The 288358-nt window shown below is 39.0% G+C and overlaps 2 protein-coding genes across 2 annotated transcripts; one reads left to right on the forward strand and one right to left on the reverse strand.

Annotated features, from left to right (window-relative positions):
• The first annotated feature begins 73262 nt into the window (after nucleotides 1-73262).
• LOC127444711 (neuron navigator 2-like) lies at nucleotides 73263-223332 on the forward strand. Its single transcript, XM_051704262.1, has 37 exons — nucleotides 73263-73793; nucleotides 107400-107517; nucleotides 115037-115089; nucleotides 130994-131066; nucleotides 132709-132931; nucleotides 137246-137379; nucleotides 146615-147734; nucleotides 150661-150773; nucleotides 151206-151314; nucleotides 154649-155032; nucleotides 162632-162754; nucleotides 184016-184145; nucleotides 186550-186856; nucleotides 187320-188016; nucleotides 189572-189988; nucleotides 190345-190410; nucleotides 192672-192829; nucleotides 193306-193485; nucleotides 196744-196796; nucleotides 198582-198605; nucleotides 199015-199089; nucleotides 202696-202779; nucleotides 202881-203004; nucleotides 203375-203535; nucleotides 206212-206384; nucleotides 209850-210003; nucleotides 210194-210356; nucleotides 211167-211261; nucleotides 211356-211451; nucleotides 213689-213857; nucleotides 213955-214190; nucleotides 217052-217206; nucleotides 217496-217567; nucleotides 218124-218320; nucleotides 218414-218532; nucleotides 219289-219489; nucleotides 220329-223332. The coding sequence occupies exons 1-37, from the start codon at nucleotides 73590-73592 to the stop codon at nucleotides 220452-220454; spliced, it is 7086 nt and encodes a 2361-aa protein (XP_051560222.1). The 5' UTR covers nucleotides 73263-73589; the 3' UTR covers nucleotides 220455-223332.
• Nucleotides 223333-238414: 15082 nt separating this feature from the next.
• LOC127444941 (homeobox protein DBX1-A-like) lies at nucleotides 238415-241647 on the reverse strand. Its single transcript, XM_051704624.1, has 4 exons — nucleotides 241284-241647; nucleotides 241075-241176; nucleotides 238919-239121; nucleotides 238415-238702 (listed from the first exon to the last, which is right to left on the reverse strand). The coding sequence occupies exons 1-4, from the start codon at nucleotides 241639-241641 to the stop codon at nucleotides 238415-238417; spliced, it is 951 nt and encodes a 316-aa protein (XP_051560584.1). The 5' UTR covers nucleotides 241642-241647.
• Nucleotides 241648-288358: the final 46711 nt, after the last annotated feature.

The following is a 288358-nucleotide window of genomic DNA, read 5'->3' on the forward strand; positions in this document are numbered from 1 at the left end:
TTTCATTTTAACACCTAAATTGATGTATTCGACTTTCTGTAACGCCCACATCTAGAAAACAGACACTCCCACCTCCGTAACAAACACAGAGATCTTTGTCCCGTCCGAATCAGTACATGAAATCAAAGACGTCATTTGATAATAATTTTAACTCGAACGTCATGAAGAAAACTAGTCCCGTCCGAATAGGGCTTTAGACTTTTCAGTGATTTGTTTTGTATTGACTATTTCAAGCCAAGGTTCTTAAATGATCTTGTTTTGTGAAATTTTCTGTAATTAAGCCTTTCAAGTTTTTTATTTATTTATTTTTATTGTGCAGTTTTCATTTTCATATTGCCTAATTTTTATCACTAGTTGATGGCAAAAAAAAGACATTTAAGACATTTAAAGATATATTAAAGATGTGGTAAGGTCCACAGGAATGCATTATTTCTAGAATGATCTTTAGGATTCAGTCAGATACTAGTGCATAAGTTTGCTTCCCCCTTTTTGTCTCATAAGTTTACCCTTTCAGAATTGTAGAATTTCTATAAAAATAAAAGATAATTATTATTATTTTTATTTATTTATTTATTTTATTTAGTTTTGGCCTTCAAAAGTGTGAAAAACTGGATCTCAATGTCATAAAGCCACTTTTGGGAAAATCTCAAATGTGCAGAAGGTGTTTGGAAACCAAAGTACCTGGAGAATTTTCCCTAAAGGTGCACTCAGTAATTGTATGTTTGTAGTTTTGGATTTACACTGACACCTAGGGGCGTGGAGGCAGTGTCATTCAATCATGCAATAGTTTCAGTTACTGCAGTCATTGTAGAAATTCTCTGTTCACAGTCAGCTATGATTAATTTAATCCAAGAGTGAAAACAGGGTGGTTACTGAGATTAAGCAAGTAGTATTCGGCTGGTCATGTGATCCTAACATGGCAACCCCCATAAGGGGACCCTCCCTATGTAAAATAAAACAAATGATATAAGGTTAAAGGGATAGTTTACCCAAAAATTAAAATTCTCTCATCATTTACTCACCCTCATGCAATCCCAGATGTGTATGACTTTCTTTGATCTGCAGAAAACAAACTAAGATTTTTAAATGAATATTTCAGCTGTGTTGGTCCTCACAATGCAAGTGAATGGTGACCAGAACTTTGAAGGCACAAAAGGCAATATAAAAGTTATCCAAACGACTTCAGTGGTTAAATCCATATTTTCAAAAGTGATATGATAGGTTTGGGATGAGAAACAGATCAATATTTAAGCCCTTTTTTAACTTTAAATCTACACTTTCACTTTTACTTCCACATTCTGCTGTGTAAGTGACTTTCACTTTCATATTCAGCCACCTACTGGTTGGGACTGGTCAAAGGTGAATATTGATAGTAAAAGAAGACTTACATATTGATCTGTTTCTCACCCACACCCATCATATTGCTTCAGAAGATATGAATTTAACCACTGGAGTCATATGGATTACTTTTATTCCTCCTTTATGTCATTTTTGGACCTTCTGAGTTCTGGTCACCATTCACTTGCATTGTATGGACCTACTGAGCTGAGATATTCATCTAAAAATCTTCATTTGTGTTCTGCAGAAGAAAGAAGGTCATAGACATCTGGGATGGCATGAGGGTGAGTAAATGATGAAAGAATTTTCATTTTTGGGTGAACTATTCCTTTAATAATATGACTGGAGTCCTCATCTCATGTGAGTGCTCGTGATTTTATACCTAATTTTATGTTTCAATACTGCAATTCATTTCTTTAAGAGTAAAACTTTTTAATGAGAAAAAAAAAAAATACTAAGTGCGCCTTTAAGTGGACATTAGACATTTTAAGTGGACATTAGACATTTTTTTCATTTTTTGCTGTACCTTAAGAACTCCATGTAAAGACACAAAATTAAAACAAAACTTTTAGTCACTTAATCAATAGTCAATAGTGCATGACAATGGTCTGCGCTTTTTGCAGAAAATTTGTGAGCAAAAAGGAATTTCTTTGTCAAAAGGCTAAAACAGAATGAATAAAACATTTTCTTCTACTTCAAAAATGTCAAAATTACCCCTTAAACCATTGTTTTTGCCACAGTTTGAGTTATGTCCACTGGATCTCTCTGCACTAGTTCATTGCACAGGAGTTAATGTGTGGCATGGTTTTGTGTGCATTTTTACTGGGTCACAACAAAGTGTCACCAACAACTTGCCTTTTGTGTTCCCGCCAGGCTAGAGTTGTATGCCCAGAGAGCCCCTTTCACATTTAATTATGTGTCACAGACACAGCACAGAGACCCTGGGGGAGACAGCGGGAGAGACAGACAGACACAGAGAGAGAAAGCGAAAGTACAGAGGTTGCAGGATACAATAACATACATTCAGGGGGAATGAAAGGCAGAGAGAGTTAGAGGTGAAACTTTCATGGTAGATGATAAATGGTAACACAGGTCATTTTACATGTTAGTGGCATTCTTCTCCCATTAGACCTTAATGGCTGTACTTTAACTAGATACTCTCTCCTTCCAAGCAGCGAGGAAGCTAGACATGAATAAATGAATAAGTGAAAAGGTAAAAAAGGAAAAGAGCTAGGTGTGATCAAGGTGCTCTCTGCAGACTTTTCATCACAACCTGCTACCTTTAACATTTGTGACACTTCTGATTAGATAGAAAGAAGGGGAGATATTGGTGGTGTCTGAAACCAAAGGCCTCACTTTTCCAGTCCAGTGCACACTGTGTTTTCTCTCTCCTTTACGTTTATCAGATTGTACAATATTGTACAATGAGATCTTGCTTTAAAGTCAAGGTAGACTGAGAAACATCAATGGTCTTTTGTGTCACACTGTACGATATACATCTTAGGACTTTGGTCACGATTGACAGCTTTGACTGAGCAATCAATCGTTTCACATTCTGAAATCCTAATTGACACGCAACATTGAAATGATACTGCACTAACCAAGACAGTTGAGATTTAGATATAACCAAGCAAATATTTAATGACTACAATGCTTATTTCTCAGTGGAAAGGCAATAATATTTTTTTTTGTTTTTCAACCTAATGCCAATAAGCTGCAGGGTTACCTTCCCGCAATCTACCTGTATGTGTGTGTGTGTGTGTGTGTGTGTGTGTGTGTGTGTGTTCTTTGTACACACCTCCTTCTCATCATTTACTCACCCTCATGCCATCCCAGATGTGTATGACTTTCTTTCATCTGCTGAACTCAATTGAAGATTTTGGGTGGGAAATGATCATATACAGTCTTATTAAATTATGACTGTTTTGGTGCAAAAAAAACTTTACTGACATTATAAGTGGATGGTAATAAAATTATAAAAAAAAGAGTCATGACCCCTTTAATCTCTCCAAAGCACCTCACAAATCCAAGAACATAGGAACAGGATTTAACGTCCGACAGTGATCATCTTTTAATGTTGTAATGTTGTTGAGGCAGCACTTTGATGGCTGAAACAGCAGTGGTGCATAAATGGACTAAACTTAAAGCATTAAAGAAACGAAACTTCTTGCAAAAGTTTTTACTGTGCTGACTGTTATTTACTTTTAAGCACAACAAGCTATAATCATGCAAAAATGCTCTGAGAAAATTTGTTTCTCAGTTAATTTGAGGATTGAGTCTCCCATTGAGTCTCCCATTTAAACCACCACAAATAAAAATATTAATGTTAGTAGTCGACCCCACTGGACAATTAGTCAATTAGTCGAATACCCTGGCACATCCCTAGTTCTACCTGTTTTGGGCTCAAAGAGTTATAGCAGTCAGCTATTGCAATGTTGATTACAAATGTGCACAAACAGGAACAGAAGTATCGTAAATCGTTTAACATGCTGGCTGGCAGTGTTGTAGTACTCGAGTCCAGGACTCAGACTCTAGTCTGACTCGAGTCGCGATATTGATGACTCGTGACTCATCCTGGACTTGAACACTAGTTACTCGGACTTGGACTCGAGCATTGGGTGCATTCTGACTTGGAGGAGAGGACTCGTTACGACAGTTCATTTTTGCGTTCTGCCCTTTTATGGCATGAGATCACATGCATGTCATGCCATGTACCAGCTGCGCGAGCACGAATCTCTGCGCTCACACGCGAATTTCCTTTGCTATCGTTCAAAACTGGATGCGCACTCTTAAATCTCTCTGCTCTCGCTCAGAGAGTGCATGTGCACGTTCAAAACATGTCACATGTACTCGCAAATCTATTATAATGCAAAATAACTCTGTTTATTCATACAAATATTCTGACTCTGTAGATGTGGTATAGCGAGGGAGAATAACGGAGTTTGAGGAATCAACTCGCCATTTGGTCGGTGGTGCATAATACATGGTTAAAGTCATACTGTAAGAATGATTTTCTGATGCTCACTGACAATGTAAGAGACATGAGCAAATCAAAAGACAGAAACCGTTAACAAAGAACACATTGCGACTCAAGTCCTCTCAAAATGTTCACCTCAGTATAAAACTTACCTGCACACGTTTGTCTAGAACGCATAAAGGATTTTTCAGAATCTGTGTGGTGGCAGTGTAGAGCCGAGGAGGGCGGGGCCGGGCTGGAATGACACATGCCCGGTCCCCAATCAGCCTGATGGGGCGCACGAGGGATAAAGGCGGCCGGGGACGACAGTTCGGGAGAGAGAGAATTACAGGCAGCTGTACTGTGTGTTTATGGTTGTGTGTTTTTGTTTAAGTTGTCTATTAAATTATTGTTTAAGTTGTCAAGCCGGTTCTCGCCGCCTCCTTTCCACTGAACCCCCTTACAGGCACATACATAGAAAATTCGAAAATATGTGGAACAAAATCATAAATCATTATTACGAGTTATAATTATAATGAGAACATAAGATCGTGTTGACGTGTGTTCATGTGTTTATGACAGGTGCAGTTTCACACAGAGATTGAGACTGGATCGTGTGATGCAAGTTTATCACAAATATAGGCTGTACAATGTAAACTTTCAGAACACAAAACTTTCTCCCCAGTAGGGTTGTTAAAATTGTATGGTTATGACGTCAAGATGGGGCAGTGCCCTGTGCCCTAAGGACCTGTAGCTTATCCACAAACCCAAGCATTTTGGGGGCCTTATGGAGATTTTCAAAATGGGGCCCCTCTACCTACAGGAACACCTAATTAAACGCACTCATCATCAATAAATAAGCAAGCTTATACTGTGCAAATAAACAAGTCAATGTATTCAAAAGTATAAAGCTTGAAAAATGCAAAACTATCAACTGTAGTTTATTAGTACAGGTATAATTGCTTCAGAAGTACAAAAATGAAAGAATATATTTTTTTTTTTAACTAACCAAATACACCAATCACATGGACAAATTAATAATCCCTGTAATTGCCCTGTTATTGATCACTTTCATTCATGGATTAAATGAATCCTGGCTTACTGTGCATAGTGAATTTCTACAGTGGCATTGGTAACTGAAAACTACTGTGTTTGAATGATGCAACTTTAAAATAGAAAACTCTCAGATGGTTTACAGCCACTGTCTGTGTCTGTCTTCACTTACATGGGATGAATATGGGGAGAAGAATGAAATTGGAAAAAGGTGCATTTGAACCTGGACGCCCGTATTGATAGCCACCTGTCGTACAAATGTCGCCACACCACTTCTTAAGAAATAGAGAGTCAAATTCACATATCTTTATGCCTTTTCTTTAATGATTATATCATATTTTTTTCATACTTTTGACAGGTTCCATCAAATTTTTGTCATGCATATAGGCGGGATGTGTGGCCAGCAGTGTTGGGGGTAACGCGATATAAGTAACGTTACGTAATCAGATTGACTTTTTTGAGTAACGAGTAAAGTAACACAATATTTTATTTTTATTTTAGACTATAACATTAGAGTTACTTTTAAAATAAAGTAGCACATTGCATTTGTAAACCTCTACTGTCCCTGTATTGCAAGAAATCAGTAGTAAAAGTGTGCAAACTTCAGGGAGGAGACGTAGTGCATGATTTGCATTGTAGTTCTATACAGTGTGAGGCCAGAGACTATTTTGCAGAGACGAGTCACTTCTATTTAAATGAATAGGAGAAATCAAAAAGGAACACCAAACCAAGAAGCTCTAGCGCCAAATGGTCAACGGATGTAGAAGGGAAGTCCCGCCTTGCAGGTAAAAGAGACGATCACCTTTTAGATACGGACATCACCTGTCAATCAACTCGCTAATGCGCATGTGCATTTCGTGTTTTAGCATAATATGAGGTCAACATCCGGTTGATTCATGTGTAAATACACACAGCATTAAAAAAAAATCAGTAAACGCGTTTAGGCAGAGGGATTATAAGACTAGCCTTCCACTGGCCACGGCATGATGAAATACTCGCTCAATTCACTGACTTATGCAGCCAAACTGCTCTGTGTTACAGCTCCCTATAACTGGGAGAATGGAATGAGAAAAGACTCTGGATCAGTCGTTCCGAGCAACGTTCTACATCGATTGTGTATGCAGAGAAAATGTCTTGGTTTCTAAAAATATGCTACATTTTTGTTTTATAATAAAAAAAACTACTTTATGAAACAAACCATTTTTATGACATTTTGGTAGCATTAAAAATGATTCCATTCAGGTTGTATCAACATGCACCTTTGAAGTTGTGGCATCTGTACGCACCGTGGATCAACTCAAAACAAGTGTGCACTGAGATGACTTAAGTGAAAAATATTCATTTATTCATCAGACTTATTCATTGAACATATTAGGCTGGCATTCCCCACTGAATTTTATCCTGACTTTTGAAAAACATCTCAAGTTGACTCTGGCATTGTCGATGGGCACAGCACATGATGACATATATGATGCAGGTTCAAGTGTTGGACTGCTGCTTTAGGTAAGGCAGTGGTTATACTTCATTATTCATGTTGGCTGCCATGTCGATGGAAAACAAATCATGCATATTCATGCTATTGATTCTTTATTATAAATATGATGTGAAGACCTACTTTCTAAATAGCTGTTATTTTGACATGAGTGTTGTACAGTAGCTAGCATGACCTGTAATATCTCTTGTATGCAATGCATGGCTTATTTGTATGGAATGCATAGCATTGCAAAAGAGAAAGTGGTTGTGAGAAAAAAGTAACGCAAAAGTAACATAACAATTTACTTTCCTTACAAATAACTTTTTAATGAATTAAGTTACTTTTTTTAAGGAGTAATGCAATATTCTAACGAGTTACTTTTAAAAGTAAGGTTACTCAATACTGGTGGCCAGTGTTTTTTACAATTAGTTCAAATAATATATTGTCTATACTTATATGGTAGGGGCCCTCCTGGTGGTTGCGGGGGCCCTATGCAGCCACTTATTAGGTAAGGCCGGCACTGACAAACCCATATGAAATCTGCGACACTTCAAAGTTCTGCACATCCCAACGGATGTTCGTTTGTTAATAATTTAATGATACGTTTTTTATTACCGTATATATATATATATATATATATATATATATATAAAGTCTGCAGATTCTATATTAAATGAATAGTGTGAGGTGCATATGTATCTGAATGGAGGAAGTTGGCTCAGTGTACATATGAAATGTGATTAAAAACAATGGAAATGATTTCATGCACAGTTTCAATTGCATAACAGGCATCAGCACCCAAACCACTAGATTGACAGCAGTGGCATCTCTCCGGGCACCTTTCACTTCCGCCCTGATCTGATTGGTTCTGGGAGTGGCTGGGGATGCTGCTTTGACTGAGGCCTGCTGACGTTTGGATCCACAGGGGCTCATTAGAGAGAGTTAGAGGCACAGCGGCAGCGTGGCGGGGAGGTGATTAGAGGTTTTATATGTGATTTTTGTGTGATGTGCACTCGACTGTCTCCACTGAGAGCTGACGAAGAGAGAGTGCATCAGGATCTCTGTGAGCTGTAGTTTCAGCAGTAGGTGATTTGTATCTGCTGTGTGGTCAGAATTGTGTGGTGTTCCATTTAGTTAATTGGGAGGAAATTAAATGGAAATGCTGTGCAGTGTGTATGCTTTTAAAGATTTTATGGAAAGTGGTGATATATAAAACAGATTCTAATTTAAAGTCTGATTGGATGAGGCAAATGTTGAGCTGTTGTAAAACAGTTGATGTATATGAACACCTGTGACCACACACTAATATATATTGCTAAATATATAGATAAGTGGGAGTGAATTGTGACAGATTTTTCATTTTTGGGTGAACTATCCTAATAAAAGGAAGGATTTCAGTGGCATAATACACACAGTACTGTCATGCAATTTCATTGTCTGGAATGATGCTTTATCCCTCATCTTATCCCAAGGGAAGAGGGGGTCTATCCCGAAGGTCTTTTCCCCATTTGCTCTTTAAGTCACTGATTGACATGTTACAACATATATGCTATTTTCTATTTTTCCCTTGCTTGATCCACTCCTGTCCTCTCAGCCATGAAGAGTGACTCTGGGATCACCGGTGTCAATCATATGTTTGTTTGTAAGACATTTCCCAGTGAGGGTGGTGAGGAATACATGCTTTTCTGACACGCTTCAGCAGGCACTGCTCACAGCTATTGTGTTTTTCCTGTTCTTTATATTTGCATTGCTGCTCTCATGTTAGTGGAGATGGCTGTCTTTTGTTTGTGGTATCATAAGGGAGTGTGTGGAAAAGTGTACTTCACCATGAAATACCACAATGTGTTAAAGATACTCAAACTTGAATAACTCTCTATCTCTTCTGCATAACACAAATGAAGTTATTTTGATGGAGATGTGATTTCTTTTTGTCCATACAATTCAAGCCAGTGGGGAGCAACACTTCCAAGCTCCAACAAGGACATAAAGGCAGCATAAAGGTAATCCATACGACTCAAGTGGTTGAATCCAGATCTTCTGAAGTGATACGATGCTTTGGGTGAGAAGCGAATAAAGAAAAAGGCCTTGGCATGATCAGAATTTGAAGTTTGATTACTTTAATGCCTTAGGGACATTTGAATATCAGCAGGTCTGTGCATATTTTTGTAGCTTATTGTGTCCAAGAAATGTCCACTTAGACAGGAAGGGGCCATCGGACCAACCAACACCAACATTCAACCACAGTTCACGTACATGACGTAAAATGCTGCATTCCACTGAAAATTAGATGTGGGATATTCCTACTTTATTTTTCACCATAAGTTCAATTTTTTTTGTTGGAAGTCCAACATCAAAGACAGAAAGTTGTACAGGAGAAAGCCATACACAGAAAGTAAGTAATACATGTTTAGATCGACATGAGGCTCTGTAAACTATGACAGAATTTTCTTTTTCATGTGAACTGTTCCTTTAACCCTATTCCTCACCCCAAAAGTGTCCATTACCCTAATGCTTGCATATTTAGTGCACCAAAGGAATGTTCCGGGTTCAATACAATTTAAGCTCAATTGACAGCATTTGTAGCATAATATTGATTAAGAAAATTCATTTCAACTCGTCCCTCCTTTTCTTTAAAAAAAGCAAAAACCTGGGTTACAGTGAGGCACTTACAATGGAGGTGAATTGGGCCATTTTTTGTAATGTAAAAAAATGTGGTAATCAACATTATGCCACAAATGCTGTTGATTGAGCTTAACTTGTATTGAACTCAGAACATTCCTTTAACTTGCAAGCAGATGTACCAAAAATGATGATGTCGCAAGTCATTGTAACAGCTGCGCAAATTCACGATGCATCATCTGCATTCAAATTGTGCATGTGGTTTCATTTTGGTCTTTGTAGGGCTTCAGAGGAAGATTAACTCAAAAATGCCTGGAAGAGACTTGTGAGGTGGTATAATTTCTTCTGCCTCTACTCTGCATGCAGTCTGCAGCATTTCAATTCACCGGACCCATTCTTCAAATAAATTATGCAAATGAAGTACAGAAGAACTACAGTAAAACTATTCTTACTGGCTTTTATTACGAATGGCACAAACCCATCAGGAACATATAAGCTAGGCAGCAAACAAGCTCCTTGTAGCATGTAACTTCATTATGAATGGATTTTGATTGGTTCTGAGAACATCAATTGCACAGCCAATCAAATTACACAAGACAATTTTAGAAGAGAGTTTCAGAGGAGATCTCAACAATGACTCAAACTGTGTTCAGATTTGCCAAGATTCTAAAGTCTGCAATCCAAAGTCAGAGATTGTGATATGAACTCAAACATGTATTATCAAACTAATCTGAGACCAAATTATATAGGCTATTCTGTACCCACATTAGTTTTCCAGCTCTTTACTCTTACTGGATTTCAACAATTGTCTCATTTTGGCTGCTTTTATTTCTCTTAAGGGATTTTTAGAAGAAACATCTGAGACAAAGGCTTATGTGCAATGAAAGGGCAACCTTTGAGCAATAACATTTTCCTCTGTCACTGTCTACTGCTGTACTGACCACGGCTCCAAAGCCTGACACTAGAGCAGTGGGGTGCAGTGAGTAATGATGTACAGTTGTATGGTTTCTCTTCTCTGAAGGCTTTCAACATTGTCTGTGTAATAGAGAGAGACACTTGAACCACTGTGTTCAGTGGGACAGCCGCTGAGCACGGAGGAATCAACTTGCTAACCTCAGCAAGTTGTAATGCTCGTAAGGGAGATGGTAATATTGTTGGTTGGAGGAGTGTGTGTATTGTTTGGCTGAATGTATGCATATTTACAGGGAGCATGAAAGAAGAGCTCCATGATAGATGTAGACCAATATAACGGTTTTACTGATTAATTGTGGATTAATGACGATAGTTGCTTTTTGGAACTACCGGTAATCAGCAAAAGTCTATGCCGATAGTTACCGATAGTTTTTGCAGAGAAAAATGCAATTATATGGAATTGTGCCCTGTCAGCACATACAGTACATCATATCTCCAATTTCAGGTCTTGTGAATCATAATAAACGTTATTCATCATTTAACCCTATATGGTGAAATATATGTGTACAAAACCCTTCATATAAGCTATAAAAAGCTTAATTTGCTTAATACTTAATATAGAGCATTGCAACAGGATTCAGTCTCCGTCATTTCAAAATAAGAGTCCCTGGTGTGTTTTGGACTTGTTCATAGTTAAAAGTCCCACATTATGCATCAAATCTGCCAATTAATCAATTATCAGCCTTTCCCACCACCTTAGTTATCAACAAAATCGTTCAACCTCTACTCCAAAAGAGTGCAGAAGAATGGAATGGGTGACATTTTAAGCATAACAATTTAGAAGACAAGACACTCATGTTATTATATTTCACTTGGCTAATGCTGACCTATGATAAAAATATATTAAAATTAATATATTGTATTTATATTTTAAAAATGTAATATAATTATAGATACTTGTTAAGGCAAGCATCAATATTACTATTGCTCATATACCTAAGGTTAGGGATTTGAACACAAAGCGGGACCCGAGCTAATCTAGTAGAGGTCGACCGATATGGCGGTTTTGCTGATTAATCGGCACTGATAACAGATCTCTGGAACTATTGGTTATTGGCAAAAATATACACCGATAGTTTTTCCCCATTGCATCCGGTGCTGGAGCGGCTGAGAAGGGTCCGCTGTCATTATACAGTATGAGAGCGGCCTCTAGAGGGCTAGACACAGCACAAAAAATACAGTTTAACAGAAAGCAGGTCTCAATATGCTTTTAAAGTTCTTTTTAATTAGAAACATCATCTAAAAAACAGCACTCCTGCACGAGACGCTGAATAAACAAAAACAAAAGAAACACAGATGTTCGTCTAGCGTGCGTTTATATAGAAAAACAAATGGATGGTTGCAAAAGTGTTCAGTGTGAACAGCCCATTACAATAGGTGGAGGTACTTGGCCATTGCGTTTTGCTCTCTTATAAGCGTTTCTCAGAATAAGCAATGAGTTGTTTAAATGCTTTGTCAGGAAAGGTGAGGAAATGTGCGAGGAAATGTGTGTCTCGAGGTTCTCTCGTTCAGTTCCAGTCTGTTGTGTTCCATCTGTTTGAACAGCCCCTGGCCTGGGCTCATAGTTTGAGCCTCTTCACCACTGAGTTCAGCCGAATACCACTGCTACCTGTGAATATTGATACTCTATATACAACTGTACTGAATAAAAAAACAATGTGGTATTTCGCTGTTATTATGTAGCATGAGTCTGGAGTAGTAGGAATCAGTATAAGTGTAACACCAAGGAAACAACGTCAATTTAAAAATCAGTTGATTTAAAATTAGAATATTAGTTAAAATATATTATTTATATATTTATTTCATTAAAAAAAGTACAATACATTTCCATGGTCCAGTCAGTACTGTGTATTTCTGTAATAAAGTTCAGCACTATTTTACTTTGAGTGTTACTTTTTCATTCAGTATCAATTTTAAAAACTATTGGTTGATTAATCGGTTATCAGCAGGTACTGACCAACTTAGTTATCAGTATTGTTAAAATCCACTGTCGGTCGACCTCTAATATCTAGGGACCAAAATATCATTAAGATATGGGGGTGGGCTGTTTTGGCATGGGCCAGTAAGCAACAATCTTGAAACAACCCAGAACACCCTAACAAATGCATAGAAATGTGCTAAAATTAGTCTCATTGAATGACCGTTACTATAACTACATTTTTGCAAACTGAATTTTATGTGCTGCGTTCTACATTTTGTCACAGTTTCCTGGTGAAATTAACACTAGAGGCACTACATCAACTGTGCGTTTTATTCACTTTCACATAAATCACTGATTATGACTGTATTAACACTATTATTCACACACTGCTACTGCATGTTATGATATCGAAATACTTTTACTATTACGCATCATTTGAAAAATTTTACATTTTAATGCTTGTATTACAGTTTCACCCAGTTTTACACACTTTTCCCAGTTTGATTAGCTTGTGCAGTAGATGACCTGATAGAGTGTTGGACTTTGAATTTGGAAGTCAGTGGTTCAAGCCCAGCCAAACATGCAAGCTAACACGTGAAATGAAAGTGTCATAGAAGCGACACAAGATGATGTGGTTGCTTCAGGAAATGTGGTTTTCTTTTCGCCCCACCGAGAACAAACCACATTATAGCGACCACGAGGAAGTTACCCCATGTGACTCTACCCTCCCTAGCAACCGGGCCAATTTGGTTGCTTAGGAAGCCTGGCTGGAGTCACTCAGCACACCCTGGGATTCGAACTAGCAAACTCCAGTTGTGGTGGCCAGCGTATTTTACTACTGAGCTACCCAGGCCCCCGCTTACATAGTTCTTGATGTCAGTGGATAGTGTTGACCACCAGAAAGAGTTCCTGACTAATGTAATAGTACGGTTAATTCCAGGATGTCCAGAGGAGAGTGATGCGTGAACCCATTGAATAATTCTGTTGCGTAGACTGGAAGGAATGTACACTTTGCCAGCGGGACATTCGGGAGGAGAAGGTTCCTCTTGTTGAACGCGTTAAATCTCCTCCATGATATTCCACTGGATGGGTGCGATGATGATGGAGGAAGGTAGAATCCTCTCTGGACTAATATGTGTCTCAACAGATTCATAGATATGTGACAGAGCATCAGCTTTACTATTCTTACTTCCTGGACGATATGTGACTGTGAAATCGAACCGAGTGAAGAAGAGTGCCCATTTGGCCTGGCGAGGATTTAATCTGTTGACTTCCTTGATGTATTCCAGATTTTTGTGATCGGTGATGACTTGAAATATATGAAGTGCGCCTTCTAACCAGTGTCTCCACTCCTCTAGAGTGGCCTTGATAGATAGTAACTTTTTGTTACCGATGTCGTAATTGCGCTCTGCTGATGTTAATTTCCGGGAGAAGAATGCACAGGGGTGTAGTTTGTCTGGGTTTCCATGACGTCGGGAAAGGACAGCACCAATTCCAGTATCAGAGGCATCGACTTCTACGATGAAGGGAAGTTGAGGGTCGGGATGCTTGAGAATGGGGGCAGAGGTAAAACTGGACTTGAGTCTATTGAGGGAGGTTGATGCTGCCTCTGTCCATGCCAACTTCTTTGGTTTACCTTTAAGAAGAGAGGTGATGGGTGCAGCAATGGTACTGTAGTTATGGATGAATCTGCGGTAGAAGTTAGCGAAGCCTAGAAATCGTTGTAATTCCTTTACTGTGGTGGGTGTGGGCCAGTCAATGTCAGCTTTTACCTTGGTGAGATCCATCTCCTCTCCAGAGTGGCTAATATTATACCCCAAGAATGTGGTGGAAAGGACATGAAATTCACACTTCTCGGCTTTGACGAAAAGATTGTTCAGGAGAAGACGTGACAAGACATTCCTTACTTGGTCAATATGCTCCTCCATAGACCGGGAATAGATCAGAATGTCATCTATGTAGACTATCACATATTGATTCAGGAGGTCTTTGAAGACCTCATTGATGAAAGACCGGAAGACAGAAGGTGAGTTGGATTGTCCGTACGGCATTACCAAGTATTCGTAGTGCCCCCTGGTGGTAAGAAAGGCGGTCTTCCATTCATCACCCTCTTGTATTCTGATGAGGTTGTAAGCAGATCTGAGGTCCAATTTAGTGAAGTTTGTTTGTTTGTTTCTTTCATTTTTTACGCCATGCCAGCTTCTATGGTGATATTCATGGCGGGAACCAGGTTTAGTTATGTAAAATAGTTAAATAGCCCCACCGAGAACAAACCACATTATAGCGACCATGAGGAGGTTATCCCATGTGACTCTACCCTCCCTAGCAACCGGGCCAATTTGGTTGCTTAGGAAGCCTGGCTGGAGTCACTCAGCATGCCCTGGGATTCGAACTAGCACCAGCGAACTCCAGGGGTGGTAGCCAGCATATTTTACCACTGAGCTACCCAGGCCCCCTGTCATCTGTTCTTAATAATATAATAAAGTGTGTTTCTTCAAGCGTGTGTCTGTGTGTCTACAGGCAAATTATTTGTAATATTAATTTGATAATAATAATAGCCTAATAATAATAATAATAATAATTTAATACATGGGAAGACGAGCCAAATATCATCTTGACATGGTCAAAGGCATCAGCTGTTGGCGATCACTCTGACCATCGTCAATCCCCGAGACCATCGTCTGTCAACACAACCCTAATGTGCGTTTCTCTCTATAAATTAACAAAATGTTCAGACAGTCTCCTTGCTAGTTTTTCCGAACCATTCAGAATCATTACCGCTTTTGCTGGTGTCGCTGCGGCTCGCTTTATGTGTGCGCTTGTAATGTAGAACAGTGTTAGCAATGTTACTTATAACATTCTTTCTCAGCCCTGGAACTCAAACAATTTTCTGATGCCCCCCAAAATATATATATTTAAGTAATTAAATTAAAATCATAAACATGCGACGACTAGTCGACTAATGGCTTAAACTAACGCCTACTAATCGACTAGGAAAATCTTGGTCGGGGGCAGCCCTAGTATGATGTGACAAGCTTTGCAAACCTGGATTTGGGAATTTTCTGCCATTCTTCTCTGCAGATCCTCTCAAGCTCTGTCAGGTTGGATGGGGACCGTCAGTGGACAGCCATTTTCAGGTCTCTCCAAAGATATTCGATTGGGTTCAAGTCCTGTCTCTGGCTGGGCCACTCTAGAACATTTATAGAGTTCTCTAAACCACTCTTGCATTGTCTTGACTGTGTGCTTAGGGTCACTGTCCTGTTGAAAGGTGAACATTTGGCCCAGTCTGAGGTCCTGAGCGCTCTGGACCAGGTTTTCATTAAGGATATCTCTGTATTTTGCCGCGTTCAGCTTTCCTTCAACCCTGACCAGTCCCCCAGTCCCTGCCACTGAAAAACACCCCCACAGCATGATGCTACCACCACCATGCTTCACCGTTGGGATGGCATTGCGTAGGTGATGAGTGCTGCCTTGTTTCCTCCAGACATCATGTTTGGAACTGAGGTTAAACAGTTCAATCTTCATTTAATCAAATCAGAGAATCTTGTTTCTCACAGTCTGAGAGTCCTTTAGGTGCTTTTTGGTGTCTTGCACTGAAGAGAGGCTTCCATCTGGCAACTCTGCCATAAAGCCCAGATTGGTGGAGTGTTACAGTGATGGTTGTCCTTCTGCAAGTTTCTCCCATCTCCACACATGATCTCTGGAGCCCAACCAGAGTGACCATCAGGTTCTTGGTCATCTCTCTTACCAAGGCCCTTCTCCCCTGATTGCTCAGTTTGGCCGGGCGGCCAGCTCTAGGAAGATTCCTCGTTGTCCAAACTTCTTCCATTTAAGAATTATGGAGGCCACTGTGCTCTTGGGAACCTTCAATGCAGCCAAAATGTTTTTGTAGCCTTCCCCAGATGTGTGCCTCGACACAATCCTGTCTCTGAACTCTGCAGGCAGTTCCTTTGACCTTATGGATTAATGTTTGCTCTGATATGCATTTTCAGCTGTGAGACCTTATATAGACAGGTGTGTGCCTTTCCAAATCATGTCCAGTCAATTGAATTTGCCACAGGTGGACTCCAATCAAAGTGTAATAACATCTCAAAGATGAACCAGAGAAATGGGATGCACCTGAGCTAAATTACAAGTGTCATAGCAAAGGGTCTGAATACTTATGTCAATGTGATATTTCAGTTTTTTTCTTTTTAATAAATTTGCAAAGTTATCGAAAATATGTTTTTTGCTTTGTGATTATGGGATGTGGAGTGTAGATTGATGTGAGAAAAATAATAATAATAATAATAATTTAAAGTTTTTAAAGCAAGTTGTGTCGAATTCCCCAAGTTTGGATCCCCAGTTTTTGACTTCCAGCACATAGCTGGCAGTGCCAGCTCATTTTCAGGTCTAAACTGTTGTAGAAAGATGCTTGATGCTCTGACTGTGTTTTCCTGATGTGAGAATTTTAGAAAGGTGGTTGATACCAACTGATGGTTTATTGTAGTATGGGAAGTTTAGTCCTGAAAACTGTCCTTTTGTGGAAACAACAGCTGTGCACAATGGCTGTATGGCATTGAAGGGTCATTAGCCTCTGTTGACTCAGTCCTGATGTGTGTGTGTGTGTGTGTGTGTGTGTGTGTGTGTTTATGGATCATTAAGTTCTTGCACAGGTGGGTGCTGTAACTCCATTATAATGCCCTCATCTGTCCTTATTACAGCAGTCTGCAGCTGCACCCTGATATATGAGGGCAAGGACATGCTTCCTCCTTTTCCATGATCCATCTTTTGTGTGTGTGTGTGTTTCTTCAACAATCTGTTTACCTCTTAGTTCTTAAACTGTCCTTCCTGTTCTCATATGTTTGTATCAACGTGTATACATCTCACCCTCTTTGGTTCTCTATCTGTCTTTTTTTCAGAGACTCAACAACTTTTTCAATCTCCCATTTCCACCCGCTCTCACTCTCACTCTCATCCAACATATCTTGATAGTGGGGTCGTATATCTGACATCAGGTGCCCAGGAGACCCACATTTATGAGCTGCTCATGCCATTAACTGCAGTGTTGATCAATTCTCTCTGCATTAGATCATCTGGAGGTTGAGAGTTGACATGAGAGATCTGCTGTTGGAGGAATGATCATTAATTTGGACAAATCGTATTACAAATTTGATTTTCTTACTAAAACAATGCAGATAAATTAAAATGGATTTCCAATGAAAAATCAATACTTTATTGCACCAGAGAATTTGTGGGAATATAAAGTTATTCTGCCTTTCTTATCATAATTATATATATGTAGGGACACTATTACACTGGGAAAGGAACGAAGAAAGAAAGAGCGAAAGAAAGAGCGAAGGAAAGAGTGAAAGGAAGAAAGAAAGAAAGAAAAAGAAAAAAGAAAAGGTATACTGCATTTCTAAGCTTTGATTGAAGTAGTAAATATCGGTATGTGTGTGGTGAAGCACTCATTTCCAGACTCTGTTAATAATGGATGAAGAGATTGAATCATCTCTGTCAGGAGAAAGGAGACTGAAAGCAAGAATAGAAGAGGGAATGGGAAGGAAAGAAGAGAAGGAGCAAGAAAGGGATGCATAGAGGGCAAAACAATGTCAGCAGAGATGAGGGAGCTTTAGAGAAACAGAGAATAAATGAAGGATTAACTGAATGACAGAAGAAAGATAAAAGGGTTCAGAGTGGGTGATGTGGTCGTAAATACTAAACTAAAGACCTGTACTTTGTGATAATGATGGAGATGCAGTTCATCAAAATGTGTCCACAGCTGATTGCTCACCTTAACACACACTGTGGTCTTATAAGTGTTTCACGAGGTCACCTGGCCATATAATCTTTGAGTGATAAAGGGTAAACTAATGTGGCTTGCTGTCCGCAAAGGAGGGGCTCGAGGATTAGGCTCGACTCAAGCTCTATAGGACTACTTGAAGGATGAAAATAGCTATAGCCAGAATCACTTAAAAGAATGGGGATGGATATGGGGAGGTGGAGGTATTCCGGAAGGATTGTCGCTAGGGTCAGGTAAGCAGCGGTTTATATATCCTGCAACTAATTGGCAGATTAGATGGGCAGTCTCCTCCTCAACCTTCATTTAGGAACTTCATTAAGTAATATCTAGTTTAAAATGTGTTAAAAGTAACACTTTTTTAAACCCATCTATTTTGCTGTGAGACAGTCGTTAGCACAAACTCTTGATATATTATGATGTGGTTCTCTTGTGGGAGATACATGTTTGAGTTTGGCCTGCAACGTAGCCCATTTTCTCTTTCTCTCTACTGCATGTTTTGTCACTCTCTGCTATAACTGTCAAATAAAGATGTAAAAGCCCAAAAAGAAAATGTAGGGAGAAAAACCTACTCCCATTTCAGCGTAGCAGCAATTTCATAGGATCTGGTCATCTTCCAAACTCTTCAAAACTGCTTTATGGACCCTATACAGTCATATTTCTCCCTCAGAATAATTTCTGGTGTGATTCCATCTGGGATTCAGCCCACCTGCCCATTCTTCTCCCTCCATTTGCCTCTATCTTGCAACAGTAAACACTCACTTTCTCTTCTTTCTGTCAAGCTGAGAACCCCGTGACCTCAAATAGCTCCAGATGTTCCACTCTCCTTTCAAACATTGTACGTGTTAACCGAGCAACCCAGACATGCTCTTCACTAGAGATCGACTGATATTTCGGTTTTGACGATTAATCGGCACCGATAACAGATTTCTGGAACTATTGGCAAAAATCCACACCGATTTTTTTCAGTGCTGGAGCGGCTGGGAAGGGTCCACTGTCATTATACAGTATGAGAGCGTCCTCTAGAGGGCTAGACACAGTGCAACAAATACAGTTTAACAGAAAGCAGGTGTCTCAATATGCTTTTAAAGTTCTTTTTAATTAGACACATCATCTAAAAAACAGCGCTCCTGCACGAGACGCTGAATAAACAAAAAACAAAGGGAAACAAAGACTTTCGTCTAGTGCGCATTTACATAGAAAAACAAATGGATGGTTGCAAAAGTGTTCGGTGTGAACAGCCCCTTACAGTAGGTGGAGGTATTTGGCCGTTGCGTCTTGCTCTCTTATAAGCGTTTCTCAGAATAAGCAATTAGTTGTTTAAATGCTTTGTCAGGAAAGATGTTCAACTTGGAAATGTGTGTCTCGAGATTCTCTCGTTCGGTTCCAGTCTGTTGTGTTCCATCTGTTTGAACAGGCCCTGGCCTGGGCTCATAGTCTGAGCCTCTACACCACTGAGTTCAGCCGAATACCACTGCTACCTGTGAATATTGCTACTCTTCATAAAACTGTCCTGAATAAAAAAAAAACAATGTGGTATTTCACTGTTATTATGAAGCTTGAGTCTGGAGTAGTATAACAGTGCTGAATGGTTTATGTATTTATTGTGCCCTCTTGTGGACTAAGGAAACCATGTCAATTTAAAAATCAGCTGACTTTAAAATTAGAATATTAGTTAATATATATTAATATTTATATATTTATTTCATTTTTAAAAGTACAATACATTTTCATGGTTCAGTCAGTACTGTTTATTTTTGTAATAAATTTCAGCACTATTTTACTTTGAGTGTTATTTTTTCATTCATTATCAATTGAAAAACTATCGGTTGATTAATCGGTTATCGGTACTGCTCAACTTAGTTATCAGTATCGGTAAAATCCACTATCGGTCGACCTCTATTCTTCACCTCTCACCTTTGCCCCGTTAGCTGCCAATTGCAGTGTCACCTTGCATCACGTTGTCAAACACAGTCCTTGTTTTTTGTTCCGAAAGTTTGTGGAAATATTAGCCTTTATACCAGCGCCAGCTGCTCGGCTTTAAAGGGTTGTGGAGGGAAAGTCATGTGCTGTAAATGCTAATTTTAACATCAGACTTAGCAAGATCTGCCAAACAAAACTGTACGTTGCATAATATGATTAAATACAACAATCTTTTAGGACATGTTTTACTTAATAACTGGACCTTCTTTTCAGAGATTTGATGCTTAAAGTTTTACATGGTTTATATTTAGTCTTTTTATGGTCATTTGCGGGTTGAAGCTGGTCATTTATGGAAATTAGCTGGTTGAAGGCAGTCATTTTTGGTCAGTAGCTAGTTACAGCTGATCATTTATGGTCATTAGCTGGTTGAAGCTGGCCATTTTCGGTCATTATTTGGTTTAAGCTAGTCATCCATGCTCGTCAGTTAGTTACAGCTGGTCATTTATGTTCATTAGCTGGTTTAGGCTATGGTCACTGGCTGATTAAAGCTGGTCATTTTTGATAATAAGGTAGTTGAAGCTGGTTGTTTTTAGTCATTAACAGGTTGAATTAGCCATTTATGGTCATTAACTGGTTGAAGCTAGTTATTTATGGTCATTAGCTGGTTGAAGCTAGTCATTTATGGTCATTAGCTGGCTGAAGCTAGTCATTTATGGTCATTAGCTGGCTGAAGCTAGTCATTTATGGTTGTTAGCTGGTTGAAGCTGTTCGTTTGTGATAATTAGGTGGTTAAAGCTGGTTGTTTTTGGACATTAGCTGGATAAAGCTAGTCACTTATGATTATTAGCTGGCTGAAGCTAGTCAATTATGGTCATTAGGTGGTTGAAGCTAGTCATTTATGGTCATTAGGTGGTTGAAGCTGGTCGTTTGTGATAATTAGGTGGTTAAAGCTGGTAGTTTTTGGTCATTAGCTGGTTGTGGCTTATATAACTTAATTCAATAAAGTTTAATAATCAGCAATATGCTCTTACATGTGGCTTTATTGAATGTGTTTGAGCGTGCATTCTACAACGCCGGGGTATTAACATTATGTACAGTGACGTCATTAAGTGGTGACATAAAAGAACTGGTGAATCGTTTTTTTTTAACCGGTTCATTGAAATGAACCGTCCGATAGAACTGGTTCATGGAAAAGTATTGGACTTCCCATCACTAGAAGCTAGTCTTTAGCTATATGAAGCAAGTACTTTGTGTTAATTAGGTGGTTAAAGTTGGTTGTTTTGGTCAGTAGCTTGTTGAAACTAGTCAGCTATAGTCATTAGTAGGTTGAAGCTAGTTTTAGGTAGTTTAGATGTAGATTAGCCAGTTGGTAGGGCCAAGGCTGACCTGGTACTGTAGACCAACCTGATCATCATCTTGAGAGATCATCAGCTCTTTAGAACAGACAATCATGGGAATAGGACAAAGGAATAGAAGGAAATTTGGGAAGAAGAATAGGATGAAATGCAGGTGAAAAGGAAAGCTCTTTCTGTCTGAGTGACTGTATTGACACTTTTAAATTATTAATACTTATAATCAGTTGAAATTAGTGGAATTTAGACTCATATCAGAGAGGTGAAATGAGGGGATGAAATAGTATGATTGGAAGGAGGGAGGAGTAATCCACATGAGAATGAGAGTGATGACACCAAATAAAGGTTGTGTGTGTGTGTGTGTGTGTGTGTGTGTGTGTGTGTGTGTCTGAGCACATGTTGCTGTGTACATCATTGTGAAAGCTCCTGTTGTGTGTGTGACTAATCTCAGCTCCTGAAAGATCTCTCCATCACACATAAGAGAGCAAGAGAAAGAATAAAGAAAGATTCAGTCATTCATTTTCATTCATCCTTGTTTCCTCTCACACGTTAGGCACACAAATGGATCATACTGTCTGCTCTGAGCCACATCTTTGTATTACGACACTCACAGTTATATGAGTGTGTGTGCATCTATTCTCTGCCACTTAATCATATTGTGATTCACCCTGAGACACTTCTATGAGCTCTAATGACCTTATTATAACCACACACACACACACACACACACACACACACACACACACACACACACACACACACACACACACGTTGGTGCGGCTATCCTTATGAGGACTCTCCATAGACATAATGATTTTTATACTGTACGAACTATAGATTCTATCCCCTAACCCTACCCCTACCCCTAAACCTAACCCACACAAAAAAACTTTCTGCATTTTTACATTTTCAAAAATACATCGTTTAGTATGTTTTTTAATGTGATTTGTATTATGGGGACACTAGAAATGTCCTCATAAACCACATTTATAGTATAATACCCTTGTAATTAACAGTTTGTAACCTAAAAAATTGTTCCTCCTAAACCACACAAACACTCACACACACACACACACACACACACACACACACACACACACTAATGGCCTTTTCAGTGGCACACATCTTTCTCTCTTGCCTTAAGCAAAAGTGTAAGTGTTATTTAGCAGAGTACACAACCTGACACACACATTTTTAGATCATTTAGGGGACCTTCCATTGGCCTCTGTTGTTCTAAAAAATATAATGAATCCTAACTTAAACCCGAATCATAGCGCACTCAATTGGCAAGAGCCTTCGTAAAACCGCAAGCTCTAATCTGATTGGCTAGGTGCTCAGGTTTTTTATAGCCCCACCGGGAAACAGTTAGTTGTTATATTCCCAGACTGCTCCATTGAGCAATTCCAAGGATTGATAAATTGCTGTATTTGACATTATCAAAACTTTGAAAGATATTTACTGTAAAAGGTTTGTTTGAGGTGCTGTAAGCAAATTGTTTTTATTGAATGGTATGCAGAAAATGTTCCTACTCCCTGAGAGAGATCTCACCGGTCTCTGTGACAGCATTACACCTGTTTTACATCGCACGCCGAAGCACTGGCTGCGTTTCTGCTGCAGAAACTGCTGCGCTCAATATAGAAAATAAAGTTAGAAAATGGTTATCAGGAGTGAGCTAGTGATAAGTATTACAAACTTGATCATCATGAACTATCTAATGTAGTCTTGTAGAATTATTTATTATTTATATATAGTGACAGCCAACACAATAAGCTCTGCTCCTTTCAAACATCGTGGATGGGGGTTGATGATGAGCCTTTGAATGTTTTTTTGAATGTTGTTTTGTACAACAGAGGACGGTTTGAACACTCGGTTTGGATCGGTCACTCCTATATGCTTTATAATCCTGTAAAAAATAAGACATTATGTACACTATAGAGATATATCTTTGTTCAAACACCAGCCAAAACTTTTAAGTGTTGAGTATTTTCCTCACAAAAAGGATGCACTTGCAAGAATATGTGTTAAATCAACATCTTCAACAGCTAAGGTAAATGCATTCCACTTTGTTTCTCCACAATCTAATGTCATCCATCGTCAATACGAGACTGAGGTAATTTACTGACCACATGTGGGGTTGCATGCATTTGTTTACCTGTTACACTGTATGGGTATTGCTGTTAACCCTTTAGACCTGCACTCTATATAATAGTGTAATAGGCAGTTATATCTACATCTTCATCTTAATGATGTCCATCAACAGTGCACTGTCACTTAAATTCAGCGTGAGCAGCACAGCAAAAATAGACTCAACGGCTAAACTTCCGCTGCGCTGCTGCTCACATTATGCTTCTGTTTTCCACGAACTGTTACAGTTTCCTTTTAAATTATGACAGAATTTTCATTTTTGGGCAAACTATTCCTATTTAACTGCCCTTGATGTGATGTTGGTTAGTCGCTTTACATGTCAGTTAGATGGCTGCTTCCTGTCTAATTGGGCTGTTCTTGGCCAGAATAAGCTGCATGGAGGATCAAACTTTAAGCCTATAGTATAAAATCTGGCTGTGCGTTACTAATCCTATAACCCAAACAGCAGCTTCAGCTGTTTTTACATGTGAAATAAGACATTATTGTGTCTTTTTATTAAGCATTTTTCAGGTTTTACTGTCACAAGTGCCCACAACTCTGCCCCTAAAACTCCTTTTCATCCTCTCCTTCCCTTGAAATTCACAGTATGCTCTTTGTCCACTCTTTTGTGTACAGACTGATTGACTGTGACAGGCCCTTATCTGCAGCCTGCCTTAATGAGTTACCCCTCCGCCGAGCACACACTCTTCCCTCCTTTATGCAACTTTTGCTCCCCTGCATTTGAAGGGTTTCCTAGGCCATGTCTCTGGCTCGCATCACCGATCAAGCCCGTCTTGCCTGAGCATGACTTGTCATCTTTTAATTGGGCTTACCCCACCTCTTCTTCTGGTGCACTCTCCCTCTCAATATTCCCTTTCTCTTTGGATTGCAGTGAAAAGAATCTCGGTCTGAGACAGAGAGATAGAAATCAAGAGAGAAAGGAAGACAAGTACACTGGGCTCGTTTAAATGAATCTTGGTTTTGGAAGAGGAATGAGGCATTTTTTTAGGGTGTAAAAAGAACTGTATTTTCAGGAATCCCCTCTCCACCATCTGAAATGGCAAAGATAAGGGATTTGTTTTTATTGGTGTTTGCTAAGGCAAGCATCACTTAGGGTCAGGGATTTAAACACTGGCACTTAACTTCTCCCATTTGTGCTATGAACATTGTGAATGATACTTCAATTCATTTGGAATCATTTGGCCATTACTTATCTAAACAATCATATTTTCTGATTGATAGGTGATAATACAGGCAAAAAATATCCCATAGACTTACATTGGCAGAGGAACCTAACCCATATTGGGGGTGGGCTGATTTGTCTCAGGCAACCACTCAGAACAACACCCTAGCAACTGCAAAACAACATGCTAAAAACACTCCGAATACCTGAATACTCCGAATACAGTTCTGAATGTGAATTCTGAACTGTGTTTGAACAGAATAGCTGAACTATGCACTTATGGCCAGAACATAATATAAAAATGACAATATGTAACTTATTGCACATCTCGTTTGAGGTAAATTTATGAGTATTAGAGCATTAGTAGACCTCTATGTGCTGCTCCCTGGTGGTTAATGAAAATTCTCTCACTGCTTCTTTGAACTGGGAACCCCACTACATGTAATTTGCATAATAATAGATGTCACATTTAATAACAGACCAGCAGTATCTGAACAGATAATGTTTTGAGCTTTAATTTAATCCTGAATTTAATGTCAGTATATCTGGTTCCAGAATCTGTAGCATCCACCCAAGGCTTTATTCTGAAATTATGTTCTTATCTCAAACATATTAATTTATAATTTAATGTTTCCAGTATGTTAGCTGCACAGTTAAGACTGTCCTATTACTCTGTGATTAAATATTTAAATAATCTTTTGATTAAAATATTTTAAATGCTATTCTTTAGTATTTAATATGCCTCTTTAGAGATGGATGTAGTATATGAGTCCAACAGCAGGTGGCGTCGTGACATCACCTCCTCCCTTAATAACCCATCAATACAAAAATGAACCTGTCTGATCAATAGTGAAACTCCATTCACAGTGGGAACCACATCTTCTCTAGGAGAAAATGGATCTGCTCACTTATATCTTTGAATTTTGCTTTGTATCAAATTGTCTGTTACAGCTGATTATTCACTTTTTAAGTCAGTCAGTCTATTGACTGGATTGTAAATTATGACAATTTATTGAGTGCAATAGGTATCTTTTAAAATATTTGATCAAATCACCTTAAGTATTTTGATGATGCAAAGGAATAGTTCACCCAAAAATGAAAATTCTCTCATTATTTACTCACCCTCTTGCCATCCCAGATGTGTATGACTTTCTTTCTACTGCTCAACACAAACAAAGATTTTTAGAAGAATATTTCAGTTCTGTAGGTCCATATAATGCAAGTGAATGTGTACCAAAATTATACAGCTCCAAAAGCACATTAAAGGAATAGTTCACCCAAAAATGAAAATTCTCTTATTATTAACTCACCTTCATGATATCCCAGGTGTGTATGACTTTCTTTCTTCAGCAGAACACATTTGAAGAAAATTTGATAAATATCTCAGCTCAGTAGGTCCTTAAAATGCAAGTGGATGGTGATCTGATTTTTGAAGCTCCAAAAAGAACAGACAGTCAACATAAACATCATCGATATGACTCCAGCGGTTAAATGAATGTCTTCTAAAGTGAAACTATCACTTTTAGTGGGAAAAAAGATCAATATTTCAGTACTATAATCCAATGCTTCCGAGAGGGTGGAGTCCAAGCGGTCTCTCGTGTGACGTATTCGCGTTGCCAAGATACAGATGTAATCTCACATTCTCCACTCGGTTGAGATATCCAGGATAAGCACACAAATGCACCATTGTGAGTAAAGAAACAGATAAATACAGATTTAAACCAAAACCAACAAAGCTTCTGTACAGCATTCCTCCTACTCGTATGCACCTCCATGTTTGAGTGAAAAAATAAATAAATAAATAAATATTTGTGGATAATTTTGGCAATATTAACAAAATATCAAAACATTCTGTACTATTTATCACACTAATGTGCTTTAATGTCTAACTTGGAAGTTTGTTTTGAAATGCTTTTATTTTGTACAAAATGGCACAAAGTCACTCTTGTGCTGTTCCTGGTCAAAAATGACCGGCCTATAAAAATTGCTTATAAATCTCTCTTTATGCTATATTATTACCAAATATTGGATTAGATCTTTTTGCCAACTTGTTTTCTTTCAATTAGCACAAGTTTTGTATTTCTTTTTGGAACTTACTGATCGTAGGCCTCATTGACCTGAGCTTATGCACCTCAGTTTTTGAGTGAAAAAAGCATTATTTGTGGATAATTTTGGCAATACTAAATAAAATAAGAAAACATTCTGTACTATTTATCACGCTAGTGTGCTTTAATGTTTAACCAGGCAGTTTGTTTTTAAATTAAATTTTTTTGTACAAAATGGCACAAAGTCACTTGAGGTGTTCCCGGTCAAAAATGACCAGCCATTGAAAATGAATGGGGGAGATCAAAAATAAGAGAAAAACTGAGTGTTCAGAAGCATATTCATTATGTTCATTTTCACATATATGCATTTGTGCTTACAGACATAAAGGCCTCAGACCTGTGCACGTGCACATGCACAAACACATGCACACTAACACACACACACACACATGCGCACACATGCGCACGCATACAAAAACGCACACATGCTCACGTACACGCACAAACTCTTTTGAGTATTACATGCTTTCTTTTTCACAGACATGAACTTTATCCTACCTTGAACTGCATCCAACATCCATTCATCCATCCAACATTACCAAACACACACACACACACACACACACACACACACACACACACACACACACATACCAGAACTGTCTTTGCCCCATAGTGACCCCTCTGCAATAGAATCTTTCTTTGATGATCTTTCTTTCATCAAGCATTGTGTGTTTCAAATGCAGAGCACACATTTGCAAGACACATGCAAAAAGCTATTGTCAGTCATGTGCATGAGGACACAAAACCACCAGTTGTTTGTTGATTTGGTTTGTTGTTGATTAGAAAATATAACAAAAATATGAACAGTGTTGGTATTTTTGTTCCATGAAATGTTCTTTATTAGACAGTGTTAATGTGTAAATTGGCTTAGGCCAGTTTTCTTTGTCACAATGGTCAGATTTGACAGGGAACACCACAAGTGTTACTTTGTGTCCCTTTTCAGAAAATAAAGCATTTCTTAATAAAAGTCCTATTTTTGTGATCTTCCCCATTCATTTTCAGTGGCCAGTCATCTTTGACCAGGAACACCACAATTCTATTGATTCTATTGGAGAGGGGTCACTGTGGGCAAAGACAGTTCGGGTGTGTGCACGCATGCATGTTTGTGTGTGTGTATGCACGTGCATGTTTGTGGTAATGTTGGATGGATGAATGGATGTTGGATGCAGTTCAGGGCAGGATAAATTTCATCTCTGTGAAAAAGAAAGCATGTAAAACTCAAAAGAGTTTGTGCGTGTACGTGAGTATGTGTGTGTTCATGCGTGCACGCATGTGTGTGTGTGTGCGTGTGTGTGTGTGTGTGTGTATGCACGTGCACAGATCCAAGGCCTTTATGTTTGCAAGCACACATGCACATATGTAAACACCAACATGTAAGAAAGCATGTGTGAAGAGGAGGAGGGCGTGGCCGGGCCGTGATGGTGCACAGTCGACGCTGAATCAGCTGATCAGCAGGAGAGCGAGATAAGGGGACCCGGAGGCGCCAGTTCGAGATAGAGACACACACGGCCGCATTGTGTGTGTCTGTGTGTCTTTATGTTTTATGTTGTTTTAAGTTCATTTATATCATTAAACTTTACGTTGACTGTTTAGCCGGTTCCCGCCTCCTCTTTGCCCATCCCTTACCGCGTTACGTTGGCTGGAGACATTGACCATCAATCACTTTCACTTGGTCAAACGCGTGCTTCATGGTTTCATCTCGCAACTGCTCTAGTGGGAAATCCTCTACCGGGAATTCCCTAAGGGCGGGGGAGGATGACACCTCCCCTTCCCCAGCATCAGCCTGACGTGGGGCAGCCGCAGACGGCCCAGGCCACGCCTCCCCAGCCAGCGCTTTGCATATCCCACAACAGTTTACTTTCTCACAGGACCCATCCACACACAACCCCTTCAATAATGATCGAAAAGCCGGCCAATTAGTTCCCAAAATTAGCGGATGGGTGAGGCGAGGACTAACCACCGCCTCAATATTATGCTTTTGTCCCCGGAATATTACAGTGACGTTCACTATAGGATAATCATGAATATCCCCATGCACACACCTCACCTTCACCCAATTATTTGCCTCCAATGCCCCATTTTGGACCAAGCATTGATGAATGAAGGTTTGATTACAACCTAAATCCACCAAGGCTTGGTATGTACCCCCCTTAATACTCACGGGTTATTTGGTATGTCCCTGCCCGATCGGGGACGGTCTGTGGAGTGTCGGGGATCTGGATCAAGGCCCCCACCTCCATTACCAGGCACTGCTCTCGATGACCCCGCTCCCCACAACTCCAGCAGACTGGCCCAAGCCTCCCACCCACACTCGTGGCAGCGGACTGCTTCACCTGGTATGAAGAGAGGGGAGAGACAGGGTTAGCAAAACCCCAAGCCGGTTTTGGGGAATGTTCTCCCATTTCCGGGGGAATGGAACAGGGCGGAAGGAAGTGGGGGGGGGAGAAAACAGGGGAAGAGACATGAGTTGGAGAAAGGGCGTGGGGCATGCCGGCTTCCGGATATGCTGCCAGATGGTCTTCCGCCAGCTGGACCGCTTCGCCCAGTGATGCCGGTTGGTGGCACTGGACCCACTCGGCCGTCCCCTTCGGCAACCGGGAGACGAACTGCTCCAGTACCACCAGGTTGATGATGTCATCGGCGTCGTTGTCTTCCTTAGCCAGCAACCACCGCCAGCAGGCGTCATGGAGCTGCTGGGCAAAGGCGGCCACCCCCTCCTGGGGTACTGAGCTCCGCAGCACCCGCCGGTCCTCCTCCTTGGCCTGAAGGAGCGCCTCGAAACACTGTTGCTGTGCTCTCCAAAGATCCATGAGGGCCTGTTGTTGGCCCTGGTGGATGCTGGTGAATGATCAGAAGACTACCTCCAGCGGCGACGACTCCATGACAGCATATCCTTCTACCTCTTTTCCTGGTTTTCAGCACCAGTATAACAAGTTTCAGTGAATGAGGAAGCGGGAGACAGCGATTCCAACTCAGCTATGTCACTATTTATTTTCATCAACATAGGCACGTTCGCATCAGGCGTAATGGTGAAGCTTTACAGGGCAAAACAAATACGGCAATGGCCAACACACAATCAGCCTCAGGTGTCTCTCTCAGTCACACGCACACACAGAGCTTTGCGGCATCTGTTTCTCTCTTACTCTATGGACTGGGCACCTTTTTATTTCCCCCGTCTCTCACTGTGAACATAGAAACAGCAATTACCAGCAATTCATCTCAGGTGAAAACCCTTACCACTTCCTCTTTCCCCAGACGAATGCTTGACCATGCCCTCGCCTCCACACACAGTTTTATCTCTTTGTACAAAAATGGTTGTTATGCTTGCTGTAATTCCTGTTACACAGTTTTGTCAGACATTAAGAATCCAGTAGAGTTACACCATTTTTTCCTCTTGCATTTCAGACCCACCCAAACATTGCATGGCTTCTGAGTAGGGTGCAAAGACAGTGTATGTACGGTACATAACCAATTTTTCAGGCATCACAGATGCGGCCCTATGATTAGTATGGGGATGGTGTGGTATATTGGTTAATAGGACAATCTAATCTCGAATGACCATTATTATAACTACATTTTTGCAAAATGAGTTCATCGCAGTTTCCTGGTGAAATTAACACTAGAGGCGCTACAACAACTGTGCGTTTTATTCACTTTCACAAAAATCACAACTACAACGGCTGATTATGACTTATTTTTTGCACTATTAATCACACTGCTATGTTATGACATTGAAAAACCTTTACTATAACACATCATTTGAAAAACAATAAGTTTTAATGCTTGCATTACAGTCACCTACATTTACATACTTATTCCATTGTGATTAGCTTGCACGGTAGCTCACATTATAGAATATTGGACTTTGAAAACTGAAGACTGCGGTTCGAGACCAGTCAAGCACGCAAGATGACACGTGAGACAAGAGTGTCATGGAAGTAACATGAGATGAAGTGGTTGCTTCAGAAAATGTGCCTTTCCTTTCTCATTTTGTTTTTGGACACTATTGGTTATGTTTAGGTTAAAGTTTTAGGTAAGGGAGGAACGTTTTATTCATTAATTGATTTATCTTATAAACCCAGTCTGATTACGACACCATTTCACTTGATTTTGGTGCCCCCCGCTGGACATTTCACTGGGAAACTGCAGCCAGACGTGTGATGCCTGATATTTGGCCATTCTGCAGTTATCTGCATCGGTGGATAACCTTGTTCCCTTGAATGATTAACAAAAGTATTAACTTTCCCTTATATCAGTTCCAAAATCCCAAAAGATTTCTTAATGGATATTTAACAGTTTCTATTTTCAAGGTTTTTTCTTTTCAAGTTTATGCAAATATGACTAAATATTGCATACAATTACTTTTTTACTTTTACTTCAGAAATTTTGTGTACATTTGATTTGCTATTGTTAAATTGTATGGATTATATTGGCTCTCTAGAAATCGGTATTAGCATCGGCCACTGAAAAACCCATATTAGTCGACCAGTACATGAAAGTAGTCCACACAACTTGATTCCAAGTCTTCTGAAACTATTCAATAGCTCTGTTTGAGGAACAGACTAAAAATTAGAAGCTGTTTTTTATTGAAAATCTCATAGCTCTGACATCTCATTTGCCCTTCCAGATATAACTTGCTGCATCATGTTCCATGATAAAAGTGAGAACCAATGCCGTTTGGTGTCATTAATGTTAAACCTTACCCTTAAAAAAATCTAAAGTTTATGGCAAAATTGCCACAAATTCGCCAATGATCATTTTCACAATCAAAAATGGTTTGTGGCAAACTTGCAGCAAATTGCCCATTGTTGCCAAAGGTTTGCTGCAGGAATGCCACTGGCGAATCACAAGCTCATTTGCATGTGAAAATAATGAGTAGCAAATTTGCAGCAAATTTGTGGCTAGTTTGCCAGAACTCTAGGTTTTTTGTAAGTGTGGTGCAACATATCTTGACGCGCCATGTTTGAATGTATGTGAACATGAAAGCCACAAGGGAGGAGAAGGTTTTCAGTTAAGAATGACTTCTGTTCTGGGTCTCACTGAAAGCTTCAGTTTTCTCTAGGGTTTGTTAAATGTACTGTAAGTCATTCTGAATGAGAAAGCTTCTGCTAAATGAATACTAATAATAATAGCAGGCTAGATCCTGAAGCTAGATTTTCTAATGTGCAGCATGTTCAAAATAATAACTCTGTAAGTCCAGTTGTCCATTTGAGTCTATTGTTTCTTCATTGAGTAGCACTTTAGATTGTCAAGGCTGACTTTTGATTATCCTTAAATGCTTGAGAAAGCATAAAGCTACGATGATCAGGCTTGGGATCAGTATTGCTAAAGTGCTGCAATGTACAGTTCCAAAGTTCTAGAAAAAAAGGAAGCTAGTACAGAGGGGAAAAAAGCACTTGAGAAACAGTAAAGACTAGATTTTTTATAATGTTTAGAAGGGAGTAAAGAAGGTGCATTAATGGTTGTGGATGAAGTGATCACGGAAGAGATACATACTTTTATTTGAGGATCTGCTCAAGTATTAAGGGTTCTGCTCAAGTTTTTTTTTTTTTTTTACTTTGCCTAGAACAGATGGGATATATACTGTATATACTGTAGAAAGAACTTTAAAAAAAAAATATTGTGAAAAATCCACATTCTGCTGTTTAAGTCTATTAAGTCTGTTTTTATTTTATTGAAAAATTCTAATCTGTGGTTAAAGGCCCCGGCATACTTCATACAAAATCGAAGAATGAACGGTTGTGACGTCATTTAGAGCAAAATCTGGGAAAAACACATTGTTTCGTTGGTTCGTAATAGCTCGCCAGCTTGAATTTTCAGGAAAACTTCATACCGGCTAATATACACCTTCTTTCTGCCATTGGTCCATGTCATCGGTAGATGTGACCGACAACTTACTTTCATTGGTAGGTGTTGGCGACAATTTACGCATGTTTCACACAGCATGCCGAAGCAGGGCAGAAGCAGAGCATACTTTTTTGGCACTCATGTTAATGAATTAGTGTATTTACATCAGAAGCAGAAGCAGCGTGGCAGTGCGAGGCAGAAGCGTCTGAAAGTGAAAGGTAAAGTGGAGATTTAGAGTAAAAATGACTTAAATAATGTTCTGCTTCTTACCCAAATCTTTTATATTGCTTCTGAAGATATGGATTTAAACACTAGAGTCATATGGGTTACTTTTATTTTTCCTTTATGTGTTTTTTGGAGCTACAAAGGTCTGATCACCATTCACTTGCATTTTATGGACCTACAGAGCTGAGATATTCTTCTTAAAATATTTGTTTGTGTTCTGCTGAAGAAAGAAAGTCATACACATCTGGTATGGCATAAGGGTGAGTAAATGATAAGAGAATTTTCATTTTTGGGTGAACTATCCCGTTAAGGAGCTATTTTTATCTGATCTCCCCCTTAACATTACATTTGTTGGTGTAACCATATAGTCTGGTTCATTTAGTGAATAAAACCAGTTAAAACTATTCAGATTTCACCACATGAAGCACATGATTTTTTTAGGTTAACATTTGTTTACGTGTATTAACATGGTTTAGGGACAGAGGTAGGGTTAGGAGATTGAAAATATCTTAAGGCTCAGTATAAAAACAATAGAAGTCAATTGTAAGTCTATAAAAGAAAAACAAACGTGTGTGTGTGGTCTGTCATTGTGTATGTGGTCACATGAATTTGTGAGGAATAAACCAGTAGTACATCTCTCTCTCTCTATCTCTCTCTCTCTCTCTCTCTCCAGTTACCTCTCTGCCATTTGGCATAGCCTGCTGCATTCTGACGTGTCACCATAGCAACACCATCATCTCCCACAGCAGCACGGCAACCATGCTTGAGTGTGTGTAAATGCAAGTGATGTGATATATAAGCATTTTTCACTAAATCACAATCCATTCAGCCTGTGGGCTGCTCCACTGAATTCTTAAGCTTGCGTCACTATCATCTGTTTCATGACATGCGCTTTTTAAAGACATTTCAAGTCGGATGTGACAGAAATATGCCTCAATTTGTTGGATGGAGATTAAAATACAAGAAGTAATAAACTCTGAATATGTATGGACACACACCATGCAGAGTGCAGGATACACATTCAAATTTAAGTTAATTTAAAAACAGATGAAGTCAACAGGAAGCCCCTAGTTAGATGCAGTAGCTAGGTAAATGTGTATGTTTAGCTCTGTGAATCCACATTTGAAAGTGTGTGCAGCCTGCAGTACACACTGTGTCAAGTGTGGGCAACACCTCAGGCCTTTAATAAACTGTGACTCTCTATTCTCCATGTGGCACACGTGTCTTTTAATATGGCTGTCGTGTGGCCGTGCGTATTTCCTCTCACTTTTACGTAAAAGTAGAAGAACATCTAACAAAACGGGCAAGCTGCTAGATTGAGACTGTAAAACTGCGTCAGTTTATGAAAATTTGAAAGAACCACCGGCCACATGTTGCCTTTTGAAGTGTCTCTAGTGGCATGTCTGTCTGTGGGTCCCAATGTTAAAATGTACACACTGAAGTGTCAAAATATCACAAAAAGTGGCATTAATTTTAAAGATAGCACAAATACATTTTTCAGATAAGCATTTCACACACAAAAAAGGTTTGTTAGGTTTTAAGTGATAAAACAATAGATATTAATGCAATCACTTTCATAGTGTTTTAAGTGTGGCTAAAAGGAATATTCAATACAAGTTAAGCTCAATCGACAGCATTTGTGGCATAATGTTGATTACCACAAAAAAAAAAAAAAAAAAAAAAAAAAAATATCAAATTGCCCTTTTCTTTAAAAAAATACAAAAATCTGAGTTACATTAAGGCACTTACAATGGAAGTGAATAGGGCCAATCTGTAAACATTAAAATACTCTCTGTTTCAAAAGTATAGCCATAAGATTTAAAAAAATATCCGTGCTTACATGACTTTAGTGTAATAAAATCGCAACTAACTTTTTCTGTGTGAAGTTATATCGAATTTTACAACTTTGTTGACATGATGACATAACGCTGTAAACCTTGTAATCCAGCAAAAACAACAATTTGAAAAACTTTACATCTCAAATAATACACAAATTTTAACACAAGAATTTATGTGTTTTTATAAAATTATAAGATTAACATTTCTAACTTTAAACCCTCCAGAAATTGGCCCCATTCACTTCCATTGTAAGTGCCTCGTGGTAATCTCGATTTTTGCTTTATTTAAAGAAAAAGAGGGACGAGTCTAAATTGATTTGTGTGGTAATCAACATTATGCCACAAATGCTGTCGATTGAGCCTAACTTGTATTTAACTCGGAATATTCCTTTAAGTGTCCATAATTTTTTGGGGTACTGTATGCACTCAACACATGAACAGAAAGTAAAGACGTCATCTCAGTAAATCTTCACCCAAGCTCAATTACTCAAATCATTGCTTACCAGTCAGTGAACGTATTATCGGCTGTTAATTAATAGTAAAAGTATCTGAATGTGTTTACTCAATTGAATAATAGTTGCAAAATTTAACCCTTTGTTGATAAATCAATGTCACCATAGAATCCAATTTGGAGCCAATGACAGAAAATTGTTCCCAGATGAAGAGAACCCTCATTTATTTGTCTGCGTTCCCATGCACATTTATAAAGATACATCAAGACAAACCTTTCAATGACTAATTTGAAAAGAACCATAAAAACCGTCAACCACAGAGACTAATCCACAGCATCTGTCAGAAATGTCTAACAGACTCCTCCTGACACTGCTTACAGAATAACTGGAAAAGTTTTATCATACACCAAAAGTAAGTGATTTACAAAACTTAAACAGTTTGCAGTCAATAAGCCCTTCTGCTTGGTATTATGTTTTAGGGTTTTATTGTGATTCTGAGAACCAAAAAGCAAGCGGGCATGTGTCAGATTTTAGCATATGGAATCTTTGTTGGTCCTCATCAGGATTAATCTCTTTTGTCATGTTTTGTTTCCTTGATGTTTTTATTATTCGCCGACCAGAGCTCGAGGCTTGACCTGTTATTGGCACCTGCTCCCCTGGTGTGTATGTTTATGCCTGGAACTTGTGTTGAGAGAAATGTTTGTATTTATATTGATGTGATTGAGGAATGGTAACAGAAAGAGAGTGACACTCTGTGTGTTTGTATAAGAGAGAAGTGGATTTTATCCTGAAGAATTTTTAAAATTCATAGAGCATTGAGAAACGGGAAATGGTTACAGAGTAGCACATGTTCCTGTGTTAAAGGGACAGTTCACCCAAAAATGGAAGTCCACTATCATCTCCACTGTTTTGAGCGTGTTCAGCTCAAGGTTGTTGTGACTGCACCAGACAGCCAGCTGTGCAACCTCCCATCTGTATGCAGACACATCACCGTCGCAGATGAGGCCAGTGACCGTTGTGTCATCTGCAAACTTCATTAGCTTGACAGTAGGGTCCTTTGCAGTGCAGTCATTCGTGTACAGGGATAAGAGCAGTGGAGAGAGAATGCATCCCTGAGGATATAGTGAGGGTCCCGGATGTGATTTTCCCCAGTCTCACTAGCTGCTGCCTATCTGTCAGAAACCTGATGATCCATCGACAGATAGGGGTGGGCACGGAGAGCTGGGTCAGTTTGGTTGAGAGAAGATCAGGCATGATGGTATTGAAGGCTGAACTGAAGTCCACAAATAGGACCCTTACATAAGTCCCAGGTCTGTCGAGGTGTTGCAGGATATAACGCAGTCCCATGTTGACAGCATCATCCACATACCTGTTTGCTCGGTAAGCAAACTGAAGGGGGTCTAGCAGGGGTCCAGTGATGTCCTTCAGGTAGGCCAAAACAAGTCTCTCAAATGACTTCATGACGACAGAGGTGAGGACAACAGGTCTGTAGTCATTAAGTCCTGTGATTTTGTTTTTTTTGGGGGATAGGAATGATGGTGGAGTGTTTGAAGCAGCAGGGAACTTCACACTGCTCCAATGATCTATTGAAGATCTGGCCAATTGGTCAGAGCAGACTTTCAGACAGGCAGGTGAGACACCGTCTGGGCCTGAAGCTTTCCTAGTCTTTTGTTTCTGGAAGACCGGCACACATCCTCCTCACAGACCATTAGTGCAGGTTGAGTAGCAGGAGGGGGGGGAGGGGGGATGAGGGGGGTTCCAGGAGGTGTTGGTGTGTGTGTGTGTGTGAAGATCAATGCGGGGGAGGAGTGTGAGAACGGGCTTTTCAAACCTGCAGTAAAACACATTCAGTTCATCGGCCATTTGTTGATTCTCTACAGAGCGAGAGGGAGGTGTCTTATACTTGGTAATGCTTTTCAGGCCTTTCCATACAGATGCAGGATCATTGGCTGAAAACTGTTTTTTCAGCTTTTCAGAGTAGCTTCTTTTAGCCACTCTGATTTCCTTAGTCAGTTTTTTCTGGCCTGGTTGTACAAGATTTTATCCCCACTTCTGTAAGCATCCTCTTTGGCATGACAAAGCTGTCTGAGTTTTCCTGTAAACCATGGTTTATCATTACTGAATGATAAAAATGTCCTAGAAGGGATGCACATATCCTCACAGAAACTGATATATGATGTCACAGTATCTGTGAGCTCATCCAGGTCTGTGGCTGCAGCTTCAAAAACACTCCAATCAGTGCAGTCAAAGCAGGCTTGTAGTTCCATCTCTGCTTCATTAGTCCATCTCTTTATAGTCCTTACTACAGGCTTAGCTGATTTTAGATTCTGTTTGTAGGTCAGGAGAAGATGAACCAGACAGTGATCAGAGAGTCCTAAAGCTGCACGTGGGACAGAGCAATATGCATCCTTTACAGTTGTGTAGCAGTGGTCCAGTGTATTTCTTTTTCTGGTGGGGCATGTGATGTGTTGTTTGTATTTTGGCAGTTCACGGGTGAGGACAGCTTTCTTAAAATCTCCCAGAATAATGATAAGAGAGGCTGGGTGTTGTTGCTCCGTGTCTGTGATGTGATCAGCCAGCTGTTGCAATGCTGCGTTCACTCATGCTTGTGGCGGGATGTACAAACTCACCATAATAAATGAGGAAAACTCCCTTCTCACACGGTGAGTGTAAAGGCTTACAGTTGATGAAGTGTGCTTCTAAATTAGGACAGCATATCTTCTTCAAAGCTGTTACATCTATACACCAACTTTTGTTGATGTAAAAGCATGTTCCACCGTCTCTTGTTTTCCCTGATGATTCCACAATGCAATCCGCTCTGAACAGCTGGAAGCCTGGCAGATGTAGCACGCTGTCTGGGATGGATTCATTCAGCCAGGTTTTTGTGAAACACAGCGCAGCTGGGTTAGAAAAGTCCTTATTTGTTTGAGTGAGCAGAAGCAGTTCGTCCGTTTTGTTGGCGAGGGAGCGGATATTCGCCAGATGAATACTCAGCAGCGGAGTCCTAAAGCCGCGTTGACGAATCTTCACAAACGTGCCAGCATGCTTTCCTCACTTGCGTCTCTTGGAGCACTTGTAGAACACCACTGCGCCTCCAACTAAGATGTCTAATAAAACGTACGAATAATCAAATACCAGCAAAAAATGATCAGGTGTGCTCTGCCAAATATTCAGCAGTTCATCCCTGGTGAAACTGATCGGGAAAGAGTGACAAAAAACATGACAAACAAAAGTAACAAAAGTGCTAGAGAGCTCCACACTGAAGCAGCCATCCGTGGCGCCATCTTGTTATTTTCATCTAAACAGATTTTCAAAATACTAGGCATCATATACCCGTACTCAATTAAAGTTCCAAGAGGTCCGGTCTCTACATTTCCTTCCCAACAAAGGTCCAGATAATACATGGCTTTCATAGTGTCATATGGCTATGAAATTATATAATATATATTTTTGAATAGTTTTATAATTTGCCACATTGGCAGCAATAGTACTTTGTAAAAAAATAAAAATCCTAAACAGTAAAAATAGTCTCTTCAAAACTCTCAGAAAAAGATCAACAGTTCGTTTTGAAGCTGAATGACAGCAGTCAAGTTTTTGTGTTTAAATATTTTTACATTCAGAATATATATGTATGGGACATAGCATGTGAGGCCTTTTGTCAGATAAAAATACTGTATGGGGGTTCAAGGGTGTCCCCTGAGAGAAAATGTATAAAAATGTAAAAGTCTGAATGGACCATGTTCCTTAAAATTAGAATCTACTAACAAACAAACAATTTACATAATAACAGTTAAGCATAAAAATACCATTTGCTTAATTTAAGTATAAATAGGCTTTCCTTGCTACACATGCCATGTTGACATCTCTGATTAATTTTCACAAAATTAGAACAAAAATCTGTATGTTCATTATGAAAGGCTAACATGCTGATTAATGAAGCTAAATTTAGATGGAAACATTTTTATAGTATAAAGGTAGCACATTAACTTGTCCTGACACAAACCTGGCTTAGCTGAACAGTCTGAAAGATGCCAGTATCTGTAGTGATGTCTCAGCTACTGTTGTTAAAATAACCGTGCCTTCAACTGCATTCAGTTCAGGCTTTATGTGGTGCCTCATGTCTATATTGAGGAGAGACGCAACATGTGCGGAGCGAGAATAAAGCACGTTCAGCATGGGAATAAGCGTGTAGCACTGGACGTGCTTTATTCTCACTCTAGAGATAAATATTTCTCTCTAGCGCTGAACGCGCTTTATTTCCGCTCCTCTCGTGTATGCCTACACATCACATAGCCAGGAGTCAGATAACTAGTACAAAGGTTTACTATACTGTGCAAAAGTCCGAAGTCCGCCTATTGAGTTCCCCTGATATACACTTTCCAACTTTAAAAATCAATAAAGAAAAAAACTGGGCACTAAATCAGGGTCGGCACCCATCATAAACAATGCAATTGTTTCTGACTGCATATTTCTGTGATTTCTGTGTATATTACACTAATGCCAAATTGAAAAGTCTGGAAATCCCCCTTACATAGTATAGCCTATATGTCATTGAATTAAGACTGTGTTGGTGGAATAAACACTTATACACAGCATAATTTAGCACATATGTTCCTCATGGGCAATGTTCTCAGATAGCATTTCGTTTCCTATCTGTTAATTTAGCATATACTAGTGAATATTTAATATTATATCAACCTTGCACCTTTTTAATTTCTCCATGCCTGTCTTTCTCTCTATTCTTGTTCTTTCCGTCTGTCTTCTTCTTTTTACAGTGTAAATTGGGTTGTACCAAAGCCATTTCTATTCCACTCTGTTCACCTATCTTTTCCTTGAACTCTCTTTGCTGTGAAACTACACTCCTGCAACGGATTCACGTTTGCATATCTATTTATGTATGTGTTGGAGGATGGGTTTGTGTGTGTGGTGAGTAAATTAGAGTCCATTGTCAGTTATACACCTCTAACAGTACACTGGCCCAACAGTTTTAAATGCAGCCTGCAGCTTTAAACATATGCTATTACATGTGAATGAGCAAATCCGTGGTAGAGACAAATTAAGTCTGTGTTGGTCTGTGTGCTTGAGTAGCTAGGTGCACTTATGAATCTATGTCACAGAACGAGGGAGCAGGCTGCTAATGAAGAAACAGAAATATGAGCTTATTAGGGATTGAGAGTAGATGAATAAAGGTGATGTGTTTTTGAATTATAAGCACAAAATATGTTCACAAACAATCAAACAGTCAATATTGTAGAGAAAGACAAACAGACGGATGGATGGATGGATGGATGCTGTCCCTGTAAGACTTAAGGGATGGATGGATGGATGGATGCTTTCCCTGCAATACTTATGGGATGGATGGATGTATGGATGGATGGATGATGGATCATTTCCCTGCAATACTTTTTGGATGGATGGATGCATGCATGCAATACTTATGGGATGGATGGATGGATGCTGTCCCTGCAATACTTATGGGATGGATGGATGCTTTCCCTGCAATAATTATGGGATGGATGGATGGATGGATGGATGGATGTTGTCCTTGCAGTACTTCTGGGATGGATGGATGGATGCTGTCCCTGCAATACTTATGGGATGGTTGGATGGATGGATGAATGAATGGGTGGATGGTTTCAAAACGGTATCCAACCACATGTATAACTTTTTGTCTGGATGTCAGTTACGGTCAGATTCAGAAAAACAATAAATATAGTCACATACTCTATATTATAGCCTTTGAGATTGGCCAGTCCAGTCCACCAGTCAGAGAGCTGTGCATTGGAGCATGGTAGCCAAACTTAACCCTTGATTAACCAGCTGTGGCATTACCTTGTAGGCCTGTGGCTGTATTTATTATCTGTTATTCCAATCCCATGCATTTTAAATTTGTACATGATTTGTTATATCTTTGCATTCCATTACTAATTAAATTATTATGTTTACTCATTAGAAATATGCTTATCTTGTATTTATTCATATAATTAAGTGTCACCTATCTGCAGTCAACCTGTTAGTTTTGCTGCACACCAATTGAAGATATTCTTTACCGCTATGGAGGTATGTGTCATGTCTAATGTATTAAAAATGCCATCAGAATACAACCAAAGCACAGGATTGCAATAAGTACATGGCTATAAGTAATTGTAAATCATCCAAAATAAATGCCATGATCACTAGATTTTATACAGGTGTTACTATAATGATTTTGTAAATGGTGATCAGCAACAAAATATTGATAATGTAGAAGTTACTGCCTTTTGCCTTGGCATGACTTCTCACTTTTTGCAGACAATACAAAGGCAGAGTACAGTAACTTCAAAATAGGGGTCAAAAGTCAAGTTTGAGCTCAAGATTTTTTTATGTAGATAAATTTCATTACTAAAACATCTAATTGACAGATTTTCAGTGTCCTACCTATATTACATTTGGCTGGACAACCAAAAAACTTTAAAGTCTCAGTTCCACACTCTAGCGGGTTAAGGTCTTTTGCCTTTGTAGGGCAGAATACTTATGAGATAGATAGATTGATAGATTGATTGATTGATTGATAGATTGATTGATTGCATTTATCTTATAAAGAGGCTTTTGATTTGTAATCCCATCTGGGTCACTATTTGTCCGTATCCAAAGTAGCCATTAATACATTAGTCTCCTCTCAAGAGTGTGATGGTGGGTGTTTGTGTATGCAGAGGACACGTGCTGCATTTAGCACTGTTATCAAATTGATTGTCTAATAGACTAAAATAGCCCATTATCTTGGCCTCATAGTTTCCTTTGATCCTTAGAGAATTTAGAGGGCTGTTTCCATGGAAACAGGAGAACAAGGAACCAAATGCTTACGAATGGAAGAGTCATGTGTGTGTGTGTGTGTGTGTGTGTGTGTGTGTGTGTGTGTGTGTGTTTGTGTGTGTTTCTGTGTGTGTATGTGTGTTTGTGTGTGCTATTCTGCAGCCTCCAAAGTTGTAGGTGACCTGATTGTTCTGTTTGTTTTTCTGTTTGTCTTGGGTCACAATGAATTCCTTGTGATTCTACATCAGTGTGTATTGTTGGGTATATTACAAATTTTCTGTAAAAAAAGTGTTAACCTCAAATTGTTACCGGAGCTATTTCTATCTGATTTAAACCCTTTAAAATAAATTTTGTTAGCTGAATAAAACTGTTAGTTTAGATTTTACCACACAAAGCACATTTTCTAAGTTAACAGGTGTTTTTAATATTTTTTTTTTTTTTTTTTTTTTGTGGCAGTCCTGATAAAAGCACATGTAGTTACTTCAGTATGATTCAGTATGACCACCACATTATTCAAATGAGCCGGAACCACAATAGAAATTGAGATGAATAGATGCACTTAATAATAGCTTTTATTAATAAATCATTAGCAGTGCTTAACAGATATGAATGAACAAATCTGGATCAAATTTCCTTGACATTTGTAATAATTTAAATGTGTTGGCAACTATTTAAACATATGATCTCTTGTAATGCATTGTAGGTTGTGTATGTAAAGTTCGTTTATGCTTTTAATGAAAGTTAAAGTGTTATTAGATGTACAGTAATACAGTAGGTTACATTTACACCTCTGAAGACACAAATCTGAACTTGACTATTGTCTAGCCCTCTCAAATTAGAGATCGAATTGATCAGACATTAGTTCACATTATGATATTAAACCCAATATAGCCAAATTGTCTAAAGATTGGACATCTTGTGCGCAATTACGTCAATACGCCTTTTTGATCTGTTTAACATCCTTCTGCAGTGGGTAGCACAGAATAGCAGGTGGGAGGCACCAGAGCTGAGTCAGTTTTGGGATGAGTTGGGATGACTTCCTACCTGTTTAAACACACATGCTTATCTCTATGCAAAAAAACAAACAAACAAAAAAACAAAAAAACCCTTCCCCAAAAATCTGTCTTTCTCCTGTTTCATGTTTAGTTGCCTCTCAGAAAGAATCTGAACATCCATGATCGCTGTTTTTGAAATGAAGGACATGAGTGGATTTACAGTGTTTTCTCTTGGTGGTGATTCCTTGTCCAAACAAAGGAGTAAGATGACGTCCTGGCATTGCAAAGGGCCTCTGTAGGGTTGAGGACATTTCTTAGGTTGTCAACTCAATGATTTGTAATTTGCTACTGTTACTCCAAGCTATTTCATGATCTTGTTTATAGTCACTTACAATAGGTCTGTGGCTTGTGTCCTGGACCATATTGAACCAATTACTTTTTGTGAATAAATAAATAATCAAATGAAAATGCTGCCTTAAAATCTGGCCAAAAGATGGTATCTTAGAAAGCAGCATACTTTATAAAATGAACCTTTTGGAAGAGCATGTCTAGGCAGGTTTTGGAACAGAGCTACCTTTCAATATTTTTTTCTGGAAAATAACACAAAGATTCAAATAAAAGGCCCCATCACACTTCAGACAAAATCGAAGAACAAACGGGTGCGACGTAATTTTGAACAAAATCTGGCCAAAAAGAAGGTCTTTTTGAGATTGTTCTGGTGGTTCGTAACAGCTCGACAGGGTGAACTTTCAGGAAAACGTCATACTGGCTGCTAAACACCTTCTTACTGCCATTGGTCCACTTCACCGGTAGGTTTGACCTGGAGCTCCACCTAATTTTCCAGTTCAGTCAGTTTAGATCAGCCAACATGAACACACCTGCATGCGAGTTATTAGCGAACTGGTACAAATTTACCTACATCTGTACGATTGTCCGCGCAGAGACATTTTCCAAGAACATGTCGTGATTCTTTTATTTAATTAGTCTACAAAAGGAATAAAATCTACATGAATACTCTTAAGTACCCATTCACTGCATTGTTTGATATGCTGCTTCACTCATATGCCATCAGCAGCCGAAAGCCATTTACACATCTGCCCAAAGTAAGATATGCCTATCATCATTCTTTTGTCTGTATTCTACCCATTAACACTCTTTTATACACCCATCTTTGCAGTAGTATCAGTGTCATCATAAATTTCATTAACCTAGTGTAATCGGCGCATATTATGGTCACATATAACATGTTAGCTTGTTAGCGCATTAGTGTGATGAATGTAGAAAGCAAACATGACAAATTACACATTTTCTACTGCATATGTATTACTTTAAATCACCTTTAAGTAGTGAATACAGCTTCTTTTACTGATCTTGTGTGAATTCTACTCGTAGAACAAGGCATGAAGTAATTTATAACACATTTTAATGTCACTGTTAAGGTTTTAAATGTAGTCTTGAGCATCCTCATTTGTAAATGCTGCTCTAAACGCCTCTCCTAGTAGCATGGCCGGTGTCTGAATGTTCTCTAACAGTATATTGTTGCTCAGCTGTTTTAAACTTCTTCTTGGCTCAGAGCGAAGAATCACTGCTGTGAGTATGCCGGGGCCTTAAGTGTTATTTTGCTATGTTTGACAAGGTCTGAAGGAACAATAATGGCCACGTCAATGTTTAACTCCAGATTAAAGGGTTATTGTGACAGTTATTCTTTGTTGTTTATTATTCTCGATTCAAGGATAGCTAGCATAGACAATTCAACAAATTCTGCTGTATTGATCTATTTATGGACAGTTTCCATAATTGTTGCATCTGCTTCTTGAAAGTGGGGTCGTCCAAGTAGCCCAGGATTACAACCTAATTATCTAATGTTCCAATACAACATTATTAACTTTTCTCATCTGTTTACAGTCAACTGGTCCTAATTTTGAGTGCATCAAGCTGTCGCTGCAAAACACTGACTGTGCTGTGTAATTTAAGCCAGACATTAACCTCCGTTACATAATTCTGACCTAATTTGTTGGAAATGTCTTGTAGGAAAAGCTCAGCTCTTTCCAAATGTTCATTCAGTTTTGTTCTCAGTTAGATTATAAAAACTTTGGAGAAAGAGAGTCATTGATGCCCATGTTTATGTCATGTTTCGTCATGAGTCAGGGGAGTGAGTCACATTCAGAAGGTCACAGCCTCTTTCCCCGCTGTCTTCCTCTTAAAGGAGCAGTTCATACTGAAAAATGGTGTTGTTTTCTCACACTCGAGCTGAATTGCTGATTGTAAATATTCCTGTCTCATCTTCTGACTCCAGACGATATGTTGAAACAAGGATTAAACCCAATGTCTGAACCCCCAGGAACCTTTCAAACAATGCAGGGGCAGAAGCAAATTTTCAGACCCAGTTTTTCAGAAATTACACACTTCACCTTTTAAATTGCACCAAAAGGAACCAGCATGTTTTTTTCACTGCATCACTTGAACAGTTTGATTGAGAATCAAGTGTTTGACTTGAGTTTCCTAATAAATATGAGCAGACAGTGTCTTTATATCTGGCTGAATTTGGTTTAAACAGCTGCTCTTGAGATGTTTGTGGCTTTGAATCATCATATATCTTTTAAGAAGAAAACTATTGAAAATGTATCTACTTTTTAATGAATAACCCCTTGCTGTAAGACAGAATTATACTAAATTGTAATTACATTGTAATTTGAGTTACCAGATATTGATACTAAAGCCAACACCACTTTTGAACATTCATGGTTTTCACAAACATTTTGAGTGCAGCATTCTGCTCCATTCCGTTGCGGTCAATCTAACTGTTTTTGAACACAAGCACACGTCCCTTGTCAGCAGCTCCTTACTCATTCTGTGTTGCCTGCTCTCGGTAAGTGTTGTTTTGGCAAGAAGCGTTGCCTGTAGTAGCAGCTAAAAAACCTCCCTGACTTGAACTTGAACCAAAAACCCATCAGGCTCAGGTCGGGTAGCAGACCTATTGTACAGTATCTTGCAAATCCCTGCCTTTCCATATAGTAAGTTTGCTTGTAAAATACTTTGGCAGGATGAGCAAGAAACAGACACAATGGGTGTGGCGTAAGGCCTTGGAGAGGCGTTTATTTACAAAAAATAATCAACATAAAATATTCAAAAAGGGGGGGGGGGGGGGATGAAAGTGTCCAAGGGGAAAAGTGTGCTAACAAAGGAGTAATCTGGTGTCCTCGCATTGCAACGGGGGTCTGTAGGGGCGGTGTCCGAAGGGGTTGGTCCAGACTTTAGAGGTGGGGTCCGGGGTCACTTGCTCCTGAGTCTGCAGCACAAGGGGTGGTGGCTTCTTTCTTGCGGCCTATCTTCCCTGGGCTGCATCGCTTGAGAGGAATGGCAGCCCGGCTTCCTGGCCCATAAGCCGCGACACGTGCTCCAGACCCTCGGTGGTCCGTTCTGCCACAATACTAATCCTAGCAGTGTTTTCCTTGACCTGATTTGACCACTCTTTCCAAAACTGCATTATTTTACTATTAAGTCAGGCTTGTTTCCCAGGATTCATGTAAATTACCAGTTCTCAGCTGAAATTACTGGCCCTTTGTGCCAGGCCTTTTCTTTTCAGTCTCAGAAAAGAAAGAGGGAAACTTTGCTTTGCTGTCACTTTGTGAAGTCAGCTGGTATCTGCCGCATGGCCCTCAGGGATCTGAGTGTGAGTGATTGGGCAGCAGAGGGGTGGGGGGCTGTCAAAGCCCACTCTTCCTGCTGCAGTGCTCCAATCTAGGTCTAAAGGAAAGTTTATCTGTAGCTCAGGGTATAAAACTGGAGAACACCGAGAAAGAGAGTGAGAGCTCTAAAATGGGTCAACAAAGAGAAGTATGGAAAATGTTTGCTGGATATTTGGAATGTGCAAAACTACCAAGGAATGGGAATTGTAAAGAATTCAATGATTCTGGTTCTAATTCCTCTTTATGATTCCAGATCCTTCACAGTTCCATCTACGATGTTTGCTGGATATTTGGGATGTGCGTAACTACTAGGAATGGGACTCGTAAAGAATTCAACAGTTCCGGTTCTGATTTCTCTTTACGATTCCGTAAATGCCTTGCGATTCAGTATGTTTATCATTCACTAAAAAGAACCACCTCATAAGTGTCATTCAATTGGGAGGTAGTGCTTGTGGTGATTCAGTTCAAAAGTACTGACTCATAATAGTCATTTGTTCAGGAATCTGGCTACACTGGTTGCGCTGTAATTTTCAAGCTGTAGATTCAAAAGAACCGGCCCAACAGAATCATTTGTTCGGAAATCAGATTCTTTCAGAGTGTTTAAGCATGGTGTTCCATGCATTGGCAGAAGATTGCATGTAGTTGAACCAACGAAAATGAAAGTTATGAAAATCATTTGGTTCTGGTATAAAAAAATAAAAATTAACTTGTTCTTGGTTCCCAACCCTAAAAACGACATACCATATTGTCAAAAACAACTAGTTGGTGGGTTGCCTGAACTACTAGTCGAATTATCATTCTAAAGTAAGCCCTGAATAATTAGGCTGATTTTGGGTTCACATGACGTTCACATAGGACACTAGTCAGCCTCACTAATGAGCTGGTTTTGACCATCGTGATCCATTCCTACTGGAGATGGGTGGAGAAAGTGATCCACAAAGCCATCCTCTTCATAACCCATTGTCCTTGTTCTGTAGTGACATGAGCTGAGAAGGACTTCTGTGCAACTGAGACAACCATAAGACACTGGTTTAAAAAAAGTTGGTGACATATTGTGCTATCATGCTTAAGGGTGAAACTCCTCTCTTCTTCCCTGTCCTGGGGCTCTTGTTTAACTCTGTCTGGCTTTAAATTTGAGACTTAAAAAATACAGCCATAGCGCTGATGCAATGTGACACAGTCTGGGTTTGAGGAGGATGCCGCTGGGCTTTCAGTCTAACCACACAAACTAGACCCCCTACTCTTCCAAAACAACCCAGTCTGATTTTCCCTCATCTCTTTTTGTTTGTTTCACCCCCAAAACAGCAGAGTAATTTCACATCTACTTAAAGCGGGGGTTGATACAAGGTCACACAGCCTTAGTGTGCTATCAGCTTTTGTTCGTTTTTGTGACTGCTGGGTGAAGCAAATGGAATTATGGTTATTTGTCTGGGTGTGCAGTGTTTCCTGCCATAGCGTTTACTGATTCTGTAGCTAAATATTGGCTCTTATCAGGGGACAAAATTTACTACATGTTTCTAGCTCAAGAAATGTTTCTTTCTTAATGTGAATGATTCATTTATTTGTAATGTTTCTGTGTTTTTTTGTAGTGCTGTGGAGTAATCGTACAGTGCTAAGAGCATCGAAAGGACATAGACAAATATAATGAAGTTACAATGACAAGCAGCACTATACGGTCACATTTCAGCACTTAACATATAAAGACAGTGAATCTCTTAAGTAGCACTTAAAGTGTGTCCTCGTGCGTTCATGTTAAGTGCAGTTTTGGGAAACGCACATAAAAAAATAACAAACGTTCATAAAATAACTCGTAGAAGACACTCTTAACCAGCTAAGATCAATCATTATTAGGAAACGAGGCCCAGGCTAGTTCAACTAATGTGCATGTACAGTACATTAAACGGGTTAATAATAGCGAGTGATTGGGATTTCCACTTTTACCGCCGCCATATTGAGTGTTGCAATTTTTCCCTTTTATTTTATTAAGAGTGGTCTTTTTCATAACTTTATAATGGTTCTTTGTTGAATTTAAGTAAAAATAGCACAACTTAGACACATAGAGCTTGATGTTCCCCTTCTGTCACTCACTTGACGTTGTGTCGATGTTGTAACACTAGGGGTCGCTCTTGAGAGCCCTGAACACCTCAGATCTTTGAGAAAAGGCCAATGAGAATTGGCAAGTGGAATTTGCATGCCACTTCCCCGGACATACGGGTATAAAAGGAGCTGGCTCGCAACCACACATTCAGATTTTTTCTTCGGAGCCGAGCGGTTGTACTATCAGTAAGCTGAATACTACTGCTGTTCCATTCACCTCTTAAGAAGCGTATGCTGTTGGATATACGCCGCATTTCCAGCGGCTTTCTCTCTTTCTGCACGACGAGTGCAGATTTCGCCCCTGGGCGCTTCGACAGCGCTAAAAGTGTATATTCCTGCTAAAGAGTATATTTTCTCTATTAGAGCACACACATTGACGTTGAACGTCTTTTTAAAGACGCGTCTTTATAAAGATGCCTTTCCGTCTTTGTGTGATTCCTGGATGCGGTTGCTATCTCTCCGCTTCCGACGGCCACGGGCACTGCCTCGCATGTCTGGGCAGCGATCACACTGAGGCAGCGTTCGTGGATGGTTCATGTTCTCATTGCGAGAATATGACCATGGCAGCGTTGCGGTCGTGGCTTTCCTTCTTCCAGGGGATAGCCACTCTAGCCGCCCCCGCACCTCGCCTTTTACCTCCGGGTACGCGGCTGGCCCGGCTGGCGCTGGAGATGATTTGGGGGCTTCAGTGGCCGCGGCTCCGCCGGGTAAATCCCCGCGGACCTCCCATTCCCCAGCACGCTCATTTTCCCCTGGCGAGTTCCGAGAGGAGACCACTTCCACCGCGCCTCTTCCATGTGCGGCTCTGAGCCCACATGACGTGCTTGGCACATGTTACCTCTCCTCCGGGCAGGATGTGGTCTCCGCGGGGTCTTTTCCCCCTGAAAGAATAGGATAGGAAAAGAACACCTTCCCCGGCGCATATATTGAGTGTTAAAATGGCCCCAGCCGAATAACTGAATACTCTGTGGAGAGAAAACATAGAGAGAAAAGGCCGCGGCTGGCACAGCCTGCTTCCATACTAGATACGTCCCCCCCCCCAGGGATGTGGGGAACTATATGATGTTTTTTGGGGCGTTTGGGGAGGCTACGTGCAGACCGGTGCACCTGCTACTATGCACGCAACAGCTTGCTTGCGCCTTTACCGGCAGTCCACGTAACACGTTGTCATATTTTACAGATGTAAAATAAAATCGATCATAACAAGTACTGTGGTGGGACTATGATACTGATGGTTTCATATTGTAATACCATAGTACTTTGATACTATGTTAATGAATGATTACCATGTGCATGTACCATGGCCTTTACATGGTACTTCAGAATACTTAAAAAATTACCATGTTACTACTATAGTACTTACCATGGTACATGTCCAAAAAAAAAAAGGCATTCCCCTAGTGTTGCCTTGGTAATACTTAGTGTTGTTAGGACAATGTTACATGCATTGCATTTTTAAAATCTTTTAACTTGTCCTTCGTATGTGCGAGATACAGTAGTACTGTATAGCCCTATCTTTGAACATTTGCTTTCCGCAAAACATTTGAATGCAGTGCAGTTAGAGGAAGACAGGATAATCATAAGAGTAGAGATGGCAGTTTTAACTTAGAGAGTGTACGTTAAGACACCAGCTACCGGCATCCTTTAAGCTGTTTAACGGATTGCTCTCTGCCTATGTGCTCACCTTTAAATCTAATTACATTAAGAAGGATTTGCATTACTCTTAGTCTGAACCTCTATAATCCCATCTGCAACAGGCTCAGTCCAAGACCTAAAATTCTGCATGCGATCAGTGTTATTTTGTGTCACGTATGCTACGTCAAGAAGCTGGACCAACATGAACCATTAGCATGTACCATGTTGGCTTGATGTTGAATTAATTCTTTGTACTTTTCCTTTTGGGCCATCCAAAAAAAATTGTGGAAACCCCATTTTCCCTTTTGCAAAACTGAAAGGAGATGCCATTTGGCTAAGTAGGTTTTCAGGTTGGCCATTGCAGGGGTGCTTCGAAATACCAATAAAAGGGCTATTTTGAGTTCAGCAGTAGACCCACCTGACAAATTTGGAGCACATCAGGGGAAAACTTCTTTTGAAATGTCTTTGTTTACACCAAGAACTGAGCATATATTTGTCCAGCAGACGTAAAATAAGTCCACTTGGGTGGTTTTTGTATTGGAAGCATCATCTAGTAAAATCGCCTGACTTGTTTTATTGTGCCAAGATGCCTGAAGTCAATTCCGATGCATCTTATTGCTGTTGGGCCACATAAAGGGGAGTTTTTGTCGTACTTCTTTTCACCCCTTTTCATATTACTGGAATTATCTGCCAGCTTTTACTCCATTTAGCAAAGCAATTACTTATTTATGAAAAAAAAAAAAAAAAAGAAAAAGTCGGTTTGTCCAGATCACTGTTTCCTTTCATCACAATTCATTATTTTAATTTAACAAATCATCGGTCTCCCATTAAAATGATGTATGAATTGTTTCCTCAATTTTGTGTCTCCTAGCAAAGTGAAACAAACATCTCAAAGTGGACTCAAAATGAAAGGATTTAATTAGCCGTATATTATGCGTTTTCCCTGTTTTCCCTCATGTTCCGTATTTGGATTATCCCTGACACGCAGGATCTGATTATTTTCAGAGCAGTATGCTTTCCCTTTACTGCTCTTTATAATGTGTTGTTTAATTAAAAACACTGATTGTAGGACCCCCTAAAGCATCAGGGCAGGAAATTACAGCAGTAGTTGTGCATTAGGGAACATTTCCTCTGTGTCTTTGCTCCGTGTGTGGTTGGTGGTCAGAATCTACTTTGGTTCTGCTCTAGTACAGAGCAAAGCGTTTAGATTTGGTGAACCTCCACCACATGAATAACTGTTGTATGCTTTGCAGTTTGTTGTGACTACAGCTGCTCTTAATTTGTGATGTTAAGTTGTTAAAGAATATTAGGGCTTCTCAATTATGGGAAAAATCATAATCACGATTATTTTGGTCAGTATTGAGATCATGATTATTTAACGCGATTACTTATCAACTTTGGAAACATCATGCATTTATTTAACTTTTTTTTTAAAACTTGTCTTTTTAACAGTGGATTTCCTTGAACTTGAAATGTAAACTGCACTGGGTAGGGAAGGAGAATTGTCACATGGTAATTATTTTATGTTACGTATGGTATTCAAATAAAGAAAAGCCTCCATAGCCATCATTTACAGCAGGGATGCTCATAGTTCTATGGAATGAGATCCACTTTTTCATCTTGTTATTGCAGCAAGATCTACCATGTACAATAAAGGCTATACATTATCACAATACCAAAAATACAGGAGTCTGTAGTGAAATTTGACAATTCTCAATACCAGCATCAAAACCACAACAAATAATAACACTTAACTATTTGTTAATTATGGAAGAATGGTTTCAAGTTCTTAAGTAATTATTCAAGACCAGTAAACAGTCAGTAAAAAAATAACAATTAAAAACAGCTATGAATAGAAATAGATTAAAAATAATAGAACAAAAAATAAAAATTAAAGAAATTCTGTGCTTTCTTTAACAGCTTCAAATAGTTTTAACAGCAGTATCAAGTATTCAAGTAAACATTCAGAATGAAATGCAACATAAAACTACTACTGGTCTTCACTGTATGATTATAATACATTAATACTTTTTAAAGCTACTTAAGTTACTCAGTCAAGAGCAGTGAGTGTTTTCTCATTTTCTTGTTATGGTTGTTTGATTATTATAATGACACACTAGACAGCAGCAGGTCTATTACCTTACATTTACACTTACAAGTCCGACATTTTAATACAAATCCACTTTTTTCTCTCCACTGTTTACGTTCACTTTAGACATCACTATCTGTGTTTACATGAATACCTCTCTGAGAGGGGCATTTTGGCAGAATTTTGAAATGTATTTGAACGTTCAGGTGTGCATTAGCGCAATTATTTTCGGAACACGCGCATGTTCAGCACACACACATAGGCCGCCTGTCAATCAAACATGGCGCAGCTGTTACTAGATCACTAGCAAATTATAAAATGACGTGCTCTGGATTACTTTCAACAGCAGAATAAGAATATGAACTTTCTAATAAGTGACACAGGCTTAGGCTATCACAAATATTGCCAGTTATCTTTATGTTACTGACGTTTTAATCAGTCTGCTTGTCCGGTCGGACAAGTAAATTCTCTTTCACATGCCCCTTCAAAAACTCACTTGTGTCAGACAAGCGTTAATGTTGAGCCCTGATTAAATATTGTATTCAACATTCTCCGAGAACAATATCTTCTTCTGTAGTATAGCTCCTAAATTAAATGTATGTTGTTTTAAAGGAGTTTTAGATATTGTTTTGGAAAACAAGCCAAAAAAGACTAATCAAAAATGTATTTTGTTCCAATGCATAATGGGCTAAGACTACATTCTCTCACCTTTGTTCACTTTGATCCATCTTTAACTCACAAAAAACTAACTTTCTCTTCTTAATAGAGCTGCGTATCACCGATTTTCTTCTTGATAAGATACACACAGTGAACGTGACACATATATTGTGATTCACTACGTTATAATCTAGGTGCATCAGCCAGGAGAAGATTCAGTCTCTTCCCCGGTCACTTCACGCAACTCATAGACACGGTGCTGACCGCACAGAGAAATGCCAGTTTTGGAGTTTATTTTCATATCCCACTTCCTTATTATCTGAACTTTAATTGAGGATGCTTTAAAGATATAACACCGGGGTGTTTCGTTGTGAAACGGAATGCGGCACAATAATCGTTTTATCTCGTTTATTTTATTTTCATAAGCGTTGGAAGCCAAAATCATAATTGAAAATAAAATTTGATTAATAGCCCATCCCTAAAGAATATATATATATATATATATATATATATATATGATCTTATTCCAGTTTTTGGCATATACATATGTACTGTACTGTGCTCTACTGTACTGTTTAGAACTCTACTGTACAATACCATACATCACTACACTTACTGCCAGGGTTTGACACTAACACCCGCCAAATGTGGGTAGAAATCGGCAGTGGTGGGTAAATCCATCACCCTTACTAGCCACTTACTAGCCACGCAGCTGAAGCAAATTTAATTGTATTCATCTCGTGTTCAGCACTTTATAAGCAGTGAATATGCTTCTCATATCTGACATGTGCATCTCCACGGGGCGAATTAAGCCACAATGAATGGAAATAAGATGTAAGTATTTTTCCATTTATGGATAAAGGTGCAATGAAAGTGAATGGTGACTGAGTTTAATCTACCTAACATCTTTTGTACTCCATGGAATTATTAATTGTGAAAATTGTAGTTCTAGGTTTCTAAATGTGTTCAGGCTATTAGTTTTTCATAAGAAATACTATAGTTTATTTTATATAAAGACTATCTACATTAGCCTAACCACATAATGTGGAGCCATCCAATGTCTGACCTGTGGTCATGGCATTACTTTTACATATGCCTAATGGAAGAACAATGCTAAACTTTTGGCAAGTACAATTTAGAAAGGTTAAAAGTGTTAAAATCTGGAATTCCATGGACAAATGGGCAAATTATTGACAAAGTTTTCCTCCTGTTCTATCCTCCTGTCCTAACTGGTCATGTTTGCTTACAGATATTGTAAGAAATGATTATAATCATCAGGCCTGTGTTCTGCTGAACTCATATCATTCAAATTCCTGCAGTTTCAATCTCCAGTTACTTTTATCACTTTTTGGGGGGTGGGGGATTTTGGCTTGTGAAAATGCTGAGTGGCTAGTGACTTTGGAATACTACTAACCACAGTGGCCGGTGAGCCAAAAAGCCCTACTTACTCCAATATCTACAATACATATCTACTACAATATCAAGGCTCAACAGTAAGGATTGCTCAGTGGCCCAAGACCAATATGAGAGAGTTTTATGACAGTTTACAGAGCTGGCACTTGAATGAACAATGAATCCAGTGTTGAATATAGTTGTTGCAAATACTGCTTAATTAAAAACGTTACCAAAGTAAAGTTACATCATTCAATCGTTTGAGAATTATAAACAAGTCAGTAATGTCTTGTAGTGTATAGTGCCATCATTTTCTGATGAAAGAGTGCGTATCTGTTATGGAGTTACATATAAAATGTGTAGTGTGTGTGTATACAGTGTACTGTAATTTTTGGCTATTGAAAACAGAAAACCTATTAAATTATTTATTCTAGGGGGTCACCATGCAAGAAGCAGACGTGTGAGCGACGAGCTCTGCGCACTTTGCTAATTTTTAATTATTCTCATGTTATAATCTGGTGAAATTCAATATACCCAGTTACACATTTGCTCTTTGAGGTAAAACATGGCAAATAAGTCAAAATCCTCGGGCTCTGGAGACATTAAAAGACACTTATGTGTTCAGGATGAAAGTCCCGACAGGCCTACAGACCGGAGACTTGATTTAGATGGCACGGTGGGAGAGGAGATCCAGTGTCAGTTGTCCAACATGTCGGTGATGCTGACGAAGGTTCTTGTTGACTTGGAGGATCTCGCTGTAATACGTCGATCAATTACAGCAATGAAAATAAAATTCTCTGAGTGACTGATGTTGAGTCTTCTGAGAGGGAATCATCCGCTAATCTGCCCGCAACCAAAGTTGATTTGGAACGGGTTCTTGAAAAGCTTGAAGATCTTGAGAATAGAAGCCGCAGGAATAACGTTTGAATAGAATTCCTGAGCATGAGGAGGGCAGAGATATGGTGAAATTCCTGGACGAGCTCTTCCCGAGTCTGCTCGACATAACAGGCCACAAGCTGGAAATCGAGCAAGCTCACAGAGTCCCTGCTCACAGATCTGCTGAGGGAGACAGGCCCCGATCAATCCTGGACAGATTTCTGAGATCATCCGATAAAGATCTTGAGTTGTGCCAGGCGAGGAGCAAAGGAAAGCTTTCTTGGAGGAATCATAATATTTTCTTGTTCCCGGACTTTGTGAGTTCGACGAGAGAAACACGATCGGTTTAGGGAATGCAAGAAACACTTGCATCAACGTAAGATCACTTTTGCATTGATATTTCCGGCCAAGCTGAGAATAGAAGCGAAGGACGGTCGCAAAGTATTTACATGTCCCAATCAGGCAATGTGTTTTATAGAATCAATGGGTTAGTAAACCATCAGATGTTTCTCATGTGAGTGGGTCGACTCGCTGTACTTACTCTGGCTTTTGAGGAAGCTGGGCGTCATTTTGGTATCTTTCTGCGTTGGCTCCGCCTAGCGGCTGGAGTTTGTTTTGTGAATAACACTTTTCCTTAAAGAAACTTTTGCATTGACATTCCCGGCCAGTTTGAGAGTGGACACTATGGATGACCGCAAAATATCTACATGCTGCTCACACAAAGGATGTCTTTTATAAAGTTGACGGATTGAGTGAGTCATGGTATATACTTTTATGTGGCCTCCGAGTGAATTGACTTGATCATCCGGGGAACCGGGATGCCGGTTTTGTTTCTTTTTGCGTTGGTTCCGCCTAGCGGCTGGAGTATGTTCTGTTGAATAACACTCCTTTGGAACAGTTGGGGATTAATCTTTCGTTCTTCATGCTTATGCCTCCTGCTGGCTGGAGTTTGTATTGTTGAGTATTTTTACGGGACACTGGAATGATTACGTCATCTGCTGAACTCATAACAGCCGGCTCACTGAACATTCGTTTGTCTTTCCGAGGAATCTGAACGGTTTTATATCGGTTGGAATTTGTTTTGTGGAGGATCACACCTTTGAGACAGTTCTGTGAATGAATCTAAATGTTCTTTGTGTTCATTCTGCCTATTTACTGGGGTTTATTTTACAAAGTATTTTCTGTTATGTAATTTTGCCTCACAAATTTGTGAGGCAAAATTGTGCATTCCGATGGCAAAGTTGTCGTGGGGGCTCGTGGGCATTCATGGACCTTTTGAGTTTAGAGGGATCGTCGCCGGTTGGTGCTTTCGTGTGCGGGGTTAATGTGCACGTTTTTCTTTTTTCTGTTTGTTTTGTTCGGGGGGAAGTTCGGGGTTTGATTGTTTCACTAATGGGGAATGTGGTCTGTATTATTTTATTTTTGACACACAGTTTATTTTTTCTACTATATCAAAATGTCAATTGTTAAACTGAGTGGATTGTCTCTTTACATGGAATGTAAATGGGTTGGGGCACCCTATAAAAAGAAGGAAGGTTATTACTTTTCTTAAACGTAAGAAATATAATATAGTGTTTCTTCAAGTAACGCATCTTTCCCCTCAGGAAGCTGAAAAATTTGGGAAGATATGGGGTGGATGTGTTTTTTTTTAGTGCTGGCTCATGTAAGAGCAAGGGAGTCATTATATTGATAAATAATCATCTACAATTCAAATGTCTCAAGCAGATTTATTATTGCTTTAGCTGAAATTCGGGGCAAAGGTTTATTTTGGCTAATATTTACACAACTAATGCTAATGATCAGGGCTTTTTTTTAGATCTTGAAGGGATGTTGCAAGCCGCTGGCACCCCTCATGATATAATATTGGGAGAAGACTTTAATCTATTGATGGACTCAATCCTTGACCATAGTGAAGCAAAAGTGTGTAAGCCCCCTAGAGCAACAATGACTCTTCACAGGATGTGTAAAAATCTTGGTCTTACAGATATTTGGAGACTTTTGAACCCATCTGGTAGGGACTATACATTTTTTTCATCAGTCCATAAGATTTATTCTAGAATAGATTTTTTTTATTTAATTTTTTTTATATCTAAGTCCCTCATTTCATCTGTTGTTGATTGCTCAGTTGGAAACATCTTAGTCTGAGATCATGCCCTGGTGAGTTTAGAGGTGTTGCCACATATAGAGAAAAAGAAATCATATAGTTGGTGCTTTATTGTATCCCTTTTGCAAAATCCTGATTTCCAACAAATGTTAAAGACTGAAATCAGTGTTTATATGGAGACCAACTGGTCCTCAGTATCCTCTGTGGGCGTGGCTTGGGAGGCACTTAAGGCAGTTCCCTTGGGTCGGATCATACAATATGCCTCATTTATCAAAAAATCCAAAGCACAAGAATTCGTGGAGTTGGAAGGAAATATTAAAAGTGCAGAGGCAGAGTGAAGCACCATTTGTCATCTGATGGCCTCAGAGAATTGACCCGATTGAAATATAGATATAATACTATTTTGTCATGGAAAGTGGAGTTTTGGTTATTCAGGGCAAGTCGGGGGACAAAGCAGGAAAACTTTTGGCTAGATATATAAAGCAGAGAGAGTCTTTTTCTACCATTCCCTAACTACCATTCTGGTGGTGAAATATTTACCTCGGCCACTGATATTAATAATGCTTTTAAAGAATTCTACCTTGATCTCTATAGTTCCACGTCTTCATCTACTGATGAAGATATTAGAAACTTTGTGGAACCATTAGAACTCCCTAAATTGACGACAGAGCAAAAAAATTCTCTTGGTTCTGAGATAACCTTGGAGGAGCTTGATGAGGTAATTAAGGCCCTGCCCACAGGCAAGGCTCCGGGGCCTGACGGCTTTGCCGCTGAGTTTTTCAAATCTTATGCTACAGAACTGGCTCCACTTTTGTTAGAAGTTTATACAGAATCATTAAAGAATGGAAAGCTCCCGCCAACTATGACACAAGCCCGGATCAGTCTGATTCTTAAAAAGGACAAAGATCCAAGCGAGTGTTAAAGTTACCATCCAATTTCCCTGATCCAGTTAGATGTAAAACATTTTTTTAAAATTCTGGCTAACCAATTAAGTAAAGTTATGACATCTCTTATACATATAGATCAGGTGGGGTTTACTCGGGGCCGTAACTCTTCTGATAACATCAGGCGTTTCATCAATATCATGTGGTCAGTAGTGAATGATCAATCTCCGGTCGCTGCCATCTCACTTGACGCCGAAAAGGCGTTTGATATGGTAGAATGGGATTATCTTTTTAAGATTTTGGAAATGTATGGATTTGGGAGTACTTTTTTTGGTTGGATTAAGTTACTTTATAGACACCCTGTAGCAGCGGTACTAACAAATGGACTAATTTCAGATTATTTTACTCTGGATAGGAGCACCCAGCAGGGTTGCCCTCTTTCCCCATTATTGTTCTGTCTTGCCGTGGAACCATTAGCAGCTGCGATAAGAAAGGAGGATGATTTTCCAGGGGTGATTGCGGGAGGTGTGGCACATAAGCTTCTTCTTTACGCAGATTATATTTTATTATTCGTCTCCGACCCCACTAGATCTATGCCTTGCCTCCACAGAATTATTAATTCCTTTTCTAAGTTCTCAGGATACAAAGTCAGTTGGTCTAAATTTGAAGCTTTGGCTTTGACAGTATACTGTCCAGTAACGGCCTTCCAGCCAGGCGCCTTCCAGTTGCCCAAACAGTGCATTAACAATTTTGGAATTTTATTCCCAGCAAATTTGTCTGATTTAATCAGAGTTCATTTTGATCCCTTAATAAAAAGGTTTTCGAATGATGTGGACAGGTGGGCTTCATTACACTTATTGATGATTGGGAATGTAATTAAAATGAATTGTATTCCAAAATTCAACTACCTGTTACAATCTCTCCCTATAGATGTCCCCCTCTCTTATTTCAGGCAATTTGATAGCATAGCGAAGTCCTTCATTTGGAATGGTAAGCGTGCCAGGTTACATTTTAATAAGTTACATAGGCCGATGGACAAAGGTGGGCTAGGTCTACCCAAGATTCTGTTTTATTGTTATGCATTCGGTCTCAGACATTTGGCTCATTGGTCGCTTCCACCTGAAAGATCCCCTCCCTGGTTTTGCATTGAACAAGTACTTCTTGCCCCTATTTTGCCATTGCAAAGCCTTTCCATCAAACTAACCAGAGAAGTGAAATCACACCCCGTTATTTCACATTTGCACTCAGTATGTACAAAAGTGTTCAGAGTGTTTAATTCAGATATTTATCTAAATGTTGCCTCGAGCCTATGGCTAAACCCCAAACTATGCATTAATAAGTCCCCTTTTTGTTGGTCTGAGTGGATTGCGAGGGGGGTTAATACACTCGGTGATCTTTATGAGAGTGGTGTGATGAGATCCTTTGAAAATTTGGTTCAATATTTTGGGATCCCCAGATCTCAGTTTTTTAGGTATCTTCAGCTACGACATTTGCTCTGTACTATTTTTTGGGAATAGCATACCAGCCCCTAGAGCGGCAGATACTCTGGGAGAGGTGATTTCTGCTTTTGGAACAGGCCATGAGGCATCGGTGTATTACTCCTTATTAATTCAGAGTCTGGGGGACGGAGTCTCAACCACTCTCAAAAGATTATGGGAGAGGGATTTAGACCTGGAATTGGAGGAGGGAGAATGGGCTAGGATTTTAAAAAACATAAAATCTGCATCGAGAGATGCAAGGGTGCGCCTTATACAATTCAAGATTTTACATCGGTTTTATTGGACCCCCTCTAAATTGTATAGGCTTGGTCTTAAAGACACACCCACCTGCTGGAGATGCCAATCAGAGTATGAAGATTTAACCCATGTCTTTTGGGGGTGTGTTGAAATTCAAAAGTTTTGGTTAAAGGTGCAGAGTCTGGTATGCGAGGTGTTAGGTATTCAGGTATTATTCTGCCCCAGATTCTGTATCTTGGGTGATGGGGCGGTCATTGACATTGTAAGTAGACACATAAAGAATTGGGTCTTAACCAGTGTCATGATCGCCAGGCAGATCATTTTGAGGGGCTGGAGGTTGGCTGGAGCACCCTCTTTTCATAAGTGGTGCTCAGAGATGGGAAGGGTGGTGGCCTTTGAGGAAGTTACATTCAGAGGAACGGGGGAGGTATAAAGTGTTCGTGGAGAAATGGGGCAGGTATTTGTCATTTGTGGATGTGTGATTATTGTTGTTGTGTTTTTTTTTATTTGTTTATTTATTTATTTTTTATGTATTTTTTTTTTTTATGTGTGTGCATGTGTGTCTATGTCATTTAAGACCACTGTTATGTTGCTGGGGTTAGGGTGGGATTGGGAGGGGGAGGAGTAATAGTTGGGGTTAAGTTTGATTCTATGTATATATGTTTTGTTCTATGAGGTACATTTATGTGAATCAATAAAAATTGTTAATCAGAAAAAACAGGGATCTTTGGAGGAGTGTTTTGGCTCTGTGGGTCCATGCGGTGCGGGTGAGTAGTGGCCAGAACTTTGAGGCTCCAGGATCACATTGGGGCAGTGTGGGAGTGGTCCATGGGACTCCAGTGGTTGAGTCTACTGTATGTCTTCGGGGGTGGTGTGGTGGGTGTGTGTGGGAAACGGATCAAAATTTATTTTTGCTATGAATTCTCCACCCTGCCCAGTAGGTGGCGATATGCACAAAGAATTTGAATCTCCAAAACAAAAGAATAAAATGTATCTTTTTTATCTTTTTTTTTTTTTTTTTTTTTTTTTTTTGTGGTGGGGCAAAGTTTTCGGCAGGGCAAGTAAAAGTCTACACTAGTCTGACCGGGCCAACAGAAAATTATTGTTGAACCATGAATGCTGTATTTAGTGTTGGAAGTCAACACAAATTCAAAAATTGATGTACGTATGAACACAATTCATGTTCTAAATATATTCAACAGTATATTTGTAATATTATTTTAGAAATATGTGAAATGCAAGTAATGTACTTAAAAGTAATTTCTTTAGTTAAAAGTTAGTAACTTTAATCTGATTACAAAGTAATTACTTACTGTAATCAGATGACTTTTTAGTCAAAAAGTACTGTAACATTACATTTTTAATTTTTGTAATCAGACTATAGTTACTTTCAATTAAAGTAATTACATTTTCTTACATTACTTGGATTACACATATTTATAAAAGAATATTATTTATATAGAATACATTTAGAACATGAATTATGTTCATACATACTTCAGTTTGGGTTTCTGTAGCGTGCACCCCCTAATTAACCATTGTAAGGGAGAACTGTGCAGTGCAGAGTGTATGAGGAAATATAGACATTATTTTGAATTTGTTGTGTGGAAAAAAAAATAATCTTAAAGATTTCCGTGAAAAGTGTTTTAGAAAGTAACTTAAAATTACAATAATTGTAAAGTGATTACTTTTTTGATGAAGTAATCAGTAAAGTATTCTGATTACAATTTTAGAGAAGTAGTCAGTAAATTGTAGTGGATTAAATTTTTTTAGTAACTTATCCAACACTGGCTTTATTACACTACATTATACTATACAATACCATACTGTACTACAGTATATTATACTGTACATTACTGCACAATATCACACTACCCTACACAACATGCACAGCACAATACATTACACTATATTGCACAACACTGTACTGTACTATGTCATTATGCACTGTATAATACCACATTACACTTCATTGCACTGCACTGTATTATATTATACTGTACTCTGCAATACCACACTTTACTACTCGACAATGCACATTACTGTATTATACTATTTCTATACTATAAGTTTCTGTAGTTCTTCAATGCTATATTCCTCCTCTGAGTGTGTGTGTTACCAGTGATGTTACCAGTGACATCCACCATCCACAAAGCAGATCACACACTCCAACTCGCGTTTGTATGTGTGACTCACAAGAGTTGATCTGAAAGTCTTTTGCAGCAGTGGTCTGGATGTGGCAGCGTCAGCTGAGATGAAGATAAATGAGTTCAGGTTTCTGAGCTAAACAGGAAGACGTGTTCTTTTATCTCTTTAGTGACTGCATCTGACAGCTTAGGGTCAGAGCAGCTCCTGGAGAGATTATTTTTGGGAAACCTCACAGTGGGACGCCTGCGTGTTTGTGTGTCGACTGTACATGCATGGCATGTTTCTATAGCATTATGTATTTCTTAGCTTGTTATAGTGTTGCAAATATAAGTGTTCATTTCAACAGTGGAGAGACCACATTGAAAATCTGCCATACAAAATCAAATTTAAACCTGGAAAGAAACTGAAAGTTTTTAAACAAAGAAGCATTAAGATGTAAAATGAAGAAATATTTAAGATTCTGCACTATTTAGGTCAATATATAATATTCAAATATCCCCCCATGATAGTGTTTTTTTTTTTTTTTGTTTTTTTTTAAAAGTCCAGCCAGTCCGCTGAGTGCTGAGTGTGTTTGGGTGACCTCCACTTCCGTTTAACGAACACACAAACCCACCAGGGTGAGCTCAGAGTAGGTGTGAAATGAAACATGTGGTGCTTATCTATTGTCCTGAAGTCATAAGTGCTCTAAAACCTAGAATCAGCAAACAGAGCTGTTCAATGTTGATTTTCTTTATCCAGTCAGCAAAAAAGTTTGGTATTGTTTTACTCTCCAACAATGTGGCTGTGTATACTGGATACATAAGTATAGTATGCGTGGTTTTGATGAATGATGTGCTTAATTCTCCATTAATGCTCATTTGAAGATATATGTTTCTGAAAGCGGTCGCCTCCCCGTGGAGCCGTCAGCTTCTGGTTTACAAGAACATAGATTCATACAGCCAAACTACACAACTAAGATATCCCTTCTCTACTTGACTAATGAGACATCGGTCCCAGTGCTGCTTGCACCGGGATTTCTTGTAAGGACTAATAGTTTCTGTTGGCGTAGGGATATCAACTATGAGTACTAAATCAGTAAGCGGTATGAAAAATTACAGTGAACGTGAACTGTCCCAATTAATAAAAGTCCCTCGGTTCAAGCAACTTAGCTTCCTCATGTAAATTTCTTAGTCGTCTTCTCACAAAATAATGAGAATATGTGTCAAAAATGTAAGAATACGCTGCTCTGCATAAACATTGCATTAGATAACAAAATATCAAACCAATTTATATATAGCACAGGCACACTTTTCAATCAAAACATATATATATATATATATATATATTTTTTTTTTTAAATGATACAACATTAGAAATACTGTTCAAAAATTAAGTATCTGGACAGTTCTGGTGTCAAGCAAACACTGTAAATCAACAACACTGTAAACCCCAATGTTGCCATTACTAGAAAAATCAAATTGTCTTAATTAAACATTACTTAAATTTAACTAATAGTTAATTGGGTAAATAAAAAGATCTCTAGTAATTATTCAAGACAAGGAAACAGTCAGCAATAATATAAGAACAAAGAAACAAATTAAGAACACAGTGCTTAAATTTCTAACAGCAGTATCAAGTATTCAAGTAAACTTTTTAACATTCTCGTTGATTACAGGTCTTCACTGGATGATTACAGAATAATACATTCATATTTTATTTTAAAGCTACTAAATTTATCCAGCAAAGAGCAATGAATGTTTTTCTTGTTTTCTTGTTATTGTTGTTAATATTAATGACATAGACAGTGGCAGGTCTATCATGTTTTTTGTCCCGGTGTTTACGCTTACCACAGACATAAGTGAATGTGTTTCTATCAATACCTCGCTAAAACAGGCATTTTGAAATGTATTTGACCATCACACAGGCGCGTATCTGCATCGCCGTAAGTGCTTTCACAACACACACACAATGTGTTTCTGAAACGTAGGATGGCAGGGGAAGAGTTATTTACATTCACAGGGAAAGCTATACCTGACTGGTCAGAGAAACTACCGCTAATCATAACCGTAACTAATCAGGTAGAGCTTTCTTCATAAATATGAATGAGTCTTCTCCTGCCATTCTGCGTTTTGGAAATCCACGTGGGAGCTGAAATGGGGAATTAAGAATTTCGTTATTTGAGTAGTTTCTCGCTTTACCCCCTTTACCGTTTGATCGGTGGTGGTCTTGCGATTGACCAGTTGATCGCGATCAACGTAATGAGCACCCCTGATTTAAGTCCTTTTTTACTGTAAATCTAAACTTTCACTTTCACATTCAGCCACCTACTGTTCAGGGCTGGTCAAAGGTGAAAATTTATTGTAAAAAAGAACTTAAATATTGATCTGTTTCTCACCCAAACCAATCATATCGCTTCTGAAGATGTAGATTTAACCACCGGAGTCATATGGATTACTTTCATGATGCTTTATGTGATTTTTTGACCTTCTGAGTTCTGGTCACCATTCACTTGCATTGCATGGACCTACAGAGCTAAATATTCTTCTAAAATACTTCATTTTGTTCAGTAGAAGAAAGAAAGTCATACACATCTGGGATGGCATGAGGGTGAGTAAATAATGAGAGAATTTTAATTCTTCACGGTGTGTTCTCGAAATACCTGCATTAATTTATCTACCGTGCACCGTTTCCCAGATTTTCCAATTCTCATTTGTTTCTGTTTTTATATTGGTATTTTTATGCCATGCTGCTGAGAACTTGTGTTTCATGTGTATTTTTCTACTCTTTGTGAATAATTTATAGGAACAATAATTCACAGGGTTTGCTACATTAGTCTGTACAACATCCACTGTAGTTTCTTAAGAATGAGGAATGATAAAGTGCTCAAATGTTTTCACAACTCTCACTACACTACTGTCTGTAGCTACAACTGTGAATGCTGATTATAAATGATTTGAATTCAAGTTTTAATAATGAACATTAGTGAACAGATGAGAATGTTTGATCAAAAGTTTAGTGCCTTGCGGGTTACATCAGTGTAGTTGTGTTACATCTGTTGACTGTAGCTACATCAGGAACCATTGTGTCAGATTTATGGAACACTTTCTCATCAGAAAGCTGTGACAACAACCAATGGTTCTCCTTTAGAACATTTAAAGTCCCCTAATGCCTAATAGCTTAATGATGCCATGCCTTATTAGGGGACATTACTTGAAATCTCAGATCATCAGCATGGTTGAAGAAGCATTACTAATCATAATGAATGCTCATTAGCATCTTAATAAAGTATGGGAGCATTAGTGTATATGAAATTAAAATTCTGATTGTAAAGCAGGGACATTAAGACATGCGTTATATTAAAATAGTTGTTTTGCAGGGAGGGGTGGAGAAGACGGTGCGGGAGGCAAATGGAAGCTAATTATGAGTTAATTATGCACGCTTCGTTTGAAGAACATGCTGCGATCACATGACGTCTTTCTCTTTTCCAAGTCGATTCCTTTTTCTTCTTTTTTTTTTGGAATGTAGCCTTATAATTTAGGTTTATAAATTATTCAGCAACAAATATTTGCTCAGAATTCCAATTTGCTGTACAAAATTATACCTGAGTTACAGTATTTTGCTATGGAGAGTACATATTTGAATATGAGATTTCTTTTGCACACACCACTATACTGTAGTTCATCTTCAGATTATGAATTGCTGTAGGGTTTGTACTACCTGCTGGCAGTCGTTCTGCCATTGTGACTTAGAAATGTTGAATATCAGATCATAAGTCATTCATATTCAGGACTTAATAACCTCTGTATATTTTACTTAAATATTTTAACTCAAACATGGCAGTCAGATTATGTAGGTTTATGAGATCTGGGGTCTCTGAATGTCCATATTTACAAATTAAGTTTAAATTCACTTTTTTTGTTGAGGTGTATGGATTATTTTATGATAACAGGCTCTGACATCTCATTTGGTTTTGCAGAAATGTGTGTTATACAAAAAAAAGTAATTTGTTGTTCTGACAAAAATTTTGCTGAACACAGTGTGATTATTAGTGGATTGTGGATGAATTCTGCACAGAAATTATGAAGAACCATTCAGCCAAACATGAAATAAAGATTTCAAATGGCTTGTCAGAGAAAAGAAGAGCTATTTTTGTACATTGTCTGACATGGCTTTGCTTTATGTGTTGTTTCCATAAGGAATGTCCTTGATTAGCTTGAGTATTTTTATTTTAATTGAAATTCCGGTGGTCTCCAGATTGTTTGATTTAGTCTGAAGTAGTCTGCTTGGTCCTAAATTAGATTGGACTGAAATGTCATCATGCAACTACAAAGCAAAAACTTAGCTTCTGATGGTGTTGTGTATGTGTAGTTCGAGGAGTTCATTGTGAAATATACCCTATTCAGCTCACCCCAATATTACACACACCCCTGCACACCTTCAAGTGTTCTCGTATTAATTTGAAGATAGAAGCAGTCCAATAGACTTTAATTACACGATTTGCACCTTAAACCTCAATGGAGCTAGTCGTCACAGTGTCAGGAATTATGGAATATTATTCTTGTGCCCCACTGACAGATGTTGTAAAATGACCATGATCCTGAATTATCTAGCAGAACAAGAACAGGTTACCTTGGTGATGACTCAAAAGCAGGATGGAAGATTGCGTAAATCAGGATAGCCTTCAAATGAGAGGAAAACATTGAAAGCAGATGATTCCAGATACATTTTGATGGGCAGATCCTTGTTTTCTTCATGTTCCCAGTTATTCTGCAAATCAGTTCTGCTAACTATGCTATGCTATACTATATTATGCAATTCTATTCTATACTATACTATACTATTGAATTTTATGCTATATTATACTATATCATACTACACTATACAATAATATACTATACTATATTATTCAATTCTATACTAATTGAATTCTGTGCTATATTATACTATATCATACTACACAACACTATACTATACTATACTATACTATTCAATTCAATTCTATACTATACTATTCAATTCAATTCTATACTATACTATACTATTTAATTCTATGCTATAATATACTATTCTACTCTATACTATGCTATACTATACGATTGAATTCTATGCTATATTATACTATATCATACTACACAATACTATATCATACTATACTATACTATATTATTCAATTCTATACTATACTATACCATAATATTACTATACTATACTATACGGGTTTGAAATGACACCCGCCAAATGCAGGTAAAAATCATCCATGGCGGGTAACTCTGTCACTCTTTCTAGCCACTTTGGCGGGTGACGTTTTTTTCAGGGTTTTTCATGCATTGAAAATTCTGTGAATGTTGGGCGACTCGGATCTGCTGCCAAAGGAATTTTAACGGTATTCATGCCTCTCATAGCTTACACGCGCATCTGTGTGGGGCGAATGAAGCATGCTTTCGCCTGAACCACTGTAGCGCACACCAGAGCGCTCCAGAGATAAGATCGCCAGAGCTCTGTGACAGCACAGAGAAAACTTGCGTGATTCAGTCGTGCATCACTCGATATTGTGACGGATATTGCATCAGTTTTTAAAATACACATCATCATCCTTACTAAATATGATATGATTTTTTTTTTTTTTTTTTTTAATGCAGTAACACTAACTGGTAACTTGTATAGATTCATTTTAAATCTTTTAGGGCGAATCTATCTATTAGACTTTATTTTTATCAGGCTTCAACCTTGAAAGTTGTATCTAAAGGTCCAAATGTGTTTAGGCTATAGTGTCACTACATAAAACACTGAAAGCCGATGATTCCAGATACATTTGGATGGGCAGATCCTCATTTTCTTCATATTCCCAGTTATTCTGCAAATCAGATCTCAGATCTTGACTCACCTTGACTCAAGTCTCACCTCTCTTTGCACTGCATACATCTAGCAAGGAAATCTATTTAAAATGTGTATAATTGTTTTATGCATACACAAAAGACATGCATTTATGCAAAGCACACACACATATATATTTGCATTTAGAGATTTGCATTACTATAACAGGATTACGCATGTGTGTAGCAGCTTTAGACACACAGCGTGTTGATGTGAGAACACTTGAAGACATTAATATTCTCTTGAGACCCCCAAATCTTCCCATTACTTCTCTCCCTTTTCATTTCACAAATGAGTGACTTTGTCAGTGTGACTACAACTGAGTGCATCCAGCAATACATTAACCTTTTTATCCCTGATATTCAAATGCTGAATTTGATTGAAAACTGTTGCTATGTTAAAATTAAATTGGCAGCTGTGTTATACTCAAGGGAAGCACACATTGTCTGCAGTCATTGTTGGTCATACTTTTGTCCGCTTCTAATGCAGCCTCAGTTTGTGAGCATTTTTATTTATTTATTTATTTATTTATTGCTGCAGTTGGGTGCATTAGCAGATAACTGAGTTTGTTTAGACTGAGAACTGGGAAATGAAGTCAAAAATTGTTTAAAAAAGTGGTCAACTATACACATACAGATGGGTAAGATATACTTTGTATTTGTCCTCATGTCATTTTTCCAATTAAATCCAATAAAATGTTATAAGGCCAGAAGCATACTCTACGCAAACATGCAAATGATGATGCAAATGCTTGGCCGTCACATTGCAAGTGTGTGGTTCTGTTCTTCATGCTGAATATGGATTCTAGCAACACTTTGATGTGACAAACCTCGGTATTCAAGAAGGCAAAAGAGTTACCTGCAAATGCCTATGCCATAGCTAGCTATAAACATGTTAACGGTTAAACTAACCTTAACTAACTTGCTCTGCAAGATTGTCTTCAAACTGTTGCTTCGCCATGTCAGTAATTGACCTGGAAGAGAAAGCTGACAGCAGAAGTTTATGCTATTGCCTGCTTTAGCACCCCTTGTGGCCAAATAATGTAGCAAGTACTTGTATTTCATTATGAATTGCTTTTTGAAATGCAGTTATAATTAGATTATCACCAAAACTGTATATTCTCACTGCATGTGTCATAGACAATTCACGAGGAGACACTTTTTGGACTTTAAAGGTAACCCATTTGAAGAATCCTTTAACTTTTTATAGGCACAACCCTGAAATCATTCGGTTTTGGCTCCAGTGGTTCCCAAACCTGTTCCTGGAGGCCCCCCATCACTACACATTTTGGATATTTCCCTAATCAAACACACCTGATTCAGCTCATTAGCTCATTAATAGATCCTCTACAACCTGAATTGGGTGTGTCAGACAAGGGAGATATACAAAATGGGCAGTGTTGGGGGGCCTCCATGAACAGGGTTGGGGACCACTTAACATTTCATTATATAGGCTGCAGATGGTGACATATTGATCCAAAAGTAATTACTTAGACATTAACTGAACATTACATTGCAGTTGGTTGATGATACAGCAGTCACTTTCAAGTGGGGATTCAGTGTATTATTATTATAATTATTATTATTATTATTTTTTTTTTTTATTTTTTTTATCATAGAAAGAACCAACATCTCATATCGTATATGGTTGCCTCTCATTATGGTGTTTCAAACTGCAAAGCTCATAATATTGCCACATCAGGCTCTTAGACTGGTAAAAAAATGAGGTTTGGGAATCATCCAGGTAGAAACATAAAAGTGAATAAGAAATATATAAAAAACACAGCAAGGAATATTTTAAATATGAATTTGGCATCGAGAACGGGAAGAAGTATCACTGTTTGTTATACAATATAGGCTTACTTTACCATACTATACTATACTATACTATTCTATTGTATGCTATACTATACTATACTGTTCTATTATATGCTATACTATACTATGCTATGCTTTGCTATGAGTGTTGGGTAACGTTACTTTTAAAACTCATTAGAATATTGCATTACTCCTTAAAAATGTAACTAAATTAATAAAAAGTAACTTTTTATGGAAAGTAAAACGTTACGTTACTTTTTGTCACCGCCACTCTCTCTTCTGCTGTGCATTCAATACAAATACAAGAGATATGTAGAGACACTACAGGTCATGCTAGCTACTGTACAATACTCATATCAAAACAACATTCTAAACAAACAGATATTTAGAAAGTCTACAATCAGTAGGTCTTCACGTCATATTTATAATAAAGATTCAATAACATGAATATGCATGATTTGTTTTTCATTCAACATGGCAGCAAACATGAATAATGAAGTATAGCCACTGCCTTACCTAAAGCAGCAAAGTCCAACACTTGAACCTGTATCATATATGTCATCATGTGCTGTGCCCATCGACAATGCCAGAGTCAACTTGAGATGTTTTTCAAAAGTCAGGATAAAATTCAGTGGGGAATGCCAACCTAACATGTTCAAGGAATAAGTCGGATGAATAAATGAATATTTTTCACTTAAGTCATTTCAGTGCACGCTTGTTTTGAGCTGATCCACGGTGCGTACAGACGCCACTGGTTGATCGCATACAACTGCAAGCGCGCATGTTGATTCAACTTGAATGGAATCGTTTTTAATGCTACCAAAATGTCTTCAAAACTGTATGTTTTACGAATCAAATTACTTGTTTATTATAGAACAAAAATGTCAAATATTTAAAAAAAATTAAGACATTTTGTCTGCGTACACAAACCATGTAGTACGTTGCTCGCAGCTGCTGATCCAGAGTCAGCTTTTCTCATCCCATTCTCCCAGTTAAGGGGAGCTGTATTACGGAGCAGTTTGACTGCATAAGTCAGTGAATTGAGCGAGTATTTCACCCTGCATGTCATGCTGTGGCCGGTAGAAGACTAGTCTTATGATCCCTCTGCCTAAACTTGTTTACTGATATTTTATTAATGCAGCGTGTATTTACACATGAATCAATCGTGTTTCACTCAAACGAATGTTGAATGTTAAATGCTTTAACAGAGCAGTTCGGATGCAAACTGATCCTAGAGAAGTAGTTACGGGCAGATTTAAAACAAAGCAATTTGGATGCACAAACACTCAGCGATCATTCCACGTTGTATGTATCTGTATAATCATGCCGTGGCCATGGGGAGACTTCTCCGGCTTATGCCTGTGCTATATTATACCATGAAAATGTGTGTTTACACACTTTTAAATGATTCAATGCGAGAATCAAAGTATCACTTACCCGAATGTTAAATTTTTGACGAAATGTTGCCTTACGAGAACACATTTCTTAACTTTTGCTGCGATTGTCATGACAGTGGCAAAGTTTATGACAGCTGCTCATTTAAGCTCCAGTGCACAAAAAAATCCACCGCTGCAAATGATGAGTACAACTGGATTCCACTGAAGCGTTCAGATTAACATTCCTTTACCAGCAATATTTTGCCATTTTTAAAACATAAATCTCAGGGTGGCTAAAAGAAGACGTGTTGTGCTCTGCCCATCACTGATGAGCATGGCTCATACTGTCTAGAACTACAATACCCATCATGCACACACATACTACAACTTCATTGAACATCTCTAGTAAGCCTCCCACTCTCTAGAACTACAATGCCCATCATGCCCCTCCTCGAAGTTTGCACACTTTTACTCCTGATTTATTATAATATGGGGAAAGAAGAGGTGTACAAAAGCAGCGCGTTACTTATTTAAAAAAATAACTCAGATATTATGGTCTAAAAAAATAAATATTGCGTTACTTTCCTCGTTACTCAAAAAAGTAATCTAATTACGTAACACCGTTTACTTTTATTGCATTACCTCCAACACATATGCTAGGCTATGCTATACTATACTATACTATTCAATTCTATGATATTCAAAGTATCACTTACCTTACAAAGTATCACTTCTACAATACTATACAATTGTATACTCTACTCTACTATACTATACTATACTGTACTATACTATACTATACTACTATACTATACCATTCAATTCAATTCTATACTATACTATACTATGCTGTACTGTACTCTACTATTCAATTCTATATTATACTATTCTATACTATACTACAGTATACTGTATTATTATTATTATTATTATTATTATTATTATTATCTCCATTGTTTTTAGAAAGCTTTAACAGGAAAATCTAGTTGTTGTTTTTTTTTACTTTATACTGGGGTTTCCTGGGTCTGTAAAAGTTATATCTCATATAGAGGATTTGACAGCTCTTCCAGTGTCTCTCTTAACTGCTTCATCATTATAAAAATATAACAGAAAAATAGCAGTACATGTATCCATAGTGATTAATGGATATGTATGAATGTAAACAAGGAGAGTTTTGAAAGAGGTCATTAATAAAAGAGTAAGATATATGATGCTAATCCCTGCAAGTAACCTTCGCCTCAATTGGCTGCTATTGCGTGCAGTGTGCCTGGAGGAAAGCCTGCACGACATGGAGAACAGCTCTCTCTTTACACACACACACACATACACACAGGAAATGCAGGATGAGAAAGTCACAAGCTGTCAGTACTAATCTACAGTACTCGTACATGTTATGCACTCTCAGTATATTCCATGCTTGACTACACATACACGCAAGTAGGCTATACTACATAGCTATTCATATACAGTCATGACCAACAGCCTTCCCTGCTTTATACTACCCATTGCTCTAACTTCCCTTCTGAAGATGGGAGTGGTGTGTGTGTGTGTGTGTGTATGTGTGTGTGTGTTTATGGGAGTGTGGGCTGCACAGCTAAGAGAATACGATTGCTTATAGACACTGGTGTCAGGCATCTGCCACTAGTTACTGCAGCCTCCTTAAAGCCACACCTGCTTCTGAGTGTAAGACGAGAGAGAGAGACAGATAGACAGATAGACAGAGAGAGAGAGAGAGAGAGAGAGAGAGAGAGAGAGAGATCACGGACAAGTGCATTCAGATGCCTGCAGTCACCAGCTGAGCACCATTCGCAGCAAGTGGGCTCTTGTCATATGTTTTCTACTCTTCTATATTCCCTGCCTCCTGCCCTTTTCCTGATGCTGTGATTTTTCCTGCGTATGCCATGGATCTGATTGGACGGTTCTGAAATAATGGTTCCTTAGGGTGCGTATACCTCTGGAACAACAAGGATAGAATATAATCAACGGATTCACATTTCCTTTAGAAGAGGATCTTGGACTGGTAAATATACAAGAGGATCATTTTGACCAAAGAAAAGACCAAAATAAGGCAGTTTGGACTGCATTGGAGAAATCTCAAGCAAGCTGGATGCTATGTGTGTGTGTTTTGCTTGTGAGGGTCTCGAACACGGTCAGTGTCACTGACAACGTGCTTGACAGTTTCTCCCTCAAGATACATTGACTGCTGAGAGCGTGTTCCAGCATTTGACTGCATGTGTGTCCACTGACGTACATGGGCAGACTGGCTGGGGGTCAAGGAGAAGATGCCTGCCATCCTGGTGGTCACTAAAATGAAGTCAGGACTGCCAAAGCCGATCCACAGCGCCCTACCTATCCCTCAGGTGCCCACCCGGGCCGTGGCCCCCCATCCATGCTCCACCAACCCCGACCAGAGCAGAGCTCACCTGCACCTTGGGTGGGCGATGGACAAAAACTACCATCCTGATGACAGTGGAGAAGAGACACAGGTTAGAATCATATGTGTGTGGAAGTGTGTTTCTGTAGATTTTGCTCTACTTGCCATTGGAATTTTTTTAAATGTCCTCAATAATGTAATGCAACATGAAAACTGACTTGTAAAGGCATTTTCAGCAGTCCTCCCTCATAAATCTGCCAAAACGTGTTGATTTAAATCTACTGAAAATAACAAGTTTGAGTGAGGGTTAGGGTGTGGGTATAGCAAACCTCCATTTTGTTGCTGTCCGTTTAAAAACATATGTCTCCACTTTTGACAATTTTGACTTTTTACCACAGACAGAATGCGCCGAATGACCTCTTCCTACTGTTTGAATTGTGTATCGAAATGAACAATGAAAAGATGTTTAATCAGGCTATCTGTTTAACAAGTATATCCATTGGCCTTGAGAAGTGTCCATCAAAACCACGTATGTCCCATCCTTATGTTTTGAAGAGCGTCAACTAATTTACCTCAGCTGTCCGGCTGAAGTTTAGTGAAGAGATTGCCTACATCGCACTGGCTCCGTGATTTCCCTGACAACCAAAGCCATTCATGCACACACAATGTCAGGTGGCTTTAAAAAGTAGACTATTCCAGCCATATACGGTTGCCAGATTTCCATCTTCGCCAAACCGTGAGTGAAAGCTAATTCTGACCCCAAAAACGCATCTCGAAACCGAACTGTTCAATCAACAACCGGACTAGAAACCCTTGTCATATAACTGATTTCGATCTAAAATAGTAAGTGAAAGCTCAGATTATATCCAAAAATAAATTCTCTAGCAATCGATAACCTACCAACTAAGATCTGGGAACACGAACAGTTAGACTTGAGTCTGTACTGAAAATGCACCATTGGAACCCATGATAAGAAAACTGTGTATGTCCATATTCGCTAACAAACATTAAAAATATCAAACAGTTCACTATCAGATGTGTAATGATGGGGGGGGGGCACCTTGGGAGAAACCAGGCTATGCTGGGGGAGCCAGTAACCCTTTGGCTTTATAGCATGAATATAATGCCAGTATCAGATAGCTATGTGTTATACAAGTCATGTATTATTTGAGTGAACTGAGTAGATGTTGGTGTAAGTTAGTAGTTTAAAACTAAAGGATATTGACTGAATTGATGATTAAGTGATGATCCTGTACTAAAATTGCTGAATGCTGTGATTTTAATCTTTCATTGGAAAAAAGTACTGTGGCCTTACCATGGTACAGTAATACAATCATATAGTATTACCATGGTACTAAATGTTGATCATCAATGCAAATCAATGGTATTTACATGTTACTCCAACATACTTCAAAGAATACAATGATACTACCATTGCACATGCTCCAAAAAGCATGGCATTACCATGTTATTCCATAGGTTATATTAACGATAATGCCATTGCACTGTTTTGAAAGGATTGTGCTTGACGAATGAATGTCTTTTGTTTTAGCAGCTTCTGGTCAGAGATGACAGTTTCCCAGACACTGCCCTTCTTGCATTGTTGGGATGTATGTGTGTTTGTTCTGTCATATTTAAGCAAGCCAGGGTGGCTTGGTTTATTTTTGAGTTCGTAAGTCTGCTAGGCAACCCAAGAGACATCTCCCCTCACTCTCTCTCTCTCTCTCTCTCTCTCTTTGCAAACATGTTCAAATGCCATTTAAGGCTTTGTCAAGGGAAAGAGAGTATGCTTGTGTTTTTGTGTGTGTGTGTGTGTGTGTGTGTGTGTGTGTGTGTGTGTGTGTGCATCACTGATAGGAGGGTTCAGATTGGACTCTGATCCAAAAGAACTGAGGAACGATAAGTTGACCTTTTGATATGTGAATTTAACAGAATGAAATGGACAGCCCTAATTTTTGGGTGCTTATTTGTGTCAGGGAGAGAAAAGCAGAAAAATTGTATAGATAAGCTAAAATCTGACTGCAAAAATGTTATTTAGCACTCTGGAGCTCAGTGCATTGCACAATAATTTTGTTGACGATGCACATTTATTCTCTCAGCTCTGGCTTACTAACACAGGGTTCAGCCGAATCAAGTGTTATACTGAGAAATGGTAAATTTAGCTGGCGTGTGTGTCTGTGTTTAGAGATAGTAGATGATGCATGTGTATTTATATAGTACTGTATGTGTTTGTGTGAGATACAGTCATTATAAATAGAGAGTTGGATCCGCATTCTAGTGATTTTGCTTTGCTTTGGCATTTAGGGATAAAATAAGAATGGATGCTCATTTCTGTTTGCACAAAGCTTGTGTAGTTGCTTCACTACTCTGGTATCTGTTGTGAAAGTCAGTGGAATATTGTGCCTAACTCAGCTCTGGCTGGTGAACACTTGTTAGTCTGTAAAGTAGGTTGACACAGAAATATTGGCTCAACCAATGGTGTGTATTTGGGGCAGGGCTATCTGTTTGTCTGAAAATTGGCAGACGGGGGAGTTTTTTGGAAAGCTGTCTGGAATAATTATTTTTGCAATTGCGATTTGTGCTGCTAGTGGTGCAGAAATTAAACACACCATCTTAAAGTATTAGGGTTAGATTACAGTTCTGTAAGTGTTTTCTATATTCAGGCATTTGGTTGAAATTCCACAGTGTACATTGAGGCTTTAGATAGATAGATGGATGGATGGATGGAAGAAAAGAAAGGAAGAAAGTAAGAAAGATAGAAAGAAAGAAAGCACTGTGTGTTTGACCATCCTTTTATGTGTTTTTCTGGATGTTTTCTCATTAGAAATTATTCTTGAATAAATATGTTCTAAATATGTTCCAGAAAGTGCACTTTAGTTTATTAATCCCCTCCAAAGAGATGATCTGGACTTGGTGATGTAGTATATACTGCTCTCTAGTGCTCTGAGTATGTACTGCTCTCTCTCTCTCTCTCTCTCTCTCTCTCTCTCTCTCTCTCTCTCTCTCTCTCTCTCAGATGTAATTGGTCAAACAAGTATAAATGCTTTAATTGTGACAAGATCTTCACAACAAGTGCAGCCAAAAAGAGGTCATGTCTGGTTTGTGGTCTACTTTGGATTCAGGGAACCATTGTATATTGAAAATAAACCCTGCAAGAGAGAATGTGTTTTACACACACACACACACACACACACACACACACACACACACACACACACACACACACTATGATTTTCTCTGCAGATTTTGACTGTTGCCATTTGGTAATGAGATAAGATCACTTAATTAGAAATAAGATAGAGATATGGCATAGTAGATAAACACGTCTATATCACTTACAAAGCATGTTATTAAAAATAGTTAAAGTTTGATTCTGGCATTGTCACTCATTTAATGAACTGATAAAGCAATTGGTTACCTCCTAAACAGGACAGTTTATTAATTTTTCACATCAGTGGATGTGTCTCCATCATAATTGAATCAACCTAGTCTCATAGAATGAACGTTACTTAAAGTAAATTTTTATAAAATGACTTTTACATGCCGCGTTCTACGTTTCACTGCAGTTTCCTGTTGAATCTAACACTAGAGGTGCTTCAACAACTGTGTGTTTTATTCACTTCGGTTAGGTTTAGGTACTGGTTTAAGTTAGGGATGTCTGTTTTGTTCACCTCTCATTTATTTTTAGGACACTATTAGTTAGGTTTAGGTTAAAGTTTTAGGTTAGGGAGATACGTTTTACTCATTAAAACCTCCATATAATATTCACCTTAAAAATCTCGTCTGATTACGACACTATTTCACATACTTTTGGCGCCCCCCGCTGGACATTACACTGGGAAACTGCAGCAAAATGTGTAATGAAGCACGGAAATTTAATTTTGCAAAAGTATTTCCACTGTCACATAATGTTTATGAGATCAGGCTGAATTGAAAGTGAATATTCATTGAGAAAGTGAATTTTATATGTATTTCATTTTTATTTTATTTACATCTTATTAAGATGTTTAAAGTCCAATTCTTTTGGAAAAATGACAGCTGGTTTTATACAGCTGGTATATTGAGAGATTTATTCTCCTCTCACACTTGCCCTCTCTCTTGAACCCATGCCATTGTGCTCCTCCTCATTGACTTTAATGCTCTTTGCCCTGAAGGGTCTGGCTCTGCCTCTTTCTTCATATTGATTTGCAGGTGATAGTAATTTTAATTTGCTAATATAGTGGACTGGTTTTCTCCAGTAGAGCACTGAATAAGATATAGGAAATTACCATAACAATACAGTAGCGCATTTGCATCGGTTTCCTGCGCTTATGGTTTTTTACCAAAGAACCTGCTGATAATTTCATTTATTGCAATAGTCATATTCAGAAAAGAGGCATGTTTCAAATATTTCACTACAAAAGAGGGAGAAAATGTGAGTCCTTATGATTTTCAGCAACTGCTTTCTTTGCATCAGATATCCTGATATGTATACTGTAGTTCTTGTAAAGGAATAGTTCACCCAAACAATCTAAATTCTGTCATCATTTCCTCACTTTCATGTCCAAGGTGTTCTTTTCCGTATAACAAAATGTATTGGAACTGTGGCTGTCAAGCTCCAAAAAGGACAAAAAAGCACAATATAAGTGCTCCATATGACTCATGCACTACATTCCAAGTCTTCTGAAGCCATGCAATAGCTTTCTGTGAGGAACAGACAAGTCATTATTCAGTGAAAATCTTGCCCTCTACCTTCTCAGACTGATCTCACAGTGAAATTGGAAACATTAGGTTGACTTTTCTTTAGCTAAAATTGGTCTGTGCTTCCCGAAATGCGAGACACTGCCCCCAGTGGCCAAAGGGTTAAGTGTTGTTGGGCGTATGAGCATGTGTGAGCTCCATTTTCCAGGTGGAATGTCCATGGAGGGGTACCAAAAGCAAGTTGTGAAGCGAGTTGTTTTTTAGCTGTACAGGCTGTTATACAGTGAAGAGTAATGCATATTTTATAAACTGTACCCCCAAACCAAATCCTAAACCGAAACCTAACCATCAGTTGAGTAAAAATTCCTAGTAATGGAACTCTCGGAAACAGCATACCAACAGCCCGTGTGATCATGTTGAACATCTTGACGTGTCATGTTTAAACATCTAAAGTCAGTCCCCGTTAATTTCTTTGTTTGGAAAAGAGCAGCTTGTACATTCTGTAAAAAAATGTATACTTCTTTGGTATTCCACAAAAGGTTTTGAACGGCATGAAGGTGAGTAACTGATGACAGAATTTTCAAAAAAGTTTCTTTAAGGACATTCATCTTGTATTCTAACCCAAAATAAATTGCTCTTATGCATAGCATAATGCCCATTTTTGCCTGCAGAGTTTCTAAAGAGACTTTTACGCAGTTTGTACTTAAACAGCATCCTAATACTGTGAGAATGTGCAGAGAGTCGGCTGAATCTGATTATACTGAACCCGCAAGATTTCTTCACACATCTGCCACCATCTGCTTTTACTAGCGAAACACTACTTTTCCCTAATGATATGAAGAATACAAAGTAGATCACTGTTTGAAAGTACTTTTAAACACTCTAGAAGCTTGTTTCGTGTTGTAGGCACAGCAGGTGTCCTAAATGCATGACAAACTGCCTGCTACACAGTGTGTATATTTGCAAGACTGAGGGCTTCTTTTAAATCCCATCAGATGAGAGACTGCAGTGCTTCCTGCTGAATAACACTCAACACATATCTATCTCAGTGGAGGAAATAAAGTCTGTATTTTTATTTCTCCTTAAAATGTCTTTGAGCAAACATTTGCATATGGAATTGAGAATGTTGTGCGTATCAGATTAAAGGAGAGGAAGATTCAAGACTGTTTTGATGTTCAGTTATTTGCACGTCTCAGTTTGGACAGGAATCTTGAAGTCTTTTGTTTAGATGTTGAATTCCTCTGTGGGCAATTTGCAGCACACGCATTGTAGTTGTTCTTAGATTTAAAATAGCAGATTGTACAACCCAAGGTTAATTTTGCTTACATTCAGCAAGTAACTTTTTCGCTTTTGCTTTTTTCAGTGCTATTTGAATGTACAATACATTCAGCCATCGGATATTAACTGGAATATCAAATCACAGATAAAGCTGAATATTTTTATTTCAACATTTTATTCAGTTAGCCCATGTGCTCCTGACTGTTCAGCCGTGATCCTTACCTGTCGCTCTCTACTTTATATCTTTCTAGTAAAATGGACCAAAATGGTTCAATTGTATATACATTCTTCACATCTATAGAGTGTGTTCACTATCATCATTATAAATGATGGGATCCTAGACTGAGTGTCTTTCTTTTCAGTTATCTGCATATACTGTATTGTGATTGCACTACCTCCATCTGTCCTTGGACATATCAGTCAAGACATCTGTCATCCTGAGTGAATAAGCCAAAGTGTCTCTGTTTAAGTCCCACCCTTTCAACTTCTCCTCATGGTACTCTGTGACAGAGATGCCATCATGCTGAGAAACATGCCGTTGTGTGTCCGGATGCTGATTGGTAATTTGATCACAGATCTGGCGACATGTGGACGATGTGAACAGTAAAGGTCAACATGCATTTGTGTACAGGTCAAGGTGAAAGGTCACAGCCGATGAAGCTGTGATGTGGGATAAAATAAGAAGATGAGAGCATGTGATGTGATATTTGCTTGGGATATATGTTAGTCTTGACATTTGAAAATAACTTGCCACTTTCACTTAAAAAATATTTTAGCTTATTTTTAAGTACACATTTCAATTTCATCTTATACATCACTGTATCATGGTATGTTTTTGTAAGGGACCGCTATGGCCTCATCTCTGAGCTTCATAAAAAATAAAAAATAAAACATGTCTATTACTATTACATTTTGTGGTTCATTTCATATTAAATGTATCAAAAGAGGATAATCAGATGATAAATGAGAGATTGTGGTTCAGGCTTCACATACTTAGTCTAACAGCATGTTAACAGCAGTTCTCATCATGGGTTCTGCTTAAAACACTTTTTCATTATTCTGATGTTTACTTTGGCAACCACCCACAGATATAACCATGATGTTGCGCATGTAGGATGTCGTTTTTTTAGCACACAATAATATGTGTATCGTGACTGCTTCAGTTTCATGCTGTATTGAAAATCTAGGGAAATGTGTGACAACATTTATGAATGTAAACATTTTTATAAGACATTTTTTAAGGTAAATTTTAAATGTTAAAATATCTTTGCATATCCCAGTTTAATATGCAGAGACAACAATAAATAAGTCAGTGTTTGAGCCCAACATGACAACATTGACTCAACCAATGGCGTGAGGTTGGAGCGGGACAATCTATTTGTCCAACCAGTGGCAGATGTGGGGAGTATTCAGGGAAACCTGTTTGAAACCTTATTTATTTTTTTGCAATATCATTTGGTGCCACTAGAGGCACTGAAGTAACACACTTCAGCTGCACGTTTACACTTTTAGAAATGAAAGTTTGATAATTTGATAAATAAATACCAAGGAAACTACTTATCACAACACTTAAAAAATTAACCATAAAATTTAACATATAGTTAAAGCAGTTATTGTCACTAAAATATTATAAATGAATATGGGATCTCTTTAGAAAAGCTTTCAAAATCAAAAAATTTTATGGTATATAATTTCAAGTTATCACAGTCTTATGACTGTAACTATTTTATGAGAATTTGTGTGGTAATTATATTAGTATGTTGGAGGAAACTTGCCATGTTTATTTTTTGTATGGGTTGAGGAGAAGCTGAAGGAAGATGCTAAAATGAACCTAACAGAATCCTGACATCAGCAGCTGGAAGGTCCTAACAAGTGTCCCCTCATTTTGACTTGGTCCTGAGTTCGCACAGCCCCTCCACCACAAGCTCTTTTCTCTTTCAGAACAGCCAGGGTGCCTCTGAATCCCTTGTGATTTTGTGTCATAGCCCCAGTAAGCCCATATGTCCCACCCACCCCCCAGCAGCCTGGCAGTAGGGACCTGTTTACCCCCCTGTCCTCGCTATTCGTCCCCCAAACCCCTGAAAAGCAGATGATGGGGTCTCGAAAAACAAAGAGCCCTCTCCACAGGGTGAGCCCCCACATTGTCCACACATGCTTGGATTTATTTTACCAGCATTGACAGAATGAATGGCGAGCGCAGCCTGTGATTCAAAGCTGTTGTTTTTTAATGAGGTTGTTCACTATTGCTTGACACATGTAGCATTCGCCACAAATCACGTAGTGCTAGGGAAGCACAATAAATCAGTTGAAATGTTCAATGTGTTTTCTCAGACTTTGATTAAGTTGTAAAAAGGCAATTAGCTATTGTTAAGGTTGATTTAGTGAGAAAAGTAAAGTCATTAGAAATATTACAGTACGTAACTCTCGTTGGAGTGTTATAAGAGTGTAAGCCAGATTCAGTCACTTAATGCATCCTAAACGGTACTTTATAAAGATGGAAAAGGATATAAAAAGATATCCAAAGTCTTGAAAATGCCAGTCAGTACTGTTCAGTCACTTATTAAGAAGTAGAAAATTCGGGGATCTCTTGATACCAAGCCAAGGTCAAGTAGACCAAGAAAGGTTTCAGCCACAACTGCCAGAAGAATTGTTCGGGATACAAAGAAAAACCCACAGGTAACCTCGGGAGAAATACAGGCTGCTCTGGAAAAAGACAGTGTGGTTGTTTCAAGGAGCACAATACGACGATACTTGAACAAAAATTAGCTGCATGGTCGAGTTGCCAGAAAGAAGCCTTTACTGCACCAATGCCACAAAAAAGCCCGGTTACAATATTCCCAACAACACCTTGACATGCCTCACAGCTTCTGGCACACTGTAATTTGGAGTGATGAGACAAAAATAGAGCTTTATGGTCACAACCATAAGCGCTATGTTTGGAGAGGGGTCAACAAGGCCTATAGTGAAAAGAATACCATCCCCACTGTGAAGCATGGTGGTGGCTCACTGATGTTTTGGGGGGTGGGGGGTGAGCTCTAAAGGCATGGGGAATCTTGTGAAAATGTATGGCAAGATGAATGCAGCATGTTATTAGAAAATACTGGCAGACAATTTGCATTCTTCTGCACGAAAGCAGCGCATGGGACACTCTTGGACTTTCCAGCACGACAATGACCCTAAGCACAAGGCCAAGTTGACCCTCCAGTGGTTACAGCAGAAAAAGGTGAAGGTTCTGGAGAGGCCATCACAGTCTCCTGACCTTAATATCATCGAGCCACTCTTGGGAGATCTCAAATGTGCGGTTCATGCAAGACGACTAAAGACTTTGCATGACCTGGAGGCATTTTGCCAAGACGAATGGGCAGCTATACCACCTGCAAGAATTTGGGACCTCATTGACAACTATTACAAAAGACTGCACGCTGTCATTGATGCTAAAGGGGGCAATACACAGTATTAAGAACTAAGGGTATGCAGACTTTTGAACAGGGGTCATTTCATTTTTTTCTTTGTTGCCATGTTTTGTTTTATGATTGTGCCATTCTGTTATAACCTACAGTTGAATATGAATCCCATAAGAAATAATAGAAATGTGTTTTGCCTGCTCACTCGTGTTTTCTTTAAAAATGGTACATATATTACCAATTCTCCAAGGGTATGCAAACTTTTGAGCACAACTGTATATTAAAAAAAGATATTGCCTCTCTAATAGCTTCATTGCTAGCTATGTTAGCAAGTAGCTTTTGAGCTAACTATTTTTGAAAAGGTTAGCTTGACTATAGGTTGAGTAGCTTGTCATGTAGATAACGTTTTGAAGGGTAGCTTAACTTTAGTTTAACTGCTTGAATTGATGAGTAGATTGTAGCTTGGCAAACTGTGGTTTCACAGTAGCTTCCCTGGCACTGCTAATATATGTTCTAGCTCTAGATCCCCACAGTCACAGTTTTAAAACATCTGACTGAATAAGAACTCCTGTGCGGCTTTTGTATTTTTAAAGTGTGCGTTCATTTTGCAGCCTCCAGGGCTCTTTAGTGTGGGAACGAGGGCAGAAAGTTGGGCGATCCCCAGAAATTGAATTTTGGCTTGTAATTTGTGGTTTGGCTAGGTTTTGGCGAGAGCTCAGTCATGGAGAACACCTCGTGTCTCCAGACCACAGATCATACCAGCAGTCTGTACAAAACACACGTCACACACTATGCCACCACTAGGGTTGGGAGGGTTACTTTTGAAATGTATTTCACTACAGATTACAGAATACATACTGTAAAATGTAACTTGTAACGTATTCCGTTAGATTACTCAAGGTCAGTGACGTATTCTAAATACTTTGGATTACTTCTTCAGCACTGGTAGATTTTTTTCACTTGTTTTGACTATAAAAAATCTGCCAGTGCAGTAAGACAAAATACACATGTTAAAAATACAGTCTCTGAAAAACCTAAATATCTTATGCAGTGTTGTTTCTAAAACAAGATCAATCTAATTGATCTTGTTTTAAGGATTTTTAGATATTTTTACAAGAAAACAATACAAAAAATATTATCAAGAATATGGTTTTTGCCCTAATATCAAAGGTCGTACTAGAAAAAAGAAATTATGATCCAACGTGAATTATCTTGATAAAAAAAAATATGATTTTGCCTGGTAACATGTGCATGTGAAATGGCTAGAAATAGCATTTTAGCTTAGTGTAAAGCTGACAATTTACACAAGGTTTATTTCTATTTCTTCTGCTCCAAACTTACTTCAAACTTACTTCTCTGTCTGCTCGTATGAATGTAACACATCATAAGAAAGTGTTTCACCGCTGTTCAAATGCACTTTGGATCGCATCATTTATATGTATAAATGTTTTCCATCTGAAAGGACTAAATATGAAATGAAACAAATGGCAATAAAATGCAAAGTAATCTCTTCAGTAATCAAAATACTTTTTGAATGTAACTGTATTCTAATTACCAATGATTTAAATTGTAACTGTAGTGGAATACAGTTACTTATATTTAGTATTTTAAATACGTAATTCCGTTACATGTATTCCATTACTCCCCAACACTGGCCACCACAGATGTGGAAAAAAGTAAAAGAGGTTTTGACCTCTGTGTTTTAAGACCCTCAGGGTCTGCACGAGGCTGACAAGTCTCAGCTACACAAATGCTCCACAACAGCAGACAGACAGATCTGGATTCTTGATCATCATTTTTGTCACCAGCCTTTTTCACATCAAACACATTAATCATTGCATCAGTGTCAACACATTTTCTTATTCATTGCCCATTATTTCACTGTTTGCACACTAGATGGCCTGCTAAGGTTAGTGTGCTTAATTAAATTCGCTTATCTTCCTTAATCAGACTAGCATAGAGGGTTATTGTTCACCTAAAAATAGTCATTTACTCACCCTCATGCTGTTCCAAACCCCATATGTCTTTCTTTCTTCCATGGAACACAAAAGAAGTTGTTAGGCAGAATGTTAGGGAATGACATCCTCAGTCACCATTTACTTTTATTTTATGGAAAGAAGATGCAATGAAAGTGAATGGTAACTGAGGCTGTCAGTCCCTAACATTGTGCCTAACATCTCTTTTTGTGTTCCATGTTTGGAACAACATGACGTGAGAGCTGATTACCTGTCCCATTAATCACCTCTACAAATGACAGACTTTTTGAATATTCATTGCCAGTCAATTGATAAGTACAGTGTGCTTTAATATTTTGTGTGGAAATCCAGAGACTATGCAGCTATCTAACAATAGGTAACATTAAATAGCCTCTAGCTCCATTTTGCCATTTTAATTAAGCAGTTACCACATACTGTAGATTTACTTGTAAAAATATATATGTCCTTAAATATTGATAATAAATTATTATGTAGTTAACAGTAAATTAATAATACATTTCTTGTATGCAGACACCATGGAATATAGCAGTGGCTGTAGTGTTTTACTTCATGCTTTTAGCACACTTGATCCAGGGACCTTAAAAGAAGATTTTTAAAAGAATATTTCAGCTCTGTTGATCCATTCAATGCAAGTGAGTGGTGGCCAGAACTTTGAAGCTCCAAAAGCACATAAAGGCAGCATAAAAGTAATCTACACAACTCCAGAGGTTAAATCCATATCTTCAGAAGTGATATGATAGGTGTGGGTGTGAAAAATATCAACATTTAAGTCCTTTTTTTTTGTTGCTATGAATATAATTTCAAACAGCCTTCATTTGCATGTTCACGAGAGTTCTTCTGTTTTTTTAATGATTTGCATTCTTCATGCATATCGCCACCTACTGGGCTGTTGTTCAAATATGATTTATTCATTCTTTTCCTTTGCTCTATCCTTCCCGTTTTTTCTTTCTCCTCCCTGTCGAGTAGGTGGTGATATGCAAGAAGAATGCGAACCAGCAAAAAAAATAGAAGAAGAACTCGATCCTCTAGTGAACGTGTAGGAGGACTGGTGAAACTGTAGGTTTATAGTAAAAAAAGAACTTAAATATTGATCTGTTTCTTATCCACACTCATCTTATGGCTTCAGAAGACATGGATTTAATCACTGGAGGCATATGGAGTACTTTTATGCTGCCTTTATGTGCTTTTGGAGCTTCATACATTTGGTCACCATTTCCTTTCATTGACCAACAGAGCTAAGATATACTTCGAAAAATCCTCATTTGTGTTCTACAGAAGAAAGTCATTTTTGGGTGAACTATCCCTTTAACTGGTTTTATTCACATCAGAAATGTTATTTAGTCCAACTGAATCAAACAGAAAAATGATGCCACACCAGCGGAAGTCATTTTTATGGGTTAGATCAAGTAGAAATAGATCCTTGAGCTAACTTTGCAGGTTACCACTTTTTTTCAATGTACAGTATGTGGTTTGGGAGTCAGCCTTTGTCCACACTATCATTAGAGTGGAAGATTTCTAGGAACTTTACCAGATCCAGAGAACTGCTGGAACAGCTTTCCCAAAATACCACTACATCTTATTTACTCAATACAGAGAAAATATCTAATTTTTTTTAATGTAATATGGAGGTTGGCGGTTCATGTTGGAGGTTGGATTTAGATTTCAGTATTTATCAAGGTAGTTTTAATCTGCATGACAGTTGCATTTGCAATAACACTATACAGTATAGTGTTGTATCAGCTGTATTGATTCTGATTTAATTAGCATGGCTTGGGTATGCAATTAGCTGCATTTTATATAGTAGTAATCTTATGGGACATTAGGCAAAGAATATTGCATGATTGAAGCTTTGCAAGCAAAAGTTTACAATAAGTTGAAATGAATTTCAGGAATTTACCGAGATTTGGTCATGCATTTAAGAAAGCAAAGTTCCTATTTTTTTCTTTAATTTCACTTGTTGACCATTTTGAGTTGAAAGGTTGTTTTAAATGATCATATGAAGTCTTCTATGCTTGACTAATGGTGCTCTTAAGAGACCTTTCATGGGAGGTATGGATGGATGGAGGGAGTGGGTGTAATGGAGGGGTCATGTGGGGGAGGAGAGGAGGGATTCCCCCATCCATTGCTGATAGAGGACTGCCTATCCAGCTGGTCTATCCTCCCCGCCCCCCTCAGCTGTTTGGGTTGGCTCATGTGAGCATTCGCTGGTGTCTCCTCCCCTGAGTGTGTGTTTCAGACCAAAGGCAGCTGCCCCCAGCATGGCACAACATTAGTGGTGAGAGGTCTGTCTCATTTACTTTCTCTCTTATTTCTCTCTGTTACCTATCCACTCACTCACCTGTCTCTTATTGTGGAGTTGGGACTCCACTGCATCTCTCTTGCTAACTGTTGATTTCAAACTATGTTCATTTTACTTCCATTTTTCCAGTAGCATGGGTCTATCATTCTTTCCTTGCCTTCAGACCTTTCCTCACCTCTTTAAGATCTCTCTCCCGGTGGATGGTATTTTAAAAAGAGTGTGCAGTAGATGGATGCTGCACTCTTCCTCTGATGGATTGTAAATGAGATTTGTTTATCTTGACCACCGGCAGGTGAAGTAAGGAAGATAAAGTTTAAAAGGAAGATGAGTGTGATGCTGTGGCGCTGGGATCAAAACAATCACAGCATGAAACTGGTAAAATACTTCTAGGATTTCATTTGTTTGTTGAATAGCTGTCGGTAATGCGATTTAGTTGTGTATTATCATCAGTTGTACGTTTTAAACAAAATATTGCTGCTCATTTGTTCAACTTGAGAACAAGGTAAATTCACCTGATGTTTAAGTGACGAAAAAATACACTTATGTTGAAGATCCATTTTCTGAAAACAAGTGTTAATATCTTTTGCAATTTTGCATTGAATTTGTCTTATTTTAAGTATGTTTGGATATTTATTTATTTTTACTGGAAAAGAAAACAAAGATACTCATTAAAGGAATAGTTCACCCAAAAATGAAAGTTCTCTCATCATTTACTCACCCTCATGCCATCCCAGATGTGTATGACTTTCTTTCTTCTTCTGAACACAACCATGTCTAGAAGATTATCTCCGCTCTGTAGGTCCACACAATGCAAGTGAATGGTGATCAGAACTTTGAAGCTCCAATAAAGCACATAAAAGCAACCTATAAAAGCATAAAAGTAATCTATACAACTCCAGTGGTTAAATCCATGCATCTTTAGAAGCGTTATGTTAGGTGTGGGTGAGAAACAGATTAATATTTAAGTCCTGTTTTACTATAAATACTCCTCCCTACCCAGTAGGTGGCGATAATCACGAAGAATTTAAATCGGCAAAAACAAAAGAAGAAGAATGTGAAAATGAAAGTGGATATTTATAGTAAAAAAGGACTTAAATATTGATATTTTTCTCACCCACACTTATCATATCGCTTCATAAGATATGGATTTAACCACAGGAGTTGTGTGAATTACTTTTATGCTGCTTTTATGTGCTTTTTAAAGCTTCAAGATTTTGGTCACCATTCACTTGCATTGTGAGGACCAACAGAGCTGAAATATTCTTCTCAAACCTTCATTTGTGTTCTGCAGAAGAAAGAAAGTCAGACACATGTGGGATGGCATGAGGGTGTGTAAATGATGAGAGAATTTTCATTTTTGGGTGAACTATCCCTTTAAGAATATAATATTTTATTTTATATTTATTTTATAGTTTGGACAGCACAATAAGCTCATATTTCTTTTGAGGTATTCAAAAAGTACTACTATATTTTTACATTTGCATTTACCAGAAGGGCTCTTGTTTGTTGTTGTGTGTGATGTTTTCTGTTAACATAAAACCTGGACTGCGAGGTTTCGCTTTAATTTGCTGTGATGTACTGTTTACATTAAACAGCCGCATTATTTGAGGGGTATTAATTAAGCAACAGCTCAGCTTATTAAAAATGCAGTGTTATATGAGAAAACACCCTGCATATTCTCTTTATTAATCCTTTTCTTCTACACATACACCGTTGTCTTTTCTCTCACTTTTGCCGTGGTCTTATCCGCTGCACGTCAAAGCCACAAAGGCAGGGTGGCTTATTGCTTGTCTGGAGATGAGGTGATAAGGGGTGCTGTTTAATTATGTATTACATGTGGAGCCCAGCACAAGTGGCAGTGAACTGAATATGTTTAAGGTCGGATATGTGCACGAGAGAAGGAGGGGATGTGATGGAGGCTGGAACGTGTCACTGTGACCCGATAATATCAGCGATGAATATTGCAGTGACACAGAGAAAGGAAGGGAACAGAACGAATACTGAAAGCACCTCACAAATTGATGAGATTCCACAGGCATTCATTCCCTTCATTACTGAATGTCCAACTCTTTTTGTGCAGCTTTTCAAACCCATAGGACAAGAGATAAACAACTCGAGTACTTTTAATTAGTTTCAAACCTAATCAAGACGTTGATTAGACTAAGTACAGATCCACATTTCACATACAGTATGAGCATGCAAATGCCAATGTGACTCCATTTGCGCATTTTGGAAAATTAAAGTGTAAGACTTGCTCTCTAGTTATTTTATCAGATTTATTGTTTATTGATTTTATGACCTTCTGAACTGTTGAGTGTTTTGCAATATGGGACCATTTTATAAGAGCTCGTGATTTACTATCAAGGGTCACCAAACGTTGACCCCATAGTATAGAGCTGCCTAAATAATCTCCCTCCTTAACTCCAATAGAAAGTTTGTTCTCTGCATACTACTTGATTGAAGATTGATAGACTGCCCACATAAGTCAGAAGAACCATGAGGCACTAGGGCCATCAATATCAAAGATATGCCTTTTTCATTTATTGGGCTTTTTGCTTTGTGGTTGCTAGGTTGTTGGCATTGCTAGGTAGTTGCTCTGAGCAATTGCTAGATGGTTGCCTTCAGGCTTAAGTAAAAAAAAAGAAGTCTGTATGATATCCGGGTCCCTAGATATGGCTTGGGTGCATCAAAGAACAACTATGGGAATTTCTTTTTTTTTTCCTTTTTTTTTTTTTTGCTCTTTTGGTAAACACTACAATAAAGTGCCATTTGTTAACATTAGTTAACAACATCAGTTAACATGAACTACACTTTTACAGCATTTATTAATGTTTGTTAATTTTTTCTATTTTATTTTTATTTTCTCCCCTTTTCTCCCCAATTTGGAATGCCCAATGCGCTCTAAGTCCTCGTGGTGGCGTAGTGACTCGCCTCAATCCAGGTGGCGGAGGACGAATCTCAGTTGCCTCCGTGTCTGAGACCGTCAATCCACACATCTTATCACGTGGCTTGTTGAGCACGTTACCGCGGAGACGTAGCGCGCGTGGAGGCTTCACGCTATCCGCGGCATCCATGCACAACTTGCCACACGCCCCACCAAGAGCGAGAACCACACATTATAGTGATCACGAGGAGGTTACCCCATGTGACTCTACCCTCCCTAGCAACCAGGCCAATTTGGTTGCTTAGGAGACCCGGCTGGAGTCACTCAGCACGAGTGTTTGTTAATGTTAATTACGACATTAACTAATTCATTTTTAAAATCTAAAGTTGTATTTGTTAATATTTGTTTTGCCTGATTTACTGTCCTGTTTGCAAAAATGTTAAGTCTGATCCCTTCTAAAAACAATAGCTCACCTTTCCTCAACAAGCTGCTCGATTTGAGTTATCATTCATGCCCGTATCGCAAACTGAAGGCCGACTTACATACCAAAGTTTAATATCTAGAGTTAAGGATTTGTTCAAATCCCTAACCATACATTAAATATGAGGACTGGTAATAGTGATGCTTGCTGTAGGAAACACAGAGAGCAGAGAGATGTCAGGAGACAATGTGGAAAAAAGTGTGCAAAGGGGGGAAGTGATGCGAACACTTGTTTCCCATGTGAGCACCATCCATGTGAGCATATGCCTGTAAAATATGCACTACATGTAGTAATATTCCACCAATTCACTACCATGATGAGGTTATGGAGAGGTTATAGTAGTTTGAGAAGTTTTGGCACTCTTGCTTAACAGTCATTGCTTAGAGTTTTGGGTTGAAGCAAAAGTCTGCATGTTATATTCATATTTCAGCAAAGAGTGAGAGAGAACTGTCATTTCTATCAAATCTCTTATTCATAGGTGAGGAGAAGTTAATGGTGTTTAGTGCCCTGCTGAGAGGACAGACCCATGTCAACCTCTGCAGTACAGCCGTATACAATCTGGGCGCTGTCTCATAGGCATTTAGCTAAAAACAGTACTTACATTCAGCAGATGGCAGATTGTGTGTTTGTGTACCAGTCACTGTGTTGAAACTAAAAGTGTAGTGTTTATTTTGAGAACCGCAGCTAAAGTATCATCATCAGCTCTATTCCGGTTAGCACAGATTACACTGAACTTTCTTAGCTCCCATTGGAGTAATGTGTTAAGTAGTTCATCTTGAAAGCACCACTTGTGTGAAATCGAGTCAACATTTCCTGCTTTCTGTTTGGCCTGAATGAGGCTCTTAATCCTTGCTGAACTCTCACAGCCCCAAAGGTCGTATTTGGCAGAGCTCTCTCACTCACATCAATCTAATGCTTGCTCTTTCATCTGCAAACCACAGACATCACAGCAATCAAGAGCTCCTCTTGGAGCCTTTTCTGTTAGCACAAGGCCAACGCCACTTGAAATGCTTGTGGTGCCCTGCGGACACAACCAGAGAGCCACACACATATGATATTCACCCAAAAGGGTAAACTTACCAAAAGTGGCTTTTTGCACTAGGTGTATATAGCACCTGCCACACAGCATGGCTATTTGCACTCAAATAGTCTGGTGGAAATACAGAAACGGCACCTGCAATGACATAGAGTGTAAAGACTGAGTGGATGTGCTTTGTTAGGGCGGAAGGACCTGGGTTCAATTCCCCCTTTTGTCCCTTTTTTCTCCACTCTTAATATTTCCTTTAATACTACTTATAATAATAAATACAAATGTATATAAAGTTTCATTGCCTCGCTGTGATTTGGTCATGGTGACGGTCCGGGAGTTGAGGGAAAGATTTTATCCGTTCAAAATTAACCATGGTTTTACTATAGTAATATTGAAGTAACCATGTCTTTTGGTGGAAGCCATAGTTTTAATGCAATTGACCATGGTGTTACTACAGTAATATCATGTTAATATAGTAACCATGTTTTCATTTTGTGGTTACTATGATTTTATTACAAAATACCATGGTGATACTAAGGTTACTGTAGTAAAACCATGGTAAATTTTTGTAAAGTAAGGTTATGGTTAGGTTTAGGGGTAGGGATGGGTGTAGGGTGTCAATGGGACTCTAAATAAACACAATAAACACAATAAACAATAAAACACACTGCTATTTAATTAGGAGTGCAAATAGCATAACACTATTTGCACAAATATTATCTATTGCTATTTGCACCTAGTCCAAATAGCCTCTGCCTAATTTTATTCATTTTATAAATATCCTCTGCTTTTAGTGGTACTTTTAGTGACTTATTAAGTGCTGATATTATCTGTCAGGAAGTCCAATTAATGTTAGCAAATCGGTTTGTTCCACTGAACTAATTCAGAAATACGATTAACCAATACATTTGAGTCATTTCTCAAAAGTGTTCCCAAAGTCCCTGCATGGTATTTTACGCCATTTTTTTTGAAGTGGAGCACTCTTTGAATGAAGAACTGGTTTTAAAAATTGCTTGTGAAATGGACATCAGTAGATCAAAGCTGTTTTGTCGGAATGATCGGTGCAGATGAACGGCACCACAATGTCGCATTTACTTTGCACCCCCATTTACTGAGTTGGGGGAATGTCAAAGAATCAAGGTGGAAGCAAATTAGTATTGATAATAAAAATGTATAATTGTGTAATTGTGTTTGTGTTATGTATTTTGTGTGAATTTTTATTGCCGACCAAGCTTGCCAGAAAGTGATACTCATTTAAACAGTTAATAGGACGATAGGCTTATACGACTACTTTTCCCCCCTCTCTCTTTGGCAGCACAATAATGATATAATACATAAACAAAGCCTCAATAGACCCTTTCACAGTAGCGTCATCTTTAATTTTTGATGCAAATGAAAATGAGGCTGTTAGGGATAGACTTAAGCCCAAAGTGTACTTCGGTCAGATGCTAACACCAGACGCATCATGCAAATTTCCTCATCAGCAGAGTGCTCAAGCACTGAACGCGTGCGGCCCGATTTTTCTAACCACGCCTACTCTGAATGTGCAGTATACATATGTGCCTGGTATAAGAAGATGTACTATTTGCTAAACAACAGGAGACGAAGGTAAAAAAAAAAAAGCAACAACGGATGTGCATGTCAAGAACACGTGTGAGGACGTTAGGAGATACCTGTAATTGTATAACTCGAGTCTGAGGAATATAAAGACAACTTTATGGGTCTAAACTGAAAAGAAATAGTCCAGTATCTCATAGCAGTTGTAGCGTGCATGCACCAACCGCCTGTTCAAATGAAGAATACTTTGAAAGGCTAGCATTCGACTGTACACAGACACTAAGTGTTTGTGTCAAAACCAAGGTATACTATGGGCTTTAGCTTCTCTTTAATGACATTTACTGTATAAAGCTATCAAAAAGCTCATAGACCACATCTTATTTTCCAGAACTCATGTTGCCTGGATTTTTTTGTCTACTGAAATTTCTTGGTCAGCGAAACTATCAAAAAACATTGAAGAGACTGTACGTCCATAACTCACAGCCTTGTTGTCATTCCTGTCAAAAATCAAAGGTTGTGCTGCTGTAAATAAGGTCTGTTACACATTTACTAGTGCATCTTTTGCTCTTCATTTATTCTTCAAGAACTTCCCATTTTTGTTGGGAAGGGAAAAAGTTATAGAGACAATAAATGTAAAAAAGCTTATATCACTTACGCTCATCACATCATAATTACAGTTTCTGAACTCGTAAGTATAGGAACTTCCCAGGAGGACGCACTGGCAGCATAAATTAAGGTTGCAGACTTACCTAGCTGTGCACCAACCACAATCTACATATTGTTAGTTACATACAAGGTAGGACAACTCTTTAAGTTTGTGGAGCTGTTCATCAAAGTGCTGCATTTTATTTCTGCCCACTTGTAAATCTCTCTAAAGAAACCCAAACATGTCTTTTTTTTTCCCTCTTGTCATCTTGTTGCTTTTGTGTGGTAACTGTCTAAATGGTTCACTCTCCTCCAGGAATTGAGGTTTCCTATTCCTGATGGGCAAAAGGACAGCTAATTTAACTGGGTCGAAATCTGATCACAGGCTGAGGGAAAACACTTAAAAGGAGGGCACTTTTAGGTCATGCAAGGATGACAATTACGGTTTAGGGGTCGAGGCAGAGATGCAGACACAGGGGCATGAGAAAACTAAGGACAGACCTCTTGCAGCATTTACAAAAGCTTCCAGAGTATAAATGAATTTGATAATATACATCTGTTTAAGTTGTTAGCTGGTCTATGCACAACAGAGAAAAGCGTGTGTTCCTATATTTTCCCTTCTGTATGGATGAGGTTTTATTGTGACCTGATTCAGTGCTTCCTTTTGTTAGTTTAAATTCATTCATTAAAGAACTGTGATCATGGTCTATCATTCAAGTATTGTCTCGTCCCCTTGATATTCCACTTTCACTTAGACCTTGAGAGTCAGAGCGTTAATAATGAAACACCCTGGCATTATATCTTTAATGCATCCTTTATTAAAGTCCAAATAATAACTGTATATAAGTATATTTTGTCTTTACTGCACTCGCAGAAGTATAAACAAGTGTAAAAACACACTTATATACAAAATACACTTATATTCAAGATACATTCTCTTAAAGCAAGTCTAAATATCGTATATGTTGCTTCTCAAGTAAATGTATCTTTTTTGAAGGATTTTTAGATCATTTTAAATGGAAATCAAGACAAAAACACTTGATTATATGATTTTTTGCAGTGATTTTTTAATGAATTAAACAATAAAAATCCAAGTTTTTTTTCCCCCCTTGTAATTCAGTGAATGTCATTTAATGATATTTTTAAAAGATGATTTTCTCCTCTTTATTGTTAGTAAGCACGTTTAATACAACATTTTAAGTCGAGGCACAAGCTGAATAATCGGTTTAGAACTAATGATTAATCATTGCAATAATCGCCCGATTAGTCGAATAACCGTTCTAATAATCGTTAGATTAGTCGATTATCAAAAGAATTGTTAGTTGCAGCCCAAATAATGACTGAATTTCATTATCAAATAGAACATATTCAGATTTGCAACCCATTTTACATCCATAATGTGATGCATTTTTAAGTGAAACGGGATATTTATCTGGTAAAAATAAATTAAATTAAATTAAATGTTGGATGGGACTTGATTTTATCCACTAGGAATTGATTGGATTGTGAAAATGGTATCCACATCACAGGTGGTTGGAGGGGAGAAGTTTAAAAATAAGAAAGTTTGCAACATCAACAGAAAAGGGAAAGTTGTTTCATAGGTGTATATTTTGATGAAAGGTAAATTTTTTTTTTTTTCCTTTGGAATAACATTCACCAGTGTCAAGTGGTGGACTTTTGAAATGAGGAGGCAGAGTGGCATCTTAGCTTTCAGGATTTTTTTGTTTAGGTTTTTTTGTCCAATAAAAATTCATATTTCAATTCAGTTTGACCACAGAAATAAAATATTTCACAGCAATAGGTAAAACACAAAGGCCCATACTATGTATGTTCATGTATGATTTTCACTGATAAAAAAGTAACGTGCTTGCACATATATTCAACAATATATTCTAGATGTCAAAATACTACATATATTTAACATGAAATTTGAATATGTAGCCTATAAATGTCCAAATATTTGACACAGGCTATGCTTATATGTTCATTGCCATGTATCAGATTTGTGAATGGGAAGGCTGTTTTTATGCATACTATATCAAGTGAAATCAAAGACTCATCAAGTTTGTGTGTTTTATTATTCTTATTATTTTACATTTCTTCAAAAGAAAAAAGAACAACAACAATAATACAGCAACAAGCATTTATCTGTATATGTTTGCCTATTATTATTTTTATTTTTTTTATAGTCATCTTATATTCAGATTACTCACCATCTACTTCTCTATAATGATGGCAAGATAGTACGGAGCTTTACCTTTTTTACTTAATGTTGATTTAATTTTGATTTAGACATGAACCAAAATCATTCTGTAGTGTCCGAGTTAATTAGTTGCTTACTCTGTAAATAGTCTCTCCACTTCTATCAGCTCATCCCATTCATATAGCGATCTGCAGAGACCCGCTGCGAGAGCACTTAGTGCGAGAGTCTCGATTCGTTTTCTCACACAAATGTTTTGAGGAGGCACTGCCTCCCTTGCCCCCTCAAACAAAATGCCACTGTCATGCACCAATGGATCAATTAGGGTCCATCTTGATTCCATGTTTACTTACACATCTGAATTACCGTCTTTCTTTAGCCATAGCAAGTTTTGAATTTTTGGTCTGGAGACCAAAATGTTCTAAAACAAGTTATCACAGATTTCTTTCCATGGCAAATGTGTGGTAATCAGAAGTTCAGAGTTTTACATTTCATTGAGGATATTATTTAATTTTGTGGATGGATAGATGAATGGATGGATGGATTCAGGATGAACTGGAAGCACGATAGATTTCATATAAGCTAGATTGTTTGTGAGAAACTGCCCAGTTCTAGTTGGCGCATCAGCAAGAGGAACCTCTTCACATGGTAATACCACTGTAAGATACTGAACTTTAAGGTCGAGGTGGAGTAACCTGGAAATATGGCTAAGGGAAAGAATAGCCTACAATGATTTGCTCAATTGAATTTGTGAGGCTGTTAAGAGGAGTATAAATAAACGAGACATCTGTGGTCTGTGTCTGGCCACAATGCATTATTAGATGAAAGCGAACACTCTAGAGGAGAATTACACAACACTTGACACCACTGTTGCACCAGCAATCAGAGAGCAGACTTTACACAACACAGATGGCAGGAGAATAGATCCTGTTTTAGTCATATTTTAATGGGGTGAAACTTTGATTGTTATTGCATACAGTGATTCAAAACGAATCAGTTTTTTTCACTAATTCTGCAATGCTTTCATATGTTTTGAAGCGTTGTTTAGAGTTCTTAGAATGCCTCGATCCACTTTATTTATTTATTTATTTTTTGTTTACGGAGATCTCTCCAAGATTTTGGACCAAACCATCTGTACTTGATAATTTGTTGCTATTCAGCATATTTCTGTGTGTGCCACTATCATGGATAATTTTTAACTTTTAAAAACTTAAGTTCTTAACATGGGGTCTTAAATGATGTAGGACCAGGCATGGTTTGTCTTCATGAAATGTATTCTTGTAGCTGAGCGGTTGTGATTTTTGGGTTGAAGAGTATGAGCTGAAGGTAAATGGGGCATAGGGAGGTGTAGACCATTCGTTACCCTATCACCACCCCTTCAGACACATTCTTGGTTGTTGTCACCACCTCTCAAGTAGCTGCCAGACCTCCCATGTTCTCTGTTCCTCACTTGACGTGTAAAGCTTGTGTGCTTGAGTACATAGGTTTGTGTACAGATACAGTACATGCTGTATTTGCATGAGAAAAAGACAAAGCCCTACTTGAAAACAGTCACATCAGAATAAAAGTAAACCTTCAGAAGACTCCAGCATCACCCAGATGTGTATGTTTATCAGAATCAGAATGAGCTTTATTGCCAAGTGTTCTCATGTACACAAGGAATTTTTTGGGGTGATAGGAGAAACAAATGCACACAGAATATTACAATGAGACGCAGAATATAAAACAAGGTAAGAGTATAAATAGACATACAAATAATGGGACATATAACATAGAATGGTGTATGTACATGTGGTAATATATGTGCAAGGTAGCGGTATGTACAGTTATTGAATTAAATATGAGTGAATTTATATATGTACATGAGATATTTATGTACATTATTGCACTATAGGGGAGCCCTGAGGCAGTTTAATTGTTCATGTGGAAAATGGCCTGAGGGTAAAAACTATTCTTGTGCCTGGATGTCCTGGCGCTCAGTGCTCTGTAGTGCCGGCCAGAGGGCAACAGTTCAAAGAGGGAGTGGGCAGGGTGTGTGGGGTCAAGAGTGATTCTACCTGTATGTTTCCTCACTCTGGAGATGTACAGGTCTTGGAGGGTGGGCAGGGGGGCACCAATAATCTTCTCAGCAGTCTTGACTGTCCATTGTAGTTTCCTTCTGTCTGATCTGGTGACTGAACCAAACCAGACAGTTATAGATATACACAGGACAGACTCAATGATGGCCGAGTAGAACTGTGTCAGCAGCTCCTGTGGCTGGAGGATGCCAGCGAAGGAAGTACAACCTCTGCTGAGCCTTCTTCACAATGGAGTCTATGTGGGTGTCCCACTTCAGGTCCTGAGAGATGGTAGAACCCAGGAACCTGAATGACTCCACTGTTGCTACAGTGCTGTTCAGGATGGTGGTGGTGGTGGTGGTGGTGGGGGGGGGGGTTCTGTAGGGGGATTTCTCCTGAAGTCCACTATCATCTCCACTGTTCTGAGCATGTTCAGCTCAAAATTGTTGTGACCGCACCAGACGCACTGTTCAAACTCCCATCTGTATACAGACTTGTCACCATCGCGGATGAGGCCAATGATGGTGGTGTTGTCTAATTACTTCAGGAGCTTGACAGAGGGGTCCTTTGCAGTGTAGGAAGCATTCGTGTACAGGAAGAAGAGCAGTGGAGAGAGAATGTATCCCTGAGGAGCACCAGTGCTAATAGTGAGGGTCCTGGATGAGTTTCCCCAGTCTCACTAGCTGCTGCCTATCTGTCAGAAAGCTGATGATCCATTGACAGATTGGGGTGGGCACGGAGAGCTAGATCAGTTTGGTTGAGAGAAGATCAGGTATGATGGAATTGAAGGCTGAAATGAAGTCCACAAATAGGATCCTTGCATAAGTCCCAGATCTGTTGAGGTGTTGCAGGATATAATGCAGTCCCATGTTGACAGCATCATCCACAGACCTGTTTGTGCAGTAAGAAAACTGAAGGGGGTCTAGCAGGGGTCCAGTGATGTCCTTAAGGTAGGCCAAAACCAGTATCTCAAACGACTTCATGACCACAGACGTGAGAGCGTCAGGTCTGTAGTCATTAAGTCCTGTGATTTGGTTTTTTTTGGGGACCGGAATGATGGTGGAGCGTTTGAAGCAACAGGGAACTTCACACTGCTCCAGTGATCTATTGAAGATCTGTGTGAAGATGTTGGCCAGTTGGTCAGCGCAGACTTTCCTAGTCTTCTCTTTCTTGAAGACCTGGCACACAACCTCCTCACAGACCATAAGTGCAGGCTGAGTAGCATGAGGATGGAGGAGGGGGGTTGCAGGAGGTGTAAGTGGGTGTAAGTGGGTGTGTGAAGTGAAGATCAGAGTGGGGGAGGGGTGTAAGACTGGGCTTTTCAAACCTGCAGTAAAACACATTTAGGTCATCAGCCATTTGTTGATTCTCTACAGAGCAAGGGGTGATGTCTTGTGCTTGGTGATGTCCTTCAGACCTCTCCACACAGATGCAGGATCGTTGGCTGAAAACTGTTTTTTCAGCTTTTCAGAGTACGTTCATTTAGCCACTCTAATCTCCTTAGTCAGTGTGTTTCTGGCCTGGTTGTACAAGATTTTATCCCCACTTCTGTAAGCATCCTCTTTGGCATGACAAAGCTGTCTGAGTTTTGCTGAAAACCATGTTTTATCATTACTGAATGATAAAAAAGTCCTTGTAGAGATACACATATTCTCACAGAAACTGATATATGATGTCACAGTATCTGTTAGCTCATCCAGGTCTGTGGTTGCAGCTTAAAAAAACACTCCAATCAGTGCTTTCAAAGCAGGCTTGTAGTTCCAGCTCTGCTTCATTGGTCCATCTCTTTACAGTCCTTACTACAGGCTTAGCTGATTTTAGTTTCTGCATGTAGGTCGGGAGAAGATGAACCAGACAGTGATCAGAGAGTCCTAAAGCTGCATGTGGGACAGCGCGATATGCATCCTTTACTGTGGTGTTGCAGTGGTCCAGTATATTTCTGTCTCTGGTGGGGCATGTGATGTGTTGTTTGTATTTGGGCAGTTCACGTGTGAACCAGCTGCTCAAATAGTCTTTTCAACATCACAGTATGTTACTGTAAAAAATTTTTATATGTTACAAACTTTGAAACAATCACTAGATAAAAGTATAAAGCCTTTACCGTCAGAGCGCACTGTTTAGATGCAGAGCTGCGGCCATGATTTCTGATGTCAAAGAATATACAAACTAGTCAGTCCACTTGAGTCTTCTCCCATTCCGTCCGTCACAACCACTTCCAGGGCTGGGAGAGTGGAAGGGCTAGGTTTTTAGGACCTTCTATGCTCCTCCTTTTGTATGCTTCTATGAAAATACAAACACACAATCTTGCATTGCAACAAAAATATAGCCGGCAAGTGCATTCGCGATCGCATCTTATCTGTCATAATCAATCATTATAAACATCTAAAAACCACATTATTTGTTTGATAATATATAATCTGACCTTCAGTACATCTGCTGTGAAGTGTAAGGTAAGATTTATTTTAATTACAGTGCGCATTGAACTCACGCTGGGAGATATGTCAGTATAGGAGAAACTCTCATGCGAAAAGGTTGAAAGTATAGTTCATCTAAAAAATGAAAATTCTGTTATCATTTTACTCACCCTCCTGTCTTTCGAAACCTGCATGACTTAATTACATCCATAGATAGCACAAGAAGTTGCTGAATGTCCAACCTGCTCTTTTTGATACAATGAAAGTGAATTGTGACCATGGCTGTCAAGCTAGATTTTCAGTGAATAATAACTTATGTTCAGTATGTTTGCCATACAAAGCTATTATAAGTATTCCGAAGACTTGCACAAGTCATACAAACTGCTTTTATGATGCTTTTATAGCACTTTTTGTCCTTTTTGGAGCTTGATCACCTTTGGTCCCCATCCAGTTTCATTGTATGGAAGAGAGCAGCTTAACTTCTCCTTTCGCGTTTCACAAAAGGAAGAAAGTCAAACAGGTTTGGAACAACATGAGCATGAGCATATTTAGACCCATGTAGCAGGTAGCCACAGACTATTCAAGCTATTTTAACTTGAATAACACCAGTAAATTTATAAATAAATTACCACATATACCAAATGTGTGTTCATATCATTATGTTCTGTTCTGTTCTTTATAATTTTAATGATATTTGTGGGTTGATTTTGCATTGTAGTAATTTTGTGCACTTTAAGGAAAATATGTGCACTTGTGAAGTAATATGTAAATAAACTATTTTATTCAAGTGAAAGGAAGTACTTTGTATAATATAGCTGAATAAACCTGAATTGAACGCACCAATGAATATCATTTTTTAGGATCAGATAAGGTAGAAATAACTTCTTGCAGTGCATTTTATGAAGTCAACGATGTTTATAATTCATCTAATAATTTTTTTTTCTCAAGTACTGTTCTGAAAAACCTATATAAAAAAATTTATGTTAAGATCACTTTAATTTATTAAAACAAAGGATTTTAATAATTTATTTAATTTAATCATTTGTTAGTTCTTTAATTTATTTTAATTAAATAAATAATTTATTTTAAGAATTCAGTTTAAGCAATCACCATGTGCTCAAAGTTTGCATTTATTAGACTAAAATTTGATTTAATATTGCAAATTATTTTAAAGATACTTTAGATTTTTTTTTTTTTTTTTTTAAGTATCAGAGAGTTATTTATGATTTATATTTATTTATTTATTTTATTTTATTTTATCCCCTTTACTCCCCAATTTTGGAATGCCCAATTTCCACTACTTGGTAGGTCCGTGTGGTGGCGCGGTTACTCACCTCAATCCGGGTGGTGGAGGACAAGTCTCAGTTGCCTCCGCTTCTGAGACCATCAATCATGCATCTTATCACGTGGCTTGCTGTGCATGACACCGCGGAGACTCCTAGCATGTGGAGGCTCATGCTATTCTCCACGATCCACGCACAACTTACCATGCGCCACATTGAGCGCAAGAACCACTTAATCATGACCACGAGGAGGTTACCCCATGTGACTCTAACCTCCATAGCAGCTGGAGACCTGGCTGGAGTCACTCAGCACACCCTGGATTCGAACTCGCGACTCCAGGGGTGGTAGTCAGCTTCAATACTCGCTGAGCTACCCAGGCCTTCATTTTATTTTATTATTAATAATAACAATAATAATGTATTTTATATATTATTATTTATATTTAATTATATTACTGTCACTTCAGTTTGACTGCAGTGTGCTGTGGCCTTGAAAGACAGGCCCAATGGGAGGGAGTATGATCTTTTAAATGTTTCAGATTTATAATTCAACTAATTTATCATTTTTATCAAATACCCTTTATTACTAAGATCACTTGCTTAAAAGGCCTGCATAACTGGCTACCAGCATGTGTTTTGTATGCTGGTCATCAGCATGGGAAGTTGGAGTTTAATCAGGCTTCATCAGCAAGACTTCCTTAATCAGATTTACCAACCAGTGTGTCCTCCAACCATGACCAGCATGGAAATTCATGCTGATATAAGCCTTTTCTTTCACTAAGGCAGTTACCTGAACTAACACTCACCTCAGTAAATTATCTGCTGTAATTACCTTAAAGCGCTGTGTTATTTAAAGCCATCTCTGGTGAACCTGAAAGGAAGTTCTGTAGCCTCTGCCTGGGAACAATACTGCATCTGTGACTAACATAGCCAGCCAGCCCTGTTATTAGTGTTTGAAATGACAGTCTTTGTAGTTGAACAATGTTCTACCTCCTAGCATTCATTTTAAGGATGAGTCTTAGTGACAGCTGTTGGTAAATTGTTGAAAACGTACCACAAAGTGGAAATGCCGCTTTGATTTTCCCTGTCTTACTCACACAATTTGGTACACTCATCAGCAAATGCGTGCAAGAGCCACCTGTTCAGATTACCCACAGTTCTTTAAGTTGTTTTGTGTGGACTGCTCATACACTGGTCAAGAATGGATGGCAAGCAGAATCCACAACTTCAAAAGAGAGCAAATATAAGAGATACACCCGCTAGCTTGATTTTCACACAAAGTAGAATTTGTTTGTGCTTGTGAAAGGATTGTAACAATTCTTTGATTTAAACCAGTCCAGCCGGGGGACTGAAGCTTCCTGCATCACAATACATTTAGTTTTACAGCAGATTTAGCATAATCAAGCTACAGTCTTCAGCTGAGGAAGAGCGAAATACAAGTTGCACATCACCTCTGTCTTTCGGAACATGCGCACTATGCTATGGACAATTTTTGGGCCTTAACTTGTATACATGCTGGACGAAGCTGAGCTACAATCATGTTAGTTCCAACTTCACAAAAATCGGATTATGCTTATGCTGGGCAGTGAATTTAAAAGATGTGATCTACTCTATTATTTGATGCCAAATGGCTTTGCCCAGTGCGCGTGTGTGTCTGTGTGTGCTTGCTGTGTATTTTTCCCGTTGGGGCTTGTTGTAGATAAGATGCATCATGCACGTCAGCTGCGTTCCTTGTCAGTGTTTAGTTTCAGTTTCGTCAGCGATCTGCATCAAATAAATACATTTAAAAAAAGTTCCGTCTCCTACAACATGCATCCGTTTCTTCCTTTGTTATTATTTATTGCACGACGCGAGCCCTATGCAAATACTCGGTAGCAGCAGTTATATTTCAGAGTAAAGTTTACATATGTAGCTTGAACAGCCAGATACATTTAAATTTCACATGGAATGCATCTTAAAACACCTCCGGATGAGCACTTATATGACATTTTAAAAAGACAACTTTTAAAGTGCATGTAAACGTACTGAACGACTCAGATTGTGACTCAGACAGCATAAACATTATCTTAAGCTGATATTTTTATATATGTTTTTGAGTGATCGAATGTGTCTTTAGCTGTTAAGATACAGAGGGAAGTGTGACATTGCCTTGCATGTTGGGAATGTCGTGATGGGGCATGCACTTTATGTAGAAGGTTTTATTTAAAGTAATTTTTAAAGATTTACACATTTCAATTTCAATTCCATCAAATTGAATTGTGTACTTTTTAACAAAATTAACAAAACTAAAAATATTAATTAATAAATGTATTTATGTTTTTGAAAAAAATTACTCAATTCAGTTTGATGGAATTTTGTTATGAAATTTAAATGTAAACCTTAAAGGGATTTTTCACCCAAAAATGAAAATGTTCTCATTATTCACTTACCCTGATGCCATCCCAGATGTGTATGACTGTCTTTCTTCAGCAGGACACAAATTAAGATTTTTTAAAAAACATTGAAGCTCTGTAGGTCCTTGTAATGTAAGTAAACGGGTCCAACAGGCTGCTGGCTATTTGATGGTCCAAAAGGCATATTTAGGCAACATAAAAGTAATCTTAAAACTTTTTTAACTTTAAATCATTGCTTTCAGCCAGTGCTGGGATGCTGTTTGAAATGAACTAACTCTTGCCTGACGGTTGTTCCTCTGTTGTTTACAAAGCACGCACTTCCGACTTTTTGTGTGAACGCGCCATAGCACTTACGTCACTGATGCGTCGACTGCTGGCAGGAAGCACATTTTTTTTATTTTCTCCCCAATTTGGAATACCCAATTCCCAATGCGCTTTAAGTCCTCGTGGTGGCGTAGTGACGCGCCTCAATCCGGGTGGTAGAGGACGAATCTCAGTTGCCTCTGCATCTGAGACCGTCAGTCCCTGCATCTTATCACATGGCTTGTTGAGCGTGTTACCGCGGAGACATAGTGCTTGTGGAGACCCACGCTATTCTCCACGGCATCCATGCACAACTCACCACGCGCCCCACCAAGAGCGAGAATCACACATTATAGCGACCACGAGGAAGTTAACCCAAAATGACTCTACCCTCCCTAGTAACCAGGCCAATTTGGTTGCTTAGGAGACCTGGCTTGAATCACTCAGCACACCCTGGATTCGAACTCGTAAATCCAGGGGTGGTAGTCAGCGTCAATACTCATTGAGCTACCCAGGTCCCCAGGAAGCGATTTTTTAAAGTTAATAAAGTTTTAATTAGCGATTTGCTTCAGAAGACATTAATTGATCGACTGGAGTTTTGTGGATTACTTTTATGCTGCCTAAATATGCCTTTTGGACCGTCAAATAGACAGCAGCCTGATGGACCCGTTTACTACATTATAAGGACCTACAGAGCTTCAACATTTTTCTAAAAATCTTAATTTGTGTTATTTTGAAGAAAGACAGTCATACACATCTGGGATGGCATCAGGGTAAGTGAATAATGAAAGAATTTTCATTTTTGGGTGAACTATCCCTTAAAAATAATTTTTTGGACTGTACTGTATATATTACTAAAAGGGATAATGTACAGTCAGACGTTTTTTTTTTTTTTTTACGATATTGACCGGCTGACTGTACTTTATCCTCATTACACTACTTACTAATTAAATTAATTGACATGAAATATTGATTTGTGTTAAATTATTTTAATATGTGAAAAGAAAGAGACCGCAGTGATGCTAGCGGTCAATTTTACAGTTTACCAGTCAATATACAAATAAAATTGACCACAGAATTCCACGATTGATCAAAATCAAATTATCAAAGTATTCATTCATGCCTACATCAGGCATAGACTTTTAAGTAAGATTACCTGAGACTTATTTTTTAGGATGTGTATTCTTTATCATTTATAATAGTTTGTACTATGTAGTTTTATTTAGTATAATGTGGCTGCATTTTACATTGTTTATAATTGTTAGTAGTTTATTTTTATTTGTCTGTTTTATTTTTATTGCTGCTATATATATATAAATAATTAAAATAAATATATATAATAATTTTTTTTGTGCTACTGAATATGTCTGTTTTTTTGTATTTGTTAATGTCTGCTCTGCATGGAGTCCAAAACAAATTTCCCTTAGTGGGACAATAAAGTATATTCAATTCAAAAATGCTATTTAATCTGACTAAATTTGCCTGACAAGTTAAGTTACCCCAATGAAAGTAATTTTTATGAGTTAGATCAAGTAGAAATAGACCCTTGAGATAACAATTTTAGTTTTTTTTTTCAGTGTATATGCAAGTAAAAAGATGAACAGTTGAATAAAATAGATCACCAGTATACTTGTTTGTACTGTATATTGACCCGTGTGAATCTTGACATGAAAAGATATGATGGTGTTTACACAGAGATGGGTGTAAGACTTGGCTCACAGTCTGACACACAGGTATTATGTGAATTCTTCTTTTTGTTCCTGGAGGGCATGTTTATCTTCACCCTCACTACATGCTGACAGACAACTACTGTCTTCACCTCATCTTTAATTGCAACTGACTCATTTAGTCCTCAAAACTTCATAGCATAAACTGGATTTGTACATTTCACCATTCCAAAACAACCTTACTCTGTTTGCTAGATACATGTGAATCTGTGTTGTTTTTTACCCTGATGCAGAACTGTAAATGTAAATGCCACCAGAGAGAGAGAGAGAGAGAGAGAGAGAGAGAGAGAGAGAGAGAGAGAGAGAGAGAGAGAGAGAGAGAGTCTACTTTAATATAGAGGGTGAGGAGTCAGGGTGCACCTGTTGTTTCCCAGCTGTAGGAAACTGATTCCTCCTCACATGAGTTAGACGGCAATAATGCTGCAACTTTACTTATGAAACCCACCGCACAGCAAGCACTTCAGCCCCCTGTAGGAATGTGTGTGACTAATGTTGTATCTTTGATTGGTAGTGTGTGTAATGCCTGAATACATAGATGAAAAAAACTCTCGAACATTAGGTTAGACTACTTTTTAGTACTTTTTTTGTAAGAGAAGATACTGAATTAATGTTAAAGTTGAGTTGATTTTCAAAGTTTGACTCTTGTATACCACTAAAGCTTTTCATTACTTTTTCCAAACAAACATAACGATTTTAGCCTTTATGTCTGCTTTATTGCTTTTTCTCACTTGTAACTGGATTGTTTTGGAGAGATCCACTTGAATCACAAACAACACATGACTCCTTTCAAACCCATTCAGTGGTTTAGTTCTAGCTCCCTTGGGGTCTCCCTCCTCCTGCCCCACAGCCCCAGTAAAGGAGCTTTTCTGTGATGTCAGACTGGAGAATTTGAGCATCAGTACTAAATACTTGAATAAGACACAATGGAGTTGATTTGAATAGAGTGCGGACACAGCAGAGATACGCAGAGCGTAAAAGCAGAAACGTGCAGAGTATACTGTTAGCTATTATATCAAAGTTGTTTAAATCTTTTTGTTTTTTGATGGATGGATTATTAAAGGAACATTTTCCTCATGTGTTGCGCAGATCTACACGGACTGGGCGAATCACTACTTGGCGAAATCGGGACACAAGCGTCTTATTAAAGACTTGCAGCAGGATGTGAGTGATGGCGTGCTGCTGGCCGAGATCATCCAGGTTATCGGTGAGCGATTCACTCTCTCTGTTGACAGACAGAAAGAGTTGATTTAAGAGTTTATCAAATAATAGTGGGGGAAGTAGTGTGTGGTAATTTTCTGCTCAAAATATGTATAGATTGTATTAGATTAACATTGAATTTATTAAAATAAATGATTTTCAAGAACATAAGAACGTATAATTGATTTAATCATTCTTTAGTTTATAATAACTTTCTTTTAATTCAATGCTTACATCAAATATTTATCTATTTATTTATTCATTTTTTTATTTAAAGTTTAAGCAATCATTGTATGCTCAAAGTATGCATTTTATATAATACAATTTATTTATTTAAAATTTAAGCAATCTTTGTGTGCACAAAGTATGCATTAATTAGACTAAAACTGAATTTATTATAGAAAATTATTTTAGAAATAAATTAGAAACTTTTTCAAAGTATTAGAAAGTGAAGTTATTTGTGATAGTTTTTGTTAAAGTTTAAGCGACTTTTGTGTGCTCAATGTATGCATTTACTAGACTAAAATTTAAATTAGTAGAGCACATTTTTTTAGAAATGCATTAGCAACTTGTTTACAAGAAAATTAAGGTATTTGTGATGTTTACTTATTTATCTATTTATTTAGTTATTTATTTTAAGTAATCATCAAGGGCACAATAAATGCGTTTATTTGACTAAACGTCCTGGTTACTTTCGTAACCTCCATTCCCTGATGGAAGGAACGAGACATTGTGTCGATGTGACACTAGGGGTCGCCCTTGGGAGCCCCAAACACCTCTGATCTTTGAGAAAAGGCCAAAGGGAATTGGCGAGTGGAATTTGCATGCCACTCCCCCGGACATACGGGTATAAAAGGAGCTGGCTTGCAACCACTCATTCAGGTTTTGTGACAAGGTCCCGGGCATTTCAGCAGGTAGTTCAGTGTTGTGGCAGGAGGGACACATCTCATTCCCTCCATCAGGAAACGGAGGTTACGAAAGTAACCAGGACGTTCCCTATCTGTCACTCATTCGACGTTGTGTCGATGTAGTGACACTAGGGGTCCCTATACAAAACACCACAACTAGCTGAACTGTGTTATGTGAACTGGCGGTGCGAGACGGGCAGACCATTGTGTGCCTCGTAGCCAGCGCACCCGGCCGTCATGTAACCTCCGCAGGGTGAAGCCTCCGCAGGGCGAGCAATACTGCCAGCAACTCGAGGCAGTTGATATGCCAACGCAGTCACGGCCCTGTCCAGGAGCCGGCGACTGCACGCCCATTGCACACAGTGCTCCAGCCATGCTTGGAGGCATCTGTCGTAACCACGATGCGCCTGGACACCTGCACTAAGGGGACCCCTGCCCGCAGAAATGCAAGGTCACTCCTAGTAAAGTGTGCTCGTAGCCCCAAGGGGGGCGGCACATCCTGGGCGTGATATGCCAAAGCGATGCCGTCAATGACCCGGTGAGTGTTCCTCTGTTTGGAGACAGCGCTCCCTTTCAGCTGTCCTCCAAAGTAGACAAAGAGCTGCTCAGAGCGTCTAAAGCTCTGCGTGCGATCCAAATAGATGCGCAAAGCATGCACTGGACACAGCAATGACAAGGCTGGGTCTGCCTCCTCCTGGGGCAGCGCTTGCAGGTTCACCACCTGATCCTGAAACGGGGTCGTGGGAACCTTGGGCACATAGCCCGGCCGGGGTCTCAGTACCACGTGAGAGTATCCCAGACTCAACTCCAGGCATGTGTCACCGACAGAGAACGCCTACAGGTCCCCTACCCTCTTGATGGAAGTGAGCGCAGTCAGGAGGGCAGTCTTCAAGGGGAGTGCCTTTAGCTCAACTGACACCAGGGGCTCAAATGGAGCTCCCTGTAGGCCCCGAAGGACCATGGAGAGGTCCTACAAAGGGACAAGACGCGGTCTGGGAGGATTCAGCCTCCTCGCACCTCTAAGGAACCTGATGACCAGGTTGTGCTTCCCAAGAGACTTACCATCAACTGCATTGTGGTGCGCCGCTATAGCGGCCATGTACACCTTCAAGGTGGAGGGGGACAGCTGCCCCTCCAGCCTCTCCTGCAGGAAGGAAAGCACTGACCTGACTGCGCATCTTTGACGGTCTTCACGTCGGGAAGAACACCACTTAGCAAACAGAAGCCACTTCAAGGCATAGAGGCGCCTAATAGAGGGAGCCCTAGCCTGAGTGATCGTGTCTACCACCGCGGGCGGTAGGCCACTTAGGTCTTCCACGTCCCGTCCAAGGGCCAGACATGGAGATTCCAGAGGTCTGGTCGCGGGTGCCAGATGGTGCCCCATCCCTGAGAAAGAAGGTCCTTCCTCAGGGGAAGGTCCTTCCCTGCTCCTCATCCTCCCAGACCTTGCACAGTGTCTGTGCAAGTAGGCTCACTGGGGGAACGCATACGTTCAGTGTGATGGCCACGCGATATGCCCCACGGTGCCATGCCCATCTCGGGACTCGAGCCTGAAGCCAGTGCTGAAGCGGTCTCATATGCATCAACCCGAGCGGCGTGACCGGCGCCGAGGATGCCATATGCCCCAGGAGCCTCTGAAATTGTTTCAATGGGACCGCCGTTCTCTGCCTGAATGCCTTCAGAAATTTCAGCACCGACTGTACGTGCTCGCTTATGAGGCGAGTCTAACTCCATGCCAAGAAAAGAGATGCTCCCAGTTGACCGAAAGCCCCAGATGGCTGAGGTGGCTGAGCACCAAGATTATTGAGATTGTTGAGGATGCGGACACCCACTTCCCTTAGCGGGCAAGGGTGCCTCTGCGACTTTCGTGAAGGCACGAGGTGACAGGGACAGACCTCACCTGTGTCGAGGTAAAACCGAGATGTAGAAGTACGCGTCCTTCAGGTCTACCGCCGCAAACCAATCTTGATGCTGGATGCTCACTAAAATGTGTTTTTGCATCAGCATCTCGAACAGGAGTCCGGTTCAGTACTCGCAGGTCGCAACCCACCGCCTTTCTTTGGTACGATGAAGTAGGGGCTGTAAAACCCCTTCTTTATCTCAGCAGGAGGGACAGGCTCTATCGCGTCCTTCCGTAGAAGGGACGCGATCTCCGCATGCAAGGCAGCGGCGTTCTCGCCCATCACCGAGGTGAAGCGGATGCCGTTGAACCTGGGCGGATGCCTGGTGAACTGAATCGCGTAGCCAAGTTGGATGGTCCTGGTCAGTCACCGCGACAGGTTGGGGAGCGCAAGCCATGCCTCCAAGCTCTGGGTGAGGGGGACCAAGGGAACAATTGTGTCGGACGTATTGGCGGGTAGGACCTCTTGGCAGGGCGGAACCTGAGGCGCCACGTTGGGGGGGGGCTGAACTCGTGGCCATGCTGAGTCTGGGGACATCGAAGCACTTACCTGGCTCCGTATACCCACCATAGGACCTCTTGCAACCGTCCTGGTGTGGGTGCAGTTGTGCCACAGCTTGGTTCGTGGGGCGGAGGGCCAGCCTCCGGAGCGCCATGCCTGTCATAAAGGTGTGGTGCCTGGCGGTCGTGATAACGACTGCCATGGACACCGAATTTGTGACCCAGGAAGTGAGGAAACTGCTCTTTTCTTGAAAATGTGAGTACCACAGCCCTTTGGGCGTGCGGTGAAATCATAAGAAAAGGAAAACAAGGATTCTCCTCCCGGCCCTCCACCGGGAGATGGAGTGGTCTGTTTACCAGCTCCAGGTCTCTAGTGGGTCTCCGTCTCCCTGGATCGCCCATCTCAGGGGCGCTTTGAACCTTCCTCGGGTTCTTAGCGGCGGGCCGTGAGACGGGTGGCGTCTACTTCCTGCGGGTGCCTCTACGCCAGGGCCGGCCTCCTGGGGCGGGCTGCGGCAGAGCCGGTGTTGTTGCCGCAGGAGGATGCCCTTGGCGACAAGCAGACGGGGTGCGGGATCTTGATCCACGCTGCAGCAGGATGTGCTGGATAGCCTCCATCTGTTTCTTAACCATCGAGAACTGCTGGGCAAATCGCCAAATAGACCAACCTGGGAGATGGGGGTGTCAAGGAATCGTACCTTGTCAGCCTCCTTCATCTCGACCAGGTTGAGCCAAAGTTGGCGCTCCTGGACCACCAGGGTGGACATCTCCTGCCTGAGAGACCGTGACCTTCGCCGCCCGGAGGGCGAGATCGGTCGCCGAGCACAACTCCTGCATCAATCCCGGGGCAGAACTACCCTCGTGCAGTTCTCTCAGCGCCTTGGCATGCAGGGCAGAGGCGGCCTGTCCAGCGGCACCGTAGGCCTTAGTCGCTAGTGACGACATAAGCCTACAGGCCCAGGACGGGAGTCTCGGTTGGTTCCGCCAGGTGGTGGCGTTTTGCGGGCACAAGTGCACTTTATTAATTAATTTAAAACTTTATTTGTAAGAGAAACTAAAGTGTACATTCCCAATGCATTATTAGACACAATACATACAGATATAAAACATATTGAAAGCTGAAGTTTAATTTACTGAAGTTTAAAATCTCAAAACTATTATTTTCTTGGGTTGCTGTTCAGTCTCTTAAAGTATACCTGGCAGTAGCTTGCTGAACGGCCACGTCCTTCAGTCTCTATAGCGCACACGCTGGGTCTCTCAGGTGGTTTCGCTTTTGAAACAGGTTCAGATGAAAGTTAGTGAGTGTTTTCGCACAATATGAAGAGAAACAGCAGCTTGTCCATATCACTCGTCCGCTCATTCTCCGTACAGTAAATTTGCTCACATGTTTATTATGCCCGGGGCATGTGTCACGCTCAATGAATGAGCATGCACTGCTTCACACAATTAGTTTCTGTGTGAGGATGTGCAGTTGAGTCGAGCGTGTACCTCCTTAATTTTATATATGCAAATGTTAGCCATAGAAATTGGGAATAAACATTGGTGAAGTTTCGCTCATTGTATAAAAGTGCCTGGATTTGTTCCTGGCAGGCAGCAGATGCTCTAACCCCGCCCCCATCCTAATCGGAGCCTGTTAGGCAGAGTAGCCTGCCAGGAACAACTCGGGACACCTTTCTCGTGAAGTTTCAGGAAGTTAATAAAAATGTATACTGCATTAATTGCGTAAAAAACTTTTTTTACATGTTAATCTAAAAATATTAATCGCAGAAATTAAAGTTTTACATTTCCCTAGTAAACTTTTTTGCACAAAAACAGTCATATATTTGTAAAACATGATCAGTTAAAAGTTAAAAGTTAAGGTAAGGTAAATTAGACATTGATATTTTGTTGTGGAGGTGGTCAGATGCAAATGTCTACCACAGTGTGACATCACAATGTGGAGGAAGTAGATAACGAGTCGTTTTGGCAGCTTAGTTTCAACAAATGCTCTTTTTGCAGTGAGGAGAAAGTTTTGAGTTCTGAAACTTAAAGTATATATTTATAGTACAATGATCTCTTATACGTTAAAAGATCAAGGAAATGTGATACCTCATGTAATGACCCCTTTAAGTTATTTGTGAGGTAAGTCATTTGAGTTATTTGTGATATTTATGAATTTATTTATTTACTTCATAAATAATTTAGACTAAAAGTAGATTTATTGTATTTTATGATATTACTGTCAGTCTTGCCACAAGTGGTGTGGCCTTTTTAGACACACCAAATAGGAGGGAGTATGATCGTTTAATGTTTTTAATTGTAATGAAGTTATACGTTAACTGTGAATGTCAACGCTTAACCAGAACTAGAAAAATATTTTCTTATCTCCCAGTACTCAGAAAGGAAACTGATCCTAGTCAACAACTGTTCCCAGGGCTGTTTTAAAATAGATTTTTCTTTACCTCTGGGCTCCTAAAATGTGTTGTAAGATCCGGAAATCATTCAGTTGCTTCACAGCGGAAAGTACAGTGTTCTCTGAAGGGTAAACTGGTGTTGTATGACATCTCTGTTTGAGACTCATCAATCCCACTTTGACCTCTTGTGCTTTCTTCATTTTTTTTTCATTGTCTCAAGGGAATGACACACTGGCCAACTGAACCTGAAAGCAGACCTGCCCTGTCTGACAGACAAGTGACTGTATGCAACCAATGACATACTACTTTTTTTCTGTTAATGTCTGGGTTGATGGCTTTTTTTTTTTTTCTTCAAAGTTTTGAGAAGAAATGAGTAAAATAGTTCTGAAAAAAAGGTTTGGCGTCATTTCTTTGCTAATACAACTTAGTTCAATATTTTCTGATCTAATGGCATTCATACATATTTTAAGTGTGGCCTAAGTGTCCAAATAACAAGTAATTAAAGGGATAGTTCACCCAAAAATGAAAATTCTCTCATTATTCACTTACCCTGCCCAGATGTGTATGACTGTCTTTCTTCAGCAGAACACAAATTAAGATTTTTAGAAAAATGTTGAAGCTCTGTAGATCCTTACAATGTAAGTAAACGGGTCCATCAGTCTGCTGGCTGTTTGACATTCCAAAAGGCATATTTAGGCAGCATAAAAGTAATCCATACGACTCCAGTCGATCAATTAATGTCTTCTGAAGCAAATCAATAGGTTGGTCTAAGAAAATAATCGCTAATTAAAAAGTTGTTAACTTTAAATCGTTGCTTCCAGCCAGCGCTTTATTGCTGTTTGAAATGAACTAACTCTCGTCTGACTTTCGTTCCTCTGTTGTTTACAAAGTGCGCGCTTCCGACTTCTCACATGAATGCGCCATTGTGCTTACGTAACTGATGCGTCGACTGCTGGCAGGATGTGATTTTTTTTAAAGTGAATAAAGTTAATTATCGATTTGTTTCTTACACCAACCTAACGATTTGCTTCAGAAAACTTTAATTGATTGAATGGAGTCATGTGGATTACTTTTATTCTGCCTAAATACTGTATGCCTTTTAGACCGTCAAACAGCCAGCAGCCTGATGGCACCCATTTACTTACATTATAAGGATCTACAGAGCTTCAACATTTTTCTAAAAATCTTCATTTGTGTTCTGCTGAAGAAAGACAGTCATACACATCTGGGATGGCATCAGTGTAAGTGAATAATGAGAGAATATTAATTTTTGGGTGAACTATTCCTTAAATAACCAGTTATATACAGTAGGATACATGGCTATTCCCCCACCCAGTTGGTTCAATTTTAGTCACACATAGTCCCTAAGATGGGACAAAGGGTCCACAATGTGTCTGTATGTCTGACTTGCATGCTTACTCACCTGATATACACAATCCTGAGGCATTTTTCCAACAGCGTAGGAGGTTGAGTAATACCTGTAGGCATGTAGCTGTCATTGTAGCTGTGTGTGCAGTTGTCAGCTGTAAGTGAACGGCTCTGTTTCAGCTGCTGCAGGGGGACTGGGCTCCAGGATGCAGGGTGGGGAGCAGTCACCCTGAGGAAAGCCCCAAAGCAGTCGCATCCCAGCAGGCCCTGCTGCACAGTTGCTCAAGCGAGATCTAGTATCCACATTAGGGTGAAAAATCTGTCCACAACTTAGACTCAGAAAGGACATACTGCACTTGAGGCTTACAACTGAGGAATTCTCTTTGATGATTTCTTTTTAACAGGTTATGATTTAAACCTATTTTCTCTCTCTTTCTCTCTCTTTGGACACATCAGCAAATGAGAAGATTGAAGATATCAATGGATGCCCTAAGAGTCGTTCTCAGATGGTAAGGTCTCTTTCTATTTTATTTTTATTGTTTTTATTGTTAATTTGACTTAACATATAATTTCATAATGACTGTGGGTGTATGTGGGTGTTTCAAGGCAATGTTATATATGTTCAAAAAAACACTAGTACATCAGCTATCCATAAAATCTACACAGCTTTCTTACTGATGTTGCCAGCACACTTGGCTTATGGACATGCATTCTAATTATTTTTGCTACTCTTGTGGTCTCCCTTTAGAAACATCTGGTTTAAGGGGGTTGTTGGGCAGAAAAGAAAAAAAAAGAAACCTCTCAAAACCATCAGTAAATGTATAAGTTTTGAGAAAGAATGGACAAGATTACAGACATAATGTAAAGAGCTATTTTAGCCAAACCAAAGCTTAGTAAAGCAAACTCTAGAAGGCTGGGTATCACTGACAGTAGTATCACTCAAAAATCAGAGGGCAATGGTTGGTTTTCTTGTCTCAATTAAAAAGGCGGCTGTCGTGCCTGATTGGACCGAACAAAGGAATCATTTTCAAAGGGCTTGTTTGTATGGTAGACTGAACCTTAAGGTCTGTTTGTGTGTTGTGTTTTGTTATTATGAGAGGCTTGAATTATAATAGTGGCTTGTTGAAACATTGCTTTTGTTTAGACAGTGCTGTAACCCTCCTGAAACCAGTTTATGTTGAGTTTTGGACATAGCCCAGAGCTAAATTTGAGGCTGCCCTTTCATAGGTCTGGAGATATAATGGAGTTTGATGAGAGATGTTTGACTTCATATTGAAATTTCTGGCTATAGATTGAAGGCTTTGGCATCTTTGGAAATCTGAGCATGGTTTGAGACATTGTTGAGACCTCTTCCCAAACTCAAGAGGAGACACGTGATATTACTGGGGTCTCTTTCTGATAAGCCCCAAAAAATCTGAAAAACATAAAGGCGCGGTCACACATACCTTCTCACGGTGAAATTCCGTGGGCGAAGATGTCGTGGGCGGACGTTGAGCGCGTGTGAAACCAGCAAAAATCTAATTGTCAAGCAGCGTTTTTTAATGCTGTACTTTATATTCAATGAGACTTGAGTTAAAAAGTAACTCACCACTGAAATTCTATCCTTGTCCATTGTGAATATTCAGTGTAGCTGTTTACGAAGCACTGCCCACACAGAGGTCACCACCAAACCAAGCAACTTCCTATTGGTCAACGCACCGATTTCGCCTTTCAAAGTTAATCAAACTTGAACTCGAGTCGGAATCAGCGCAAGGAAATTCTTCACCACTGAAAGTCCATCGCGCGAAATTCACAATCACGCAGATTCCAATTGAGATGACTGTATTTTGCCCGTGAAATTTTGCCAGGCAAAGGTATGGGTGACCCCCCCCCCCCCAAGACTCAAGAAAAGTCGCCATTTTCTCTCCAGTTAATCTCATTGCTATCTAGTAGCAACAACTGAGATATCAAAGGATCTCATTTGTATTTTCTCATTTGAGATCCTGATATCTTTGTGTCTCCACCAGATGTCTTAACTAGCTTAACCAACAAGACCACCTTGGTTAACCAGCTTCACCAAAAAAACCTTGTTCCTCAACCCAGTGCAGTCTCATAAGGAAAGTGTCATCATCACGTCTTTTTGTCTGCACCATGACAATGTCACAGTTATTCCGTTCTCACTTCAGTTTGGTGGATTCCGTCACATGCTCAGCAATCTTCGAATATTATCCCGCGTTTTACAGCAATATGTTTTATTCTACTTATAAATACAGTACATTATTTTAGTTACATTATTTTATAATATCAATATTTTAGATCCCCAAACCCCATCCTAAGCCTAAACCTAATCACTTTTCAATAAAATAAAACATAACAGAATAATTTTAGTTACATTAGACTATTATATAGATATTTTTGAGAACCTAACCCTAGCCCAATGCCTATACCTAACCAGTTCTCAACAATATAGGATACATAGCAAGCAGATACAAGTACAGTCACAATAATCAATTTCAACAATTACAAAAAAGCATTTTAAAAGTATTCCAAACGACTCATTTAAAGTCCTCTGAAGTCACATGATAGGAACAGACTAAAACTGAAGTGATGAAAAAGCAATGAGTAATTGATGACAGAATTTCCAATTCATTTTATTTTAAAATGTAGCCTTGAGTAAAGTATTGAAATCCTCCAAAATACATCACCAGTGACATTTACATTACGGACCATGGCAAAAAGTCGCTGTAGTGAAGTATTGTTATGAGTGAGTGTTGGCCAACCAGTTTCACCAACTAAGTTTTACGAGTGAAAGGCATGGCAAAAACCAACAGGGAACAATAAATGCTTTCTAATTTTGGTCTTTTCAGCAGGGAATGTGGATTTTAAGGGGCTAATATGTTAGTTTGTGGTTTAAAGCCCAAAATATACTTTGGTTTTTAGGTGAACGCTTAGCATCTGTGTACAGTTGAATGCCTCAGCCTTTTAAAGTATGCTTCATTTGACTGCGCGCATACACAGGCGGTTGGTGAATGTGTGCTTCGACTGCTATGAGATACTGGACTATTTCTCTTCAGGAGTTTAGACCCATAAAGATGTCTTTGTAGTGCTTCAGACTCTAGTTATACAAGTGCAGGTATTTTCTGACCACCTCACACACGCTCTCTTGACGTGCACATCCACTGTTGTTGTTTCTACCTTCGTTTCCTGTTGTTTACTGGCGATTACATCTTCTTCTAGCGCTTCTTCGTGACAGCAAAGGCTCAATTTTGAGTGTTGCAACATGGTGGACCCACTAATTAGTGAGAGTATACACGGTTAGAAAAATTGTCACTCTCTTGATGATTAATTTTTCATCACGTGTCCTGTACGCAGACGTCTAGCATTTGCAGATGACTGAATTATACTTTGTGCTTAAGTTATTCATGGCAGGGGCCTAAATTGGCTTGCCACACAAGCTGATCTCTTTCTCATTGCTATATTTCACAGACTTCCTCTTTCTCTGGCTCTCTTCATCAATCAGCTCTGTCCACAAAAATTGCACAGTAATTAAATACTTTCGGACAGAGCCTTTAGGGTTTTCTCCTTCTTATCCTACCTCTGTTTCTTTTCTCTGCTCCCTGTTTGTCTGGTATTTGTCTGTAGCTGTGAATACTCTTTTGAATCCCCTCTTCTCTTCTTTAAGAACTCAGCTGGCATTTGTGTGTACATATGTGCATCTCTTTTGTTTCTCTGCAGGAATTCTGTATTTGTGCGTTTAGTGCAATTTTTCTGTGTTTGTTGTAAAGCTGAAGGTGTTTAAATTCGAGTGGATTTGTTTGTGTGTGCTTGTCTCCACAGCTATGCACTGCTACAAGACTATAGCACTGCTGGAAGCAGTTGCAAGCAAAGCCTTTATGCAAATATGATCATTGTGTGTTTTTATCGAGAGCTGGAATTGCACAATCGCTCAGTGAATGGGCTTCTAGCAAGAGCTTAGACTGGACATAGAAGCACTCATTTTGATTACCATAAATATCCTCTCTGCAGAGTAATGTCTATGTGATCGCTAATTGCTGACATGCTACTTAACCTCACCGTTCAGATGGTTAAATATGTAAACACATTAAGCTAATCAATGGAGGGAATTTGCCTCACAATGCAAACCGAGGAATAGCATTTGAATACATCTGTTACAATAGCTTTGGGAGACCTCCACTGGTGCTTAATTAATAATTACACGACATACACTAACTTTTATGAAGCAGTTTTGAGTACTTAGAGGGAACACCTGAGACCTAAGCACAACTGCTGTGTGATTTGTAACTAGTAGCACCTAATCTTCTTCTTCTTCTTTCGGCTGCTCCCGTTAGGGGTCGCCACATCGGACAATCTGTGATCCGCATATTGACTTGGCACAGGTTTATTATGCCGGATAACTAGTAGCACCTAATAAACATACAAAAAAATAAAAAAAATAATATATATATATATATACAGGTGCATCTCAATAAATTAGAATGTCGTGGAAAAGTTCATTTATTTCAGTAATTCAACTCAAATTGTGAAACTCGTGTATTAAATAAATTCAATGCACACAGACTGAAGTAGTTTAAGTCTTTGGTTCTTTTAATTGTGATGATTTTGGCTCCAATTAACAAAAACCCACCAATTCACTATCTCAAAAAATTAGAATATGGTGACATGCCAATCAGCTAATCAACTCAAAACACCTGCAAAGATTTCCTGAGCCTTCAAAATGGTCTCTCAGTTTGGTTCACTAGGCTACACAATCATGGGGAAGACTGCTGATCTGACAGTTGTCCAGAAGACAATCATTGACACACTTCACAAGGAGGGTAAGCCACAAACATTCATTGCCAAAGAAGCTGGCTGTTCACAGAGTGCTGTATCCAAGCATGTTAACAGAAAGTTGAGTGGAAGGAAAAAGTGTGGAAGAAAAAGATGCACAACCAACCAAGAGAACCGCAGCCTTATGATTGTCAAGCAAAATCGATTCAAGAATTTGGGTGAACTTCACAAGGAATGGACTGAGGCTGGGGTCAAGGCATCAAGAGCCACCACACACAGACGTGTCAAGGAATTTGGCTACAGTTGTTGTATTCCTCTTGTTAAGCCACTCCTGAACCACAGACAACGTCAGAGGCGTCTTACCTGGGCTAAGGAGAAGAAGAACTGGACTGTTGCCCAGTGGTCCAAAGTCCTCTTTTCAGATGAGAGCAAGTTTTGTATTTCATTTGGAAACCAAGGTCCTAGAGTCTGGAGGAAGGGTGGAGAAGCTCATAGCCCAAGTTGCTTGAAGTCCAGTGTTACGTTTCCACAGTCTGTGATGATTTGGGGTGCAATGTCATCTGCTGGTGTTGGTCCATTGTGTTTTTTGAAAACCAAAGTCACTGCACCTGTTTACCAAGAAATTTTGGAGCACTTCATGCTTCCTTCTGCTGACCAGCTTTTTATAGATGCTGATTTCATTTTCCAGCAGGATTTGGCACCTGCCCACACTGCCAAAAGCACCAAAAGTTGGTTAAATGACCATGGTGTTGGTGTGCTTGACTGGCCAGCAAACTCACCAGACCTGAACCCCATAGAGAATCTATGGGGTATTGTCAAGAGGAAAATGAGAAACGAGAGACCAAAAAATGCAGATGAGCTGAAGGCCACTGTCAAAGAAACCTGGGCTTCCATACCACCTCCGCAGTGCCACAAACTGATCACCTCCATGCCACACCGAATTGAGGCAGTAATTAAAGCAAAAGGAGCCCCTACCAAGTATTGAGTACATATACAGTAAATGAACATACTTTCCAGAAGGCCAACAATTCACTAAAAATGTTTTTTTTATTGGTCTTATGATGTATTCTAATTTTTTGAGATAGTGAATTGGTGGGTTTTTGTTAAATGTGAGCCAAAATCATCACAATTAAAAGAACCAAAGACTTAAACTACTTCAGTCTGTGTGCATTGAATTTATTTAATACACGAGTTTCACAATTTGAGTTGAATTACTGAAATAAATGAACTTTTCCACGACATTCTAATTTATTGAGATGCATCTGTATATATATATATATTGAAGAGCAAATTGTTTTCAAAAAATTGATGTCTTCATATGGGGACAGCGAGACTAAGTTGTGAAATTTTAAATATTACCAAGCTATAGAAAGTCAGATTTTTTTTTTTTTTTTTTTTATCAAGTTGTTTATTATGTTTCCAGGAGTGTTGGTTATTCATGTATTTGAGACTTTACAGACATTACAGCTGATTTGGAACAATGTGTATTGGCAAAAGCACAAATAAAAAAACTATTCAAATAAAAATAATTTGACGTGATTTGAATTATGTTGCAAAAAAAATTTCTTTTTTTTTTTATTTGGCAACAAAATCTCAATGTTCTCTCTTTACACAGTCAAACAAACAAGTGATAGCCAGTGCTGAAGCATTTTAATTACCATAAATTATTCTGATTCAATTTGGCCAGCATCAACCAATCACGGTCAACCATGTTAAAATTAAATTTAGCATCATAGATTCTGAACCTATGTACTGATTACCATTGTCCCATGTCTGCCAACCATTTTGAGTGGTGCAAACATCATCTGCAGCCTGAACTGTTGGTTTGGATGTTAGGAGTGAATGCACTTGGCTGCATAGGAAATCTATAGGATGCTTCCTTGCTCCCTAATTAGTGAGTGACTTAACCTCCAGAGTGCTGTCTGTCAGCAATGATCTCACAACAGTTCGAAATGCACCTTATTTTCATCCTAACTCCATAAAAAGCCTCTGAAAGCAACATTTTCAGCTTTTGGATAAACCCATTGATTCTCAATGTAATAATCCACAGTAAATAGACCTATAGTCCACGTCCATGGTAATTTTGTTAAACAGAGTGCCGTTTCGCGATAAATCGATTACATTTTCAAAATGGCATATCGGATGAAACCAGAGACTCTAGTCTTTTGACTCAAACATGTTTCAATGTAAAAACTGAATGAGGTTTCTTACCAGATGTAGTTTTGTTGTAGTCTCCCAAGACTAACTATATGGCCAACTCTGCCATATTGTGTAGGAATTTCCAAAGAGTATCGTCTCAAATGGCACACTAACATTTTGTTTTTACTACATGGAGGCATTAATTTCAAACGGACACAATGTGTTGCCGCTAGCATTAGCAAGGTAGCCAAACTCAGTCCAACACTTATATCTCAAATAATGTACATATTTACACAATGTGGGGTGATGGTAAAGCATTCAGCTCACATTTGCAAGGTGCTGTCTTTACAGGAGTTTCAGTAGTTGCCACATTCACTGTTAATTACAGTTGTTTTGTCAAGCCAGCATCCTGGCCAGGTAATATTTCCTGGAAGTTATTTTAAATGTGTAAACCTGCTAAAAATTGTATTTGTCATGGGAGAACACTACACAAAAATGGCTGCAACTAGAAGACATGGAATAAAAGCAACAAAACTTTTTTTTTTTCTTTTTTTTTAACTCCAACCAGTGTCAAACCAATATTTAAAGCACAAAGTAAAAAGTAACCAATAACTTGTGCTTCGTAATTTGTTGTAAATATAGACTATAGCACTAGCATTCGTGTGCAATGTTTGCCACTATAGCCTATATAGCCTAATCATAAACAAATGTAGCATGTAACGTTGATGGTTTGTCCTGTTATAGGCAATTGCTGTATAAAAAAACCTTTTCTTAATACATGTAGAGGGTCAGTTTTGGCCAGTGATATCAGCCAACTGATATATTGGTTGTCTCTTGACATTTTTGTGTCATTCAATTGCTGTTTTATCACCCTGGGCTAGAATTATATACCCTCAAACACCTTTGGGGTTCTCAGTTACACATGACTTTTCTGAGGCTGTTTTTACACCTGCCCATTCTGTCTGATCCCTTTAAGACCACCTCCTTCCCTTTAAACCACCCAACAGCACAGACACAGCCAAGTGAACTGCTTGTGAGATATTGTGTCAGGGGGCTGTTGACACAGGGCTGCTAAAACACACAGGAAATCTCAGTGCCTGTCGTAACTTCAGTTCACCTCCCTACTGGTGTGTTGACATGATGTCTTTCTCTATTCACACAAAACCAGAGAATATGTTCCCATTTCTAATCCTGCACTGCACTGAACTGTGTAATATATGAATTGATAAAATACACAACCCCGATTCAAACCTGCATCGTCCATTTAAGCACCAAAGCTCAACATATTAGAACATTTGTGCTAACTGCTAGGCTGCAATAGTTTCTAACATGTCTTATGTAGCTTCTGCACCACTAGCGGCAACTAACAAAATAGCAAATGTAATGACATGTAATGAATCCTATCTTTTTATATGTAAAAAAAAAAAAAAAAAAAAAAAAAACGACCCACTGAAGACAATCTTGTCTTGAGTTCTGTTAGTTAAGGAAAGAAAATATGAAGGGATGGAGTGGCATCTTAATCCAATTTGGTTGTCTGTCAATCATTATGTGATTTTTTTTTTTTTTTTGCACGTGATGTGTGCTCAGGATGTGAAGGAATCAAAACACGGGCCACATTCTTCTGTGCGGTTGTCTGCCACTGCCTGTGTTTTCCTTCCACTTTACTTAAGGGCTTGTTGTTCATGTCTTTCTTGCCGTAATTTTATTGAGGCCTGGAGTGGTTTTGTTAAGAGATGAAAGTCAAGTTGGACTGGATTTATTTTGTTTTTATTGTGTAAGTGAGAATGTTTTATGTACATGTGAGAGAGAGAGAGAGAGAGAGAGAGAGAGAGAGAGAGAGAGAAGAGAGAGAGAGGGGATATCTGATTTCAGGAGACCTGTCCCCCATGCAAACTATGTTGTGATTGCTACTGCAGTTGGTATTTCATAGTTGTGTGAGTGTATTGTGGTGTATTACATTTGAGCACATTCGTTTGTTTATATGAAAAGTGCTTTATTCAGAATCCACTTTTTCAATCTCCTCTATCATGTTCTTTTTTTATTATCCTACTATAAATCAGCATAAAAGTAGTCCATAAGACTCCAGTGTTTAAATCAATACCTGTAGAAGCGATATGAAAGGTGTGGGTGAGAAACAGATTACTTTCACATTCTTCTTCTTGTGTTTTTGGTTATTCACATTCTTCATGCTTATTGCCCCCTACTGGGCAGGGAGAAGAATTTCAAGCAAAAAAGGACTTAAATATTTAACTGTTTCTCACCCACACCTATCAAATCACTTCTGAAGATATGGATTTAACTACTGGAGTCTTATGGATTACTTTTATGATGCCTTTATTTCCTTTTTGGAGCATCAAAATGTTGGCACCCATTCACTTGAATTGTATGGACCTACAGAGCTGAGATATTATTCAGAAAATTATAATTTGTGTTCTGCAGAAGAAAGAAAGTCATACACCTCAGGAATGACATGAGGGTGAGTAAATGGTGAGAGAATTTTCATTTTTGGGTTAACTATTCCTAAGCTGTTTTTGTAGCTTAGTTTCAATAAATTGGCTACTCTTTAAGGACTGGGATAAAAACTTTTGAGTTCTGAAAGTTACAGTATGTTTGTAATGAACTCTTTTATCTCAAAAGATCAAGAAAATATCGATTCCTCCATGGCATGACCCCTATAATAAATAATACAGCAACAATACAGAAGCAGAACTGAATAATTTATCTACTGCAGTGATATAAATTAGCATATTCATAACTGATTCCTGTACAGTGCTTAAAGGGATAGTTCACCCAAAAAATTTGCTGAACACAACTGAAGATTTTTAGAAAAATATCTCAGCTCTGTTGGTCCTTTTAACACAAGAGAATGATGGCCAGAACTTTGAAGCTCCAAAAAGCACATAAAGGCAGCATAAAAGTAATCTGTATGACTCCAGTGGTTAAATTCGTATCTTCAGAAGTTATATGATTTTAAGTCCTTTTTTACTATAAATTCTCCTCCCTGACCAGTAGGTTGCTATATGCACGAAGAATGTGAATTCCCAAAAACAAATGAAGAATGTGAAAGTGAAAGTGGAGATTAATTGTAAAAAAGATTTACTTAAATAATATCTGTTTCTCACCCACACTTATTATATCACTTCTGAAGACATGGATTAACCACTGGAGTTGTATGGACTACTTTTATGCTGCCTTTATGTGCTTTTGGAGCTTCAAAAATTTGGCCATCATTCACTTTCATTGTGAGGACCTACATAGCTGGAATATTCTTGTTCAGCAGAAGAAAGAAAGTCATACACATCTGGGATGGCATGATGGTGAGTTAATGATGAGAGAATTTTCATGTTTGGGTGAACTATCCCTTTAAGCCGAACTCCGCAAATTTTCCATATCAGACAGATGAATACATTTAAACATATGACTGCATTTAAATTTTGTTAGATCTTCCATTCTGCCCCGACTACACCAGGTATGTTAATTTATCCATCCTGACGGCAACGCCAGGAATGTTAGATCGAGTCTCTTTAATAGATCTCTCTCTGTCTCTGTCAGAAGGTATCCAAAAATCAGAGTTTTGTCTGATATCCAAAACCAGTCAACATTAACAGCTTGTTATGTTACTGTTCTATCAGCCCAAGAGTTAGGCATAGGCAGCAGGGGAATAGCAGAAGGCAGGAGACGAAATGATGGTAAAAGTTAGCAGTCTTTGCACAAATTCAACAAATGTTTTCATACCAAGCAAAGACAATGAAAAAATATTGCTTCACAACATTGTCCTGTGACAGTGAAGACATTGAAATGGAGACAGCTTCTTACCTCTAACTTATGAAGAAAATGAAGCACACAACATAAGATTAAACAGAAATAATAATGTACTGTAAGAAACAATATACTGGCTTAGTGGTTAAGGCTCTGGGTTACTGATCAGAAGGTTGGGGGTTCAAGCCCCAGCACTGCCAAGATACCACTGTTGGGCCCTTGAGCAAGGCCCTTGACCCTATCTGCTCCAGGGGTGTTGAATTATGGCTGACCCTGCACTCTGACCCCAGCTTAGCTGGGATATGTGAAAAAAAAGAATTTCACTGTATATATGCAAATGTATAATATGTGATAAAAAAATAAAATAAAAAATCTAATTGAGTAAATATAAAATAAATATAATAGGAAATAATTAAAGAAACAACATAAATGATGTACGTGTATGTGTGCTCTCTTGAAGCCCCACACACTCAGGTTGCCTTTAAAAACTCAAATTAGAACTTAGATTCATCAATGTCGACAACACATATTCAGTGTTCAGAAACTTGACCCACCCAGTCTTGATTAGGTAATTTATTTTAGGTTGTTGATCATAAGAACAGAAACAATATATTTTCAATTTCATTTCAAAATATTCAGATATATACAAATATATAAGTAGTTTGAGAGTGTAGACAGACTCAGTGTCATCATTCACAGTGCATCGTGGAAGTGGGCGATTGCTGCAAAGCTTTTTTGGTGGAGCTTTTTCTTTAGGATATTAAATCAAGATTTTCCTTGTACTATTAAAATGTTTTTTTTTTTTTAAATAACGTGGACTGATGGCTTCAACAGAAGCATATACCATCGATTAACAACCACTAAGCTCACGGCCTGATGAATGTATTTTATCTGAGAGACTGTGTCTGGCTCTGCCCTGCTGTGTAAGGCACTGTCTCTCACAGGTAACCTGCAGCAAGGTGAGATGCAAATGACACACCTTGACTACAGGCACGAGCCTCTTGTTGCTTTAAGGACTTCCTTGTTTGTTTCTGAAATAAGCTAGTAATGGAATCGTAAGTAACCAAGTGCTTGAAATACTTTGTGTTTTCATATTGTTATTTCTGGTTCAAATGTGTACAGATTGTACAAACTATATAAAGCACACAACAGCCCATAGTGTAAGTAAATACAGTATGTCATTTTCTAAGTAAACATGACCTATTTTTTAACAAAGTTTCAGCCTTTTTACGGTTGAGTAGTTTTGGTTTTATAGCAAGAAAGCTGATGAATGTGTCATGTATAGTCTAGTTTTTAGCATTTGCTGTGGTTTTTAGCACAAATAGTTTCAAGACTGGTACCTTGTTTTAAAATTACTATTAATTGCATTGTCTCATACTCATTTGGGGGCAGTTAAGCATTTGCTGGAGTATTTCAGACCGTATTTATTTTGTTGTATGTATTTAAGGAAGTACCATCATGAAATTGTATCTTCTCTACTTGTAAAATAGGTATTTTGCTCTCTGTACAAATGTGAACTAATGTGCATTTGATTTCTTTTCTTTTTCTTTTTTCTTTTTTTTGTGATAGCCATTTATATATACAGTATATATATATATATATATATATATATATATATATATATATATATATATATATATATATATAAAATGTATGTATGTATGTATGTATATACACACCTGGGATATTTGAGGGTGAGTAAATAATGAGAAAATTTTTGGGTGAACTATTCCTTTAACTGAAGCTCCTGACCCGTACCTGTATGATTTTGTGCATTGCACTGCTGCCACATGATTGGCTGATTAGATAATCGCATGAATAGGTTGGTGTACAGGTCTTCCTAATAAAATATATATAATATCAAAAATGTTTTATATATATTACTGTATGTGTGTGTGTGTATATATATATATATATATATATATATATATATATATATATATATATATATATATATATATATATATATATATACAGCATATCCATTATATTGTATATATATATTTATATACTGTGTATACATATTGTTCAAGCTGATTAATTGGCTAATAATGGTGTCCGTTTCGGACGATTAACAGAAGTGTTTCCTATCTGATATATCACTTTTGAACTTTACCTTGTCAGTAAATACTAAACAACTTCTTTTTCACATTGCTTCGTGAATTTTGAGTAAATTCTATGTAAAATAACTGTTCATTTAATTTCAGCGATTTTGTGTACATCTCATATGCTGTTGTTCAATTGTATTATGTACATATCAGCATTATATTGGCCATCGATCACATTGCTCCTTAGATATTTATATCAGCATTAGTCATTGAACAGCCCATATCAGCTGAACACTATTGTTTCTCACTAGTCAATTTCTGGCTGTGCATATAAATACTAGTGAGTGTTTGATTTTGGTAAAGTGTACTTCTAATGGCTCTGTGATCAGTTGTTTGCTTTTACTCCACCAGGTTCTCAGTTCTGTTGACCCAGTGAGTTTTTAAATGCAGCTATTATTGGAGTTTCATTCAGAGCGGTGTTTGCTGCCATGCATGACCTGAACAACAATCACAGAGACAAAGTTATCATGTTAAAGCCAAATTGCCCCACACCCCTTTTTATAATGCACTCATATTGACTTTAGACAGAATACTGTCTCTGTGACATCTCAGTTTTGAGAGACAGAGAGAGAGGCAGACTGTCTCTTGGATATATATTTTTTAGAAATGTTATTTTTAGTCCTGGATTTCTGGAATGGGGTCCCATCAAAGAGTCAGTGGAATCTAGAGCAGGGCAGGGACAGATTCTGTCCTCACATTTCTAGATCCCCCCCGTCAACTGTTGCCTACCAGTATCTGGGATATGACCAGTGAGTACTTGTGCTGACTAACCCGAAGTAAATTACTAATTCTTTAATGTAGATCATAATCAGAGTGTTACGTAATGAATTATGTGTACACATCCTTCTGTATACTGTGCATATATGGACTGGGCTAGCCAGTCATACATTATATGTACTTACTGTATATGTAGAGCTATACATGGTAGTCAGCCAGTCATTATTGCAAAATAAACCCTGACACAAAGAGGAAGGGCCTTATATCAACCCAAAGGGGTCTATTTTGTGGTATTGACTGCATGATTGAACATTATTCTGCTAACTTCACAGCAACTTACCAAATAAATACATACTGTAAATGAAAATAAATACTTTATATTGAGTATTTTAAATTATGTGAGAAAACAGAGACTGGCACTGCAAGTTATGGAGGAAAAATGCAGTATGCGATAAGTTGTTGGATAATGCGATATGCCATGCAATAATCCTATGATGATGTCATCAGAGTGCACAGAAAATAGGAACCCCCACCGCCCAATGCATGTAATATACTGTAAATGGTTTTACCATTAGCTACATATCCGCAAATGTGACGCTCTCTCATTTGTGTCTTTTTTGGAAAAGTACGATTTTAGGCTCAGCTTTCAAATGATGTCAATTTTATCATGAAATTCAAATGATAAATGTTGCTTTGATTGGAGGTTGACCGATAGTGGATTTGTCGATACAGATAACTAAGGTAGTTGAAAAGGCAGATAAGTGATTAATCGTCTGATAGTTTTTAAAATCGATTTATAGAATGTAAAAAAAAAAAAATGAAGATTTGGTGCATAAAGTGGTACTTCCTACTATAAGAAAGAAATACACTTACTTATTAAGTTTCTTATTATTTTGAAATGACAGCCACTTAGCTCTGTTACAGTGCTCTAAATTTAAGTATTTACCAAATTAAGCTTTTTATAGCCTACTTATATTTCACCAGATGAGGTTTTGTATGATTATTCACAAGATATGAAGCTGGAGACACAATGTACTGTATGTGCTGACGGGGCACTTTTCCATATAGTCACATTTTTCTTTGCATGGCCACACTTCAATTTAGAACACTTGACTGATTTAATCAAAAGAGCAAAAATGACAATTAAATTCAGTTAGGAAACTCTACATGGCGTGGGCTGATAGGTCGAACAGGCGTACTTACATCTTACGCACCCAATCAGAAGCTTTTTCCCTCGTGTCAAAATCTATAAAGCTGCTACTCACCTTACACAATACAACGGGAAATGGCTACATGAGTGCAGTTACACATAGCGTTCTCCCTCCACCTCCCCAACACCACCTGCCTAGATCTGCTTTACGGGGGGCTTTAGCTTGATGTTGGTACAGTAACAGCAGCATGTCTCCTCTGTCTCAGCAGCATCATGTTTCCGTACCAACAGCAGCAGTATATTGACTCATGTCAAGCAGCAATAGCAGCAGCAGCAGCAGCATTTGTAAAGCAGATCTTGTCCGCCAAGACCAAGCTTACTTCACTGTCATTACTATCAATAAAAATCTTTAATCTATTTCCGAGAGTTGTCCTAACTGAAAATGCATTTTGTTATTGTGAGGATAAAAATGTGGATGAATATTGTCAATGATGAAAGATTTAGATACAGCGAATCCCCAAGAGTTGTCAGTGATTGATTTTATTTCACCTATAGAGGCCGCTGTTTTACTGAAGAACCAAGTTATTCTAACTGAGGAAAAATAATAATAATAATAATAAACTATTGGCATAGATTTTTGCCAATAACCGATAGTTCCAAAAAGCAACTCTCGGCACCGATTAATCGGTAAAACCGATATATCGTTTTTATGCTCTTAATTGCTTTGTGTGACAGATTGCGGTAGCTGCCAATTCAAATGGCACAACACTTTCTCTCTCTGCATCACAATAAACATTACTTTTGAAAGTATTAAAATTATTCTGTTATTGCAAACCCTTGTGATATGCATAGTGAGATATGTAAATTTGTGATATTTCGATTAGGAATCTTGCATCCCTGAAAGAGATCAGTGTGACACTAAAGACAAAAAACTAGCACAGCTTTGTAGGTAATCGATTGCCTGGGACAGCAGTCAACTCTACAGTTCAGTGTTCAATACACAAAAAACATTTGAATGTAGAATGCCGCAATTGACTAATCAGATACAAGTATCCTAGAGAGTGGTGTAAAAGTGTATCTATATTTGAGAGTGACAGAGTATGTTTGTGTTCTGGGAGTTGCCATTATCGACTGACGGCTGGTTTGGCTCAGTTAAGGCGTGTTCAAGGAACTATCTTTACTTTTCATCATATTGTTTTTTGTTTTCATTTAAAACATAAAATCTTAGCTCCACAAATTTAACAGGCCAGCCGTGATTATGGATGATATCATTAAGGCAAACAAATCGAAAAGCCCGGACCCTAGAGTATCATATATTAGCATATTCCTAGGAGAGGGCACTTGACCTATAAGTGTTGCCTGTTACTCTCCTCTCAGCCAATCGGGTGTGTTTATGCATGGAATTGAGTGACACTAGGACACGTCTGGGTCAGCGTCGTGGCCTCATCTGTGTCTCCTAGCAACAGGGCAAACGGAACGCCCTCAATGATTGGGAGTAAAGGCTTTGCATACTGCTTTGACTGAGCAGCCAATCTATGCTTTCTGATAACACTACACCTACTAGAGTGAATGTCCTGTCACATATTCAGCCGCTGAGCAAACGTCAACCTTAAACTAGACTGCAAGGACATAGCATCATGGAGTGTTTTAGGTGATTTTAGGCCCTTCTCTGTGTTTTTATTCACATGTGTTTTGTCCGCCAACATTTCTGATCATTCAAAACGATCTTTACAGTAATGTGTCTCATTTTTTTTCCCATTTCTCTCTCTCTAGATTGAGAACATTGATGCCTGTCTGAGCTTCCTAGCAGCCAAAGGTGTGAACATACAGGGACTATCAGCTGAAGGTAAAATGCCATTTCAAAAACTATTATTTACAGCACCATCAAGATTTCAAAATTAAGTTTTGAGCTCAGTTAATTGCTGAGTCAATTACTTAGCAACAAAAGGGATTTTCACATTTGAAATGGTTAACCTGAGGTTACTTTAAAGCTGGGTTAACATATTCTTGGGTCCTTGTTCCATGTTTCACACCATTCATTCTTTATTCTGGGTTGTTATGTAATCATGGGTAGTCAGCTTTCAGGATTTCACAGTGTGCATTTGTAAATCCTAGTTGCATGTACTTATTTGGAGATTTAAGAGGAAAAACATTTATTGGACAAGTACAAGACACAATGAGCAAGCTTTTTTTAATAAATGCTTGTCCATCTGTGGAAATGTTGCCATGTAAATCTGTTCTGGTTTTCTTAAAGTCAACATAAAACTGCTTTTGCAACCAATTTTACAGGATATTCAACTAGAATGGCAGGACTTGATTTTATCCATCTGGAATTGATTGAGATCAATTGGGAGCAAGTTACATTTTCATTATAGATTTTTTATTATTTTATTTTTTTTATAATGTGCACTGAACGCATACTAAGAAAGTAAGTTATAAAGTGCACCAATTTTTAATTAGGCAAGTATTGTTTAGTTTATGATTGGTTGTTTATTGCTAAATAATCGCTAAAACAATGTTTATTGCTAAATAACTTGGCATTACAGCACTGGGCTTCATAACTCTGGGTTAAAAGTCACCTTAAATGTGCATTTAGTATTTTAATTTTTTTTCTGCCGTCTTTGACTTACATTGACACCTACGGGCTTGGAGGCACCATCATTGTAATGCAATAGTTTTCAGCTGCCAATGGCATTGTAGACATTTACCATTTACAGTCAGCCATGATTAATTTACAGTAATCCATGAGGGAAAGTGTCTAATATCAGGAGGATTACTGTGATTAAGTGAGAAGTATTCAGCTGGTCATGTGATCCCAACATGGCAGCCCCCATGAGGGGAACCTCTTCAGGTAGATTGAAACAGCTTTTGTAAGGTTACTGATATGACTAAAGTTTTTATCTCATGTGAGCTGTTACTTTTTTATACATATGTTTCAAAATTACTATACAGGTAAAATGTTTTATTGAGAAAACAATAACAAATTCTGAGTGCTCCTTTAACCAAGGGTCAAGTGTTGTGTGAAAATCTATTTTGAATATTACACCAATGTGGTATGTCAGGAACTATGAGAGAGTATGGTTAAATGTACTGTAAAAGGGGATGCCTTTATAATCATCACCCACTTGATTGGTGGTGGCACAGTGGTTACAGTTCAGAGATGATAAATGGAGGGTTATAGGTTTGATTTCCACAAGGAACGAGCTATCACCATTGGGCCCTCGAGTAAGACACTTAACCCAAGGTTGCTCCCTGTAGTAAGTGTACCGAAAGTCACTTTAGATGAAAGTGTCTGACTAAAGACTACTTATACTGGTTAAGGATCAGTGCAGCTAATATAATGGTTGTGAGCTTCACAGGGACTGTCTTTGTAATTAGCATGCTACAAATTACTTTGAGCAGAAAATGTCTGCAAATTTATAACTTACTTAATATTTCTCCGCCATACTAAACAACCTCTCCTTGTTTAACATCTACTCCTCTCTCAGAGATCCGTAATGGAAATCTGAAAGCCATCTTGGGGCTTTTCTTTAGCCTGTCACGGTACAAGCAGCAGCAGCAGGCGAATCGACAGATGCACACACATCACACGCACTCACACGAACCCTTAAGCCAGCAGAGCAGCGCCCCAGCCCAGCTGATCTCCTCCTCGCATGGGACCCACACCTCAGCCTCACACTCACACAAAGTCCAGACGGAGATGCAGTCCAGGTAACGTGTATCCTCATTAATACCATGAGTATTGCTTGTATTTCATGTAAAATGTCTGTCTGTCTGTCTGTCTGTCTATCAATCTATCAATCTGTCTGTCTGTCTATCTGTCTGTCTGTCTGTCCAGAAGCTCAGATTTTAAGAAACATAATTAATGTAGGCTGCATATGTTGATTGTAGATTTATTTGTCATTTTAAGTAATCTGTCACAATTTGTCTTCGTTCTCTTAGCTTTGTTAGTCATCGCTGTCTATGTTTGTGTGTGTCTCTCTCTCTTTACCTGTTTCTTCTTTCGATTTAGGGATGCCTCTCAGAGTAAACTCAAGTTTTCCATTGGTCAGAACAAGTCTTCTAGGTAGCGCTCTCATTCCCATTTTGTGCTCCTGTGCATTTCCTCCTAGCAACCTGTTCATCATCACCCTTCTTTTCCTCACTTACTGTCTGCATGCTATTTTGTGGCCTTACCCATGTACAGTATGTATATGTACAGTATATCCATAAAAAGTCAGAACCTAGCTACAGTGGATCCATTACAACAAACACTGATCAGTATTAAATCATTAAAAAATATTATATTAAATATACCTATATCACACACTAAAAAAAAATATTCGTACCTTAAAAGACACCTAATAGTCAGTTGTACGTTTTCGTAAATAATGTAACTGTAACCACAGTTATAATGATTGGGTTATTGCTTAAACTTAATGCATTTAAACACATGAACAGTACCACATTGGTGGGGTTATATCATGTGTTATCATAATGCATTACACTCTTTAAAGCATGTAGAGGTATTCATGTAAATGCTTGAATAGGTGAGTGGTATTACAATGTATTATAACTGTGGTTAGAAGTGTTTATTATAACATATAATGGATTTCAGTGTATTTTATAAGGTGTTATGAATGCATTAATAATGATTTTTATAGAATGTGTTACATACTGTATATATTTTATTAAATAGATTAATAAAACCAATTTTATTTTTAAACAAAATTGGAAAGAAAGTTAACATCGTATCATGGTGGAATGAAGATTTTCTTGAAGATATCGGTCCAGACAGAATTTCATGACTCTGTCAGGTGATGTTATCTGAGATCATGTCCCAGTGGAAATGTCTGCCCAGTGAGCTGTGATAACTTTAAAATAGCCCCTCTGTGTGATGCCTTGCTTGAGTTTGCTATTAATAATTAATTGTGCTGTCTGACAGAAGGGTCTTGGTTGTAAATTTGGTTTGGATGTGTGACATAAATGCATTGTAAATGCATTCCACATGTGTAATCCTTTTTTTTAAAAACAATAACTACACTAAAAGGACACTGAATCAGCCTATTCAAACATTCCCAGTTTAAATGTTGGCTTAGTCCAATATTCTACCATTCACTGTTGGCAACACTTGGCACAAGTTTGCCATCAAATGGTGCATAGTTGCAATTGCAGTTAAACATGGCAGAGATTTCTTGTGAGCAATAGAGAAAAATTTCATATCTCCCTAACATTTTGTTACTTATGAGCATTTTAAAGCCCACACAATATGCAGCAATATGAGTAGCATATAGGTTATTACAGATGTCACTGTATTTTACATGACAGTGAGATGACATTAAGCTAGACTTGATTTTTAGGTGAGATTAGTCTATTTGCCTGTCAATCATCATGGCTTCAAGGCTAGAACTGGTGGAGAAATGTCACATTATAATCCCTATCACAAATAAAGATGAAGGCAGTCTACCGCATATTTTCTTATGTCAATATCTGGCAATCTGTTTTGAAATATTTAGTTTAGAATGGGTTCTGGACCAATCTGTATAGGATTAAGAATGTAAAATATCCAATATTGCAGATAACGGCACAACTCCTTTCTATTTCGATCACTGCATTTTTATATAAATTTAAAAGGTGAAACTGGATTGCTGCTTAAATTCAGAGGGCTGGGACACAGTTTTACCGGTGGCCCCTGGTTGTCCCCCCTGACGACGGCTCTTAGGTGAAATAATTATTTGAGACAGCGAGTATATACAGTATTATATTCCAAGTTCAATACAAGTTAAGCTCAATTGACAGGATTTGTGGCAAAATATTAATTAACACAAAAATTTATTTTGACTTATTTCTTTAAAAAAAAGCAAAAGTCAGGGATACAGTAATGCACTTACAATGGAAGTTAATGGGACCAATATGTAAACGTAAAAATAATCACTGTTTCAAAAGTATGGCTACAAGGCATTAACAATATGTGTGTTAAGATGATTTTAGCATGATAAAATTGCTTACTAACCTTTTCTGTGTGAACTTATATCCAATTTTACTACTTCGTTGCCATGACAACGAAACACCATAACCCATAAAACCCTAAAACGACTGTAAAAAGGACAATTTAAATGACTTTACAACTCAACTAATACATTTCTAACAGAAGTTTTAACAGAAGAATAAATGTAAGTGCTTTTATAAAATTATAAGCTTCACATATCTGCAATTAAACGCTCCAAAATTGGCCCCATTCACTTCCATTGTAAGTGCCTCACTGTTACTTTAATTTGTGCTGCTTCTTTTTTTTCAAGAAAAGGAGGGACGAGTTGAAATAATGTTTTTGATTATCAACATTATGCCACAAATGCTGTTACTATTTGCACCCCTAATTAAATATAAAACCTAACATACAGTATAGGGCCCTCACTGCAGCTTGTTTATTGTGTTTATTTAGAGTCCCACAGACACCCTACACCAAAACCTACCCCTAAACCTAACCCTAACCTTTCCTTACAAAAATGAATCGTGGTTTTAATACAGTAACCATAGTTTCACCATGGTATTTTGTAGTAAAATCATAGTAACCACACAATTAAACATGGTTACTATATTAAGACCATATTAGTAACACCATGGTAAATTGCATTAAAACTATGGCTTCAACCAAAAACATGGTTACTACAATATTGCTATCGAACCCGGGTCATCCGCAAGAGAAAAGCACATCCACTCCGTCGTTACACCCCACGCCACTGCAGTGACAATTGGGGCACAGTTTGTCATCAATTTCTGTTTCCACCAGACTATTGGAGTACAAATAGTCATGCTGTGTGGCAGGTGCTATTTACACCTAGTGCAAATAGTCACTCTGTATCTTAAAACCCTGCTTAAAAAAAATAAAAAGTAAAAAATTCCAGAATTCACCTAAAATGGTTTTTTTTTGTTGGTCTTGGCTGCTTTAGCCTGGCCAAGCTAGTTTTCAGCTGGTCTATCAAACTAGTCCAGCCTGACCACTGGAAACCAGCTTGGTGGTCATCTAATACCAGCTGGTTTAAGATAAGTTTTTTCAGGAGGAGGAGAAAATATTTAGCTGCAATGCTAACTGTTGACGCTCATGGGTGGCAATAATCAAAGCTCTTGTTGTGAACCTTCAACCACAGACAGTTTAATCTAATTATTTTTGTTGTGGTCTTTTACCACATTTTGGGGAAATAAATACGTTGTTGATTCAGAGTAATTTGTTCTTGAATTGTTCAGGTGCACAAGCAGTTGTGCTATAAGCTGTCACTCCTTGTCACCTCATCTTTGGTTCATTACCGAAACCCCATAAGGCTCACGGCCATGTCTCACACTCTCACACCTCTCCAGTTTGACTTGCACTGCTTTGTTAACTTGAATACTACATAATTAGCTATTTGGCAATAGCAGTAACAGTTGGTTAAACAGCAGTATGGCTATGTTGCACCATCTCTGCACCTCAAGTGAATTGTCATCCCTGCTGAATAAGCTAGTTTGCTGGTCTAAGCTGGTTTAAGCTGGTCTAGCTGGTCTCCCAGCCTGGCTACGCTAGTGTTCAGCTGGTTTAAACATGCAAATTGGACCAGCCTAACCAGGCTTAGAGACCAGTGAACAAGCTTTGGCGGGTTTAAGCTGTTTTTGTTGAGTAGGGATGGATTTTTGGCAGTTGTGAGGCGGTCCGATAAGCACCAGTGTCATTTTCACACACTGTTCCTCCTCTTGGCCACATGGTCCTACAACGAGTCTGAACAAGGGTCACCGATAGGAGATGCTCTGTCACTACACGTAAATGAAAAAGCACACCAGACCAATTAAGAGATTTCAAGATGCTTTCCATCTTAGGTTATTAACTGGGAATGAATTGAATAAAGCTTATCAAGAGCAAGAGGCCCTCTCACTGAATTATTTCTTGAAAAAAGCCTTTCATGTTTTCATAAACAGTAGCTAAATGGGGTTCCAGAAGATTATTTTAAAGACCTGGAGGTAACTTGACTAGTTCATTGTGTTGCTGTGTTAATATATTCTCTCTCACCCTGGCAGATTACCTGGCCCCACCTCGAGGGTTTCCACTGTGGGCAGTGAGAATTCCCCTCGAGGGTCCATCAGTTCAGCAGGGAACCGCCGGAGTCAGGTGTTCAGCGATAAAGCCAAACCTGCAGCAGCTCAGGCCAAAGGTACAGCCAATTTCAGAGCCTTAAAGGGGTCATGACATGAGGATTCAAATTTCGCAAGAGTTCATTGTACTATAAAAATATACTGTAAGTTTCAGAACTCAAAACTTCCACCTCACTGCGAAAAGAGCATTTGTTGAAACCAAGCTGCCAAAATGACTCATTATCTACTTCCTCCACATTGTGATGTCACAATGTGCTAAACTTTATAAATATTATAAGTTAACTATTATAAGTATTAAAATATTAAAAAAGGCATGTCATGACCCTTTTAAGGAATACTGAAGTTCACCCAACTATTATCGATATTGTTTCATAATTCATAATTTACTCACACTCACAATGTTACGAACCCATGCGGTTTTCTTTCTTATGCTTAAAACAAAAGCAAATGTTTTAACTTTCATTAAAACATTTTTTCAAAATGTAGTACGGAATGACCCTCAGACTGCTTTGCACACATTTTAGATTTATTTATTTGAGTTGCACTTGATCCATATGAGATTTTATCATCTCTTGGCAAAATGAGTCAATAATCTGTATTTTATTGATTCAAAAAATTAGCAGCAACCCTTGTCAGTGGGTTTCCATGAAATTATTAAAGAAAAATCAGATAGTAAAAATGATAATCCAGGCATCTAGATGTACTGGAAGAGAATTGTGTCTCTTGTATTAGCCATGACGGCCAAAGTTTGTGATAAGTATGAATAAGTTATATTAGGTTTGTCATCCAAATTTTATATATTTTGTAACTTATATTTTAAACAGTGTCTGCTTGGCCAAAGTGGAGCAGTCCCCTCTAATTAAAGCCTATGTTATGGGGTTTATGTACACTTTAGCCTAAATTCATTTGTGCATGTGATAGTAGGTCTTTTACTGGATGTCTGCACCTTTAAGTAAGTGGTCACCGTGCTGATACATGTCAACCGCATTTCTGTGACCTTTCTGCTCAGTGTGCTCTGTGACGGAGCTATGCTAAGTTTGGAGTAGTTAATGTTGCAGTCAGTGCTGGAAATAACTGCTTATAATGACACTGAGGTTAGCAAGTCACACCAACTCTAGCTGTTTGAAAGATGTTGTGAAAGGATGTGTGTTTGTGTATGTGTGGTACTGGCTCTGAGAGTGGAGTAAATGAAGCGTGGAAAGCTTCTGCATTAATTGAGCTCCAATTAGTGCGTTTTGGCCCTGAGAATGTGGCTAAGATGAAAGAGAGAGAAAAAAGGGAGAGAGAGAGAAAGAGAAAGGGCTGTCTTTCAGATTTTCACAGCGTCATGACTTCAAATTCCAGCATGACAGCAATCTGTTCTGTTTCTCTGTATTTATATGGAGGAACTTTTAGAGTTTAAAGGAATTGTTCAATAATTTCCCCTGACGTTATTTCAAACCCATATGACTTTCATCCGTGGAACACAAAAATAATTTTGGTGTAAGATGGGCTGGTTTGAGTATTTCTGTAACTGCTGATATCCTTGGATTTTCACACAACAGTCTCTAGAATGAATGGTGCCGAAAACAAAAAACATCCAGTGAGCGGCAGTTCTGTGGATGGAAATGCCTTGTTGATGAGAGAGGTCAACGGAGAATGGCCAGACTGGTTCGAACTGGCAAAGTCTACGGTAACTCAGATAACCACTCTGTACAATTGTGGTGAGAAGAATATCATCTCAGAATGCTATTCTGAGATGCGGGTAGGCGCTGTTTTGGTGGCACAAGGGGGACCTAATATTAGGCAGGTGGTTTTAATGTTGTGGCTGATCGGTGATATATATATATACACTACTGGTCAAAAGTTTTGAAACACTTACTCATTCTTTATTATCATTTTTATTCTTCACATTTTAGAATAATAGTAAAGTCATCAAAACTATGGAATAATAGAAATGGAAATATGGGAATTATGTTGTGACTAAACAAAATCCAAAATAAATCAAAACTGTGTTATATTTTAGCATCTTCAAAGTAGTCACCCTTTGACTAGAATTTGCAGACATGTACTCTTGACATTTTCTCAACCAACTACTTGAGGTATCACCCTGGGATGATTTTTAAACAGTACTGAAGTAGTTACCATCTATGTTGGGCACTTATTGGATGCTTTTCTTTATTATTTGGTCCAAGTCATCAATTTCAAAAACTTTTTTTTAAATTAAATTTTAGTTTTATTATGAAATAAATTAATATGGTGGCACAATTATATTTTTGTATACAAAACTATTTTCAAACATTTAAACATACGCCTTCAGATCAAAAGGTTTTTAAGATCATGAGAAACATTTCAGTCAAGTGTTTCAAAACTTTTGACCGGTAGTGTATATATATATATATATATATATATCCTCAGTTTCTCTGTTCCTTTGTCGTTCTTGTTTCTGTGTTAGTGTGTAACCAGCATACGGCTATAGAGTTTGTTTTACCTTCCTGTTTGTATATTACCTTCTTTGTTATATCCTCTTCTTTTGTTCAAATTAAAGTTCTGCATTTGGATCCTCACTCTCTCGTCTCTTCCCTGCACAAACCCTGACACAAGTCTTCTAAAGTCATACAACAGCTATGAATGAACAGTTTATTAAACAGACCATTGACAGTTGTTAGGAACTGAAAATCTTCCCCTCCACCGTAGCTCTCAAATCGAAACCAGTGTTGTTTGGTGTAATTTACGTCAAACTTGGTGTGACACGTTTTGATACGCTAAGATTGAATTTGCAATGCGCAAATGAGATTTAACAGCTAAGTCGGAAAGTTTTATGGGTTTAGAATGACATTAGGGGGAGTAAATGATGACAGAATTAAGGAATAGTTCACCCAAAAATGAAAATTCTCTCGTCATTTACTCACCCTCATGCCATTCCAGATGTGTGTGAGTTTCTTTCTTCTGCAGAACGCAAAGATTTTTAGAAGAATATCTCAGCTCTGTAGGTCCATATAATGCAAGTGTATGGTGACTACAACAATTCTCCACCTTTGACCAGCCCTGACCAGTAGGTGGGGAAAAACTAAAGAAGAAGAATGTGAAAGTGAAAGTGGAGATTTATAGTAAAAAGGAATGATCTGTTTCTCAACCACACCTATCATATTTCATGTTGGGGTGAACTTTAGTGGATGTAAGAAGTCAGTTTCACTCAAGATTACATAGGTGTCCTTGCAGAGTAATCAAAGTTGTAGTTTATTACATTAACTATGGACATATTCCTCTAACATTTGACAACCACAAAGTGTCACAATACTTTTTGTCTTCATTTTAAAAACTGTACCTGTTGTTTTATCATTTCAAACCTGATGGTTTACAGTGTGCTTGTGCTATCTTTCTCTAGAAGAAATGCTTTTTGGTTTGATATTTTATCATCTAATACAATGCCATTCATGCATTTTTAAGTGTGGCCTCTGTACTGTATATTCCAGCTGTAATGTGTGGCATGTGTGCGGTTGAAGAGTTCAGATGTTTGGTCTTGTGATGGTAAAATTTTGTGAAGTAAATGGTGTCAGCCGACTGATTCTGCCATAATGCATTTAGCTCTGTTATTCTGTGTATGTGACCCAAATGCTGAGCTGAGTGAGAAAGTGACCAGGGCGTATGATCACAGAACAGAGGATTTGTGCGAGTGTATTTTGAAGGAGTTCAAGCATTTGACAAGCTCTAGAATTGAACTGTTCTGTGTGTGTGCCATCATATTGATTCTGTTGTGGATTTTAAAGCACATATAAGCCTCATTTGAGATGACATGAGCTGAGAGGGCAGAGCAACAGAGAGGGAGGGTGGAAAGAGGTCGACAGCTCAAAATGAAGAATGTTTACAGTGAAGTTTGTAACATGTATGCACTAGTGTCACAAACGGAATGGCAAAAATAATGACTGTGAGGAATCTGCTGGTAGAGATGCTCAAACGTAGCGCACAGAGCCACAGTATTTACACTTTTCGAGGGAATCAACCTAAGAATGGCTTACCAATAGTGGAATAGAAGAATGTACAATATTTGAACATGGAAGAAATGAAACACTTCAACTGTATCAATTAAGCATGTTTTACATGGTACTGGATGCTATTGGGTATTACACTGACTGCAAATAATATTTTCATTATGTAATAACAGCATCTCTATAGCTTGTTGTAATATTTTTTGTGATTTGTTTACTCAATAAGTCAAATGTTTTCATCAATAAGTAAAAATCAAAGTTGTCAGATGAACGCAATGAACTTATCACTGTTGTAAAAAGTTACAGTTGTAATTTTGGCACCACTTTGATTTTACTTAAAGGGATAGTTCACCCAAAAATGAAAATGGTCTCATAATTTACTCACCCTCGTGGCATCCCAGATGTGTATGACTTTCTTTCTTCTGCTGAACACAAATGAAGATTTTTTTGAAGAATATCTCAGCTCTGTTAGTCCATCCAATGCAAGTGAATGGTGGCCAGAAATTTGAATCTCCAAAAAGCATATAAAGGCTGCATAAAAGTAATCCATACGACTCCAGTGATTAAATACATGTCTTCAGAAGTGATATAATTGGTGTGGGTGTGAAACATCAATATTTAAGTCCTTTTTTACTATAAATGTCCACTTTCACTTATACATTCTTCTTCTTTTGTTTTTGGCAGTTCACATTTCATTTCTGCTTATCGCCGCCTACTGGGCATGGAGGAGAATTTATAGTAAAAAAGGACTTGGATTTAACCAGTGGAAACTTGTAGATTACTTTTTATGCTGCCTTTATGTGCTTTTTGGAGCTTCAAAGTCATGGTCACCATTAATTTGCATTGTATGGACATACAGAGCTGAGATATTTTTTAAAAATCATTGTTTGTGTTCTGCAGAATATAGAAAATCATACACATCTGGGATGACATGAGGGTAAGTAAAGGATGAGAGAATGTTCATTTTTGGGTGAACTATCACTTTAACTGCCTCTGGACGAAACATTCGCTATTGTAATTATTCACTGTGCTGAACAGAAATAAATAATGAGAGTATTTTCATTTTTAGGTGAACTATTCCTTTAAGACTTTTAAGGCTGTCATGGAATGGGGTGTTTTAAGGAAGGACCCAAGTGCAGATGGCATCAATGAGCTTTTATTTAAAATAGAAAACAAAACATAACACAAACTCTCTCAAGGGAGAAAAGAACTCAAACAAAACCAACTGATATAAATACGTTTAGAACAGAACTGACATGGAAGGAAACCAACCAATGAATGAAACAATCCAGCCCAGGACAGCAAACACAAGGAGCTAATAAAAGGAGAGAAATCAAACAGGTAAATGAGTGACAGGTGAAACCAATAAACTAATAATGATGAGATAAGTAGGCGGGGATGTGATGCAAGACTAAGAGACCCGTGGCAATACAGAAACTAAGCAACACGCTCTCACAGACACAACACCCGAATAAAATGAGCACATTTCACCAGAGACAAAGGCAACATGCACTCATGCCAAACGACAGACAAGATGGGACATTTATGCGAGGGTTCAGCCACAAATAAGCAGGCACCAAGAATGAAGCGGCCGAACCCCAGCACATCATGACAACAGATCGCGACCCGGACGCGCAGCACAAAGCGAGCACAACGCAAAGCGCACCCGGGGTCGCGAGAGATAAACACAAAACATTTGACAGGAGTGCATGCCGCAAGAATGACATAAGAGCAATGCACTCATGCCAGTAACCAACTAGACAAGAGAATGCGTGACAGCGCCAAAAGGACGAGCCATGCACTCTCACATGGACTAGACAAGACACTAAACAAGAGGGTCAGAGCTCAGCCACAAAGACAACAAAACACAATCAACAGAAGTGGCTGAACTCTTGACAAAGGCAGCAAATAAACTACATTCCTAGTAGATTGAAAGTATTCAAAATGTATTCAATGAAAAATTACTTAAAACGGAAATGAAGTTAAGTGACAAGGTACGAAATGAAACATGGCATAAACCCTATAATAGTTGGTTCTCCTAGGGTGGTCATTTGAGGCTAATGATAGCTATTATTGTGCTGTGGAGATTTAATCACTTAAATATGGGCTTAAAGAGGAACTGTAAGGGCCACAAACCCTGAGGGCTGAAAGTTGCTCTAGAGGTTCCTGATCACTTGGAAACATTTTTGTTGTGTGAATGATGCACGGTAATGGGTGTCTGCAGTTTATCGTAGTATTGTTTGTTTGAGGAAGATAACTACAGAAAAGACTAGCAACTATATTTATATTGCTCATACTTAGGGTTAGAGATTTGTTCTTAAACCCTAAGCCTAGTATTACTTCAGCATTTACAACTCATCCTGCACTGTTTGCACTGCAGACATTAATGACACCTCAAAAGAGAGGTTTGCTATTGCTTTTCTAAGTGAAAATGTTACATAGACTTACATTAAACTAGGGAACCGAGCCAAATCTAGGGACCCGAATATCATAGAAATTGGGAGTGGACTCTTTTGAAATGTAGAAACCATCTAGAACATCCTAACAAATGCATAGCAATATGCAAATAAATAAATAAATAATAACAATAATAATAAAAACAGACAAAAATGCTCAGAACACCATAGCAACCACATAGCAATTCCCTTGCAACCACCCCCAGCACCCTAGCATCATGGTTGCACCGCCTCTAAAGAAAATGTAAAAATCTAGTTGTATCAGCTCTCTCCCAACTTTAATCTCTATAACTAAGCCAGGTATTTTTTTCTTTATGACCTGCCCTCTCCTCTGCCCCCTCTTTCCTCACTCTTCCTATTGGAAGTCATTAGCGGTCTGACCCAGTTCTCTCCAGCTGGCATGGCTAATTGGACTTTAATCACTTCCTAATTGCTACTTTATTTCTGCTCTGCTCATTAAATGCCAAACTGAATGAGAGGAGAACACTGTTTTTCCCCACGTCAGATCATGAATAGATCACGATTTCCAGCAGTGATATGAAAAGTTCTTTCACAGAATGGTTGACAGTATTAACAAAGTTCATACATATTTTATTCCAAAGCTTAATAAACAGTAGACCATTTTTCTTATTTTGCATTGTTTTTTAAAATGATAAATAATGAACATTAGGAGCTCTGGCGATTCATTCAGTGTAATTATACATTTATAGCTTCATATAGCTTAACCGCAAAGTCTCATACTATATGAATTGAGTAATGTTGGTACAGTATATACTCAACTATATATATATATATATATATATATATATATATATATATATATATATATATATATATATATATATATATATTTTTTTTTTTTTTTCTCTGGCACTTTAGATGTTTTTTGGTCTGGACCACCAGCACACTGACAAAATAGAGAGAGCAAGATCTATAGAGGCACAATAAGGAGAGGGAGAGAGAGACTGAGAGGGAGTGTGAGAGTGGGAGATCTGGACGTGTAGAGAGACAGAGAGAGAGATGTTTAAATGAGGGCTAGAGAGAGAGGGATGGTGGGTTTCTGTGCGAGAACTCAACACTGTTTGCTGTCACAGTTTTATTTGGAGACTAACTTCTGAGAGTGCACTTAGCTGCTGAGACACTACAGGCCACACTGACCATGAAACTTGCGCACTTTAACAAATGGACCAGCCAGGTGAATGATTCTGAGATAAATTTGACTTGTATGATTTTCTTTTTGGAAACAGTTGAGTATTTCCTTTGGGTGAGCTATAAGCTAATTTCATTCTGAAAGCTTGTATTTTTTTTAATTCATTGGCCAAAAATGCTGTGTCAGATTGCACGATTGTTTATTTTTGTTTATTTTGTCAATGGCCACGTCATATTACCACTGGGTAATACTCGACTTTGATTCACTAATTATTATGGTTTTGCATGCTTATCTTCCACAGTTTATTTGTCAAGTATTCAAAGTTGGAAAGCTTTTTAAGTTTTGACTGTGTTTGTCAGATAGTACCGTAGCTAAATTTGGGCTGGATTGTCTTGAATGGACATTAAAATCATGCTTACTGTTTAAGTGTAAACAGTTTAGAGTGGATCTCAGCTGGGCTGTGCACATTACAGTGACACTGGCTCAGGAGTAACTAACCTTTTATGGGCTGGGAGAACAGTGTGAATACACATCCCTGGTTAAAATCCATCCTTTCCTTGCCTCTCTTCTTGTTTTTCTCAGCATTTGATTCAATTTGTTTTAACCCTACTATGGTCTTCATAAATAAGCCCTGCCTTTGGTCCTCCTGGTCATTTTTGACCGGAAATGGCAAAGGTAAAACTTTGGGTTTTTTTTTTGTTTGTTTTTTCATGATGGTAATGATACCATTACTTCTTCCCTGAAGTAATAACAATAAAATGATGTGCTTATTTTGGGATTTTATACAAATTTTATCTTATTTACATGTCTCAGTTTTATCAGTCATTTGCATATGCAAATAAGCAAACTTATGAAACATTTGTACAATGAAAACTTACACTTCTATAAGTTGAAACATGAGGAAAATTTTTGAATGTGGCATATATTGGAGGCAGATTGCTGCCATCTGGTGAACAAAATATAAATAACATGACTTGAAAATCATGTTGTGACAATAATATCCAGTAGATGGCTGCAGTGTTCTATGCAGCCACCTACTGTGTTGTCTGATCACTTGTTTTTAACCCAATTTTATAATTTATCATAAGTTATGCATTTGTAAATTTATATTTAGTCACTACTATTAACTATATTTCTGTCAAAGTGTAGCATTTTAAAATGGATTATTTAATTTCTGAGTGTGTGTGTTTAGTATTGTTTTGTATAGTTTTATTTGAAAAATAAAAAAAAATGCTCTGTGTTATAATCTCACCAGTTCATTTTTGTGTGTGTGATTGGGTGTATATTTTTTGCACTCTGGATGTTTTATAGTCTTACCCTTTAATTTTGCTGTGTTTTTGCCTGCATTGTGGCTAATTTATTGATTGTATTTGACAAAAAAAATAAATTGCTCTGTGTTATGGTCTTTCCCATTAATTTTCAATGGTCGATCAATTTTGACCACGAAGACAGAAGGTGTTTATTTATTTATTTATTTTTTTATGTTCAGATGGCAAGTGGAGGAAAAGTCACCAAGTCTTGTACCGCAAGACTTGTTTTTTTTTTTTTTTTAAATCAGCGAAAGTGATTCTGGTAAAAAATGATCGAAGACCATAGGAGGGTTAATATTTGTGTTACATCCCTTTCAGGATCTTCAGTTTCCATTTCTGCCCATCTTTTATCTTTTAATATTTCACTTCTGTTGTGTTTCAACACCACCTATTTTGTCATTTCCTTCCAGAATCATCCGAGAGTGTCACCTCACATCCTAAAGGCTTGACTGAGCACGCTCCGTCACCCCTTGTGACCACCTGCACCTCTGTTAGCACCAGCACTGTGGCTTTACCATCCTCATCGTCAGCCATCCCCCAGCCCAACTCTAGTAGCAAACCTTGGAGAAGCAAATCTCAGAGCGCCAAACCCACCACTACCTCCATCAAGGCAGATGTTCAAGCCAAGCAGCCTGTGCCTGCAGAACCGCCCCCTAAAGCTCTGCCTCAGAAGTCCATGTTGGAGAAACTCAAACTTTTCAACAGCAAAGGAAGCTCCAAGTCTTCCACGCAAACAGAGGGTGCTATTACACCAACGGCAGGAGGGAAAGATGCCGGTTTGGTTTTGGAAAGAGTAGAAGCTGGTTCGAATAAAGAACCTCTGGAGGAAATTGATGGAAACGTCAGACCCGGCTCGAGTGCTGTCACGATGACAACCAGCAGCCCAAAGATTGCTTTGAAGGGCATTGCACAACGGACCTTTAGTCGGGCGCTCACAGCGAAGAAAGGCTCAACTAAGGCAGTGGATAAAGAAAAGGAAAAAGAAAAAGAACGAGCTAAGGAGAAAGATAAAAATGGAAAAGAGGGGTTGAAGCATGTCCTTGCCTCGGAAAAAACAGAGGAAGTTAATGAAGAAGTCATTGCTTCAAGTGGCGTTGCTTCTTCTGAGGCAGAGCCCAGGAAAACCTCTAAAATCGCAAGCCTGATACCCAAAGGTAGCAAAGCAGGCGGTACCAAGAAAGATGGCTCTGCCCCTGTGCAAAGCGGTATCCCAAAACCAGGAAGTAAAACCACAGGAAACGGAGCAGTGAAAAGCTCAGCGTTGCCCCACGGTGGTAAAGACAATGAGAGGCCACGCAGTATGCGTCTTGGAGGAGGTCTGGGACTTCACAGGGACAGGCGAAATTCCTCATCCTCTTCTAGCCTGGCTTCCACTGAGGGCAAAGCACATCAAACACACAGCGCCGCCCCAGTGGCCAACGGAAGCAGTACACAATCGACAGCCAGCAACACAGTCAGTGTGCAGCTCCCTCAGCCCCAGCAGCAATACAGCCATCCTAATACAGCCACCGTTGCACCCTTTATGTACAGGTAAGACTTACTGAAACTTTCTAATACTTACTGGTCTTACTGAGACCAGGTTTTGATTGTTAACTTTTGAATCATTTGAGATAAATATTTAGTGCTGTTTTCAAGGCAAGCATCACTACTACTATGGCTCATACTTAAGCCCAAAGTATACTTCGGTCAGATGCGAACACTATAGCGTATTTTGACGATGTCATGATGAAATAAATAAATTAATTTCAATTAATTGTTCATCTGTCTTGCATTTATCAGTCATCATTCATCTGGGAAATGAATCTGTGATCATTATCCATAAATATCAAAGAAATGTCAATATTCAATGGATCTACAGTCATCGTTCTATATGGCCCGAATCAAGATTGTGACGTTTTTAGTCCAGCCCCTAGTTACCTTTATCTGATTGACGTGCGTCACCCACGGCAAGATGGCGGCGGCTGTCAGGTGGCATTGAGTGTACCTCGCAGAGCTCCTCTTGAAGACTGCCGTGGCCATTTATTGTTTTATCCATGGCAAGAGTGCTTACCATCAGCATTATACTGTGATCGCGCATCCTGGATTAAGCAAAGGAAAGTATCCTCGTCATTATGTGACTAGCTTACAGTCGTTGAGACACTGCAGGGAAAACAGTAATGCGAGTGTATAATTCCAAAACCTGAACTGGATTGACGGAGTGGGAGCCTCCATCCCTGTATATACCAATGCCTAAGAAGTCCCGGAAAATGTGTACCAGACTATTAAACAAAGAGTCCTGACTAAAATTTTTCTTTTTTCTTTCTTCTTTCCTCTCTAACCAAAAGTCAAATTTGAGACACTTGAATTTGCTGAATTTTGAATATACAGATTTGAATGCAAATCCTTATCTGAGTCCTGTTGTGTTTAATGTTCTTTTTTCTTTTTATTTAAGAGTGGTTATTATTGGTATTATTGCATTGATTACTGGTGTGTAACATCCTCATCTCATTAAGTTATGGGTTTTGTGTAAGACACAAGATCTTTGTATGTTTTCTTTACTTTGAGACTTAAACAATGACCTCAAACTTAAACTAATGACAGAAATCCTTTCTGGCACCCCAGCATATAAAACAACCCAAACTAAGAGTCTGGAAAACGTTACAGTATGTGTACAGGACGTGTGATGCAAATTTCGTCATCAGCAGAGTGCTTGTGCACTGAACGTATGCTCCCCGATTTTTCTTACCACACTTACTCTGAACATGCAGAATGCACATGTGCCTATAATTATCTGCACTAATTAGTGGGTCCACAAGGGGGCAGCAATCACAATTGAGCCTTTGCTGTCACGAAGTAGAGCTAGAAGAAGATGTAATCGCTGTTGAACATTAAGAGACGAAGGTAGAAACAAAAACAGTGGATGTTCACGTCAAGAGTGCATGTGTGAGGAGGTCTGGGCAAACCTGCATTTGTATTACTTGAGTCTGAAGGAGTATAAAGACATCTTTATGTGTCTAAATTCATGAATAGTTCAGTATCTCATAGCAGTCATAGTGTACATGCGCCAAATGCCCGTGAATGCGCACACAGTCAAATTAAGTATATTTGAAAGGCTACAGTCTGACTGTATGTAGACGCTAAGCGTTTGTGTCAAAACCAAAGTATACTTTGGGCTTTAGGGTTACAGGCATTTTCATAACTTGGCACGTGAATGATATCTCAAATTGTATGGATTATTGAAGAGGGGCTATTACTTTTTTAAATGATCAGACTTATGATTTTCACCTGGTGGATGACCAGTCATACGCTCAACATCATGTTTCTCCCTTACAGTGACTTGTTAGTGACTCTTGAGCTGTCATAGAAATGCAGACATACATATGTTTAACATTTATTCTGCATAAATAATATTATTTGAGAAATATGTTATGTACTTAATAGCAATAAACTTAAAAGAATAGTTCACCCAAAAATGACAATTCTCTCATCATTTACTCACCCTCATGCCATCCCAGATGTGTATGTGACTTTTCAAATTAAGATTTTTAGCAGAATATCTCAGCTCCTTAGGTCCACACAATGTAAGTGAATGGTGACCAATACTTTAAAGGTCCAAATATCACTTAAAGGCAGCATAAAAGTAATCCATACAACTCCAGTGGTTAAATCCATAACTTCAGAAGCGATCAACAGAGCTGAAATATTCTTCTAAAAATCTTCTTTTGTGTTCTGCAGAAGAAAGTCTGGGATGCTGTGAGGTGAGTAAATGATGAGAGAATTTTCATTTTTGGGTGAACTATCCCCTTAAGTGAAAGTCAGTAACTGTAATTTGATAACAAAACAAAAACAAAAAATTCAAATGTTATGTTTTGACAATAAAAGTAATTATATTACATAAACTAATTACTTTGTAATCAGATTACACCAACATTGGTAAACAACCAGTCAGTACACCCTAGCTACCTCCTGGAAACATCAAAGCAACCACACAGAACTCTCTAGCAAACACATAACATGCTAAAAACCAATCAGAACACCTTAGCAAATGCATAGCAAGGCCTGGCAACCAATATCAAAACCCTAGCAGTGTGGCAGTGGGTTTTGCTCAGAAAAGTGGAAGCACAATTTTTTGAAGTGTCCTTATTTTATAGTCTTAAGTCTCTTATTGATTTGCTTCATATTATGAGACTATTTGCATTAGAAAACTCATTGCTAACCACCCTAGTAAGTGAACATGCATGCTCACATGTGTATAACGACTCCCCGTCCGGCTCAGCTGTAAAAAGTTTGACTGGTATTTCCTCTGAAACATACTCTTTGCCCTGTGTTTGTTTTCCTAAAAGGATTCTGTTAGTCAGGCCATGACCAATTCTAGCCAAACTGTCACAGGGAATAAGTGTGTAATGTGTAAGTTCATCTACATGACTGAAAGGTTTTTATTTATTTTTATTTTTTATTTTGAATGCCTCTTTTTTAGGTCTCAGAGTGAGGCAGATGGAAACGTTAGCACAATCCCGAGTTCTGGATGTCTTGGTAGTGACTCCAGCAGCTTGAATAAGATCAACCAGACTTCTACAGAGGACCTGTCAGGTAACTTTTTCAATATTTAATGAGGGGTGAATTTATTAATCTGATAGCTTACAATTTTTTTTTTTTTCATAATGATGATCTATATGTATTAACGAATGTTGCTAATTTTGAGGTATTGTTGATTGAGGTTGATTGAAGTTCTAAAGATTTGTTTCCATGCAATACACTGTAAACCCTAATGCTCAAAGGAATTAATTGTATTGAGTAGGGAAAAATTAAATCATACAAATTAGTCCAAATACAATAACCTTGATGACTATTTAGAACTTTCTTTTTCTTTTGAATTCACGAAACTGACACATTTTAAGAAGCCAAAATTGTTTTATTGTCTCTTTAAATTTACATGAACTCTTAAATTGTCCAATTGAACGTAAAGATGTCAAGAACGGTTTACAGAAATAAATGACATAAATAATGATATATCATATTCAGGTGAAGATCCTGAGACCAGACGATTGAGGACTGTCAAAAACATTGCTGACCTACGGCAGAATCTGGAAGAGACCATGTCTAGTTTGCGTGGGACGCAAATCACGCACAGGTAGTAGCTGAAAATCGTATCTAATTTTAAAACCCCATTTTCCACATAGGTGTAGTAGACATTTATAAATATGTTATGTGACATTAAATGTCAAATGAGCTTTTTAAAGGAGAAATTGGTTAAACCAAATTAAATAGATTAAAGTAGTGCACGTATGAATAAGACATCATATGTTAACAGAGATACAGTATGTTTGAGGATATAGATGCTAATACGATTAGAAGCTAAATGGGAAATTGTCACTGGTGTTTTTTGATTAGATCTCTTGAGATGCAGACTGATTTACTGTGATATGTTTCAATTAGATCCTAAAAGGTTTTACAGCCTGATGCAATATGAGAACTTCCACAGGCTTCACAAAGGAACCATCTATAAACTGGGGCTTGAAAGAACCCTGAAACCAATACACTGATCTGAAAAACTAATAACATAACATCGATCTATAACCTATAATCTGTAACATCAAGAACTTCTCCAATCTCCAAAGAAGCATATAGCCAACTTAAAAAACCCTTTACACAGTGACCTGAACCTGAAGACCTGAAGGTGCTTCAAAGAACCATTGAAAACCCTATATTTTTAATAATTATTTTTAAATAATTTATTTTCAAAACAAAATGACGTGCCTTATTACACGTTTGGCTGCAGTTCTCAGTGAAATGTCCGGGGAGGGCACCAAAAGCGAGAGAAATGGTGTCGTAATCAGACGAGATTTTTAAGGTGAAAATTAAATGGAGGGTTTAATGATTAAAACGTATCTCCCTAAAACTCAAACCTAAACCTAACTAACAGTGTCCTAAAAGCAAATGAGAGGTGAACAAAACAAACATCCTTACCCTTAACCAACGCCTAAACCTAACCGATAGTGTCCTAAAACAAAATGAGATATGAAAATCACATTTTCTGAAGCAACCACATCATCTTGTGTCGCTTCTATGACACTTTTGTTTCACATGTCGGGCTTAATTGGTCTCGTACTACAGTCTTACTAAAAGATGCTAAACCCATTGGAATTAGTGTGTAAATGTAGGTGAGTCTATAAAGCAAGCGTTAAAATGTATAGTGTTTCGTTATCATTACATAACTCTGTGAGAGTAATAGTGTGAAAAATAAGTGTTTATGAAGTCATAATCAGCTGTTGTACTCGTGATTTGTGTGAAAGTATATAAAACACAGAATTGTTGTAGTGCCTCTGTTAATTTCACTAGTAAACTGCGATGAAATGTAGAATTCGGCACGTAGAAGTTTGCAAAAATGTTGTTATAGTAACATCCATACTATGAGACTAGGTTGGATAATTCTCTCATCATTTACTCACCCTTATGCCCTCTCAAACGACATACAGTATGTCTTTCTTCTAATGGAACACAAACTAAGATATTTTAATGGACATTTGATGTGAATATATACAATGAAAGTCAATGGAAACCAACACTTCCAAGCTTTATAAAGGACATAAGGGCAGCATTAAGGTAATTTAAACGACTTCTGGATCTCAGCTTGAAAAAATCAGAAAACGTATTTCCCCTAACCCTCCAACCCAAAGACACAGATTTTTTTTCTAGCAGTTCTTTTCTCTTTTGAGACAGTGATGAGTAACCATTCCTTGCTCAGCTTTTTTACAGTTGTCTGACTGTAAATGATTCTGTTTTTCAAAACGAATAGAGTATGACAGACCCCCCATATATGGCTGATGGTGTTCGAAAATGACTTCATGATGTAGCACTTTCTCCTTCTGTCTGCTCTTAAGAACTGTATTGTTGCTCTTCCTGAGTAGTCATGTATTTGACTCAGACTGTATTGCTATGATGCCATATTGCATTAACTGTGAAGTGCTTTTAAACTCAATTTTAGGGCAAAAGAGTGCATTTCCAACAAGGCATTTTGAAAAGGCATTTTGTTCCCTGAGGTGTCAGGACAATCAAAACAAAGAATTACTTGACTATGCCATAATTTTAAAGCACTATATTAGGAGTCCCAGCCCTATATTAAATGTAACTGAATCTGAGGCAAATACCAAGATACAGCTGCAATCAAAATTATTCAACCCCCCTGACCAGCAATACATTCTGGTGATGTGAATTAAAACACATCAACTAAAACCTAAGTAAAGAGTCAAAGTAAGTTTACCCAACAAAGAGTTCAGTTTACCCAAATTTTAAAATAAAAAATAACTAATTGTCTCCACAAATGTCATGTCAAAAATATTCAACCCCCAAAGTCAATCATTTGTGGAGCATCCTTTATCCTTAATAACAGCAAATAAATGTTTCAGGCTTCAGACACCTCTCTATTAGAATTTTTACACATTTCTCATGAGCAAAAGCTTCCAGCTCATTGACATTCTTTGGTTTCTGTGCTGCCACTGCTTCCTTGAAATCCCAACAAAGGTTTGCAATGGGATTTTAATGATGGACTGAAAGTGCCATTTAAGGACATTCCACAACCTATCCCTGAACCAGATTTTGGACAACTTGGATGTATCCTTGGTGTTATTGTCTTGCTGGAAAGTCCAGTGATCACCTAGCTTTAATTTACACACTGAAGGCATCACATTTTTCATGCCAAAATGGCCGGATACCAGAAAGAATCCATGGTGTCAGTCACTTAGTCCGGATAGCCGTTTCCTGCAGCCAGAAAACACCCCCATAACAGGACTGACCCACCTCCATGCTTGACTGTGGGGATGGTTTCGTTCTTGTCATCACCTTGTCATCTTACTCCAGACATACTGCTGACCCATGGGTCTAAAACTCATTTTCAGTTTAGTATCATACATCTATAAAACCTTCTTCCAGGACTCCACAGGTCTTTCCACATTCCATCTTGAATATTCAAGTCAACATTTTACTTGGTGAAGTTTTGCTTTCTTTCACACCCCAAGAAGGTTGCTGTTGTACCATATTTAAAAAAATGTATGAATGGTGCTGCCAGCTTTGTCTATTGGAAATTGAAGTGCCTTGGAAATGTACTTTTAGCCATGACCTTTCTTGTGTAGTGAAATAATCTCCTGAAATAATCTCTTTAAACTTTTTAAATAAAAGTTTAAAAATTCTGGGTCATCAGAAAAGCTTACCTTTGTAAATACTTACTGTCTTGGGGGGGTTGAATAATTTTGATTGCAACTGCAGCTTCTAAAATACCATACTAAAATAAAACTGTGGTAACTTGGTATTACCACCGCCATCATAAAAAAGAACCATGTTACTATATTTCCTGTAAAACAATTCCATCAATATTATCAAGCTAGACATGTGGTAATCGTTTGAAGCTGTTTGTTTAACATTGTTGATGCACTAAACTTTAATTGAGCATTAAATGTTCATTCACTCAGCACACTGGAGACCACTTTTGATGGCAGTGTGACCACTGAAACGAGCAGTCGCAGCATCCTCAGCATGGCATCTAGGTCTGCACCATTGTCCTGGGTGAGTCGCATGGGCCAGTCCAGTCCCCGTCTACAAGCGGGAGACGCACCCTCGGTCGGGAATGGGTACCAGTCCCGGAGCGGAGGGGTGACGTCCAGCCAGGGCCGATACCTGTACCAGGCTCCTCTCAGGAAGCAGCTGGCAGCACGTGGCAGCGCCCTCTGTGGCCTGGAGCTGGGAGACAGAGTGGAGGATCTGGAGCTGGCAGGCGTGGGTCTGGAAATGAGCGGCTACATGAGTGATGGAGATGTGCTGGCGAAGAACACCCGGGCTGATGAGCTGACCAGCGGGTGAGTGTGAAATGTTTTTATTGTTTGTTAATGGGTCAATGATGTGATGCTAATTTATTTTTATTTTTTTGTCTGAATCTATTAAAGGTGAAGTGTGTAGCTTTCTTGATGTTAAAATACTTTCTCCTATCCCAGCTTATTATGCAGAGGCAGCTATAAGTAAGCCATTCGTAGGTTGATTTTCTGGAAACCTGGAAACACCGTATCTCTTTGGTGCTATAAAAATTGCTCTATTTATTTTGAGCAGCCTGTACTTGTTTACTTGACCAATGGCAGATGGGGGGAGTGTTCAGAAAAGCTGTTTGAAAACAATGCTTATTTTTGCAATTCTGTTTGGTGAGGCTACTGGCACAGAAATAACAAATTTCTGCTTTAAATGATTCAAAAAATTTCAGTTCACACAAAACAATTACTTGTATACACCTATATGATTTTAATTTCCGAGTTAGTCATTTTAATATGTTTTTGTCTAAAAAAAAATGTCTTAAAAAAAGTCTCATTATAAGCTGAAATTCTCGAAAAAAGAAAAATGTTGGCATTGATGAATGAATAGAATACAACAGGTGTATTGTTTTACTCTAAAAGCTGTTTATTTTCCACTTCACCGAGCGCGTTTGACATCTGGACCGCTGAAGGGAAGTCTGGTGGCTGCTCCCAGGTCCTAGTGCCTGCAGGATCCAATCTCTGTCAGTGTGATTTATACAGAGATGCGACTTAGAGTATATGTGTTTTGGTTTTTTTTTTAACTCTCAACAACACGATTTTGACCCGGCACGACTTATAGTCAGGTGCAACTTTATTTACGGAAAATACGGTAAATAAATACATAAAAAATTTATTTGCTGAATTAATTTGCAAGAACAAATGTACAATTTGGAAAAGATGCAAATTTGTTAGTTTTTCATTACCCAGTTAGCGCTTTTGTCACCTGTGACCACATTGTACAGCGTACCTATGTTACTCGCATTTTTTGCATACCCGAATTTCAAACATTATTAGTAAACGCTACTAAGACAGACAGAAAACATCTTGAAAAGGAAAACTATTGATGATGGTTATTTGGGATAGTGGTGTTTTGTGCTATTTTTTAATCGTAAAAAGTGTGCCGTGGAAGAAAAATTTGGGAAACACTGATTTACTCAAGTGAGACATATTTTTTGTTTTTTTGTTGGTCCTGAACCAATCATAGTCCTAATCCTTATATTAGTCCTAATCCTAACCTTAACATCAGAGGACTATGACTGTGCAATCATCATCTCTTATTACTGTAATAAGCAGCAAGTTTTCAAATTAATAAGGCCAATGAACCTTAGAATGTGGACATGGAATATGTTGTGTTTTACTGCAGAGTAACCACTAGAGGGCGATAGTGTTTTTTATATTTATGCATTAAGATGCTAGACCTTTTCTCAGGTTAACCCTTTTTAATTTGGAAATTATAAATGGGTAAAACATGTTCCATTGCAAGCACTCTGAAGCACTTAACTATACAAAGAAATATTAGTACAAACCTTACATAATTCTTAATATCTAATCTAATCAAATCAAATAACCTACTCGCAGACACTGAATCTGATAACGTTATGTTGGTTCTCATGGGTAGGTTTTAAATCGGAGGTGTATGTGAGATACACTTATGATGTCTAATGACGCAGGTGAAGGCATAAATACAATAAACACTGTCACCTTGGGCCATTTGGGCATGAATAAAAGGGTCTTCAGCATTTAATACAAGCATTTGATATCCCATGTACTGAGTATACAGACTGAATGGGCGATGTAACGGTGATTTAACGCTCCCTTCATGCTCAAACAAGCTCTTTGCATACCTTGACTGTGATAGTGTGCAATTTAAACCCTTTCTGTTCTTATTTCCCTCAATCACACTCTTCCTGTGAGGTTTGAGAGCTACAGAACGTTCTAGCGCTTCTAACATTACCAGATTATAGAGAACAGGCCAGGTGTCAGGATGCAATTATATCTGGCTTTAAACCCTCATGTCTAGATTCAAAATAATGATTACTTAAATGAGAATTAATGTGCCATTTAAATGTCTGAAAAAAATCCAGACATCAACATCCTGTTACATGAATGCACATTCATACATATTCTTTCTCGTTTTCACAATTGTGACATTCTGAATGTGGAACCCTTAACCCTGTCATATACCTGAAAGGTCGAGAGGAATCTCCTGTGTGCTTTGATAAACATCTCTTTAACCAGAGGCTCCCCTGCACAATAGATGATGTCATTAGCATTTAGGTATTGTTAGGGGAAGTGAGATTGCTGTTTGGTGTGGGGGGGGGGGGGGGGTATAGATATTCATAAAATGAAGCACATCTTTAACAAGTTTAAACCAGACCCCTTACGTAAAGAGGCTCTCATGGTTCTGTTCTTGGATCCGATTTCCGAAGTCTCAATCAGACGTTTTCACAATCCAAACAGAAGCAAGACTTATGGGTAAAACATTTATGAATGTTGCCCCAGGCTAAGTATGAACATTCAGGTTAACCCAATATGATCTGCTTCCTCTGTTGTGTTCTTGTCAGAACTTTGACAATGGAGCTACAGGGTTTTGACTTTACATCATACATACTATATCATGCTGAGATGGATATGGTCTCCACATTAATGAAAAAGAAAGAGATACACATTCCAATTTCAAAACAAAATTCCATCAAATTGAATTGAGTAATCATTAGTAAAATAAAATAAAAAACCTAAATATTTAAAGTTTTATTAATTTAATTTTGTTAAGCATTACAAAATTTTATTTGTTGGCATTTTGTTATGAAATTGAAATGTGTATATCTTAAAAAATGGCTAACATATATATATATATATATGTAGTACGTAGGCTGGTACACATGTTAGGCCCTGACATTCCAGTGAAGTAAAGATGCATTTAACACAAGAAAGTGTGCCATCTGTGGTAGTGAATATTGGTTAAAGGAATAGTTCACCCAAAAATGAAAATTCTCTCATCATTTTCTCACCCTCATGCCATCTCAGATGTGTATGACTTTCCGTCTTCTGCTGAACACAAATGAAGATTTTTAGAGGAATATCTCAGCAATGCAAGTGAAATGTGACTTCAATCAATATTTAAGTCCTTTTTTACTATAAATCTCCACTTTCACTTTCACTTCCACATTCTCTTCTTTTATTTTTGGTTATTTGCATTGTTTGAGCATATCGCCATCTACTGGGCAGGGAGGAAAATTTAGAGTAAAAAAGGACTTAAATAGTGATCTGTTTCACACCCACACCTATCATTTCGCTTTTAAAGATATACATATATTTAATCACTGGAATCGTATGGATTACTTTTATGCTGCCTCTGTGGGCTTTTTGGAGTTTCAGTGTTCTGACTACAGTTCACTTGCATTGAATGGACCAACAGAATTATATTTCTATATCTTAATTTGTGTTTTGCAGAAGAAAGAAAGTCATACACGTCTGGGATGGCATAAGGGTGAGTAAATGATGAGAGAATTTAAATTTTTGGGTGGACTATCTCTTTAAAGTTCAACCGTAGTATAGTCTCACACAAGCAAAGGGAATTTAGGGCTTTTAGTTTGTTCAGCCTTTTGTGTTTGTGTCGGTGTTTGTCCACAAATAAATGGTGTGCTCCAATAAGTCAAAATGTACATGCAAAGGCCTTGGTGTTCCTCTTCAAACAAAGATATTAGTGGTCAGGTCACGCATATAGTCACTGTTTACACACAATAGTTTCCAAGGTGTGAATTTAAAAACCTGCAATTGCACGATAACTAGTCATTTTATTGATAGTAATCACTAATCTCATAATTTATCATTGCTGAAGTATTAAACCTTAAACAAAAAAATAAAAAGGTTAACAACTTGCATATGAATGTGTGGTTTTGACTAGGATGAGCAAGAAAGCAAAGAATTCTGCAATGGCCAAACACTTTTCATATGTGTTTAAGCTAAAAGGAAGTCGTGCACAGGTTTTTGGAACTACTATACAACATTTTATTCATTCAGAGGCAGTTTTCTTTCTCAGTCTTTGAGTATATGCCTTGTCCTCAGACCTCTGTATTAAATACGTTTGAAAAGCCCACTTTTCTTTTGTCCTTTTCAGTGTCTCTGTAATATATAATTTTCCAGAATTCTTGTTTTAATGTTCCGCATTTAGTGTCAATTAATTTATCTCCCTACCTTTCGTAACATCTTTGTTCTTTAACTGTCGCCATCCTCTCTTCTCCTCAAATGTCAAGCTCAAACATTGAATCTACATACTGTATATGGCATCAGTTTAGTGTTGGATGTCTTTTTCCTCTCTGAAATTTCTTTGCTGTTCCCTCTCTCTCACTCCCCTCTTCTCTTTGTGTGCTGCCCCTCTCCCAAAACCCCTCCAGGCTCTCATGGTCCGTTCTGCTCACGGATGTGGGGTTGTGTTTACATGAGGGTGTGTGTATGTTCAGGAAGGGGGTGGTTGGTTTAGCCTCCTCCCTCATCACTAAACAGTCCAGCATACTGGCACAAATTTCAGCCAGACGCACACATGATAGAAGCAGAGAGACATGGACTGAATTCCATAAACATAGAGAAAACAAATGCAAAATATTCATAACCACACATGCGCATACACACACTAACACAAACACATAGTAGATTAAGAAAGTGTATATAAGAGGAGATTTCAAACCATTGACATCGCAAAAGATCTTACCTGTTCAGTGGTCAGTCATGTGTTTTGGTGAATGGATCTAAACCTGATGGAAGTTTAACAGTGAAAGGTACGTCTGCTGTTCTGTAAGCCTGGCTTTGTTACATCACCATTATTGCTTTAAAAGGTTACTGCTCGGCGTAACCCAGTTTTTTGTAATAGCAATAAATTGTGGTTTTAATTACTTCTACACTTACAAAATGTTTAAACATTTAGACCCACTATATATTACTACTATATACTTAAGCGTTTGATACAATATACCTATGTACATATGTTTTGTTGCATTGTACTTACATTTAAAGTACCTACATTTAATTATATCTGTAGTTATACTGTTAACCTTACCTATAACCCTAAACCAACCCTTTCCCAAAACCCCTAACCTAACCCTAAACCAACCTTTAACTTAACCCTAAACCAACCCTTACCCAAACCCTTAACCTCCTAAACCAGTACTTAAATTTCAGTTGCAGAAAATGTGAATCTTAAGAAAAATTTTCAGAACAACATGTAGTTACACAATAAATACATTGTATTATATGTATTTTAATGTTAGTACATAGTAGTTAAAGACACCTAATCATGGTATCCCATGGTACTGTGTATGAGGGTGAATCTCATTAAAATGCAATTTAATTTAATTTTTTTTTTTTAACACCAAAATCAACAGAACAAAAGTTTACTGTACATAAAGTAAATTAAGCTTATATTTTTGGACCTCTAATATTTTTGTTGATTATTTAATTGTCAACTTTTTAATAAATTAATTGTTATTTAATTAATGTAAATTATACTGTGCTGGATTTTAAAGGTAAAAGTCACATAGAGACAGCATTTTACTTTGACTTAACTTTTATACTTTTGATATTGATGTCCTTATGATATCCATCAATACTTACAATCTCAGCAATGAGGAGAGAAATTGAGAGTTGGTGGTATTTAAAGGAAATTCATGCTTATAAACCCACAGTATTCTTTCAGCTTGTTCTCAATATGATGTGACAGGAATTTACAAAAAGATGCGCTGTACCGACTCTCTCTCACACACACACACACACACACACATGCACACACACACCTGCCTTACCTTGCATAAGCCTGTTTCAGCTTTAACTGAAGACAGAAGATTTTATAGCAGTTGTCCTGTGGGAACAATAGGAGAGTGACTGACTGCTAACAGTGAGGAATATGTTGACAGGGCAATTATTTGGGCAAGTATCCGGTTTAGAGTGGCCTTTCACCTGCCTAAATCAAATACACCTATGAATGAATGAATCAATGGATAAAGGAATTAGCGATTGAGTAAAAAACATGGTTAGTTTTACATTCATACAATACTTTTGATGTGAGTTAGTGTCTGATTTTACATGTTTTTTTTTTTTTTTTTTCATGGATAACCAGGCTAACTTTGTAAACTGATGAGTTCAGTTACAAGTCAAGTCAAATTGGTTTATTGTTTGCTAAGATAAGTTTTAAATCAGACAAAACCTACCTTTTGAGACATTCTTAGATGTCCTGAAATCAATTCTGTTAATAAAGTGTGTGCATGTGTGTGTATGATCACCAGCAATGGCTAGTGAAGTCTTGTCTAAAGACTTGATGGATCTTTTTTCCTTTATCTAAACAACACTGGATGGCATTGTGTGAATGTCATGAGAGCAATATTAGCTGAAGGTTTCATCTAGTTAAGACTGAGTTACCCATTTCTAGTTCTGCTGCTGATCTTTCTCATTGTACATCCCACTTGCCCCCAAAAACAATCAGAAAGATCAAAGACTGAGCTGAGTGTCCTTAATGACCCTAGTCACAGAGTTCATTCCTTGCATTATTATTAATTTATTACTAAAACAATATTTCAAGCATCAGTATACAAAATTTGGTTCTGCAAATTAAGGAGATAGTTCTCCCAAAAATGAAAATTCTCTCATTATATACTTACCCTCATGCCATCCCAGATGTGTATGACTTTTTTTCTTCTGCAGAACACAAATGAAGATTTTTAGAAGAGTATCTCACCTCAAATACTCCATACGATGCAAGGGAATGGTGACCAAAACTTTAAAGCTCCAAAAAGCACATAAAGGCAGAAATAAAGGAATCCTTAAGACTCCAGTGGTTTAATCCATGTCTTCTGAAGCGATCCAATCAGTTTTGGGTGAGAACGAACAAAAATATAACTCCTTTTTCACTATAAACCTTGACATCAGTAGTCTCCTTGGAAATCATTATTTCAAGCTCGATTACACTTCTTATAGTGCCGTCTAGCTCTGCACATGTGTCAAGCACTAGGAAGTGTAATTGAGCTTGAAATCATGATAGTGCCTAGAGACTGCAATGGCAAGATGTACAGTGAATAAAAGAGTTACATTTTGGTCTGTTCTCACCCAAAACCGATTAGATAGCTTCTGAAGACATGGATTAAACCACTGGAGTCATATGGATTACTTTTATGCTGCCTTTATGTGCAAATTGGAGCTTCAAAGTTCTGATCACCATTCACTTGCATTGTATGGACCTACAGAGCTGAGATATTCTTCTAAAAATCTTCATTTGTGTTCTGCAGAAGAAAGAAAGTCATACATATCCGGGATGGATTGAGGGTGAGTTAATGATGAGAGAATGTACATTTTTGGGTGAGCTATACCTTTAATAAGCACTGCAATGAATTTGAGCATTTACAGTCTGTATTTCAAATTGACTTCTGCATCAAAATGGATCATTGCTGCTATTAGTTTATTATTTTAAATTATCAGTGCTTAATTTAATTCTGTGAACATATGATTTCATTATTTTTGAGTGTTCTTAATTTCCTGTTTTAGTGTTACATTAACATCTTTCAATTAATGTGTACTGTATATAAAGCAAAGAGTTGATGCTCTCTGTCTTTCCCTTTCTTCTGTCAGGTACATGACGGATGGCGGATTAAGTCTGTATACACGGCGGTTGAACCAGTTGCCGGATGGCATGGCAATGGTACGGGAAAGTTTACAGCGCAATGCCTCCACCGGACAGGGAGACGCAGACAGGTACATCCCTTCTCCTTTACTTTCTTCTGATCACGATCAATACCAATGCTGCTATGTCACTGCTCGAAATTTATAATGATACAAGTATTGGCTGAATTTACTGCACATTAATTTTATGAGCTAACTGTCGCATTTGTGCAAAGAATGACTTGCTAGTAGTTGTTTTTTTGCCTAGTGATCTTTGTTTTCTACTTAGTGTTCCTTGTTTTTGAGTAGCTTTTGTTGAAGCTTTCCTCATATGCACATGCTCGTAACACATAAGAGCCATAGGTATGCATGTTCCAATCCAGACATCATCATGTCCTGATAACACAGAGAGCAACAGTCTGGTTCCAGGAGTAAAAATCCCATTCATTTTCTCCATAGCCAAAGTCATTTTTAACAATAACTTAGAAACCTTCAAAGACAGACCTACCATGAACTCCGAGGTTGTTAATGCATGGTATATGCTTATGTTGAAGTCATTAGTCTGCATTATTTCAAGTATTTTTTTTTTTTAATGTGTTTGATAGTTACATTTGTTGTGAAAAACTACACTACCCATAATCCAGCAAAGACAGATCCACCAATCAGAAAAACGTGGTCAAAAAAGTGCGCCAAAAGAGCTCTGCAGCGACCGCCCATTCCCATTACGCACTGTGAATGCTGCAATCGAGTTGGTCTACCAACTCTCTCAAATTACTTATATATTTCTATAATTATAAATATTTTGCAATATACTTACAATATATTGATTCTATGCTAATAATTAACAACTTAAAAAATCGATTGTTTTTTATATTTTTCCATCATTTTTATTTGATTACATCATTTTCATTGCTTCATGCAATTGTAGTTTATTCCCTCATTAAAACTGTTCACAGTACATGTTCAAAGTCTTGTTTTTAAACTTTATCTTATTGTCCGATTTTCAAATACCTTTTTACTTCAAATCGAAGTTTGTAATGTTGTGATTCATCTCAGAACTGTATAGTTTGGTTCATGGCTCTCAACTCTTTTATGTATTACTCCCTATGGAAAAAAATAAATGATAAAAAAAAAAAAAAAAAAAAACACTTTCGGAACCAATGTGGCTGAATAAAATGGACGGGCACTGTTGTGATCTATTGCATCTTTCTCCCTTTGTAATTATTAAGTAATTTATTAATAAAATACATATTTTTTAAGTAAATAAATTATTCAGCAAATGTGCAGTGGATCAGTATCATTCACTCAACCAGTGTGCCTATCCTGTTTTATTGTTGTCTGAATACATCCCTATCACAGCTGCATTAGTTTTGGCTGCAGTAGGTGTATATTAAGGTCCTTCTCAGAGTTGCACTCATTTCACAACGGGAAATCTTTTACTGGAGGAGGCTGTTGCTGATGGCATGCTTCATTAAAAAAGAAAAGAAAAAGAAATGCCTTCTATTGAGTTGAGATAGCATGAACAACTCACTTTCAAAAGAACGAAAACAACCTAAATCATGGCTTTGCCACCACAAGCCTCTCCGCAGCAGATCTGGGCTGTAGTCTGTGGGTGGAACCCCACCAAGTGGGCATGAATGCCCCCTTTAAAAAATCAGATTTAATTAGCATGTGTATTTATATGCATTTGAGTCATTTTGCTGGTGGAGGGACAGATCAGAGCATGAGCTAGATGAGATGTCACTCATAAGAATTAGATATTATGTCACCACATATAGTCCTTCAACTAGAGGGGAAAGAAAGTTTTAGTTTATCATTTGTGAATATTTTCATTCTGCTATACTGTCCTACACATCCAAAGACAATTCAGTTGGTAAACACCACCATTTGACTGTTGCCCAAACAATATTCCATATTCCGTTCTCATTTACATGCAGCTGTTACACTACATACAGAATTTAGAAGTACACATATTAGTGAACCAAAACAATTTTTGCCGTTGCTTACTGTACACAATGTTTAATGTACATTAGGGTGTGTGATTTCCCAGTCGTTTTATTTAGCATATTTGACATCTTGACAGCAACACAAATGTGAACAAAAAGATCCACCCCAGCCTGATTTGAATTTCATGCTGTCCACCAGAACAAAGGTTTGTGTCTCTGTATGGGACAATTTGCATGGATCTTTTAAAACCACATGTTGCTTTTAAATCCGAGCATGACTTCCACTGAACACTGCACAAAAAAATCCAGTTCTGAGACAATTTCCAGCCATATTATGTCTAGGCAGTTCTGTTGGGGGTAGATATAGGGAGGGTTTACCTGCAGGTTTTTGGATACCCCAGAACCACACAAAATTATACATGCTTCACCCTCAATGAAGCGTTGCCTGTTTGGACTTGACCACAGGAAGAGCATACAGGGAATTTCCTTTCTGTCTTTCCCTCTCTTTATACCCCCCTTCCCTTGATTTTCTGTCATCCCATTTTGCCTGCCTGCATGTTTCAATAAGCAGGGCATATTGCATCTTCTAGATGAGATAGCTAGATTTGGTTTCTGTTGCTGGCGATAGAAAAATATACAGCAATAATGAAATATGTGTGTGTGTGTGTGTTGCAGTATAGTCTATGTTGGTGACTTGAGTATTTTAAGGGAGCATGTTCACACATTTTAAACATTTTCCCCACCGAAGTCCACTTAAGTCAAGGTGTTTTGCATCAAAACAGTCAGAATTTAGTTTTTGATGACCATTTTTCAGCAGCCTCACTCTGACAAGCTATATGTTAGTGTGCCTTTAAGACTTCTATATTTAAATATTCCGTTATGCTTGGCAAACCTCTTTATAATAGGATAGTTTACACTGTTGTCCATCAGAATGGGCCAAGTTGCTGATTAGAGGTAGAGCGATATACAGGACTGTTTGGCAGGGTGAGCAAGAGACAGACACAGTGGGTTTGGCATCAGGCCACAGAGAGGCGTTGATTTAAAATAAAAACAACAGAAAAAGGGGAATAAAGTGTCCAAAGGGAAAAGTGTCCAAAACAAAGGGGAATCTGGCATCCCCATGGTGCATGGGGCTGTGTGCAGGAAGGGTAGTGCAGACTGAGTGGGTAAGGCCCAGGAGCTAGTGGGTGGGGTCCAGCGGCTCCCCTCATAGGTTCCGAGGCATGTGGGGCGGCAGCTCTTCTTGAACAGCCCTCTTAAGAGGCGGGCCGACGGTGATCCATGGGAGGGGCATGTCATTCTGTCACCATCGGTTTTACCGATTAATCGGTGCAAATAGTTGCTTTTTGGAACTATCGGTTATTGGCACAAATCTATGCTGATTTAAAAAAATATATATATATATTATTATTATTATTATTTTTCCTCAGTTAGAACAGCTTGGTTCTACAGAAAAACAGCAGCCTCTAGAGGTGAAATAAAATCAATCACTGAAACCTCTTAAGGGTTCGCTGTATCTGAATCTTTAATCATTGACAGTATTTATTCATATTTTTATCCTCACTTCAATGCATATTTTTTAGTTTTTATTTTGATTAGATCAATCAAGTGTTCCAAATTGTAGCGAGGGCATGCAAAAAAAAATGCGACTATATGGAAAAGTGCCCCATCAGCACATACAGTACATTGTGTCTCCAACTTCATATATCGTGAATAATCATACAAAACATCATCTGGTGAAATATATGTTGGCTATAAAAAGCTTAATTTGGTAAATAATTAAATATAGAACATTGTAACAGACTCAAGTGGCTGTCATTTCAAAATAAGAGTCTTAATAAGTAAGTGTATTCTTGTTTATAGTTGAAATTTCCACTTTATGCACCAAATCTTCATTTATTTATTTTATTTTTTATTATTAGTTATTATTGGGATTTTGCACAAATTTAATTTCATCTGGGATTTTATTCATTTTGGACTCTTGAATTTGAATTTGTTTACATTCTGTAAATCGATTTTAAAAACTATTGGATGATTAATCAGTTATCAGCCTTTTCAACCACCTTAGTTCCTGTATCGGCAAAATCCACTATCGGTCAACCTCTATTGCTGATTACTGAACATAGTTTGATAATATGTAAATATAGGCAGTCATATGTTAACATGCTCATGGTTATGAAGTTAATAAACATTTTTGCCATTTTGTTTTAAATAGAGCTGTCAAAATTAACACGTTAACGCAAGCGATTAATTTAAAACATTTAACGCTTTATTTTTTCTTAACCGCGATTAATGCATTTACCAATTTGACATTAGATTCTGACATTTCTTGCTGGCCACCAGTGTCACTACACTGACGCACACACCACAAACACACACAACAGTGATTCAGTGATCAAGTGATGGAGAAAGGACCATACTTTTTGTACAAAACAAACCCAGATGGGACCTGTGAAAAGCTGCATTCACATGACTCGCTGTGACTGTCACATGACTGGAGTGAAGCATCCACGTCTCCCAGGCACCATGTTGCGTCTTACAGGACAGTTTGTATTATTGTAACAAGGATAATTTACGTGCGCTGTGCTAGCACTATAAGAAAAACAGGGTGTTCTCTGCAAGCGCTTTTCATGTGGAGTTCAAAACGGCGCGAATCATGTAAATGCAATTTCACGAATGCTGTAGCAAAGTGGATAGCTACGATTACTATTGTGGAGAACAAGGGTTTAAGAGATTTAATGCCCATCGCAATGAATATGCAAACTATGGGATCTAGTTCTTTCATTTAGTCAACCTCCCATTTTGACTTTGGAAAACGTTTAATTTTTAACGTTACTTGAATTGGTGCTATATTAGAACATTTCTATTGTTATACGGTGGAAAACTGTGTTTGGACAATCTTAATAAAACATTATTGTTACATATTGTTTTCTGAAAAGAAGAATATATTGAGTCAAATTTAAGCACTTTTGAAATTTGTGATTAATCACGATTAATCGTATGATTTTTCATAAACGTAATTAATTGCAGATTTCGAAAGTGCTTACATTTGACTATATAGTTATTTTCTTTTCAAAATGCATTTACTGTAGTTCCTTATTTGCAGTGGTAGCTCAGCGGTTAAGGCTCTGGGTTACTGATCAGAAGGTCGGGGGTTCAAGCCCCAGCACTGCCAAGATGCCACTGTTGGGCCCTTGAGCAAGGCCCTTAACCCTATCTGCTCCAGGGGCGCCGTATCATGGCTGACCCTGCACTCTGACCCCAGCCTAGCTGGGATATGTGAAAAAAGAAGAATTTCACCGTATATGTGCAAATGTATAATGTGTGATAAATAAAGAAAATTATAAAATTATTATAATTATAATTATAATTATAAATTAATTTTATATATTAAGCACTAGTTTAAATAGTCTTTTGTGGACTGGGGAGTGAGTGTTGTGAATGTTTATCATTGAACTAATTTATCGGAGCAAGAAAAATCTCAAACCTTCTCTCTCTCTCTCTCTCTCTCTCTCTCTCTCTCTCATTCTCTCTCTCTCTCTATGATGACACCATATGGAAATGAAAAATTAAACTTTTTGTTGCCATCAGTTAATAAGTCAAGTCATTTCTCTCTTTTGTTACACCACACATTCACTCTCACGACTCTCATTTTCCTCAGGATGAAATGCTATTATTCACAGCTCTGGTAATTAACTATGATTTCTATATAATATAAAATATAATTAACTCAAATAAGTTTTTATTTTCTGAGAAGGGGAAAGTATTACACAAGTCAGTAATTTAGGCTGAAGGGTAGATATAAGAGAGAAAGATAGCATGACAAAAGCCATGGGAAAGGCACAGCCGTGCACACATGTTTGAATGTGAGAGGTTTAAGGTCAGAGCACTTCAGGTGACCCCATTCTGACCTCTGGTCAACCTCTCTCTGTCTCTCTGTGCTCTCAGGAATCAACACCGACACACCAAATGACTCGTGTACACTTTTTAGAGAGTGCTAGGATAATTCAGGTTAGTTCAAATCCAGGGTTAGCTTTGGGGAGAATATTGGTTCAATGTGAATAGATTTGTTTAGGTGTGTTGGTCTTGTAAGGGAACATGATGTTGTGAGATCCTTGTTCCCTTTGTTTCTGTGGACCCTCCTTCTAGGGTTGTCATGATAACATAATCATATCTTACGATACTATACCAGCTAAAGTATCATGATACCACACGATAGTGTGTTAATTCTTAACACAGTTTTTCATAGCAAAGGTGGTTCTTAGAAACTAGCCATTCCACTTGTTGCTCCGGAAGTGGTGAAAATAACTGATTGGGGAGAAGAATTGGGAGAAGGGTTAAATGGACTAACTTGTTACCTAATACATTCTTAGTTTGACGTAAAAAAAAAATAAATAAAAAAAACCTTTGCCGCATCAAAACAGCCAGTTCAAACAGCAACGGCTTTAAACTTTTATTCCATTATTTCTGTGATTATTTGATTATTGGTAAAATAAAGATATTGTAATGTTGAAAAGACTGTTCTGAGCGGCTGTTTCATTATAGACCTTTTTCACAGACTTTGATGACGCGTTTCTGCCTTATTTAGCAGCGTAAATCTAGCAAACTTTTTTATATTATTTTTATTTTATTTTTTTAAATATTGAGTGTAAGTTTATAAAATTAGTCTTTGTGTTATATTACCCTGGAATTAGTTTAAAAAAATAAAATTATTACCACAGCTGCGAGGTGGTTTCGATTACAGCTGCTGAGAGAGTGACACTAAATCTGGCATCTTCTCCCATCAGTCTTAATCCACCGCACTCTATTTTTTTCTTCTTCTGGGAAGTCATTCAGATATAATAGTGACTTTTTCTTTTGCTCTTGGAGCAAATGGGTAAGTGAAAATAATATTTGCTGTGATCTCCCATTCACTCCCATTCACCGCTGTCAAAGTTTACCCTGCAATCGTTTACTTCTGTGTTCCAAAACCCGGAGTGTGAAAAAAGTCTATTACAACCGCTTCAGCCCCTCTCTCCTGGTAAACAGCAGTGCGTGTGCAGATTACACACACACACCGGTTTGATCACAAGGCTCAGGGACGTGATCTAATCATAAGTGTGAACTTTGCGAAGTTACCACCACCATGCATTTGTTCTTGGAAAAAAATTAAACGAGTGCAACGTTCGATTTTTCAGAGAAACTGTACATTTGTAAATGTTAAGATAAAGCATTTAGGTTAAATTAAGTGGCACTAACCTGTGTGTATTCTGCAGAAGCAGTGGGATGTGTCTAAAGGTGTTTAATAGGGTTGCTGGTGTTTCCCCCTTTGGCTTGAAATCTCTATCAACATTCATGGCGGATGGGTTTTCCCGGTCTCATCAGGCAAAACCCATAATAAATCCAAATCTCGCTACGTGAATTGTGTTGTGTAAAAAGCATCTCACTCTCCAAAGTTTTACTTAAATCCATATTATCTATTAGGAGACACAGCCTTCCAAATTAACACACTGGGATTCAGACGTGTGTATTTGAAGCATGGGAAAACAACTCATTGAAAAATAAACAATACCATATAAGGAGCAAATTCTAAACAACATTTTGCGCTCTGGGCACTGCATGAAGGGGACGCCACTCGAAAAAACTATATTTTTAATGTTATTGCAGACATAGATTCAAATGAAGGATTTAGCAAAGATAATATTTTTTACCCCAACATAACTTATGGTACTACTGTATTGACGGTACTACTGTTTAAAAAATACTGTGGCACCGCCAGTATTTTGAAGCTTTATTATCATGATACAGTAGCACCAGTCTACCGTGCAACCCTACCTCCTTCTCACCACCCCTCTGTCTGAACTGTCTGCAGCACACCTGTGCAGCCATGAGATATCCAGGTATGAAGGGCCTCCCATCTCTCTCATCTCTCTCTGAAGGTGTGTGTGTGTGTGTGTGTGTGTGAGGGTGTGTTTATGTGGCTGTCCTGGACTATTTCTTGACAGTCTGAGACTGCACTGTGATAGAACTATAAAGACTCTGGAACTCTTGGAGCCTCTGATGTCTTTTTTATTTGGATTTTAAAAGATCACTGTTTTGTTTCATTCTTTTGGTGGTCCCTGATGATCAAAAGTTTGATCAAAAGCCAATAAGCAAAAAAACAAGTTATTTATATAATACATTAATCTCATTTTGCTTTAAAATATTTTGTTCTGTTAATGTTATTAATATTAAGTTAATATTAAACTTAAACTTAATATACGTAAACATCAGTATAAATTTACGGTATCATTACCTAAATATGAACAGCATTATTTAACAGCAAAAATATTGTTCATTGTTAGTTCATGTTAATTCGTTTTTTTTTTTTATCTTATTCTAGCAAATACAATCTGATTGTAAAGTTCTACAATATATATATATATATATATATATATATATATATATATATATATATATATATATATATGCATTCATAAAGTATTCAGACCCCTTCATATTTTTTACCTATCTTATGTTGCAGCCTTATTTTTTTCTTACATCAATCTACACTCCATACCCCATAATGACAAAGCAAAAACCAGATTTTTGATAACTTTGCAAATTTATTAAAAAGAAAAAGCTGAAATATCACATTGACATAAGTATTCAGACCCTTTGCTATGACAATTGAAATTTAGCTCAGGTGCATCCCATTTCTCCGGATCAGCTGTTAGATGTTTCTACACTTTGATTGGAGTCCACCTGTGGCAAATTAAATTGATTGGACGTGATTTGAAAAGGCACACACCTGTCTATATAAGGTCTCACAGCTGAAAATGCATATCAGAGCAAAAACTAATCCATAAGGTCAAAGGAACTGCCTGCAGAGCTCAGAGACAGGATTGTGTTGAGGCACAGATCTGAGGAAGGCTACAAAAAAAAAAAATTCTGGCTGCATTGAAGGTTCCCAAGAGCACAGTGGCCTCCATAATTCTTAAATGGAAAAAGTTTGGAACAACTAGGACTCTTCCTAGAGCTGGCTGCCTGGCCAAACTAAGCAATCGGGGGAGGAGACTTGGTAAGAGAGGTGACCAATAATCCGATAGTCACTCTGGTTAAGCTCCAGAGACCATGTGTGGAGATGGGAGAAACTTGCAGAAGGACAACCATCACTGCAACACTCCACCGATCTGGGCTTTATGGCAGAGTGGCCAGACGGAAGCCTGTCCTCAGTGCGAGACACAAAAAAGCACCTAAAGGACTCTCAGACTGTGAGAAACAAGATTCTCTGGTCTGGTGAAACGAAGATTGAACTGTTTGACCTTCATTCCAAGCATGATGTCTGAAGGAAACTAGGCATTGCTCATCACCTGTGCAATACTATATTTACGGTAAAGCATGGTGATGGTAGCATCATGCTGTGGGGGTGTTTTTCAGCGGCAGGGATTGGGGGACTGGTCAGGGTTGAAGGAAAGCTGAATGCAGCAAAATACATAGATATCCTTAATGAAAACCTGGTCCAAAGTGCTCAGGTCCTCAGACTGGGCCTAGGGTTCACCTTCCAACAGGACAATGACCCTAAGCACAAAGCCAAGACAATACAAGAGTGGCTTAGGGACAACTCTGTGAATGTCCTTGAGTGGCCCAGCCAGAACCTGGACTTGAACCCAATCGAACATCTCTGGAGAGACCTGAAAATGGCTGTCCACTGACGGTCCCCATTCAACCTCACAGATCTTGACAAAATTTGAAAAAATAAAATAAAATTTGAAAAAAATGAAGAGGTCGGAATACTTTCTGAATGCACTGTATGTGTGTGTGTGTGTGTATATATATATATATATATATATATATATATATATATATATATATATATATATATATATATATATATACGGATCAGCCACAACATTAAAACCACCTGCCTAATATTGTGTAGGTCCCCCTCGTGCCACCAAAACTGCGCCAAACCGCATCTCAAAACAGCATTCTGAGATGATATTCTTCTCACCACAATTGTACAGAGCAGTTATTTGAGTTACTGTAGACTTTGTCAGTTCAAACCAGTCTGGCCATTCTCTGTTGACCTCTCTCATCAACAAGGCATTTCCATCCACAGAACTGCTGCTCACTGGATGTTTTTTGTTTTTGGAACGATTCTGAGTAAACTCTACAGACTGTTGTCAGGAGATCATCAGTTACACAAATACTCAAACTAGCCCGACTGACACCAACAATCATCCATGCGATTTTCTAATCAGCCAATCGTGTGGCAGCAGTGCAGTACATAAAATCATGCAGATACGGGTCAGGAGCTTCAGTTAATGTTCACATCAACCATCGAACAATGTGATCTCAGTGATTTGGTCTGTGGCATGATTGTTGGTGACAGATGGGCTGGACTGAGTATTTCTGTGACTGCTGATTTCTTGGGATTTTCACGCACAACAGTCTCTAGAATTTACTCCAAATGGTGCCAAAAACAAAAAACTTCCAGTGAGTGGCAGTTCTGTGGACAGAAACGCCTTGTTGATGAGTGAGGTCAACAGAGAATGCCAGACTGGTCGAACTGACAAAGTCTACGGTAACTCAGATAACCGCTCTGAACAATTGTGGTGAGAAAAATGGTATCTCAGAATGCTATCCTGAGATGCTGGTTGGTGCTGTTTTGGCGGCACGAGGGGGACCTAAACAATGTTAGGCTTTTATGTTGTGGCTGATTGGTGTATATATACAGTATATACTATATATATATATATATATATATATATATATATATATATATATATATATATATATATATATATATATATACACACACACACACACTGGTGACCAAAAGTTTGGAATAATGCACAGATTTTTGGAAAGAAATTGGTACTTTTATTCACCAAAGTGGCATTCAACTGATCGCAATGTATAGTCAGGACATTAATAATGTGAAAAATTACTATTACAATTTGAAAAAAAATTAGTGTACACCTTTGTATGAAATCTTCAGTTTTTTGGCAATTTCAAGCATTGTATAGCCTTCATTCCTCAAAACAATGATTGACTGACAAATTTCTAAAGAAAGCTGTTTCTTTTTTGCCATTTTTGTCCTAATATTGACCTTAAGACATGCCAGTCTATTGCATACTGTGTCAACTCAAAAAAAAAAAAAAAAACACAGACAATGTTAAGCTTCATTTAACAAACTAAATATCTTTCAACTGTGTTTGATATAATGGCAAGTGATTTTCTAGTACCAAATTAGCAATTTATCATGATTACTCAAAGATAAGGTGTTGGAGTGATAGCTGCTAAAAATGGGGCCTGTCTAGATTTGATTAAAAAATGACTTTTTTCAAATAGTGATGGTGCTGTTTTTTACATCAGTAATGTCCTGACTATACTTTGTAATGATTTGAATGCCACTTTGGTGAATTAAATAGTAATTTCCTTCCGAACCAGCAAAATCTGTACATTATTCCAAACTTTTGGCCACCAGTATATATATATATATATATATATATATATATATATATATATATATATATATAATATTTTTTATTATTTGTTTATTTATTTTAATGGTAAATTTCTGCTTTTGCAATCTGACTCTCGAAGAGGTTCTGAGAAAAAGAAAGCAATTTCTCTCTGGCCACATCTGTCAAGATTCCCAGTTCCCTGAGAAAACCTTTGCTTGTTTGAATAAACATGTAGCAATGAAAAACGGGAAGCTGCAATTTTACTGTGAGGTTTTAGGAAGCGGAAACTGGAAATTATTAGTTTAGTATAGTTTGTGTGCCAGTTTAGTTCTGTTTTTTGGCTTTGGACTGATTCTGGCTCACGCAGGTGTAATTGCTTGTATGTCAGTGCTTATACAGTGTGCATGTTATCGGTTATTTTTAGAAATAGCAAAAAGAAATAAAGATGGTTGTAAAATACAGATAAGACATCACCATTCCTTCAACATATATGCTGATAGAGCAAGAGACATCATTTCAGATACGTTGAACAGATGGATCGGCCTCTTTGCTCTTCTCAATGTAAATTGATAAGCCGTAACCAAAAGCTTTGTTATGGGGATTTGCATCACTGATATTACATACAGTTGTGCTCAAAAGTTTGCATACCCTTGCAGAAATTGTGAAATTTTGTCATTTATTTAAGGATAGTGATCATATGAAGCCATTTATTATCACATAGTTGTTTGGCTCCTTTTTAAATCATAATGATAACAGAAATCACTCAAATGGTCCTGATCAAAAGTTTACATACCCTTGAATGTTTGGCCTTGTTACAGACACACAAGGTGACACACACAGGTTTAAATGGCAATTAAAGGTTAATTTTCCACACCTGTGGATTTTTAAATTGCAATTAGTGTTTGTTAGCTCTCACATGGATGCACTGAGTAGGCTAGATACTGAGCCATGGAGAGCAGAAAAGAACTGTCAAAAGACCTGTGTAACAAGGTAATGAAACTTTATAAAGCTGGAAAAGGATATAAAAAGATATCCAAAGCCTTGAAAATGCCAGTCAGTACTGTTCAATCACTTATTAAGAAGTGGAAAATTCGGGGATCTCTTGATACCAAGCCAAGGTCAGGTAGACCAAGAAAGATTTCAGCCACAACTGCCATAAGAATTGTTCGGGATACAAAGAAAAACCCACAGGTAACCTCAGGAGAAATACAGGCTGCTCTGGAAAAAGACGGTGTGGTTGTTTCTAGGAGCACAATACGACGATACATGAACAAAAATGAGCTGCATGGTCGAGTTGCCAGAAAGAAGCCTTTACTGCGCCAATGCCACAAAAAAGCCCGGTTAAAATATGCCCGACGACACCTTGACATGCCTCACAGCTTCTGACACACTGTAATTTGGAGTGATGAGACCAAAATAGAGTATTATGGTCACAACCATAAGCGCTATGTTTGGAGAGGGGTCAGCAAGGCCTATAGTGAAAAGAATACCATCCCCACTGTGAAGCATGGTGGTGGCTCACTGATGTTTTGGGGGTGTGTGAGCTCTCAAGGCATGGGAAATCTTGTGAAAATTGATGACAATATGAATGCAGCATGTTATCAGAAAATACTGGCAGACAATTTGCATTCTTCTGCACGAAAGCTGCGCATGGGACACTCTTGGACTTTCCAGCATGACAATGACCATAAGCACAAGGCCAAGTTGACCCTCCAGTGGTTACAGCAGAAAAAGGTGAAGGTTCTGGAGTGGCCATCACAGTCTCCTGACCTAAATATCATCGAGCCACTCTGGAGAGATCTCAAACGTGCGGTTTATGCAAGACGACAAAGACTTTGCATGACCTGGAGGCATTTTGCCAAGACGATTGGGCAGCTATACTACCTGCAAGAATTTGAGGCCTCATAAACAACTATTACAAAAGACTGCACGCTGTCATTGATGCTAAAGGGGGCAATACACAGTATTAAGAACTAAGGGTATGCAGACTTTTGAGCAGGGGTCATTTCATTTTTTTCTTTGTTGCCATGTTTTGTTTTATGATTGTGCCATTCTGTTATAACCTACAGTTGAATATGAATCCCATAAGAAATAAAAGAAATGTGTTTTGCCTGCTCACTCACGTTTTCTTTAAAAATGGTACATATATTACCAATTCTCCAAGGGTATGCAAATTTTTTAGCACAAATGTATGTGTCAAGTCAAGTCATTTTTATTTGTTTTCACAACACACATCATTTCAAAGCAGCTTTACAGGAAATCATGCATTAACAAAAAATTAAACTGTAATATCTATAATTTCTTACAGTGATTATTCTGTAGTATGATTAAATATGATTGTAAAATGTGTATAGAAATTAAATAATTAAATTATAATTGTATTTAGAACCCCTGTGAGCAAGCTGAAGGCAACTGTGGAAAGGAACACAAAACTCCATAAGATGTTGGTTAATGGAGAAAAATAACCTTGGGATAAACCAGGCTCACTGTGGGTACCAGTTCCCCATTTGCTAAACAACATGGATATAATGCCAATATTAGTTGTTTATATGCAGTGCAAGTCATGGTTTTACATTTGTAAATTAAGTAAGCTTTAAGATCCATTGTTTAAAAAAAAAAAGAAAAAGAAAAGAAAATACTTTTTTTTTACTTTAACATTAATGACTAATGTCTTTGAAGTCCATCCTGGATTAACTGCAGAAGTTCACATAGATGCATTGTTCTTTGTTAGTTGGCTAATGAAGGCTTTTGTTGGCAATTAAATGATAGTCTGTGTATTCCATTTCAAGAGTGTTGTCCATCAATAGACAAATGGTGATGCAGGCAGAGATTAACGAGGTGCATCGCAGTTCAGCCTGCAGGTCATTTCGGTGAGGTTCGGTGGGGTTCATCCTAAGTCCAAGGTTCAGGCAGTGGCATATGAAGTATACCATCTTACTGCTGGAGTTGGCATCAGTTCATCCTCTGAAGTCAGAAGACTGAAGTGATGTCTGGCTGGCACTGACTGTAGTTTGTCATCATCTTTCAGTGACACGTAGCAGTGGAGTCCGACACCAAGCAGGAACGGAGCTGGATCTGGCTGGCTCTGGTAACCTCGGGATATGGATCCCAATGTTGAGACATGGAAACAAAAAAAATGTATATTAGCGTAGATGCCAATCAATTTTATGCAGAGTTATAGATCATGATGGATGTTTCTGGTTCTGGCAGACCTAACTAAAGCAGCCTAATTGTGAGTTGAAGGATAAATTAGGTGTATGCCTGTCTAAATAGATGAGTCTTTAGTCTAGACTTGACTTGACTAAACTGAGTGAGTGTGTCTGCATCCCGAACAGTGTTAGGGAGACTATTCCATAGTTTACAAGCTAAGTATGAAAAGGATCTACCTCCTTTTGTGGATTTTGATATTCTTGGAATTATTAAGAAGCCAGAATTTTGTGATCATAATGAATGTGATGGAATATAGCGTGTCAGAAGGTCGCGTAAGTACTGTGGAGCTAGACCATTCAAAGCTATGTATGTAGTTAACAGAATTTTAAAATAAATATGAAATTTAACAGGTAGCCAATGTAACAACAATAGAATGGGGCTAATATGATCATATTTCTTGGTTCTAGTCTGCACTCTGCATTTTGAACCAACTGAAGTTTATTTATTGAACTTGCTGGACATCCTCCCAGTAATGAATTACAATAATCTAGTCTTGAGGTCATGAATGCATGAATTAATTTTTCGGCATCGGCAACAGAGAGCATGTGTCGTAATTTAGCAATATTTCTCAGGTGGAAGAATGCTGTTCTACAAACATTGGAAGTTAGATTTTCAAAGGAAAGATTGGTATCAAATATAACACCTAAGTTCTTTGCTGTAGAAGACGAAGTAACAGTACATCCATCGAGAGTCAAATCATATTTTAGCTGCTTATTTTTAGAGATTTTTGGTCCAATCATTAGTACCTCTGTTTTGTTGGAATTGAGTAGAAGGAAATTTCTGGCCATCCAATCTTTGATTTCATTGATACACTCTGCTAATTTGGAAAATTGTGAATTTGCATTGGGTTTAGAAGAAATATAAAGTTGGGTATCATCGGCATAACAGTGGAAACTTATTCCATGATTCCTGATAATATCTCTCAGTGGAAGCATGTATAAGGAGAAAAGCAGAGGTCCTAAGATTGATCCCTGTGGCTCTCCATACTTAACTTCTGTTTGATTTGACAATTCCTCGTTTACACATCCAAAGTGGTAGCGGTCTGATCAATAGGACCTAAACCATGCTAATGCAAGTCCACTAATGCCAACATAATTCTCCAGCCTATTCAAGAGAATGTTGTGATCTATCGTGTCAAAGGCAGCACTAAGATCTAAAAGCACTAGAAGAGAAATGCAGCCGCAATCAGATGATAAGAGCAAGTCATTTGTAACTCTGATAAGTTCAGTCTCTGTACTGTGATGGGGCCTAAATTCTGACTGAAATTCTTCATATATTTCATTTCTCTGTAGAAATGAACATAGTTGGGAGGACACTACCTTTTCTGGTATTTTCGACATAAATGGTAGATTTGAAATTGGTCTGTAATTAGCCAATTCTCTAGGATAAAGCTGTGTCTTTTTGATTAAGGTTTGATAACTGCCATTTTAAAGTTTCTTGGGACATGTCCTAAGGATAGCGAGGAGTTAATAATATTAAGAAGAGGTTCTGAGATTACAGGGAATACCTCTTTTATGAGCTTAGTTGGTATTGGATCTAACAAACGTGTTTTGTTAGCTCTTCATGACTTATGACAGTGAAGGATTGAAGTTGCTCATGAGCAGAATTATTAGACACTGTTTTCTTAGGTGCTGTGACAGTTGATTGCAGAGTTCCAACTTTATTTCTGATTATTTCAATTTTATCAGTAAAGAAATTCATGAAGTCATTACCAATGTGCTGCTACGGAATATCTGGTTCAGTCGATGCTTTATTCTTAACCAATTTAACCACCGTACTGAATAAACACCTAGGATTTTTGTGGTTATTTTCTAAGAGTTTGCTAAAATATGTAGACCTGGCAGCTTTTAGTGCCTGTCTGTAGCTACAGGCACTATCCTTCCATGCACTGCAAAATACCTCTAATTTTGTATTCTTCCACTTGTGCTCCATTTTCCGAGCTGCTGTCTTGAGAGCATGAGTGTGATCATTGTGCCACAGTGCAAGGCTTTTTTCTTTAATTTTCTTTAATCGAAGGGGAGTGACACTATCAAGAGTGCTAGAGAAGACTGTATTTATACTTTCTGTTATTACATCAAGTTCTTCTTGACTTTTTGGGTTACTGAATATGTGAGACAATTCTGGAAGATTATTAGTGAAGCTATCTTAGTTCTACCTGAACAATAGCGTGGTGTAGATTGAGTGACATTAGCTGATCGCAACAAACAAGAGACGAGGTAATGATCTGAGATGTCATCGCTCTGCTGTAGAATTTCTATAGTATCAACTTCAACTCCATATGACAGAATTAAATTTAGCATATGATTATGGTGATGAGTCTGCACTTTAAAGTATGATTACACACATTACAGGTCATTACTGGATCGCCATGATGAGCATGTTTAAGCATTCAAAGCACGCAGACCTCATGACCAGGAACATGGAGAAATGTGAAACATCTCACATACAGAAATACATCTGAATCTTTCAGGCCATGATGAAAGGGCAGTTGCTAAGGAGATTTAGGCAGATGAGGTAGTGTGTGACTGCTTGTGTGTGTGTTTGAGTTGGGGGATGTGGTCCACTCCGTGTACAAAATTCAATACATACTTTATGTGTTGGCGTAGGTGCTTGACTTAAGGTAGATTGAGAGGGGTAGCAATGTCGGATTCGCAAATTAATTATTGTTTTGAGACTTTTTTATAATGATTCGATCGAACTGATTTTTCAAAGTGTTCGTACAGTAAAACACTTGACTGTATGAAACAACTTTGGGAGTAAAACTGTGAAGTGGGTTACGTGATTCAAACCATAAACAGCTAATTTTTTTTAACTTATTTTCTAAATGTACCTGGCAAACAATTTGGAAAAATTTGGGTCTCAAATAGTGTTTGGCCAAATGCTCTGGCTGTAATCATAGCAATGAAAGTGAATGGGGACAGGTGATGTCAAGCTCCATAAAGAACAAAAAAAGCACCATAAAAGTAGTCCAAAAGACTTGTGCAATGTATTCCAAGTCTTCTGAAGACATATGATAGCTTTCTGTTGTGCCAGATTAGTGACCATTAGAATGCAAGAACCAATTATGTCATTGACGTCCAACCTGGTGCATTGCATCTGGAGGCATCATATTTGTACATGTATGTGAAAGAGATTTTAGAACAAGAAGTGTTGTCTGTTACTCACACAAAGCTTTTGTATGGCTTCAGAAGACTTGCAATATAGAGCAGAAGTCATATGAACCACTTCTAAAACAGTGATAGCTGTCGTAAGTGTAAACAGACCAGTTTGCTAAAATAAATTGGATTTCCTAAAGTCTGAGGGCAAAAGAGACAGGATGATAAACCATACTTCATTTATGCAATGAAGGAAAGGGGGAAAGCTATAACCACAGAAGAAAGAATATAAAGTAAAACCTTTCGACATCTGATCTTTTAGTGGTAAAAGAGAGAGCTTTGTCATTCTCGCACCGCAGAGCTGAGCATGGAAAGGTCTAGAATGCCCCAAACTGTTTAGGAACGTAATGGTCTTCTCAAAAGCTTGCCAGTCAAGCTACTCCACCCCACTCGCACACACACACACACACACACACACACAACAACAACAACAACAACCGCCATTCGCCACTAAGTGGCAGTGACGTCACCACGATGCTACCCCTAAACCTAACCCTCACAAAAAACTTTCTACATTTTTACATTTTCATTAAAACATTGTTTATGTTTAGTATGTTTTTTTAAGTGATTTGAATTATGGGGACACTAGAAATGTCCTCATAAACCACATTTATAGCATAATACCCTTGTAATTACCAGTTTGTAACCTAAAAAAATAAAGGTAAACCACTTATTATATATATATATATATATATATATATATATATATATATATATATATATATATATATATATATAATGATCATTATCTACATATTATAATTTGTAGATAATGTAGATAAATCTTCTGATAGTTAAAATTTCACCTTGAATACCCCAATAGGACCATTAACATTTTGACTCAAGGTGTTTTTGTAGGTGATGTAGGTTTGAGTATGACCTTCCCTGCTGAAAAAACAAAACAAAACAAAATTTTGGATTTAGCTGGTCACCCAGTTGGGTGGTTTCAGAGGTGTTGTGAGCACCTTTTTTTTTTTTTTTTTTTTTTTTTATTGGAACTTTTTAGCCTGACCAGCTAAGGCCAGCTAAAACCAGCCTGACCAGCTAAAAAAGTGTTCAAAACCCCTCTAAAACCAGCCTGACCATCTATGACCAGGCTGGGTGACCAGCTAAAACCAGCAGACCAGCTTTGGCTGGTTTTAGCTGGCCTTTTCAGCAGGGACTGTGTCCCGATTCCATTCCCCCCCCCTTCTCTCTCTCCAATAATTTCCAGTTACTGCCTTCTGTTTCTGTCTAATAAAAAGGCAAAAACTAAATTCTGGACGTACATTCTGGACTTAATGTGGTACTTATCTACAGTTTCCTGAATAACCATCAACTATACATTTTAAATGATGGACTATGGTCACAGATCTGTGCATGCTGAGGTAACTGACGTCACCCAGCAGAATTCAGCAATGCCTTTTTTGTCGAGGATTTGGTTCTCAGGGAGAGACGCATGATGTGGTGACTGATGTGGAGGTGCTGTTTAAAGCAGGCTGGCTGGTTAGCCTGCTGGGTTGCTCGAGACAGTAATGGCACGGTAGCGAGCCAGAGAGAAGCCCTCATTCAAGCTTCACTCAAAACGCTGATCTCTAATTAGCATCTGAGACCCAATAGGGAGGTACTTGCGTGTGTATGTGTGTGTGAGAGAGAGAGAGCAAAAGAGAGATTGTGTGTTTGTCGGTATTTGTGTGCTGTTTTTTGTTTCTTATCTCCATTATCACACTTTTTGGTCTTTCTCACACTTTGTTTGTCCATGTGTCTGCATGTGTGAATGTCAAACTTCACTCTGCTCCTGGTCTATGGCGACCCCAGCAAACGGCAGGGTTAAACGTCTTTCTCTAGGATCAGATTACCAGAGAAAAACTGAGATTTAGAAGCAGCGACAGAAGGCAGATGGTTGAGAGAATATATGGATTGCTGGGCAAGTTAAGGAAAAAGTGAAGAAACAAAGAGAAATAAAGAGAGGTTTTTTTTTTAGTTGATACATTGAACAGTTAAGATCATGAGGCATCTATTTCCTGAAGTCAGTCTACTCATTCCCACCTCAGCTACTAGTGTCCATGGCAGCCGCCGACATCAATTCAGGTAGAGTGTGTTTTGTGCATTTACATTTAGTAAATAAATGTGTGTTGCTACATGTTACAGTAATGTGTGTATTTCAATACCCGATTTGCTAATCATTGTGGCAAAATGTGTTATAGATTTAGAGGCTGATCTTTTGATACAAGCCTTCACCTTTTCGGTTAATAGGAGCTTTTGTGGACATCTGTTAAGATTTAGTCCGGGCAGATTTTGGTTTAACGGCTCTTTTCTTCATTATCAAAGCCAATCCCTCTGGGGTTTATGGAGAGATCAGTGTCCTGTTCATAGACTTCACATTTCTATCTTCTACGTTTAACATGTGTCTGGAGTCATGCCAAAGGAAAACTACACGAAAGCCCTAACATTGTACTCTAAATCTTTCTTTGAATGTATGAACAGGAAAGTGTGCTGTATTGTAAATGTAAACTTTTTTTATTACTATTATTTCGTACTCCCTCTACCCAAATCAGACTTTTGTTTGTTGTATTGAACCTCTGTATGAATGACCCATTCGTCCATGGAGTTTGTTTTAACATAATAACTGAGAGACAGACAGACAGAGAGAGTGACAGATAGATGAACAAACAGATAGATGGATCAATTCAGTGATGTGTTAGCTCTGTTTCCCAGTGTTAGCTCTGTATCTTCTCTGTCCTCAGTTTGACAGATGGGGTTAAAGGTCACATAGGTCGCTTGTACCCTTGTGTGGCCTGTAGGTTGATGTGTGTGTTTGTTTGTGTTTTCTTTTGTTGTCATAGTACAGTTTGAATGAAGATCTCTCCCAGAGACCACCCCAGAGTAGCTCTGGTTAGCCACTAGGACCTTGAGCAGATTCAATTACATCATGTATAGTACAAGCACAGTATTAAAAGTCGATCTATCTAAGCACTAAGTGTGTGCTTCATATAGCTCTGCTATAGTTTAAAAGTCACTACTGGGGCCTGGATAGCTCAGCGAGTGTTGACACAGACTACCTCCCCTGGAGTCGCAAGTTCGAATCCAGGGTGTGCTGAGTGACTCCAGCCAGGTCTCCTAAGCAACCAAATTGGCCCAGTTGCTAGGGAGGGTAGAGTCACATGGGGTAACCTGCTGGTGGTCGCGATTAGTGGTTCTCGCTCTCAATGGGGCACATGGTAATTTGTGCGTGGATCGCGGAGAGTAGCATGAGCCTCCACATGTGGATTCTCCGTGGTGTCATTCACAACAAGCCATGTGATAAGATGCATGGATTGACGGTCTCAGAAGTGGAGGCAAATGAGACTTGTCCTCCGCCACCCGGATTGAGGTGAGTAAACCTGCCACCATGAGGACCTACTAAGCAGTGGGAATTGGGCATTCCAAATTGGGGAGAAAATGGGATAAAAAATAAAAAAAAGTCACTACTAATCCTCTTTTATTTAAGGCCAAAGCTGGTAGTGTTTCTACATAAGTTCTGTTTCATGATGAACTTGAAATAAGTTCCATAACGTCTAATGTAGCTTTAAAAGTATCGTATTGTCTCTCTCTCTCTCTCTCTCTCTCTCTCTCTCTCACTCTCATTGTCAGTTGGGATGACAGTAGTTCAGTCAGCAGTGGAATCAGTGATGCCATTGATACTGACGACATCAACACCAGCTCATCCATCAGTTCTTACACCAACACTCCCGCTGCATCCCGTAAGGCCCTGAATGGACAGGTGAGGACCCATTCACATACACACATTAACACATTTATGAAACCTATGTGTGAAACTCCTAACTTTGTCAGCTGAATTATCTGTTAATCTTCATAAAAGTCTAGCCTGATCTTATGAAGATTACTTGACCATTGCAACATTTTTGCAAAACAAAAATTATGTGTTTACACAGTTTCCCAGTGAAATGTGCAGCAGAGGGTGCCAAAAATGAGTGAAATGGTGTCGTAATCAGCCAAGGTTTTCAGGAGGAGGTTTTAATCAGTAAAACGTACCTCCCACACCTAAAACTTTAACCTAACCCTAACCGATAGTGTTTTAAAAGCAAATGAGAGTTAAACAAAACAGACATCCTTACCCTAAGCCAACACCTAAACCTAACTGATAGTGTCCTAAATGCAAATGCGACATGAAAAGCTCATTTTCTGAAGCAATAAAATGCACAGTTGTTGTAGCGCATCTAGTGTTAATTTCACCAGGAAATTGCGGCGAAACTTAGAACACAGCACATAAAACTCAATTTACGAAAATATAGTTATAGTAACATTCATTCTACAGTATGAGACTAGTTTGTAGGAATCTTGCATAACCTTTTAAACTGTTGTTTCTGTCATAGCTGAACCTAATTTTGCTCTACTGGTTCTATAAGGCTTGTGTTTGTCATTTACACTGGCTTTCATACCTTGATGTCTGCTTGTTCAGTCGTATTACATACCCATCTGAACATAGAAACATCAACCCAAATAGAGATCAAATCAAAAATTCATTTCCAAAATGATGATATAAATCAAGTTTAGATTCTAGAAAATGGAGAGGTTATAGGTTAAATGTTTGTTTGCTAATGAAGCCAGTAGTGGAGGCATTCAGTGTAAGAGCTTGAATCTTGGGTTACTACCTTTTTATATCTCGTATTTTATATCCCATCCCAGGCACTGTGAAATAACAGTGACATTATCTAGAGCTATGGATCTCAACTTGTTTTTCTTCAGGAACCAGATTTTACATTAGATGCCAAGTGGTGATCCAACACAGTACCGACATTTTTATAGTGCAAAATTGAATGCATTTGGCAGCGAGTAATTCACAGTGCAAAACACACATTTTTCCTCTTTGCAAGTGAACTCATATTGTATCCTGGGTCAAATTTTCTCTATGTTGCATAGTTTCGTGTATGGTTTTCAATGATGAGGGCAGGTCACGCAACCTGATTGTGTTGGCATCTGCCTAATTTGGCTAGCTTCTACTAAGTAACAGCTGAATTTGCACCATAATTCCATAGAGTTTGACTGGATGCAGTCTTTAATGTCAACAACTAAATGTATTCAAAGCATTTCATCTCCCTTATAAGCTTGATTCATGTATTTATTTTGTAATCTTAACTATGCACAATTATTAAGTTGTATTTCACTATTTGCATTTTGCATTGTTTTTCCCTGCTGTCTATAATAGAATTACTGAACCACAGAACAGGCTTGTGGGTGTGCATTTTACAGTAATAAAGTCAATGTGCACACCACATAATTTTATAGGTTTTATAATTTTATATAGATACCATAAAACTATGGAGCGCTGCTGGTCCATTAGACGCAACTCTTCATTTGGGGTCTTTGAAGAGGAGGAGGAATTGTTTTCGTTAAGTGCCATTTAGTTTTTTATGCTCAGCTACGGTTTATACACAAAGAGATCCACTTTACAGTCTGTCCACCCCCTTTGCTCTACTCCTTGAACCCCCGTCTCTGTCTGTTTACTTGAACCCAACTCTCACATTTCCTGAGAATCATATAGCTGCAGGCAAAGCTCCAAAACGGACCGGGAGCTTCAAATCACCAGCAAAAGTATAGCGAGCCCCTAACCTAACAAGTTCCCTAACTCTAACTGTGTGTGGAGGTGTCACCACTTTTGGAGTTGGCCCGACCCCCTTTTGGAGTAACCCTGCCCCATTCTGGAGTAACTCTGCCCTCTTTGGGAGATTCCGCCCCCATTTGGAGATCTCCGGCCTGCAGCTATACCTACTTGCATTTCCCTCCTAAGACCTTCATTAAGTGCTAAATAGGTGCTATTGATCCCATAGAAACTTCCGAAAATATTTGAACCAAAGTAATTGACATTCCATTCAGAGTAATTACAATAAAACAGTGGAACAAATAAAGCTATAAGCAGCTTTAAACAAATAGGTTTGTCTCAGGCTTCGGTTTCCCTTTTTCTGGACTTCTTCTGCTTAAAATCATGTACTCTCACACGAGATGTGTCGTGCTGTTTAATTTTATCTGAAGCCGGGCTGCGCACTCTTATTGCAACATAACATTTTTTATATATATATATATATATATATATAAAGCCAGCCTCATTTCCTAATGTTGGTACTTAATATTGCCTATTTAAAACAGACATTTTTATTTTTTTGTAGCCTCAGACAGATGCCGAGAAGCACTCAGCAGCAGAACACATCCCTGGCTGGTCCGGTGACGAGGTAAAAAAGTCAGATGCGGGCTTTGACTGCGGGGTTAAAATGGAAGGGGGTCTAAAATGGCGGAGGAACCCTTCGGATGTATCGGAGGAATCAGATAAGAGCAGCTCAGGGAGGAAAACTGCACCCATCACTCAGACCGGCTCCTGGAGGATGGGCATGAACGCGCAGGTGGGCGTGACCACACCGCGGACGAAAAGCACAACCATGACCACAGGAACCGCCATGATTAAGACACAAGGGATGGGTAGGTGTTCTCTTTCACTGAGCAGACCTAAATGTTTTCAGCCTTCATAACTAGGAGTTTTTCTGCTTTTTCTGCATTGATTTTGGGAGAAAATCGGCAGAATTCTGTAGAATGGTTGGTTATTACATGGTAAATTCAGTTAAACAGAGCAGAGAGTACTATAATCTTAATGGTAGATAAGAGCATGAATAGGTTAACCAAAATGTTGAACAAACAAGCACGCAAAGGGCAAGGGTGTGTGTATAATATTATGAATGACCAGCATCCAATTCTGTGGAAATCTGTGCCCTACGTTTTGTGTGGTCCTGTTCATAACTAGACATCAATACTTTTTTTGGAAAGAAACTTCAAGAGTTCAAGAAAGTTTGAAATCCCACCCGTAATCCCACCCAGAGAGCAGACTTTATCTGCAAGTTTTACACAATATCGAAAATCCCTGCCATGATGTTCTTCTGTCCAATAGGTAAAACAGATGATGCAAAGGTCTCTGAAAAAGGCCGTATGTCTCCTTGTTCCAATGTCATCCAGCATTCCTCCTCTGAAGCCGGTCGTAGTAGTGGAGATGAAGCCAAAAAAATACCCGCAGGGAGAGTCCCTACCAGTACATTTGGTTTTAAGAAGCCCAACAGTGTCCACGGACCTGCTACTATAGTAGCCACCTCTAGCATCACTCTGGTGACAGCGAGTGGCGCCACCATAACTAGCGGTTCTGCCACCTTGGGCAAGATTCCCAAGTCCTCCGCCCTGCTTGTGGGGGGAAGAGGGTCATTAAAGGGGGCTGTGGATGGTTTGTTGCCCCCTCAGGAGGATGGCTACCTGTCCCCCAATTCTCGCTCCACACTGCAGTATCGCAGTCTACCTCGTCCCTCCCGCTCCGGAGCTGCGGCCCGTAATGGAAATCGGTCATCTACGAGCAGCATCGAGTCAAGCCTGAGCGCTCGAACAGTCGCCCTCACTGCCAATAAGCCAAGAGACTCCGCCCCTAAAACCAACGGGCATGCAGTCCAAGCCAATCAGACGGACAAGGAAAAGGGCGTGGTCTCTGAAGTGGACAACCTGAGAGTCAGTTCGATTGTTTCAGGTGGAGGAGCGGCAACTATTCCACAGACAGCGAGACAGGGAAGCAAGTATGCAGAGGTGTCGTCACCAACATTGCGAAGGTACACACCCAAACAAGCATTTCCAATTCCGATTTTTTTATTTTTTTTTTATCCGATCTGTCTGTATTGTACCCTTATTTGGCATGTAATGAAATCAGATCTATTTGTTCAGACAGTGTTGTTGTGAAATGGTTAACCACAGTGTTAAAGTTATCAGACAACATCAGTTTTAGATAAATTACTGTATTTACACATTCATGCATGCACACTGTATGCTGAGTCTGAAACTAATTACATGTTCGCTCATTTATTACACAGTGTATGCCACATGTGAGTGAAAATTTGTGAAATCAAGGAATATTATAAATATTATTATTATTTTTTTCTAATCCATATTATGTTATGGCTTATCTATTTTCTCTTGTATCGAACCGGGAACGTTCCTTTAAGACACAGCTATGCTTTGTTTGTGATGTTATAGGCAAGTTGCATCTCAAATTATGAGAAAAGGAAACTCCTAAAAGTCTAAAAACAACTAATCAGATTTGAGTCAGATAAGCCAAAAAAAATAAAAAAATAAATCAGATTTGATGCTTGTCTGAACAGATTCTAAGTGTTACAGTTCTGTTTGCTTATACTCTATGTGTCCGAATTACACTGAAGGAGATTTAATATCTTAAACCGCACAATGAATCTCATACTTTCATAAATCAGTGTTTCCATGGACACTTCCTCAATTAATGACTCCATTAATCTTGCAGAGTCCCTCTCAACTAAACAAGTGAAAGAAGGAATGAGTTTTTGTAACCTCCTCAGGCTCACTGATTAGGCTCTTTCTAAAGCTGTTTACATAACCCGTTTTATTATAGTTATGGATCACGACTCTCCAGGGTGGCTCATATTTCCACAAGTTGTTCATGTTATTTATGACAAAAGCACTTTTGATCTTTCACCACAATTTTCATGGATTGCCACATTTGTTTCTATTTGGCTTTAAGGGTTGAAAGGTACACAGTAAAAGTAACGATAATATTTATTTAAGTATTTTCTAGTTTACAAATATATAAATCTATATATTTATAAATCTATACCAGAACTTTGAAGCTCCATAAAGTAGAGAAAGGCAGCATAAAAGTAATCCATAAGACTCCAGTGGTTAAATCCATGTCTTCTGAAGCGATATGATAGGAGTGGGTGAGAAACAGATCAATATTTAAATCCTTTTTTTCTATAAATCTGCACTAAAAAAGGACTTAAACATTGATGTGTTTCTCACCCACACCTATCATATTGCTTCAGAAGATATAGATTTAACCACTGGAGTCATATGGATGAACTTTTATGGTGGCTTTATGTGATTTTTGAAGATTCAAAGTTCTAGTCACCATCCACTTGCATTTTACTTGCATTTTACCTTTTTTACTATACTTTAAGAACCTCCATTTGTACCTTACTTTGAGGACCCTCATTCTCTCTCTTTTTTTTAAAAGAACACATGACTGACTACATGTAGTCTTTACTCTAACTACATATGAATGACTTTACATTATCTGTTTTGCTATTGCTTTCTAATTTAATGAATGCTGGCTATTCTCATATACTTTTTGTCTTTCAGACTTTTTGGAGGCAAGGCTGCCAAGCAAGCTCCAGTCACCACTACAGAAAGCATGAAAAACTCAGTGGTCATCTCCAACCCCCACGCTACCCTGGGTCACACCCAGTCCTCTGGTGGGCCCTTGGACACCCCCTCCACGATACCAGGCAGTGGCGCCAGCAGTCCCCTGTACGGGGGTCGTGGAGCCAGCATAGGTGGCAGTGAACAAGCTTCAAGCCCTGGTTCAGTGTACTCTACGGGCACTGGGACCTGGGGGACTACCATCAGCAGCTCTTCTGCCCTAGGATACCCCTCCGTCAGTAGCATGCATACCAGCAGCGAGTCCATTGATATGTCGGTAGGCAGCGGGCATCATCGTGACGAGGCCCACACACCACTGATAAGAACGGGGAGTGCTAAGACGGGCATGTCAGAGAGGTGAGTCCGGGAAAGATTACAGTAAAGAGCAATTTAAGTAGGGTTAAAGTACTATCAGTATTCTGATTCTGATTCTGATTCAGATTCTGATTGAGAAATCTGATTCAGCTTGTACTAAGTCAGTTGGTGTTTGTTAAAACACCTCAGGGACTTTTGGATAGACTTTACAATTAAGCAAGCATCACTCTAGTACAGTCCTCAGAATAACTTACTTGATGTGGTACTTGTGTAATTGTTGGCTGGTATGGAAGACTTTTGGGCTCTCTCTGGATTTTACAATTGTAATAATAATATTTCCATTTCTTCTCCAATGCTCTCTTTTCTTTCAACCCCTCTCCTCTCTCATGTTCCCTTAGTCCCCTCTCTTCTCCCTCTGCGAGTCCTAAATTTAGCCGTAACACATTGCCACGGAAGCAAGACAGGTAAAGCATCTGATAGCTTTTGAGTCTGCCTCTGCTGCTTTTCAAGACTGACATAGCTTTGAGTGTTTGTGTTTTATTTGCGCAAGTGTATAGTTTTAAAGACCCCATGAAATAAAAATTGGAGTTTTGTAGCATTTAGTCTATTTCTGTCAGCTTTGATGCCGTCTGTATGCTAGCTTACTCCTAAAAGATGACAAAGCAGACTTTTAGGAGATATACACACATTTCAAATTTACAATCTTTAGTCCATCTATAATGGACATTAACTCACCTCTACAATGTCAACTCACCTTAAATTATAAATACCACCTGCCTCTGACTGGCAATCTTCAGTTGAACTTCATGTCTTTTCACAACCAACAATTCATGTCGAAAGTGTCTTCATTGCTTTTATCCAAAGTTAAATCTCTTAAAGGAATAGTTCACCCAAAAAGGAAAGTTCTCCCATCATTTTCTCACCCTCATGCCATCCCAGATGTGTATGACTTTCTTTCTTCTGCAGAACACAAATGAAGATTTTTAGAAGAATATTTCAGTTCTGTAGGTCCATACAATTCAAGTCAACAGGGTCCAAAACTTTGAAGTTCCACTAAGCACATAAAAGCAACATAAAAGTAGTCCATAAGACTCCAGTGGTTAAATCCATGTTTTCAGAAGCTATAAGATAGGTGTGGGAGAGAAACAGAACAATATTTAAGTCCTTTTTTTCTATAAATTCTCCTTCCTGCCCAGTAGGTGGCGATATGCATGAAGAATATGAATCACCAAAAAACAAAAGAAGAATGTGAAAGTGAAAGTGGAGATTTATAGTAAAAAATGACTTAAACATTGATCTGTTTCTCACCCACACCTATCATATTACTCCTGAAGACATGGATTTAACCACTGGTGTCACATGGATTACTTTTATGATAACTTTTTTGCTTTATGAGCTTCAAAGTTTTGGACCCTGTTGACTTGCACTGTATGGACCTACAGAGCTGAGATATTCTTCTAAAAATCTTCATTTGTGTTCGGCAGAAGAAAGAAAGTCATACACATCTGGGATGGCATGGGGGTAAGTAAACGATGAGAGAATTTACATTTTGGGCAAACAATCCCTTTAAGTGAAGTTTTGCTATTAGCAATTTGAGACTATTTGATCAATTTTTATATATATATACAATTTAGGATATATTTGATCCCAGTTTTCTGTTACAATAGGAAATGCATCAACAGAGTAAAGCAAACTGCACTTGTCCAGCCATTTCATGGGGTCTTTTTTGTTGTAAAGGCCTGGCACTTGTTACTCTAGCAACCCCTAGTGGTTAAATCCATCCTTCCTTAATGGATCAAAGCCAGAGTTCTGATTTCATACATGGTCTGTGTACAAAAAGATGTCTTATGATTAATGTGACAGCACAGTCATGCAGACCAATCACAGGATAGATTAAAGGATAATCACCTTAGATAGAGCGGTTTAATTGGATTAAGTGTCTGAAAAACCAAGCACTCACAACTGAGTAAGTTCTACACGTTCCTCTCCTCCCTCGCTGTTACTTTTCATCCATCTCTCAGCGATTCAGGCAGCAATAGAAACACTCTGCCCAAGACGGGGCTCAAGTACAGGTGCATTGTGGGAATACACACATACTGTTCACTGCAATGAACTACACTTGCACTCTTTCTATCTCCTGTATCTCTCTGTCTCTCTGTGCACATGCATTCCATGCTTTAAACTACAGTGTGTGCACATATGTGGCTACAGTTTTCATTTTGAGCACTGTTTTCTGTTGCACTCGTGGACGCATGGCACTTGTCACTTTTCATGCAGAGTTTGTAGCACATTATGGAGTATGTAATCCAAATTTGCTGCTTTGTGTATTTTTATTTTTTTATTTTATTTATCACAGTTTTAGTTACTTTATCTATCTGAGATTTGGGAGCTTTTTTGAGCTGCCAGCAAAATTGCAGGTTATTTTAATGGTGAAGAATTTGTCACATTTGAGACATTTTCAGAATTTGTCACATTGTCATGTTTTATGTAGGAAATGTTTGAGAAAGCCAAATATAGAAATACAGTAATAGATCATGTAAAATGTAAAAAGTGGTACAGTGTACTAGATAGATAGATAGATAGATAGATAGATTTTATTTTAATCATATAATTTAATCATGGAATTGTTTTGTTTGATTCAATTTATAAAATGCAATTATTTCTTTGTTTTATTTAATTTATGAAATGCAATATCACTTTTTTTGTGTTTGTGATCTTGTTGCAGGTACGGGCCCTCACCTCAGCTCCGTCAGGAGGAGGCACGTGATTGGCTGCGCTCACATTCGGCAGGCGGATTGCAAGATTCGGCCAGTAACTCTCCCTTCTCCACTGGTTCCAGTCTGACGTCACCCTGCGGGACACGTTTTAACTTCGCACAACTTGGTAAAGTGCATATTTGAATACATGTTATAGGTACTGGTATAGATATACGGTGAATATTTAAGACCTGAAATAAAAAAAAAAACTGTCCAAAGTCTGCTAAAATTAACAATTACCTATCTATCTACGTATTATTTCTGAACTACACTGTATATTTCTGTTAGTTCAGTGTCAGTACTGTATATCACAAGTAATATCAAAGAGTTAATTTGCTTATAACTGGACTTACTGTATAAATGGATTGAATGCTTATATGACTTATTTATTCATATACAACTGAAGAAATTAACAGTCTACTTGTTTCAAGTGCATCCCAAAGTAGCCCTTCAGACAATCCCAAATTGTGTGCACGGCAGCAGAGACACTATAGAATAAGCAGCAGACAACGAATGAAGTGAATTTGTAATGTTGACAATTTTTTATTTGTCTTATAGCATACTGTTAATTGTATTCTTATTTGTATTCTGTTTTATTTACAGGCAGTCCCACCACAGGTGCTCAAATAAACCTGGCAAGTCTGCGCAACAGCAGCCTGACCAATCAGGACAATCCGCTGGAAACCCACAGTGACTCCCGCTTGCGCAACTCCTGCATGTCACTGGACGAAAAGACCCGGACCATGAGCCGGTCGGGATCCTTCAGGGATGGGTTTGAGGAAGGTTAGAAGGATAGATGAATGGATGAATCAGTTGATGAATAGTCTCAGATCATCCACAAACCATTCATGGACCATCTGATGCATGTCGCACACAAACATTTTCAGAGTCTTTTGAAAATGGCAAGCTACACTTTTGATGTGGTAGGCTTTACACAATTTCCCAGAGTCAGGGTGTACAGCAGTTTAAGAGCTAAACAAAAATTGATGTAGGTGTATGTGTCCAGGAATGATACAGTTTGTCAGACAAATGGAAAAAATCTCAGTGTTTATTTTGTTCTGTAACATGATGAACTATCCATCCATCCATTTTCAATGCCCACTTAATATCCTACAGAATGTATAGTAGCAAGTAAACAACATATCTTTGAGCTCACCTGTATGTTCCACTTTGCTCTTAAAGTCTCAAGTTTAACACATGGTGTCATTGTAGCTCCTAAAGATGAAAGAAGACAGATTGAACTCTGTGCTGAAACATTGTTTTTCTTAACTCTATTCACCCAATCCACTAAATCAACACTCACTATTCTCCTCTTCACCATTGATGCAATGGCAGCCATCAGCTCTTGTGGAGTACAGAGTTGTCATTGTGTACATAAAATGTAACAGAGAAATACTCTACCCTACATAAAGCTTTAAGTAATTCCCGTCTTTTCCACTGAGCCCGGACCACCCATTCACCCATTCACCTGTTGTGAATCTCTTCTTTGACAAAGCAGCCAGAGACAGTTAAGCCATAAATTGGTCCCTGTGGAAAACTGAAAAGATGACACTCAAGGCAAAGTAACCCAATATTACCCACTGTGCCTTTTGTGACATCTGCAACAAAATACAGGTTTAAAGCCATTTATGTTTTCTTATTAAATAAAAAACTGATGTGTGCCATTGATAGGGGACTGAACTCAGTGACTCTGAAACATGAGAGATGTATACAGTATAAGTCCCTGAGGCACTATGGGAACAGGTTTAAGACGAGTCTTGATCTATCTATCTATCTATCTATCTATCTAATCTCCTCGCAGACAAAGACACACCGTCCCTACATATCTCCATTTCTGACAAACTGCTGATGAATGTTGCACTAGTAATGTGACAGCATGTGTTAGCAGAGATATATATATATTTTTTATCCATCCTTTTTTAATTTGTCCAAAATCATTTCCACCTACCCCACTAACAAAAAAAGTACCAAAAAGTACCAAGTTACTATCATATTTTGTTGGACATGGTATCATGGTAACATTTTTGGACAAGAACCTTGGTAGTTCTATGGTACCTTAAAGTGCCATGTAAATATCATGGTGCATGACAATGGTAATCATTCAGCCTCATGGTCAGTGTTGGGTGTTATCTTATTACAAATTAATTAATTGCTGTAATCTAATTACTTTTTTAGTCAAAAAGTAGTGTAAAGCACAATTTAAATGTGTTTTGTGCAATGGTATTACAGTTACTGACCTTCAGTGAAGTTAATTACTTTTAAGGGCACTAGTTGGGTTACACATACAGTATTTATAAAATAATATAAAGGGTGTGTGCCCCCTTAAGAGTCATTGTAAGGGAGAGATGTGAATGACTTGCCTGAGACAATGAACAAGGAGGAAAAATAGAAATTAGACATTTGTTGAGCGGGAAAAAAAAACGTTTCTGTGAAAAGTGTTTTGGAAAGTAAATAGTAATTTGATTCCATTTTCAATTAATTAATTAATCAGTAATCTAATTACAGTATTAGAGAGGTAATTAGTAATTTGTAGTGGGTTATTTTTTACACTGCTCATGGTATATACACCGATCAGCCACAACATTAAAACCACCTGCCTAATATTGTGTAGGTCCCCATCGTGCAACCAAAACAGTGCCAACCTGCATTTCAGAATAGCATTCTGAGATGATATTCTTCTCACCACAATTGTTCAGAGCGGTTATCTGAGTTACTGTAGACTTTGTCAGTTTGAACCAGTCTGGCCGTTCTCTGTTGACCTCTCTCATCAACAAGGCATTTCTGTCCACAGAACTGCCACTCACAGATGTTTTTTGTTTTTGGCACCATTCTGAGTAAATTCTAGAGACTGTTGTGTGTGAAAATCTCAGGAGATCAGCAGTTACAGAAATACTCAAACCAGCCCATCTGGCACCGACAATCATCCATGCGATTATCTAATCAACCAATGATGTGGCAGCAGTTTAAGTATTTCTGTAACTGCTGATCTCCTGGGATTTTCACGCACAACAGTCTCTAGAATTTACTCCGAATGGTGCCAAAGACAAAAAATATCCAGTGAGGGGCAGTTCTGTGGATGGAAATGCCTTATTGATGAGAGAGGTCAACAGAAATTGGCCAGACTGGTTCGAACAACCACTGTTTTGGTGGCACGAAGGGGATCTACAAAATATTAGGCAGGTGGTTTTAATGTTGTGGCTGAATGGTGTATATCAAAGTATCTTGGTAATACCATCTGTCACAATTACTGTACCATGGCACCACCACAGTAGGCTACTTATTTGTAAAAACTTTTTAAAGATACAGAATCACATAAGTAAATTGGGTTGAAAAGTGATTGAGCAGTTCTTTTTTTTTTTTTATCTCCTTAAACTCACTTTCTTTCTCACAACACAAATCACTTCCTCACCACTAAAAAAACTGTTTTGGTTTTCTGGGTGGCCCTCAGTATATTTCATAAGCCTTGCTGCCCTTTCATTCTCACATTTATATCTCCACCCACATCATGCCCAGCCAACCATTTGGCTTTTCCTCAGGGCTGATATGGCATCATCAGGAAGTGCCATGAGGCCCGTTGGTGGACTGTGGTTGGATTAGTGTCTGTGATTTATGTGGGATGTAATTTGAAGCCACAGCCCTGTACTCACTGTCACGATCAACAAGAGTCGTCTCCGACTGATGCTGTTATTATGTCTGATGAGTCACATCTTGTCTGGGCAGGTGAAAGTTTTAATTAGGGGTTTTAGCTGATAGACACTGTGTGTGAGACAGTGCTTTTGTCTTCTGTGTTTGTTTCTGCTGGTTAGGTAGGGGTTACTCTTGCTTTTGGGTACTCCATAAAATGAGCATTCATGAATTTTGCTGGGTGTACTCTTTTTTGTGTCCTTACAATCCACAACTTCCATAGAGTGTACATTTTAGTGCTACAATACATTGCTCACCTCTGCTATATGATATGCTTACTTTTGATCAGGGTGTTGTTTTATTTTACCTGGTGTTTAGTGTCTTCAGTCCTGTAAATGATTCTGTTTCTCTCTTTAGTTCATGGATCATCTCTCTCGTTGGTTTCCAGCGCCTCATCTGTCTATTCAACGGTGAGTTTCCAAGGTTTATGTCCTGCTTTATGCTTTAATCAAAACAGCTATTTCAAAATGTTTTTTTTTTTATTTTTATTTTTTTTTTTTATTTCTTGTATTTGGGCAAAATTTTGAAAATGCCAAATCAGGTAATCTCATCCCCCCTTCCAAAATGTATTTTAAGCTTGATGGATGGATGGATGGATGGATGGATGGATGGATGGATGGATGGATGGATGGATGGATGGATGGATGGATGGATGGATAGATAGATAGATAGATAGATGTTGGAAATCTCTTTATTATAGGCTCTGTATAAGTGACTTCAACCAATGATTATAAGGAACAGATCCAAGTGTGCCACACCTCTTAAGGGGCGGCTCCACTCACCTGCTGAGCTGTTTTAACAACACTTCTCTATAGCACATGTTTAGTGAGTCTTAAATTCAAATAAGGTTGACTTCACGAACAGAGAAGGTAGTCAGTTAAGAATTTAGACAGCTAGACAGTAGATTTAATGTCAAGATGATGGCTACTCTCTCTATGGGGAGAGCGGTGACTTCGTGGGGACACACGGTAGGATATTGTTACTGAATTTACTTGCATTTTATATATTTAAACGGCATATTTTGTACTTATTCATTTTGCAGTAAAAGAGGAAACTAATGGTCTGTGTTGACTTAAAGAGTCTAGTACGTCTTGTTGAACTTAATTAAATGGAGTTTATATACTCCTTCATCTGTATTATTAATGCTGATCTGAAATAACATTCAGACGTTCCTTTTGGTTTTGTTTTGTCATATGGTGGAGACTGAAAAAAAAAAAAAAATTCTGCACAGTACTGACATTCTTTTAAGACCCCACAGGGTTTGTCGTACAGGGCGATATATTGCTGTGACATCCACACACCGCTATACTGTCAGTCTGACTGTCATACAAGTGTCAACAGCAAAGAAAAACCTTATAGGCTGATGTTGTAGCATACCTGTTGTGTGTCATTGCATGCGTTTGTGCAGGTTTTTACACAAAAAGCACACGCATTGGTTTTGTAGTCTAAAGCAAATGTATAAAAAATACTAAGTTTATAGTATAAAGTTTATAGTTTACCGATACTTTTTGCTATGTATGCATGTGTGCTATATTCCTTTAGTAACACTTATGTGTGCCTCTGGGTAATTCCCATTGTCCAGCTACTATCTTCCCAAAATGTCATTGTCTTTAATAAATCACAATCAGCAATATTCAAATGAGTCCATCTTCCTGTTCATCCGCTACCTAGACACTGTGTACTAGTAAGGTGTGACATGCTATACTCCATCTAAAACTATTTTAAACAGCATTGTGCTATTTCTTGTATACTTATTGTGCAGCTTTATGACCTCATATTAACTGAGTGACTACATGGAATGTTTGTACTTTCAAAAATTCATTTGTCATGCTTCAGGACCATTTAAAATAAATTTGTGAATGCAAAAAGGTGATTAAAAAATGGTGACCAGTAACAGCACCTACACGTTCCCTCAAGCAAAAATACATTTTAACCTAAAATCTTGATGTTAACCAAAAAAGTCCATGGACACATTATATGTTGACTAGCCATGGATATCAGAGAGGTAATTCTTCTTTGTGGATAGACCTATCATACTTTCATATGCCAATAACATTTTCAAGTGTCTGTTGGTGTTAATTGTATACCCTTGGAAGAGTAAGCAGCTCATTTTTCAACAAAGAAATTAACAAATCGACTGCTGTACTGTGCCTTTTACTATAATAACAACTCTGTGCTTTTTTTAATTTTTGCAGACGGAGGAGAAATCACAGTCAGAGGTGAGAACACGATTTTCTTTCCCATGTACACAAACAAAACACACACCATAAACATTCAAGCATGCGACCCCCCACATTGTGTGTACATACCTGTGAACTGCCTTACTGCCACCTGTAGAGTGCTTGTTCACCACCATTGACCTGTTGTGAACACAAACTGTGGGCGGATTCGCAGTTGGATCTTGTTTCACCGCACGTCTCTATGATTTTTACGTCCACCTGTGCTACAAACCCCTATTCTGTACATACACCTGCAAACTGTGTTCCTCCTTTGATATCAAATCACAAAGTTCTCTTTTCCAGGACACACCCGGAGCTCTTGTGTTCTTTCCTCCTTTTCGTCTTCTTTTCATGTGCACTTTTTTCTCCCTCTTTTAAACCCTTTTTCTTCTGCATTCTTTCTCTCCAGATCCGCAAACTACGCCGAGAGCTGGATGCCTCCCAGGAAAAGGTGTCCGCCCTGACAACCCAACTGAGTGCCAATGTAGGTGTACACAATCACACACTGTTCGGTGATGGGTCTTTATTCTCTGGGGATCATAAATTCACAATTCCATATCTAGTGTCAGTTGTCATCCTAAGGCATCATACAAATGCCATTATCATAATCTGGATGATGCTGTTTCTCAATAGCATGTGTGGGTTGTGTAGTTGATTAATGTGAGTGACGATCATTACCTCATTGAAGTTTCCAGTTGCAGTTACCTTTATACAAAAGAGCTGCCTCTTTAGAACTTAAGCTATTGTAATGTGTTATTTGTTTTTTCCAACACATAACATGTCCTTATGCATGTAGACCAAAACCTGGACTGCTTGAAAGTAAAACCTGTTCTTGTTTTTGATGTAAAGTTTTCAATAATCACTCAGTATGCATACAGTGGCCTCAAGAAGTATTTGAATACTTAAGCCACACTTAAAAATGCATTAATGTCATTGCATTGTCAACGTATTTAAACTAGTGCTGTCAATCGCTTAACATGTTTTAATTGCGATTCATCGCATAATTTTTGTTGTTAATCGTGATAAATCGCAAATTTTGAAAATGCTGAAATTTGACACCACATATACTACTTTACCTGTGAAAATGCATTTATTTCCATATTAGCCAAGAAAACAAAACAAAATGTAACAATATAATGCTTTATTAACATTTTCCAAATAAAGCCTTCCACAGTTTGAAGATAGAAATGCACTAAAATAGGACCAATTCAAGTAACATTTCCCAAAGTCTTAAGTATGACGTATTGAATTAATTAGTCCCCATAGGTTGAGTATATTTCATTCATTTCATATTTCTATATTCTGTTTGATTTTTGATTTATGACATAAGACAAAGTATAGCAGTTTATGTCCTCCAAAAGATAAATACATGCATAAATCATGTCTTTTATGCCTAAGGCAAAGGAATCCTGTCTTGTAAGTACTAACTTTTTTAAATGTGTACATAGGTACTACTAACAAAACTTTTTTTTAAGATTCTATTTTTGTTCCATTGTTTGTTATTTCTTTCACTGGAAGCTTGTTACACCTGCTGACGTAACAAACCTTGAACTTGTAGATCTTGTAAGTCCATTAGTGGAAAGAGATGAAGAATTAGTTGTGTGTATTTAGGACATATAGGAAATTGGGCCTCATTCACTAATAGTTGTGTGGATTTTGCATACTAATATGCACAGGAAAAGTTTTCTTGAAAAATGTCCTCCTGATTCACAACAGTATGCAATAGACTGGCATGTCTTAAGGTCAATATTAGGTCAAAAATGGCAAAAAAGAAATAGCTTTCTCTAGAACCTCATCAGTCAATCATTGTTTTGAGGAATGAAGGCTATACAATGCTTGAAATTACCAGAAAACTGAAGATTTCATACAAAGGTGTACACTACAGTCTTCAAAGACAAAGGACAACTGGCTCTAACAAGGACAGAAAGAGATGTGGAAGGCCAGATGTACAACTAAACAAGAGGATAAGTACATCAGAGTCTCTAGTTTGAGAAATAGATGCCTCACATGTCCTCAGCTGACAGCTTCATTGAATTCTACCCGCTCAACACCAGTTTCATGTACAACAGTAAAAAGAGAAGACTCAGGGGTGCAGGCCTTATGGGAAGAATTGCAAAGAAAAAGCCACTTTTGAAACAGAACAACAAAAAGAAAAGGTTAGAGTGGGCAAAGAAACACAGACATTGGACAACAGATAACTGGAAAAAAGTGTTATGGATCTTAACCCCATTGATCTTTTGTGGGATCAGCTAGACTGTAAGGTGCGTGAGAAGTGCCCGACAAGACAGCCACATCTATGGCAAGTGCTACAGGAAGTGTGGGGTGAAATGTCACCTGAGTATCTGGACAAACTGACAGCTGGAATGCCAAGGATCTGCAAAGCTGTCATTGCTGCACGTGGAGGATTCTTTGATGAGAACTCTTTGAAGTAGTTTAAGAAGTTCTGAAATTTTTTTCCAATTGTAATAGTAATTTTTCATGTTATTAATGTCCTGACTATACATTGTGATCAGTTGAATGACACTTTGGTGAACAAAAGTACCAATTTCTTTCCATAAGAGCAAAATCTGTACATTATTCCAAACTTTTGGCCGCCAGCATGTATATATATTTATATAGTATACTGTATGTTTGGATAATTTCATTCATTTTGTGTTTACTGTATGTTTACTGAGAGTATGTGGTTTTCAGTTGGTCCTTAATTTTTTCTTAAATTAAGAATACATTTTGTGCTAGTTTATTGATGAATCATGATTTCTTTGTGAAAACCTTTGTATGCAGATTTCACGAACATAAACAGTTTGTGCATATGCACGGTTAGTGAATGAGGCCCATCGTTTGGCTTTGATGGGTCACACTTTTATGGGTGCATAGTGTTTGGATTCCATTTACAGTCAAGTTCACTGACAGCAGAGTAAAAAATATCATAATACAAAGTAAAAGAAGAAATGAAAACACAATGGGCCCTTGAGACACCAGTAAAACATGTCAAGGTCCCAGTCGGCCTCTCTGCTTTGTCTGTCTCAGTTATCAGTGCTAGGAGGAGCTTCAGTGCTTAATATAACACTGTAGTTTAGTCATCTAAAGCCCAGCTGTCTATGGAACAGCAGAAGCACTCTAGTAATGCTTTTTCTCAAGGGACTAGTCCTCTAATGTGGCTCCCTTTGAACCGCTATCCTTCTCTTGGGTGTAAAGATGATGAATCTTACTGCCAGAATCAAAAGTCTGGAGGTTTTGAGAGTTGTTCTGACAACTTTCTTGGTTGTGAAGACCCTCATGGATGTGAGGTATTTTATTTTCAGTTACAGGTTTTCAGTTGTTTTATTTAGTCAACTCTGCTGTTTCAGATGTTTGTCCTACAATTCCTAAGGAAAAATAAAAATGGCATATAGTAGGAGTATTATTAAATGAATGTGGATAACATAGCTCAGATCATTTGTTGAGAAACATTTACTGGAAGTTCAGAATGAAATCTCTGACTTTTGATTAAAGACTCTGGCATCTTGCAAATGTAAAGTCTCACAGCTCTTCTGAAGATCAAGAGGAGACACATATTTGAGTATTTGTCTCAGGTGAAACTTTAGCAAAAGTCTCCATTTAATCCTATTTCTGTCTAGTTGAAATAATTGAGATAAAATGAGTAAATGAGTAAAGAGATATCATTTTTATTTTTATTTTTATTTCCGATGGACAGGTTAGGTTTAGAGGGAAAGGTGAAACTTTAGAGAGAGTAAATAAGCTTCCTGGTGGTGCTTGCTTTTTTGGGAAGCAGGCCAAAGTTTAGATTGCAATTCTTAGTGTTTGTTTAAAAGGTAAAGAGTGTTATTTAGTACATTTAAGCTTATAGTTTCATCTGTACATTACAATAGTACTACATGAAAGGTGATGCTTTTGTGTTGGAATGGATTTAATAGATTTAATCCCCTTCAAAGTCAGACTGCATAGTGTCCACACATTATGTGAACAGTGTATTATAGTGCAGCCATGATGCATGCAAAAGACGTCATTAATGAACTTGATTAAACCCTCTTTCCTTGTCTCACATGTCCTCTCATCACCTTTTCCATCTCTCCACCAAATGTATTTTCAGGCTCACCTGGTGGCAGCGTTTGAGCAGAGTCTGGGCAACATGACCATTCGTCTCAAGAGTCTCACCATGACAGCAGAGCAGAAGGTAATGGATTTATCTCACACTTCTACAATAAGATATAGAGGGAAATGATCCAACTGCTGTCTAAATGCATTGTTGATGAATTATGTGTATTTGTGTGTTAGGACTCTGAGCTGAATGAGTTGAGGAAAACCATCAAACTGCTAAAGAAGCAAAACTCTGTGGCTCAAGCAGCCATCAACGGAGTCATCAACACTCCCGAACTCACCTGCAAGGGTGAACGCTCAGGTGAGAAAGAAAGTTCTAAATGAATTAATATATGAAAAGATTTACCTAAACTAAACCACAAAGTTAAGTATTAAAATGTGGCTTTCACATTTTCTTTAATGTAGGATGCCCAAATAATAAATAAAATTGCCATTTCCAGCCTTGAAATGTAATGGAAAATAATACAGTCTTTAAAAGTCATGGAAAAGTCTATATGTGAATATAATTTTTCTAGTTAATCAGCATCAAAAGGTCTTTAAACCATGTATATGTTATGTATGATGTTGCATTTTGACCTGTGAATGCTCAAATTCAATGCTCCTTCAATGAAACAAATTCCCTTTTCTAAAGTTGATCCCAGCTAAAATCCTTTTCTCTGACTGTTTAACAGGTAATAACGGTTCTGCTCACGGAGTGCAACCGGACCTGCGCATGCGCAGACAGCACTCATCTGACAGCGTCTCAAGCATCACCAGTGCCACTAGCCACTCCAGTCTGGGCTCCAACATGGACAACCCTGACTCCAGCAGCAAGAAGAAGAAGAAGAACTGGGTGAGTACACACTCCAGTGCAGAACTTTTTCTCAGAAGACTATAACCATCACTATCCAGATCTGTGCAAGTCTTCATTCAACCTTATATGTGTGGTTCACTTCCTAATTGCATCCTTTAAGTGTTTGTCTAAACTTGTTAACAGCATTCAATATGGATAAGTACTCTTAACATGTCTTGTGTGATATGCGGTTCATTTTCAAACTGTTCCTGAGTAATATTAAAACTCAAGGATCAAACCTTTTTCTTTTTAAGGAACAAAGCAATGTATCACTTTTTAAGTGCTAATGTTGCTCTGTAGTCTAGCATGCACATTAATGTGCCACTTTTTTTCACTTGTTTTGCTGCATCGTGCTGAATCTAGCTGGTGACCTGTGCCGGAGGGAATGTGTCAGACAATGAATATGAATCTGTATGTTAAATATGTAGGAGATATGTTTTTTAATATAACCCCATCCAATTTGTTCCAAGAAAAGTTCCAACCTTTAGTTGCAACAACAATGACCATTTTGTGTTTTGGCTTTTTGTCAGCTGCCAACAATCACTTACTACAAGTCAATGTAGAGTTATATCTTGTCACACCAATATCCAGCACCACTGTTTGATATCTACAGTAGATGTTTAGTTTCCTAGGTTGTGTCCCAGTAAGTTACTCCAGTTATTCTATTAGTACGTTACAAACAATTATTCTTAGACTTAGTGTAGTGTTACTTGTAGTTATGTTTTAATTAGTTGTACAACCTTGTAGCTGTATCACCCTCTTGCTGGAAACTATTAGCCAAAGTACTAGCCTTAGTTGGTCAAGCTGGTAAATCAGTCAAAGCTTTGTTTCTTAGTAAATGACAAACTAGCATACCAGGATCCTACCAACTTAGCCTAGGTGATCTACCAGCCCTAACCAGGTTAATCTTGGCTCTAACAGTTGTGGGTAGTAGGTATGGGTATCAGCAACTACCTCACGATACGCATTGCATTAATAGATGTCATGTCATGATTCAATAGATTGCAGTGGATCACTTTATCATAATTGGTACATCTGTGGCATATTTGCGCAAGAAACTGAATCTGTGGGATCAGTTTCAAACTGTCTTGAGTGGTTTGCCTCTTAGATTGACATTAAATGCTCTGAGACATGCAGATTTTAGAATTTGAGTTTATGTATATGACGCCTCAGTCTCAGGTTAGCTTTACTTCCTTCCTGCTATCATTAAGTGGTACACTAGAGTAGACAGTGATCTGATACTGTGACTGCTGAGTGATGTGATAGTCCCTTTGCACTGTTGGAAACATACATACACGGCTGAATGTGCTTCTCTGTGTCTCTCTGTTTCTTTCGCTGTGCTGTCTCTTCACATGGCAGGTGTATGAGGTAAGAGCGTGTTTTAGAGAATGTTGCGAAACCTGTCTTGGCTAACCCAACTTCACACCACTAACCCTCCTAATTGTTAGATTCACTACTCCTTAGCTTGCTGTCCTTCTCTCCCTTTCTGTGTCCTTATAATCCACTTTTTCCTCTTTTTTACATCTTCCCTGTTTGAGAAAAAGTACTACAGGGTCACTTTCAGTCATTAAGTTCATTTACAGAATTAGCTAGGTATAAATTTAATAAATAATGTTATGTAGAAAATATATCAAAATCTGCACAAAAGAAAAGGTTTCTTGACCTGTTAGTCATGGAATCATGAATTCTATTTTTTGAGTAAATTGATTTGACCACACTTTATATTAGGTGGCCTTAACTACTATGTACTAACATTTAATACATACAAGACTAAGTATTTACAGTGTAACTACATGTTGTTCTGCAAAATTCCCACATTTGCTGCTACTGAGGTTGAGGTACGGGTAGTTTTAGGAGTAAGGATAGGGTTAGGATAAGGTATTTGAGTTAGGTTTTGGGGTAAAGGTTGGGTTAGGGTTAGGGGTAAAGTTAACAGTGTAAGTACAAATGTAATTAAATGCAAGTATTTTAAATGTAATTACAATGCAACAACATGTATGTACATAATAAGTACATTGTATCAAATGGTTAAGTACATAGTAGTTAAGGCCACCTAATATAAAGTGGGTCCATTGCTTTTGAACAAATTGATTTAAAAAAAATGTATATAAACATCTTGAATTTGAATTCTTGATTTCAAACTACATGATTTTAAAAGTCTTGATTTTGAATGTTTTTATTTTGAATTCTCAATTTTGTACTTGATTTTGAATTTTTGATTTTGAACTTGATTTTAAACATCTTTATTTTAAATGTTTTGATTTTGAACATCTTGATTTTTAATTCTTGATTTTGAACATTTTGATTTTTAAATTCTTGATTTTGAACATCTTCATTTTGAAATTCTTAATTGTGAAATCTTGATTTGGAAGGCCTTGATTTTGAATTTCTTGATTTTTATATATATATATGTGTGTGTGTGTGTGTGTATGTATGTATGTATACACACACACACACAAACAATACACATTATAAAGGCTACTGTATCTTGAAACATTTATATGGGTGATTGGTGATTGATTCCCTTTTTATTCAATGTTATTTCTCCTTTCTTTTTTCTTTTTGTCCCCACTGTACTGCCCCTCGTCCACTTGAGTGCTGCCCTGCATTTTTATGTTTTCTAGGAACTCTCAGCTTCATGCTCTTCTGTCTTGTGTGTGTTTGTGTGTGTTTCAGCTGCGGAGCTCCTTCAAGCAGGCCTTCAGTAAGAAGAAATCACCCAAGTCTGCCTCGTCCCACTCAGACATTGAAGAGATGACAGATTCTTCTCTCCCTTCTTCCCCCAAACTCCCTCACAACGGCACTAGCACCTCAGCACTGCTGCTCCGAAACACACACTCCAGCTCTCTGTAAGTGTGCTGCTATTTGTGGTGCATACAGTAAAAATCTTCTGAGATTACTGGGACATTTGGGGTTATGAGGACAGGGCAATGTCCTTAAAATTCCAGCAATGTATTTGATCTTGAGACTATACATCAGTGATTGGGTAGAATCGCAGCTGTGGGTGGGAAACGTCTCGGTTACATACATAACCTTGGTTCCCTGAGGGTAACGAGATGCTGCGTATGATTGCTATGGGACATCATCCAAGTGTTCTAATACAATCACGACAATTTGTTGGTTGATGGCGCTTTAGTGAAGCCCCCTAGGGAGCTATGTCACGGGCTCCATAATGGTGCTCGCTTCGCACCATCAAGTCTGCAAAAGGCATGAGCCTATGCAGCTGCTAGAATGTATGGCCAGCTACGCAGCAACTTCTTCCCCTCTGGGAACCATGGTTATGTACTGTACGTAACCAAGATGTTCCCTTTCATGGAACTCCAGCTGCATATGGTCACTATGGGAACAAAATACATTCACGCCATGCGAATAGTAGCTGCCAGCTGTCTAAGCCCGTGTGGCAAGCATATAGTGGCGCACAAGCGAGCTAAAGCGTCTGAATAAAAGGAATTATGAATTTACTCCTGTTCCCACAGAGAGAACCTGGGAAGTAGGAGTCAAACCCTCATCCAGATTATAAAATCTAACAAATGTATGTAGAGAGGACCACCCTGCTGCCATACAAATGTCCTCCAAGGTCGCATCTCTAGCCAAAGCCCATGACATGTTTGCTCTGACTGGAATCTCCCAAGGCGTCTTTTCCAGTTGACAGACTAGATTCGAAAACCATACTTGAGATGGCAATACGGCACCACTAACAGAAGCCGAACCCAATCCTCCCGAACCCGCTGCAGACCTGCGTGCAGCAGACTGATACGCCAGTGCATCACTGCCCAGCGGTGCCAGGGGCGAGAGAGAAAACCAGAGGGGACAGTGCGACATCTTGCTCGAAGCGAACAGGTCCACTTCCACTGCCGAACCTCCTCCAGATTTTTTCCATAATCTGAGAATGTAATGTCCATTCTCTGGGCATCGGACCCTGTCTGGACAGGAGATCCGCCCCCAAGTTCAACCGGCCCAGAACTTGTATGGCTCATAGAGATAAAACATTGTCCCGTGCCCACAGAAGAATGTGACGTGCCAGCCTTAGCATGGCATGAGAGCGCACTCATCCCTGGCGATTGATGTAGGACACCACCGTCCTGTTGTCCAACTTCATAAGGACATGACTGTCCTGAATCTCCAGAAGAAAAAACCTTAACAACAGCAGCACCATGAGCATCTCAAGCCAGTTTATGTGCCAATATTACCGCTGGCGCTTCCAGACTCCATAGGTTGGATGACCTTCGTGTACAGCACCTCACAGAGGAATTCATGCATGACTCTCGCCTGTAGCACGACATGTAACCACTAGATGGCGTGCTTGGCTTACTTTTGATGACTGCCCCACAACCAGTGACACAGCAGAGGGGGGCCTTAGCGCCTCTACTACTGTGGCTGGTTGAATGGGCATAAGTGATGAGTGCCCTGAAATTCATTTACAGGGAGGGGACACTGACAGAATAAACCTTTTCCCTAGTATTTTGAATGGGGAAGAGTGTGTGAACACTAGGGGGAATGTTTGTTTGAGATGTTTACATTTCTGTTATGCATGTCTCGAGACCCTTGGTCTTGGAGACAGAGGCTGAATTCGGGAAGCGTTTTTTTAATGTTCACTCCCCAGAGCAAGCTGTGGAGGGAAACTGAACCATATTCTGGTTGACGGGCATTTGAGGTGTGTACAATGGTGAACTCATCCCAATATAGACCAAAAGGCAAACAGGGGAGAAACGGATATGTTTATACAGTCCAATTTCGTTCACTGATTGGGGGCTCACCCTTCGTTACACAGCAAACCCATCAGGCTTGTGTGTAGACCTATTTATATTATACATTGAGTTATATTAAACGTGCCATGAGACCCTTGGTCATGGGAGGGAGACAGACACAACTTCGAGCGTTCGAGGCGTGAAGAACCTCTGAACGCCGCCAATACGAACCCCAAGCACTCATCTGTGAGACGCGATACATGTGGGAGGGGAAGCATTTGCTAACCTCGATTAGTAGAAGGAGGCACAAAGTCTGTTGTCTATAACCCTCACAAATAAAAGCATCACCTTGGCCAAATCGTTCCCCAGCACGAGCCACGGGAGGGAAATCAAGGGAAAGTCCAAATTCAACGCCACTGAAATCAAAGGCGTTCCTTAACACGATGCGCTTGGTTGGACTGCAAAACCATCGTGTGTAGATCCAACAGCTGTCTGAAAAGAGCAGCATCCATGCCGCCATCAAAAAATTTAGCAGAGATAGCAGTGTGCATCACTTCTCTTGCCAGAACACCCGCATGATCCACGAAACGGGCAAGAGAAAAAAAGATTTAAAATACCTTGCATCTCCTGATAGAATTCTGAGAGGAAAATGGCACTGACGAAGCACTCCGCACGTTGGTTCGCCATCACTCAGGGGAATATTCTCTTATTCCAGCTCCCTCGTTCTGCTGCCAGGCTAAACGGTCCATGCATGATCCCCTCCGCCGCGAGCAGTGCTTCGAACGGGGAGGGGAGAGAGAGGCCGAGGCTGCTCCTCCATTGCCTTATTCATGTGCATTCTCCCAGAACAACACAGAAAAAGACAATAGGGACAAAGGGGCCCATTTTGTTTCCTTACCGTCCAACAACGAATTCTCTCATACAGCGTTTTTTTAATAGCTCACGATGCGCATGGTCTCTAGCACATGTTGTTCGTCAGAAAATGCCCGCCGAGCTAGGCCTCAGAGCATGTATGATGAGACTCACACTTTCACTCAGGGGGAGGGCGAAAAAACACTAGGAGGATTCCGGTGTCCATTCACACTCCTATCTTCTCAAACACAAAGCCGAAATTCCAAATGGCTCCAGCACACGGAGCTCCATATCTGGAGGCCATAGAACTGGAACAAGTGGGGATTACGCCTCGTGGTGAGAAATTGCGAGCCTCAACACAGTGCCGTTGTCCTCGTCGGTTCCTTGTAATGTTTGGAAAAAAAACACACTGAAATTTCTCTGAAATTCCCGCTGTGTCAACGACGTCCTTATGTGTTTGCCACTAAAAAGGGAGATATAAGGGAGTATAATCCTTGCTTTGACAGCTTAGACAATTTGAGCACTGAAGAACAGAAAATCTGACCCAGTGGTACTAAAGTGAGCACCTTTATGGAGCCCGTGACATAGCTCCCTAGGGGGCGTCACTTAAGCACCATCAGCCAATAAATTGGAGTGTTTGTATAAGGGCTTCAGACCATGTGACCTTGGACGTGTCCCATAGTGATCATAAACAGCTGGAGTTCCACGAAAGGGAATCACCAAATATGGTGTGTGTCTTTTCTATCTATTTAATAATTTCTGGTTTCTCTCCAGACTGTCAGACTGTCTGGATGGAGAGGCAGAGACTGTAATGCAGCTGCGCAATGAGCTTCGAGAGAAGGAGATGAAGTTGACGGACATTCGACTGGAAGCCCTTAGCTCCGCCCACCAGCTGGATCAGCTGCGGGAGGCCATGAACCGCATGCAGGTTTGAGACTGACCCACACATAACGGCACAAATCTCTCCAAGCCTCAGATTTATTAGATTAGTTAACATGAACACTTCAATGCAAAGCAGATTTTAACAGTGCAACACATATTTGTAATTGCAAAGCTGAGTTGTGGATAAACGTTCATGAGGTTGTGTTTTATCTCTCTTCGTGTTGGTGGTCTGATAGGTGGAGATTGAGAAGCTAAAGACAGAAAATGATCGTCTTAAGTTGGAAAGCCAAGCCAGTGGGAGCCAGGCATCCTCTCAAGTGTCCGTCTATAACCCTACACCGACTCCAACATCTGGCCTCCCTCAACACAGTCTAAACCTCACAGAATCCACCAGCTTCGGTATGTGTGTGTTCTGGCTAGATTATCCCTATTTTGATGTTAAAGGGATAGTTCACTTAAAAACTATAATTCTTTCCTCATTTACTTACCCTTGTGACTTTCTTCTGTGGAACACAAACAAAGATATTTTTAAGGATCTTTGATTTTTTTTTATTTATTTTTTCATGCAATGTAACGGGGATCAACATTTTCAAGCTCCAAAAAGGACATAAAAGCAGTAGAAATGTAATCCATACAACACAATTTGTTTAATCCATGTCTTCTGAGGCGATACGATGGGTTTGGGTTAGAAACAAAGCAACAATTCAGTCCTTATTCACCTAAAATCTTCACTTTCACCTAGCTCTCCCATGCACATTCATGAAGAAGCTCTTTCACGTGCCCTCACGCTTGATGCATGTGCATTTGCATGTTCTCACAAGAACTTCCGGTTGCATCATGCTCACATCAGTTCTCACGAGAACATGCATGTAAGTGTGAGGACGAGTGAACAAGCTTCAGAAGACATAGATTAAACCACTCAAGTCTTATGGATTACTTTTTATGCTGCCTTTGTGTCCTTTTTGGAGTTTGAGTGTTTCAGTCCCTATTAATTTACATTGTATGGACAAAAACACATCAAACATCTTTCAAAACATCTTTGTTTGTGTTCCGCAGAAGAGTTACAGACATACATATATGAGACGGCATGATGGTGATTAAACAATGAGAGAATTTTCATTTTTTGTTGAACTATCCCTTTACGTAAATGTTGTTTATTGGTACAGACTGCATAAAACTGCATCACAAACCTAGTCTCTCTTCTCTTAGACATGTTGCTGGATGACTCCAGTGGAGACTCTCGTAAAGAGAGCAGACATGTGAAAATTGTTGTCAGTCTTCATGAGAACATTGCATGGAAAGAGGTCAGTTTTCCTTGAATTTATATCACCAAGATTTTATAAATCCTCTGATTGAGTTTTGTTTAACTGAAGTGACACTGTTTCTTGATGCCCACAGGACTGCACACCTCGAGACTTCCTGATTGGTTGCATTGGTGTCAGTGGAAAAACCAAATGGGATATTCTTGATGGTGTAGTACGGCGCTTGTTTAAGGTAAATTAATTTGCCGCTAAAATTCTCACACATCGCTGTGGTGGTTTATTTGATAATACAACCACTTTGTGAGGGTTCCACAGGCTCCTATTAACTCCTGTGCTGCAGTCTTTAAAATTTTTACCTAATTTGGCCTACCCGGTCAAAAATTACCGGCCTATAAAAATAGCTTATAAATCTCTCATTATGCTATATTATCACCAAAAATTGGATTAGATCTGTTTGTCAACTTGTTTTCTTTCAATTAGCACAGGTTTTGTATTTCTATTTGGAACGTATTGATCATAGGCCTCACTGACCTGAGCTTATGCACTTCATTTTTGAGTGAAAAAATAATTATTTGAGGATAATTTTGGCAATATTAAATAAAATATGAAAACATGCTGTACTATGTATCATGCTAGTGTGCTTTAATGTTTAAACAGGAATTTTGTTTTGAAACACTTTTATTTAGTAAATAATTGCAGAAAGTCACACTTGTGGTGTTCATGGTCAAAAATGACTGGCCAATTAAAATTGCTTATAAATTTCTTATTATGCTATATTATCACCAAATATTGGATTAGATCTCACAAATGATCCTTTTTTTCACTCAGAAAAGGAGGTGCATAAGCTCAAGTCAGTGAGGCCTATGATCAATAAGTTCCAAATAGAAATACAAAACCTGTGCTAATTGAAAGAAAACAAGTTGACAAAAAGATCTAATCCAATATTTGGTAATAATATAAGCAATTTTTATAGGCCAGTCATTTTAGACCAGGAACACCAAAAGTGTAAAAAGTGGAAAAAAAACAAACACAAAATTTTTTTAAAAATTAGCAGTTTTTTGGGAGGGACATTTTGATACCCTGTGTGAACAAAGTCAGAATATTTTAGTCCAATAGGATAACATTAACTTGCATTTTAAGGCAAAAGATAATCCTCTTTGGGTCAAAATGACCATAAGACAACATGAGGGTTCAATTCAGAAAGACATTTTTGGCTCTATTTTTGTGACCGTGCTCTACGTCTTATCCAACTTTTGTGAGAACACTAATTGTAAGCACAATTTTTGTGGCAGCGCAAAGCGTAAGTGGGTGTGGGTGGGAGTGTTTGCGCTATCTGTGGGTGTATGGGCACAAACAGTGGGTTTATTGTATGTTATTTATTTCAGTAGTGCAAGGTGCAGTTTGCTATTTTCTTGAGAAGTAGGTCATTGCGCTAAGACATCTGAGAACCACGTCTAATGTCGGTGCAAAGTCTAAACTCACTCCTTCATTTGCAGTTTGGGTATTCCGCCAACATATAATGCCAAATAGCTATTGATCACTTTTAATACTACCTATGATTTGTGTGTCAGTAAATTATTATGATTAATAATAATAATACATTTAATTTGTATAGCTCCTTTCCAAAGCTCAAGGACCCTGTATAGAAATTAAACATAAAACATTAAACAGAAAATCAAATAACAAATATGCATTACAAAACAATGACAATGGGAGAGAAGCAAAGCAAATTTTAAGCATGAGAGACATGGCTGAGCAGGACGAGAGCGAACAGAGGCCGATAGAGAACATATACAGCACATTAGTTGCATTTCGGAGCAGCGCAAGCAACAAAGCAGTAATAGAGCAGGGGATGCATTACATACAGCCCATTTACACTACTGAATTCTTATGAATGGGCTATCTTCATTTATATCGATGTCGCTTGACAGGAAATGTAATGTTTAACAGGATGCAGATGGTGCAATACCTGGAGAAGAACCTCAGAATTTAATTGCACTTGACCCAGCCCATTAGCGCTTTGCGCTAGCTATTTCGCAAACCCACTTACGCCTAGACTTAACACATACTTGCATAAAAATATTGCATAGCGCTGTGCTTAAAGCATAGCACTCTTTAAATAGGGCTCATTAACTGCTATAAAATCCCTTAGTTTGAACATTGTATCATCTAAGCACACTAAAGAAAGTTGCAGAAAGATGTACATTTTTTGACTAAAGAATAGTGTTCACCTCAATTTAAATTAACTTTTTTATTTCAATTGAATTTGATTTGCATTGTGTTTTGCATCAAAATAAAGTTCCACAAAATAAAACCACTAAAGAACCATATAGAAAAGTGACAGAAAAAGTCAGTCTGTCATTCTGGTAATTCAAACATTATCTACAACTATTGGTGGATCACTGTTGAATTTAAATGTCTTTTTAATCTCATTTGAACTCTTTTTTTAATCTCTCCTTCTCTCTACAGGAGTACATCAGGCATGTTGATCCAGTCAGTCAGCTTGGACTAGGCTCAGACAGTGTGGAGGAATATCGTATTGGAGACCTGGTCCGGTCTAGTGGAGCAAACACACCTGAACTCTTGCCCTGTGGATACCTTGTTGGAGAGAATGACACCATCAATATCTCCCTGAAAGGTATTCATTCTTTGTTGTAGTTAATTGAATTTGTGTTGTGCTGTTTAAGCGTTAAGGTGGAGACTAATGTTGTGATTGTGTTTTTCTCTCATTTCAGGTGTGAACTCTCAGTCAGAGGATTCTGTTGTCTTTGAGACGTTGATCCCAAAACCCATGCTGCAGCGCTATGTGTCGTTGCTCCAGGAGCATCGAAGAATAATCCTCTCTGGCCCCAGTGGCACTGGAAAAACGTATCTGGCCCACAGACTGGCAGAGCACCTGACACTGCAAGAGGGCAAACTGCCCAATGAGAGCAACATTGTCACCTTCAATGTTGATCATAAATCCAGCAAGGTGAGCATTTGTCACTTGTCACTCATATGTCACAAAGCTTATTGGGGTCTATTGAGGCCAGGGGGCATAATCTACACTTCCTACACAAATCCATTTTCTTCAAACTTTTTATATGTCCGCACAGTCACCCCAAAATTGTTTGGACAATTAAGCCACAATTAAAATGTATGAATGTCATTGCATTAAATAACAAAATATCAAACCAAGTGACATTGAAAGAAAGGTAGCACAAGCACTTTTAAGCCAAACATTTCACAAAATGTATATTTTTTTAAAGGTGCACTCAGTATTTTTTTCCTTATTAAAATTGTTTTACTCCTAAAGATATGAAGTTTGAAGCACATGCATAAAATCATGACAACTTTCATGAGACTCCAGACTCCAAGACTCAAATCAGTACCCTTATAAAAGCTGTTTTAATCTACATCGAGAGGGTCCCCTTATGGGTGTGGCCATGTTAGCATCACATGACCATCTGAATAGGCCTATCACTCTTTTAATCTCAGTAACCACTCTGTTATTGGACACTTTCCCTCAAGGATTAATGCTTCCTTTAAGTGCACCTGGGAAGCTGCTACCTCCGAGTTGGGCATTCGTTACTACGACATGTCACGCATTCAAGAGGGGAACAAAATACGAAAGAAGCCAATATTAAACAAATACACATTGAACGAAGGCAAAAGCTTGTTTTTCTGTTGTACCAGTGAATAAACATAGGTGGATAAACCTGCGACACTTATATACGACATACTGAATACGATTTATTTATTAAAATCATTGGTTTCCATCATCTTTCATGTCGACACGTCACTTCCAGCATCACACCTCAGGTATAATCTAGAATTCCGAGTTTCCCAATTGTAAAGTACAACTTCGCTTGATAATTCATGTGCTCGGAACTCATAATTACGATATTTCCGACTCCACTTGTAGGGCACACCGATTAAACGTGGGCTGACTGTGAATATTGAATTGTGTTTGAATGATGCTGCATCCACACCACTAGGTGTCAGTGTAAATCCAAGATGACAATGGGGGGGAGATGCTGTTAAAAATTAAAACAAAAAGCATTTTTGATTCTTTTTAGTTGTCAAACATTAGTGCAGCATGTCCACAGTTAATGTAATGAACTACACATGTGGCTTCTCTGCACACCCATGTGAACTTGAAGGGAACTAACATCCACTAAAAATTTGCTTATGATCAGTTTGTAAAAAAGTAACTGCAAAAAAAGAAAAGTGACATTACTTCTCTGAGAAAAGGTCTGTAATTTGTTTCAAAAGCCACTTGGTTTGATATTATGCTTTTAATGCAATTACATTCATACATTTTTAATTGTGAATTAAGTGTCCAGATACTGTTGGACCACTGAATAATTTTAGTCAAGGTTTCTTTCACCAAAAAGGTGTAATTTAGTTCTACATAACCATTTCCCACACTTTTTCTGACTCTTAGGGTGTGTTCACACTTGGCAGGTTTTGTTTGATTAAAACGAACTCTGGTGCGATTGTTCTGTTAGTCCAGTTCATTTGAACAAGTGTGAACGCTGCCATCCGAACCTTGGTGCGCACCAAACAAGCGGACAGAGATCGCCTGAACAGTGGTTCTCGGACAATCTCCAAATGAACTCTGGCGCGGTTCGATTGATATATGAACGCAACATGGACCAAAGATGTCTAAACGGACCAAAAACAGGAATTTCCTAGTACTGACCTCAAGCATACCTAGTCCTTCTCATCATAGGAGCTATGTTGCTATTACAGTTCGGTACAGGCGTCGGAACCGCCGCCAGCCGTCCTTGCAGTATATCTTAATTTGTGTGTGCAACGGAGGAATTCCTGCCGCTGTTTTGACTCCTTTACACATTTTATTAGCTCTTCGTTTGTTCTCAGCTGGTAAAAAATACCACCATATATACATATATAAATCTAACGAGTGCATTTCACCCAGCAGCCAGCATTGTTTTGGATGTTCGGCAAGTTCCGTCACAAAATATACATCATAAAAGCTGTCCAATCAGGTTGTGACTTTTTCCTGATGCCTTTTGTTTCGTATCTTTAGGTTCGGTGTTAAAAATGCCAATGTGAACGTTAAGCGAACCAGGACTAAATGTATCATTTTCTTTTTTGGTCCGAACCAAGTGGACCAAGAGAACCGAACTACAAGCTTGAACACACCCTTAGAATTAAATAGGCTGGGGGCCTGGGTAGCTCAGCGAGTAAAGATGCTGACTACCACCCCTGGAGTCGCGAGTTCAAATCCAGGGTGTGCTGAGTGTCTCCAGCCAGGTCTCCTAAGCAACCAAATTGGCCCGGTTGCTAGGGAGGGTAGAGTCACATGGGGTAAACTCCTCGTGGCCGCCATAATGTGGTTCGATCTCAGTGGGGCGCGTGGTGAGTTGTGCATGGATGCCGCAGAGAATAGCGTGAAGCCTACACACGCGCTATGTCTCCACGGTAATGCGCTAAACAAGCCATGTGATAAGATGCGTGAATTGACGGTCTCAGACGCGGAGGCAACTGAGATTCGTCCTCCGCCACCCGGATTGAGGCGAGTCACTATGCCACCATGAAGACTTAGAGTGCATTTGGAATTGGGCATTCCAAATTGGGGAGAAAAAGGGGAGAGAAAAAAAAGAGAATTAAACAGGCTTTTTTTGCTACCTTGGCCAAGTTGCTGAATAGTGAATAGGCATGAAGTGTAAATATGGGTGGTAATTTGTTACAATGCTAATGATTCCGATGTAAATTTGGAATTTTGTTGCAATAAATGTCTGATTTGAGCTCTATACATACTTGCACAACTGAAAGTAAAGATTTATTTGCTACACAACTAAAACAATCATGTCTTCCCACCATCAGGAGTTGCATCAGTACTTAGCAAACATCGTGGAACAGTGTAGAGCTGATGGGCAGGAGACTGAAGCCCCTCTAGTGCTTATTCTGGACAACCTGCACCATGTCAGCTCGCTGGGAGAGGTATTCAGCGGCCTGCTCAACTGCAAATACCAGCGCTGGTGAGTTTGTCTCTCACACACTCTTTAGACAGCTGTTTAAACAGTATTGACGTAATTTTCAAGTATGCTGGACACTTGTTAGCTGCTTTTCTTTCACTTTCTGGCCTATCCATTTTAAAAAAATTGCGTGCAGAACTAATTTCACATATTTAAGCCTGAGCCATTAGTTCAAAGTCTTTACTTTTGACTGGTACTTTAAATGGTTTACATCATCACTTATGCCAGTATAGAAATGCACACATGGTAATGAGTGTACATCAATCAACGTCTTCTTTTCTGCCATCTGTAGCCCGTATATTATTGGCACGATGAGCCAGGTGACATCCTCTGCTCCAAACCTGCAGCTCCATCATAACTTCAGGTACAACAGTTCTTTTTTCTTGAATTAGGGCTAAAAATGTTACAAATTTTCCCTGAAAGGGAAAACTGCTATGGAGTGACCTCTAGGTGTCGCTGATGTGCTATTGTAGACCAAGAAACCCAATTAGCTCAATAACAACCGCTACGTTGAGAATGCAATACTTGCACATTGCACAGTGAAACAGTATGCAATGTGCTACAATAAACATTTCAAACAGAAGTATGCTCTTTTGTGCACATGATGTCACTATGCACATTGCTAGTGGCTTCCAGGTAGCAATTCAAAATGTAAAAAAAACTTTTGCATATTTATTGTGCACCTTCAGTCCAATTTTATGTTAAAATGTCTAAACTCTGGCAGTTCAAATACTGAGTCAAGAAAGAGATTTTAAATCATGGCTGATATTGCTTCCAGTTCATTTTTCGCATTTGCTACTATGCTAGTCCATGGTTAGCCTACATATTTACTGAGATGTAGCAGTGTGAAACAGAAATTTCAAGTCTTTAGGTTTGTGTTACTTTGAGAGAATTGTTAGATAATAAGACATCTGCCATAGGTGGGTGTTGTGTGCTAATCACATGGAGCCGGTGAAAGGTTTCCTGGGCCGGTTCCTGAGGAGGAAGCTGATCGAGACAGAGATCGGCAGCCGAACGAGGAACCCAGAGCTGGTGAAGATCATAGACTGGATCCCTCAAGTCTGGCACCACCTGAACCATTTTCTGGAGGCCCACAGCTCCTCTGATGTGACCATTGGTACAAAAAGTCAAATACACAACTGACCATTAGCGTGTTACAATTTGTCCGTTTGTGATTATGGGTCTCATGTTTGTCTGTTTTTCCATCCAGGTCCGCGTCTGTTTTTGTCTTGTCCGATGGATGTAGATGGGTCACGTGTGTGGTTCACAGACCTGTGGAACTACTCCATCATTCCCTACATGCTGGAGGCTGTTAGAGAGGGACTGCAGGTAAATTTAGACCTCTCTGTAGCATAATCTATGTCCTCTTCCTCAGTCACTTTTTATATTAAGATTCTTATGTCAAAGCCAGTCTTAAAGGTGCAATAACACAGTTTGACACCTAAATGAATATGACAGATACTGTATGTTTAGATTGATGTACACTCATATGACACAGGAGTGCACATAAAGACTTTGCAGTGGTTGACAAATACAACTGTGAATAGGGTATTTCTACAATGGCATCAGTTACCAAATATATTAGAACACAAACAAAGTTATTTTTAAAAGAATATTTTAGCTCTGTAGGTCCATACAATGCAAGTGAATGGGTACCAAAATTTTGAAGCTCCAAAAGCACATAAAGGCAGTGTGGCAGCTGGTGGCGTGGCCGCTTATATGCCGCTCTCCCCATGCTCACTGGAATTAGAGACAGGTGTTAGACATAATCTAGCTCAGGTTTAAGCGCCCTTACCACTTTCTCTCTCTCCGGACGGATGCTCGACCACGCCCCCGCTGCCACAGGCTGCATAAATGTAATCCATACAACTCCAGTGATTAAATCCATGTCTTCAGACGTGATATAAGTGTGGGTGAGAAACAGATCAAGGTTTAAGTCCTTTTTTACTATCAAGCTCCACTTTCACTTTCAGATTCTTCTTTTTGTTTTTGGCGATTCACATTCTCTATGCATATTGCAACCTACTGGGCAGGGAGGAAAATTTATAGTAAAATGTACTTAAATATTGGTCTCTTTATGTATAGCTTTACGGGCGCAGAGCAGCATGGGAGGATCCTGCACTGTGGGTGCTGGAGACATTTCCATGGGCGACCACTCATCAACACCCTGATTGGCCAGCATTGTTGCAGCTCCGCCCAGAGGATGTGGGCTTTGATGGATACTCTGCATCTAGAGAGGGCTTCAACAAGCAGAGTACTCAGAGTGACAGTGATGCCGACCCACTGGTGAGTAGCACACACTTAAACAGAGACAGATTTTAGTACTGACAGGAGTGTGTCAAAAAATTTAACTATTAGCTATACGATTAATTTATAAAAACTGTTTTATTGTACGTAAGGGTGTTAATCCATCATGGGGTGATTCTCAGGAAACCTGTCAAGAAAATGGCCTTATCCTATTTTACTCCAAATGAAACAAATTAGACTTTGAAAATAGAAGATGAAGCCTATTTTTAGAACCATAAAGATTTTAACATTGTGGGATTATTTTCATGACACTTATAACACTTATACACATTTAACCCACCAATTCTCAATATTGCAATGTGAAAAAGATGGTCATTATGATATTCTCATCACTGCAATGCAAAATAAAATAAAAAATTAATAAATTGTAAACTATTTAAACAGTACATCATAGTAGTGCTCCCTTGCTTTCATTTTCCCTGTTTTTTTTTGTTTTTTTTATTTTTTTTAATCATTGTACAAATAATAAAGAAATAAACTTTGCATATATATATATAAATATACATTTATATATATTAACATCTGTATTATCAGGCACTTTTGGATGTGGAATTAATGAATCATAGTTTACAAACAAACTTGCAAATATGATATTACAACAATGGCATCTGTAAATTTTGCTTTTGCCTAATGCTGCAACCATGCCAAAAGGTGTCGCTATTGTATCTGTTGTTGCCAAAATGATAAAGCATATTCCAGGTGCAGTTCTATTTAAATATTAAACAATGGGACCAAGTGTACTTTCACAGATTTCTTCTCAGACATACATTAAGACATCCAACAGACCTATTTTTTGTTGTCATGTATTCTTTGCACAGATGAACATGCTGTTGCGACTGAAGGAGGCAGCCAGCTGTTCCAGTCCACAGAGTTATGACAGCGACTCCAATAGCAACAGTCACCATGACGATATCCTGGACTCTTCACTGGAGTCCACACTATGATCCAGCCTGATCTGATATGCCTTTAAATTTCCTTCTCTTAGGACACAGTTTGAACATTGATGCCGACTAAGGCAGCAGAATCAATTCATTACATCACTTCTACATCAAAAAAGGGTGCTGGTAACCCTGAGAAAGAAATGATGCTTCATTTAAAAAGATGGAGAGAGAGAGAGAGAGAGAGAGAGAGAGAGAGAGAAAATATATGCGCCAAAACTCAACAGTACTTCAAGCTGCCTCGTGTGTGCTATCACTTCGATATTAGGAATCTTACTTCAGCATTAAACAAAAACAGAAGTTCTACATCCTAAGGATTTTCTGTACCTCAAATCGGATCGTCAGAGAAAATTTCACACACAATGCAATTCTTCAATGGATGGCATCAGTGTTTCCTCCTGTTGACTTTCCCACTACTGATGAGCCTTCTTCTCATGTCCGTACACCCTCACAAAACCAGCTTTATAGTATCCCATCGTTTAATATCCATAACAATATGGTCGAAATGAGATGGTGCTACACTTTTATCATTTTAAACTAATTTATTTTGATGATTAGAAATAAAACCTCAGATACCACCTGGGATGTGCTTTTTTTTTTTGCTCTTATGCATATATATATATATATTTTTTTTTTTTTTAACCCACCATGTCCATCACTCCTGATCTTACCTGCTGAACCCTGACCTTAACTGCTGACAATGCATGATCCATCTGAACTCCTGTACTCTATACAAGTATTCTACTGTAGCACAAAGCATGTCTATATATTTTTTGCTCTCTTTTTGGTGCTGAATGGAACCTGCTGCCTTACTCCATTTTGTACTCCAAGGCACTATGTTTTATACTTCGGGAAAAAACTGATTTAAATATATTTTGTAATTAAACTACAGGGCTCTACGCTACTCCTTGAGTTTGCCTATAAAAACAGCCTCATAGTCATCATATCACGCCACACATTTTTGAGGCACAATAATGTGACAAGATGAAGAGGAATAAAACAGTGGCAGGGCGATTGTAACCTCCATATGTTTTGAATTTTTTTGTTTGTTTGTTTGTTTTTCTGTTCAGCACAGTGAATAATTACAATAGCGACTCACTGTTTCGTCCAGAGGCTAGGGATAGTTCACCCAAAAATTAAAATTCTCTCATCATTTACTCACCCTTATGTCATACCAGATGTGTATGACTTTCTTTCTTCTGCAGAACACAAACAATGATTTTAAAAAGAATATTTCAGCTCTGTAGGTTCATACAATGCAAGTGAATGGTGACCAAAACTTTGAAGCTCCAAAAGGCACATAAAGGCAGCATAAAATTAATCCAGATGACTACAGTGTTTTAATCAACGTCTTTTGAAGCGATCCAATCTATTTTGGGTGAGAACAGACAAAAATATAACTCCTTTTTCACTACAAATCTTGACATCAGCAGTCTCCTTGGCGATCAGGATTTCAAGCTCAATTACACTTCCTAGCACCATCTAGCGTATCTTGAAGTGTAACAAGCTTGAAATCATGACAGTGCCTAGAGACTGCAATGGCGAGATGTACAGTGAAAAAAGAGTTACATTTAAGTCTGTTTTCAACCAAAACCAAAGATCTGGCCACCATTCATTGCATTTTATGGACCTATAGAGTTGAGATATTCTTCTAAAAATCTTCACTTGTGTTCTGCAGAAGAAAGAAAGTCATACACATCTGGGATGGCATGAGGGTGAGTAAATAATGAGAGAATTTTCATTTGTGGGTGAACTAACCCTATCAAAGGCAGTTTTATAACATTTTAACATAACTTGCTGTTGTCATTTGGGAATTTCTATACTAGAAAAATTATGCTTTGTTGCTTTTATATACCTGAAATGTGTTTTATCCAGAGTGGGAGGAGTGTAAGGCTTCGCTTGGTACTTAAGGAAGTTCTCAACACATCTTGGCAAAAGCACAGTATGATGCAGAAGAGTTTGTTCATAATTTGGTGTATGAGTATACCTCATTGACCATTTTGGCCTTTGTCATGTACATATCTTGGGTTCAATGTGAAAGATTAACAAACATCCACGGAGACATTGGATAAATTATATACTGTATTTGCTGCTTGATATTGCAAGGGCGGTTCTGGATGATGTGTAAATAAAATTTTATCTTTGATTGTCCATAAAGGAAACATATTTGGATGGATAGAGAGTTTCCTTGCATGGGAAAACATAATATATGGGGCTATTCACTATTTTCACCTCATTAATAGCAAATTGGTTTTCAGATGTTCTTTGTATGGCACTACAGGGTTTTGTTTAACAACACTGGATCCATTTCACTCCAATGTACTGTACGATTCCTGTAAGTCATCATTCCTATGCAACATCATCTTGGATTTCAAATGAAAGCCAAATGTCGTAGCTCTGTAATGCTATCAGCACTGCCAATACGTTGTGTACACTGTGTATATAATTTGTGAATATTTTTAGGATATGTGCCTAATGCATTTTCTTTCACAATTATGATGATGATGATGATGATGATGATGATGTGTAATTGTAAGCACAAAAGTTGTATGTGTTGATTGTTGTAATTGATTCATGAGGGCTATAACTGAATGGGAATCATTTCATTGATTTTGCACTTTGCTCTAACATTGTTTCTTGATGTAATATATGTCAGTGTAAATATTTGACTACCATGCTGGCTGCATTTTGTTGAATAATCTTTTTTCTAGCCGTTTATAACCATGCTTGGAAATATGGAATATTTTGTGTACAGTGTCTTTTTCATCTTAACAGTTGTTTAGTTTCCCATGAAAGTTCCTTGACAAACAGATGACCCACAAAGATTTATCGATCATGTTACCAGTTTTAAATTATGCATAATTCAGTAAACCTAATAATTATTTATTAATTGTTTATTGGTTTTTTTATGATGTGGATATAAATGTGATGCAATCGCATTTATAAAAAAATAAATACAAATAAAAAATAAAAATAAAAACACTTTATACCAGGATATCACATATGGTGACAAAATATAAGGAATAATGCACAAACAGCAAAAACTTAAATATAACAATAAATATTTATTGGGTCTTTCACAGTTGCACTACAGAAAGGATATAAGTGCATTACACTATTTACAAGAATTAAAAGTGTTTGTGTTAATATATATATATATATATATATATATATATATATATATATATATATATATAGTGTGTGTGTGTGTGTGTGTGTGTGTGTGTGTGTGTGTGTGTGTGTGTGTGTGTGTGTGTGTAAAATAAAATAAAAATTATTTAAAACGATATTCCGCCATCTGCATATGCCACGTGATAGGCCTGAATTAAATGGCATCCGATAAAGCAGCCTATTATGCAGGCCTACTCTTAGTATAACTATGGCAACAGAGAGACATTGATTTCACAAGAAGACATAGATGTGACCCTGTTTTGTTTTTTTTTACACTTAAACTAAATTCAAATAAATGGATGACGTCAACAAAAGGACATCTGATCTGTCATTAAATAATGAAAATCAGTGTATAAACACTCTGCACTGTGTGTAACACCCCCTTACAAATTGCAATTTTACTTTGAAGACTTTCGTTTCTAAAATGAGTCAATGAATTCCACCTGTGATCAGTTGTGATGAGTTTAGTTCATGATAAAATCAGCTGGAGGATTTTGCTGTGTCGATGCATTAGGACTCTGGAAATACCAAGTAATCATTCCGGCAAAAGAGGCTCGTCTGAGAGATGAAAAAAAAAACGGTAAGAGGAAAACCCAAAACATCCGCATCAAGTCTCTTCTAGAAACACACGTCAAACCTCTGGCCTAGCTCAGTGTGTTGTATCGAAGCTTCGTGTTACCGAAGCATTTTCAGCTAAATTTGATTAATATTTATTATTAAATGTTAATATTTTAAAACAATTGTGTTAGACAATTAACAGCCTAATAAAACGTTAAAAAAAATACAAATAAAATAAAATAAAATAAAAACTACGTACAAGGTTTTTAATAACTGCTACATTTCCTGTGTCACATTCTACATTTATATATTAATACAAGAGTGACTGAACATCAAAATGAAATTTAAATAGGAACAGTTTATGCTTGTCTCTTGTCGTGCGCAGCTCTTGCACAAGCATCATTTGACGAGAGAGAACGGGTTAAATAGGCCTATCAAGTGCTTCTCTGTAAAGAAAGTGTGTAGCTACATATTTTATTACGTACTTCGATTATTTCTGGTCCTTCCTTCAGGTCAAATTAGCTAAACATGGGCAATGTGAGACATTTTTTCAAGTTTTACATTTAGAAGTTTTAAGTGCGAACCAAATGCCGTATAACCTGATATTTATACCTTGATTGAATGCTTAGGATGTCTCCTTGTAAAAAATAAAAAATTAAAAAAAAGGCCTAAATACTAAGAAGAACCTTTGATCTCTTTTGACCAAATCCCAGAATTGTTTTATTACTGGTGAAGTGGGACACTTAAATTTCCCCCTCTTAAACAAGATAGGGGCCTGTCCTTGAATATAGTTTAGTATTTCTTTTGTTTGCAACATTGGCTTACATGAAGATTTAAATATCCACTTGTTAAATCAACAGATTCTGACAATATAGTAATTAAAATTAACAATGTGAAAAAAAAAATGGCATTTGAAAAAGATAAACACAGTTCAGAATTGTAATACATTCTAATTTTGCTCGCAACAGTGTGTAGGCTCAATAAAACCGAAAAGATGCACACACAAAGGTGGAGATGCTCAACTAAAACAAATCATCAAAAAGGGGAATAGGCAACATTCATTTGTATTTCATATTCATGCTACGCAAAAAAATAAAAAATAAAAAAAATAAATAAAAAATAAAAAAAATCAAGAGAACAGTGGGTTTCCCAATAATGATTCAGCTAAAGCTTTTACGATCATAACTAACGTTGCTCATTATTTTACGAAGGAGTAACACCTCTTTCTCAAACCAGCACGTAAATCGGGAGCTGTCCGGTCCAAATGGTGCTGAAACTTTGGCCAGTATGTCCAAGAGTTTGTCTTCTCAACATGATGATAATAATATGGAAATACTAACAAACATGGAAGTTAATTGTAACCTTGTCGAGGCGCCGAAATGTATTAATATTTACAGAATTTAAAGAAATAATAATGGGTTTGGTAAGAAGGGGTTTCAGTTGAATTGATGATCAACTTCATACAGATTAATGAAAGTGACGGAATAAATGCATGTAACGTGAATGTACGCTATGTGAATTATAAGGGGCTCTGTATTCAGTAGTATTGGACTACTCATGTCACCTATCTAAATATGAATAGACAATCTGGTTAGAGTTAAAGGCACTTTGTACTTGTAGCCTTACTACCATTACGCAACGTGCAATTTGTCACTGCCTTGCAAAAAGACTAAAAGCAAACTGAGGTGATTTGAACCAGCCATTAGAGCAAGAAAGAAGAGGAGGACGAGAGAGAGAAAGAGGGAGTCGCTCACTGAACAGTTTTACTATCTCATTTGTTCACCATATTTTATTATTATTATTATTATTATTATTATTATTATTATTATTGTTGTTGTTGTTGTTGTTGGCCCATTTTATTAAAGGTTTAAACTGTAGGGTCACATTACTCACGCATAGCCTATGTCTTCTTAAATAGTCCCACCAGGGGGCGTATTACAGAAAACTTCCTATCTTCAGTCTTCAGTTAAATTCGGATTTTACACAAATTCATATTACAGAAGCAAACCCTAACTGTAGTTAAGATAAGATAATGCACGTAAGAAATGTTGTTCTGTTATGGCTTTTTTTTCTTATATGAGATCCTAACTGAAATTGGCATGGTAACAAAGCAAATAAGATGGGAGTCCCAAGTTAGGATGTTTCTGTAATACGCCCCCTGGTCTCATAGAATGAACGTTACTCTATATACATTTTTGCAATAGGGGTAAAATCTTTCCGTGGCAGGGAGAGCTCTCACTGGTTAATATCCTTTTGACAAAGTCCTGTCCAGTGCATTTTAAGTGTGATTCATACTTCCACTGAAACCACTAATCAAAGTTCAGCTGCCTCTGCGTCACGCACACACTTTAAGAACGCGCAAGACGCAAGCTTCTAATTTGTGAGAGCTGTGACGCAACGGATCGTGTGTGAGAGCTGTGAGGCAACGGATCACATGTGAGAGCTAGCTGTGACGCGACGGATCGTGTGTGAGAGCTATGAGACAACGGGTCATGTGTGAGAGCTGTGACGCAAAGGATCATGTGTGAGAGCTGTGACGCAAAGGATCATGTGTGAGAGCTGTGACGCAACGGATCATGTGTGAGAGCTAGCTGTGACGCAACGGATCGTGCGTGTGAGCTGTGACGCAACGGATCGTGCGTGTGAGCTGTGAGGCAACGGATCACGTGTGAGAGCTGTGACGCGACGGATCGTGTGTGAGAGCTGTGAAACAAAGGATCGTGTGTGAGAGCTGGCTGTGACGCAACGGATCGTGTGTGAGAGCTGGCTGTGACGCAACGGATCGTGTGTGAGAACTGGCTGTGACGCAACGGATCGTGTGAGCGAGCTGGCTGTGACGCAAAGGATCATGTGTGAGAGCTGTGAGGCAACGGATCATGTGTGAGAGCTGGCTGTGAAACAAAGGATCGTGTGTGAGAGCTGGCTGTGACGCAGCGGATCGTGTGTGAGAGCTGTGACGCAGCGGATCGTGTGTGAGAACTGTCTGTGATGCAACGGATCGTGTGTGAGAGTTGTGAGACAACGGATCATGTGTGAGAGCTGTGATGCAAAGGATCATGTGTGAGAACTGTCTGTGATGCAACGGATCGTGTGTGAGAGTTGTGAGACAACGGATCATGTGTGAGAGCTGTGACGCAAAGAATCATGTGTGAGAGCTGGCTGTGATGCAACGGATCGTGTGTGCAAGCTGGCTGTGACGCAGCGGATCGTGTGTGAGAGCTGTGACGCAACGGATCGTGTATGAGAGCTGGCTGTGACGCAACGGATCGTGTGTGAGAGCTGGCTGTGACGCAACGGATCATGTGTGAGCTGGCTGTGATGCAACGGATCGTGTATGAGAGCTGGCTGTGACGCAATGGATCGTGTGTGAGAGCTGGCTGTGACGCAACGGATCATGTGTGAGCTGGCTGTGATGCAACGGATCGTGTATGAGAGCTGGCTGTGACGCAACGGATCGTGTGTGAGAGCTGGCTGTGACGCAACGGATCGTGTGTGAGAGCTGGCTGTGACGCAACGGATCATGTGTGAGAGCTGGCTGTGACGCAACGGATCATGTGTGCAAGCTGGCTGTGACGCAGTGGATCGTGTGTGAGAGCTGTGACGCAACGGATCGTGTATGAGAGCTGGCTGTGACGCAACGGATCGTGTATGAGAGCTGGCTGTGACGCAACGGATCGTGTGTGAGAGCTGGCTGTGACGCAACGGATCATGTGTGAGAGCTGGCTGTGACGCGACGGATCGTGTGTGAGAGCTGGCTGTGATGCAACGGATTGTGTGTGAGAGCTGGCTGTGACGCAACGGATCGTGTGTGAGAGCTGGCTGTGACGCAACGGATCATGTGTGAGAGCTGGCTGTGACGCGACGGATCGTGTGTGAGAGCTGGCTGTGACGCAACGGATCGTGTGTGAGAGCTGGCTGTGACGCAATGGATCATGTGTGAGAGCTGTGACGCAAAGGATCATTTGTGAGAGTTGGCTGTGACGCAATGGATCATGTGTGAGAGCTGGCTATGACGCAACAGATCGTGTGTGAGAGCTGCGAGGCAATGGATCATGTGTGAGAGCTGTGACGCAAGGATCATGTGTGAGAGCTGGCTGTGACGCAACGGATCGTGTGTGAGAGCTGGCTGTGACGCAACGGATCGTGTGTGAGAGCTGGCTGTGACGCAACGGATTGTGTGTGAGAACTGTCTGTGATGCAACGGATCATGTGTGAGAGCTGGCTGTGACGCAACGGATTGTGTGTGAGAACTGTCTGTGATGCAACGGATTGTGTGTGAGAACTGTCTGTGATGCAACGGATCGTGTGTGAGAGCTGTGACGCGAAGGATCGTGTGTGAGAGCTGTGACGCAACGGATTGTGTGTGAGAACTGTCTGTGATGCAACGGATCGTGTGTGAGAGCTGTGACTCGAAGGATCATGTGTGAGAGCTGGCTGTGACGCAACGGATCGTGTGTGCAAGCTGGCTGTGACGCAGTGGATCGTGTGTGAGAGCTGTGACGCAACGGATCGTGTATGAGAGCTGGCTGTGACGCAACGGATCGTGTGTGAGAGCTGGCTGTGACGCAATGGATCATGTGTGAGAGCTGTGACGCAAAGGATCGTGTGTGAGAGCTGGCTGTGAGGCAACGGATCATGTGTGAGAGCTGGCTGTGAGGCAACGGATCGCGCGTGAGAGCTGGCTGTGACGCAACTGATCGCGTGTGAGAGCTGGCTGTGACGCAACTGATCATGTGAGCTGGCTGTGAAATAGTTCACCCAAAAAATAGAAATCTTTCATTTATTCACCCTAATGCCATCCCAGATGAGTCTGACTTTGTTCTGCTGAACACATACAAAGATATTAGAAGAATCTGTCAGATCTGTAAGTCCATAGAATGCAAGTCATCACAGTACAAAACCTTTAAGCTCCAAAAAGCACATAAAGGCAGCACCCTTTATCTTGATATTAGCAGTCACCTTGCTGGTCTTTCCTGTATACTGTAATTGCAATATTTTTAGTGAAAAAGGAGTTACATTTTTGTCTGTTCTCACCCAAAAAGACAGTCTAATTTAAAAAAAGATATTAATTAAGCCACTTATGGATTACTTTATGGTGCCTTTATGTGCTTTTTGGAGCTTCAAAGCTTTGGACCCTTTTGACTTGTGTTGTATAAAGCTACATAGCTGAGATATTATTCTAAAATCTTTGTGTTCAGCAGAGGAAAGAAGGTCATAAACATCTGTTATGGCTTGAGGGTGAGTAGATAATTTTCATATTTGGGGAAATTATCTCTTTAAATTTTACACTGGGATGTGTGGCAGAACTCATTTCATGAACATCGGTGGGAAAAGCAAGATTTAAAAAAAATGACTGGACTTTGAGGTGGAGTGTTTGTAAATGTTACATAATTATTTATGATGAAACAGTGTAGAAGACATTTTATTTCAAATATTTTGTAGATATTTTCTAGAGAATCATTGTTCCTCTGGGATTTTGTGAAAAGAGGCTCTTCGAAAGTTTTACTTCTCAGTATTAAGAATTTCTCAATTTTTGCTTTTGCTTAAGGTAGAAGGCATCCTAAGCTTTCTATAAAGGTGTAATGTTAGATTATGTGTGTTTGGATCATAATTAAATGCATCAAAAAATATAAAATTTCCAAAAGTTTCTACTTGACCATATTCACCCAAGAGTATTAAAAACAAAAAATTCATTCAAGATCATTTTTATTTTATTTTAGTTAGTTTTGGGGTTATGAAAAATTAATTTAGTTTAGTTTTATTTATTTTTTCCAGTCATTTTACTTTTTTATTTTAGTTCATGAAAATTGTTTTAGATGGTTTTGGTTTTGGTTTTTATTAACTGTATTAACGCTTGTGCAATTAAATATAAAGTTTTACATAGAAGATAAAGGAATGCAATACCACAACATATTTAATGACCATTGTTAATTAATGATTAAAGTTATGTAGTCAAAAAAGTAAATACATTTTTTTAAAATCCAAAGTGACCATTAGAAGTGAAGTGCGTGCCTATACCATCACTGTTATACTAGCCATGATTTGTGTGTCAGTTGATAAAATGTGATTAATTTTACTTACATTCTCTATAATTTAACGTAGCCAATATCCAATTAGTACTAACGGTGGTGTAACTTTTCCTGCATATAAAAAGCGTTTCATGACAGCCAAGGAGGAATTTCAATCACAACATTACCTAAGACCGACCTACCTACCTGTCTGTCTGTCTGTCTATCTATCTATCTATCTATCTATCTGTCTATCTATCATGTTTATCTTGTTCATAATGTAACAGTACATTGGCACTAGTGACTTTTGAATGTGCTGCCTTCATTCAGAATCAAAAATCATAGAAAGCATGCACATCCAAACATGTTTGAATCCAGGTGCACGACCCAAAAATTGACCTAAAAACTCATAACAAAGTCGGCACACTGTTGCTCCTACACTGTAAAAAACAAAAAAATAATAATACATCTTTAACTTAAAAAATTAAGTTTAACTGATGCCTTAAAGTTTTAATTTAAATCAATACGGATTTAAAAGTTATTTCAACTCATAAGTTTTCTCAATTCATTATTTTACATTTAGACGGTTTTTAAGACTAAATGTAAAATAATGCAATTTATTTTTTGTAATTATTTTTGTAAAAATAATTTTTAAAATTACTTGTAAAGCTATGTTGATTTAACTTAAAACTTTAAGGCAGCAGTTAAACTGAATTTAAGTTGAAGTGCATGTAATTTTTTTTACAGTGTAAATAAATGTAATGAGCTACATGCAGCATACATACAGCGTGCTACCTTCATCCAGGATATTTGCGCGTTGCACGCAAAATTTTGCCAAACCCACATGCGCCTAGACTTTGCGCATCTTGCACAAAAATGCCAAAACTTCCTGGCCATGCCCACTGACTTTGCGTGTATGACTTATGGCATTGCGCTGAGCTTATCGCTAGCACTCTTAAAATAGAGCCCCATATCACTAAAATAATTTACATTTATCTACTTGAATAAATACTGTGTTAACCATTATTTATAAACAGAAATGTATAAAATTAAAACCATATATAAAAGATGTGTTTTCAATTTTTATCATGTGTGCAATATGCCAAATAACACACATTAATAATGGTTTAAATATATACATACATTATATACTGTATGTACAAGGCATGTGTGTTTATGCAGTATGTGTGTGTCTGTTTAGATATATTAAGTTTATACATAAATACTGTGTGATGGTAATGAATTATGTATTATTTTTATATCTGATATGCTAGCCAATTCAGCTGAAATACTGATGTGCCAAACAACCACAAAATCAATAAGGCAACCAACCCCAATCACACTCACTCCATAAAAAATGCTGGCCAGCTACTATTGCTCAAGCAGGTTTACAAATCATCAACATAACATATAGTAATCAAATTACCAGAAAATGACTATGTGGCAACCAACCCCTGTTGCCGACGGACCACAGTAAGCCCTATAAATTGTTGTATTTTATAGGCTGGTGTGTGATTTTTTTTTTTTTTTTTTTTTTTTTTTCTTTTTCCGTCTGTACTCCCAATAAAGTTTTGTTTAGAAAAAGTATTTTTGCTTTTGGCTTATTGATATGGTGTATGGCTGTATGTATCCTATGATATATGCTAGTCTATCTAGTAACAAAATACCCAGGTACAATCCTCTGAACGTTAATATAACATAATATAATGTTTTAACATCAAAATCTAACATTCAGTTGGCTAGATTTGAGAAATGTTTTGGATTAAAATCATTATTGTGCTTCCATATTCAGTTACAGAGGCTCAGTGCAATATGACAGGCTTTGTCTAAAATCTACAGAGTTGTATAGTGAAAATATATAGCTTTTGTTATGACAGAAACTGAATGTTTTTCACTTCTTTTTTTTTAAAAACCCAGTCATTGTGTATCACAGCGTATAAAACATTAAACATATTTGTTTGCAAAGTGTTTGTGGTTTGTGGTTTGCAAAAGCACTGACATGTTTTTTTGTGTGCCACTCTACCCCTATTTATTTTGCCTGTTTTATTTGTCTATATAAGATGCTGTGCTGATCTCCCCTAATGATAAAAAAAAGCAGTATATGTAGAAAATAATATGCTTAGAAGTTTTGCTGTATGTCATCATCACTTGCTTTAATAAATCTCCTTAAACAATACTCTCTTGTTGTGAAGTTTGTGTGTGTGTGTGTATATATATATATATATATAATAATAATAGAATTTAAGTAAAAAGAAAACATGCCAACTATCGATAGCCAATCAAATGAGTGAGCTCAATCAATAGGAGGATTATATACATTGCTGGCAACTAGTCCTGTTTAGCTTGTATTGATGACACCTGTCAGATGAACCATGCTGCTACAAGGCAGATACCAGTAGTCATCAGAACCATTTTAGACTGCAACTTTTAATCCTTTAAAAGACAAAGAACACTTCTTTAAAGATTAAGAAATGTATAAGCCCTTAACAAATATTGGAAACAGGACTAAAGATCGCAATAGAGGTGCAAGTAACGGTGACGGTGCGAGTTGGAGCTGTCTGTGACGCTGACGGATCGAGAGGGAGTTACAGGTAATGAGTGAGAGCCATGGCAGGTCTAGTGAGAGCTGTGGCAGGTCGAGTGAGAGCTGCCGTTGGCGGTGTCAGGTCGAGTAATAGCCGAGTGAGAGCTGCCTGCGGCGGTGGCAGATCAAGTGAGAGCTGCCGTTGGTGGTGGCAGGTCGAGTAATAGCCGAGTGAGAGCTGCCTGCAGCGGTGGCAGGTCAAGTGAGAGCTGCCGTTGGCGGTGGCAGGTCGAGTAATAGCTGAGTGAGAGCTGCCTGCGGCGATGGCAGGTCTCCGAAAGACTTTACCCCCTCTCCAATTTTGCAAACTGACTTGTACATGCCACTCTCTACTGCAGTATCATGGTGAAATGAACACTAGAGGCGGTACAACAACTGTGTGGTTTAATCATTGTCACACAAATCAGGAGTACAATTGCTGATTAATTTTGATTAAATATATATATATATATATATATATATATATATATATATATATATATATATATATATGTTCACTCTATTAGTCACTCTATGTTATGATATCAAAACACTTGAATGCATGAATTAAAAAATGAGAGCTTGTTTGGTAGCTCACCTGATAGAGCATTGGACTTTGGGCTGGACAACTGCGATTCAAGTCCAGTCAATGTCGCATGAAAGTGTAAGTGGCATAAAAGCGATACAAAATGATGTAGTTGCTTAAGTTAATGTGTGTGTGTGAGTGTGTGTATCTATCTATCTATCTATCTATATATACATATCTCAAATTTGCATTTTAAAACACTATCGGTTAGAGTTAGGTTGGTTAAGGGTAAAGATGTCTGTTTGTTGAACTCATTTATCTTTTCGCACACTGTTGGTTAGGTTAAGTATAACATTTTAGGTTAGGGAGGTACATTTTACTTATTAAAACCTCCATCTAAAATTCACCTTAATAACCTTGTCTGATTACAACCCCATTTCGCTCGGTTTTGGTGCCCCCCGCTGGACATTTCACTTGAAAACTGCAGTGAAGCGTGTAATGAAGCATGTAATTTCAGTTTTGCAAAAACATTGCAATGCTCACATAAATTTAATGAGACCAGGCTGAATAATCTGTTTAATAAGAACATATATTTTTTCTATTGCCATTATAATTATGCTTCTCAAAGACGGCTAATAGAACTGTATTATGTGTCTTGTTCATTTAGACCTATTACGTCACATGCACAGACTGCGGAGACTGCCAGTTGATTTCAATGCTTTTTTTTTGTTTGCCTGGATGATACACAAATGTCACACCCCACACACAATGATCAACCTTTCCCTTTCGATTCAGTTCACTCGACATTACTTGCTATGTGGAAATACTTTCTCCTACAATCTAATTGAAACACTTGTACAATAACGGCAATCCTCTGATTGGCAATGGTGTTTGAGTCCTGCCCCTCTAGGTGCACAGTCGGCCTATATAAGCAGGTGCTCAACCACCATTTCTTCAGAATTTTCTTCCTTCACAACTGCAAACATTCGACTTCATCTTGGAAAACCCTCTCTGCTTCGCTGTCGAGATACACTTACAGCGGACAGTTCTTCGCTGCGAGATGCGAACAGGACAACTCTTCGCATGTGCTCCTAGCACCTGCAGCAAGAAGGCTTACTGCTCCCCTGTGTGTTCCGGTGAAGTTTTCTCCACCTCACCGTCGAAGACGCTCTAGGTGAATGGGTTCTTCGCTTCAGACACTCGTTGTTGAACAATGCGACACTTCAGTGAGATACAACCTGCTTCCCATAGCACTCCGGCTGCAGATACTATATCCTTTCATATGTATATATTTTTATAAAGATATGTTTTTATAAGCCTCTGGGGTTTCACAAAAAGAGTCGCTTGTGTGTAGTGCATCTTTTTTTGAAACACTCGTTTCACAAGTGTTCCTCATGCGAGTGGCACATCAAGCCATTGGATGAGCATGAGAGCTGTGTTCATGTGGCTGTGCCCACACAGAAGCAGCTCTCATGGAGACAGACAGCCCTTACTGCAAAGGCGTGAGCCTCCGGATGTTACACTCTATGATCCTGAGGGACGATTCAGCCTCCAGCACCCTCCCACCTGCCTCCTCTGTGTTAGATCCAGAGGGACCACATGAGGGGGCATGGTAGGGCCCAGAGGTGGAGTTGGATGATTTTGAGGAGGGCCCCATGAGCCCCCCAAATTTCTGATTTAGCGTCCTCGCCAGTACAATATGTGCGTGATGAGCTCCGGCCCTCTGTTGGAGCGCACAGCCTCATCACGTTTGGTGGTTCTGATGATGGGGATTATACACAAAGGATGAGAACGCATCCTCCAGTAGAGTGGGCGGCATCTCCTTTCCCTACGTGTGACATGTCCCAAGCCGCCTGATTTACGGAGTGGATCTGTTGTCACACCAGGGAGCGTTCATTCTGTCATCAGTAAAGTCCGAGAGGACAAGGAAACGATTCTGTTGATTGCACCGAAATGGCCCAATCAGTCCTGGTTTCCAGAGATGATAAAGGTATTGAACGGCTCTCCGTGGTATCCCATATATCTACCACTGAGGAGGCGCAAGGCACGATTTGGCATCCCCAGCCAGAACCTACATGTGAGGCTGCTGAATGGAGCACATCGAATTGGTTCAGTCAGTGATAAACACTATCTTACAGGCTAGAAAACAATCTATGAGACGCCCTTTATGCACTGAAATGGCAGGTGTTTGCAAATTGGTGCTCTTCATGTGACGAAGACTCAGTGAATTGCTCCTTAGCTGAGATCCTTACATTCCTTTGAGCGATTAAACGCTGGTCTTACCCCATCAACGCTTGAGGTTTATGTAACGACTATTTCAGTATTTCATGCCCCAGAGGCTGGCTCCTCGCTGTAGGCAGACATGATCTAGTCATAAAGTCCCTTAGAGGAGTGAGGCACTTGATTGTCCTGCTGTTGTGCCGACTTGGGACCTAAACCTAGTGCTGAAGGCACTCACGACTGTTTGAACCACTAAAATCTGTCAAGTTGCATGTGCTTTAGTTAAAGACTGCACTTCTGGTGGCTCTAGACCCATTTAAATGTGTGGATGACACACAGGTGCTGGCGATTGACAGCTCATGCCTGGAGTTCGGACCAGGTCTTTCAAAGGCCACCATTAAAACCTGAAAAGGCTACGTGCCTTAGGATTTATCAACGCCCTTCAGGGCTCAGGCGGTCCATTAGCAAGCCTTCTGTCCCTCACCATTTAATTCAGATGATGAGCAGCCTATGCATTTGTTATGCCCTGCGTGACCATTACACACATACAGTATGTTTAGCGCACCCGCCAGTTTAGGCTGTCAGATCAGCTCTTTATTTGATCTGGAAGATGCGTGAAGGAGATGTCTGTCTCCAAAAAAGGCTCTCTCACTGGATTGTGGACGCTATCGCCCTTGCCTACGAATCACAGGATGTAAATTGCCCTATTGTGTGTGGACAAATAGTGTGTCCTTGCAGGACATATGTCTTGCAGCAGGCTAGTCTTCACAAAACACGTTTGCAAGGTTTTAGAAACTAGATGTGGCATCCATCGTTTCACAAGTCCTCTCTGTCTAGAGTGCTTATTGACCTGCATTCAGTGGTGAAACTAAGCCCTTTATATGGGTTGCGGCCCGTTCCTGTTTCGCGGCTGGCCCACAGGGAAAATTCCCGGTTCTCCCTATGGCCAATCCGCCCCTGCTGACGACAAACAACATGCGATAAAAGGTATATTTTCAATGTTAATCAGAGTTCTTGTCCTAACCAGCCGTGATGAGCGACAGTACATTCTGTCCATCACTTGTTTTCTATTTTTGGCATCATACTGCATAACCCCTGCTGTGAACTGGCACCGGTCCAAAAAAGTCTGTTAAACGACTTGATTTTGACCCAGAATGTTTTCGCTGAGGTATCCCTCCCTTCAGTTGGAGGTCTGTCACAAATGCTCATGGATTCAGAATGGAGAAGATACATTCCCGCCTCCTATCTCTGTTTGATTGAGTACTCTGTTTCAAACAAATAAGGCTGGACATAGAAATACATCTATTCTTGGACTACAAACTCATCAGACGTATTTAGTAAGTTCGGTTACTAAATACTAAACTCTTGTTTGCATGCAGCTGTGTTGTGTTCTGTTGTTTCTATCACTGTGGTGGACCTGTTTTTAGATAAACAAAATTAGTTTTTGCCTGAATGCCCCATTTTGCCAGAAGAGGCTGCTGAACTTGCTCTTGTGCATTCTCATGAATGTGCAGAGGAGAGCAATGTTTGGTCAACAGCTGCAATAAAGAATACATTACATTTTGGTTTGTTTCTCACAAACATCACCTTATGCTTTCATAACAATCATGAGTCTCATGTGATAATGTATTAGACTTCTGAATTATACTTTTGCATCCTTTTGAAGCTTGAAGATGTGGTCACCATAAACTGCCATTGAATGACATCACTGAGCACAACATTTTCTTCACAATTTCTCCCTTTGTGTTAAGAAAAAGAAAGAAAGTCATATGTGATTCTAACAACACAGGGGTGAGTAAACTACGACTGAATTTTATTTTTTGGGTGAACTAACCCTTTAAGAGCGGTTCAAAGCTATCATTAGTTTAAGAACGTTTTTACGAACTAAAATAAGGATGCTTTTGGTAAACACGCCTTAGAGATGAACTACTTAAGTGCTACCAATGTTCTAATGCTTTTGGGAAACCGAGCCCGTATTTAACTAAATAATTTGATTTTCTTTGCATGTAAATATACTGCATTGTGCACTGAACATGTGCTAACTGCCATCATTATTACCATGTAAATCAACAGACGTCATAACTCCTCTTTAAGTGTCTTGATATGCTGTCCCACTTTTCAGGTATCCATCTGGAAAATATATATATATATATATATATATATATATATATATATATATATATATATATATATATATATATATATATATTTTTTTTTTTTTTTTTTTTTTTTTTTTTTACAACCTTTACCTCAAATTACATTTTTTTTTTTTTTACCAATGCTTTTCTCAGTTGTGGTCATAAAAATAGCTCTGCCACATATGATGTGTAACATCATCAACCTAAAATCTCAAAAAGGTAATCGTTTACTTCCCAAAGATTAATTTAGTTTTTTCTATTTTTTTTTTATTTTTTTTATACAATTTAAGGAAATTCATATGGATAAAAGGATGTTCGAGCTTTACCCATCTTCACCCCATGTTATGTGTTACTAATCAACCACCAACAAAGATCACATTTACAATTTATTTGCAAACAACACAAAAACATTTCCAACATATACATATGCATACAATATGTGACAAAGAGATAAATTCGTATAAATTATACATCCATCTACAACTTCAATAATATTTTTTAAAAAATCTATGTGAAACGACTCGAAATTTCTTGGTATAAAATATCCATATAAAAATATTTGTACAAAATACTGTACAGTTGCTAAAAAAGCTGTGCGACACAACAAAATCATTTTTAAGAAGAATTTCACAACGAGTATATATATATAAAGTGATGTGAAAAGGATTTGCTACAAACACTCATTTGAACGCTGAAGTGTAATTATGCGCCAATAAAACAATAACATGGTTATTGCGTAATTTTGTACTTAAGTACAAAAATTATACAGCTGATAAAGTTGCTTATGAAACCGTAATTTCATCTTCTGATTCAGAAAAGTCCGAGTGTTTGCATGAAATGCTGGAGTCAGTGCTATTTGACAGTTCGCGTCTTGGTGTACGACTATCTCCGCAAGCATAGTCGTCTTCATCTTCATCATCCTCTGAGCACTTTTTACCCACGTCACTGAGATCTGGGTGAGGATTTGTTTTGGTAGGCAGGGTTTGTTCTCGGCAGCCTCCGGCAGACAGCAGTTCCCTTTCCTTTGAGTTTCTCCATTTCATGCGCCGGTTCTGGAACCAAATTTTGACCTGTTTTGAGAAAAGTGTTTTTTATTTTATTTTTTTTTTATTTTTTTTCTTAGTAATTGAAGCTAAAATAAGCAAAAAGCAGATTTTATTTTATTTGTTTATTTATTTATTTATTTATTTTTTGTCTTAGTAGACGTCATAAATAGACGTCATAAATAAAATGATAATGTATAATTTAGAAATTTTTATAAATTATAATTTCATCCTTATATTCACCTGTGTGTCTTTAAGTCCAAGTTTCGATGCAAGCTTTTTCCTGTCGGGCTTGCTAATATATTTTTGCCGTTGGAACATTTTCTCCAAAGCTTTGCGCTGCACATCAGAAAACACTGCCCGTCGCAGCATCCCTCTTCTCGGCTTTCCTCTCGACGCAAGAGGCCAGGGAAAAGTTCCAGGGGTAGGTCCAACAGACGAAGGAGCTGGTAACAAGAGAAGAGTACAAAAGGTAAATAATTGATTCATGGGCATACACATTTAAGAGCATCACAACAATTTCAAAGAGATTTGTTTTGTTTGTTTTTTCACTCAGGAGGCTAAAAGTTAACATTGCGTTACTGAGGGCAATTGGGTGCTACTTTTCCCAGGGACAATCTAAAGTGCTGAATGATAGGGAAGAAAGAAATCTTTTCTTCATTATCATCATTATTTTGAATTTATTCTCTTGAAATGTCTCTCCCTGTTTTGAGTGAAATGGCACGAGGTGACTAATTAGCACATGGGCCGGATCCACGCTGCATTGGTATGGTAAAAAGGGCTAGTATCCTTTTCTAGGAGCCCCAGAGTGAAGGACAGAGGAGTTAATATACCGTGAACGGTAATTGTGTAGTAATGAACTGGCTGAGAAAAGACTCAGGACAGACGGCTAAGGCTATATATTATTGCCACAAAAGGAGATTTACACTTTCAAATTGAACGCAACAGCATGCCGGAATACTGATGACCAGGGACCACGTTTTTTGCCCTCAAATAATCTTCATTAAATGAACACGAAAAGGAATTGAGAGCGCTGAAGTTGTTTTGTTAAGGTATTCAGCGTAGGCCCTGAAAAGAGTGAGGCCTATCATTTCGCGTCAATAAAAGAATAGACTATGCCTCGTTTAATGCCTCCAAAAGAGCATTCTTAAAGGTGCTGTAAGCGATTTTGTTTTAATGAAATGACAAGAAAATATCCCTATTCCCTGATATCAGCGAATATCACACCCGTCTTTTGGAAGTGAATGGGGGCCAATTTTTGAGCGTTAAAATACTCACTTTTTCTCAAGTATGGCCACAAGACATAAACAACATGCGTGTAAACATGATTTTAATGTTATAAAATCGCTTACTAAGCTTTTCTGTGTAAAGCTATAGCCAATTGAACAACTTCCTTGCCATGATGATGTATTGTCAACAAACCCTAAAGCCCTAGATTGACTGTAAAAATGGCTGCAACTTTACAGCTCAAATAATACACGAGACAAGAATTAATGTAAGTGCTTTTGTAAAATTATAAGCTTCAAATTTCTGCCTTTAAAGCCTCCAAAAATTGGCCGCATTCACTTCCATTTTGAGTCAAAATAATTTTTGTGGTAATCAACATTGTGCCACAAATTCTGTCGATTGAGCTTAACTTGTATTGAACCTGGAATATTCCTTTAAAGCTTACTCAAGGAATGGCCCCCATGGTATGGAGCCCATAGACCACGACCAAGTTGATGGCGCGAAATTAAATAGGCTATGTTTGGCAGCGCATGTTTTGTTCGGTTTTACTGTCGCTTTTTGTCGGCGATTTTTACCCCCCTCTGATTTCTCGGTTTCCATTCTAAACGCACAGCTCTTGATATTGTTCTTTTGCAACTCTTTCCAAACTACACCAGTCACACTCTATGAGGCCTTGTGAGAATATTGAAACCGGTCAATGGTACCTAATGGCCAAATTAGTCCATGACTGGTGAACGCCCCTCTGTCGCTGGTAAAAAGTCAATCTTTGGCGGGTTTGTGGGAGGTTTGCCGCGGAGGGAGCTGACCAGATCGGTCATGGTGCTGACGGCATTGTTGGCAGTCAGCAGGCCGAAATGCTTTCTCGCGCCGTGGGAAAGATCTATGCAAAAGCGCAGTAGCACACTCGATACCGAAGGTATGCCGTGCTATGCGAATAACTGCGGGATACGTCAACCCGGGATACTTATAGCAATGCCTCCCTTCCATGCACAGACTATAAATGGCGCACTGACTAAATGGCACAGAGTTTAAACCTTAAGTGGACAAAGTTGGTAACCCCCCATTTATACCATGATCAGTGGAAATATGTAAATTCTTTTCACTGTAAACCCCCAGTGTACTTTACCTTTGGAGAGGTAAAGTACAAGAAACATTTTAATCTGAATACTCACCAGGAAAGTATGAGGAACGGACGAAAGGGTAGAACGATACATCGAAAGAAGGAAAGGTGAATCCTTTTGGATGCATGCCGTCAACGGAGGGGGGAGAGGCGGCTACAGAGAGAAGCAAAAATAAATTAGTGGTGTATTAACCTAGAATGCAAAAAGACAATTATATGCCGAAATAGGCTATTAGGTCAACTAGCAAGAAAAATACTCACCTTTCTTTGGCGACGGTGCCAAAATGGCACTTACCCCAAACTTGAGATAGTTTGGATCCTTACTAGACAGTGAAGTTTTTGGCGAGCAAGCACCTTGTTTCTTTGTGACACTGTGGCTGACTCTGTCCGATAGCATGTGGTTATCCAGGATGGAAATGTTTGAAGGTGGCGGAGAGGCGCATGGCGAGTACATCCCTTGGTTCAAGTAACTAGTAGGTCTGTTGACGCGCAGCAGGTCCTCCACCAGAAAGCTGGGGTACGCGGGGAAAGCTGACTGCAGAGGCGAATGCAACGATGCAGCGGGACGCATAAATGCAGAATGTATCGCAGGTGGTGCAATAACACTGGGGATCATCATTGTCCCGTCTATGGAATGGCGAAAATAAGAAGATACAGTTACTCCTGGTAGTACTAAAAAAGTTTCTTCTGCTAAGCTCTGAACTGAAAGAGAGGCGATTTGCTTCTGGGGGTCTCCGTTTGGGAAGGGGCCCTTTATATCTAGGCCCCTGTAAAGGTCCTTTGAGGACGGACAGCCATAACAATGAGGCTCAATAAAGTCCTCTGTTTGAGACCCATTGAAAGATGCCTCAGAGGAGGCTGATTGGTCCGACAGAGCAATTTATGACTGGATTAAACACTATACGATTTCCATGGGCAGTGCATTTTCGCTATAACAAAGAAGATGTGGTCATAAATTTTACATATCGGCCAACTATTTATTTATTTGTCTTTATTTTTTTTTATTTGTTAGTTTTTAGTTATTTACGGTACAATTAATAGCCTACGTGTTAGACTAAATAAAGTGAAAAACGAAAATAAATAAATAAATAAAGGTCAAAATTATTAGTTTGAGCTTGAGAATTGTCGCCGGATTCAAAGCAGAGCCTTAACTAAACACATTTATAAACATTAATAGGTCTCTCTCTCTCTCTCTCTCTCTCTCTCTCTCTCTCTCTCTCTCTCTCTCTATATATATATATATCATACATTTTACAAATATTTAAATAAAATATATATATATATATATATATATATATATATATTAAAATATTTAAATATATATATATATATATATATATATATATATATATATATATATATATATATATATATATATATATATACATTTTGATTCCGATTCCGATTGTTGGAGTCTAAAACAGAATGTTTAAATAATTTACGGAAATATTTTAAACGTAAATACGATGCTCTATATGCATACATGCATAAATGCATGCACGTATAGCCTGTATTATATGCACAGTTCTTATCCTGTTGTATGTTGTTTCTTTGGCTGTCAAGAACGATCCCCGATTAAACCTCAGTTTAATAACATTTATGCTTCTGCTACAATCCAATCTGGGCTCTGTCACGGAGTACAGCTTTAAATGGATTTGTGGCTGAATCGCCATGACAGATGTGTTAGATATATCCCCCGTGTTTGAAACGGGGCAAGTCTTCATTCACTTCTGCTGGGGCCTCATTTTACACACTCGCGAGACTTGTGCAGCTCTGTTTGAACCGTGAACTATCACTATCAGCTGCTCGCGCCTCGCTGTCTTTTAGCCTCACAAAGATCTCGGAGAAAAAAAAAAAAAGAAAGAAAGAAAGAAAGAAAGAAAAATAAATAAATGCACACCAAGCCCTGTTTCTATAGGCGAGGCTTATTCTGCCAGTTTAACCGCATGAATAAAAGTGCATAGGTGATTTGAAACGCATGCGTAAGAGGCGCATTTAAACTCGCATTAAACTGATATATGAGATTGAACACCCGTGAGTTCTCTGAAACGATTGATGCACCTTATATTTCAAGCACGGACCTTACAGTTTATTAAGCCAAAAAATATATACCAAATAAAATGTTATAATCATTTAACAACAATTTATGGGTCTAAAACTTATAAGTTTATTAATTCACAAACATCAAGTATTAAGAGATCAGCAGCCTAGTTTAGTAGCATATTAAAACAAGAATATACATCAGAGTTTAGTGGCTTTTTAAACTATTTGAATCTACATTTAGGCTACAGATAATAAGCACGGAATATGTAATGTAGTTTGTCAATTACACTGAAATTATTAATAGTAATCAAAGTTGTAAAAGTTATAATAAAGTGCCGTCCATGTAGCGCAGTCCTTTTAACATTTCTATAGCTTAAATCATTTCATTTTGTACTGATTGTAATCTACTTTTAAGACATTAAATATGATGATAGTTTAAAGAGATTGTGGATGTTCTTCACACAGAACGCGTTTTTGAATAAAATAAAATACAGACAGAGCAGAATGGGTCTAGAGATTTTAATTTTAACTTGACAGTCCATCTTAAAAACGCAACGCTCATGTAAAAAAAATAAAATAAAAATAAAAAATAATAATAATAAAAAAAAAAAAAAAAAACAGCGAGACGGCAAAATACGTCCTTTTAACGCATGTGTGCATATTCCATTCCGAGCGCTTCACTCCTTTGTGAACGTCCCTTTAGCCAAAAAAATACAATAAATCAAAAAATAAACCTTACGGGTTTTGATAACAGCTTTGCCAAACCAAGCTGCCATGAAATCCAAAACGAATTAGTCTCACAGGTACAGAGACTCGTACGTCAGCCTTTTTGTGACGAGGACTGATTCCATATTATTGCCACCACTGCTTTTGATAATGTGGCACCATTCTTCGTCTGAGATGCGGAAAACTTGTTATTCTTAAAAGTAAAGGAGGTTTGAATGAATAAAGAGCTGTGACTAACAGCGGTTGACTAGTGCGTCCAGATGTGTATTGTTCCGCGCTAACTCCTCTGTAAAAGCTCCAGCGCTTGTCTTTTCAACAATCCTTACTATTCCACAGTCCCAAACTGCCTGTTGCAACCAAGTATTTGAAGTTTAATGTCTTTATGGGATGTGGTGTGAAGGGCGCACTCCACTACACGCAGGAAACACATAGGTGGGTCATTGACTAATAAGCTTGTCCGAGGTGGTAAATTTTATTTATTTATTTATTTATTTATTTTTAAATCTTGTTAAAACATTTGTATCAAGTTCTTAGAAATGTAATCTTTGTGTCCAATTTGGTTTAATTCATTTTTGAAAAAAACTTTATAGCATTTTCTACATTATAGCATTTTACCATGGTACCATTTTACCATCAAGTAAAAAGTATTAAAATACTTTCATTGTACCGTGAATACATGAGAGTCACTAAAAACCCTAATAAGATGACTGTATGCCTGTACTTTAATTACACATACACAAGAACTGAAATAGTAAACAGGGTCCAACCTGACCAAAGGGGACACAGATCACGCTAATCGTGACATCATGCAAACTAACTGCAACAAAACATAAAAAATACTACAAAAGAGCTAAAACCTCTATGAATTCATAAGAACTATTTAAATGCCCCCATTTCCAGTAATTACAACATTAGGGTTTACAGTGTTTAAAAAAAACTTAATTATTAGTGTTTCAAACACATTTTTTCAGTGTAAAAAGATGCATTTTATTTATATAAATATCATTATTTTTTGGCTACCTACGTGTTGGTTATGCCACATGACTTTGCATTTGTCAGCCAAATCAATCATATTTTAGAACACAATTTTTTCACTGCTTACTTTTTAAGAAATATTGATAAAATATTATTCTGCACTACTCATGCCAACATTTCTTTTTCAAGAATTTCTGCTCTTTATATATATATATAAAATGTAGGTTCCCTACATGTAACTAAAACCTTTGTTTACTTAAGCCTAAAATTGCTGTCAGACATTGTGCTAGTGAGAAATTGACCCACAAGACAGCCTCCGTGAAATCATTTCTTTCTGATCAGTTTTTGTCCACACTCGTTTCCCTAATTATATAACTGGACTTCCCATAGACTGCTATTGTGCTTAAACTAAGCTAATTATAATAACTATAGACTAATCTTAACCCAAATTCTAACTCTACCAGTACAAGAAAACTTAAACAATATTTATGAATCATTTTCACATTTGGGAACCTCCCCAAAGGGGTTTTTGTTAGATTATATAGATAACCTATATCTAGGTAATCCTCCACCAATGTAGGTATCTAACTGGGGACTTCCTACAGACCTTTACTGTGTTGAAATTAAGCTATTTTATTTTACCAGACTAACCCTAAGCCTATCTTTCAATATTTTAGAGGCATAGTTCACCCCAAAATGAACATTCTTTCATCAGTTACTCACCCTCATGCCATCCCAGATATGTATGACTTTCTTTCTTCTGCAGAACACAAATGAAGATTTTTAGAGGAATATCTCTGCTCTGTTGGCCCTCACAGTGCAAGTGAATGGTGACCAGAACTTTGAAGCTCAGAAAAGGACATACAAGCAGCATAAATGTAATCCATACGACTTCAGTGGTTTAATCCATATCTTCTGAAGCAATATGATGGGTGGGGGTAAGAAACAGATCAATAGTAAGTCCTTTTTTACTATACATTCTCCTCCCTGTTGAGTAGGTGGCAATATGCACAAAGAATGTGAATCACCAAAAACAAAAGAAGAATAATGTGAAAGTGAAAGATTTATATTATAAAAAATAAATAAACAACAACAAAAAAAGAACTTAAATATTGTGCTGTTTCTCACCCGAAGAAAGTTATAAACATCTGGGATGGCATGAGGGTGTGAAAATGGTAAGATAATTTTCATTGTTGGGTGAACAATCCCTTTAAGAAGTTAATTAAGACATTATTTAGTCTCTTGAGGAAATCATTCATTTTCAGGACATCCCAAAATTGTTTCTCAGAGTTAATTAACGTCTGGGGACATTTCCAGCAATTTATCCCCAAAAGTGGTTAGAATCACATACATGCAACTTCACCAAAAATTATGAGACAGATTTACAAGACAAAGTCTAAAATCCTTTATGTTTTTATGAGTGCATTTTTTTTTTTTTTTTTTGCTCTGAAAATCCTTCTTTTGTTGGGAACTAGCAGATGGTTAGCTGGAAACATGGCTTAGTCTTGATGACCGAAGCTAATTTCTAATAGCTGTGGAAGCTTGGCACATTTTTCTTCCCTTTTAGCAAAGAGTAAAATCAGCTGGTGGGATTTGATAAAACCCATTAAATGCACATTTCCAAGATATTATCCCCCTCTAGAACACCTCGACTTAAGTGTGGACACTGGAGAGGCAGCTATGGTGTCTCGGTTCTTCACTGGACTCTTATTTCACAACATTAAATCGATAAACTTGCACATTATCTGGCATCAAAATTGCCTAGTTAAGAAAATGGCAGAAAATAGTAAATATTCCGTTCGTCCATCCGTCCACATCCATCCTCCATCCATCCATCCATCCATCCATCCATCCATCCATAGCTGAAGTCAGAAGTTTACAATACAATAAGTTAACTGTGCATTTAAGCAGCTTGGAAAATTCCAGAAAATGATGTCGAGCCTTTAGACAATTAGCAAATTAGCTTCTGATAGGAGGTGTACTGAACTGGAGGTGTACCTGTGGATGTTTTTTAGGGCGCCTACCTTCAAACTCGGTGCCTCTTTGCTTGACATCAATGGAAAATCAAAAGAAATCAGCTAAGACCTCAGAAAAAAATTGTGGACCTCCACAAGTCTGGTTCAACTGTGGGAGCAATTTCCAAACACCTGAAGGTACCATGTTCATCTGTACAAACAATAGTATGCAAGTATAAACATCATGGGACCACACAGCCATCATACCGCTCAGGAAGGAGACACATTCTGTCTCCTAGAGATGAATGTGGCTTGGTGCGTAAAGTGCAAATAAATCCCAGAACAACAGTAAAGGACCTTTGATGCTGGAGGAAACAGGTAGACAAGTATCTATATCCACAGCAAAACAAATCCTATATCGACATAACCTGAAAAGCTGCTCAGCAAGGAAGAAGCCATTGCCTCAAAACCACCATAGAAAAGCCAGACTACAGTTTGCAAGTGCACATGGGGACAAAGATCTTACTTTTTGGAGAAATGTCCTCTGGTCTAATGAAACAAAAATTTAACTGTTTGTCCATAATGACCATCATTATGTTTGGAGGAAAAAGGGTGAGGCTTGCAAGCCGAAGAACACCATCCCAACCGTGAAGCATGGGGGTGGCAGCATCATGTTGTGGGGGTGCTTTGCTGCAGGAGGGACTGGTGAACTTCACAAAATAGAAGACATCATGAGGAAGGAAAATGATATGGATGTATTGAAGCAACATCTCAAGATGTCAGCCAGGAAGTTAAAGCTCGGTCACAAATGGGTTTTCCAAATGGACAATGACCCCAAGCATACCTCCAAAGTTGTGGCAAAATGGCTTAAGGACAACCAAGTCAAGGTTTGTAGTGGAAATCACAAAGCCCTGACCTCAATCCGATAGAAAATTTGTGGGAAGAACTGAAAAAGCGTGTGCGAGCAAGGAGGCCTACAAACCTGACTTGGTTACACCAGTTCTGTCTGGAGGAATGGGCCAAAATTCCAGCAACTTATTGTGAGAAGCTTATGGAAGGCTACCCAAAACATTTGATCCAAGTTAAACAATTTAAAGGCAATGCTACCAAATACTAACAAAGTGTATGTAAACTTCTGACCCACTGGGAATGTGATGAAAAAATAAAAGCTTAAATAAATAATTCTCTCTACTATTATTCTGACATGTCACATTCTTAAAATAAAGTAGTGATACTAACTGAGCTAAGACAGGGAATGTTTTCTACGATTGAATGTCAGGAATTGTGAAAAACTGAGTTTAAATGTATTTGTCTAAGTTGTATTTAAACTGACTTCAACTCCTGTCTGTCTGACTGACTGACAGACTGACTGACGATTTGCATCGCCAAAAACATAGAGAACCGCTGACAAGCATTAAATTGATATTAACTCGGCATTTAACATAACCCTACAAAACCTCACATATTTTATACAAAGCTTTTAGTATGCCTGGTCTCGGTCCACCTGTTCTTTGATATGTCAGGCAGCCAACATGTGTTTGGTCACAGCAGGGATTAACGTTTTTTCTTTGCCCTTCGGTCTTGAACCCTCTATTGGTTGTCAACGCTCAACGTGTCTGAAGGTTTAGTTGAAGAAAAGACTGGGATGGTAGAGACAATTTTTCTAAGACTACTACATTCAGATGTCCCTCCTATTTGGCTGGGTGCATAACAGGTGCTGTTATAATCCTCTTTACGTAGTTATTGTCCTCTGGATTCAAAAACAGGAACAAGCCAAGCTATTCACTGCTTTAAAGGCCAGTTTTTTTAAATTTCACTGACAGCTTTGGCTTCTCTGAAGCAGACCTTTTGTCCATAACTTTTGTCCATGACTGAATGCAAATTTAATTGCTTATTGATGACAAAACATTCTAGATAGATTTTGACTTAGATTTACTATAACTCAAAGCACATTTTAACAATCCTGAAAACACAGAATCATTGCTTTTGTTCTCTACAGAGAACAAGTGACTACAGACAACTTTGCAACTGATAAAAATCTAGATCTCGTACAAGCCATAGGCAAGGATCTGATACTAGTGTTGTAGTATAAACACTAATATGTTGCTGTACCAGAACTAGTGTGATATATCAATACAAGCTAATTTAATAACACTGTAATGCCAAAAAAATAATTTTAGGAGATCTAGATTCCACCCATAAATCATTTAAGCTTATGCTAAGGAATAAAGTTCATGGCTTCTGCTGATGGAGAATTAAATAATCTATTATCCGCTAATAAAAGTAGATGTCTTTCACCAGCCCCCAGCAGAATAACAGGAGGATTATTGAATGGATTTTAAAACTTTGCACAGCCAAATACATTTAAGGCATATCTCAAGGTTCAAACATCTCATTGTTTCTGATAAAAAAAACAAAAACATTCAAATCCTGTGAATTTAGCCCAATAGGTGGTTAAATTTGTATGGATGAGGCCCAGCAGCATTTGAAAATAATTTTACTGAAGGACAGAGGGATGCCAGTGCCTGTTGCCCAGCTTGCACTGACACGTTTCTGTGCATGTAATAAGATTTTAAGCGAGTGTGGGTACTTATGTCAGTTTGCGTCTTGTCACAGCCGGAGAGCACTGGCTGGCCACAGTGCCTTAATCTCCCCCGCTTCACTTTTCTGGGGACAAACCCCCAGAAAGCCTCATTTAATTCACCAAAAAAAAAAAAAAAAAATTAACTGAAGCAAACGCTCTGACACATTAGCATAACACCAGAAAAGTGTTGCCTTTTCAGTATCTCTAAGTTTTTGTGAGTGTGTGTACTAGTATAACAATACCATCATGTGTCCTCTATAGAAAGGTTTGTGAATGTGGAATATACCAAAATAAAAGTTTTATAACATCACTAATTATTATTATTTATTTTTTTTGTATTTATATTTGCTGAAAAAATAATGCACTGCTTGCTTGTGCAAAACTTGCCACCACAATGCTAGAAACTGTACATTAGTTGTGGGTGGTTGCCATGGGCATTGCTGGTTATAAGGGTGTTCTGGGTAGTTGCTAGAGTGTTGCTAGGTGGTTGCTGGATGGATACTTACTGGCCAAAGTAAAGCAAGCTCGCCTCCAAGTCAATATATTTTGTTCCTTATGGCTCAAGTCCCTCCTTCAATGTCAGTCTATTGGATTTTTTCCCCTATTTTTTTGGCCAAATTGTACATCCGTTCACCTAGAAAACTAGATTTCCCTATCTGTCACTCACTCAACGTTGGTGTCGATGTAGTGACACTAGGGGTCACTCTTGGGAGCCCGAGACACCTCTGGTCTTTGATAAAAGGCCAATGAAAATTGGCGAGTGGTATTTGCATGCCACTCCCCCGAACATATGGGTATAAAAGGAGCTGGTATGCAACCACTCATTCAGATTTTCTCTTCGGAGCCGAACGGTCATGCTCACTGAGCTGAATACTACTGTTCATTCACCTCTGCTGGATCTGACGGCGCATTTCAGCGGTTTCTCCCTCCTCTGCACTGGTGCACTGCAGAGAACGCCCCTGGGCACTTTGGCAGAAAAACTAGAGAGTATATTTTCTGAAAGAGCATTTTTCCCCTCTAAGAAGGTATATATTTCTCTAAAAGAGCGCACACACGGAACGTCTTTTTAAAGACGCGTCTTTTTAAAGATGCTTTTCCGATTGTGTATTATTCCTGGTTGTGCTCGTTATCTCTCGCCTTCTAATGGTTACGATCACTGTCTTTCGTGTCTGGGCACTGCTCACGTGGAGACAGCGTTCGTGGATGGTCATGTTCTCATTGAGAGAATATCTCCATGGCAACGTTGCAGTCGCGGCTCGCCTTCATAAGAAAGCGAGCCACCCCAGAGGCTCCCGCCTGGGTCCTTTTACCCACGGGTTTGAGGCCAGCGCGGCTAGCACTGGGGCCGATTTGGGGACCCCAATAGGACCGCCTCCGCCAGGTATCCCCCCGTGGACCTCCCATTCCCCAGCACGCTCGTCTGCCCCAATCGGGCTTCTGGGTGAGTCCGCCGGCTCGTCTCACGGCAAGTTCGACCTCTTATTCGGAGCCAGCTCGTCCTCGGAAGCCTCAGCTGGGCTCCTCCCTTCGGGGTCGATCGCCCAGTCACAGGCTGACGCGGAGATGATGACATGCTTTCCCGGGCAGCCGCGAGCGTCGGTTAGAGTGGATTTCACTGCTCTTCCCTGAACCCTCGTGGCTCGGTGATTGGTTCCTGGGCTCGCGGCGCGGCTCAAAGCCACGCCCCACCCTGTTCCTTTCTTCCCGGAAGTGCATGAAGAGCTGACAAGGTCGCGGGAGGCACTTTTTACTGCCCGGTCCCGATCTTTTCAGCTTCCCCGCTCTCACTACCCTCGATGGTGGGGCGGCCAAGGGTTATTCGGCAATCCCCCGGTGGATAAAAGTGCTCGTGGTGCACCTATGCCTGCAGAGTGCCGCCAACTGGCGTGGGTGCCCAAAGCCCCCGTCCAAGGCCTGTAGGTTTACGTCGTCTCTGATGGCCAAGGCCTACGGTGCCGCTGGACAAGCCGCCTCCGCCCTGCACGCCATGGCTCTCCTGCAAGTCCGCCAAGGCGCTAAAGGAAATGCACGATGGTAGTTCCGCCCCGGGATTGATGCAGGAACTGCGCTCGGCGACTGACCTCGCTCTCCGAGTGACGGAGGTCACGGCGTGGTCTCTCGGGCGGACGATGGCCACACTAGTGGTCCAGGAGCGCCACCTTTGGCTCAACCTGGTCGAGATGGGTGAGGCCGACAAGACACGATTCCTTGCTGCCCCCATTTCCCAGGCGGGCCTATTCGGCGACACCATCGAGGACTTTGCCAAGCAGTTCTCGATGGTAGAGCAGTAGATGGATGCTAGCCGGCATATCCTGCCCCGGCACGGCTCAATATCCCGCACCCCATCTACTCATCGCCAAGGGCGTCCCCCTGCGGTGACTGCACCGGCTCCGCCGCAGCCCGCCCCATCGGCCTGGCCCCGGCGTGGAGCCCACCGCAGGAAGCAGACGCCACCCGTCTCGCGGCCGCCCAGAACCCGTGAAAGGCTTCAAAGTGCCCTTGAGACGGGCGACCCAGGGACAACGAAACCCACTGTTCTGGAGCTGGTAAGCAGATCTTCATCTTTTTGTTACCTTTTTGCATTTAATTGCGCTGCATGCCCAAGTGGCTGCAGTACTCAAGAGCTCAACAAGAGTGGTTTCCTTGTTCCCTGGGTCACGTATCTGGTGTGTATGGCTGGCATCACGACCACCATCCACCACTCCATTTGGCAGGTTGGCGCTCCAGCGGCGGTCTGCCGCCCTGAGCACCCAGCTGTGGCACAAATCCGCCCCCGATGTGACAGTCTCCACGGGTCACGAGGACAGGCCTCTTCCTCCCCTGTCCCAGGCTGTTCCGGGGGTGGTCACAAGGAGCCAGGTAAGTGCTTCGATGTCCTCGGACTCAGCATGGCCACGACGTGGTGTGGCACCTCGAGCTCTGCCCCACCGCGAGGCCCCACCTGCCGATGACATTGTCCCTTTGGTCCCCCTTGCGCGGAACTTGGACGCATGGCTTGTGCCTTCCAGTCCGTCATGAGGGCTGGTCCGGACCGTCCGACTCGGCTGCGCGATTCACTTCGCCGGGCATCCGCCCAGGTTCAGCGGTGTCCACTTCACCTTGGTGAAAGATGAAAACGCTGCTACCTTGCGCGGAGATCGCTACCCCCGTACGGAAGGACACGATAGAACCTGTCCCTCCAGCCGAGATGAAGAAAGGGTTTTACAGCCCCTACTTCATTGTACCGAAAAAAGGCGGTGGGTTGCGGCCAATCTTGGACCTGTGAGTACTGAACCGGGCTTTACACAGACTCCCGTTCAAGATGCTGACGCAAAGACGCATTCTAGCGAGCGTCCGGCATCAAGATTGGTTCGCGGCGGTAGACCCGAAGGATGCGTACTTTCACGTCTCGATCCTTCCTCAACACAGACCCTTCCTGCGGTTTGCGTTCGAGGGTCAGGCGTATCAGTACAAGTCCTCCCTTTCGGCCTGTCCCTGTCTCCTCGCGTCTTTACGAAGATCGCAGAGGCTGCCCTTGCCCCGTTAAGGGAGGTGGGCATTCGCATTCTCAACTATCTCGACGACTGGCTAATCTTAGCTCACTCTCGAGACGTGTTATGCGCACACAGGGACCTGGTGCTCTCACACCTCAGCTGACTAGGGCTTCGGGTCAACTGGGAAAAGAGCAAGCTCCTCCAGGTTCAGAGCATCTCTTTTCTCAGTTTGAAGTTGGACGGCGCGACTTACGAACGAGCGCGCCCAGTCGGTGCTGGCCTGTTTGAAGGCGTTCAAACAGAAAACAGCGGTTCCACTGAAACTTTTTCAGAGGCTCCTGGGGCATATGGCATCCTCAGCGGTGGCCACCCCGCTTGGGTTGATGCATATGAGGCCGCTTCAGGACTGGCTCCAGACTCGAGTCCCGAGACGGGCATGGCACCACGGGACACACTGCGTGGCCATTACGTTGGTCTGTCATCGTCTTTTCAGCCCTTGGACCGACCTCTCATTTCTACGAGCAGGTTTTCCCCTAGAACTGGTCTCCAGGCGCGTCGTGGTCACGACAGACGCCTCCAAAACGGGCTGAGGCGCTGTTGGCAATGGGCACGCAGCCACCGGCCTCTGGACGGGTCCGCGGCTGCGTTGGCACATCAATTGCCTCGAGTTACTGGCAATTCTGCTCGCCCTGCGGAGGTTCCGGCCATTGATCCAGGGCAAGCACGTGCTAGTTCGGACAGACAGCACGGCAGCGGTAGCATATGTCAACCGCCAAGGTGGTCTGTGCTCCCGCTGTATGTCACAACTCACCCGCCGTCTCCTCCAACGAAGTCAGCAGCACCTCAAGTCGCTGCAAGCCACTCACATCCCGGGCAACCTCAACACTTCGGCGGACGCGCCGTCACAACAGGTTACCCTCAAGGGAGAGTGGAGATTCCACCTTCAGGTGGTCCAGCTGATTTGGAGTCAATTCGACAGGCACAGGTGCACCTGTTCGCCTCCCAAGAATCCTCCCCACTGCCCGCTCTGGTATGCCCTGACCGAGGCCTTCCTTGGCATAGACGCGCTGGCACACAGCTGGTCCCCTGGCATTCGCAAATATGCGTTTTTCCCCAGTGAGCCTGCTTGCACAGACCCTGTGCAAGGTCAGGGAGGATGAGGAGAAGGTCGTCCTGGTAAGCACCCTACCGGCCCGCCCAGACGTGGTGCTCAGACCTCACGCTCCTCGCGACAGCTCCCCCTGGGCAAATTCCCCTAAGGAAGGACCTTCTTTCTCAGGGAAGGGGCACCATCCGGCACCCGTGCCCAGACCTCTGGAGTCTCCATGTCTGGCCCCTGGATGGGACGCAGAAGACCTAAGCTGTCTCCCACCTGCGATGGTAGACACGTTCACTCAGGCTAGGGCTCCCTCTATGAGGCGCCTGTATGCCTTTAAGTGGCGTCTGTTTGCTAAGTGGTGTTCTTCCCGTCGGGAAGATAAGTGTCATTGAAGCGACACAAAATGACATGGTTGCTTGGTAGATGTTGGTTTACTTTAGGGTAAGGATGTCTGTTTTATTTAACTCTCATTTGGTTAGGTTAAGGTTAAAGTTTTAGGTTAGGGAGGTACATTTTACTCATATTAAAAGCCTCGTCTAGTTACATTATCATTTCACTCACTTTTGGCATCCCCACTGGACATTTCACTAGAAAACTGCAGCAAATTGTGTAATAAGGTAAGTAATTTTGTTTTTCAAAAATGTTGCCACGGTCGTCATTTTTATTTGTATAGCGCTTTTCACAACACACATCTTTTCAAAGCAGCTTTACAGAAAATCATGTTTTAACAGAAATGAAACCGTAATATATACAGGTGCATCTCAATAAATTAGAATGTCGTGGAAAAGTTCATTTAATTCAGTAATTCAACTCAAATTGTGAAACTCGTGTATTAAATAAATTCAATGCACACAGATTTAAGTAGTTTAAGTCTTTGGTTCTTTTAATTGTGATGATTTTGGCTCACATTTAACAAAAACCCACCAATTCACTATCTCAGAAAATTAGAATATGGTGACATGCCAATCATCTAATCAACTCAAAACACCTGCAAAGGTTTCCTGAGCCTTCAAAATGGTCTCTCAGTTTGGTTCACTAGGCTACACAATCATGGGGAAGACTGCTGATCTGTCAGTTGTTCAGAAGACAATCATTGACACCCTTCACAAGGAGGGTAAGCCACAAACATTCATTGCCAAAGAAGCTGGCTGTTCACAGAGTGCTGTATCCAAGCATGTTAACAGAAAGTTGAGTGGAAGGAAAAAGTGTGGAAGAAAAAGATGCACAACCAACCGAGAGAACCGCAGCATTATGATTGTCAAGCAAAATCGATTCAAGAATTTGGGTGAACTTCACAGGGAATGGACTGAGGCTGGGGTCAAGGCATTAAGAGCCACCACACACAGACATGTCAAGGAATTTGACTACAGTTGTTGTATTCCTCTTGTTAAGCCACTCCTGAACCACAGACAACGTCAGAGGCGTCTTACCTGGGCTAAGGAGAAGAAGAACTGGACTGTTGCCCAGTGGTCCAAAGTCCTCTTTTCAGATGAGAGCAAGTTTTGTATTTCATTTGGACACCAAGGTCCTAGAGTCTGGAGGAAGGGTGGAGAAGCTCATAGCCCAAGTTGCTTGAAGTCCAGTGTTAAGTTTCCACAGTCTGTGATGATTTGGCAATGTCATCTGCTGGTGTTGGTCCATTGTGTTTTTTGAAAACCAAATTTTGAAAAGAAATTTTGGAGCACTTCATGCTTCCTTCTGCTGACCAGCTTTTTAAAGATGCTGATTTCATTTTCCAGCAGGATTTGGCACCTGCCCACACTGCCAAAAGCACCAAAAATTTGGTTAAATGACCATGGTGTTGGTGTGCTTGACTGGCCAGCAAACTCACCAGACCTGAACCCCATAGAGAATCTATGGGGTATTGTCAAGAGGAAGATGAGAAACAAGAGACCAAAAAATGCAGATGAGCTGAAGGCCACTGTCAAAGAAACCTGGGCTTCCATACCACCTCAGCAGTGCCACAAACTGATCACCTCCATGCCACACCAAATTGAGGCAGTAATTAAAGCAAAAGGAGCCCCTACCAAGTATTGAGTACATATACAGTAAATTAACATACTTTCCAGAAGGCCAACAATTCACTAAAAATGTTTTTTTTTATTGGTCTTATGATGTATTCTAATTTTTTGAGATAGTGAATTGGTGGGTTTTTGTTAAATGTGAGCCAAATTCATCACAATTAAAAGAACCAAAGACTTAAACTACTTCAGTCTGTGTGCATTGAATTTCTTTAATACACAAGTTTCACAATTTGAGTTGAATTACTGAAATAAATGAACTTTTCCACGACATTCTAATTTATTGAGATGCACCTGTATAAAGTCTTAGAGTCATCATTGTGTAGTTTGATTAAATATGATTGTAAATTGTGTGTAAAAATTTTATAATTAAGTAATTGTATTTAGAACCCCTGTGAGCAAGCTGAAGGTGACTGTGGAAAGGAACACAAAACTCCATAAGATGTTTGTTAATGGAGAAAAATAACCTTGGGAGAATCCAGGCTCACTGTGGGGGCCAGTTCCCCTCTGGCTAAACAACATGAATATAATGCCAATATTAGTTATTTGTGTGCAGTGCAAGTCATGGTTTAAAATTAGTAATCTAAGTGTTAAGGGCCAGTGTTTAAACAAAGATTTTGTATGAACTGTAAGATTAATGATAATATCTTTGTGAACTTCTGCAGTTAATCCAGGATGGACTTCATAGATGCATTGTCCTTTATTAGTTGGCTGATGAAGGCTTTTGTTGGCAGTTAATTGATAGTTTATGTATTCCATTTTAAGAGTGTAGTCCATCATTAGACCAAGGTGATGCAGGCAGAGATCAGTGAGGTACATTGCAGTTCAACCAGCAGGTCATTTCATTGAGGTCTATCCTACGTCCAAGGTTCACGCAGTGGCACATGAAGTATCCCATTTCTTACGATTGGAGTTGGCATCAGTTCATCCTCTGAAGTCCATCGTAACAGACTGAAGTGATGTCTGGCTGGCACTGGCTACATTTAGTTGTCATCATTCAGAGACACGTAGCAGTGGAGTCCGACACCAAGCAGCAATGGAGCTGGATCTGGCTGGCTCTGGTAACCTCACAGAGACAGGGAAACAAATAGAATAATATTAGCATAGATGCCATTCAATTTATTGCAGAGTTATAGATTATGAGAATTGTTTCTGGTTCCGGCAGACCTAACTAAAGCAGCCTAAATGTGAGTTGATGGATAAATTAGGTGTATGCCTGGCTGAATAGATGAGTCTTTAGTTTAGACTTAAACTGAGTGAGTGTGTCTGTGTCCCAAACATTGTTAGGGAGACTATTCCATAGTTTAGGAGCCAAATAGGAAAAGGATCTATTGTGGATTTTGATATTCTAGGAACTATTAACAGGCCAGAATTTTGCGATCGTAATGAACGTGATGGAATATAGTGTGAAGGTCAAATAAGTCCTGCGGAGCGAGACCATTCAAAGCATACGTAGTATGTAGTAACAGAATTTTTAAATTATTACAAAATGTAACAGGCAGCCAATGTAACAATGATAAAATGGGGCTAATATGATCATATTTCTTGGTTCTATTTTGAACCAGTTGAAGTCTGTTTACTGAACTTGCAGGACATCCTCCCAGTAATGCATTACAATAATCTAGTATTGAGGTCATGAATGCATGAATTCATTTTTCTGCATCGGCAACAAAGAGCATGTGTCGTAACTGAGGTGGAAGAATGCTGTTCTACAAACATTGGAAATTTGATTTTCAAAGGACAGATTGGTATCAAATATAACACCCAATTCTTCGCTGTAGAAGATGATATAACAGTACATTCATCGAGAGTCAAATTATATTTTAGCTGCTTATTTTTAGAGATTTTTGGTCCAATAATTAGTACCTCTGTTTTTCACTTAATTTTCATGAGATCAGGCTGATTAAAAGTGCTACTTTTCTATAAAAAATTTCTAAGGTTGAATCTAAGAAATCTAGTACTTCACAAGGAAGCATATTGTTCCAAGCACTGAGCTGTGAAAATGTCTCAGATCATCTTTTCACACCATCAGCTTTCATTTTTCTGCACCACAAAGGAAGAAAGAGCAATACACGAGATCTGTCAGTTTTCAGATGAAAAAATGTCTTGTTTTTTTAATGGAAGAGGATATGGACTTTTGAACCAGGATACGGTCAATTTCAGGTTAAAAGCAGTGAGCAGTGGGCAGTCCCCAGATGGCAGCACCCCAGTGTGACCAAAGCTCTGCCCGCTTTAAAACATGACAGTCATTCATGTTCATCAAATTGGTCATGTGCACTGACATACTGACAGACTGATCACATTATGTATCGCTTTAGTTTCTGGCCTGAATGAAAGAAGGGTTAGAAGCAGTGTAGTAAAGGCCATACGCACGTATACGCCATATGCTTACTTTTTCCCAGGGCTGTTTTTATATAACGACTTCTAAGGATCAATATTTGCGTATACCCTCGGTATACCCACTTGTTTTGCTGCTTCAGAAGTCCATAATCTACTGTCGTAATAGTTTCCCTTTAACTGTATTGGATACTGTTTTGTGAAACTGGAGATTCTTTGTTGTAATTGGTGCATTATCACTTGAATTCTGCCATTCCCCGCCCCTGACAACTGTTGTCACCACCATCATCGAATGAGGGAATTTATGACAGTGAGTGGATCAGTATCAGGTAAAATTAATTAAAAAAATATGCCAGATGTCCTGTAAAATAAGGAATCATCCCGTAATTAAGAGAAAAAAATTGCGTTCCATATGAAATCAATACGCGATGGCGTTTGTCCCGTATTTTAGTGTCACACACCCAAACTGCTGAGAATGTTTCACAAATCGAGAGAAATGGACCTGAAACACAAACACCTTTCGTGTGAGTTGTGTGAGATATCGGCTGTTGCTTTACACGGACTCTACACTTGACAAAAATGGCTGGGGGAAAGATCAGTGACAATCAGTGGATGTCTTCTGTCGTGTTTTCTGTCAGAAGTAAGATAGTTTTCTCAAAATCATATAGCATTCGAGTGCATGTAAAATGTTTCCCACCATTGGGATTTTAAAACACCAGTAAACGCACCTATTCATGACATGCCATTACATTTTATTGCATATGTAGAGAGAGAGCGAGAGAGGTAAGAAAAACTGCATTACTGCATTAATTCAAAATAAAAGTACAGTAGTACAGGTTTAGTTAAAACATTTAACATGATTTTGTTACATTTCCCTTATAATAAACACCATTTACTGCCAAAACAACAACACTAATCCAAGAAGAAATACACTATTTTCATGTTAAGCCTTTTCTCTCCCTTTCTGTCTTCTTGCTGGTCATTTTATTAAAGCGTTTTTCATTTTAAGTTTAGTAGGGGACGTTCACACTGAACGCATTTTTGTGTCCGTCCGCACTGTTTTTCAATGTTAAGCAGCATCTAGCGCAGGAACACCTGTAAATATGGGTCATTCCTACAATTCTTTGACATTTAAATCCCCATTACAAGTGTGTGTGGTATTTAGATTGTTTAATTTCACCCGATTACAATTTTGATAGACTTGTTAAAAAGAATTAAGACTTTTTATAATGCTACTAACTTCTGTGGGCTTAAAAGTTAAATTTTAAATAATTTAAATCCTTTTCTATTGCACTGTGTCACTTCCTAATGTCCCAAAAACTGCACGCCAAATATCTTTGACAAAAATAAATGCTAAATCGTTGGATTTCTATTTTTTTCACCACATACAGTTAAGAGTTTAGTGTTATGTTCTCTCACTAACATGTATTCATTTGTGGTAAATGTGTAATTTTGACACTGATAGTGGAGGTTTTTTGTGTGTCTCTTGATTTATTGTGCACCATGTTATGTCATACTGTAATGTTGTTGGCTGCTGACAATGATGACGATGACGTGAAGATGAAGAACCCAAGTGCAGTTTATTTTATAAGTGAACTCCAAAAACCCTAACCATATACGTGATCTAACAAGAACTTGACATAAACTAGACTTGACTTGACTTGACTAACACATACCATCAAATACAATACTTGACCAATAGACAATGCAAACATGAGGGCTTAAATACAAGACATGGGAGAACATAAACCAATGAACAAACAGAACTGATAACAAGATAATTAAACAATAAACCAATGAAAACATGACACATGAACATGGAGGGAAAACAGAAATCACATGACTAGGGAAACAGGAACACATGACATGAAGTTGGTTCCACGCCATGTCATAATCTTGCCTTCCGTGGCCCCGGCCTTGAGGCCCTTCACAACCCTTGTCTCCAAGTTGAATTATTAGCCACTGATATCGGTGCGGAGGGTCACAAAAGCCCTTTCCCACAAATTGTCAGTGCCTTTGCCTGCCACGGCCAACGAGCCAACGTCCACGCCTGCCATGGCCAACAAGACAATGTCCACGCCAACCACGGCCAACGAGTCAACACCCACACCTGCCACAGCCAACGAGCCAATGCTCACGCCTGCCACGGCCAACGAGCCAATGCCCACACCTGCCACAGCCAATGAGCCAATGCCCATGCAATGAGCCAATGCCCATGCCTGCCACAGTCAACAAGCCAACGCCCATACCTGCCATGGCCAATGAGCTGGAAGCTTCGTCCGTCCCAGAGCCAGCATTGCCAGCCTCGTCCGTCCCAGAGCCTGCGTGGCTAGCCTCGTCCGTCCCAGAGCCTGCATTGCCAGCCTCGTCCGTCCCAGAGCCTGCGTTGCCAGCCTCGTCTGTCCCAGAGCCTGCACTGCCAACTTCGGCCTCCCGGAGGAGGAGGAGGGGAAAGGTTTTTGTTTCCAAGTCTCTACCCATGTTCACGACCACAGAGGTCGTTTCCAAGTCTCTGCCCATGTTTACGACCACAGAGCTCATCTCAGAGTCTCAGCCTATATTCACGACCACAGAAGTCGTTTCCAAGTCTCTGCCCATGTTCACGACCACAGAGGTCATCTCCGAGTCTCTGCCCTTGTACATGACCATGGAGGTCGTTTCCAAGTCTCTGCCTATGTTCACACCACGGAGGTCGTCTCCGAGTCTCTGCCTATGCCCACGACCACAGAGGTCATTCCCGAGTCTCAGTCCATGCCCACGACCACAGAGGTCGTCTCCGAGTCTCTGCCCTTGTACATGACCATGGAGGTCGTTTCCAAGTCTCTGCCTATGTTCACACCACAAAGGTTGTCTCCGAGTCTCTGTCCAGGCCCACGACCACAGAGGTCGTTCCCGAGACTCTGCTCATGTTCGCGACCACTGAGGTCATATCCCAGTCATCCTGGACACTTAGTCTCGAGCCTACCATGGTTCTGCCATCCACGGCTCCGCCCCTCGAGTCTCCCATGGCTCTGCCTTCCATGGCTTCGCCCCTTGAGCCTCCTATGGTTCCGCCTGCCACGGCTCCACCTTCAATGGCGTCGCCCTTAGAGCCTGCCATGGCTCTGCCTTCTACGGCTTCGCTCCTTGAGCCTCTCATGGCTCCGCCTTCTATGGCTCCGCTCCTTGAGCCTCCCACGGCTCCGCCTTCCACGGCTTCACCCTTCGAGTCTGCCACGGCTCTGCCTACTACAACTTTGCCCCTCGAGCCTGCCACGGCTCAGCCTTCCATGGCTTCACCTCTCCAGCCTCCTACAGTTCCACCTACCACGGCTCCACCCTCAGAGTCTTCCATGGATCCAGTCTCCAATCTGGGGTCACCACCTAGGCCTCCTGACCCTGTTTCAGCTCTGTGGTCATCAACCAGGTCTTCTGATCCAGTCCTTACCCTGAGATGGCCTCCTGGGTCTCCTGGCCAACCGCGTGATCTGCTCTGGTCTTCTGGGTCTCCTGGTCGTCCACCTGATCTGCTCTGGTCTTCTGGGTCTCCTGGCCATCTACCTGATCTGCTCTGGTCCCCTTGGTCTCATGGCCATCTGCCTGATCCATTTTGGTCTTCTGGGTCTCCTGGCCATCTGCCTGATCTGTTCTGGTCTTCTGGATCTCCTGGCCATCTGCCTGATCTGCTCTGGTCCCCTTGGTCTCTGTCATGAATTCCGTCTTTGTTGTTCCTCCCGATCACCACCAGAGGGCTCCATCACCTGGGGATTGACTTTAACTCTCTGGACTCCATTTCCCATAATCCCCGTACCTGTCAATGATTACCTGGTCACCTGTTTCCAATCCATTCAGCTATTTAAGACTCACACTCACTCTCTCTCATTGCGAAGTCTTATTTTGCCCTGGCTGACATTTCTGAGCATTCTCTGTGTTTATTGCATTACCTGTGTATGATCCTGGACTGTTCACCCTGTTTTGACCCATTGCTGCCCGCCTACTATTACTGCCTTGTTTACCTGGAAATAACCTGTGATTGTCTGCCGCCTGCCCCGACCTCTTGCCTGTTTATTGTCTACCTCTCTGGATTACCTTGTATATTACTGCTGCTGGGGATTGACCCCTGCCTGTCTGTATTACTACATTTATTGTTATTAAAAGCTGCGTATGGATCTCAACTCCGCTGACTCATCATTACACATATACATCTGGGATGGTATGAGGGTGAGAAATTAATGAGAGAATTTTTTTAGGTGAACTATCCCTTTAAACTGTCTCAAAAAATGCAAGCATTATTGAGTGTTCACATTCACATTTGAGGTCTTGCTGGAGTGTAGTGACATAGAATTTGTCAGACTGTTGACAACTGAACCATGTATTTGTAAGGGAGAAAGAGGGGTGCACTTCTTTTTGAAGTCGATAATCATCTCCACAGTTTTCTTTGTATTTAGCGCCAGATTATTGTCTCTAAACCATAATACCAAGTGACTAACAGTATTTCCTTTTGACATGAGGATTCATTACCATTTGAGATCAGATCAATCAAGGTGGTTTCTCTATCTGGAATTATCTAGCTTTAGAGACGGGTCTAGAAGCAACACTGGAGTTTCTTTGTATGTTCTAAATGCAGATATTTGTTCATTATTTTTGCCCACTCTCTCCAGTCTCTTCCTTGGTTTCCACATTCCAAAGTCTCTGAAAGATGCAGAGGAGACCTCGTACTGAGAGCAGAGTAAAAATTTCCACCTCTATCCTCACCAGTCTCAGCTCACTCCAAATACTTTCCCACTGGCATCTCCAAAGACACACAGAGAAGAAGATTTCATGGAGCTCCAAATGCACAGGCATTTGGAAGAGAAAGAGGGGTAAGAATGTCTGATCTTAGACAGGGAAGCAGATTATTGTGTCACAGTGCAATCTGGGAGTCAAACTTGGTTAACTTTATGAGTTGGATCCAAATATCCTCACTAGACAAGCCAGAGAATTGTTTCATCACATCATGATAATAAATGAGAATAAATAAAACAACTAATTTAGTGTGGTATGACAAGACAAAATACACATGTATTCAAGATACATTCTTTAAAAACAAGTTTTAATATCTTATGCAGTATTGCTAAGTAAGGACAAAGATATTGGTTGAGTATTTTGCAGTGATGACTTAATGAAAAACAACTTTGAAATTTACCAGGTCTAACTACATAAAGTGGGTTTTGTGAGTCTGTTAAAAAAAAATATCAAATGATTGAATAATATTAAAAGATTTAGTAAATGATAATGAAAAAATAATGATGAAATTATATTTCCAGCAGTATATTTTGTCATCAGAGCATCTCTGTCTCCTTCTCTTTGTGCCCACAGCCTGTCTCTGTGTCTGTGTGTGTGTGTGTGGGGGGGGTGTCAGCATGAATGGCTGGCCAGCATGAATGGCAGTGCATCAGAGCGCAAATGTAATTATTTTCTAATACGTCTGAGGCCATTGCGTGTTCTCACACATTTACTGAGAGGATTGTGGACTGCCTCTCTTTGGAGTTGAATAGCGCTACACAAGAACAACCTGCTATGCTCACATGGTACACGCATTGCCTTTGTAAACTTTGGATATTGTTGCAACTTTGAGCACTTTTACTTTGCAGTCTTCATGTTGTAGAAACAAAAGATTTAATTAATTATTTTAATATAGTGGTTTAATAGAAGACTTGCTCACAGCACACTGATGTTCCATTATGTATGCTGTTTGTCCTAGTATTAGTGATAACTTGCTATTGCCTAATGCAGGAAACATTTGTTCAAGCTCTTTCAGCATCAGCAGAAAATTTGAGTGCTGATAATTGAATGCTGGAACTTGGATCAAATCTCAAATAATGCATAATGTGTCTGAGCTACCTTGGAAATTATGTAACATTATAATCAGATGGATACTGGCTGCTGATTGGTCGATGGCAGTTTCAGGGAATTGATTTTTCAGGGGCATTTTTGCCTTTATCGGTGCACATTTCTCTAACATATAACACAAAACATGATATCTATTTATATCATTGAAACAATTAATTGAAATGGTCACTGCAACAATCATTTTAGCAGTGTAAGAAATGACACTGTTTTATTAAAGAGCAATATTTTCCCCCTGGAATTGATGTTCAGGGGAATTTGTATAACTTTATAAGAATATTTTTTTCCCTATGTAGCTGGTCGGTTGAAAATTATCACCACAGGATACAAAAATATCTTTTGGGGTTTTATTCTGAAGGCTGTCTGTTAAATTGTTTTTATTTTTAAAAACAGCAGTCAATGGGGCTGTGTATATATATATATATATATATATATATATATATATATATATATATATATATATATATATATATATATAAACTCAGCAAAAAAAGAAACTTCCCTTTTTCAGGACACTGTATTTTAAAGATAATTTTGTAAAAATCCAAATGACTTTACAGATCCTTATTGTAAAGGGTTTAAACAATGTTTTCCATGCTTGTTCAATGAACCATAAACAATTAATGAACATGCACCTGTGGAACGGTCGTTAAGACACTAACAGCTTACAGATGGTCGGCAATTATGGTCACAGTTATAAAAACTTAGGACACTAAAGAGACCTTTCTACTGACTCTGAAAAACACCAAAAGAAAGATGCCCAGGGTCCCTGCTCATCTGCGTGAACGTGCCTTAGGCATGCTGCATGGAGGCATGAGGACTGCAGATGTATTCAGGGCAATAAATTGCAATGTCCGTACTGTGAGTCACCTAAGACAGCACTACAGGGAGACAGGAAGGACAGCTGATCATCCTCGCAGTGGCAGACCACGTGTAAAAACACCTGCACAGGATTGGTACATCCGAGTATCACACCTGCGGGACAGGTACAGGATGGCAACAACAACTGCCCAAGTTATACCAGGAACGTACAATCCCTCCATCAGTGCTCAGACTGTCCGCAATAGGCTGAGAGAGGCTGGACTGAGGGCTTGTAGGCCTGTTGTAAGGCAGGTCCTTACCAGACATCACCGGCAACAACGTCGCCTATGGGCACAAACCCACCTTCGCTGGACCAGACAGGACTGGCAAAAAGTGCTCTTCACTGACGAGTCGTGGTTTTGTCTCACCAGGGGTGATGGTCAGACTCGCGTTTATCATTGAAGGAATGAGCGTTACACCGAGGCCTGTACTCCGGAGCGGGATCGATTTGGAGGTGGAGGGTCCGTCATGGTCTGGGGCGGTGTGTCACAGCATCATCAGACTGAGCTTGTTGTCCTTGCAGGCAATCTCAACACTGTGCGTTACAGGGAAGACATCCTCCTCCCTCATGTGGTACCCTTCCTACAGGCTCATCCTGACATGTCCCTCCAGCATGACAATGCCACCAGCCATACTGCTCGTTCTGTGCGTGATTTCCTGTAAGACAGGAATGTCAGTGTTCTGCCATGTCCAGTGAAGAGCCCGGATCTCAATCCCATTGAGCACATCTGGGACCTGTTGGATCGGAGGTTGAGGGCTAGGGCCATTCCCCCCAGAAATGTCTGGGAACTTGCAAGTGCCTTGGTGGAAGAGTGGGGTAACACCTCATAGCAAGAACTGGCAAATCTGGTGCAGTCCATGAGGAGGAGATGCACTGCAGTACTTAATGCAGCTGGTACTGATACTGACTGTTACCCCCCCCACCAATCAGGGCCACATTATTCCATTTCTGTTAGTTACATGTCTGTGAAACTTGTTCAGTTTATGTCTTGGTCATTGAATCTTTTTATGTTTTTTCTGAGTTTATATATATAAAACAGAAATGAAATACAAAAATGAAATATGGTTCAACAAAATACGGTAGAGGCTAATGCCAAAAGAAAATACAAACAAGGCATTAGCTTACCCACCTCGACACATACTTAATACATGCTTATTTCATTCACAGCACCCTATGCACTTAAGTACTTGCCCAAACCACTCAAAGAATCTTATGCATTTAACACATGCTTCAACACTCACAGTATTTTACTTATTTCTAACCAGGCTTTAAGGACATGTATTGCAGTTTAAAACAATAGAATTCTCATTACAAATGTTCACTTAATTGGAAAACACTCTAGGCTATAAATCATTAAATAAGATATGATTAATTCTAAATTTACATACCCAGTTCTTGCACATGTGCACCAAACGTGGTCAAACTCCACACATGCAATCCTTATGCATCCTTCAAAAATGATACATAATAAACACTCAACTTTAACATTCAACTCTTCTGAGGTTGCAAAACTCTGGTGTTAAAGGGGCCACGTCCAATTTATGACTAGTTAAATTACATGAAATTTCTCCACTTGGCTACATCTAATACAGATATCTGAAAGCTATAGGTCACTATGGTATATGCAGATATACAGTACTAAACCATAACTAGATGGGTTTAGATAGAATATTATGAAATAATAATAATATAATAATTCCTCTATAATTTTCCTGTAGCTCAACTGGTAGAGCATGGTGTTAACAATGCCAAGATCATGGATTCTATTCCCTGGGAACACACAAACCGATTGAAATGTATACACCGGATGCAATGCAAGTCACTTGGATGGACAAAAGTGTCTGCCAAATGCGTAAATGTAAATATATTGTCCCACATTTGAAATATCTAAGCCGTTTTCAACAAGCCCTGGCTAATTTTTGACCATGCTCTTCGATGTCTAAACCCAAAACAAGATAGGCCCTGAATAGAATATTATAAACTTTATCAAACAGATAGAGTTTCAATAGAGGTTTTATTTTAAATATCTGGTGCATTTTTGTCATTTTCCTTAATATTTTTGCCTAAAGCCATTGTTCACTTCAGATCATGGTAGATACAGCATTTCAGCCATGCTGAAATACACCATATAGTCACAATTATGACATATTACCTACAAACATCTGTTCATCTTGCTATGTATATCACAGTGCAGCACCCATAGAACAATGTCCTGTTTTTGTATGTTTGGCAAAAGGATGGCACTTAATGAATTTGCTCAAGTAAATTTTGTGCCCTTAACATTTTTAATGTGTAGAAAGCATTTCATAAAGCCAATAAGGCACTTGAGGCCATGCTCTGTTGAGAAGATAGTAACTGCTCAACAGTATAGCATGGTTTGTCACACCTTATTGCTTAACAAAACAGTCTTTGACAAATCAATATTAAGCAAACATAGACCTTCGCAGTTATTGTCCATCATCTACTAGCAGTAACAGTATCAAGATGGCATTGCAATCTTGTGTAAAAAGCAGCAGCACTGAAGGTGTTTTCAGACCAGTTGGCAAGCTAACACTTCTCCTTGAAGCACTCTTTTTCTTCCTGGCCCCTGAGCCCAATAATAAACCCAATACAGGCACAAAGAACCCCAGTTCATTAGACTGACATAGAGCCCTGAGGAGTCTTCAGCTGACACCAGCCATTCTTCTATTTAGAGCCTCTCTCCAAGTGGAAACTAATGACAGCGAGCTGGCCCTGATTAGACAAAGAAGGCAGCTTTAAATTTGGTTGTGCTCTCCCATTATAAAGCACACTGTCATTGTATCTAATGGGATCCCTCCATTGACACCAAGAGTGTGGATAGAGGCATTCCAGCATGCAAGTCAATTGTGACCCTCAACAGTCTGAGGTTGTTGATTAGAATTGTACAGGGAGTTAATCTGGTGAAGAACAGCACGATGGGAAAGTGAAGTTTCTAATTAAGGCCCGTCATTACCTCTATGTACACTTTCTCAGGCTTCTGGTGCAGTACAAGTGTGCTGAAGTGGATTTGATGTTGGGTAATCAAAGTCTTATTCAGCACAGACACTGCAAATGTTCCTCCTGCCTCTTCTTTTAATTGAAAATTCCAAGAGGCTGGGAATAGGACAGTTGCATCTATTAACATTGAGAATATTTCTTTTCCCCCTTTTGATTTTAATCTTTTCTGTCTTTTTCAGTGTGATTTTCTTTCCCCCATGTTATTGAAACTTATAGTTCATCCAAAAAATGGACATTCTTTCATCATTTGCTTACTCTCGTGTTTATTCAAACCCGTATCACTTTTTTTCTTCTCTTCAACACAAAAGGAGATGTATAGGCAGAATGCCGGCCTCAGTCACCATTCACTTTTATTTTATTTAGTTTTTCCGTATAATGAAAGGGGATGGGGACTGAAGCTAACATTCTGCATAACATCTCCTTTTGTGTTCAACAGAAGAAAGAAATTCATACAGGTTTCAAACAACATGGGGAAATAATGACAGTATTTTAATCTGGGGGTGAACTATCCCTATAACAACTGCGTATTGTATGTGATACAGAGCATCTCCTCTAGAATCCCCTGCATTGATTATATACAAAATACATATAAATGCATTATTGAGACCATTAAGCATTACCTTGAAGGTTTGTTGAGGGCCTCATTTGTCTAAAGTCATAAAACCTGTACAGTTTGTACAAAACCTGTACTATTTTTAAATTTTCTAATTTTCTGATGATTACCCGTGCAAAAGTTGCTGACAAAATGCTGCGGTGCTTTGTGTGGTTGCCAGGGCGTAATTAAGGTGATCTGAGAGAGTTTTAGTGTGTCGTTATGCAAGAGTTAAGGATGGAAATCAAAGAATTATACTGCCCATGATGTATTCTCTTTTAATTTTATAGTCAATATGTTTTTTATAGTCTTAAATGTTTTTAACTGCTAATGGCCTTTTCTGCTGTACATAATATATCAGCACAACCTTTTGAAGATTGTTTCTGTAGGTTGCTTTTGCATGTTACTTTAATAAGTCAGATATGCCCAGTTCTCAAAGCACAGAATTAAAAATTTGGTCCAACTTTATATTAGTTATCTTTAACTACTGTGTGCTTAACCTTTTGATACAACTGACTTATTATGTACATTTTTGTTGTTGCATTGTACTTACAATAAAAGTACCTGCATTTAATTACATTTATAGTTACACTGTTAACCTTACCCTAAACCCTAACCCTGACCACTAACCCTACCCCTACTCCTAAACCTAATTGCACCTGAACCTCATTAGCAGCTAATGTGTGTCTTGTGAGAATTTTGCAGAACAACATGTAGTTACACTGTAAATACATTTAATTTATGTATTTTAAAGTTATTACATAGTAGTTAAAGCTGCACTATGTAACTTTGTGCTCTCTAGCAACATCTGTGGTTGAAACTTAAAATTACTTTGTCAGTCGTGTTTCGGCACTGCTCTTCTGCCGGATGAATCTAATGATTTGAGCTCAGCTTACCTGGACATGCCTGTGTTTAACCATGACTGGGAGATATTCAGAGCCAGAGTCATAACGTGCTATTTTCATGTTGATATTATGATATATGATTAAACATTTAAAACTGAAAGATTACTTGCTTTGATGAAGATCAACAACACTCTTATTTACATATTTTTAATGAATAAATTTTACACTTATAGCGCTTTTCTGACACTACTCTCAAAGTGCTTTTACATAGAGAGCAGGGGACTCTCCTCTACCACCAGCTATCAGTATATTTTAATATAATTATTCAAGTGTTTTATCTAATATTAATGTTTGTATTGTACTGCACTTATCAATTTAAGAGGTGAAACTTGTGATATGGCTGATACGAATTCAATGGAAGACTTTATTATTTTTATTTTATATTGTACAGCCTCAGTTGATAAGGCAAGTGAACCATGATAATGCAGTAGTATGTCTATGCAATGCACACAACAACACCTTAAACTAAAACCATAAACCGAGGATTCAATAATGATGGTGATAAAATAAACTTTTTTCTTTTAAAGACACTGGCTACCACCCCTGGAGTTCGCTAGTTCACTAGTTCGAATCCCAGGGCGTGCTGAGTGACTCCAGCCAGGTCTCCTAAGCTACCAAACTGGCCCGGTTGCTAGGGAGGGTAGAGTCACATGGGGTAACCTCCTCGTGGTCGTTATAATGTGGTTCCTTCTCGGTGAGGTGAGTTGAGCGTGGTTGCCACGGTGGATGGCGTGAAGCCTCCACACACACTTTGCGCTCAACAAGCCATGTATAAGATGCATGGATGGCAACTGGGATTCATCCTCCGCCACCTGACAGACTGACAGACCCAACCCCCCCAGCCCCCCCATCAACAACCTTGGGGGCATGTTGAAGGGGGTTTCCCAGGGCGCCATACAAGCTAGAACCACCACTGATGCTGTCCAACTGTGTGAGATTTGACTGAACTGAAGTGAAGAGCTGGTTCTTCTTTTTTGTGTATGTGTTTACGGACATGACGTAATAACACAAGGATGAATGACATAAGCCAGTGATTTCACACCAAAACTGATCCGACAGCTCAAAATACAAATAGTTTTTATAGGCTTACCGTTGTGTATCGGGGTAAGTTAAGGGCATTGTTTTGAACACTGATTGTTTATATACTCAATCAGTAATGCCACTTTGTTAATTTTTAACCAAAAAATCTTACATAGTACAGCTTTAAAGACACCTAATATAAAGGGTGTCCAAAAGTTCTGTGGGACATCTGAGGGAGCCGTGCAGGTTGGCGGATTGGATTTGAGAGTGAGAGAGATTCACTTGGTCGGAGGCAGGGGCCATCAGGATTAAGTCTATTCAACAGCATCTGAGGACTGCTATTGTGGGTTTGAGAGTGAGTGTCAATAAGGGGGCAATCAAGCATGGGGGCAATGGTTATTTTAGAGGAGCCATCCCTATTCTGCTCTACCTGTGACAGGCCCTCATGTGCCTTCCTGAAACCTTGTGGAGTCGCTGAGGACAAAGAGAGAAAATAACAATCCTTGCGAGTCCATCCTGCTGTGTGCTGCTTATCTTAAAGGATCTGTGGATAGTGTGACCTCCCTCACATCTATACAATGTTGTTAAACAATACATACTGTATACATGACATTTCCTAATAACGAGTGCATAAATAAAGCCAAAAAAAAAAAAAAAAAAAAGCTGTTTAATTGATTCAGACCATATTCAGATCATATGTATCATGGCACTTTTCAGAATGCCCCTCCTTTTTAGTTTCATATCTGTCATCTTATTTATCTAAGATTTTGATTTGTAGCCATCACGGAAGGGAGAGTAGCAATGGTCCAAAACCTGGTCCCCTCGTGTGTTAAACCATCACATGGTTAGTATTAACTGTAATGGTCAGAGACATACTTTTGTGTCTTTTTAATTCTAAAGTTTGAACATGCACTTTGATACAGTAGCACCTACAACTGCATCAAAGGTACGAAAAATGCCCTTAGATTTAGTGCTCTCACGAAAATTGGATAAGACAGTGCATGGTCGTAGCGCATAGTACTGCCCCAACACAGGTACGCAAATACTGTAAAGTCCATTATCTTAAAATTCAGTAAGTGTAATCTGATTATAAGAATTACAATTTAATGCATTACACTACTTCTTGCTTTTAAAGGACATTAGATTAATTAATATGTAATCAGATTACACCCAACACTGAGTGCATTTAAATTCACTTTAAAAGTCTGAATTCAAGCATTAATTTGTCATTTTAAAATGTCATCTAAACACGTTAGTCCAACTGAAATCGTAGCAGTCTGGTTTTTGTGAAATCGAACTAACAGACCTAGAAAATGCGATTAGATTGGTTCGTTTAGCATGTATACACTTCAGCTCGTCTGCAATTGGCCTTGTGGTTATGTGCATGCTCAGAAAAACAGCGGTGCCACACGACGTGTATTTAACCCAGAACACAACACAAAGTAGAGAAGAATATGAGCAACAGCAACAACACAGTGGGTGTGTTTAATTCAGAAGTGATCATCCCCATACCCTATTCCCTTTGAAGACTTTACCATCCACTGTGAGAGGTCTGAAGGGCTGAAAGGTGTGGGGCTCAAAAATAAAGTTTATTCATAACTCACCTTTTACAGTAAGTCATTTTGATTGAAAATTCAGTTTGAAGCAATCTTATAGCATGGCTATCATAATTATGCTTCCTTCGAAGTGCCCTTTGAAGGCTGGTTTATCTTGTTATTAACACAGGGACACATGGCGAACTCCAGAAATGTTCATTTTTAGACAGATCAGCAGTCCGTTAACCATTCACACCTGTCACACATTGATGTGCCTCCAATTACTATTCTTTTGTCCATTAACTAATCTGCCACAGTAACATTCATATCACCCAGCACCAATCTTTGCAGTAGCAATAAATATCTTTAATTAAACAAGTATAATTTTTTATTTTTTTTATTTGTCTATTTATTCACAACATCTCTGCTCAGTCTAAACATTATTATTATGCTTTACACTGAGATTATAAGGATGAAAGTGAAGCAAAGCAGAGCTTGTATAGTTATAACAATCCAGGACCACATTTTGTCATCTTCTGCCTTCTGACATCACCATAAGCACAAAGAATAATGTACATCTGATCTGCTCCAAAATCAACGATTAAAAATATGTAAGAAATGGACGTGGCTGTAAAGTTTTCCATGCTGTTGTTTGCATCTCACTGTTGACAGGCTAGTTAGCTGGCTCCTTCAACACGCTACTGTGACACAAAAAGTCAACCGGAAAATGTCTACATCACTTTCTTAGCTGCTGTCCTTTCTTTGCCTTTATTTGAATGTGTATGGTTTCATATGTATAATTTGATAGAGAGATGAAGACTGTAGCTCGACAATGCCAAAATCTGCGGTGGTTTGATTAAAACTGAAAATATTTTTCTACATTTGACTCAGGTCCCTCCTTCATTGTACATTTATGAGATTTGTTTTATTTGTTTTATCGATCGGCATTAGGTGGGGGAAATGATATGTTCTAACACTTGGACAAGTAATAGGAGCCCTCTCCTGAACAAGCCACACAAGTTGAGGCATCATTCATGTCCGTAGCACATTGGTGCAGGACGAGTTTCACACTGAAGATTAAAACTTGAGTTTAGGGGACTGCTGAGATCCTCAACCCAAAGTATGAGCATAAGTAGTAGTGATGTTTGTCTTAGCAAGCACATGATAAACAGTTTTCTTCCACAGTTGTTTATCTGACCAAAGCATATGTTTGACTGGACAAACTGCTGTAAAATAGATTAATCAGATGCACAGGTAAATGTCTAAACCTACTGGGCATTACTGCCTGCCACACCTCTGCCAGTGCCTTCAGTTGTTCAGCTACATGCTCATTAGCAGGGAGCCACCTATCACTGGTTTTTTCGTCCCATTAATCCCAGAAGATCTCCTGGTGGTGGGGCAGCGGTCAGGGACGTCTCCCTGCCACCCCACCAGCTGGACACTGGATAATTTCAATTGCCTCTCGTACTTGCTTTCTCATCAAGACATTCCTCCTTTCCAGTCGAGACTTACCATGCAACCAGGGTTTAATACACCCCCTCCATGAGCAGACCTAGCCTACGTCCAAGGCCTCTTCTCTGTTAAAAAAGGCAAGCTATCTCTGCCTACCACACGTCCAGTGCCTATCCTCAAATCAGTCCTCCAACAGATTAAGTAGCAGAGTGACATGAGAGGCAAGCCGCGATAATGCATCAGCCTCCCCTTCAACGCCTATCTTGGCATGGTTTCTCTTCCTCACTCACTCCCTCACCAGAAACCCCTGAATTCCTTCCCATCCCTTTTCCTCTTCCACATACTACCTCACCAATATCCTTTCTTTATTCCTACTTTCTCACACCCCACTTTTCATCCTTCCTTCAATTCATAGTCAGGAGAACCCTTTTTCTGCTTCCTCTGCCATTTTCTTCAGAGACTAGATACCAATGTCTTTCAAAAGGTGCTTCATATTCCTATAAACCCTCAACACCTGACCTCCACAGGGTGTGGCCGTCCTCCATCCATTTCCCCTGCACTCAGCGGCCAAATCAGCATATTTTAGTTTCTTCCTCTCATAAGGTGCCTCCAGTCCCTCTTCCCATTGGACAGTAAGTTTAACCATTATGACTTTCCTAGCTGATGCCGACCAGAACACTATGACAGCCTCAAGGAGGTAATGGTGATCTCAGAAGGATATTTTAGCTTCTGGCCAAGGTTGATCACCATTGACCAATCACTTTCATGTGCCAGGATTGAACTTGTCTCCCTCTGTGCCGTGCCTTGTGCAGCACCTCCCTTTTAAACATATTCAATGCACTTCCTCTAAGGAGCACGATGGCCTTTGTTTGCTTTTATGCTACACACCTCTAAGATCTCTGCTAGCTTTCACAGGACCTGTTCATGCTGTCACCTGTACTGTCCTTGTGCCAAGGGGGTCTTGCATCCATCTATGTGCTGCATATATTTGGGGCCTAGCAGAGGGGACAAATCTTCTCTTCACCATACCACAAAGGCAAATTTCCAGGGCTTAGAAGAGTGTCATAGGTGGATCTTATTAGAAAACTTAGTCTGGCCTGGAGTATCTTCCACAGGTCAGCCCATCCTAAAACTCTATTAGATGTACCCTCCCATACTGTTCAGTGTCCTTGCTGCTGCAGGCTGACTGCTCGAATCATATACCCTTCCTCTTCCATCCTAGATACTTCTGTCACTACCATTTCTTTCCTCTGTTTTTTAGAGGCTGCTGACCACAGTTTGGGAGCCATCCCCCATCCAAGGCCTGCTCTTCCTGATTGGATTCTTCCAAAAATCTTTGTTGCTTCAGTCTTGAAACCACCCTGTTTACAACCTCCTCTGCCTTCCAGGCGCTGCCTGTTCTGACCTGCACTTGACAGGCCCTCATAGATCTGTTGATTCCCTTGGTTCTAAGAACAGCCTGGTCTTCTCCTGCTTGTAACCCAGTGTGATGGACTTTAGTGGCAGTTGTAAGGCATTTCATCCAAACAATGCTACGTCTGAGAGAAAACGTGGCAAGCCCAGCCACTTTTCTGATGTAACTTTCTCATTGCCATTGCCACTGCCGCTGCAGTGATCTCACACATTTTTAGTGGCCACAACAGGCAATGATACAATGTAAATTGGTAACACCAGACCTTGTATTCGCCTGGTAGATGACAATTGAATATACAAGCCCTCTTTCAGCTACTTCAAGACCAACCCTGACATGTGTTTATCTGACAGATCTGCTGTGTATTCTCTCCCTAAACTTCGAAAGAGCTGCTCTGCCAGCACCGAGATTCTTTCACTATCCACCTCAAATGATACCTGGTCGTTTCTAATTCCCTTACGAATAGAAAGGCTACACAATTTTTCTGGCATGATCTTCATCCTGGCCCAAACCAAAAGCTCTTTCAGCCTTTTTAAAAGTCTGTTTGTACAAGCAGCAATCTGGAAGATGCTTGTGACATCATCCATATAACTGCGTAGTGCTGGCAATCTCACCCCAGACTGTGCACAGATTCCTCTGGCCATTTGTCTGGCACCAATTAGCATGATCTCGAATGCAACTGTGAACAGGATTGGAGAGATTGAACATCCCATCACAATTTATTTTTCCAGTTGCTGCCAACCAGTTGTCTACTCCTGTGTTGCATGACATGTTTTCAGGTCCCCATAGTAACTATCTACCAAGCTCTTAATACACGTTGGTACAAGAAAAAAGCTGGGCATGAAAACCGATCCATAGGCATTTGCCAGGTCCAGTCAGACTACATGGAGGTCTTTCTTGTCTCTCTTTGCAGACTGGATCTGTAACTTGTGCCTATGTATCCATTCTTCAAGAAGTAATCAGAAATCCTCCTTGCACCACTGAAAAGAAAATCTTTCCCTCCACATTTAGTAGAGCAATACTCCAAAACTGACTTATGTTGGTGGATTCCTTTTCTTTGGATATAAAGATGGCCACAGCCCTTCGCCATTCCAGGGGTATGCGCTACTTCTTCCAGGCAACATTCAGTAGTCTCCATATCAGTTTAAGAACTGTTGTGCACTTATACAACCTGAAAGGTATCCTGTTTGGGCCAAGGGCTAAAATTGCCCTGGCATTTTCTACCACCTGTCTGATCTCACTCAGCTTGGGTGGAGTTACATCAAATCCCACTACTGGCTCCACTAGCTGTGGGACATATCCAGGTGAGCCTAGCAGGCTGTCTTTATGGGGATCAACAAGTTGTTGTTTCATGTGATCTTGTAGATCTTGCTTCGGCATCACCAGCTTTCCACTCCTTCTCTCTTCAGGAAGATTTCTGGAAAATTTTAAATGATCCTTGATGAATTTCATCCTCTCATGCTCCTTCCTTCTTCTACGCTGTCGAATTCTCTCTGCCATCCTCAAAACCGACAACTTAGCCCTTATGCCATCCCACAATACTTTCAAGCCCTCCTTCACATGCTCATCTGCTGTTTTGTATGCCTTGCGAAGCTGCCCCTACTCTTTCACCAGCCAAAGTATTTCCTTTTCTCTCCTTCACATCACCATGGGATCTCTCATCCTCACTGACGCTTTCCCAAATCTACCTACTCATTCTTCAAAAACAGTGTCACTAAATATGTTAAGCTTGGCCTCCACCCTTCCGCTGAGTACATTCTCCAAGGTGGAGCACAGGTCTTGGTCTAGTCTGCTCCATGCTTCTTTATCGTTAGATCTTGGCCAATTAATTTGTTTCCTTTTCCCTAGCTCCCTTTCATTGTCTTGCCTTTCCTGTCTTGTCTGTGGGTTGACAGTTGTTTCCTCTTGTGGCTCACCTCACAGGCATGAATTGTCCAGCTGACAGTACTGGTCTTCTTGGTGCTCCTCCACAATAGTGGATTCAGTAGTGCTGTGGTGCTCAACTGGGCTCTATATCCTTCTTGTCTGATCTGCTGCTGCAGTGAAAGTTTGTGTCTGGCTTTTCCTGTCACATTTCATCCTTCCTTGATGAATCCGCAGCCCCTTGTAAGTAGTTACCCTCATCCACCCGCAACTGCATTTCCTTAGGATCCTTTGCTCATTATCCATGTCCATCCCAGTCATTTCCGTAGAGTCCGTCCTAACTGGTCCATCTTCCATCCCACCTCTTGGAAGACCACCGGCCTATTTTTCTTGTATTGTGCTCATAGTTGGTTAGAATGTACAGGGGGTATGAGGACCTGTGGGTAAGGTAACTAGCCTGCCCACTCCTGTGCAGACTTCCCTGCAGTCAGATGTAATATAGATGTAATTATGGATTTGTTATCCAGTTTTGTAAAATTTCGCTCAGAATACGAACAGTAAGGGTTTGTTCAAAGATGGTCATTTTGGGTATAATGTCTGAATGATATTGAATGATTTTATTTTATGATCAGCTCCTTCTCAGAGTGGTAAAACTTACAGCTGTACATCTATTTTTTATAAATATTATTTCAAAATACATAAGTGTACAAACATGAAGCATCCCAAAATGTGTTGAGTTGAAATTCCACTGATAATATTAAGATTATGTTATGTTGGTAAATCAAACAATAGGACGGCGTGAGAGAAAGTTTAATACACCTGTGTCTATGGCTTGATTCCTCTCAGTTGTGTTTCATCTGGTGTTGAGATTGAAAAAGTTTAACTGTGTCAAAGCAAGCAAATCATTACACACTACCAGCTACACACACACACACACACACACACACACACACACACACACACATTTCTCTTTGCCCCATTACTCACAAGCCAGCGTGACCAATCCTCCTTTGTCACCAGTGGTCAGGTCATTCAGTCCCGGGCAGTATTTCTCTCTGCCTCTATTTCTCTTCTTCTTTCTTTTTCCACATACTCACTCGCTCAGCTGTCACATGAGGGGAACGTAAAGGGGGGAAAGACATACTTTCCCTCTCTTTGAGTCTGGTCACCGAAAAGAGTCAGTGAGACAAGAGCGAAAGAAAGAAATATGCAATTTAAAAGAGATTTAGAATTGAATAGAAATTACTGAAAAGTGTGTGTGCATGGGGAGGGGGGTGAATTATCATTTATACCATCTCAAGAAGCACATATAGCAGTTATAATCTTATCAAATATTTATAAAGTCATGGTTTGTGATCTGAAGGTCTCGCAGTTCGCAGTTTTGGTTCACTGAACAAAAGTTTACTCTTTTTTCATTTGAAATTAATTTTTGCATTAAAAAAATCTCTATAAAAATGAGCTATGATTAGTCAGAAAATTGTACCCTAAGGAGCTATTTCTATCTTAAAGATTACTTTTATCATAACCTAATGTTATATTACATTTTTTTTTTTTTTTTTGTCTTGAATAAAACTAATTTACTTAAGTTACTATTTAATTTATTACTACAATTAAAAAATATATATATATATATAAGTGGGTATTTTGTTATTTGAGTAACCCCTCGTCCCTTAGTTCCCTCTCCATATGTGGTGTCCCCTGTTATTGGGACGAATGGACATCTTGCCACCTTGCTGGTTCTTAATTCTCCATGTCCAAATACAATGGCAGCAATTATATGCTAATCAGCGTTGGCCTGCCGTAGCCCTCTCACTGCGCTGTGCATCTCTGTGTGTCTGGCTGGTACCCATGAGCGTGTTTAGTCACGGCTTATTACAGCACTATTAAAATGGTCACACTTTAAATCAGGCTTTCTCCACACAGACACCAGCGCTTTCAATCTGTGTGTTAAAAATCATATTAATGATAATGAAATGTAGTAATGATAGGTAATAGTCGTTATTAGGGTGATAGTGAATGTAATTGTATGTAATGAATATAATTTTAAAAAAAGTGTTTCTTGATATTTACATTCTGTATTTGCTACCATTATGTATCAGCAGAATTTATAACATGCACACAAATTGATAGTTTACTAAATGTCAAAAGAAGTTATTTTGAGTGCTTGCATGCCGTGTTTTAAATTTTGCAGAGCTTAGCTGGGTGGGTATAGAAGATATGTACAAAATGAAAATGGAAAGTATGGCATATTGATCAGTTTAAGAAATATTGTTTTTATTCAGCAATATTCTAAATTTGTCAAAACTGCCTCATTCTTGTTTACATGCACACTCAACTACATGTACTGTAGCTAACCTTGAGATATCCTTAAGAAAATCTTAGAAGACTAGACAAAATGGTTCTTTTCTTATCTGATATAAATTTCACACACATTCTTTATACTCTGGCAAGGTGGACTATGAAAAAAAAAAAAAAAACAACAACATTTGTTTGCACAACAACCATAATGTATAAACTAATTAGCTTCTACTCAGAAATGTACATATTTATACAATTTTTAGCTTTACTTAATTTTCATAAATGTGATTACAGATGCATTACAAATATTAATTTTAAGGTGAACTTGAGAATTACATAAAACAAGCTTCAAATTCCATTAAATTAAGATTTTAGTACTAACTCAAAAAAATCAAGTACAGAACTGAGGTTATGGGGAATACCCATAAGCCCTTGTGCTTAAATTATTTAAGCATGTTTGTTTGGTATAAATGAACTTTTGTGGACATTTAATTAGTTATTAAGAATTCGTAGAGGTGTTAGCTATTTTTAGTATTATTGATGTTGTTTTTCTGTAAATAGTTGTTTTGTGTGAACTTGCATCCTGTTCAGTCCTTGTAAATTTTCTTGCACATGTGAATATGTATAGCTGAAGAGTATCTTTATGTGCACTTTTTTGGGAATCAGGTTTAACGCCTGACCTCAGTCAATATTTTCTTTAGAGCCAAGTAAATTAAGTAGAAACAGTGAAATAATAGGTTCATTTAAAACAACTTGCTATTAGTTGCTAAATCTTATTTGTGTCACAAGTAGTTGCTGAGATGAGACAGGAGACACAGGATCTATTTGCAGGCTTTAATAAAAACGATGACATTGAAACAACCAACAGGAAATCAAAACAACAACAAACAAGAACTGACAAAAGAATACAAAAATTAAAGGGTATTTATACAAACAAGAGCTAATGAGGGAATGGAAAACAGGTGAGAACAACAAGGAACAGATGGAAGTGATGAGGGCAGTGCATAACAGGGTAACGTAGTCCGGGGAAACACTTCAAAATAAGAGTCCTAGGAAACAGAAGGGAGACAGACTGTGACAATTTGTGTGATATACACTTAAGTAAATAAAGTTGAATGAACTGATACATTTGTTTATATCTAACAAAGGTTTTCTAGTTATACTGACATAAAATTACCATAAGTTGAATTTATGGTCAGTTGGGTGTTGGTCAAGGAAATGACATTTAAAGTTTTAGTTGCCTGATATATATTTCAAGAGATACGCTGTACAGTGAAAAAAAAAAAAAAAAACACATACAGAAATATTAGCCAATTTTGATTTGTATACAGAATTCACTCTAAAGTCACTAATCCTGCCTCGGAAAGTGCAAATACTCCCCTTATTAACCAGTGCCCATCCAAAAGGCACACCTCAGCTGAAAACTGTATGTTTTATTCCTCATAGTCATTTTGATTTTAAAAAGAGCAGCAAATTGCTGTGCACACAAAATGCAGGAAATCAAAAGTTTGCCGATTAGCATGTCTACTGTGTGCTGCACGGCATCTCCTTTACTCTCTTCAGTCATCAAAACAGCACAGGCCAGCCTCGCAAACCCTGGCACACACCCACAAATGCTTCACCCTCACAAAGCAGAGCCTGCTCTGAATGGCCACTTTGACAAATGAATTGTTTTAAAATGAAGCTCACTGTCTGTCTGTTGACTGCACCTACGCCCCAAACTCCCGACCACCCCCTGAAATTTTTTTTTACACACCCCCAGCGGCTGCACCTCCCAGCCTCTAAAAGCAAAGGCCCCTTTTGTTAAACTAATGTTCATTTACCAGTTGCTTTAGCCGGAGACATCTGCTGTGTGCAACCAGTCAATATTGTGGGGCCAGTTCATTATTCCTGTCAGCTTAACAGGCAAAAGGTGGCAGACTGCAGCAGTGCTGAAGCACAATGCCAGGCACAATGAAGGGCTCATTATGGCATGATTTATCAGGACAAGATCCCCGTCTTCACCTCTGATCAGCACCAATCTTTTGGTCTGCCACTTTCCAGGTCGCACTGAAGTGGAACACAAACTGGTCACGATGAAGTGTGTCTGCCGAGAGTGGCAGCACAGATGGAGACACTGTTGGTCAAGGATGTCAAGTTGTCTCTAAATTTAAAAGACTGTCTTTACTATGCATTAACTGGGCATTTTAAACTGTTTTGTAAAAGGTCTGAAGAACTTGTTTTAGAAAGTGGCAAACAAACATTAATGTTCCATTTGATAAGGGATTTTAAAGGGTTTCATTAATGGCTGATATTCTTTTACAAATGCATTATAAATCATTGATATGCAGTTATAACAACATGCATAAAAAAAGGTGACTTTAATGCAATACCTGCTAAATAATGAGCCATTTTACCTCACATGTTAAAAATGCATAAAAACACTTATTCAACATAAGTAATCTATGAAAATGTGCCTTAAAGTAAAGTGGACACATGTGAAGCATTTCTTAAGAAGTGGCCAACAATAGAAACCTGAACATAAAGATTCAGTATGGTTTAATGGTCATCAGATTTTATTATATGATGAATGCTGTGAATGAACATGAAGACCTGGAGATGTTGCAGAGGACTTTAGGTAACTAGGACTAGGTTAAACCATTCTTTTGACATTAACGTGACAAGGAAAGTAACAACTCAAGTCAAGACATTACAGAAATTAATATAAACACAAAGGACTGTAGCAAAATTGCATATTCTCTTCTTTTAATGTCACTGTAATAGTCTATTTGGCCACATTGTCACATAAATTCTAAACTATGGCATTTTATGTTTTTTATTTAATATAAGTATGAATAAGTGTATTTATTAAGCATTTACAACATGTAAGCTCACTATTTGGAAAGTATTTAATGAAAGTTGCTCCCTTTTTGTGCATGTTGCTACTGAAATGATTTATAATGCATCTGTAAATAACTTTTAGTCCTTATTAAACCCCTTTTACAAACCCTTAACACAGGGAACATTAATGTAAAGTGTTACCCAAACTTCACCATAAAATATAAGGTTTTATATCATTTTTTTTTTTTTTTTTGTCAAGTAAAATTCAAGTCGAAAAAAAATATGATTTTAATATGACTGACTACATTAGCTTACACCAATAAAAGCAATTTTTGGGACCAGATCGAGGATCAGCCCCTTAAGGTAACAACTGAACTTTTTTTTTTTTACTTTATCTTTTCATTTTTGACAGTGTTTTTCAAGATTTAACACTTATTTGGTCTATTTTACCACTATTGCAGCACCTTTCTGGAAAAAAAGTTGAATCTTTACATCTTTTTATTTTTTATTTTTATTTGTAGTTTTATATTAAATAAATATAGTCAAACTAAATATACATATTAAAAAAACTATATAGACAAAATTTCACTGCCAAAATACACTGTAAAGAAAGGTAATGACAAATAAAAAAGAATAAAAAAATCATATATAGAAGATTATGGCAGTAATTTTACAATTATCATATGAATTAATAATCACTGATTTAAAACAAATATTTAAAACTTATCAGATGTAAATGAGGACAAAGTCCTGTCTTCTTTACCATCTCACTTACTTATGTTATTTTTATATATTGGGCTGAACCATAGAAAATTGGCATTTAAAGACATTATCCACCTCTTCCCTCTATGATAGCTCTCATAATGTTCAGTGGACAAAATATATGGTGATCAGTATGGGTAATTCATGCATATACATTGAGATCATAGTGTCTCCTCTCTCTCCCTAGCACGCTGCACACATAGAGAGCCTAATTGGTATTTAATGTATGGACGAGACTAAATGGGGAAAAGAGAGAAGATTCAGTCTCGACTCATGTGGCGTTTTGTTAAGATGCCACAGCCACACCTCTTTCTGAATTAATTTGCTTAAATCACAGACTCTCCAGAGACTCACGGAATAATGTACCAGCCAAGGCTGGTAAACTGTTTTGTTAACAATGCATTATAAAAGCAAGAAAGGGAGGAATAAAGAATAAAGACAGGCCTAAAAAAGAGGTGGACACTTCTGAATGCCAAACAGTTGGCTGGGTGTGGTGGACTCTCTGTTCGGAAGACCAAGAGGTGACACCCCCATCTCATCACCCTACACACACATATATACGCATGGTCCATTAGCGACTTACTATGCTTACTCACACCATCGGCTCTACCCATTTTTCAAATACACACTCAATCACAATCAGGATGTTATTGACAAACAGTGTCCCTCTAGATCTTTACAGGAAACCTAATGAGGCCTGATTGCTTGCAGGTCTATCTGGTCTGTATATCTACAGTATGTTCCATCAATTATTTATGTGTTTATTTATTCACTTATACAAGGACATAGATCATTAATTCCCAAATGATCTATTAGTTCAGTTAGGAAACTCTGTGGTGCTGGCTGATGTGTCACCCCGGCACACCTTGCTACGTTAACCAATCAGAACCACTTTGTTCCTCATCAAACATATATAACCTGCCTACACATCGTAACGGCACAGCGGCAGCAGCATGGTAACACGCAGCGTTTCTCAAGCCTACTGCAGTCATCATTTTTGCGATTTTCTACTTGTTTTCTCACCTCCATACCTCATCTTGAGCTTCACACCCAGAGAGTACCTTTTCCCTAGAAGATCGGGGAGCGGATCGAGTATCGAACGAGATCCTGGAATCCCTATCCACAAACACACTGAAGGAAACATCCTCTTCTGGGCATGCCCGAGCCTACTAGACCAAGTGTTAACATCTCAATGATGATGCAGATCTACCAACGTTGCCACATAGCTGTGTTATGCCTGCTCTGTACCTGCACAATCAGTTTTAAGCAAACAGAATTGCTTTCATTCATTTGTATTAAACAAAGTATTTCAGGAGAAAGTTATCTATCTAGCTTGAATGCAGTGCCGCATTGAAACCAGACTAGGGCTGGGTTAGGAATTGCATACTACCGTACTTCTCATGCTTTTTCTGCCATTGACACACATGGCGGAGTTAGTGAGGGTGGTGTGCCATTTGGAACTCTGCATAAATCTCCCTACTCTTCAAACTCAGCCTCGGTGTAAGTTTTGTACACTGGTTTTGCATAAATGATGGCAAATTCAGAGCAGCTTTAAACTTGTCATATAAGCATATTTGATTTTATAATAGTAATATAATAGCCATTTCAGTTGTTGCAACGTAATTGATGTAGAAATGCATGCATGCCCACTGATCATTAATCTGTTTAAAAAATTTACCTGAATGTATTTTGATCAGTGGTTCTCCACCCTTTGACTTCAAGGCCCCCCACTGTCAGAGAAAATATTCGAAGGCCTTCCATGTAGTGTATTTTTTTATTATTATAAGATATTTCCTCTATTTCTACTGTAATAATGACAAGCCTGTTTTCAGGTTTTAATGAAAGAAACTACTATCGACAATAGACTAAAACTATTAATCATTATAATTTGTACTCCAGAACGTCTAGAACTGTATATTCTTCATTATAGCAAGATGTTGAAGGGAGTATCAATTTTAGCATTTTCAGTAAGTTTTGTAATGTAATAAATATTTAAATAAAAATATCTTCCTATCTAAATAATTTTAAAGATTTTGAGGCCCCTTAGTGGGTCCCCAACCCTGGTTGAGAACCACTGTTTTAGATGCTGTCTGGTAGGCATTTACAAGGAGGCATTAATCATCTCAAGATGTTTATTGAAGAAACCCCTAGAACAAGATTGTTCCTTCTTCTCTTATCTCCGTTACTCGCCCAAACAGTTCCCCTAGCGGGCTGGATGGTACAACACATCTATCATGTAATACACAATACCCAGACAGATGCAGCTTCTATTCCACCTTTTCAGTGTCGGTCTAGAATCTTCCCTTGCAGAAACCCTTGTTGCTAGGCATCTTCCAGAGACATACTGTTCGGACCCTCTCACGGTAATATCAGACTGACTATTGTGGAAGCTTCCTTCCACAAATGGTTTCAGTCTATCATTAAAATGAAATCAGCAGTCATGCAGTAACTGGACATAAGGCTGTATTTTGCATGCTTTGGCATTTTAAACAACCAGTTATGCCATAAGATCCTGTTGATATGATGACTTTATTTGCACACATTTATATCCAACAGGGTCTAAGTCTGTATCGCATGATCGCACTTTCTGTTCAGTATAAGATATTAAATAGAAGAATATTCCTTCTGTGGCTTACTGTAACAAGGTTAAGATGGGTAAGGAGGAGGCGGGAACCAGACGAACCATCAAAATAATGTTTAATGAAAACATAAAAAGACACAAACATAAACACACACAGCAGCTGCATGTGGCTCTCTCTGTCCTGAACTGCTGCATCCAGCTTGGCTTTATCCCTTTCCTCGGCTGATTAGCCTGGTTGGGGCTGGCCGTGCGCACTCAAGGCTCAGCCCCGCCCTCCTCCTCATCACACTCCTTCCTCCGTTGCTTCAGGCCGGGGAATCCCCGGCATGACATACACACTTTCTGGGCAGGCTTCCCCCACCCCGGCAGGCTTCCCCCACCTTTCGAGACCCGGGAGAGAGACAAGGGGAGGGAAAAGAGGAGAGGGAAAGGGCAAGGCGGCACGACAGTAAGAGAGAGAGAGGAGAGAGATAAAAAAAATTGCTCGGCGGTTCACAGACACACCGTTGCCTGGTCCTCGACCACTACTCCACCCTCTGGTGGATGATAGCCACTCCTCCCCAGGCGGACAGCAGCGAGTCCTCCAACCCCTGGCGGATGGAACGCTCCTCCGTGTTCTAGGGCCGATAGCTCTCTCTCTCCCGAACTGCCACATCTGGCTTGGCCCCACCCTCTTCCTCATCACATTAAAACTTCTTAATTCATAATCAGTGGTGTCAAATCATAATTCATTATGCTTGTCATCTACTTGGCCTGATGAGCACAACTTGCTGTTCAGGTGCCACAACTGCAGCATCATTAGGCCGAGCAACTAAACCTCTCACAACACTGCAAGCAGCTCAAATGTGCTGTCTCGGTGCTGCAACTGTGGCATCTTAGGGCAGAGCAACTAAACCTAACGACAATGCAAGCAGCACAAATGAGCTGTCTAGGTGCCGCAACTGCAGCATTTATATATATATATATATATAAAAAACCCAAACTAACACAGTTCTGCCCTCTTTCCACATGTCTCCAGACCTGAGACCAGAACTCCGCCTCCTTTTATGACCCTCTCTTTCTAACAGTCAACAGATAACCTATGATGAGTCATGGTTCGCCTGCAGTGAAGCAAATATGTCTACTCAAGGGACTCTGTATACAGAAGGGACTCTGTATGCAGAAGCATACACCAGCACTCTTCAAAGCTGAAGCAAGATCACTTCAGCACCCAGAGTTACCTTGTCAGCTATCTAAAAGAATGGAATGTTGGTTTTCAACAGCATGTGTCTTAGACCAGTTCAATTTATGCTGAATACTCAAGCTATGTATTCTGGATTCATTTGATCCTACAATTGCTCAGGTAGTTGCTGGGATATGCTGTCAGCTGTGCCATGCAAGTCGTCACCTAAACTGGCTAGGGTGTTCTGTCAGCTTGCGCCATGCTAGTCTTGTCTAGCTTGGCTCAAGCCAAGGGAAAAAAAAAACTTCAAGCAGCACAAATGTGCTGTCCAGGTGCCGCAACTGCAGCATCTGCGGGTCGACAGTGCAACAGTGCAAATGTGCTGTCAAAAAAAAAAAAAAAAAGAGATAAGCTTTATGAACCCCAGTGGGAACACATTTTTAACACACTGCTAGCTACATGTCTGGCGGTCAGATCTGCTCATTGGGGGAGGGATCACCTTATTTGCCTGTCTCGTTTATTTATTTTCTGCGATTTGGGGGATTTTATGTTTGTTCAGTAGAAGCAGCACGCTTCTCTGTCAGCAGCAGCAGCGTACGGGTTCCGTGCAACAGCACCAGCAGCATATTTACAAGTAGCAACAGTAGCAGCAGCAGCAGCTGCATGTATAGAACAGATCTAGTCCACCAAGACCAAGCCCATACCATGTCATATATATATATATATATATATATATATATATATATATATATATATATATATATATATATATATATATAGAATAAAATATATGTTATACTACTTCGAGAGTTGTCCTAACTGAACTGGTTTTGCTTCAGGATGTAGATTTTACATTGACATGTGGTGACCCAATGCAGTAGCAAAATTACGTATTGTACAAAAGAAAACAAAACTGTTTTTAAAGCAAAAAAATAGCAATATATTAACATTAAAATGAATTTCATAGGCCCAGCAATATGCAAAATAAAGTGATTTTCCTCCCTAATAAAAATGAATAAGAATTTTTATTTCTACACTAACTATGCATATTTATATGGTTGCATTTTATTATTAGCATTTATATTTTTTACCCCTGCTGTCCACGGCCCTATCATAAAAGACATGCGAATGTTGATCTTACTGTATATACAGTATATGTGTGTCCATGAATTTCACAGCAAACACACAGATGATTAGTATTAATCAATTAATTACCTATGCAAACACTCATGTTTTTGAAAGAATGTTATACTACTTTCAACATTTAGTATTACACAGACTAGTATGTGGTGTAACTATCAAAGACAGACAGACAGACAGACAAATAGATAGATTGATTTTTTAATATAAAATGAAATATATGACTATATAAAAATAACTATTTGGCTGAACTTTATTCAGTCGTGGACAGAGGTTCCACATGTTTGAAATTAGTTTTCTTAAATTAAATTTACCATGTAATTTCTACTTAAGTACTTTAAGAAGATGGAATTTGTGGCAGCGGGGGCGTGGTCAAGCATCTCTCCGGAGAGAGAGAAAGCGGTAAGGGCGCTTACACCTGAGCTAAAATATGTCTAACACCTGCCTCTAATTTCAGTGAGCATGGGGAGAGCAGCATAAAAGAGCCACACCGCCAGTAGACGGGGAGAGAGAGACCGGCACAAGAAAAGCCATATTGCCACGGAAGTTATTGTGAATTTGTGTGTGTGAAAGTCAATATTTTTCCTGGAAAGCTGTAAACTTTAAACTGGACAAATTAAAACACCCACCTGAACTGGGAAACCTCGCTTCTCGCCTCCTCCTTTCCTCGAACTCCCTTACAGAACTGAATCAAGTAAACCCAACACAAATGTACATGTCAAAAAACTCAAATGTGCTAATTAACATTAAGGCATGTCCAGCTTTTTTCACTTAATGGCTCATTAGCAGTGTGTATATATTTGAATTGAATGCTGACGTGGAAGCAGCTTCGGA

The sequence above is a fragment of the Myxocyprinus asiaticus genome, chromosome 1 (genome assembly GCF_019703515.2).
Source record: "Myxocyprinus asiaticus isolate MX2 ecotype Aquarium Trade chromosome 1, UBuf_Myxa_2, whole genome shotgun sequence".
Lineage (NCBI taxonomy): Eukaryota > Metazoa > Chordata > Actinopteri > Cypriniformes > Catostomidae > Myxocyprinus > Myxocyprinus asiaticus.

What these genes read in the sequence shown, in the direction of transcription:
- LOC127444941 (XM_051704624.1), bottom strand. Translation starts at nt 241,641, where the DNA reads ATGATGATCCCCAGTGTTATTGCACCACCTGCGATACATTCTGCATTT. An exon ending in CCGTTCCTCATACTTTCCTG is followed by an intron (nt 239,122 to 241,074) that starts GTGAGTATTCAG and finishes TCTTGTTACCAG; the next exon opens with CTCCTTCGTCTGTTGGACCT. An exon ending in TTGGACTTAAAGACACACAG is followed by an intron (nt 238,703 to 238,918) that starts GTGAATATAAGG and finishes TTCTCAAAACAG; the next exon opens with GTCAAAATTTGGTTCCAGAA.
- LOC127444711 (XM_051704262.1), top strand. Translation starts at nt 73,590, where the DNA reads ATGCCTGCCATCCTGGTGGTCACTAAAATGAAGTCAGGACTGCCAAAG. An exon ending in AGGAGAAATCACAGTCAGAG is followed by an intron (nt 198,606 to 199,014) that starts GTGAGAACACGA and finishes CTTTCTCTCCAG; the next exon opens with ATCCGCAAACTACGCCGAGA. An exon ending in AGAACATTGCATGGAAAGAG is followed by an intron (nt 211,262 to 211,355) that starts GTCAGTTTTCCT and finishes TGATGCCCACAG; the next exon opens with GACTGCACACCTCGAGACTT.